We start from the raw sequence: 254,455 nt of genomic DNA, 5'->3' as shown, positions 1-254,455 counted from the left end.
CCAGCAAATAGGAAGTGCTGCAGAACTAGAAATGAAGGACGAGGAGATAGCTCAGAGAAAATTGTATGGATGTTTTTCAAGTTGTAGGAAAACCAGCTCGAAGCTGATGAAACAGAGGAGCTGATAGAAACCTTCCATCCATGGTGATAGCCCAGGGAGACTGCAGGACACACAGAATGAATTACGAGATAGCAAACAGCATTCAGGTAAGGGGAGGTTAACAGTAAACCAAAATCTATGCGAGTGGGAATTAACTTGGTGGAAACCAGCATGATCAAAAGAGGAAGGGATGACAATGGAGAATTAGTCTGCCCAGAAATGGGTCTGTTTGAAGTATAAGCCTTAGAAAAAGACTCACCAAAACTTGGTGTGCTGAGAGGACTGACACTCTTTATCTACAATATGCCGTTATCAAAATGCCTTCAAAACCTTCAGAGGACACCACACACGAATGCCTCGCTGTCTGGTAAACAGCTCTGAAATGGTTTCAGAGCTATGAATTTTCACTTGCCCATTTTTTCCATCCAGGAATCCAACAAACCTTCCCATAATCCTTGTCCAACAGGCAATATGCCTAACATGATGCTACAGATACAACATCTTACACAACTGGAGATACTTACAGCAGTCAAATCTACTGTTTTGCCTCTGTCTCTCCCCAGCCTAGACCCTGGCCTCTTACTAAGCTTCCTATACAACATGCACCACTTGCACAAACAGTCTGAAGCAGCTAAAAGGTTTCTTCCAAAATGGGAGTGTGTATTTGAAGTATTCATCTTTATCACCTCAGTCACTTACAATGGCCTATAGCACTAAGCATTAAGCACTGATAGCTAAATGAAGGAATACATTTTTTGTCCATAGTCAAAGCAAGCTCCTGTCCCATGACACAACCCCAGGTAGAACCACAGAGCAGTGGCTGCTCAATGAAGGACTCTGGCCCTATAACTTCTCATCTTAAGAGTGCTCTCTTTAACCCAAATTCCCTTTGTTCATAGAATCATAGAATAGTTAGGGTTGGAAAGGACCTCAAGATCATCCAGTTCCAACCCCCCTGCCATGGGCAGGGACACTTCACACTAAACCATCCCACACAAGGCTTCGTCCAACCTGGCCTTGAACACTGCCAGAGATGGAGCATTCACAACTTCCCTGGGCAACCCATTCCAGTGCCTCACCACCCTAACAGGAAAGAATTTCCTCCTTATATCCAATCTAAACTTCCCCTGTTTAAGTTTTAACCCGTTACCCCTTGTCCTGTCACTACAGTCCCTAATGAAGAGTCCCTCCCCAGCATCCCTATAGGCCCCCTTCAGGTACTGGAAGGCTGCTATGAGGTCCCCACACAGCCTCCTCTTCTCCAGGCTGAACAGCCCCAACTTCCTCAGCCTGTCTTCATACAGGAGGTGCTCCAGTCCCCTGATCATCCTCGTGGCCTCCTCTGGACTTGTTCCAGCAGTTCCATGTCCTTTTTATGTTGAGGACACCAGAACTGCACACAATGCTCCAGGTGAGGTCTCACAAGAGCAGAGTAGAGGGGCAGGATCACCTCCTTCGACCTGCTGGTCACGCTCCTTTTGATGCAGCCCAGGATACGGTTGGCTTTCTGGGCTGCGAGCGCACACTGAAGCCGGCTCATGTTCATTTTCTCATCGACCAGCACCCCCAAGTCCTTCTCCGCAGGGCTGCTCTGAATCTCTTCTCTGCCCAACCTGTAGCTGTGCCTGGTAACAGCTGTAGCTGTTACTGTCTCCTTGTTGGAGAAGGTAACTCTGAACATCCCATATACTCATCATTGCCTCTGAATTTAGCAGCAAGCAGTCCATCTTACATGTGAGAGATGTTTCTCCTTATTCAGCAAAGATTACCCATAGGATTCCCCCACTCTGACTGCAAATCCCATAACTTAAAGACTATACTTCAAAAGGGTTCACAATCCCATAACACCTCTAAGCCAAGCAAATCTGCTTTTGCACGCTGAACCCAGGCATGTTTTCTTAGCTGGTTCTTCTTCCTCTTGTATTATAGTCATAACAAATAAGAAATAATAATTGAGAAGACCCCCTTATTTCAAATTTATAATCTGAGGTCACCATGCAACAGTACCATAAATTTGGAGCTCAGCATTTTCCAGACATAAAGGCGGATAAAAAGATGCTAAAGACAACATTATAGCAACCTTGTCAGCCGAGCCCTGTAGTCTGTGAGAGTGTGAGGGATGCTGATGGGATTCAAGAAGCTTGAAAAAGGTCTCAAGAAATGTCAGCAGGGTGTGTTGAAAAAGAAGAAATTGAAGATGACAGGCCTAAAAATCTAGCGAAATAAAGATCTGTTGAAACACAAAGTGTCATTTTTCATCAGAGATCAAGTGAAGCTTAGTCTACATGTGTTTGTTCTTAACAACAGTACACTTTTACTGTTTCTCACTTGGTTTGAAAGTGCAATAGTAAGTTTATGTCATTTTCTGCCAAAAAAGATTGCCCAGCAAGCTAATTTTTCAGTCTGGGAGTGCAGTAAAAAACTGCTCTTTACCTATCACATATTTTTAAACTGTTGATGTTTTCAATTAATAACAAAAAGTGTTAGTCACATTTTTAGCTGAGGAAACACAGTCCTGGCTGCTTTCAGGTTCTCTCTTTTGTCAGTGACTGCTCCCCATCAGTGACACATTAGCGCCAAAGCTGCGGGCAGATTTCAAGTCATTTAAGTTCACCAGTGAAACCTGAGAGTAAGAGTGATTAAAATTCTAGTTACAGGCTGAGAACTCATGGTTAAGTGGTAAATGCTCCATCCCTGGCAGTGTTCAAGGCCAGGTTGGACAGAGCTTTGGGCAACATGGCCTAGTGTGAGGTGTCCCTGCCCATGGCCAGGGGTTGGAACTGAATGATCTTAAGGTCCTTTCCAGCCTAAACCATTCTGTGATTCTATGGAACTGTTGGGTTTGTGTTTGTTTGTTTGCTCTGATCCAATATGTATGTCTAAGATCAGTGGGCAGAATGAAAGGAACTTTCCTTCCCTCCCTCATGGACTGGTCCTGGCTGGGTGATCCAAGGCAATTTTGTTTGATGTTTCCTTCTTCCTTGCTCTTTAAAACATCCAGTCTCAGTGAAAATTCAGGACACACTGCTCAGGTGATTCTGTCACCAGAAAACAAGAAGAAGAGAGGGAAGGCATGTGCTGAGAAGATAGTGCCTGAAAGCGTCCCAGGGACTTGCTTGCTCTAGACACTGGTGGAACTGTGCAGTGAAGAACTGATAAACTGAGCGCTGAAACTGCACCAGTACCCACTAGTAGCAATAAGAGGTCGCATGGTCAAGACCTCACCCAGAAGCTTGATGGCTGCTATATGCAGGAATATGTGTACCCGTGATAAACCAGAGTGTTCTCATAAGGGTTTTCCAACTACCTACCAAGCAGCCACATATGTCAGTTTGACCCTGCACTTACGAGTACACAGCTTGGCTTGGGCTCCCAGATGCTGATGAAACCACACAAAACATTGTGTGAATTATCAGTTATTACTAATTACAGCTTGATTCTGTTAACTGCAGAACAGATTATAGAATCACAGAATCATAGAACAGTTTGGGTTGGAAAGGAACTCAAGAACATCCAGCCCCAAACCCCCTGCCATGATCAGGGACACCTCACACTAAACCATGTCACCCAAGGCTCTGTCCAACCTGGCCTTGAACACCACCAGGGATGGAGCATTCACAGCTTCCTTGGGCAACCCATTCCAGTGCCTCAGCACCCTAACAGTAAAGAACTTCTTCCTTATATCCAATCTAAACTTCCCCTGTTTAAGTTTTAACCCATTACCCCTTGTCCTGTCACTACAGTCCCTAATGAAGAGTCCCTCCCCAGCATCCTTATAGGCCTCCTAAAGGTTATTCTTAAGAAATACTGGTTGTGACCTATGTCTCCCCAAAACTCCTACCTAACAATGAAATACCAGACTGCTGGGACTGTCCTTCCATTTTCACTTCTTTCAGCAACAATGTCAGCTAAAGCAGCTGCCTCTCTCAGTCCCTCCATTTTCTGCAAGGCTGGTTCTGACATGAAGGAGCTCCCTGGACTTCACGCCTTGAGAAGAAGCTGGGACAGACTTTATATGCTCTTCAGGTACCTACAAGTGACAAGAAAATGCCCCAGTAAACTTCAGCATCCAACATTTATGATTCATTCCCTTTCCTGGGGCTCAAACATGTTTTTTCAGGACCAAAACATCTACCCAGAACTCTGTTGATGTCACCAAAAGCCCCTGATTCGCTGTTGCCCTCAGAAAAGTACAAGGACTTAGAAAATACCAGCAGGTGCCCATTCGTGCTTGAAACCCAGGGAAAATCAGATAATCTGTGGATGACTAACAAAGGATCTTCTTTGGGGCTGAGCTGGGAATTGAGTCCCATCTGCTGTGCTTGTCCTTGTAGTGTGGCCAGAAAAGACACCCTTCATGATGAGGTTAAATGATGGAAGTGGAGCTGACCTCTAGTAAATATTCTTGTCCCTCCACGTCCTTCAGAAGATTAGGAACACCCAACAGGCTGTGTTTTCAGAGCCAATTGAAAACTCTGCCATCCATAAGCTTTGAAAGTTGTAGGCCACAGGATTACAGGAGAAGTGGAAGCATCTAGTCAGAAGGAGGAAAAAACATTATAATTACATGTAAATAGACAACTATCATAAGTCAACTTATCTAAAGAATCTCCTTGAGGGTTTTTTTTGCATGAATTTTCAATATTCCTTGTAACCTCACATATCTCATTGACATTGCACTCGCAAAGGCTGCCTGCTTTGCAAAGTCTCTAAAAACCTAACACCTCCATAGGGAGAAAAATAATTAAAAATTAAAGAATAGGTCACAAAATACATCTATAACCTGATCCTGAAAGACATTTTCATGCAGCTTTTATAGTGATAAGAGTGCTCTTGTAACTTTAGATCCTTGCAATTCATGCAAGCCAACAGACATCCCTCGTCTCTTGTTTTCCTAGTGGGGCTCTTCATGTGACAGGGTATCTCTTACTGGGTGTTTTCACAAGATCGAGACCACATGTTCAATAGCTTCATTTCCCAGTGACCTCAACAGCTTGTAGCATCTCAAGGACTAGCTGTCTTTGCAGTCCAACTGCTGTTTCAACCTATCTTTGCAGTGACAATGTAATTGCATATGTCCTGCAAGAAATACAGCAGGTACCTCCTTGGTATGCATCACTCAAAGTGTAAAACATAGGCATTCAGGAAAATAAACAGGATTGCAGAAGGACATTACAGAATCATAGAATAGTTAGGGTTGGAAAGGACCTTAAGATCATCCAGTTCCAACCTCCTGCCATGGGCAGGGACACCTCACACTAGACTGTGTTGCCCAAGGCTCTGCCTTGAAATATCTTCACTTCATGAAGACATTCACATACAAATTTTCTCAGCTATTGCAATTGCTGTTTCTTAATTCACACAGGTCATGGGCATTAAAAACCCACAGGCATCTTGGCATTGACCCCTCTGGAGGCAGACTTGATCTGCAGATAGACCAGCCAATGACCACACCACATTTAATTATTAAACCAGCAAAAGTGTCTAAGGACAAGGAGGAGGTGAGCACTGGTCTGGCCTGTCCAACCCTGGCTGTGCCTTTCTCTGTCACCACTGTTTCACCACAAAAATCATGGCACTAATGAGCAGCCTAAGGATGGAAGAGATCCTGTATTTGTGATCCTAACCCATGGCTGTGGCCAAAAATGTGTCAAGGTAGGATTGTATTAGTCTACTGCTAAGCAGCGTGGTCAGAAAGCACATTTCTTAGGTTTATTGAGTTAATTTCAAAGTTAGTTAACACATTCCTTTATTGAAGAATAATGCACAAGACGGTCAGGTTGCCTTTTTCTTTTTTTAGCTGGCACCCAGAGGATGATGTCTTATCTCTTTCTTGGTTGTTTTGGCAACCACTTCTTACCTCTTGCCTCTGGCCACCAGTGAACTGATGTTGTTTCCACCATGGAGCAATCTTGCTATTGAAAAAGCCTGCTGCCTGACTTGCCTGTCTCCTCTCTGTGCTGCTGAAGGCTTAGAGGACAGCTCAACCCTCGATCTTCCTAGGCAGACGATGGACTGAAACTCAGAAAGTCTTGATTCCATTCTGGCTTCTTTCCATATCTCATGTTCCCTATCTGGAACATGCAGATGGTAAAATTACCCTTCCTGTAACAGGAAATTCATGCTTGAGAGATGATGATAAATTGATATGTGATACAGACAAAAGCAAAACCAGAACGATTTCAGGGCTTATTCAGAAGGAAGCCTGAGTTTAAAATTGCCAGTTGTGTAAGATAATGCTGAACAAAGACACACAGTGGCTTCTTACCTTCCCTTGCTCTGTGTGCAAGAGCACACGTCCTAGTGCAATGTCCTTGAACGGATCTAAACCAGAGTTGCATTGGGTCTCAGTTGTATCCATGCTTTTATGCACTGTGCAGCAGAGGGTTTCTGGCTGTCAAAAACTTTCTATCCCTCCCCGGAGCCATTAACTTAGTTACAAAACCAACTTCCACAGAAGCACAGTCTCAGCCTTCAAACACTGAGCACGTTTTACTGAGTATTTATAGGCCAAGCCAACAGATTTGAAATATAATTAACTCTCGCCAGATGTAACATTTTTGTTTTCATCTCAGCACCATCCAAAGAGACGAGAAAATTCTGCCCTTGAAATATTCTGCCACTGAAACAGCAACAAATCTGAGCAAAAGCATATGCAAGCTGATCTAGTCACTGGTAAACTCTTCAGATCGGTATGAGCTGAAGGGATCACCTCAGCAAATATATGGAGTGGCTTTAGAAAGTAAAATCTGATCTGAAGAGCCAAATAGCCATTGCGACTGGAGATGAATTATTAAACAGATTAACAGGGAACTTGCAGAGACACACAGCCTGTACACTTCGGGATGCAGAGCAGAAGAAGCAGCAATGAGATCTTGGGGGAATTTTCTGGGAGCTGAGTCAGCTGGAAATTTCCTGCTGCTTTCTCTTCAGAAGACAGTTTTCCCCAAGGAAAATACACAAAGGGGAAAAATAGAAAAGATGGTGGGCAGGTGTAATATAGCCCTGCCACTTACCAGCTGCTGAGACTTTTTTCTTCCTCTGTGGATGTCTTTATGGAAAACTTCATGAAAGCCATGCACATTTAGATTGACAGATGATGTCAATGTGGGTCACTTACTCTAACTAGCTGGATGCTCAGAGACACACCGGCTCATGCCAGTTGTACGCTTTGGCTCTCACATTCATTTTCAATCACTGCATAGCATTGAGGGAAGCCAAGAGTACATTACGTATGCAAGTCCAATGGCTCCCAGCCTTGGGAGAGTGATGGATATTTCTGTTCCTGCTGTCTGGTGAACAGGGTGAGCAATGCAAAGGTTTCTGTAGCCTTCCAGTAGCCCTTCCCAGAGTGCCCTCGAGGGTGAATAACTCAGTGGCCAAGGCTATTTTTGCACTGTCCTCACAGCATGTAGGAGACAGCCCATAAGACCACATATTTATGGAGGTTTGGAAACAAACGTGCTGGAGAAGCATGTCCAGCATGTGTGGGCTGGAGTGATGGGGCACAGGACAAAGAAACAGGTAAGAAAGAGGGACAGACTCCCTCCAAAAATGTCACACTCCTGACATTACAAATCAATGCCATTGTCCAAAGCACTGCAGAGTGCACTGAAATGAGCAGTGGAGCAGAAGTTACCTGATCATATCTGGGCTCCAGCTCAGCTGGAAACTGCCCACAAGTTGCCCCTGTCTCTCTCAGAATGAAATGAACCCTTCCAGCATCATAGAGACTTTGAACCCAGACACAGCCAAGAATGACCAAGGTGTGAGGATAGATCCTTGCTATCCCATTTACAGCCATGGGAGAAGATCTGGGTTAACCTTTTTTATCTCACAATATCCTGAGATAGTACTGACAGCCTCACTGCTGATCTGTTAAGATTGTTGAGCACCTATACAATATAACTTGCTTTCTGAAGTACTGACATGAAGCTAGGACTGATGCTCAGGTAGTCGAGTATAACCACAAGCAATCAATGCTTGTGTTTTATTCTGCCAAAAGTATTTGATAAGAGGTTACAACCATTTTCCAATATTAATCTTCTGTGTCTGCAGATGCTGTAATTTCTATTGATTGCTACCTCATTAGTGGAGAAAGGCAAGCCAGGAGATAAACAGCCAGAACTGGAGAATTGGAGAGGGTGGGGAGGTCTGGAAGTTGTTTTATCTACCTGTAATTCTGCTCCACATTCAGGAGACACTGATGCTTTATAGAAACCCTTCCAGTATTTGTACCTCTCATTGCAGCATCTTTTCAATATTCGTAGCTCTCATTTCAACGTCAAGTTGATTATGTTTGTGAAAGCTGAAAAAACACCTCTCATTTTGACTCAAAATGTTACGAGTAAGCCGATGTGACATTTGTATTTAAATGCCATTTCTTACTGCACTTCCTGATTTTTAAAGCCTTTCTCACAAAAGTAAAACTTTGTGCATTTAATGCCATATCACTGATCTTAGTTTTTAAGCTATTAGTGGCTCACCCATCAGCCCTTGACTCCTGTTCTTCATCACTACCTAGCGATGGATGGCCACCAGTCTGGTTGTATTTTTGGCTTCAAAAAGGACTTTAGGGGGTTTAAGACATTTATTAATCATTTCTGTTCTTTCTTTCCTCCACCTCCGCCCCATAAAATAATGACAGCAATACTTAACTTCCTCATATCTTTAGTTTTCTTACAGTGCACAGTGCAGAATAGAGATAGACCTCAAGTACATGCTTCCATAGCTCCAAGTAGATGTGGACATGATCTCTACTGGGGTCAGGAGGCACTGCTGTTATAGAAATGATAATGTCAATGCACTGCCTGTGGGGGTGTTATCTGTCACTGAGAGGGAAAAGACCTATGAAAACTGGGTGAATTATTGCTGTTTTCTTTGCCTGCATGTCGCAGCACTACCTCTCTGCGATGTATAAATACAATTGCAATGTAAAACGCCCAGGAAGAAATAACAGGTAAATTCTGCTCACATGTTAACCTCAGATCTTCACCTATGCATTTCTCCTCAACACCCATCAAGCCTAATGGCTTTGTAGGGGACCTGCTCATCTTAAAGCACTTCCTACCAGTCCATCACCGATTAAACCTATGCTGCCATGCTCCTGTGAATCAGTGAAATTGGTGATAGTGAGGAAGCAATAGTGTACAGCAATCAGCTGTACAGTGAGTTTCTTTGGACTGCGAATCAGTCTCCAGATTAATGTTGTAGATCAATTGATTTATTTAAAGAGTGAATTGGATAAAGTCACAGAAAATGCATCAGAGAAGAATTCAGCTCCTGGCGGATGGACCAGGGGAACAACGAAGTCTGCTTGAACTCTGATCATTTTCTTCTATCTGAATTCAGGGCACTATTGCTATACTTCTCCAGAGGAAGACTAAGAATGAACAATGTGTAAGAGTCAGTGAAATCTCTTTTTACTACGACAAGAAAAAGCTGCCTAGTGAGCAACTAGGATAAAAGGACAGTTTCTGGGAGTGACATGAACAATAATAAGCTAAAACTATATCCACTGGCCTCATCTGGCCCATTTACCTAGTTATGACTCCACTGGCTGCCATGAAGTTATTCCTGATTTACCTCCAGTGTAATTAAAAGGGCTCAGCAATAAAAGTGATATATCTGGAACACATTTTTTACCTGCTCAGAATCCATATGCCATTCTTTTATCTCATTGCTTGGATTTAACAACATACATAAAACCAATGCGGGTATTACAGCCCAGAGCCTATTTTAAACAGAAATAATTTCATCCCTAGCCTGATATCTTGGTTCGGTGATATGAGTCAAGTCACCTTTTAGGGGGTTGAGGATAAGCTGTACAACATGAGCAGGAAGAACAAAGCTTTCCTCATTGAAAGCAAGCCTGGCCTCAGACCTAATGCTGTGCGAATTGAGCTAAGCTGCTTCAGATTGAAGACTGATGAGGTTACTTTAGTGACTTTGCATGTATAGTGCCAGCCATTCTCAATTGGTAGCTCCAGAGAAGTACAAGGGCCAAGCAAGCTCTCTGTACCCCAGTGTATCTTGTAGTGCCCCTCTGGGAGGAGAGGGGAGGTTGGATCAGAGAACAGTTTGGGTTGGAAGGGACGTTTAAAGCTCATCTAGTCAAATCCTCCTGCAACGAGCAGGGACACCTTCCACTAGACCAGGTTTCTCAAAGCCTGTCCAACCTGGCCTTGAACACTGACAAGGATGGGGCATCTACCACCTCTCTGGGCAACCTGTGCCAGTGTTTTGCCATAGAATCATAGAATCACCACCCTCGTCATAAAAAAATCTTCTTTATATCTAGTCTAAATGTCCCCTCTTTTAGTTATAAATCATTACCCCTTGCCGTGTTGCTACAGTACCTTTAGGTACCAGAGAAAGGAGAGGTTGTAAGGGGTTTTTCAATCTGGCAGGCCATAAGCCTCTCTCTCCGGAAGAGAGTAAGCCATACTTTTCTCTGAAATGAAATCCTGTAAATCAGCGTTCTCTTACAGTTACAGGGCCCATGCCTGCTATTTCAAGGTTTGCTGGGCAATGTGTAAGTGGCATCTAGTTTTAATCTGCTCCCTCAGATAGGTCAGAACTTCCCAAATATTTTGGGGGAGTTTGTGTGTTTGGTTTTTTTTAATTGGGAAAAAGTTCTGTTTAGAGCATAACTTAACAATTGCATCAGAAGCACCAAGGGGTGATGACACTGGGCTGGAACAGATGCGCAGAGGGAAGCAAGTTGTCATTAAGGAGAGCTCACCGAAAGAATGTCAGTGTGTAATCCCACTCCAGGAGTCAATGAAGGGCTGTTCACTTGTATGGATTTATCAGGTTTCTTTAATTCTTGTGCCATCTGCAAGCCCAGGGCTCTGTTTCCAGACATGCACGGTATGGGTCTCCCACCAGTATTGTGGACGAGGTCCCACAGGCAGTCACACAGAACAGCTGTCTGCTTCCTACTCTTCCACAAGATCTCTATGGGCAGAAGTCTCCTTTTAACTTTAGTGTGGCAAAGATGCCACCAATGCTCTGCAGTACTTCTCATGTGTGGGTGGTAAAGCCATTTCCTGCTCCTATCAGCTCCTCATGAGCTCAGAATGACAACTACTTTGGTTTGCGGATGAGAAGTGAGAAGTAGGTGACGATAAGCAGAGTTGCCTGTCAGCCCTTTGTGCAAGGACGTTTCCTTAAATAGGAGTTCTCTTTAGAAATAAAAGGTTCCGCAGAAAGCCTCTGTCCAAAGATACTCTTTAACATCACTAAATACGTAAGGGAGAATGCCTTGAGGGCAGCAAAGTTCAGTATTTTTCAATTTAGCAAGCAAAAGTTATTCCTGTGCTTGCAGATCTTAATGCTATCTCCATCTACCTAATAGAAGAGCATAGAGAAGACAGAGACAGACTCTTCTAAGAGATGTACAGTGATACGAGAACAGGTGATGGACACAAGTTGCATCATGGGAATCTCCATTTAGATACTTGGAATTATTCTTTTACCACAAGGGTGGTCAAACACTGGAACTGGAACACAAATAAGACTGATTTAACTGAGCTACATGCTCTACATGTACCCATTCTCAGTGGGAGGTCAAACTATACGGCCTCCAGGGCTCCATTCCAACCTAAATTATTCTATGATCCTGTAATTCTTAGAGTCACATACATTGAAGCTATGGCTTCAAAATTACTTATCTATTTTCTCACATCATAGGATCATAGAATGGTTTGGGTTGGAAAGGACCTCAAGATCATCCAGTTCCAAACCCCCTGCCATGGGCAGGGACACCTCACACTAAACCATCCCACACAAGGCTCTGTCCAACCTGGCCTTGAATACTGCCAGGGATGGAGCACTCACAACCTCCCTGGGCAACCCATTCCAGTGCCTCACCACCCTAACAGGAAAGAATTTCCTCCTTATATCCAATCTAAACTTCCCCTGTTTAAGTTTTAACCCGTTACCCCTTGTCCTGTCACTACAGTCCCTAATGAAGAGTCCCTCCCCAGCATCCCTGTAGGCCCCCTTCAGGTACTGGAAGGCTGCTATGAGGTCCCCACGCAGCCTTCTCTTCTCCAGGCTGAACAGCGCCAACTTCCTCAGCCTGTCTTCATACAGGAGGTGCTCCAGTCCCCTGAGCATCCTCGTGGCCTCCTCTGGACTTGTTCCAGCAGTTCCATGTCCTGTCTATGTTGAGGACACCAGAACTGCACACAATGCTCCAGGTGAGGTCTCACGAGAGTAGAGGGGCAGGATCACCTCCTTCGACCTGCTGGTCATGCTCCTTTTGATGCAGCCCAGGATACGGTTGGCTTTCTGGGCTGCGAGCGCACACTGAAGCCGGCTCATGTTCATTTTCTCATCGACCAGCACCCCCAAGTCCTTCTCCACAGGGCTGCTCTGAATCTCTTCTTTGCCCAGTCTGTAGCTGTGCCTGGGATTGCTCCAACCCAGGTGTAGGACCTTGCACTTGTCACGGTTGAACTTCACTGTAACATGAGGTTGAGTTTCTTGTTTTGCAACTCAAAATTTCAATTTTGTAGTAATTTTTTACAAAGAGCTGTGGAAGCACCTACTTAGCCTGTATCAGAGCACTACTAATTAGTTATGTGCATCACTATAAGACAGATATATTCTGTATCGCTGTGCAGCGTGTGAAAATACATTTCACTCTAAATTAATCCTGTTTTACGTAAAGGAAGATAACAAGGAAAATCAAACTAAATTCTCCATAATATGAAGCATGCAAATAGGGCTACAGTCCCAGCATCTTGTCTGCCAGACAAGATCCAGTCCCTCCACTTGGCAGTAGAGGAGGACCTGAATCACCCAGCCCTCCTCAAGGAGCCCACACAGCTGCCTCTTGTGACTTTTTAAGCCTCAGGTTGCCCAGCAGCTCCTGAGTAATACTTTAGCAAGCCTGGTTCCCAAGCAATGTGCAACAGGACTAGCTGTAGTGATGGCCCCAGATCCCCATCATTATATTGTTTTTATTGTACTGTTAGAGCTCAACTACAAGCCGTTTGGCATCCAAGTAAGGATTGGGAGCACTGAATGGTATTCAGACTATCTACACTGGTTTCCAAGATTTAGATGGAATTTATTGCCTAGATCCATGGGCACTACTCAGACTGATGGCTGTCCAGGGCCCCCTAAACTCTTCAGCACATAAAAATCTAATGGCACCCTGGTGTTAACTGCAGCACTCATTAAGCACCTAAACACGCCTAATCAGCTAAGTGGGAACCTCCTACCTGAACCATGCAACATCTCAGAGAAAGAAGTGAGCCCCTGAGGACCTTCATCCATTTGGTACATCCAGAGAGCACTTGGTGCACTTGAACAGCTTTGGCCAAAGGAGGTCGCCTCTCACAAAGCACTTAAAGGACAAGAATTGCTGATGCACGGACAAAAAACACTGAACCTACCGTAAATCAAAGACACGCTGAAGAAAACAAGTCTCTTTCTAAACAGAAGCATTTGCTCATTATCAATCACAATACTAAATTAAGAGAATGGTAAGAAAATTTGCACCTACTGTGAAAGGTACTCATGAAAACACTTCTTTGCTTTTAGTGTCTTGTTATGAAAAACTCAGCTATATAAGCAGACTGTTATTGACAGCTTATCTTACAGCCCTTAGGATGGGTCAGGGTACTCCCTAGTGTTTGTTCCAGCAACAGCACAACTCTGCAGATGCATGGAATCATTTAACTTAATGATAATGGCATTAATAACTCAGCTAGCTGTGGTAAAAAAGATTACTACAGATATTTCTGTTTAATAAGTAAATCATAAGTAAATCTTAATCACTGATTAAGAAATGAAATCATTAGAAGACATTTAACAGCACATTGGGGATATAGGAGGAGGCTGGGCAACAGCGAAATAATTGATGCAGGTGTCTCTAGCATTCCAGGGAACAGAAGCAGGTTCAGAATACCATCATATTCTGGTCTCCTCCTTGATAACCCTGGAAAACCCAGCTGCTGATCAGCTTCTAACAAAGAGAATATTAAATTCACAATGGTCAGGAATCAAATCTGGGAAATAATCCAGCTCTATCTTATGCTTGCTCCCCAAAATTGATCTTTGAAAGGGTTGGGGAACTTTCTGACCGGTGATGTCTAACATGTGATAAGGACCTTGACACGCTTGTGAGGTGAGCTGATGCCAACCTTATGAAGTTCAACTATGACAAGTGCAAGGTCCTACACCTGGGTTGGAGCAATCCCAGGCACAGCTACAGACTGGGCAAAGAAGAGATTCAGAGCGGCCCTGCGGAGAAGGACTTGGGGGTGCTGGTCAATGAGAAAATGAACATGGGCCGGCTTCAGTGTGTGCTCACAGCCCAGAAAGCCAACCGTATCCTGGGCTGCATCAAGAGAAGCGTGACCAGCAGGTCGAAGGAGGTGATCCTGCCCCTCTACTCTGCTCTTGGGAGACCTCACCTGGAGCATTGTGTGCAGTTCTGGTGTCCTCAACATAAAAAGGACATGGAACTGCTGGAACAAGTCCAGAGGAGGGCCACGAGGATGCTCAGGGGACTGGAGCACCTCCCGTATGAAGACAGGCTGAGGAAGTTGGGGCTGTTCAGCCTGGAGAAGAGAAGGCTGCGTGGGGACCTAATAGCAGCCTTCCAGTACCTGAAGGGGGCCTATAGGGGTGCTGGGGAGGGACTCTTCATCAGGGACTGTAGTGACAGGACAAGGGGTAACGGGTTCAAACAGGGGAAGTTTAGATTGGATATAAGGAGGAAATTCTTTCCTGTTAGGGTGGTGAGGCACTGGAATGGGTTGCCCAGGGAGGTTGTGAATGCTCCATCCCTGGCAGTGTTCAAGGCCAGGTTGGACGAAGCCTTGTGTGGGATGGTTTAGTGTGAGGTGTCCCTACCCATGGCAGGGGGGTTGGAACTGGATGATCTTGAGGTCCTTTCCAACCCTAACTATTCTATGATTCTATGACAGCCAAATCTCTTCCTTCAGGCTATTTGTCCTGGAATCAGGAAAAAATCTCTTCCTACTCATCACTGCACAGCTGACACATTAAGGCTATTTTCTAGTGTTTAGAGTCATCATCTGCTGTTAGGTTTGATGAACTAGCAAAGGATGCCAAAACCTATTCTCCTATTCATCAACATATGCTGCTGTTAAGTGGTGCAAGAATGTTTTTGCAGTGGTAGCTCAGACAAATTAAGAAAACAAGACAGTCCTACAAGGAGAGACAGCCCTGGATTCTTGTCCTATGGGAAAGACCCCCATTTTGCCCTGATATTGCAAAAATTCATCTTATCTCTTGTAAGCTGAGATTGCAGAGATTCTTGCTGGCAGCACACAGCAAAGCAATGTCTTGTGTCATTCAGAAGCAAAAAAACCTGGCTGGCAGCAAAAGAAGTTTCCTTTATCTACTAGTGAAACGTTCTGCCATGACATTTGCAATAGGTTGCTCTATTATCAACGTAAAAATTAATTCCTACACATTGTTAACAAAACAGCATGTCTTTCACTTTGCTTACAAACTGCCAATTACATGATTCACGAGGAATTACTGTATATTGCAGTGTCTTTCCATTCTGCATAAAAATAGCTTTTCATTCAGTGTTTCTTTCCCAATTCCACACGTTGTGAGCGCTCAAGCCATCAGATATTCCCCAGTGATACGTAACGATTTATAAACCCTCTGCTTTTGCACTTATACCCAATTTGAACAGAGTCTGAAATTCAGTGTCTCAGCAATTTGGGCAGCAGAGTTAGAGCTGAAATCTGTCCTTGGCCTCCTCTGGGAACACAAAGATTGCTACACACGCTATCACCATGCTTTTGCCTCTAAGCAATATGGGCTGTACAGGGCTTACTTTGACCTGAACCTAGACTGCTTAAAGGAGGTTGGGGCAGGTGAGGCAAAAGGAATCAAAATGTGCAGAAAAACAAAGGTGAAATTTAATTCGGCTTTACTTAGAGCAAAATTTAGGACTCCTCATTAATAGAAAACCACAAAACACTACAAAAACTCCATATTGTCAGGAATTGCAGTAAAAGTGCTCTATCAGGGCAATGGTATGGTGCTCCTCAGCAGAGAATAACGCTCCACTTCTGACACCAGCACATGTGGATGCATCACTATGAAGAATCAGCAAATCTGCCATGAAATCCACACTAGCCCTGAATCACATAGAATCATAGAATCATAGAATAGTTAGGGTTGGAAAGGACCTCAAGATCATCCAGTTCCAATCCCCTGCCATGGGCAGGGACACCTCACACTAAACCATCCCACACAAGGCTTCATCCAACCTGGCCTTGAACACTGCCAAGGATGAGCATTCAGAACCTCCCTGGGCAACCCATTCCAGTGCCTCACCACCTAACAGGAAAGAATTTCTTCCCTACATCCAATCTAAACTTCCCCTGTTCAAGTTTTAACCCATTACCCCTTGTCCTATCACTGCAGTCCCTAATGAAGAGTCCCTCCCCAGCATCCCTATAGGCCCCCTTCAGGTACTGGAATGATCACATTGTTCCCAGTTTCCAGCTCCACGATACCTCTTCCTCTCAGGAGAGCAATAGGGAATTTCTGTCAAAATATTATTGATGAAGAAAAAATCAGTTTCTGCATAATTTAAGTTTTTGGTGGGATGAATTTAATTTCTCACTGGGACAACTGATGTTGAGCATGTTTTGAATCAGGCTACCCGAGCTGCTGCAGTATCTCTTGAAAGACGCAGTGCAGCTGATTTACCCTGTGGGATGGATTGTAGCTTTCATAATTTAGCAATGCCTCAGCTCATGCTGGAGCAGGATGGCACATCCCAGGACATGCATCTGACAGAATTAAAACTCTCTACAACCACCTTTTCTCCCCTGGTAAGTCTCCATCTGCTGAAAATTGGTGAAAAACAAATGTTAAATAATCAAATATTTATATCAATAACTAAATTTCAAATAAAATATGTTAAATTATTTCCATTTCCAATTCATAATGAAGTCAACTCATTGAAACCTTTAAAACAGAACTGCGATTTTTCTGAGGGACCAAACCAAATAAAATCAAGGCAAAATGCTAGGAATATTCAAACACAACTCACTGGCAATTTTTTTCCCTACAGTGAGCTGTTGCAGGTAAATATACACTATAAACCAGTAGAGATTTTTACCAAAGTTATTGCACCATAAGGTGGGTTGCCATGGGTGAGGGGAACATCACAAAGCTCATGTGGCAGAGGGCAAACTGAAAGAGCCGCTTTCTTCTTCAGAATCCAAACTGTGATCAAAGCCTTTCCTTTGGAAAATGATTAAATAGAATTGAATGAGTCTGAGAGAAAGGAGAGAGTTGGCAGGTTGGCAGCACATCAAGACTGGGCAATAACCACAAATGTTCACGGGAGATAACCGCACAGAGAGTGAACTGCAACCCTACACAAGCAGATATTTGATGTATTGTCTCCACCTCCGACAGACCCAAGGGTGCTGTCCTTTGTGTATCTTGGCCAAACGTATGTCACTAGCCTTGTCAAGAGAGTACAAATGAGATGGCAAGAACTGATTCTTTCCAACACCTCTGAAGATCCATTGTAACAATATATTGGTCTTATAAACTTTTACAAACTTTATTTTTTTAAGCCGCAGAACAAACCACACAGACAACAGTAAATATCTCTGCTTTCATTCCACAAAGAAAGTAACTAAAGCTGAGAGCAGGATGATCAATGTTTTCCAGCTATTGTGCTCATAAGGGAGTTTGGAATAGCTCTGGGTGGGTTTCAGGCAGCAGAAGTCAGCTAAAATGAATCTCACTCCAAGGAAACAGTGCTTTTACTGCAACCCCAGGGGTACACAGAAAGTGCTCTCTCTTGAGATGAAAGACAAGCGCACGAGGAAGTTTGGGCTCTAGCAGTTGATGAACTGTTCCTGAGTTCATGTAAGGAGATGATAACCAACATAGCGTATATCTTTTAGAGCTGTACAAACAGCTGGGTGTCTCAATGATCCTTATGCCTAATGAATTCATGCTCTCTCATTGCTCAGATAAAAATGCTACACACCATCAAGTATAACCACACTGAGGTGTGAAGTTAATTGAGTCTTACTTATGATGGCTGAGGAGCCCCAACAGGCTTAGGCCCTATTGGAAAGGCATTCTCCACACTGAGGAGTATGGCACAAAGTTTAGGGGCCTGCCTCTGCTATGGTATTATTTTTGTCTTGCCATCCTTGCAGTGCTAAAAAGCATCAGCTAAGAACAAGTTCCCCATTAGGCTGAGTATCATATAAAGGAAGCCCAGTAGAAGTCAGGAAAGAAGAGTGAGATTTATTGCATCTGTCTTTAAGAGAAGGATTTAATTAGGCATTTGGCCATCTCCATTTAGGTGGCTATAATTTCACAGATGCTCACAAATAGGTATCTAAAGTCTTTTGAGACACCTTAATGTAGTTTACCCACTGATTACCTTCAGCTGCTGGTTCCGAAGGCCACAGGTCTTCCATATGTTCTGGATCGTATTTGCCAACCCCATGCAGATGTCTCAGATACCCTAGAGCCCCTCAGAGACCACAGAAGTCTATTGGGCAACTGAGCTGAGCCCCTAAATTCCCTGACAATCAATGGAAAGTGATTCCATACAGTCAGTGCCCCCTGAAGAGTGATTCAGATGGCCAGGTACCTGCTTTGAGGTGAGGATTCCTCTCTATGATCCACTGACCGTGTTGGCTAGGACTAGGACTCAATTCATCGGGATGTCCTCCGTTACTTGATACACCCGAGGGTGTCTGAGATGTGCAGTAATACGATGCAGCATTTACACATCTCTGGAACAGCAGCTGGAGGCCAGGTGGAAGAGTGGGACATCTCAAGTGGTACCGCACACCTATGTATGAGCAGCTGTGATGAGCTCTTATGATCCATCCTGGCTGCTTAGAGACCAAGTTCACACACAGGCACATACCTGAAGTAAGTGCCTCAGTCTGGAGCTGTAGCCCACCCAAAGACCCTATTCAGTTTCCAGCAGTCAGCATTATGGCCATTTGAGAGGCTCTCTGCAACCTGGTCTCCAGCTGCCACTCTTGAGAGATACGTGTCTCCTGCCAAGCCCACACAGATGTCTTAGGTCCCTTGAGCATCCCAAATTACACTAAATGCCTCCATCTGGTTTACTGAGCTGTGGAAACGTCTGTAATATGGTTGCCTACACTAACAGAGCAAATGATTCAAGATTTCCTTTATAACCAGGGCACGAAAATTGAGATTTAGGATACATTTCTGCTGGACTATTTTAGAGATTTACTTTAGAATGGGATATAGCATATCCAGAGGAGCCGGTTTCTCTCCATTCTTAATAAATGGAAGACGGCCAGCCCAGAAGCAAACACCTCAGCCGTCGATCAGCTGAATCCCACATCTCAGGAGTTACCCAAGCCACAAAGGGAACTCCAACACAAATTCACAGACAAGAAGCGATGCAACCAGGTCACTAAGGTTTGATGGACCATTGTGACTCCCAATCAAGCAGGGCTGGGCTTTAGCCATGAGCCAAGCTCAGATTAAAACCCCAGTGAAAGAGGGTTAAGATGATTTTTTACATGCTTTTGTGATGGAGTAAGAAAACAATCACAGCCACACTGTCAGCCGAGGTACAGCAACTGTGTGCCTGAGCCCAGAGCTGCGATTCTTGCTGTAACCCACCACAGCTGTTTCTGTGTTAATATTGCTAAGCTTTTCCAAGAGGTGCCATGGTAACAGGCACTTGGAATTACTTCACAGACTGTATAGCATGTTATGCAAAGTGGCCTGGCAAGCTTTCTGCTTTTAATATTCAAAGGATTACCTTCAAGGTAGCCCATCTATTTTCAAATCCTTAAGTCCCTTGACACCTGGATGCTTTGTATGGAGCTTCAAACACACCATAATTTTGATCCCAGACTTCAGAAAATCATTGAGAAGTAGAGGAGGCAGGAACAGCACAAGGCACTTCTATCAATCCCTGTGGCAGAGAGGTTGCAACAGGCATACAGACAAAGGCAGAGAAAGAAAAATTAATAGTAGCTAATTTATTGATAATAAAAGAAAGAGTCTGGCTAAAGTAAGGCATCAAGTTAGCAAAATAAAGCTCATCTAGTGGCTTCGTGCAGGGATAAGGAATAGCTTCCAGCTTTGCTTGCCGCTAACCAGGCTCATGTTTCATTCAGGTAGGATTAAAGGCTCATAGAATCAACCAGGTTGAAAAAGACCTTTAAGCTCATCCAGTCCAACCATTACCCCAGCACTGCCAAGGCCACCACTAACCCATGGCACTGAGGGCCTTGTCTACATGGTGTGTGGACACTTGCAGGGACGGTGACTCCAGCCCTGCCCTGGGCAGCCTCTTCCAATGCCTGAGCACCCTCTGGGGAAGAAATTGTTCCTCATCTCCACTCTAAACCTCCTCGGTGCAGCTTGAGGCTGTTTCCTCTTGTCCCATCACTTGTTACTTGAGAGACCAACCCCACCTCACTCCATCCTCCTTTCAGGCAGTCGTAGAGAGCAATAAGGTCCCCCCTGAGCCTTCTTTTCTCCAGACTGAACCCCCCAAGTCCCTCAGCCGTTCCCCATCACAGTTGTGCTCCAGGCCCTGCACCAGCTCCGTTGCATTCACATGGACCATTCCCCATCATGCCCTGTCTCCCCTTTGCATCTTTATCATACTGTCCCTCTCCCTCTGCTGCCCTTGCCTGCCCCATCTGCACTCATGTCTCTCCCTTCACAGCCCTGCCCTAGACTGGGGGCTCCAGAGGGCAACAGGGATTACTGAAGCACAGCACTGATAGCTCCTGCCCACCCCTTGGTACTCTATGAGTGTCCCAATAAATTAGGCACAACTTCCCCCAGGAGGCTGTTACAAAAGCAGTGATGATTTATGCAAGCGTAACAAATAGGCACTTGGATACCATGGTGATTAGCACAGTGAAAGGGAAAAAGAAAAGCAAAACAGTTCTTCTCCTCTCTTTTATCTGATTTGTGAATTCTCCAGGGAATGGGCATTTTTGCATATGCACACACCATACGGACAGGCAAAGGCACGGGCCTTCTGAAATCCCTGATGCTCACCTGAATTATGAACAGAATGGAAATTGGGAATTATCTCAGTCAGTCTCATTTCCACCTTTATTAAGTGTCACAAACACAGCCCATGAGTGACAGGCAAATTTCCTGCACCAAATGCTTGCAGTTGCCCAGACCTGCAAGGCAAGAGTAAATACTCTAATCTGTCAAGCCTTCTACTGTCATCTCTTCTCCCCAGCCCTGGCAATGACATTATCCTCCCCACTGGTTCATTGCCTCCTCTCACCACCATTGCTACACTTACCTATCTGCTGCATCAACAACTTGGAATCACCTCCCAAATCTCTTTCTCTATTCTCTACACCTGTGCTATTTAAACCTCTCCCAAGGAACCCGCTTGGCCACCTTCCTACCTGCAAAACACAAGCTGCCCGCATTCAAACATCAACAGCTGGTATTCATAAGGCTTTCCCCACTGCCTCACTGCATTTAGGGACAGACCTGTTCTCTCCTAAAGGTGTCCCTTTGGTGAGCTGACTTTGCCACTGTATGGAGCCTCTTTCCCTTTCCTCACACCTTTTCAATAGGGGACAGTAGGCTTCCTTATATGTTTGGGCTGATATTTGGTGAGCACAGGCAGCAGATTACAGCAGTGTTAATTGCAGACCACCAGGATGGAGGAGTACAGTGTCTTGTGGTCATCAGCATCCCTATAGCCATCACGCTTCTTTTCCATTTCAGGGTAACTGGGGGGATTACCCTGGCAAGTAGATGGGGAAGGCTGGCTAAACACAACTGACTTGCTTCAATGCTCCTACCATTCCCACAGCAGAGGGGATACATCTCAGGGAGCTGAATTAAGAACCCATGTCTGGCTGCTACCGGTGTCTCCAAATCCTGGTCCCTGTTCTAGACCAAGCCTAGAAACTGCCCACAGCTGCTGAATAGTCTGTTGTAAGCCTCTTCCCTCTGCCACACGATAGTGTAACAATGGGTTGAATAGAGCCCAAGACAACTTGCAGGATAGATAGGTCAAATCCAAATGCTTTGCCTTTGAACAGATCTTGCTTTCTTCATGCCCATTTTCCAGTTGTAAGTATTCTGCAAGGCATGACTTCAGTTTTCACAGCATTGGTAAGCAGTTTCTCAAACCCCAGAGTATGCACAATCCATGCACAAATAACTCTGGCAACAGCAAAGGGATTAGAAAAAAACAGTAAAAGACTGAGTAAGTAAATAGCTCCTGGTTAGAAATCTGAACCTCTTATTGACTTTAATGCAAACATTTCCACTTGAGTGTGTATCCTCTCAAATCATTTGCCTCTCTCAGGAAGCAGATTTTTACAGTTAAATGGTCCTCAAAGCACAAAAGACAGCAATGATTTATACATGCGTGTGCGTATCCATGTATAAGACCACCATCTACGTATACAACCACCATCTATGTATACATATTTGTTGGTGGTAGAACCAGAGCAGTTGTGAAGACCTTTTCCAGACCTGTCTTTCTGTGATTCTATGAGAAGGGGCTAATTAGGAACCCATTTTTCAGAGGCACTGAGTATCTCCAGCTCCTCTGAAAATCCTGCTCCTGAGGCTTATCTCCCATGAGAAGTGCAACGGCTCACATTAAAGCCATTTAAAAGCAATTTAGTGTTCTTATTTTTTGCTAAGCAGTGGGTTATATTGTTTTAATTTGTGTTAGTAAGGATTTGACTGAAATCAGTGTGAGCCGTTCCTCTGTTTAATGAGTTCATCCCTATTAAAAACATGCCTTTATCAGGTTCATGGATGTTTCTTGCATAAATCAGACCTTAGAGCCTCTAAAGGGCTCCAAGATGCATAAAGAAAAGATAATGCTTATCTTTATTTCCTGTTTATTTTCTGCATTAAGTTACCCAACAGCACATCCACCTATCTTACACAGCACCATTTCTGCAGTCTTTGTGCATCTCATAATATACCTGGGAAGTAGAGAACCATTTTCTTTCCAATGTGAACTGGAGAGCAGCCCTAAGGACTCACCGTCCCTGAGCTTGGTCCTGCATTAGGCTCACCAGCCACTAACCTATGAATTGCTCTTCCCTTTCACCCTGTAGCTCTCTCTGCTCCTATAATGCACTTGGCTTAGCGCTAAAGACACAAAATCTCTGTCAAAACCATGGTGCCAGGACAACCACATACCTGGTTCCCCCTAAGAGTGAGGAGAGACCACAGCATCTCCTGCTCCCTCCATCCATAGGGATTTTCTTCCAAAGTAAAGGGATGCAGCACCTCTGGGCCTTGGCCTGACTTGGAGTCTGGAGACAATTCCAGGACCTTGAAGGAGGTCTTGGGCACTGGAGCTCAGATCAGATGGAACCTTGAACCACTTCCACAAACCTATCTTGGCAGTTTCCTCCCCTTCTGCTCAAAGTGCTTCCTTAAGTCAGACGCAGTGACTGATGTTTCAAGGGGCTTAACTGCCAACACAGTCTGAGCTGCAAGAACCTCTCCTGGTGCTGCCAAAGAGGTTATGTGAAAAGCATCACAGCAGAAGAAACACGCTGAGTGCAGCAGGGAGCTGGAAAGGCAAATATGGAGTTGAAGAAGAGAGGAAATGCTCCAGTGCCAGATTTTAAACTGCACACAGGGGCATTTGCTCTCTTTGCTATGCAAAACCCAAAAACCGCCGTGGTGCTGATGTTTCAGGAAGTCTCAAACAGAGAACTTGGTGGTACAGGCATTCAGTGATCTGGTCTCCTTTCCTTTTATTAGGGCTGGAGCCCTCAAAGACCAACCTTGATTTATTAGAAGTGTTACACAAGACAGGAGGTAGGACCCACCTAATTTTATAACCATCCAAAGCCGTATATATATATTATTTATACTGCACTCTATGTTAGGGAGACCTCTTGCTGGCATTTGGAATTAAAACCAACCTGCAATACTGTGAAGCACTAAAGCTCTCATCTGGAGATGCAGTCAGGAATGAAAACGAAGAGGGGGAATCTGTAGGCAGATTTCTGACAAAAACTGCTGTTTATATCCAGGCGAGGCTGGGAGGCGAGTGCCAAGATTCCTGCAAGATTTTCCAAACTTGGTGCCTGCATCTTGGCTCCTGCATCCATCACTTGGCACCTCTTTGGAAGCGCAAAGCACCCTGGCTGCTCTCCTGGCGATGCGCACGGATGCAGTGTGCTGACACTGCTGTGTCTGTGCTGGAGACCTCACCTGCCCCATGCATCCCTCTGCTGCTGTCTCACACAGATGTGTTTCGTTTGGAAGTGGGGACAGATGGCTTGAATTCATTTATTTCTACCACATAAACAGAAAACAAGCCCCAAAACGGGGCATGCAAGAAGAGTCTGTTCTCTGTGTCCTGATCCCAGTATCCACACAAATACAGGATGCTACCAGATGGAGGCTATGGTAATTTTAAAGGAGAAAAATACAAATACCATGCTGTGAGGTGGGGGGATGTGTACATTTACGTTTGCATTTGGCAGAGCAACAGACTTCGTCTGTCTAAAATACACCACCTAGAGTGGCACTCCTCAAATACAAGCCTTGGCTTCTACCTCCCCAGTTCCCCACTCTCACTGGAGCTCAGAGCTTGCATAGGGATCTGGGTGGTGGAGCCGTCCACCTCCTGTAGCATCCCAAAGGGAATGATTTTCTAACAGAAAGAGGAAATTCAAGGTTGACAGGAACAAGGACACAGCAAAGAGGCCCCAGTATCCATCAGTTCATGAAAAAGACCAAAACCAGGTCCTTGCTGCCCTTATAGAGCTCAGTTCTCACAAGCCACTGAGGACAGAAAGATATGGGCATAGAGATCAGTGGCAGAGCAAAAGTTATAGCCTCACCACATTGCCAAAACGCAAGAGCATAACATAAGAAAGAAAAACCTGGTCAGCCGGATTAGGAAGTATTTCCCATGACACGGTGAAATGAGCTGCTGGCAAAAGAGATTGTGAAGATACAATGTCACTCGGAGACTGGTCTGAGCCAAATACAGACAAGAAACAGTTCCTGCCTTGGGTCTTGGTGCAGCATCAGCCTATATGTCAAAAAAGGTTGGGGTCCCGATCTCTGCAGTACAGCGTCTGTGTCCTTGCACTGCTCTGAGCCACAAAAGGTCACAACAGCTCATGTCACAGCCAGTTCTTCCCAGGGCGTTCAGATGTCTGCTGGAGATCTACATTGACCTGAGGATCATAGCACCTGAGCACCACTCTAAACCCCCAACCACCCAAAATGCCTGTGCAGAGACAAGGTAGTCTTGTCAATCTCACACACACGCTTTCATGCCCAGCGTGACAGTCGTGCAGCCGGGTCCATCTGACAGGTTGCGCTGCACTTCCGACTGTGCTCAGAACTAATCCAGCCCTCTGAATGTGCCCAGAGATAATAGGTGTGACAAAGGGGGTTACCTGCATGGCTGCCCCCAGCCAGCTTCTGCAGCTTCATGATAAGAGCATTGCTGCCTTCTAATATGAAATTGCTCAAACAAGATCAGACCTTGGGTCTCTAGTGGTAGGACTGTACAGGGTTACACTATGATCAGAAGTGTAAAGTTCCCACTTCAGAGGTTTATCAGTTTAGCTCAGAAATGCTGAGATGCCTCCATTCCTACATGAAGCTTCATTGTAAGTCAGAGATAGTTTGTTGGTGGTTACATTTAGCTGCTAAACTGTTTGTTGATGAGACCATGGGGTGATAGTGAAGCTGCACTGAATTCTAGCACTCCAAAATGGCTTTCCTGTTGCTCCTTCTGGCTTCTTGGCTGCTGTCCTCCCGTGGCATGTCTTCACCAAACACTGTCATTAGACATCTAGTGCCAAAAATTCTTATTTTCCTCCTATATCTTGGTTTCTTCCATTCTATTTCTGTTTAGTAAGTGGAGTTGCCTTATATATTTTAAAGGCAGTAAAGAATCTCAACCGGAGGTAGCTGTTTATCCATCTCCGAGCTTGACCATTGAGCTACTTGCCCTTGCCCCCATTACCCACATTAAGCCTTTTTTTCCTCCTCAACTGGGAGAAAAATGTCACTTTACTGTTATCAGTCTCACTGTCCCAATAGGGCAAAGGGTCTTCTGTGTGTCCATATTTTGTGTGCTCATTTAACTGCAGTCAAAGAGCACTTTGCTCTTTTGGGTAAGGACTCAGACAGCAAACCAACTCCTTCAGTCCATGGCTTAAAGCCCGTAACAGAGGAGATGCCACAGAGCATCTTCCCCTGTGCTGAAATCAGAATCTGGACTAGAAATAAATTTTTAAAGAGTAAAATAAACTTTCTTTTGCCACTTTCTGAAGAAAAAATCTATATTTTTCTGACATTTTTTGTCCATTTGTATTAACTCATTGTAACTCTTAAATTTTTGCAGCTTGCTAAGCCTAGACTCCCCTTTTTTGTCTTTGCATGGAAGCAAATATAGACCTGGACAGCTCTAAAGTACGGCTTCTGTGTTAACACTTTCACCCAGTTGTTTTCCACCCCAGAGGAAAACGTTTCTAAGCAAAGAGCGTTACAGCATGAGACACAAACTGTGATCTCTGGAATGAAATGTTACGTTTTATTAACCTCAAATATAAACCTCTCTGTGCTGGCAGAGGAATCGCACTGTTCAAAGCAAAATGAGTTCTTAATAATTGTTGTCAGAGAGGTGAAATAGCCTCCCAGTAAAACTCCACTGGTGTTAACAAATTGTGAATTAGATTCCGTGAGCACCAGCTCACTGCTGTAAATTGTTTGCTTTCGAAACAGTCTGGACCATCTTCTTCTGGGTGAAAGGATAATGAGACTTGATGTTCGAGGCTCATTATGAGATAAAAGGATGATCTAATAGAATAATTGCATTAAACTGGAGATGAATGTCATGGCAGTGGATGCGAGATGAGAAGCTGGGAGGTGCTGTCAAGGGGTCACTGGTCACCTTCAGTCTTTGGTAAAGAAAAGACCTTGTGGTTTGGAGATGTGACACTGTGCTGGGATGAAGTGAGGCTCTTCCACCCAGGGGCGTATGGTGGCTGTCAGCAAGCTGCTCACACAGCACACAGGGGAGAGCACAAGGTGTGGGGAGCAGGCCTGGGGCAAGAACCAGCCAGCGCAGAAGCAATGACGCATCCCAGTGTGATGTCTAATGAATGGATGGGCAGGGAACGCTGTGAACAGGCAACGGGTGATGCTGACAAGGGCTGTGCACTTCATAAGCAAATGGGTACTTAGGATTATACTGCTGGGTTATTATTCAGTCCCATTTCCAGTTTCACTTGAAAGTTCATGGCTGCAGATGCTTCACAATAGTCAAAAATGAAATAGGCAAACAAAATATCCAGCTGAGTTAAAAAAATAGCAGAAAAACCTGTAAGTTCCTTTATATAACTTGATGCACACCCTCACCTGAAACACTCTGCTCTTTTCCAGGTCTGCTATTGCAGACTGCAGTGGAAAGCAGAGCAACTGGGGACACGCAATGCAAATGCTTAATGGCACGTAGGAAGAGCTGAGAAGATTGGGATGGCTGGGTTAAGGAGAAGACTGTGTACACAACATGATGTAGATGGAAGTATGACTCAGATTGGAGCAGGTAAATTTATCTCCAGGGTGCCATAAGCTGGAACAAGGGAATGTCTGATGACATTTATGGAGCACATCTGAGGAATGGGCTGTTAGTTGTACACAGCCAAATTAGTTAAAGCTAAAAACCCTGAGAGGAACAGCTCCTCAGGATTTTCATATGATATTAACAATACCCATACTTAAATTACAACATTAAAAATAGAAGATAAAAATAGAAATAAATGAAAAGGAATTAAATGTTTAAATAAATAATAAAATAAAAATGGAAGAAATCTTATCCTATTAGGGTACAAGTCTCCCTCAGGATGAAAAGATTAAGTGGAAATCGGGGTATTGAGCAATTATTTCCATGTTTTCCAATAATGGGTTTCAGTGATACACTTAAGAAGAGTTTTTCTTCCACAAGAAAGCAATTACAGTATTCAGAGCCAATATTAATAAAATACACAATCAAGCTTGGCTGTAGAAGACAATGTTACCTGTGGTGCCATTCGAGATGGGGCTAGCAGTAGTCATTCTGCTGTACTGCCTCGTTGTGTGTAATTCTCTACAGGAAAGCAGCTGTGCAGGATACCCACACAGGTAGAGAAAAGAACCTCTCATCCACAGTGATTTCTTCAACTACAATGAGATGTAGCTGAGCACTGCTCTGCTATTTAGAACCTCAGCAAGAGCGAATCTACCCACATTCCTCCCACCCCAGGGCACTGCGGCTCCCAAACACCTCACACTTCTGCCCCTGCAAATCACAGTTGCTTCCCACATAGTGACAGCACTGCCCTTCCTATGGATATCCTATGGACAGAACAGCCTCCATCAGCTTGCTGTAGCTGTGCTTCTGAGACATGACCTGTGTTATCATGCTTCCATGCACAGCTGCGGTGAGCAAGCATGCTGCTCATAGAACCATAGAATCACAGAATGGTTTGGGTTGGAAAGGACCTTCAGATCACCAAGTTTCAACCCCTTGCCATGAGCAGGGACACCTCACACTAAACCATGTCACCCAAGGCTTTGTCCAACCTGGCCTTGAACACTGCCATGGGTGGAGTATTTATCACTTCCTCATGTTTCAGCCCCATTTCTGTCTTTCTGAATGGGGCCCCTTCAGAAAGCAACCAGACTGTGTGGAAGGTGTCCCTGCCCATGGAAGGGGGTTGGAACTGGGTTACCTTTAAGGTCCCTTCCAAGCCAAACCATTCTGTGATTCTATGACTAATAAAAGTGAGAAAGCTAAAAGCAATTGCTATTGCAAATAGAGCCTATCAGTGTATCAAAGTGCGAGCAGAAACACTTACCAAAGCAACAAGCAATTGAGACGCTGATGCATAATGAGCTGTTGCTCATGACTCAGCCATAAGCTGACGGATGGCTCTCAGCCCATTAGAAAACATGAAGTTAAAAGTGCTTGTTTCAACCCCTGTAAAAGTGTTTTCTTACATAAAAGCAGGTTTGTGCTAATGGAATCTATTTCTCATTCACAATGGCCTGAGAGTACACATTTTCTGCAGCTAATGGGACCCACAATATCTAGGCACGCTGTGCAGGTCCAGACCTGGCTTTGGGGTTTGGACATTCCAACATCCCCTGATGGCTCACTCTACCTTTTAAGACTAGTTCTAAACCAAACTCAAGCAGAACCCAGTTCTGGTTTGGGCTAACACTCTTCTCTCATCGCCTTTGGAGATGCTCAGATCCAGAGTTCTAGTTCAGGTCCATTTGGGAGAAAACATAAGGAAGGATTTATCTAGAGCTGCTATTAGAGGAACTGGCAGCAGGACTGACAGGATCCTTCTGCTGTCACTAAGCTTTGACAAGCTGGCAGGAAGCAAGCGTAGCTGTGATGGAGTGACAAAACAGAGAAGCTCCTCTTTTCTTTTGATCACTGAATTTTGTATGATAGGCCTGAAAGGCACCCAAAGTACAGTTCCTCTTTAAAGTCCACTGCTTTAACAGATCATGCAGCTTTGTGCCAGGAGAGAAGATAGGAGGGAAGTCACATCCCTTCCTAACAACCCTGTGGCACAAGGCTCTCAGGAATGGATGGTGTATGAATGTTTGGAAGTCAGCCTCCTTAGCTGGAAACCCCAAACTTGCTCTTTCAGAGGCAGGGCAAGCAACACAGAGATGCTATCTGGAGCTGTGCTGGGAGAGTTAACCCCAGCTCTAGGAGCAGGGTGGCCTCTCTCCCAAGGCTTTCCTTCCTTCGCTGGCAGCCACCAGCTCGGATGTGCAGCTCTTTAGGGGCTGCACAGGTTTTCTGAGCTCCAGTGCTCCCCCCTCACCCTGGCCAAACTGGTCCTCCCCAGCCTTCATGTCTCCTTGCATCTGCCCATCTCACCTCCTCTTCTCCTCTCCCACTTCCTATCCCCTCTGGCAAACACCCCACCTAATCTGCTGCTTTCTGAAGGTCTTTTTTTCAGTAGCATGGAAAATAACACAGTTTTGGTGCTGCTGTTTGTCTACCTTTGCTCCACTGGGTAGCCATGCAGCCAACCACAAAATCCCTTCTTCAAATAAGAGGGTACCAAGGTTCAATAGTGTGCCCACATGTGATGTCCTGAACTCCCAAACTACAATTTAAAGTGTTTAATCCTAGCTGCCAAGTACATCCACAGCCTGCTCATCCTGTTTCTGAGAATTCAATCACAGCCTCTTGGTGACCCTGATTCTCACTGCCCTACCTCTTCAGCTGGTTGAGTAGTTAATTGTTATGCCAGAGGCATCAAAAACTGCTTTTTGCTGTGTTAACCTCTGTGGCACCTCCTGCATTCATTACCTTAGAGAGACATCGCAGAGTCTCAGTGGCTGAAATCAGCGTCACCTATTCCAGTCCCACTATGAAGAGAGGCACCACAGTGCACAGAGGAGCACTTTCCTTTGAGCTTCCCTGCCTTACCAGAGCTGCTGCATATAACATTAGGTACAAGAAAATGTAACAAGTGAAGTGTAGCTTGACCTTATGTTTTCCCTTTCAGGTGATCTAACCTTCTCCTTGTCAAAGCTCCCTCCTCTCCATCTCCTATTTCTTCCTCTCACTTATCTTTTTAGATGTAAGTTCCTTGAAGGTTGAGACCTGCCATCAGTATGTGCTGCCTAGCAAAATGTGTCTCATCTTAGGAAGGCTCTCTAGCTGTGATTAAGCTCTGCATTGACCCAAGAAGAACATACAGCACCTATATAATAGATGCTATACTAAAAAGGGTCAAGAAGACAACTCAAACAGTGGACCCAGGATCCTCCCCATTGTCCAGCTACTGCCTCTGTCCCTGGTCCTCTTTTGGACCACCCCTGATGACTCCAAAACATATCTCCTGGAGGAAGCCACTCAAATGTTGAGCCTGTTTTATAACCTGGATCTTCCTCAGGATGCATTTACTCATCCAGTGTGTCCATGAGTTCTTAAGGAGTGAGAATTTGCCATGGGGATGGGTGAGTCACAGGCCCAGGTTTAAGTAAACAGGCTTTATTCATTTACATTTGCATGCAAATGGTTGGTGAAGACCCCAGGCAAAGCCTCTACACAGAGACACTCACAAAGTGGCTACTACAATGACAAGACATTTCTTACTCTAGCACAGCTCCCATTCAGCACAGCTCTTCCTGTGATGTGTTGTCATTGCTCCCAGATAGTGGTTACATTGCTTTAAAGCTCCTGCCTTCAACACACATGGCTTCTGTCTGAAGGAAGTAACAGCACAAAGCAGATCACGTTTGATTACAGTACCCATCTTTAGCTCATTGCAAGGGCTACCAAAATGAGAAGGATTAGGAAGTTTATAAACTTTGCATCATGATATCCACACAGTATCAGAGAGCTACCTTCAAGTGAATGCACAGGCATCAGCTGGCAACCCCTTTCTTGCTAAAGGCTGTGGCAAATCTCTATGTGCTCTAAAGAATTTAGACACTGGATTACTAATAGCATAGTGCTATCTATTTTAACAGTCTGTAGACAACATTCAGCAATTTGGATGTGAAAGATATCCACATATCAGAGTATCAGAAGCATAAATAATCCAGCAGATCGATCAGCTCATGAGTGATGTTGTCCAAAAATCATCAAAAGTGCCAAGGCAGATTAATCAGTTTGGTTTCACTCAAAGATGTTTCACAAAGGACTTGATGTGAAGGAAACCATGTGAAGCCAGCAACGCTTTTGGAAGCCTAAGAGAACAACTGAATGTGTTTGTTCAGGATGGGAAAGAAGAAGAGGACCCATCATATTTGTGCTCTACGTGTTTCCATGTTATTTGACTACGCACCAGATCCAGCTGTGTGTGGTGGAAGTTTCAGTACAGCCTCCCCCAGGTTCCTGTCTGCTTTAACTGAAGCATTGGCCACACTGCTCCCATCGCTTTCTTTCCTTGAGCAACACTGACCAGTGTTGGAGTCCTTTGCACTTAGAGCCATTTCTGAACTACCCATCGCTGGGACCATCTAGGCTGCATGTTACCCATGCATGAATGCCAGGACAGGGTATGCATTAGCTCTGACATTTCCCCACATAACTAAAGGCTGGTTTTGGTGTGCTTCCTTCCTTGTGGTGCACAGTTGGCATTCATAGGCGTGTTGGACTCAAGCTGATCTCACACAGAGCTCCTTCTCTTTGGAAACAGGGATCATGGTGGAGTCAGCTGTTGGTTGTAACACATGCTTGCATTTCAGATCCAATAGCTTTGGAGCTCTGGGCTCATCTTCAAAGGTCTTCCTGACCTCTGAGGTCTCCAATGGTGACTTTTACCACCAAAGATACATTTTGCAGATGTTTCAGAGCTAAAAATACCAGGTCAAGAGTTTGCAGGAGAGTGTGAATATTAACGCCTCTCTTCCAGCATGGCATAAAGTAAGAAACAATGCAAAATCACATTATTCACTGTTTGCTACTTAATGCATACATATTATCCTGGACTATTACCATGATTCATTTCCTTTGTCACCTCTTGATCTCTCATTTGATGTATTTTGTTCTATGGTATGTGGTGGCATGTAGGAAGCATAAAAAGCCCCCAGTGAATACAGGCTGATGGATTAGGTGGGAGAAGGTTATTACAAGGACTGGTAGAAGTTCAGGCTGTAACTGCTGTGTAGATGACGCCTGTCTCTGCAAAATGGTATGGACAATAATAAGGAATAAATACAAGTATCTGCTAAACCAGATGGGCAGTTTAGTGGTGTTTGCATCCCACAAATATAAATGAAATGGCTTGGAAATAGCATGAAACGAATCACAGAATCCACTGGGTTGGAAAATACCTTAGAGATCATCAAGTCCAACTGTTCCCAGCACTGCCAAGGCCACCACTAACCCATGGCACTGAGGGCCTCATCAACACTGTTCGTGAGCACTTGCAGGGACCGTGACTCCAGCACTGCCCTGGGCAGCCTCTTCCAATGCCTGAGCACCCTCTCTGTGAAGGAACTTTTCCTAATATCCAATGTAAACCTCTCTTGGTGGAGCTTGAGGCTGTTTCCTCTTGTCCTATTGCTTGTTACTTGGGAGAAGAGGGACACCACCCTCGCTCCATCCTCCTGTCAGGCAGTTGTAGAGAGCAACAAGGTCCCCCCTGAGCCTTCTCTTCTCCAGACTGAACCCCCCAGGTCCCTCAGCCGTTCCCCATCACTCTTGTGCTCCAGGCCCTGCACCAGCTCCTTTGCCCTTCTCTGGCCCCGCTCCAGCACCTCAAAATCTCTCTTGTAGTGAGGGGCCCAGAACTGAACACAGGATTTGAGGTGCGGCTTCACCAGTGGAAAGAGATATGAAGATGGAAGACTGCTAATGAACTATGAGCTACTTATATCACTTACTGGAGTCCTTCAGCTCTAGCACCTAATTCAGCTGCCAGACTGAGCTAGAAAGGCAAGATGAACTACTTAGAAATAGCTAAGTTTAATCTCAAGTGGGATTTTATCTAGAGGTCAGAGTGAGGAAAAGGGAGAAAGATAGTTCTGCCAGTGCAGACCTTTCAATTTTCTATTCAGAACTATCTTGGCACAGTGAGTCCTGGAGGGAAGTGACCTTTCCTGCTGGTTCACCTTAATGAAGGATTCGGTCATGAACACAGGAGCCCAAAACCCTGTATTAAGCAGAGATGTGGGTCTCCAGGCTTAACAAAGAGCCACTGTGAGCTTGCAAAGCCTAAGGAGAAAGCAGAGCTCACCAGCAGTGTGAGCACCCTGTTTGTCGGTCTCTAGTATGGGACAAGGCACAGATCACCAGCTACCATGTACTAATCATTTCTATAATTATTAGGTAAGGGAAAATGCTCCTAATTCTTTCTTCTTATGGGACAATTGGAACTGTCTTGTTGCTTCTGTAGATGATGTTATTTTTGGTGAGAAAAGAACTAACCTGTTCTGTGCTTAAATAAATGACATCTGCTATTCATCATGCTAAGCACCAGCCCTGGAACACAACAGATCTATGATTTACATAGGTTTCTTTATTTCTTCCAAGTTAGGCACCGGCTCTGCAAAAAAGGCCACTCAGAATCCATTATTTCTTCAACTATTTCTTATAATTGGATTATTCCCAAGGTGAATTAGTCCCTAAAAAGAGCTCCCTTGCATCAGAGTACATCTTTCTGCTGCTTACTGCCAATGAATGAGCCTCAGGAAAACGTATGAAGCTTAAAAGGAGTGAAGAGAAAAGAAGCTCTAACCAGCTAGTTTGGATCCAGACTTGAAACAGCTTGAAATCCAAGCATGTTTGGATTCGGGATCTTTATGTGTGCTCATCTGTTGTAGGCAATATTCTTTTATTTGAAGAAGAATAGAGGCAATTTGCAGTCGAAAGTGCCTTCTTGGAAACTATTTTTAAAATGACCCTTAAGGAAGAGTGAATTCTTGCTGTGCAATTTGCAAGATAAGTGAATTTGAAGCAATCCGCTGATAAAACAGCATGATGAAAGGTGGCAGTGAGTGATTGACTCCACGCTAGCCTGCAGTGTCAGAAGCGGCTCAGGTAACTATAAATACATGATTCTAGAAGAATAAATATGAGAGAATTAATGAATAGAGACACCGCTGTTTCTTAGTTGTGCACATGCATACACAGCTGAGAAATAGCAGAAACAAAGAGTCAGGAGAGGAGGACTCCCCCAGGGGAGAACTGTTCCCAAAACATAGCCCAAGCCATCTTGCTTTGGGCAAGGTCAGAGCAGTCAATGGAGAAATCACAAGAGACCAGCAAAAATGAAGGCTGGTGCATGTGGTTTCATGTAGGAATAGGACAAGGGGTGATGGGTTTGAACTGAAACAGGGGAAGTGCAGGTTGGATAGAAGGAAGAAGATCTTTCCTGTTAGGGTGGTGAGGCACTGGAATGGGTTGCCCAGGGAAGTTGTGAATGCTCCATCCCTGGCAGTGTTCAAGGCCAGGTTGCACAGAGCCTTGGGTGGCATGGTTTAGTGTGAGGTGTCCCTGCCCATGGCAGGGGGGTTGGAATTGGATGACCTTAAGGTCCTTTCCAACCCTAACTATTCTATGATGATTCTATGATGTTCCAGCTCACTACATCACTATAAGTTGTAGGCTCCAGCCATACAGCAGCTCTGGGACAGGGCAGTTGCACAAGTGGGCAGGTGACAGTGCTATCAAAACCAGTGCAAGGTTTACTGGTCAAGTCCTGTACACAAAACAGGTAGACTGCACTTATGGAATATTCCTGTAAGGCATTAACAAGGCCATTGTTGCTTCCTCATGACAGCGAGGATATCTGGGATGTCACCAGAACAGGAGGAGATAGACTCATGCCACTCTCTTAAAACCTAAAGGCCACTTATCTAAATACAAGTTTCTATGAGTGACTTCTCCACTTTGGGGATTTGTTTAGCTATATACCACTTGCCCGGTGAGTTCCTTTAAGCGTTAATCATGCCATTGGGTGATCTGCAGAGGCGTCACAGCTCACAACCCAGATCTAAACAGCTAGGACACAGGATGGTCACCCTTCAGAGACAGAAGTTGTGGCTACCACTTGTCTGCTGTTGTATAGGCTGTGATTTGTATTGATTGTGACTTGACGTGGGTGTCTTTCATGCCTTGCTCACAAGGTCACCCTTCCTTCTCACTTACTTAGTCAATTTCTGGAGCCAATTTATCTTTCTAAAGCACAGCCTTGCACTAAGCAGGTTGGTTTGATTTTGTTTATTGTGGAGTTTTTTCCTACTTGTTAACTGCCTGTATCCTGGTGACCTTTAGAAACACCACACTCCACACAGAATGAGGCATTTGGTTTTCCTCTCAATGCTTGAGTGGAGACAATCCCATGTCATTATTTCCCTTAGTGTTGTCGCTGGTCTAAGCACAGTCTGACCCTGACTGCTCATCCATGTCACCGAGACAGCCCTTTATTTGTGGCAATACATCACGTAATACATCACCATATGAAGTCTAAAGTGTCAAATTTCTCTCTTTGGCAGACAGAGGAGTATTAACTTTAGAATTCCTTGGAGATTCAGACCAACACAGGAGGAACGAAGCCAACAGACAGCCCTGTGCACCAAATGGAGCTATGCAGTATGCCACAGACATGGGAAAAAAGTTCCCTATGTCAAAAAGAATAAAGAAGTCCCATGCAAACAGCCCCAAAATTGTCATAAAAGTTAGAGGAACCTTTCTGTTTGACTAATTCCCAGAATGAGAAAGCAAAGTTCTGGTTCTGCCCTGAGGGATTTGTTCAAAAAAGAGACAAAGCCAAAATCAGACTGATTTAGATAGGAGATGAACGGGTAAAGGTCACGGTTAATAGATAGGAGAGTTCATCGATCCGACAAGGATAAAAACACACTGCTGAAGGAATCCTTTCTTGTGCTGAGGACAGGAAGAAAGACAGACCTTGCAGCTATTATTCCTTCCTTTAAGTACAAATACTTCAGCGTCAAGATATGCTAACAAGGTAGTTTTCAGCCATGGGCCTCTCCAGAGAACTGAAAGCTGTTGTTAGGAGACGGTAGGAGATGACTCTCAAAGTCCTCGAGACTGTCTAACACGGCGTAATACAGAATGAATAGAGCACCTTAAAGCCCTGTGTGTGCATCAGCAAACTTCTCTTACAAATTCCTGCTTTCAAATTTTCTGTGGCTATTTTATACTTTTTACCAGCCATAGCTTTGCAGATTTGTGTGTGCTGATGCACTCTTATGTGTCTATACATGTATATATGAATGCACATATTTATAGAGTAAAACTTCACATTAACCATGCATGTACTGCGATGGAATAGTAACAAGTACCTCTTATTCCTGGAAACCACTTCCAAACATATATATGAATGGCATGAATGTAATAGGGAGCAGTCAGCATGGATTTAGGAAGAGGAAATAATGATTGACAGCCTTTTACAATGAAGATACTAGCTTGATGGATGGGGAGAAGGAGTTGACATTGTTTAATCTTGACTTTAGTTAGACTTTCAACAATGTCTCTTACAAGATCCTCATAGACAAACAGATGAAGTACAGACTAGATAAATAGATGGTGAGGTAGACTTAGAGGGTTCTGATCAGCAAAGTCCAACTAGAGGACAGTCACTACTGGTGTACCATGGGGATTGGTGATAATACTGTTTAACATCTCCATCAACAGCCTGGGTTGTGGGACAGGCTGAACCCTGAGCAAGCTTGCAGAGTATAGAGCAGGAGTTGTTGGTAACACCAACAGTTGCGCTGCTATTCATGGAGGGACCTTAACGGGCTAGGGAAATGGACAACAGAAACCTCATGAAGTTTAACCCCAAGGTCCCTGGGGTGGGATAGTCCCAGGCACCAGTACATGCTGGGGACCAATTGGCTGGAAAGCACAGCGCTCCTGAAAGGTGACCAAATATTATGCCCATAATAAAGACAGAAAAGCTGAAGCAGAGCAAAAGGGCATCTGGAGACTACAAAGCAGGACAAGTCTTGACTCTCCTGCTTTAATAGACAGTTTCTCCCCATTAAGTGGATACCAAACAGACTTTTATTTTTTCTTTAAATGTGTATCATCTAATCAGTAACAGAATGATGGTGACTGCTTGAACATTCTAAGACTCTGGTAGGAATGAGAGAGTGACATGACCTGAATTCTGCTGAATCTATTGGTCTCTCAGAGGGCCTTAATCCAGTATTGCCTCTCTTAACATTAATTGGACTTTTACCATTGACTCTGTTCTGACCTGGCCACTTTAATTAGGAAAACAATCTTGTCTTCTTTCCTTTCCTATAGATGATGACTGGGATATATCAGAAGGGGTATTTCACAAGGACAGCATTCAGATTAATAGTTTTATTTCTCTTAATGAGAATAGCTGCTTTTGAACTGTATCGGTGTAGTATACAAGACAGATCCAAGAACATTTGGCTCTGCCTTCTGTGGTATTGAGTCACTTAACAGATTGCTATTACATCTTAGATTAGAGAAGCATTAACAGAGCAGAAACAATCCAAATGGCTATTTTCTTTCTGACATAACAAAATCAATTTTTCTTGGCCTATCAAGTGTCCACTTTTAACTTGCACGTTCCCTATTTTGTTGCAGCTCAAAGGGAGCTGGAGCAAATCTTCAAGGAGTTTGCTGGACGAAAGTCTAGCTTAAACGTGAAAAATCACCACAGCAACCTTTCACTGACATAAAATACGGACAAACCCAAACTCTTGACTTTTACTGGTGGAGGGACCCATATCATAAGCGTCTTTGAAAATCTCCCAGAAGCTGCCATATTTGCTGCTGTAAACTCAGAATTAATGGGCTGCCTTCTATTTGCTGCCTATTTGACTGAGCAGCATGAGCAAGAAGCAGAATAATCACCTCCATAGATGGCTTTGACTGCTCTCCTGTTGTGGTCCTCTGAGCTTTGTTATGATTCTGCATAGTTCCCCATCTGCTTTGCTCTCTGAGTTCCAGAAGAAACCACATGAAAAAGCACAGTGCTTAGGCACTACATCCCAGGGTCATGTTGGGTTAGCCTTTACATTCATATCTCTGCCAGTATACGGAATTTACTGGTTTGCATGATGCTTCCCCTAAAGCCCTTGCAGTCTGATGCTGCTTTGAATTGCAGAGGGCTCGCACACACAGAAGGACTTTGCTAACTCTGCCTTCGGATTGCAGGGCTCAATATGTCCTTCAAACCATGAAGCAAACACTTAAAAAGGGAGGTGATGGAAGAGGCAGTATTCACCTGAGCCAGTCATAAGCCCTTCCTCTACAAGGGAAGGCACCTCCTATACATAACCAGGCCAGGCCTGGCAGGTAAAGGTTGCAGATGGGAAGGACTGCTTTACTATGGACCTTCAGATTATCCAACATATTGGTTCCCAGTCTGACTATGACTTCCATGGTGATAAAACACTGTGGCTGGTTTGTATTGTAAGAATTTGTATGAACAGCATGTCACCACATTAAATGGCATTGTATTTCTACACATTTCTATTCTCAATGCAGTTGACTTGTGAAAAGGCTTAAGAGTCCTTTGGGGACTTATCCTTGTTGGGTTTGCAGAGAAATACAATTAAACATCTCATGCAACTCTTTTGAGTGCAGCTTTTCCTCAATACTGTGATATGGTCAATTAATTTTTAAAGCAGCCACTAATAGAGCTTGCCTGTAAACTAGATGTTCATCTTAGGAGAATAAATAGTGACAGATTTCTTTTCAATTAACCCAAGAGCAGCGCTGCAATTAGTGCATTGGTATTTGCTGTTGTATTGTGCATCCTCTGATGTCTGAATCATTCTTCTGTTCTTCAGTTTGCAAAAGTCTGCAAGAGATTTTCAAGCACTCACTGCTCCAGAGAAACAAAACATTAGCTTGGAAGGAAAAGCTGGATTTTATTCCAAGTCCCATGCTTGCTCTGTTTTGTTGTTAGGCTCTCATCTTCTTTCAGTCTTCAAAGATATAGCTCACTAATGGACGCGATTATCTGCTGACATTTCTGAGTAAGAAGACATTTTTAGTATAGAAGGGTTATTACAGTAAAAGCAGGCAAGTATATTGATTAACATTATCTTCAGTATATCCAAGAAGTAAAGGTGCTGGTAAGAAAGCTACCAAGTAATTTAGCCAGTCCTCAATACTACTCCCACTAGTATTACTGCAAAAGAACTTGCCTGTCAGTTCAGAAGAAATCAGAAGAGACTAATTCTGATCTTGAATGTGCAGGTTTGTATTGGCACAATTCTATTCATTTCATTCTCTTTACCCCTCACTTAGTGTACATCAGCATCAAGCAAATTATGAGGTGAATGTTACCTGCCATGTCTCATGTTGTTTTGCAAAGACCACTAAATCACAGTGAAAAAGGTGAAGGAAATATATCTATAGACACCACGCAGCAGGTGGTGCCTCTGTTGCATGCACTACAATGAATACAGTAGATATTGAAACTACATAGTAGAGGTGTTAATTATAAACCATTATAGCCATTAATACATTAGTGGAATGAAACCTTAGTGCCGAAAGTGTTTTGACTCTTTTGTCTTTGGAAAAAAATATGCATACCTTTATGAAAAGTTCATGAGGGCAATTTCAGAGCACATAAAAAGCCATGAGAAGAAGCCTAAGCAGCAAATATCAGTTTCAAAGGTCTTGCCAAACATTGCCAGAACAGGCCCTAGGGTCTTAATCAAGCCTTATACATCCACAGTATCAATCCCTATATCTGAAATACTCCCCACAGGATCTCTTTCTACTCAACAGGGAGAAACAGTCACTTCTAAGTTGAGAGACATCTGGCATGGTTTCAGTATCTATTTTAGAATGAGCTACGTGCCCGTTACTCTCCCACTGATAATTAAGGCAGATCAGATGATGGGGTCATATGTGTAGGTGTCTCCACTTGGCCAGATGAGGGTCACCTTTTAATACTAGTTTTGAAAGGGGAACATGGAGAAGCAACAGTAGCAAATTTGTTTGAATCTGTAATACTAATTCATTAGCATAGGGAGCAGTCTAAGTTGTCCTTCACCAGGAGGCATCAGTCAAAACATTTCTCTGTACAAATACAAGGAGTTTTGGACAATCTGTTCTATCAACCCACCACTCAACTCCTCCAGGCATACATATCTGCTGCCTCACTTAAAATATACAGCTGGCAAGATCTAGTAAGAAATGCAAGGGAGGATTGCTGCATGCTCCTCAATTCCATTCCAGGGTCAAGAATACCAAGACTAAAGACTTACAAATCCTAAACCAGGTCAGAAATACAATTCAGTGAAGGGCATGTAGCATCAGGTACTTCCCATGTATATGCAAGCAGTCCCTCAGGATTTTGATGGCCACCATATAAAACTACTGAATAGCCTCAAACATCCAGCCCAGCCACCTCTTACACTGCCCTGGAGATAATGGATGTGGAAAGATCCATCAGTGACAACATAAGGTTTAATATCTTGTGTTTCTACTCAACTAGAAAAAGGAGATTCCAGCTTTCCAGCAGGAAACTGATCAATTCCTTCTAACACTTCCACACTAAAAACATGGCACTTTAGATGCAATTTCTATTCTAGGTTTTCTTTCATGGGCTTCTAAAACATGTTAGTTATGAATTATCCCTCCCTCGATGGCTTGCATTGCTAGACCCACGGGGGTTAAGGTAGCCACAAAATCTCACAACTCTCTAGAAATCTCCCGTAGGCTTTCCTATTCAAATACATGGCACAGGGTGACATGTTCAGTGTGATCCCAGAATTTCATCTCTTCTCCCCATTCTTCAGCTAAGAGCTAGAGAAATCACAAGAGAAAACTCACCCTGGATTTGGAACCAGATCAGCAACCTGCAGCCTGGCCCTTGCAGTGCTGTTGAAGAGCATCCAACAAACCCAAAGAAGGGTAAGCTCAATACACCCAGAGCAGTCAGGCCATCACTAACGATGTTCACCTCTTGCTAGGAATGGTGATCCCTTATTTTAACCAGGTCCCTACATTTTATTCAGATAGGATTTAGGGTAAAAGGATGCATCTTATTCATGTAACCAGATTAAAATGTATTAAAACTGAAAGAATTAGAAGAGTTACATAGGAAAAGACCTGAGCAACCCACATATATGCCTTGTTTTTACTGCTGTCTGGATTTCTCTTATCCTGGGGGATACTGGTGGAGGTAGAGGCCAAGATCTCCAACAGCTTGTTGGAGAGGTCTCAAACTTCCATTAATTTTTCCTTTTTAAAGAGTCCTAACCATTGATTTTGCACAGAAAAGACAACATGGGAATAAGTACCATGGGAGATTAGTTCTTTTCTCCACCTCAAGCTTTCTTCACTACCATTTTGATCCTTTGCTGTCACTTAATGGGGTTAAAGTGGTATAAATTTGCTCCTCAAGGAATTTCTCAGTCTATACCTACTTGAAGCTGCGAATGAAATGCTTCAGTTCCGTCCCAGTTCCTAACTTTATCTCCCTTTAGTACATGATTAACCTAAGGGTGGGAGGGAATATGGAGAATAATATGGAGCTGATTCACCTTCTACATTCACTAGCAAAAATAGAGAGTATTACTGCATGCATCAGTGGAATTAAAGAGTAAGTCTGAGATCACTTGTAAACAGCTCCAGTCAGACACGATTGTTGCATGAATGGGAATGCATAAATTAAGCTTTGCCAAAGGTTACTAGTAATTTATAGTTTGGGTTTCTTGGAAGCTCCAAGCACGATGCTATGTACTTGTATTGTTTGTTGAACAGGTACATTTAACAGGGCAGTCACAGTATCTAAATGCTACTTTTTCTCTCAAATATATCTTGACTGATGAGCAACTCGGAGATGTCACAGGCCAAACACTGCCTTTGGAGCTGGAAAACATCTATTGATTGATGCCTGCCTGAAGAGCTGTCATAAGGAACATGGAGGAAAGAATAATTGTCATAACATGCCTAATATTGAAGTGCGATGTGTTTCTTTTTCATCATTTCCAAAACAAAGTAAACTGAAAGATGCTTGATGACAAAGCATTTAAATACAGAGAGACTTTTTCAACATGCATGTGGAAATAACTGATGGCTTTGATTTGAAGAACAGTTTAAATAAGTAAAAGAACTAAAAGAAGTGTAAAACAAGTATGTTGGGATCCCTTTGATACCTGGCAGTCACGAGGGAATTCCGCAGTTCTGCCCTGCGTGGGGTGCTGATTAAGAGGATAGCTTTCATTAGTCCTTGAATCTGACATGAGGTCAATCATGTTGGAGTGCAATTGTTTTTATAGTTTAGAAGCTTAGCAAATCAAAACCATTATGTTATCAGGAGCTGTACGGAAGACCTATTTAGGGGAAGCAGTGGATTAGGATCAAAAGATGGCATTCTTCCCTCACACCTATAAATGCCTCAGCTTTCTGCTGAGGAGGTCTTGTCTTTCCTAACAGTAAGGAGGAAGAAACCGTGATCATCTGTTAGCCCCACCAAGTCATGACGATCAGCCCCCTGCCAGCTAGTAATTACACTGACCGTATATCAGCAGAATGTGAAGTCTGCCTCTGAATTTCCCCTCTGATCTCTGCTGTCCTCAGACACCTTCCTCCCTCCTCTCATTTGCCATATCTTTGACTTGATGGCCTTCAAGCCATAAATTTGGATGCTTTTTTGACAGCCTCATGGTTTGTTTTGACTTCAGTTCATGATGAACTCCTCCACCACTACAGCTGGCTTTGCACCACAGTCTCGCACTCCATCCTTATCTTCTGATTCCTGTAACACCAACTTTGAATACTTTCTCCTTATCAGGAGTCACACTTTGGGACAAATCGGTTCTCTACTACAGTGACCTCATCTCCTATCTGGAACATGGGGTTTACATTTCATGTACAGCTGAAAAGATCCATGCATGAAGTCACTTAACTTGCAGCTATCCAGTGCAGAGAGTAAGGCAAAGAGCGACCTTCGGACAAGAAAAAGGAGCGGAAGTTGTCCCTGCCCATGGCAAAGGGTCTGGAATTAGATGATCTTTAAGGTCCCTTCCAACCCAAACTATTTCATGATTCTATGGGCAAACCCTTGTGGAAAAGGAAAGGAAAAGCACGAGGAAGATACACTAGAGAAACAGATACCATTGTCTAAGTAAATGAAGCTCCTTCACTCAAATGAGAGGAAAGAGAGCTGGCAGTACCCCAGCTGCATGGAAGTCCCTTGTCTATGCAGCCAAATTAAACTCTCTAAGTTTAATATGGTAAGGTTTTCTAGAGCAGAACTTTTGCCTGAAGAGATGCATGTCCATCGTCCTACAGCCTCTCTGCTTCATTCGCCAGCACTGACTGGAGGTTACGGGTCAGGAACCTTCACTGCTCCTGTCACAGCTGCTGCCACATTGCTCAACACATCAGTGGCAAATGGCAGGCAAAAATGATGTGCTGCTTTATGTAAAGTTTGCTGCCTTGTGCTCGATGAGGGCATGTCTTCAGCGTGCTCATCTCCTCTGTCTCTTCTTTAATAGCAGGAGAAACATGCTGCTGGAAACAGTCATAAATCTCAGTGCAGCCGTTGGGAATGAGAGCTGATGTCATGTTGTACTGAATGCTTTCAGTCACGTAAACAACAGAAGGAAAAGTTTTCTCAGGGCAAAGAATTTCATTCATCCCTGACACATACACTGACAACTCAATTAATTAATGAGTTTTTAAGGTATTTAGATAATGACACATGGAAAGACTTGATTTCTACTGCAGTCAATAGCACTAACACGGGTTCTTGATAATTCTATTTGCTATCAGTCTATGCATTTAGACTGGTGGAGTAACAACATCAGTGGACAAAGCAAGAGCTATGGATGCCATCTATAGAGACTTCTGTAAGGCCCTTGACATGGTCCCCCACAACATCCTTCTCTCTAAATCAGAGACATATGGACTTGATGGGTAAACTGTTGGCTGGATAAGAAATTGGTTGAATGGTCGCATCCAGAGTGTAGTGGTCAATGGCTCAATGTCCAAATGGAGATCAGCGATGAGTCGTGTCCCCCAAGGATCTGCACTGGGAACAGCACTGCTTAATGTCTTCATCAGTGACATAGAGAGTGGGATCAAGTGCACCCTCAGCAAGTTTGCAGAGGGCACCAAGCAGTGTGGCATGGTTGGCATGCCTGAGGGACAGGATGCCATCCACAGGGACCTGGACAAGCTCAAGAAGTGAGTTCGTGAGATTCAATAAGGTCCAGTGCAAGGTCCAGCACTCACTGGGCTCTGCCAAAATCAGCAGGCTGTGACATACAGTGAAGCACGGGATGGCTACTGGTGTTCATGGCATCAAATGCACAGTGGCTGGTACAATGCATTAATGGGATTAGGAGCAGGAGAAATGACAGCTACATGAAGCTCTCTGCAGGAGTGCTGGGGAAACATCCATGGTGCAGCTTGGCAGCCCCAGCCTTTTCCCTTGGACTTTCTTTCTCACTTGCTGCTCATCACTCTGGGTCTGGTCCACAGGAGAAAGTTCATGAAAATCAGGTATGAGCCTCAAAATACAAATTAAGAGGTTTGTATGTTGTCCTGGGCCCTGGTGTGGGGATGACTTTTTGCCAGTCCCATAAGTCAGGTTTACTGTCTGATTTGCTTTGTGTATGGACAAGGAACGTGTGTGAAGGATGAGGGAAGGCCATGGGAGAAGTGGAAGCAGGGAGGCTACATAGAGTCCAAGGGGATGCAAGGGCCTCTACTCTCTATGCAATGTCACCAGCCCGGCAGCGGTGATGCTGCTTAGACCAATACTGGCTTCAACATGGGGCGCACGTCCTTACGAAGAAGTGCAATTTTGTGTTATCTTTCCTACTTTATTATTTAAAGAGCCAAATGCGTTCATTTCTCCTCCCCTGGAGGTGTCTGCAGCCTCCCCACAGCTGGATCCTACAGAAACGGTGCACTACAAATAACAGCTCAAGGAGCAGGAGGGAGGAGCTGCTTCCTCAGTGGTTTTTGACTGTTCCAGAAATAGCATCCGCAAGCCATGTACTCTCACAGGAGGCATTTCTGCCTGCACACCCTTCACTTGCACACCACGTACTGCGGCAACGCAGGTCAGATCAGGAGCCTCAAAGCACAGCTTTTAAAAGCCTTTGGAAATGAAGTTTTTCCTGCAGTTCCCCCAGCAGTTTGATGCCCGCAAGGCATGTGTGCAAGGTCAGCCCCAACACCTGCTCTAGGGGACTCTGCCTTTCATGGCCTCTTCCATTTAATCAGACTGGAGCTGCACCTTTCAACAAGCTGGTTCTAAGTCTCTGACAGTGAAGACTGGACCCATCTGAAGTGAAGGTTATAGAAAACATGAAAGTGGGGGGCTATTTATTTGTAGCACAGCCAAGTTTAATCACACGTGGCACAACCCCACTGACATGGATGTTTTCCATTGTAGCCAAGATTCAGAGGACTCTGCTATAATCTTTAAATTAAATGCAATTCTTTATGCCGGAACACAATTATCCTATGAAATACACCCAATGAAAGAATAAGCTGACCACATGCCGTACACATCTGTTTAAGCTCTCATCCATCAGTCACATCCAGGAGGCACAATGAGCTCTTTGCCAACTAATTACAGACCAAATATCGCTCTGGAATTACTCATCTACTGATTTTAACTAAGGAATGAACTGGGAGAAAATTGTTGTCAACCAGCACCACAAACCAGTAAAGTCCACTGAATACATCGTTCCTGAATAATTTCTTGCTCAGCACTATGATAGTGCCAGGGACGAGTAGTTGGAAATTGGAAATAATTAGTGAGGAACTTTAGGATATGAGATTTTTTACCTGAAATGCATTTTGGAGTTCTTAACCTTGGGTCTATCCAGGGAGCAGATCTTGCTTTGCGACAACTTTGATTTTTATTGCATTCTAATGTGATTTTAAAGCTCATTAAAGCAGCTCCTTTTGTGCTGCCAGCAACAAAAGCCTTAATGTTAAGAGTCCCCTGGAGCCCACAGTGCAGATAAGCACCGTTGTTTTTCACTAAGCTTAGCCTCCTAAGCCACCAGCTCACAGAATAAAGCAGAAGGTTGCTGCCAGAAGCAGCCTGGAAGCCAGATTTTAGATAATGCACTTGCAGCAAAGACATGACCCTTCCTGTACAAAATGCTTTAGTCACGAAAATAATCAGCTGTGCGTTGCTGTCCAGGGTATGACACTGAACACAGAATCATAGAATCATAGAATAGTTAGGGCTGAAAAGGACCTTAAGATCATCCAGTTCCAACCCCCTGCCATGGGGTAGACCACTGGGCTCTGTCCAACCTGGCCCTGAACACTGCCAGGGATGGAGCATTTACCACTTCTTTGGGCAACCCATTCCAGTGCCTCACCACCCTCACCGTAAAGAATTTCTTCCTTATATTCAATCTAAACTTCCCCTGTTTAAGTTTTAACCCGTTACCCCTTGTCCTACCACTGCAGTCCCTAATGAATAGTCCATCCTCAGCATCCTTATAGGTCCTCTTCAGATACTGGAAGGCTGCTCTGAGGTCTCCACGCAGCCTTCTCTTCTCCAGGCTGAACAGCCCCAACTTCCTCAGCCTGTCTCCTTATGGGAGGTGCTCCAGTCCACTGATCATCCTCGTGGCCTCCTCTGGGCTTGCTCCAACAGCTCCATGTTTTTCCATCTTTTATCTACCAAGACTTTAGATGAGAAACATCCAGGTAATGTTGCTTACGTATTTGCAATGCAGTGATTAACTTTCAAGTATAACTCCTCTCTTAAAAAAAAACCCCACACCTCTTGGAGCTTCTGTTCTTGATCAATGACTCCACATCAAATATGTCCAATTTGCAAGTAAAATCGATTAAGTCTCATTCCTAACTGACAGATATTCAGCAGGGGATTGGGAAGACAAGTTGATACGTTTTTATTGACTTGCAAATCACTCACTAGTAGTAATGATTTTGTGATACAAAAACTGAAATAGATGGCACTGCATTCTCCTTTAGTGTATGAATTTTCCATGGAAATTAACAGAATTAAAGCTCAGGGCTTGATTTACCAATTTAAAATACATCACTATAGGTGGAGAGATGTGTTGAGCCAGCACAGGTGTGGGTTTCCTTATCTGTAACTGCACTACAATCAACAACTGCAAATCTAATTACTGAATAAGTTTATTCAACTTTAACTGAAATATCAATCCTGCATTCCAGTTAAAACATATTATGAATGCCTGAAAAGTACATTCAGCTAGGATTTAAAGAGAGAATTTTCACGGGTGAAGGTGCAAACTCTTACACCTCTTGTCAATGAAGATTAGATGTCTGCACTGACTTATCCCCTAATTCTGTAAAACATTTCATCTTGCCTTTACTATTAGACTTGGCAACCAGTGCTACTCTTTCAACCTTTGTGGGTGAAAAGATCTGCTTGATTCAGCAAGAACCTTAAATGGAAGCAACAAGAGCTTCCTTTCATTGCACATGCAGCAAAATGGAGAAGGTGCCTTTACTCCAAAAGTAGGAGTTACTTTAACCTTCACCTCACGCAAATGATGTGGTGTAAGAACCCCTGTGATGTGCAGACAACCTGGCTACCCTGGCAGGGTTAGGCATGGTGCCTGGGCTCTGATGTGGCCTTATCTTCAGGTATTCTGCACGGGTAACAACTACAGTGGCTATGGCCATTGCAACAACATATTCTGCATGTGTTGGCACAGTCACAGACTTGCTTTTGCCTATGGCCAGCTAGTCCTTGGCCTCAAAAAGATGCTCTCATAAGGTTTCTTGATCAGCTCATATAAGAGAAATCACTTGGATTATACCCTAGGAGGGGAGTGCATAGGAGATATCACATCCATCACAGAAGCCTCAGGTGGCTGGCTAAGGTCTGGCCATAGGGCTGCTGATGTGGAGAATCTCTTTAACAACATCTCCGCTGAAAGGCCAGCAGACCTCTTCAGGACAAGACTAACTGGTGAAAATTGTGATGATTTATTGGCTGTGCACAGCAGAGAGGAGATAATTTAGTTTGAAGAATGGGTTTGGAGTGTCCTTCCCTACCCACCACATCAGACTCCCACAGTTTATAGTTGACCTTAAAGACCATGATGCTCTGGATCCTGGACTTCTGAATGACTCCAGCCCACACCAGTATGTGTCAAGACAGCCCTCATATCCTTCCACTGTATGTTGTACTACCAGACAATCCCCGGGAGCTGGATTTGGGAGCTCCCCATCACCACAGCCACCCCAAGGAGGACTCTTTGTGTAACACGTAGTCTTCAACAGGTATCTAGAGCACAGCACGACAGCAGGGATGGTTTCCCACCTCAGAATTGCTCTTGATATCTCTGGAAATGTTCAGGCTGGACCGACTACTGGAGAATGAACTTGCTATTGCTCCCTGATCACTCTTGAGTCATGTTCCTGAGTGTTGAAAAGAGGCACTTAGACGTCTTCCAAGTGAAGAGACACCCCAGCTGAATTTCATAAATACAAATGTCAATGTTCCAGTAGTGAGCAATATTGCACAATGACTATCCCCAGTGAAAGCTAAAGTGAGAGTTTATAACCAGTGCTAGTGTTGTCTTTCCCAAAATCATCTTACAATTCCCAACAGGGCAGTTCTTGTTATGACTGTATTGGAGAGATACAGCTCATCATAGAATCATAGATTCATGGAATCACAGAATACCGGGTTGGAAGGGACCTCAGGGATCATCTGCTCCAACAGCACCCTGTCCACCCAAACCACTTCCCTGGGGAGATTACTCTAATGGGTGGTTGTTCTCATTGGGAAAAATTCTCCTCTTGTGTCCAGTCAGAATCTCCCCAGGAGTAACTTGTGCCCATGGAAAAGTTGTCTTTTCCATGAGACTCCTTGCAAAAAGGAAGTCTCCATCTTCTTTGTAGACACTCTTGAACTACTGGAACATGGTGATAAGGTCATGTTCCTTCTTTTCTTTCCTGAGCCTTCTTTTCTCCTGGCTGAACAAACCCAGCTTGTTCAGCCTTTCCTCATACAACTTCCCAGTCCATGGATCATCTTTGTGGCCCTTCTCTGGACCCTCTCCAGCCTGTTTGGTCCGTTTGGATTACAAAGTTCTGCAGGTTCATGCAGCTCTGCATACTTCCCCTCTCCGTAGCTTGGTACATACCTCTACGCAAGCCAGACCCAAAGATCAGGTGAAGGAACACACAGACCCCTGAAAGGCTCAATCAGATCAGCACAAGCTCTCACAGCAGGCCTTACACCCCAAGAACCTACTCAGGTATATATACCTGTACTCAGTACAGGTATAACTGCTTAAAACATAGGGGGAAAGAGAGCCAGAGTCTCACTTACATTTTATATGGCAGCTTTGTGCTACTGCATTCACCCAGAGGGGGTGCGAGACCCCAAAACACCTGCCTTGATAAGGGTAGGAAAGCCACTCTTATGAGTTATGTTTTCTGAATCCCTTTGGCTGACCTGAACATAGATCTACTACACCCTGGGCAACGTCATTAACCCTTCAGCTATGCTAAGAAAGGTCATCAATATCTTTTCTTTAACAAGACTAGTTCTTTTCCCATTATGGAGATATATACCACATGCACAAAACTTCAGCATAACAGAAATAAATGTAAGACCTTGAACATAAGTGCGTAAAGAGAGAGCATATATTTTCTTAATTGAGTAATAGCACCATTAGTGTTAATAACAGCATTAGTGTAGACATTAATACGTAAGGGTCTAAAATGTCTCCATACTAAATCACAAGGGTATTTTAGTGTTAATAACAGCATTACTGTAGACATTAATACGTAAGGGCTTAAAATGTCTCCATACTAAATCACAAGGGTATTTTAGATTAAGATGTGCTCGTCAGACTGTAAATCTTACAGCTACTTGCACTGGGACTGGTGCTAAGGATTGTAACAAAGGATGAATGTGAGTATACTAACAGCTATTGCAATACAATATTCAGAGAACAGACTATACTATACAATGGAGTATATAGCTATTGGTTGCATCCTACAAGCTTGTATGGAAAATTTATGGTTTAGGGATAAAAACAATTTTCTTAGAAAGAGAGAACTGATTGCCCGAGATGAGCTCTCTGATATTTGTCATTTGGGAGTATAATAACTGCAGGGATTTTCCTTGGCTGTACTCACTTGATGCTATTGCTAAACCTGTATCTAGTTTCTGCTGTGCATGTGCCTATTTTTCCATATTCCCATACGACTGCTGGGGACAAACCTAATTTAAGAAAATATATTATCCTACATCTTATCTAATAGCTCCTAACTTCTAACAAAGTGGTCAAGAAGAAATGGAAAACAAGCCTCTGCAGTGCTGCCTAGACTTTGTTCATTATTGGAGAAGAAATACGACTAATATTTCAATCTCCTGTCCTATTGAATCTGATTGTTCTTACTCAGTGTCTTGCTTCTATAATATATGAGATAAGCTAATCTGTTTATCACTACTGAAGGATCATCCTTGCAATAACTCTTACATTGAAAGCCATTTATATGCACAGATGTCTCATTGTGCCTTCCCAATAACTCCTGGCCAACATATAAATATAGAAGCTTCCCTTGGTCATTTTGGCTGTCAACAAAGAAAAATGGCAGCAATGACCATTTAGAAATCACTTTTCACACATGATATAAAGCTTGTGGTCTGAGGGTATCAATAAAAACCTCCTTGCATCCTTTCATACCCACAGGACTAGGATGGGATATTTTGCTTATTTAGTTAATTTTTTTGTTCTTTTTCTCCGCTATTAAACCCTTCAATTTTCAGCATGTTTCAGAGTCTCAGGTCAAGTGGGATCCTAAGCTAACATAGAGGTGACCTGAATAGAATCATAGAATAGTTTGGGCTAGTTTGGGCTGGAAGGGACCTTCAAAGGTCACCTAGTCCAACCGCCTGCAGTGAGCAGGGACATCTTCAACTAGATCAGGTGGCCTCAAACCACATCCAGCCTGGCCTTGAATATCTCCAGGAACGGCGCGTCCACCACCTCTCTGGGCAACCTGTGCCAGTGTTTTACCACCACGTCATACACTGCAGGCAGATACAGCTCACCCTTGTCCTCCAAACTGGAGGGCAAACTCTTCAACCTCTGCACTGTACAGGTGAAGGGTGAAAAGCATAAAGATTTAACAGCGCTTCGTGTGACTGCATTTCTTTCTGAGAGAAAGTACCAGTACCAGGCATGCTCAGTATCAGCATCATGTGGCTACAGAGCTTCTGGGATGGCAAGGAGCACGAGCCAGGAAACCTTGTATCTGTCCGCCAAAAAGCATGGCAAAAGACCACTTCAAAGCAAGCTGAAAACAGATTACTTGAGTGCATATGGCTTTGGGCTGAAAAATTTTGACTGGCTGTCACATGCATGGCTCAGTCTCAGGGGTGTCACTGTATGGTAACTATTATCTCATAAGAGACATAACCAAAAAAGAAGAAAGAAAAAACAAAGGTACACTAAGGAGGAAACATTTTTAACTAAATCTCTCCAGAGAGATCAAGTCTTTTCCTATAGATCGGAAACAGTCACCTGGAGAAAAAAAACCCAGCTATGTTATTCTTTTAAGGAAACAAAAAATCATAAAGGTATCACAGAATCGTGGAATGGTTTGGGTTGGACACAATCTCAAGCAGCCTGGTCTAGTAGAAGGTGCCCCTGCCCGTGGCAAGGGGTTGGAACTGGATGCGCTTTAAGGTCCTTTCCAACCCAAACCATTCTGTGCTTCTGTGATTCTATGTGTAGTGGTTGCTCTAGGAGACAAACATAATAACAAATGCTCCCTGCCCCTTCTTTCTTTAACCTTTTATTGCTGAGAAGACATCATATGGTTTTTTTCCCCTTCTTACCTGTGCTCTCCCAGAGGCACTACCACCATCGTTGATAGGCTTGGCCTTGGCCAGTGGTAGGTCCATCTTGGATCCGGCTGGCATTGGATCCATTGGACCTGGGGAAAGGTTCTAGCAGCTCCTCATAGAAGCCACCCTGTAACCCCCCCCAGTACCAAAACCTTGCCATGCAAACCCAATACAAAGTCCCAAACAGCAAAAGTCCTGAGAAACCTGGTCTGACACTTGGGTGACCATGCTCTGAGCAGGAGGTTGAACTACAGACTTTCCAAAGACTCTTCCAACCTGAATAACTTTGTGATTTGAATGAGATAAAGAGAACCTCAAATGATACACATCATACAGACTAATCCACTTGGTGACAATAAATTCATGCGTATTATGATGACCTGTCTCTCCCTTTTTCATCCTTTTTCACAGACTTCTACTAGGGAGACGAATATCTCCTGTAGCCATGAGGCATCCCCAAAAGGAAAAGAATCACATCCAGCCACACTGGAGATGTGCTGTATGTTTTCAACCACGGTTACACATTCAAGAGTATGTCTGCTGTGTTTTAGTGTTGCTGCTGGATTTTCCTTATCGCACTCCCTCCTCCTCCACCCCAATTTCAATCAATCTTTACAACATCAAGAAAATTTGTTCCACATCTATAGGCTTTTCCCAGAGCCAGTGAGTAAGTTGAATAGTAATACGATGGTTATTCATCAATAAATGTCTATCTCTGACTGTATATGTATAATGAATACTTCAATTATGCACCAACTGGAAGCTGAACCTTTTGTGTGTATATATCATCACATCAATTTAATTGCCTTTAGCATAGATGCTTCCAGTTTATGAGCAACATACATAATTGCAAGGGGACAGCTATAGCCACAGTTAAAAGTTAAGGCTGGTAGATGAACCATAGCTGCTCTTGCACAGAAATTCTCAACACAAACTGTATTAGCAATATATATAAGAAGGATTGGCACAGAACAGATCTTTTTCTTCTTTATTTGCATTTAATCAGCATTCTTGAGGCTGACTTAAATCATGTCACACTTATAGCTTCATAATGTGAAAAAACTAGATTTTACATTGAAAAATAACCCATTATTTTCTATTCTTCCCCACAACAATGGTTACAAAGGCTGCTGAGCTGCTCCTGCTGAAAACTGCTGGGAGAACTAATGAGATCAGCTGCTCTTAGAGGTGCTCCTTGAAAGCCTTCAGTGCAATCAAGGCTTGAGCTGTGTTTACCCCACATCTACAAGCTACTATTATTATGGCTACAAGCTGCACCTATATGAAATAAGCAGAAAGCACTGTGTGTGTTGTCACATTGTCTTCACAGGCTTAAAGGAGGCAGAGAGAACCTGCAGACCCAATCTTCAGCTTTATTCTGACATGAAATGGAAATTGTATAAATGTCACTTTTGTAATCCTAATTACAGACCAGATGTGTACTCAGTTCAGTTACTGAAGGCTGAAAACCCCTATAAATTACAGCATCCAACAGCTCCAGAGGAGCTAAACCAGGAGTAAGTGGTGGGACACAGGGAAGACAACCCTGCAGCAGAAGCTGGACTGTTGTGCTGGAATGTGAGGATAGCCTTGCTATCTTTTCTGATGCATAGAATCATAGAATAGTTAGGGTTGGAAAGGACCTTAAGATCCTCCAGCTCCAACCCCCCTGCCACAGGCAGGAACACCTCACACTAGACCATGTCACCCAAGGCTCTGTCCAACCTGGCCTTGAACACCGCCAGGGATGCAGCATTCATAACCTCCCAGGGCAATCCAGTGCCTCACCACCCTCACAGTAAAGAACTTCTTTCTTATATCTAACCTGAACTTCCCCTGTTTAGGTTTGAATCCATCACCCCTTGTCCTATCACTACAGTCCCTAATGAAGAGTCCCTCCCCAGCATCCCTATAGCCCCATTCAGATACCCTACGTGGGCACCTCGGAGCCAGACACACTGGTCCTGTGTTCAAGTCTTCTGAGCAGAATATTCCACGTGAAAAGGTATGGTTTACCGTGTGCAGATCTCCCACTCTACTCAGCGCTTGTCAGGACACACCTGGAACACTCTGTTCAGTTTTGGTCCTCTCTATACAAAAGAGATGTGGACAGGCTGCGGAGGGTTCAGAGAATGGCCATAATGATGATTTAAGGACTGTTCAGCCTGGAGAAAAGAAGGCTCTGGGGAGACCTTAACACCCATCTTTCCCTAAATGTAGTTTTTTAAATGTTAAAAAAGAAAATGAACAGCTCCAAAGGACATGAAATCTGTTTGGTTTTACTGATGGGTTTTCTTGCTTTGGATCAAGTCCACATAAATTAACTTTAGTGATTTTCAGTCAGGCCATGAATACAAAAAATCAGTTGTTTCCACAGTTCTGCCCCTCAGGAAAACAAGAACGGTTCCCTTCTATAGTACGAATTGACCACCACATTTTCACACTCTAGTTAACTCCTACCAGAGTTAAATGAAAATTGATTTTTCTCTCACTCCATGGCCTTCCCATTGTACTCTCCTGGATTTTCTAACAGATTCATGGAGAAATGGAAGTTCTTCACCAATTTCACTCGTGTTCCATCTGCTATTCAAACCTATTATCTAACACAGGAGCAGCTGGAGAAATGTTTGCCTCTAGAACAGCACTGGGAAGTCCATTCCATCCATTTGCATTGCTGTTTCCTAAAGCTGCTTCCTTGCTGCTGACGATTAGATGCAGCCTTGGAAGTGTAGGACCTCTTCCTCTCACCTTTGTAAATTTGAGTGACTCATGGGAACATTCAGACTATGCTTTGCTCCAACCTCTCTTTCCAGTCATGATCATTTCGCTCGGTCAACGACAGGAGCTGCCCACCTTCTCTCCACAGGGGTCATTTATAAGACTAAACTTGCACAAGTTTTTCTTCTTTTGAATTGTTTTCTTCATGCTAAATTACATGGAAGACAGGAAGACAGGCAACGAAGACAGGAATCATTAAAACACTGACATGGAGAAGAGGCATTTGATGTAAAACCTTTCCCATAGTATTTCCTAAGCGGTTCAGGGTCAGGATGATGAGCTCTACTTGTCATGTTGCTCCAGTCTCATCATCAAGATACTTGTTAGTCATTTCATTTTCCAGTCCTTAACTTAATTCTGTTACTCCTTAATTTAACCCTATTACAACCAGGATAGTTGCTGCCAGCCATGTCCATACATCAGCCCTGAGATGCGGAGCTACTTTAAAATGTGGAAACTCAGATCATTTCATTACACTCCCAAAGCAGCACAGCTTCCAGGTAGGGCCTGTTGCAGGGGGTGGTCCATCTCAAGCATTGAGGGGATGGCACAGTAAGTGCTAGTTTAGGTATGCCAGTTAACTGGTGTTCATCAATTAGAGTTGTGTAATTTTCCTGTGCATAAAGGCTAGACATGGTACAGAACATCTACAATCATAGCAAAATAAAGCAAAGCTGCTTCTTTGCACTCCTGGATATTTCAGAAACTCCCCATGGGCTTGTCCTAGCTCTGAGGTATGATTTCAGGTTAATAGTTTTGATTAAAGCAAAGGAGGAAAAGAAAAGGGGAATCAGAACAGAAATAATATCTCTGATCAAAACAATCCTTTCTTCAGCCTTAGTTCAGTGTTCTGTGTAATTTGTTTCCAACTGCTATTGAAACAGAGGTTGGCTGCTTTTCAATAGCAAAGCTTAAATATATATATTGTGTGCATATAGACTCACACATGCATAAATATATATTACACATAGACTATTAAAACTGCAAAACCAAGTGTACACAAGTATCATAATACCATATTTAAGGTTACTGTGCTCATGTTGTGCATGTGTTATGACTCAGTAGTAAATGCTATGATCACCTGCCATTTTCCTTAAGACCTCTGTCTCAAGCAAGTCCACAGGAGGTCACGAGGATGCTGCAAGGGCTGGAGCAGCTCTGCTCTGCAGCCAGGCTGAGAGAACTGGGCTGGGGCAGCCTGGAGAAGAGAAGGCTCCTGAAGGGGAGACCTGAGAGCAGCTCCAGTGCCTAAAGGGGCTGCAGGAAACCTGGAGAGGGGCTTTGGACAAGGGCCTGTAGGGACAAGCCAAGGGGAATGGCTTTAACCTGACAGAGGGGAGACTGAGATGAGCTCTTGGGCAGAAGCTCTTCCCTGTGAGGGTGCTGAGGCGCTGGCACAGGGTGCCCAGAGAAGCTGTGGCTGCCCCATCCCTGGCAGTGCTCAAGGCCAGGTTGGACACAGGGGCTTGGAGCAACCTGCTCCAGTGGAAGGGGTCCCTGCCCATGGCAGGGGTTGGAACTGGATGAGCTTTAAGGTCCCTTCCAACCCAAATCATTCCATGATTGTATGCTTCTATGAATCAGGATAGCACCAGAGCGATGAACATCTGCACCTTTAGTAGAATAAACCCGGACTCTGTAGCATTTGCTTATCTATCCCCACTAACAATCACTGCAGCAAACCAATCTGAAGGTCACCAATGCAGAAAGTTTTTGTTCTCTTGGCCAGGAATAAAAGACTTTTTATTCACTCACTGTAAAAAGGAGGGGGCAAATTTCCTGTTGGGGAAAGCGATCAGACCTTGAATTACATCAGCAGAGATTTGGTTTCAACTGAATCCAACCGGCATAAAGCACTTCAGAGGTTGCCACCAGATGAGTCTAATTGTTTTGCAGTAAATTCACTCCCAATTTATAGCCACGCTAATGGGAACTGAATTTACCTAAATGTGTGCGTGTTCACATCATAAATTCAGCAACTCCATAATTCAGTTATCTACTGCCTAAGACTGGCTCCTGGGGACTGAAGGTGAGGCGTGGGCTCTCTTATTTTGGCGGTTTAAACACTTCATGTTCAATTAACGTTTGTGTAAGATGACAGCACCTCAGTGTAAACTGCAGTACCTGGAACAGGGGAGAAAACGACCTCATTTCACTTCATTATCCAACAGCACAAACGAATCGCTGCAGTCACTTCTGAAGGTCTGTGGCATTTTGCACTTGGCTGTAGTATATCCACCCATTACTGAGAAGACAAACGTCCTTACAGGCAAACGCAGTTAACAGCACGCTGGGTTGCAGGGCAGATGGATGAAAGGAGCCTCTGGAAACGAGCAGCTGCTATAGTGACACGTGTCCCTTGACACAGCCTCGCCAGTCCAGGATGACTTTACCTTCTGCGTGTTGAGGGAGCTCGAAATGGAGATGTCTCCGTGTCTTGAAGCAAGCAGTGTACCTTTCTGAAGCTCATCTGCTAAATGTTTCAAGATCCCAGCCGGATTTACATTAGCCTGCAAAGAAATACATTCGCTCTGTTTCCAGGCTCATAAACACTCAACTGGTTTGAGAGAAGCTCTTAGTCCTGGCATAACCTATTCAAGCAAGATCTGCGAAAACAATGGTCTGCAAGCTGTTCCCAGGGATACAGAGCGTAGTTAACTGGGTGCTGGTTGTGCCTAGGTGGAAACGCATCAATGTCTATGTGGCCTCCAAACACTGAAAGTGCACTGTGTAAACCAGGCAAAGTATTTTGGACTCCATCAGAATTCCAGAGCCACTTCAGGAGCCATGAAAAACTGCCTCCTTGGGAGCTGTCGGGCAGTTCCATAATAACTCATGAATCAGATCACAGTGACTTTTATGAACCTGTTTATAAGTCTGTGCCGGCTTCTCCAGTACATCTGGGTCCTTCAGGATCTTTGCTAGACAGGTATATTGTGTCTGGCTGAGATGGAGTGAGCTTTCTTCCTCACAGCCTGGATGGAGCTATGCTTCAGAGTTGTGGCTGAAACAGTGTGGATAACACACCAGTGTCTTGGCTGCTGTTGAACAGAGCTGGTACAGCATCAAGGTGTTCAGTCTTTCCTACTCTGCCCACCCCACCAGCAAGTAGACTTGTGGTGGGCAAGAGCACGGGAAGGCCCACAGCCAGGACAGCTGATCCCAACTGACCAAAGGGATATTCCAGACAATATGACATCTGTTCAGCAACACAAGCTCAGGGAAAAGAGGAGGAACTGCAGAATCCCAGCTTGGAAGGGACCTCAAGGATCATCTGCTCCAACCTTTCTAAGCAAAGCATGACGCAGACTAGATGTCCCAGCACCCTGTTCAGCTGAACCTTAAAAGCATCCAGCACTGGAAAATCCACCACTTTGCTGGGGAGATTATTGCAATGGCTGGTTGTTCTCACTGGGAGAAATTCTCCTCTTGCGTCCAGCCAGAACCTCCGCAGGAGTAAGTTGTGCAGGCGAGCCAGGCAGCTGGGATCCCTGAGTAGGGCACTGGGATTGACAAAGTGATTGGAAAGGGAACTGGAACCCACAGCCTTCTGAAATGGTTCCTGTTGACTATGAAAGCCAGTTACTCCCTCAAGGATGATCTGGACAAGTGGACCACCACTGAGGAAGGCATCCAATGCCTGAGTCAGCTAAAGATGGTGCGAATCCACCCAGTCCCTGTGGCAGGAGATGGGATGTAACTCACCAGTGTTTTATGGCAACACTCTGGTGCTGATGCATTTGCCAGACTCTGAGCCACTAACTGCGGAGTGACTGTTCCAATGGCTCCAGAGGTTCAAAGAGAACCTCCCCTCCTTCCCCACCATGGCCCTGGTCTGAGACCACAGGACTCTCAATACTCCAACCAGGAACAGAGGGTCCCTGCCTCTGGCCAGGCAGAGGAAAGGGATAACCAGAGTTACCGGACAGTGTGGATTCAATGGCCTGGCATATGGGATCCACAGGAATGGAAGGCTTTTGTGGACAGTGGTGCACATTGTGTGCATTGGTGCACCCTGATACAAAAGAGCAGAACCCATCTGGATTTCTGAAGTGATCTCGATTAATGAGTTATCTGTAGTTTGGTGAGCCCATGAAACATCAGGACACCTAGGGAGAGATGGAACATACAGACGGGCTCACGACTGAGGGGTGGACCCAACTGCAGAGGTGGTAGACACCAGCACTATGAAGGGCAGAGAGGAGATAACTCAGAAAGACAGACAAGAGGAGCATCAGACAACCCTGCACTGAAGTCTTCTTTCCCTAACTAATGTCAATACCAGGATTTTATTGCCTTCAGCCTCATGCAGAATCTACATATTGAGATTTCCCAATGCGAAGATGCTGACACAGGATTTGGGCTTCTCAGTACTACAGGATTACAAAGAGCAAGCAACAGTGTCTGCTGCTACAAGTCAGCATGGCTCCATTGACCACAGCAACCTCGCTGACTTAGGTGAGACTTAATCGAACACATCTGTGATCACACATTTTATCCTACTATCCTATTTCTTCCCTCCCCAGTGGGGTCTCAATGTCATCTGAGCCACTGACAAGGACAAAAGTCAACAGAGCATCATTAATACCAACCACAGCTCCAAAGTCTGCCTGCCCACTGCCCATGCTCCATCTCAATTAGATTTAGTAAGATTTATCTGAGCCTCATGTAGCTAAATGAATCATGCAGAGCACCGACCTGTCCTACCACAGGCTCCTGTGCCCGCACCCTGCATGTTTATTTCAAAGTAATCTAATTTGCTGTAAATGCGCTTATCTAGCTGGGAAGCAGCCTGCGAGAGGTGCTCCGCGAGGAATACAGCTTTCCAGAAAGCACGGCTCAGTGAACTCCTTTCAATGCGGAATATAGAATCTATTTTGCTGTTGTTGATGATCTGCACTGTAATTATTCACTCACTCCCTGCTCTTTCCCTCAATACATTTCTGAAGCACAGTTAAGCTCCTAAGCTCCAATCAGTTCAAAATGGAGTGGAATGCACCAGCCCTTTCTTGTGGGTTTTCCATAAAGAGCTTAAGCAACCCTGGAGAGCTGCAGGACAACACCACTCTGCCTGCAAGGTACATTTGGCAAACGAGGGCACAGTTCTGACAGATGTTTGCTAGCAAAATGCTGATGCACAACAGGCTGTTGAGTAGTGCAGCCTCTGAAACACAAGAGAGAGACAGAGCACGACACTTTGACCCGAGTAGTGATGGGAAGAGAGACCCAGGTCTCATGTTCCTAAATACACACAATTCCAACCAGTGCTGAAATGATTAGGGGACAATACTATAGTAAATAGCAAGTGTTTACTACACACCAGTGCATTCTGTCCCACTCAGGCTGTTGGACCTCACTCACCTTTGCTTCCCAAGCTCTATCTTGCACTTGGGCTTTGTCTCAGTAGCATGGTGAAGGAGGCGTTCAGAGCCAGTCCTGCTTCCCATGGCACAATGCCCAGCAATACTCTCCTCTTACTCCATGAGGTGTAGGAAAACAGGGTTGGGAGGGGGTATGCAGGTGTACACCGTGGCAGGGATGATGGATGGTCTCAACACCAGGCAGAAGATGAGCTGGGAGAAGATGACTTGTGCTGCACTGAAGACATTTGGCCCCTTTGCAGCATGGCAAGTTTCACAGGTTAAGTCCCAGCAGAGTTTTTAGCATGTATGAAGACAACCTTCTCCAGAGGTCCCCATCTGGCCTCTTTCCTCCAAGGCTCAGTCGTGCTGCAACACGTGGTGGTGGCATGATGCTCCCTTCTTCCAGTTTCAGGACTGAGGAGTTCCTGAAGGACTCAAGGAGACAGGCATCACCCGCCACTGCTATCGAAGTTCCCTGTCACCTCGACTATCCCTTTCCATGCTGCTTCACTTTACCACTGCTACAAAACTACCCAAATGACCAGAAAGAAGCAGAGTGGGCCCCAAGGAAAGATACTGGAACTATCTTTTAGCAGAGAAATGGATATTTCCAGACTCCAACAAACGCTGTGTGACCAGTGTCTGACCACCAGAGACTTGACAAGAGGCTCACAGCAGAGAAGGGACTCACGAGGGATGGATTCTGCCTGAGCACCCATAGAAACAAAGTCTACATGAGGCCCCTGCCCATCAGCCCTGGCTTTGACAGGGAGGCGCAGCTTACAGCACATGAACACCTGAATAGTTTTATCATTTTAAACTCCTCATTCTCTTACACTCTGTCCCGTTTGTTGAGATTAAATAGTACTTTGCTTTGCTGAAGCTCTTTGCACTCTGTTTGACACTGGTCACAGACCCCGGAAGAGGTCTGCAGGGGAATCATGTACCATGGTTCAAGGACCTGTGCCCTCTGACACAACCAGTATAAAGGTTGCCAAACCCAGGCCTCTTCTAAGGGTGGGAGACTCTGAGAAATGAGAGAGCAGAGTGAAAGGGCATTCGGTACTCAACATCCTTGAACATCCCGCAGCAGTTTAGGTTTCTAAATGCAGTGCAGGGATAGCAAGCTTGGGAAGTCTTTGATTCACCCAGACTCCAGAAAGGAACTTGTCAGTGATTCAGTGGGAAAGACAACCTGAGGCTCAAAGATCTCAAAGAAAACTGGTGGGATGGAAAGGAGGTCAGTGTTTGCAGAAAGAATGGACTTGAGACACATGGTCCTTTTCAGCCTCACATACCAATGACTACAAAGCACCGCCTTAGACAACACTAAAACTTTGGTCTGTATCCTGAAGTTGATCCATGTCCCTCAAAGGGAGACAACAGAGAGCCACCATGAAGGATGCCAGATAGTGAAAAATACATAATGTGCGGAAAACAGGGGCAAGGTTAAAAAATGAGTTATCTGGTCTCATTCATTTCCCTCTCTCCAACCACATCGTTGGTTTAGAGATTTTTCTGTCGGGGGTCCCCATCTGCTCACCCTCCTTATTTCCATAGAATCACAGAATGGTTTGGGTTAGAAATGACCTTAAGCTCATCCAGTTCCAACCCCCCTGCCATGGGCAGGGACACCTCACACTAAACCATGTCAGCAAGGTTCTGTCCAGCCTGGCCTTGAACACCGCCAGGGATGGAGCACTCACAACCTCCCTGGGCAACCCATTCCAGTGCCTCAGCACCCTTGTAGTAAAGAACTTCCTCCTTGTATCTAACCTGAACTTCCCCTGTTTCAGTTTCATCTGTTTGAGAGGGGGGCCTCTACCCAGCAGCATCTTTGCAGAGCATGGCAGCATGGCAGCCCTACTGAAGGCCCTCACAAACCAAAAAGAGAGATGGGATGCCCAGGTAATGGATTGCCCAGGGAAGCTGTGAATGCTCCATCCCTGGCAGTGTTCAAGGCCAGGTTGGACAAAGCCTTGGGTGAGATGGTTTAGTGTGAGGCGTCCCTGCCCATGGCAGGGGAGGTGGAACTGGATGAGCTTAAGGTTGTTTCTAACCCAGACCATTCTGTGATTCTATGGAAATAAGGAGGGTGAGCAGATATGGACACCCAGCAGAAAAATGTTTAAACCAGGTTGGAACTGGATGATCTTAAGGTCCTTTCCAACCCTAACCATTCTATGATTCTGTGTGCTCTTTGTGCGCAAGCAGAAGCTGCAGGATGGCTGAGAGCACAGGAACGGCTGCCCTCTATACCCTACTTGTATTAATGACAATAAACACAACACAGCAGAAGGCTGAGTCGATCAGAACACACAGCCCCATCGGCAGCGCCTGTCTGGCTGTAGGCTGCTGCCCTCCTACGGCAAACTGGGACAGCCGCAGCATCTCCAGAGCTACTTTCTGTATTGGAGAGGAGCCACGTCCAGTTGCTGATTGCAAGACACCCGGTTTGGCAGCTCAGTGTCTGTCTGAAGCGGAAAATCAGCACCCTGGGGCACTCAACCCTTCTGTCTTGTGAGGGAAGCCTTGGCTGGAAAAGACTTTGTGCCCCTCAAGGAGCAAATTCCATCCTGAGCCTGCGTGTGACACTGCTAGTGCTGAACAGTAATGTCCCGTGAGAGGGTGCAGATCCAGGGCTCTTTCCCTTAGTGACAGGGGTTTGCTGCCATTGTTGTGTTGTTTTCCTCATGTCTTTCACTTGGCAACACAGTTGTTGACTTGGAAACTCAGTGCTTTAAATAAGTTTGTGTGTTTCTGCTGAATCCTGCATCTGTCACCACGTGAAGTTAACCCTCAGCACAGGTACCAGGGGTGTGTTCCCCTGTGAGCATCCTTTCAGGGAGCTCCTCGGCTGCTTGCCTTCCTTATTACCCTGGGTCACACAGCTGCCAATGGTAGCAGTGCTTCTTCCCCCACATATCCTGTACACATAGAATAATAGAATCATAGAATAGTTAGGGTTGGAAAGGACCTCAAGATCATCCAGTTCCAACCCCCCTGCCATGGGCAGGGACACCTCACACTAAAACATCCCACACAAGGCTTCATCCAACCTGGCCTTGAACACTGCCAGGGATGGAGCACTCACAACCCCCCTGGGCAACTGATTCCAGTGCCTCACCACCCTAACAGGAAAGAATTTCCTCCTTATATCCAATCTAAACTTCCCCTGTTTAAGTTTGAACCCGTTACCCCTTGTCCTGTCACTACAGTCCCTGATGAAGAGACCCTCCCCAGCATCCCTATAGGTCCCCTTCAGGTACTGGAAGGCTGCTATGAGGTCTCCACGCAGCCTTCTCTTCTCCAGGCTGAACAGCCCCAACTTCCTCAGCCTGTCTTCATATGGGAGGTGCTCCAGTCCCCTGATCATCCTCGTGGCCTCCTCTGGACTTGTTCCAGCAGTTCCATGTCCTTTTTATGTTGAGGACACCAGAACTGCACACAATGCTCCAGGTGAGGTCTCACAAGAGCAGAGTAGAGGGGCAGGATCACCTCCTTCGACCTGCTGGTCACGCTCCTTTTGATGCAGCCCAGGATACGGTTGGCTTTCTGGGCTGCGAGCGCACACTGAAGCCGGCTCATGTTCATTTTCTCATCGCCCAGCACTCCCAAGTCCTTCTCTGCAGGGCCGCTCTGAATCTCTTCTTTGCCCAACCTGTAGCTGTGCCTGGGATTGCTCCAACCCAGGTGTAGGACCTTGCACTTGTTGTGGTTGAACTTCATAAGGTGGGCATCAGCCCACCTCACAAGTGTGTCAAGGTCCCTCTGGATGGCATCCCTTCCCTCCAGCGTATCAACCAGACCACACAGCTTGGTGTCATCAGCAAACTTGCTGAGGGCGCACTCAATCGCACTGTCCATGTCAGCGACAAAGATGTTAAACAAGACCGGTCCCAACACCGATCCCTGAGGGACACCACTCATTCAGTTAATACGTTTTACAAAAAGCACCACCAGCAATCCTTCTGGGCTGCGCTTCGAGATGTAACTTCAGCATCTCTGGGCTTGTACAGTGTCTGAGAGACACTGAAGTAGTTTATTGTGATTCGCAGAAAACTGCAGGCACAAACTCACCAACAGAGTTTCAAGCTGACAAGCAGGTATTCTTTATTGCAGCACCAGGAGACAGGGGGATAGCTCCTCCTAACGTGTATCCCGCATTGCTACACAAGCCGTCCTTATATAGTCCCTGGGCATACATGAATATTCATGAGGCTACACATGAATTACATCATTTTCCAGACAGTTTCCCGCATGGACACAAAAATGTGGTGGTGGTCTCTGAGAGTGCTTACTTCTCCCAACAATCTTCATCACTTCTGGCAGTCTTTGAAGCACCAACTTAATTAACATTACAGACATAGCAACAGCCCTGTCCTTCTACTTACCAGTAGATGTTTACACCAGCTTAATGGGTTCATTAACACCACAAACATAGCAAACATCCTGTCCTTCTATTTATCAGTTAAACTGTGCCCATCCTGGACATCTGCTAGTCCCAGGTTCTCCCCATCCCCAGGTCCTGTTTTTCTATTCTGCTTTTCTTACACTTTTTGTATGAAGGTCATAGAATCATAGAATCATAGAATAGTTAGGGTTGGAAAGGACCTCAAGATCATCCAGTTCCAACCCCCCTGCCATGGGCAGGGACACCTCACACTAAACCATCCCACCCAAGGCTTCATCCAACCTGGCCTTGAACACTGCCAGGGATGGAGCATTCACAACCCCCCTGGGCAACCGATTCCAGTGTCTCACCACCCTAACAGGAAAGAATTTCCTCCTTATATCCAATCTAAACTTCCCCTGTTTCAGTTTTAACCCGTTACCCCTTGTCCTGTCACTACACTCCCTGACGAAGAGTCCCTCCCAGCATCCCTATAGGCCCCCTTCAGGTACTGGAAGGCTGCTATGAGGTCTCCACGCAGCCTTCTCTTCTTCAGGCTGAACAGCCCCAACTTCCTCAGCCTGTCTTCATACGGGAGGTGCTCCAGTCCCCTGATCATCCTCGTGGCCCTCCTCTGGTGAGTGGCTCTGATAAGGAGCAAAATATGAACAGGCTGCAATTTGAAAGCTTGAGAATTCAAGAGCACGAGAGTCCAGAGTAATAGTTTGATAGCTTCAGGAGATGGGTGAAAGGAAACAGCCTCAACTGCGCCACGGGAGGTTTAGATGGAGCTGAGGAACAATTCCTTCCCCAAAGGGTGCTCAGGCTTTGGAAGAGGCTGCCCAGGGCAGGGCTGCAGTCACCGTCCCTGCAAGTGTTCACACACCGTGCAGATGAGGCCTCAGTACCATGGGTTAGTGGTGGACTTGGCAGTGCTGGGATAAAGGTTGGACTGGATGAGCTTAAAGGGCTTTGTCAACCAAGTCTATTCTATGATTAAGCCAACGGGGGCCTTCCTGCTGCTGCTAAGGTCTGAGAAAGAGGTAAATGCCTTCGAAAGAAAACAGCTGGATGAACCTCTCCGGGTTGTGAATCAGCCCAAACAAGAACACGTAGTTAATGGGAAAGACTAACCACACATTGCAATGTCCTTAACGAACAGATCTCCATGGAAGGATAAAACGAGGGGGCGTATTCCTCCCCAGACAACCCCCACACACACCCCCCACACCCCCAAGACCAGAATGCACAGCACCCGCGCCATAGCCTTACCTGCCCAAAGCACCACATGCAATGAGTAACAAGAGCTGGGTGGGCATTTTGCAGACCTGCAATGCATATGTGTATAATGGAGGTATGCGAGCTATAATACATATGTGGTGTATATATATATATATTACCAACGGAGGTACTGTCTCTTCTCAGGGTGCATGACAGGCGGAGCGATCCCCCATGCACCCAATACTGCAACAAAGCCATGTCGGCTTTAACCCCTGTTCGCTCTTTAACCCGCCATTCTGGTTAAAGAGTTTATGTCCTGGAGCTCGGGGACGCCCGCAACACGCCCTTGGAAACACCCCAATGAGAAGGAACACGGCACCCTCCGCATGGCGGCGCAGCCCCTTCCCCTTGCGGCTGAAGGACTACAGTACCCAGCATGCCCCGCGGGAGGCCTGACCGGAAAGGCATCTCCACAGCGCTTGCGCAGTGGAGGGCGGTGGGTGGTTGTGCGCGCTGGAAGCGGGGTGCTCGGGCCGCAATGGGGGGAGCTCGGTGTGGGGCCGCGCTCCTCGGCCGGGCCCTGCGGCTTCCGGGTGCGCGGAGAGGTGAGAGCCAGCCCCCGGGGCACGGAGCGGGAGCGGCCGGAGCGGGCAGAGCCGCCCGCTGTGGTAGGGGGTAACCCCGGCCTCGGGGGGTTGTACTGGAGGCCGCGTAGGGAGCGTGGCCGGCTGTGCTCGCTGCCTGAGGGCGACCTTGGGGCCGGTCCCTGAGGTGGTGTGTGAGGAGGCGCGCTGTGGTAAGGCCCAGGCAGGGTTGAGTTGTATGGGCAAGAGCAGTGGGGTGGGTAGCTCATGGGGACTGTGCTGCTTTGTACTATTTAAACTGTCAGAGAATAGACTTAGACGAGACATTAAGCAGAGGATCTTCCGTATGAGGGTGCTGAGGCGCTGGCACAGGGTGCCCAGAGAAGCTGTGGCTGCCCCATCCCTGGCAGTGCTCAAGGCCAGGTTGGACACAGGGGCTTGGAGCAAGCTGCTCTAGTGGAAGGTGATTCTAGCCATCTGTGTTTCTATGAAGATAAATGCATCAGTCCTAGTTGGTGTAGATTTCCTATGGAAAAAGGGATTGTTGGTTTTTTACATAACCCAGCAATCAAAAGAACCCGGCTTTTTGTCGCAACATCTGTGCGTCTTTGCCATGATGCAAGGCATTCAAATGAGATATTGCATGATAACACAATCTGGTTAAGTTTAAGGTATGTGTTGTCTCTCCCAGGTTTTGCTGCCACGCTGGTTAGGAACTCATATGATGTCAGAAATGTCGAAATCACTCCCCCAGAGCAGAGGAAGGTGACTTTTGATACCCACGCTTTAGTGCAGGATCTGGAAGCCCATGGTAAGTGTTATCAGACAGCTCATTCAAAGGAAGACTCTTACGTTCAGTACTATAACTTTGAGTGCTCTATGTTTTCCCAAAGTACCAAACTTGCTGTTACAAGATGGTTTGGCAGCCCATTGAGGAGGATGGTGAAGGAGGCACCTGACCCCGATACCTCTGTAACCACACAAATAACTATTACATTAGATTTACCTTATCTGTAGCTATAGGCAAGTTTAGATAGTGTTTTCCAGCTGGAACATGATACACTTACCAAATGTAAAGTAACCATAACACTTAAAAGAACTGTTTTCTAGCAAAAATGAAGCTTTTTTTTGCGTTTGGAAAGAGGTGATCGACCCCTTTACTCTGCTCTTGTGAGACCCCAGTTGGAGCACTCTGTGCAGTTCTGGTGTCCTGAACATGAAAAGGACATGGAGCTGTTGGAACAAGTCCAGAGGAGGCCACAAGGATGATCAGGGGTGGGAGCAGCTCCTGTATGAAGGCAGTGGAAGTTCATTCTAGAGTTAATTTTAGCTGAATTATAGTGCATGAACTACATTATACAGAAACCCTGTCAGCTGCATGCACAGGGAACTTCAGTATATTAAAAGTGAACGTGCTTTTAGATGTTGGCAGCACTAAAACTGTGGGTTTTATAGTTAAAAGTCACAGTGACTGGCTCCTTACTGTCATTTCTCAGTGATTGTGTGACTTCTCATTTACCACTGCAGTTGGGTACAGCACTTGAGTGTCCCCATTCATTATGTACTGCTTGCTCTTGTTTCCATCCAGCTTTCTAATACTACCTTAACTTGTCGCCCTCCAACTGTCTTCCAGGCTTTGGGAAGGAACAAGCAGAGACCATCTTGAGGGCATTAGTAACCCTGTCGAATGTCAGCTTGGACACAGTCTATAAGGATATGGTTACCCAGACTCAGCAGGTAAAAGATACTCGATGGTGTACATGCACCATTATACAGGTACAGTGTTGTGTAAGGTGTCGTGGCTGGATATTTGAAAGGCAAGTGAGCATCTCTGTAGTACTATAAAGACTTCACTGAGATAGGTTTTCCTGAGTTTCAGGGTGGTAGTAAGAATAGTAATATCTCATAGAATACCAGCTTGGAAGGGACCACAAGGATCATCTGGTCCAAAAGTCTTAAACCCTTTCATCTCACAGGAGTGTTTTCCAAATGCAGCCATGAATCAGCAGTGTAATGCAGAGTTTGCTTCATTTGCTGCTGCAGAGCTGAGAGGTGAAGCCAAACTCTTCACTGGGCTTTCCAACGGGTTAGGGCAGAAGAAAGGCTCAAGAAGAGGTTCCCGAAGAGAACAGGAGAGAGAACAGGATTACCTAAAATAGCAGAAAATTGGCACTGGCTTTACTGAATGGCATGGCATTGAGGTGTTTCCTTCCCTTAGATACTGGGGTTCATGGACATACCTGGAGGCAGTGAGTCACTTCTGTAGCACAGCTGGTTTTTCTGCCGATAACAGAGGTGGTGACAAGTTTCAGTTGAACAAATTGCCAAAATGAAAAGAACTTCAGTTTTTCTTGAGGGCTGCACATCTGGGCCAAGCTCTGATGCATGGTGATGGTTTTAATAATGACTGAGGAAGGCTGTGCCATTCTTCTTCAGTGGCTTAATGCAGTTAAACATTGCTGTTTCATTTAAACTGCTGAGCCATACATCCAAGAGTTTTATCTTGATATTCATTTTTAACACAAGTTATCTGTCCTCATTTCTCTGTAACCCTGAGAAGACAAACAAGAACTTGTGTGTCTATTTTGGTTTTCCCCATCAAAATGGAAACTTTTGGGAAACCCTGTTATGTGTAGAGGAGGTCAGGATCCTCAATATAACTTGCATGAAATTGTGTTACACAGAAACACTTGATTTATGTAGTGCAGTAAGTGTTGAAACTGAATGTTTTAAGATGGGATGAACTCCTCTGTGTAAACACAGCTAAAGTTTTCCCAGGAAATGTAAAAACTTCCTTGTGTTCAAGTCAGACATCAGTGGAAGCTGGATCAGGGCATCCTTTCATACAATCACAGAATGGTTTGTTTTGGAAGGGACCTTAAAGCTCATCCAGTTCCACCCCCTGGCACATGCAGGGACATCTTCCACTAGACCAGGCTACTCCAAGCGCTGTCCAACCTGGCCTTAAAACAGGGATGGCAGGGATGGGGCAGCCACAGCTTCTCTGGGCAAAAACATGATAATGACTTTAGTTAAGTGTAGGATCTGAGAAATGCTGTTTGCTTCAGGTCTGAGAGAGAGCTCTTCATTATTCTGGTGCTCAGCTTTAACAGCAGAATCCCACAGCAATGTGTTACTTTCCATGCTAAATAGCAGGTAACTTCCTTACAGTACCTAAAGGAATGTTGCTTTCAGGAGTCTCAAAGTTTCTTTATTTTCATGGGGTTTCTAACTGTAGTTGATAAAGAGCAGTTGAATCTGAACTTGTTGGTCCAAACATTAATAAGAGTTTTTTCAGTGCCTTTTAGCAGTGTTTAAGTGTTGGCTGTCAGGCTTTAAGGCTGGATGGACAGCAGGATACTTGGACTAATCATAGAATCCCAGACTGGTTCAGATGGGAAAGGACCTTAAGATCATTCAGTTCCAACCTCCTGCCATGGGCAGGGACACCTTCCACTGGAGCAGGTTGCTCCAAGCCACATCCAGCCTGACCTTGAACACCATGAGGATGGAGCACTCACAGCTTCCTTGGGCAACCCATTCCAGTGCCTCACCACCCTTACAGTAAAGAATTTCTTCCTTATATCCAACCTGAACTTCCCCTGTTTAAGTTTGAACCCATTACCCCCTCTGATGTTTTTGCTTAAGTTCAGAATCTGTGTAAGAAAGCAACAGAAAAAAGGACAAATCCTCTAAAGTCTTTTTAACAAATTGCAGCTATGAAGTTCTGTGTTTCTGTCACTTTCTTGGTGGAGTCTCCTCAGTTTTGTGCTTTAGAGCAGCTAGTTTCATCATTTCAAACCTCAAAGTCTTTCCTTGTCATTAAGTTGCACACTTTCTACCATGTTTTATTATTTCTAAGGAAATAACTTTGAAGCAGATAATGGCACATCTGGACTCCATTCGAAAAGACATGGTCATCCTGGAGAAAAGTGAATTTGCAAACTTGAGAGCTGAGAATGAGGTACTAAAGAATGCTTTTAGTTAAGCAGTTAAATTGTAATGTTGGGTTGTACCTGTTGAACATGTTTGTGGAAAAAAAATATGAATGTAAAAGTAATTTTGGATACTTCTGTCATAGAAACAAAGAATGGTTTGGGTTGAAAGGGTACTTGAAGCCCATCCAGTTCCAACACTCTGCCATGGGCAGGGACACCTTCCACTAGAGCAGCTTGCTCCAAGCCCCATCCAACTTGGCCTTGAACACTGTCAGGGATGGGGCAGCCACAGCTTCTCTGGGCACCCTGTGCCAGCGCCTCAGCACCCTCACAGGGAGGAGCTTCTGCCTAAGAGCTCATCTCAGTCTCCCGTCTGGCAGGTTAAAGCCATTCCCCTTGTCCTGTCCCTGCAGGCCCTTGTCCAAAGCCCCTCTCCAGGCTTCCTGTATCCCCTTTAGGCACTGGAGCTGCTCTAAGGTCTCCCCTTCAGGAGCCTTCTCTTCTCCAGGCTGCCCCAGCCCAGCTCTCTCAGCCTGGCTCCAGGGCAGAGCTGCTCCAGCACCTCTGTGTTGAACTGTTGTAGATTACAACTTCTGTGATCACATAAAACATACTTCATGTGATCAGACTTTCTCAGTTCTTCTATTAAAAAAAAAAATATTCTGTTGCGGTCTTGTCCCTATTAACCACACAATGGCATTTTTCTTCAGGATTTAATTAAACTGGTGATTGAGACACATTTCAATTTGGTTGATGGCATTTTGGTATTTTCCTGCCATCTTTGGTCTCAGATTAACAAGATTGTCATTGTTACAAAAGAATCCTTTTACTTTGATCACAATTCCAAGCAGATTATATATGGCTGTAGGAACTGAATACAGCAGTTAGGATGTTTAATTAAGAACAAATTGTCCCATTGGGAGACAAATCATGGCAGAGTAATAGCATGCATGTGGTGGCAGTGCTCCTGAGCGATGGGCTTGGTCAGCAGGGTTCTGGGCCTGTCAGATCATTTGTGTTCTTTTTTTCTCCTCTGCACTTAGAAAATGAAAATCGAATTAGATCAAGTCAAACAGCAGCTATTGGTAAGTAAACAGCAAGTACCTCCACACTCCTTTTAGGGAGAATAAATAGGGAGTTTCATAATCTCTGTTTGCTTTCAAGAATGAAACGGGTAAGATGCGAACTGACAGCAAGCTGGATATCAACCTGGAGAGAAGCAGAGTGACAGATATGGTAAGCTGGTCTGTGAGCATACCCTGACCACTGCTGTGCCCTGTTTTCTGTTGGTACAGTTGTAATTTCTCTGTTATCCCACAGTTCACAGATCAGGAAAGAAAGCTGATGGAAGTGACTACAGAGTTTCATAAAAAAGTAAGTGTTGAACTAGGTTTGTTTTATAACAGAATCCCAGACTGGTTTGTGTTGGAAGAGACCTTAAAGCTCATCCAACTTCAGCCCCCTGCCATGGGCAGGGACACCTTCCACTAGAGCAGGTTGCTCCAAGCCCCCTCCAACCTGGCCGTGAACACTGCCAGGCCTCTCAGGATGAAGTCTGAGAGCCTGAGGGTGGACGTGTCCCTTCTTCAGCATCTCCTTTAATTTCTGGGTATGGCTTGTGAATGCTTAAACCTTTTTGTGCAAGAATTTAGGGATACTCTGTATGTGCTGTGGAACGTCTCCTTCAGGAGGCACTGGCATAGCAGAGATAAAAGTGTAAGACCCAAGTTGTGGTTTTTTTGCTCTCTTTCCCTTCACTATACTTCCTGGATTTTACTAAACACTGTTTTGTGTTTTCTGAGGTGTCTTATCAGTTATGTATTTTACTCCAGTGATAGGCTGGAAGTTTATGTCTGTCTTGTTGCCTGTAGCATGGTGCTCTTGTTTGGTTGTACGAAGCTGAAAGGGCTAGAGTTTGTTGTTAAACACATGCTTTCTTTTCATGTTTCAGGATGCCAGTACCAACAGTGTTATCTCAGAAATCAGTAATAAGATTGACACTGAAATAGCTTCCTTAAAAACACTAATGGAATCGAATAAACTTGACACGATACGTTATTTGGCAGGTATGTGATGGGCAGTGGGGGAAGTACCAGTAGTTTGGATGTATAAAATCTTTCTTAAGAGTATTTGCTAAGTGAACTGAAGGAGTCAGTTGTATAGCAGCAGACAGCTGGGATTGGGTGTGGGAGATCCTTCCAACTGGAAAAGATGGGACACAAAGCACAGAAAGGATGGGGGCTTGCATGCTTCTGCTGCTTTGGACTGGGATTGTGCCCAGAACTGGGATCAGGAGGAATATGAACATGATTAACAAATAAAAGCCTGAATACCTTGTGTAGTCTGACAGTACCTCAGCTTGCTGCAGGGCTACAAAACTTCTCCTGAGGTGATGCAAGTTATGCTGGAAGTGAGCTGTCATTCAGGGCTGAACTGGGAGTGACAGCTCTGCCTCCGGACCCAGAGTGCTTTACCCTTGTGCTTTCCCCTGCCAAGCAGAACAAACTTCTGTCAATATACACATAACCAGTGACATTTGTATTGTGTTGGAGCTGGATTAAAAGGGGATAATGCTTTATATTTGGAAGTGAGAACAAGTTCAAATGGAAACATAATTAGCTTTCTTCTAATGCTAATTGAAACAGCCGTTTAACAAGTGTGAAAGACAACTCTTCAGGCTTCAAAGGTGCAGCCTGGGTATCATAGAATGGTTTGGGTTGGAAAGGATCTTAAGCTCATCTGATTCCAGCCCCCTGCCACAGGCAGGGACACCTTCCACTAGAGCAGGTTGCTCCAAGCCCCATCCAGCATGGCCTTGAACACTGCCGGGAATAGGGCAGCCACAGCTTCTCTGGGCACCCTGTGCCAGCGCCTCAGCACCCTCACAGTAAAGAACTTCTTCCTTACATCTAACCTGGACTTCCCCTGTTTAAGTTTAAACCAAATGACAGAATCCAGCATCCAGCTAATTATTTTCTTCCTTTATTTTTTTTAACAGCTTCAGTATTCACTTGCTTAGCGATAGCACTGGGATTTTACAGGTTCTGGAAATAAATCCACGTGGAATGACTGCATCACAGAGATGGAGAAAAGGCTACGCAGGCAGCATCAGTTGGACAGTGGTGTTTGTGCTGTAGATACCTTGGTACCTTTTTGTTTTGATACCCTTACTGTGCACTATTTGCTGAATATGTAATGCTAAAGATCAAAGTAATTGGGAGGGCAGTAGCCAAACAGGAATACTACATTGTCCTTCATGGAAAACTGTATTTATTTCCAAGGATGACTTATGCTAAAGCAGAAAGTGTTACCTGATGTGTTTTAGGATTAATTTTGTTTTCTTTTTGGAACATTCTCACCTCCTCTTGGAGTGGAAATATTAAACATTTGATCTGCCCTTAAACTGAGAATACCTTTCCCATGTTCATATTCCCAATATGGGAACACTAATGCCAGATTCCACAGATCTACTCTGATCCAAGTGTAAATTGGATTTTTGCCTTCAATCTGTTCCTCTCTTCTGACAGATTGAAGCCTGGCCCTTTGGGGTTTTTAATATATGTATATATATGTATATACAAACCCACACTGCAGTGGCCTTTACTAGAGAATCCTTGGGTTTTTTTCTTGAGAACTGGTTTACATATATTTCAAATCTCATGTAGAACTAAAATGTCTTCTTAGATTTGGGGTTTCTTTAGAGTCTCTTGCAATTTCCATAACCCCAGGGGTCAGTAGAATGGGAGAACTTATCTGTGACTTTCCAAAGGGAAACCCCTCTGCTCACAGCAGCCTGGGGGCAGATTAAGTGCTCTTAATTCCTCCCTTCAGGTAGCAGAGTATTTCCAGTAAACCCTGGTGTATGTTCTGGGCATAGGATCTGGCTTGTAACACGGAAATACTCAGCATCCCAGTGGTGTCCTCCTCCTCCCATCTCCTCCAGACTGTCCTGTGATCTGGTGGGATGTGCTGCCTCTCCTCCCTCCTGGTGATGATTCCTCTGCCTCCCACAAGGACTTCACACCTCTCACTGCAGAGCTGGGGTGTAGCTGGTGGCTGCTTTCCAAAACTGAAGTGTGGAAGTTGGGTTGGAAAGGAGTTCTCTGGGATAGAAATCCCAGAGATTTTGCATCTGGAGTGCAAATGCATGGGCTTGGTTTGGGTCTGCTGATAAAATAGGATTTAAAAACCAGCCTCCCTGGATTGCACTTTAAGAGTAATTGCTTTATGGGTTACACAGTGTGTAGTGCTGATTAGTGGCAATTCATTTTTATTGCAGTATTAGTCTGTTTGCAGTTTTAACTCGCTGGTAACCTACCAGGGGTTCTCTGCTGTGCATTGAGTTATTTATCATCTTCAGGTAAGAAAATAAAATCAGTTTCTTATATTTGCTATCTGACTGGCTGAGACACCTGAATACAGATAAACAGGCTGTGAAAATGGGGCTTTTACAACAGGCACAGTGCTCTTACAGTGGGAGTTGAAGCTGCTTTTGTTGTTGTCTTTGTGTTTGACAAGTAGGTAAATGTACAAATCCATCTTCTCGTAAACTACTACCATTTCTGAGCTTCTCTGGATCACAGAATTGTTTAGGTTGGAATAGGGCTTTAAGATCATAAACCCAGCACTGCCAAGTCCAGCACTAAATTATGTCCCCAAGCACCGCATCTACACATCTTTGAAATCCGTCCAGGGATGGTGACTCCAGCCCTGCCCTGGGCAGCCTGTTCCAATGCCTGACAACCCTTTCTGAGAAGACGTTGTTCCTAATCTCCAATCTAAACCTCTCCTGGTGCAGCTTGAGGCCATATCCTCTTGTCCTGTCACTTGTTACTTGAGAGAAGAGACCAGCCCACTCCTGGCTCCATCCTCCTGTCAGGCAGTTGTACAGTGATAAGGTGTCCGTCCCACCCCAGCGTTCTCCAGACAACCTCCTTCAGGTCCCTCAGCTGTTCCTCATCACACTTGTGCTCCAGGCCCTGCACCAGCTCTGTTGCCCTTTGGACACACAATGACTCAGGCTGATCTGTTGCACTGTTCCTACGTGAGAGTTTAGCCCCGACAGACATGTAGGAAATGGCTCATCTACTGCAGCTTCTCACCACCCTCATCACTACACTGAAGTGGGCTCTAGAGCCCGAGTTTCTCCCCTAGCTCAGAAGCAAGGCCCGTGCTGTCAGTCAGTGTGCCTGTCCCTCAGCCTGGGTGCACAAAAGCACTGATTTCTTTTCAGCACCTTTGAAATTCTCAAGAGATTAAGCTTCCTTTGGTAACTGAGGAGGGGACAGAGGAGGATTCAAGCACTAGAACAACTTTTGAGCACATGGATTTCTTATGGAAATCAAAACCCTCAAAATAATGCCAGGTTCCAAAGGGAAAAGAATTTCACAGTAGCACAGGGGAAAAACTTTGTATGTGAAGTCATGAGCTGGTTTTAGGTGTGGAGGAGAGGTCAGGATTGCTCCAACTATGATGTGAACTCTTCAACCCTGAGTTAGACTCGAGTCACTGCTGCAGCTCAGCTGGCTCCTCACATAAGAGCCGCTGCCTGGCTTATTTAGGAATGACTTGAAGATGGAAACCAAGGGGCCTGGCCTGTGTGTGCAGCCAAGTACTTCTCACAGAGACTATTCTGGTTCTACTCTGAAGGTCCTCTCTTTCAGGATGCCTCCTTTAATAAAAAATCATGCTGCTATGATTAAAGAATATTTTCTATCCCAGAGAACTAAAAAGCAGTTCTGAGAAGGCTCCAGGGAGATCTTAGAGCACAGTTCTGGAGAGGGATTTTTTACAGGGGCCTGGAGGGACAGGACAAAGAAGAGTTGCTTTAAACTGACAGAGGGGAGATTGAGCTATAGGATGAAATTCTTTACTAATGAGGGGGGTGAGGCTCTGGCACAGGATGCCCAAAGAAGCTGTGGCTGCCCCATCCCTGGCAGTGCTCAAGGCCAGGTTGGACACAAGGGCTTGGAGCAACCTGCTCTTGTGGAAGGTGTCCCTGCCTGTGGCAGGGGTTGGAGCTGGATGAACTTCAAGGTCCCTTCCAACCCAAACCATTCCGTGATTCCATGATTAAATGCAGAGAACCACGACCCCTCTGTGGAGCTGGGCTATGCAAAGACTTCATGTTGTCTGGTTTATTGCCATTCTTCCTCCTCAGGCTGCCCCTCCTTGGAGCTTCACCCCTCAGCGTAGTCTCACAAACACTCCCCCACGGCAGGACGGTTTCTTCTTTACTTTTGTTTTCTCTTTGCAAGGCTTGGAGATGGTCTCCGGCTCCTAAAACAAAGGACATCATTGCAGCCATTAAACAGCAATCATAGAGCCATGGAATGGTTTGGGTTGGAAGTAACTGAGTAACCCTTTAGATGGTGAAACCCCCTCCTAAAGCATGATCCAGCCTCAGATACCAGCCAGGATGAACTGTCAGTCACTGCATATGCAGTGTGTAATTACTCGGGGATCAGGCCACTCCCTCTTCTTAACACGAAGATGAAGAATATTGGTGTTTCTCTGCCAGGGTACAAAGAGAAACTGATACCCCTTAATAGCAGAGAGACACTGCCAGGACACAAAAAAGGCTACTGTCCACTCCTGTCCCCCAAGCTAAAAGCTGCTGGCACATTTATTCCAGTATTTGAAATACTTGCTCTGGAGCAAGTCCAGAGGAGGCCACGAAGATGCTACAAGGGCTGGAGCAGCTCTGCTCTGGAGGCAGCCTGAGAGAGCTGGGCTGGTTCAGCCTGGACAAGAGAAGGCTTCTTAAGGGAAGACCTTAGAACAGCTCCAGTGCCTAAAGGGGCTGCAGGACAGCTGGAGAGGGGCTTTGGGCAAGGACCTGTAGGGTAGACAAGTGGAATGGCTTTAACCTGGCAGAGGGGAGACTGAGATGAGCTCTTAGGCAGAAACTCTTCCCTGTGAGGGTGCTGAGGTGCTGGCACAGGGTGCCCAGAGAAGCTGTGGCTGCCCCATTCCTAGCATTGTTCAAGGCCAGGTTGGACGGGGCTTGGAGCAACCTGCTCTAGTGGAAGGTGTCCCTGCCCATGGCAGGGGGTTAGAACTGGATGAGCTTCAAGGTCCCTTCCAACCCAAACCATTCCATGATTTCCCAGCACAGTGCCTAGCAATAGGCAGTACCCTCTGTCCCACACACTGGGGCTGTTCATGTCACACTCACCATGGGGGGAACAGGAGAGCTGTATTGTTTCTCCTGTTTCTCCAGGCTCGCTCTCAGATGGTTTATCTTGGCACGGCACTCATCCAGCTGACTCTCCAGCTTCTCCCGCCTCACTCGCTCATATTCCAGCTGAGCCTCCAGCTCTCTCACAGCCCTGCCGAAAGCAAACGCAGGGAGTAGGGGGCGAAGCGCATCCCAACCTGCCCTGGCCACACCACAGGGTCTTGTGCCTTTGCTGAGGAGGGGGTTAGTCACAGCAGAGAGCAGAACTCCTCACAGCAGCTGTGCTGGGGTACGCTCCTGGCTCAAACCCTTAGGAACAGCTCTGAAGAGCTTGTTTCCTCCCTCGCTGTCAGCCGTGCTCAGCGCAGTGTGACCACGAGGTGGAGACGTCTTCCCGCACACCGAGCCTGTCGGCAGGGCTTTGGGCAGGCTCTAACCCAGGTCCCTCTCCAGCTGTGGGCGACGGAGAAGTGCCGGGGAGCACAAAGATGAGTGTGAAACAGCAAAACAGCATTGAACTGGGATTCTGGAAAGGGCAGGGGCAGCTTTTTCGTTTATGCCTGGTGCTTCTACAGCCTTCCTAGTGATTGGCTTAGCCATAGATGAGGAATACTCAAATGACAGCCCGCACGGAGTCCTGCGTTCTGCTCTGGGGCAACAACACAAGAGGGACACAGAGCTGTTGGAGTGAGTCGAGTCCAGAAGTGGCCACAAAGATGCTGCGAGGGCTGGAACAGCTCTGCTCTGGACAGTCTAGGAGAGCTGGGCTGGTTCAGCCTGAAGAAGAGAAGGCTCCAAGGAGACCTTAGAGCCGTTCCAGTGCCTGAAAGGGCTACAAGAAACCTGGAGAGGGGCTTTGGACAAAGGCCTGTAGGGACAAGACAAGGGGAATGGCTTTAACCTGCCAGAGGGGAGATTAAGGTTAGGTATTGAGAATAAATTCTTCCCTGTGAGGGTGCTGACGCGCTGGCACAGGTTGCCCAGGGAAGCTGTGGTTGCCCCATCCCTGGCAGTGCTCAAGGCCAGGTTGGACAGGGCTTGGAGCAACCTGCTCTAGTGGGAGGTGTCCCTGCCCATGGCAAAAGGTTGGAACTGGATGAGCTTTAAGTTCTCTTCCAACTCAACCAATCTGTGATTCTGTGACACTGACTAAAGGGAAACTGAAGCACTGGCTGCTAAGCAGTTGCACAAGATCTCATCAGTCACACCCACCACGACTCCTAAATTAACTGAGATTCCTGGAACTGGTTTGCTGAGACATAATTCACGCATATTTTTACTTCATAAGCAACTGACCTCAGTGACTGAGTCATCTGGAGTTGAGCTGCTCTCGTCTGTATTGGGATGAACTAGCACAGCTACGACCATAGGAGGTGGGTAAAAGGAAAAGGCAGACGTCTGCCCTGTGCATTCATAGAAACACAAACCGGTTTGGGTTGGAAAGGACCTTAAGATTATGCAGTTCCAACCCCCTGCTATGGGCAGGGACACCTCACATTTTGCCCAAGGCTCTGTCCAACCTGGCCTTGACCACTGCCAGGGATGGAGCATTTAAATATACTACAGTGGCCTTCCCAAGTGGCAACTCCTGCTTTTCATCCAGCAAAATAGTGGTTTAGTGTGAGGTGTCCCTGCCCATGGCAGGGGGGTTGGAACTTGATGATCTTAAGGTCCTTTCCAACCCTAACTATTCTGTGATTCTATGAAAATGGTGTTGTCACTAATTAGTTTGAAGTAATGAGGTTTCCTGCCATATGACACAAGCGTCTTGGGATTTATCTACGTGTGGGTGCCCTGAGAGGGGAGGTGGGTACACTGAGAAGTGCTATTCCTATTTCAAAAGGCCAGTGTGGAGCTAAAGATGTTTTTAGTCTCCACAGGTCAGAGACCCTTCAGAGAGCCCCACAATTTTCCTAGTGTAGCCACACATGCCACAGAAAGCAAAATCCCTTAAAGAGCCTTACCAGAGCCCTCTAACAGGCACTGATAGCTTCTGAGTAGCTGCTCTTTCCAAAATGAACTCTAACTACTGCCATTAGTCAACAGTGACCTTTTCCATCACTGCAGACAGATTGTTCTGACCTTCCAATGCAGCATCAACATCAACCTCCTTAAAGCCAGGAGAGACAAGCCGCAAGGAAGATGAAGGATCTCATCCTGAAGTACATGTCAAATTATGCCTGGAAGTGCCTACATCTCTCCAAGAAGTCTAAAGAGGAGCTCAAGGTAACTAACTTGGATGCAGCTATCTACATTGCAGACATATCAAGTCATTTTTGACACGTAGACGTGGACACAGGGCTGTCTTTTGGATGCTGCATTATTGTTCAAGCACTAAATCTTTGGTAGACGGAAGGGCTTTTCTTTGAAACTTAGTCTGCCCGTCAAATCACCAGTCTGACAGGATGCTTTCATTTAATGGGAGACCCTGAGAATTAGACATTATGAAAAGTGCTCCATGTGCAAGAGCAGGTTTGCTGAGATTTCTGTTTTCTGTGTTCTGGATATGAGCTAATGCTTTCTTGAGTGCAGAAATATACTGCCCCTGACACGAAAATGTAGCAGGTCATTGAATAATTTCTGCTGGGTATGCACTTCCATCCAAGCCATGCTATGACTAATGCCTTGTGTTAAAGTACATCCAGGTATTTGGCATCCTCAGCGCAAACAAAACAGCCAGGACTTACCAGACCTACTGCACATATGCTGCAGGAGAGCCTGAAGGCAGAACAGATGGTTTTGCACAAAAAGTGTGGGCCCATCAAACACTTCTCTTATGTTGTGGGGCTGATCCTGGTGGTAGTAGTTTAGAAATGGTCAAATTGCTGAAGTTCATTTCTTTTTGGCCTTTTGGAAGTGGAAAAGGCAGAGTGGGCAAAGTAATCTGAGTGTAAGTTAGCCTTAAAGAAAGCTTTAAAATGGACCTCACAGAGTTAAACCTTAGCAGGGCAGATTAACCTTACTTCTCAGCTTCCCTTTCTTCTTTCTTCATCTTCTTTTCCTCTTCAGTTATTCCTCCTAGCTGCCTGTAGTTGCTGTAGGCAATTTCTAGAAGTTGCTGAAGTTCTTGAATCTTGTGATAGGCTCTCACTGTAAGACAGAGTTCTCCAGGTAGGTAAAATACATGGAGAAGAGTCATGCTGGAATCCTATCTTCTGGAAAACAGTCTCATAATCACAGTGCTCGGCAAACACTGAGCTACACCTGACACCCACACAGCAAACAGGTCTCAAAACCAAGCAGAATCCAACATGGTTTCACCAACATGGATTGAAACAGCATGAACATTGTGTTCTGATTGCTTTTGCTGTGCTTTCTGATCTCCCAGTTTGTTGTGGTACAGATATCCTGTCAACTGTCTATCAACAGTTGACAGAAATTGTGTAACTAGGGCTATAATGTCTCAAGACCAACTGTTTCTAACAAGGAGTGATAGGAAAAGTACTTACTGCGCGCGTCCCTCTTCTCTGCTTTAGTCAGTGTTACATCTGCTTTGCTATCTGTGCTCCCTTCCACACCATGGCTTTCAAAGAACTTCATGTTGTTTGCATCTAGTTCTTCATCACTTGAGTTACTGTCTCCAGTTCTCTGTGTCAGAAGTTCCACAGCTGCCAGTTGGGCAAATCTGCAGGGAGAACAGTGAACCTGCACTGAAATATCCCCATCGCCTGCAAAATGCATGTGGGAAAAACTCTCTGAAACTCCTCATGTTCCCATCTATCAGAGGGGGGGTCAGGATTAAAGGAAGCACAGGCTATGAGCAGCTCATCTGTTTTTATAGTATTCTGATGGCATGAGCTCTGCCTCCATGGAATCTAATGACAATAACTCCAACATCAGTGGTATCTTTTCCTTTGCAGGGTTTTGTAACTGAATCCCATCAGAAAATGCATTCTTTTTATTCATGCAAAACTTAGGTGGCCTGAGCTGCTTCTCATTTACTTTATAGGGCAAACTGTGAGCATACTGGCTCACAACCTTTTGCAGGTCAGCTAGTTTCCATCTTTCACGTCTGGCCTTGATAAAATATCTAACTAAAGTGAAAATTATATCCTTTTATAGCTATAGTACAGCCTTGCTTATCACTCAGAAATGGAATACATGGGCCTGATCTCTTCTTGCTCCATCACTAAAAATCAGGATTAATCCCAATAAAGCTGACATGATATATAAATAGTAAGGAAATAAATGGCAGAGCTACAGGATATGGACTGCTACCTCTTGGCTACATCCTTTGGAGTCTCTCCAGTATCATTTGTAATGTCACAGTCAGCTCCCATTTCAATCAGCCACTGTAGGCACTGGATCTGCCCTTGTCCAGCAGCTAAGGGAAGGAAGGTGCACACAAGTCAGGTATACTCAACTGAAGCATTTCAAATCTAAAATGTTCTCCTCTTGTCATTAGCTGACATGCCAGAGGCTGGGATCACTAGAACACCACAGTGGAGATACTATTGCAAGAGAAGCCTCTATGTCAAGATGCTCAAGTCACACAGAACCACTGGGGAAGCCCATGCAGTGTGGTTCTGTGACTCTTTCTAGTTCTAGATATTTACTGGCAGCTCTTCCTGGACACAAGTTAAATTAAACTTGCCCAATCTCATGCACTGAGCATGAGACACAGAAGTAACTGCTGCCTCACACTCTCTTGCAGTAAGGCCAGTGTGTGTCATAGATCTGCAGCAAAGCACTGTCACCTCTCTCCAGCTTCAGGCTCCCATCTATCTGGGAGGGACAGACACTGGTTTCCCCAGTGTGTGATGCTGTCTTATGGAGGAGAGAGGCCAAGGCTTTATGCTGCAACTGTAGGGACATCATTTCTTGGGCCAGATACTGAAGGCAAAATTTCTCAGCTTCAGCGTAACACAACAGCTTGGCCTGTTCATATGACCTGGCATGACCGCTGCTCACACCACATGGTGCCAGGAATGGTGTCGCACATACAGAAGAAAGCATTTGGCATGTCTAGCTGGAACCTAGAAGCTACTTTCTCAAGCTTATTCTTTTCAAGGAAGAATAAATCCATTTCTTCGTAACAGCCCCTTGCTATGTTTGTTTACTTCCTGAGAAAGGAAATGAAATTACAGTATCAACCATAGTACTTCCCCATAACACCAACACTGTATGTAAAGACTGGGGATGAAACAGAGGATTAGCATTCCTCCAAGAAAAGACGGTGGGAAAGAATATAGAAAACATTTTTTAAATCACTATGTATCCATTTATTTTAATGAGAACTTCAATTCTGTTTTCCAAAATTCTACCATTTAGATCTAGACAAAAAGAAATAGTTTTAAAAGCATGTTACAGAAATACCTCCCTCTTTCTTTCATCTTCTATTTCTCCTATTTTCCCTGGAGAACAGAAGCTGCATGGAGACCTCAGAGCAATTTCCAGTATCTAAAGGTGGCCTACAGGGATGCTGGAGAGGGACTCTTCATCAGGGACTGTAGTGATAGGACAAGGGGTGATGGGTTTAAACTGAAACAGGGGAAGTTCAGGTTAGATATAAGGAAGTTCTTTACTGTTAGGGTGGTGAGGCACTGGAATGGGTTGCCCAAGGAAGTGGTAAATGCTCCATCCCCAGCAGTGTTCAAGGGAAGGTTGGACAGAGCCTTGGGTGACACGGTTTAGTGTGAGGTGTCCCTGCCCATGGCAGGGGTTGGAACTGGATGATCTTTAGGTCCTTTACAAACCAAACCATTCTATGATTCTATGTCTTCTTTCAGACATTATCATGAATCCCCCAGACACAAGAGGACCATTCTTCTGTAATGCTAGCACTCCACTACCTATCGAGGCGGTAGATACCAGAAGTTCACCTTCCTTCCCAGCTCCTACCAAATGACTTTGTTGTGGTTTCCACAGTACTGATATGTTCAGTAAATAAAGGCCCAGGCCACACCACAGACTGTTCTCATACCCAGCTGGCCAATGTTTCTAGAAGTCTCATCTCTCCTGATTAAAAAGAAACTATTTAGTTTTCATCTTAGATGTTGTTTTCTCTTTAACATAAACTCCTCTCTCTTGACTTCAGCTTGGGCATGTTGTTTTTAAAGTGACACCTACACACACATGCATGACAAAATCTGTTTTGGGGTTTGCCCTTTCGAGCCCTCAGGAAATGAGATGCTGTTTTCATGGAGTTTATCTGAGGAGGAGCTGCTTGAAAACCTTCCCCATGCACAACAACAAACAGCAACAAACTGAAACACAGATCATAGTTACTGACCTTTGTGCATGAGAGTGGATCCCTCATCATCCCGCTCATTCATATTGATCACTCCACTTCCCACTAATCCTCTAAGTGTTAACAAGTCCCCCTTGGAAGCAGCACCATGAGCCGGGAAAGCTAAAACTGAAAATGAAATGCACATGTTTCCAAACAGATGCCAGTAATCCCACTAAACATGTTCTTATTTCTCAGGCTTTGTCTCTTTCATATCATATGCATGGGCACTTCATACCTGGAATTAGTAAGGTTAATGCACCCTTAAGCAGTTAAAATGCAGCTGCATATCTAGCACTGTTCATCAGAGACCTGACTAAACATGTCTTGGTTATGGCTACAGGCATCTTATACAGTTAAGAGATTCATCTGATAAACCTGAAATAACACGTACACCTTTGGTTTAGACTTGATGTTGTATTACTGGTGGTGACCTGAGTAAGTAACCTGCCCATTCTGAATTCCACACCCTAATCAAATATATAAACATTTTTCCTTCTCCTTGCTTAAAAATTATTGAAATTTATAGACAATTTGATTTTTCTAGTTATTTTTTACAAATCTCTCCTGGAGTTTAAGAAGAACGTGGATAACTTGGTATTCATAGTGCAACACAGTGTGACAGGTTTCATTCTGATCATGGGTAAACCTAAGGCATTTATAAAATCCCATTGAGTATTCCAGTCTTTAGCCATCAGGAAGTGTAGGAAGCATTGAAAAGAACAATGATTAACAATTTCAGTGCCTCTTTTAACAGTACCTTGATGCATACTCACCTGCCTGTGTCTCTGGATGCTGCCCCTCTTTTTCCACACCATCAATATACTGCAGGATATTATCTTTATAGAACCGTTCAGCCAAGTCCCTTGGAGTCTCTCCTTGGTCATTCCTGGCTTTCAGTGTGTGCATCACAGTAGCCATTTTACTGACCAAGAACTTGAAGCAATGCAAGTGCCCTTCCACTGCTGCTAGATGAGCTGTAGAACAAGGTGAAATGAAGTCTGTTAGAGCAGAGCACTGCTGCCCACCAAGAAAGCAGAGCTCTTGGTTAGGTCCAGCTCATCTGCCAGTATTTGAGCCATCCAACACCACACAAGTAGGAGCAGCCTCAGTTGAACAGGGGGTGTTCAGCTCCTATCCAGGACAGAGTTCAGCCCAATGCAAAGGAGGTAAAAGAAAGTTGTCAAGGATAGGATCTGCAAAGAAAATTCATGGCAGAGCTGATCCAGGAGACAGCACAACGCTGCCAAGAGACCACTGAGCACTTAGGAGAGCACTGCTGGGGTCTCACCTTCCCACTCCACTCTCCAGCAGCTCTCTGCCTTGACTGTAGGGATACTCCTTACAGAGGACCAGCAAGAGGTGTCCTTTATGAGGAGTTAAGGCCATTTTAGTCCCACCTCTACTGTGCCACCTCAAACAAGCTGCATCACCCCTTCAGTTACCCCGTCAATATAGTGAGGGCCGCAACATTCACTTCACTGGGTAAAGTATTTGAAAGTACATCCCATGACAGAGGCTCTTATTCACAGCACTTCTATTGTACATTTGTTTCCTTCAACTGCTGCTGCATTGCAGAAACTGCTTCACCTCACCACAGCAGTGGCTGCTTCCCAGGGGGGCTAAGTGTTTCCTCCCCTGCCCTTTAGGCTATGCTGTGGTTTAGTATTTAATATTACTAGATTTTCTTTTAACAAAAGAACGCTGTCCATCAGAAAATGGTCTGACAAGGGCCTGTAGTGATAGAACAAGAAGGAATGGCTTTCACCTGACAGAAGATTTGGATTAGACATTAGGAAGAAATCCTTCCCTGTGAGGGTGCTGAGGCGCTGGCACAGGTTGCCCAGAGAAGCTGTGGCTGCCCCATCCCTGGCAGTGTTCAAGGCCAGGTTGGACAGGGCTTGGAGCAGCCTGGTCTAGTGGAAGGTGTCCCTGCCCATGGCAGGGGGTTGGAACTGGATGAGCTTTAAGGTCCCTTCCACCCCAGACATGTGCCCAACACAGAACTGTGCCATACCATCCCTCAGGCATGCTGAGCAATCATGCTGAGCAAAGGGTACTGTGATGTTAACACAAAATATGCATCTTAGTGCTGACAGCTTTCAAAAACCTTGTCCCATGTATCATGAATAGGCAGTGGGTACTTGGGTGTTGTTATCTCACCTTCTCTGTGTTCTATCTCACCTTTTATACAATCAGACTAACACTATTGGTTCTTCTCAAAGTCATGAGTGAAAAACAGCATCTGTGAAAAACTCAGACGTTGTGCTATGATTAAATTAATATTGTATTTAGAACTGGTTTAACTAGTGAGCAGGAAAAGCAGCATGGATGTGGCCCAAACCAAATACAGAGGGAAACCAAAATGTTTAATTAATTCTGTAGCTGAATGAGCCACACTCTTCCCAAAAATCAGCATGCATAGGTAACTAAATGCTCTGCTATAACACAGATGTGCAGAAAATACAGGCAGTTTTTAAGTTTTAGGAATATGGCATTGCAAACTCAGTACATTTCTTTAAGTATTCTCTTAGGAAAGATGATAGCACTGTTTAGTTGAAGCTGAAGTATGTAAAGATTATTTAAATCCACCTTGCTGTTTCACAAGCTGAGGGAAAGATGGTCTGTACAGCACACCACTCCAACTGATCTTTTAGTAGCAATGTTCCAAAGCATCTTCTTTCCTCTGGATGATAACAGGATCAAATTAAACTGAACAAAGGCTGGAGGATCAAGCCTCTATATGTGTCCAAATAACAACAAACCCAATTTTCTACTAACTGGTATATAGAGAGCATTGAAGTAGAACTGTGCTGGCATTTGCTGTCTCTCCATGAAAGTCTGTTATCAGGGAAGTGTTCCCAAATGCAAACAAAGCTACCTTCCTTGCTGCCACCAGGGTGCCTGACATCATGACCCCTTATAGCTAATACACCAGATGTCCCACTGGGATGCAAGAGCCTCACAACCTTTAACAAGCCCCAGGTTTGCCAAACAGAACATAGAGGTTTACCAGGTATGTGGTGCTTAAGAGAGGAGAAAAGCTTTTAAAAAGGGATTTAAAATGATAAATCTATACAAGTTACAGAGAAAACAAAATATGCTGTTTGGAACAAATAATGGGATAAACCATAAGAAGGAAAATGCTAAAAGGGAAAGGATGGAATGAGAACCCAGGATATGAAGAATAGCATTCAACTTACAGGGGATAATGAGGCAGTGACATGGCAGGCAGAGGAACACTGAAGAAACTCTGAAGAGCAAGGAATAAACAGTGCTCATTTCTTGTGCTAAAGCAATTACACTCATGAGTATGAAAAGGGTAGAGATTACAGCCATTCCAGAAATCAAGATGAAACACAGGTAAATGAGAACAAGGGTTTTACCAAATCAGCTGAGAAAGAGTGAGAAACAAAAACCTACATATGAACATACCAGCACATGATCACTCTGCACAGCCATTAAACCCTAGCACGTATTCAAGGAGCATATAGCAGCTGAAACTGCCTCCTGCTCCACCTTGTGACCTCCACTGGCACATGTGTTCCATCACAGGTGCAGGAATGCTGCCCACCCACACAGCCTCCTCCCCATTCCAGCACCAGGAGCTCTGATCCTTGCCAGCCACAGCAGGAGGTGAATAGGCCAGTCACCGACAGAGAAAAGCTTGGGATCCTATGAATCCCCCCCATCCTTATGAAAATTGAGTAAGGGTATGGAATCATGTAACAAATACTGCCAGTGTGCAGTTCATAAGATTTGCTACAATTATCACATAACGCAACTGTAAACCAAAGGTTAGACCCCATATGAATTCTCCTGCTATACCTGGAAGGTTTCCATTGTTATCCACATCATCGATACACGCTCCCCATCTAAGGAGAAGCTGCAAACAGCCCAAGCGGCCATGGAAAGCAGCATAATGAACAGGCTTCCAGTCCTTCCTGTCTGAAACATTCACATTCTAAAATGAAAGCAGCAACAGGTTCATTTGTTAATTTATGAATCTTAGTCACAAGACACATTCTATAAATAGGAATGAGCTGTTCATTGTGTTAAATTATGTAAAGCCAATCACATAGTGTTTTGCAGAGTTAAAGGCCGTGAATGCTGTTCCCATTCCAAGAGAAGCACTTTTCACAGGTTCTTGGGTTTATTTAAATAAGACACACATAAAAGGTACATTTTTAGACATGCTTCTATCACTGCATTGGTCCTTATTCCTTAAATATGGGTCTGGATGTCTCCTTTACTATAGATCTGGGTAACTGCAAAATAACACAACCACCACAGCGCTGATCTTCATTTAATGACATTCTCAGTGGAACGTGGTTTAATCACATTATTGATTCTTGCTAGATTTTTAGATATGGAGGGATAGGACAAGAGGGAATGGCTTTAAACTGACAGAGGGGAGATTTAGATTAGATGGAGGAAGTTCTTCCCTGTGAGGGTGCTGAGGCGCTGGCACAGGGTGCCCAGAGAAGCTGTGGCTGCCCCATCCCTGGCAGTGTTCAAGGCCAGGTTGGATGGGGCTTGGAGCAACCTGCCTTAATGGAAGGTGTCCCTGTTTGTGGCAGGGGGTTCGAACTGGATGAGCTTTAAGGTCCCTTCCAACCCAAACCACTCTATGATAATTTCCCTAACGTGCCTTACAATGAAAGTGGAAATTTACCATAAAAATAAATTCACAGACAGTAAATAATCTACAGTACTAAATCTCAGTTTAAGCTAGGGAGAGTTTTGTTTGGAAGGAGATACCAGACTTTGGCTGTGTGGTAGGGAACTGCAGGTAAAGGTCTCTCACCACTCCATGTCGCAGTAAGGTCTGCAAGGTGTATGAGTGCCCATGGGCTGCAGCCAAGTGTGAGGGTGTGCATCCACGGTCATCCCGAGCTTCTGCGTTTACTCCATTCACTAACAAAGCCTGAAAGAAATGCAGAGCAGAAGTTCAGTTCCCAAAGGAAACACTGCCTTGCAGGATGACTTGAAATGATCAGCAGGATAACTCTGGACTGATCTCAAGGCCCCAACACTGCACAGAATAAATCTGTTTGCAATGATAGCACAAATGAGTGCACTGGTTTTAACAAGGGTGAGTTGATTCCAGATGTAAAGACAGCAAGTTCATACAATCACAGAATTGTCTGGGTTGGAAAGGACCTTAAGATCATCAAGTTCCAACCCCCTGCCACGGGCAGGGACACCTCACACTAAACCATGTCACCCAAGGCTCTGTCCAACCTGGCCTTGAACACCACCAGGGATGGAGCATTCACAACTTCCTTGGACAACCCATTCCAGTGCCTCACCACCCTTACAGTGAAGAACTTCTTCCTTATATCCCACATGAACTTCCCCTGTTTCAGTTTGAACCCGTTATTCCTTGTCCTGTTGCCACAGTCCCTGATGAAGATTCCCTCCCCAGCATCCTTGTAGCCCCATTCAGATACTGGAAGCGGCTCTGAGGTCTCCACTCAGCCTTCTCTTCTCCAGGCTGAACAGCCCCAACTTTCTCAGCCTGTCTTCATACAGGAGGTGCTCCAGCCCCTGATCATCCTCGTGGCTTCCTCTGGACTTGCTCCAACAGTTCCATGTCCTTCTTATGTTGAGGACACCAGAACTGCACATAATGTTTCAAGTGGGATCTCATGAGAGCAGAGTAGAGGAACAGGATCACCCGCCTCAGCCTGCTGATCATGCTCCTTTTGATGCAGCCCAGGATACTTATGGCTCTATTAGAGCTCTCTCAGTTGATCTTCATAATGAATTTGTCCAAGTGGCAGCTCTGCCCTACTTACTTGAGAGTGAGTATGTACACATACCTGCATGCAAGCATCCTGACCCCGGATAGCCGCAAGGTGAGCTGCTGTCCAGCCTCCCACAGTCACACGTGTTGTATCAGCTCCATGCCAGAGCAACCAGTGAAGGCTCTGCTCAACCCAAACCAAAAGTTTCTACTTAACTATTTTTATCATGCATCTGAAACACATTTCAACTATAATTATCAGTTGATGTTACATTTCAAAACAGTATCACATTACTTCATTATAGAAACATGACACCCCAGAACATGCTTTAGCCAGATACTTTTGCATTAGGAAGTTGGAGGCAAGTTACACTTGGCTTTCACCCAAGAGTACAAAATGTGCAAACAATCTACTAATTCAGACCCTAGCATCGATTTTACTTCTTAATTTTACTCTTCCAGATTTAAAATATAATCTCTGAGAGTATTCCCATGGTAAAAGTGTTGGGAAATAAACAATGCTCACATGCATTCCAGCTAAAATTACTGGCAAGAAAAACATCATGAGCCAAATTTAAAGCCTCACTTAACTTATTAGGCTCATTCTGTGTACATAATCCCACTCTCTTCTCATCCTTCCACAGCCTAGTTTCATTTTGTTCACTTTTTTCCAGCAGACACTATTGCTTGCAACTGAAAGCTGTCCAAACGGACTATCCAAAACCAGCTAGAGGGCCAGTAAGCTTTTTATTACATATTATGATGATTTATTATCTTCTTTGAAGTCAGCCTACAGCTGATTCCTCCACTGTTTCCACCAAGGAGCTTAGCAACAAATAGATGACAGATAATTTGATAAAATCTAATACACCGACTGCAAAGTAGGAGAATCAGATGAAACATGGCAGTTTACAGGGGCAGAAAAGGGTGGGTAAGCAATATATGTTGGGGGATGACAACATGATGATCAGCATTTTCTTGTCAGTTTCTGTAAATTCCAGAAACAGCCCTGCACTTATTCCTTGAGTTTAGCAAGAACTTTACATTCTTTGCTCTGGGACATGAACGTTTATATGGTTCTTCCTGTTGCATCAAGGTTAGATTCCTATAAAGAATATACAAGGAGGCTTCAACAAGAGGGTGAATGTTGCGCTCAATACAGCAGTTCAGTCCTTCTGGATGTTCAAATCACTCATTCAAGCACCTGCTGATTTCTCCATCAATATTCAAACATTGCATTTATGAATGTAAAATGTATTAAGAGTATTTCTATAGAGAATGAGGCACATTGGTAAACAGAATGAACATGTTTTCATGTCACTTCTCAGCTGTTTCAATCACCTTCAGAACATTTTACACACACTACAGGACCTCCTCAGTGTCCCAACGGGAAAACACAACAGGGGCAAAAGAAGGTCATGAGCCTGGAACTGAGGCCGTAAGGCACATTTTGCTCACAGTAAGAAAATCACTGATTTTGTAAAATCTGGCAATACTGACTACATAAACTGCCTGGGGCTTCAGAAAGGGAAAATGAAAACCTGAAATGCTGTATTTCTCTTCTTTCATGAGAAAAACAGGCAGAAGTGATTGATTCAGCTCCATCAAAGCTAGCAGTTCTGTGTCCAGCCTCCCCCAAAGAAGGAAAACAGTAACTTGCAGTGTCTGAACACTAAGGTCATGTTTTACCTCCAGGCTTCCAGAGTGTGCAGCACAGTGCAGCGGTGTGAATTTGTGCACTAAATCCACCTCATTAATACCAGCTCCACTTCTTATCATTGATGCAAGCTGTTCCACATCCCCAGCTTTCACTGCCTCATGCACACTACTGTAGTTTGTCTTCTTCTTGGCAACTACTGAGGAATAATAAAAGGGCATTAGTCAGTTCAGCAACATTTAAGAGGTAGGAAATAAGTTATGACTCAAAGAAACATCAGGGTGTCAGCTTCAGTGTTCAGAGTAATGTATGAGATGGAGACTCATGTCAGCAGGAATACAAAGTCATTCCTTTTTGTCAGAAACAGAGCAATGTGCAAACCCCTGAGACAGACATGCCTCCTTCAGCCCAGAAAGGAGCCTGAAAGAGTAAGACCCAGAGGAGAGATGACAAGAAGCACAGCAAGATCAGGAAGCAGAGCTACTCCATCTATGGACACAAACGCTGGAGCAGGTCCACCCCAATGCTGGCTCTCTTCCCAAACTGTGGGCATCACAGACTCTGGCATTAATCACATTTTCAAGTACACCACCAGGGAGGCTTCTCACTTGGGCAAATAAGCTCTCAGCTTTCATTTCCCACATGTTCCGCATGGCCGCGTTCCTGCTGCTGCCTGCCTAAGGACTTGGCACAGCATGGAATGCCACAAGGAAGGCTTCACCAAGTGAGCAGACCACATAACTGCTACATGGGTCAGGTTCAGGACAACCTGAGGTCAAAACTGAAGCTGCTGCACAAAAGCAGCCCTTTTATACAATGTGTTAGTCACCCTGTGCTGGTCCCTTGCTAAACTACAGCACTGCTCTGTCACTGCTCACTTTGTCAGCAGCTCCTACCAAAGTCAGTAACATTTTCACTGACCTCAGTGGCATAGATTCAAACTCTAAATGTAGAAGCAACGGGGTCAAAGGAACGCCAAACAATCCATCACCAAGCCATGAGATTAAACAACCTGTGCTCTCCTTCAGGCTTTTCCACTAATTAGCTATGTGACTGGAAACAATGGGAGTTACATATCCAAGACCCCTTGCAATAACTTGATATCTTGCCAAAACTTGTAAAGAGGAATATGGGATGTAAGTAGATCTGATGGCTGAGGAGGCTAACTTCAGATAGCCAAGCATGAGAGAGAAGAACCTGAAAGTCAGTGTTCACCTTCTACAGTAGCCATCGTTACAGGATGACAATGCACTGATTGGATTTATCGCTGTTAGAAGAAGTCCTGAAGAGGTGGGCTACTGTTTGCAAGTCAAGCAAGCATGAAAATGTAGGTCTTAAGAAGTATCTGTGCCTCAGTTTCTCTGCCTGTGGAGAAGAAATGGTGGTAGTAAAAATTGTTATGCAGTTTGACATAAAAATATTAAAGAATATAAATGAGATACTGCATGGACATGGAGTCATAGAATGGTGTGGGTTGGAAGATACCTTAAAGCTCATCCAGTTCCAGCCCCTTGCCATGGGCAGGGACACCTTCCACTAGATTAGGCTGCTCCAAGCAGCAGCCAGCCTGGCCTGTTCATGATATATGTACAACAGAATAGAATTTTAATACAATAAAAAACAGCATTTGCCATTTACCAATGCCTATTTTCATTTAATCAGTAGTGCTCAGTAAGAGTAGTGCTCAGTGCAGCAGTGCTCAGTGACAGCAGTGCTCAGTAACAGCAGTGCTCAGGCAGATTTGGGGTTGCCACAGAGAGGAAGAGAGGTCTGAAGCGGTTTCATCACCCCAGGCTGACAGTAACACACTGCTCCTTCTGCTGGCTGTGTATCGCTGCACTTCCACCTCCCCCTGCTCAGCAGGCTGGGCTTCCGCTAGGAACCAGGACTCCATCCTGCAAAACACTGTCTGGACAAACAGCACCAGCATAGAAACACCGGATAACTCAGGCTGGAAGTGACCTCGGGAGGTCACCTGCTTCACGTTTATGAATAATATGAAGGTATATTTTGTAGTTTGAGCTGTTTTCAAAAGAGGCAACGCCACCAGGACATAGGTTCCCCACAAGGGAGCAATTTCTCTTCATGTCAAGGGAGGGCTACAGGCTTCAGCCCAACGGCACAGACTTACATCAGGGGAGGATATGGCCAATTCCACCGCCTGCCAAAGTCCTGTTTAACACAGTGTTCCAGCACAAGTTCAAGGTTATCCTAAGTGTTTCCAAACCCAGAACAAAAGCCAAGAGGAGCCCTGCCAGCAGAGCCAAGCTCGTCTCCCTTCTCCCTCGGGAGACCTACAGCGTGTGGAGATGGGCGCCAAGCGCCGCTGCGTGGCTCTTGGCACAGCCCAAGGGAAGCTCCCCTGGGACCGAGGTTCAGCAAACAGCTGCTAACATGAGTTCTGTGAGAAATGTGTTCATTTTGAAAGCGAAATTACTGCTTCCGTAATTTGAGTGCAACTTCTCATCAAAACTGTGATCAGATGCTCAAAGGAGAAAACTCTGTGGAATTAAGGAAGCATTCTGAGATGACCAGCTCCCCAAGACTCAACTAAAGAAATCGAGTGAAGGAGAAACATGGCTCAGAACGGGGGAAGGAGGCAACTTCGTGTTTTCCAGTGTTTCTGAGCAAACAAACCCGCCCCGTGCAGCCCCGGGGGGCGAGGGGCGCTGGCTGCAGGCAAAGACCGCTGCTCCGCTGCCGCTACACCGCCCTTGCACTGCCCGTCCTCGCCTGCTCGCCCACTACGGCGCAATCCCGGTGTTCCGGGGGGTCCCGCCCGAGCCCCGGGGCAGCGGGGCCGGTTTCGGCTGAGGGAGCGCAGGGCGGTCCCCTCATGGCTGCCCGCAGCCCTCAGGGAAGGGAAGCGGGGAAGGGTCTCACCGGGCTGGGGACATGGCGGCTCCTCACGGCAGAAGCGGCCGCACTCTCCGTACCCTGCTCCTCGCAGCGCCCGACGCCGCTGAGGGGTTGCTATGGGCACGGCCATGGGCACAGCGGGCGCTCCCCACGGGAGCAAAAATGGCGGGCGGCGCGGCCATGGCGCCTGAGGGGAGACGGGAGCCCGCGGCAGGCAGGGAGGGAGGCAGCGAGGGTCGGTCTGTGTGGGCAGCCATGGGGTGATGCGGGCGGCGGCAGCACATGAGGAGACGGACTCGCATTGCCGGGTGGTGCCGACATCTTTCTGGCAGCGCCAGGGTTTGCATGGCTCGCCCCGGAGAGGTGTGAGGTGAGGATCCGTTCTTAGCTGCGAACCAGCAGCGGGTATTTAACCTGCTCATGCAGGATAGTCAGCCCCGGGCACGATCTGTGCATGCTCAGCCTTCTCTGCACTGACACATTGACGGAGGACAAGGGGATGGTTTTCTCCCTGCATTTCCAGAGGCCTGCTCCCAGGCAGGATGAACCCTTCCCTATCGGATTTACACACTGGTAATTACATGGACCAAGTCAAATCCATTTAGAGCTTAATTAGCCTTATTGTGAAGTTGCCATAAATCCTCTTGCTGCAACTTAGATGTCCCTCTTCTATCCCTAGCAGACTAATTCGTTCCCTTTTTCTAACAGCCTTCAGCCATTGGAAGACATCACATCTCTGCTCAGTCTCTGAGTCTGTGGGACTTACAAGTTCAGTCTTCCAGGACATGAAGTGTTGGAACACGTAACAGAGGAGTAACTCGCCATAGCACAGCCCACAGCCTACCAGGAGGCCTGACTTGCCCCGATCAGTCTCATTTAAGTATTCTTGCTCCTCTATAGCTTTTCTCTAAAGCTATTTTTAAGGCTGACATCTAACAGGGCACTCACAAATATAGCTACAGCCTTAATATGAGTCAAGGAATTACTCACATCTTAAACTGCTTGAAGATGGGAAGAAGTTGTGAAGATGGGAAGAAGTCGCAGCCAACAGCAAAACCACCTTCGCAGCCAATACATCATACACCACGAGCGAGTTCTGATCTCCCAGCCACCCTCACTGCAAGAGTAACACCCTCAGACTGCCGTACTGCTGTGACTGACTGCTTATGTGTCTTGCTCCCTGCACTCCACAAACACACAGGTGGCGGAGTGAATACAACATTAAATGCACACAGCTGTATGATTATTTCCGCTCCCACACAAACCCAGTTTTGAAAGGAAGAGACTTACACTCAAATATATGCTTAATTATATTTATTACATTTAAGAAATATTAACATCTCAGGATATCTGGTTTACCATCTAAGTCCAGTCATAAGCAACAAAAAGAAAAGTGTTAACCATGTTTCAAATGAGCATTCTTACATTCATTCCCCCGCCCCATAACGTAAAGAAAAGTGTTCAGCTGTATTAAATTCTTAGGTGGTTGACTAATGGAAGAAAAAAGAATCATTAAAAGTGGCATCCTGGTTTGTTAAGTGGTTGTTGGCACTTGTGTTCACAATCAAGCACTCTGGCTGCTTTGTTATATCCTCCCCTTCTACCCAAAAACTGTGGTTTTTGTTATTTTTTTAGGGTTTTTTTAATTATTTTTTTTTTTTAATTTCTATCTGGATATGTAAGTTTGTTCAAATAAGTTTAGAAAGAAAAGAAACCTCGGGTTTGCCTGTGAGACGTTCCTGCACTGTGTCCCCACCTCTGTGAGAAATTCCTATCGCCTCCGGCATAACTGAAGGAAGATGATTTGCTTTCTGAATCTCACTGCGCCGAAAGTTCTGGTGTAAGTTCATTTCAACTGAAAAAAGTACAGAAACGCTGTCTCCGTTTGATGGTGTGCATAAACGTTCCACTCCCATATATAGCAAAAATAGCTTTTATTTATAATTTACATTTCCACAAGTGAAAATTGTACATTTTTTACATAGACCATTTCATTCCATTTAAATTTTCACGCATCTACAGAACTTTCACACAATGACACCTGAAACTGTGCAGGCAAGTTAAGAAATTCAAATACAAAAATGTATTTATTAACCACACAGTAGTTTGAGGCCCTGCCTCAGTTGAACATTTTTATTTCATATAAAAAGTATTTGCCTTCCAGAGATAACACAGCAGCTCTTCTGTAAAAAAAAGAATGTTCACACCTCAAGTTAGTTTAAACAGACTCATCAGGTTCTGTCTTTATGTCTGTAGGTGCAGGTGTGCTGCTCTCTTCTGCACAGGCAGGAGGGGTGTCATCAGGTTCTTCTTTCACTTTAGGTGACTCACAGGACTCTTCTGTTTCCTGCTTAACAATGTCCAACATTATATTTAATGGGTTTTCTACAGGAGTCTTACTGGGAGATGGTGTGCAATCGAAGGATGATGTCTGGAAAGCCAAAGTCAAAGCAGCATTAACACACATTACAGGACAAATTTTTAGCTCCTTATCCCTTTCACTCTTTCAAAATGCAAACATGTTGATGGTCAGGCACTCAAAACCCAAACTTCTATTTTATCAAGATCCTAAGAAAACAAATTTACCTTTTTAATGGCATTACTTTTCACAATTCCTTTGAAACAGTGTCATCCAAGCAGTAGTGAAATGCTTAACACACTACCATAAACTACTCCTTGCCTCCCCAGGGGAACTCTAACTCCCAAAACATAACACACTGTAACACCCATCTATTACATTTTTGCAAATTCCTCAGATTACATGTGTTACTCGACAACTCCAGGATGTGGTTTCAAACCATGGTTTCACCTTCAGTGGTGTACAACACAAGCACACTGCCACACGAAATACATCCTGGCTCCCTGCAAAAAATACATCTGCTCCCTGCAAAGGCAGAGCTCCAGCGAGGTGAAAGCCAAATGCTTCAAAAAACATGAAGAAGGATTCACTTACGTTTTGGTAATCTTCGTAGCAAGATGGATGGTAAATCTGAAACAGAATGGTTATATATTTAATTACATTAACTGACAGCAGGATGGTTGGTTACACACAGAACAGTGTCAGTTACACATCATCACACAACAGTATGAGCAGGCAAAGTATGGCATCAAATACCACCGGGAAATGATTCTGTATTTATTTAGGGCAAATTAAGTGCTGGGAATTATACAGCTGCATACAGAAATAAATGAACCAGTTATCTACACCTGTATAGAAAGATGTTCATTTTCCCTTCATCACAGCAGTGTAAGGGAAGGCCAATGAGGCTGCACTAATGCCACCAGGACTTCACGTACTTCCAAGGGCTGAGATATTCATGTACTTGGAAGCCTGGAAAACTACCATGGGAACCCCAGGAGAAACAGAGCCCTTAGAATCACAGGATCACAGAATGGTTTGGGCTGGAAAGGACCTTAAGATCATCTAGTTCCAAGGCCTTGCCATGTGCAAGGATGCCTCACACTAGACCATGTCACCCAAGGCTCCATCCAACCTGGCCTCGAACACTAACAGGGATGGAACATTTAGTACTAAAACGCTTGGCTTTCTCTTTCTTTGCTGTAATTCTGTGGGGTTTTACTATAAATATCACATGTAAGTACAATCAGATTACCTTCTCATCTACTCTAATAGCATTCTTCAGGTGCCACTCTTCCTCCTCCTCATCCCAGTACTGTTCAAACTGCTCTTGGCAAATTTCACAGCTCTGAAAAGTTATTACAGAGTAACAGAAATAAATGAGATTATTCCAACACCTTACTGAACACATGAACTTCAGAAGCCTAGTGACTGGCAAATAAGGGTCTTTTACATAACATTCAGACTACAACATGATCTGTCTTCCGTACTTTAGAAAACATGAATTAGAAGTTATTTGAGTATAGTTCGCACACCAGCATCTGGCCCTGACAACTGCTGTCACTTGAGAAAGGGGAGTTTTGCCCTTTGAAGCCAGGAAGTCTAAGCACAACGTTTCATAACAATATAATGCTGGTTTACTGACTTATAAAGATAACCTAGCACAGGGATTTAATACTATTTATGGCATTATCTTCATTCTTCTCAGGCTAAAAAAAGCAGACTATTTAAATAAAGTATTAATATTTTTCATACATCTGTGAAAAATAATCGAACTGGAGAACAAAGCACAAAAGGTACTTTTTAAAATTAGAACAAAGGCCTTCATTGCCTGATAGACAGTCGTAACATTTGTACTTGATTACTACACCAATTCACCTACCAAAATACAGCTCTACAGGTGACATTCAGATGTTTCTTTGTGCTAATGCTTATTTTCCACCAAAACAGAAATTCTGTGTAAAAGTATCAAAACCCAGTAAGCCCAACTTGAATGGCAAAGGACCATTTCCAATTCACTTGCTCTAGTTTCTCTACAGGAACATTCCGCAAATTAACACAGTCTGCCCATTTCAATGGAATGCTGAGGGGCGTAGACTTTACTGAACTACAGGTGATTTACTCTGCTATCTGTGCCTGGGAAACAACCATTACACACACATATACACCACCTGTGGGATGGCTGCACAGAGATCCAAGAACAAGACTTCAGTCTACATACACTGTATGAAAGAATGTTGTTATCTGAGCTAATAAAACGCAAGCTGAAACTTACCTCAACTGCTCCAGCAGGTCCTGCAGGAACACTCTGAAATTCCTTCTCTTTTGCAGCTTCTTGTGTCTTCAGCACAACCTCTTCATGAGCTTTTTCAAAGAACTGGCTCTTTGCACGCTCCTCGAGGTCAGCTATTTCCTCAAATTCAATCCAGTCCTAAGGAAGAAGGTTTCATTCACAGTCAGACTCTGAGAAATAGCCAGAAATGGCTAAACAATAAGGGAATAAAAAAAGAGCAACAACCAAAAGACATCCCCAAGTACCATAATTCAATGAATTCTCGTAAGAGCTGCAGTGCTCCCCACATGCAGCACCAAGCACAGTGGGTGCTTTCTCACAATGCTACATTTCAACGCTAAGTGCAATGAAAACAGCACCACTGGCCTCAAACTGGTTACTGTTCATCATACAATTCCCTTTTGTATTTCAACAGGCATTTGGGAACTACTCGAAATATCTAAGACGCTGTTTACCACAGGCCAACTTGTGTGATGATGCAGATTTCAACTGCAATACTACAGCCCATACATAAGTAAAACACAGAATCCAGCCTCTAATTTATCAAGGCATGCATTGCACTACTTACTGTTAAACTGTAGTACCATCTTCTATGTGTGATTTTTCTGCTAACATCTTTTTCTGTCCGGTTCTGACGATAATGCCAATCCAAATGATCTGCATAAACATCTGTCTGTGAAGTGGTGAATCTCATTCCACACGAGTAACACTGAATTCCGGTGTACAAACGATTTATAACGCTATCATAGCGCCTACAAAAAGAGGGGGAAAAGAATTCTTAGCATTTCTTTGAAAGGAAGCAGGTAAGAAGTTGCTCAGTAAGTTGCTCATATGTCCACAAGAGGAAAAACATGAATCTACTGCACAGCCAAAGCACACATGTAGATAAATTCTTCCTCATGTTCATAGCACAATCAATTGGAACATTCAAATAAACAAAGAAGGGACTCATATTAACCCCTTGTTATCATATAAGAAGCTTTCTAGTGGTGTGTTTCGTGTCTACTAGTTTCATCAGCTAATAGTGCATAAAATCCCTACAGCCTACATATGGATCAGCTTTGCAAACCACTGCAAAGGTGGTAAAATTAACAGTCATGCAGGAAGTTAAAGCAAGATGAGAGGAGGGCCACAAAGATGCTGCGAGGGCTGGAGCACCTCCGCTCTGGACAGTCTAGGAGAGCTGGGCTGATTCAGCCTGAAGAAGAGAACGCTCCACAGAGACCTTAGAGAAGCTCCAGTGCCTAAAGGGACTACAAGAAACCTGGAGATGGGGCTTTGGACAAGGGCCTGTAGGGACAGGCCAAGGGGAATGGCTTGAACCTGACAGAGGGGAGACTGAGATTAGACCTTCGGCAGAAGCTCTTCCCTGTGAGGGTGCTGAGGTGCTGGCACAGGGTGCCAGGAGAAGCTGCAGCTGCCCCATCCCTGGTTCAAGACCAGGCTGGATGGGGCTTGGAGCAACCTGCTCTAGTGGAAGGTGTCCCGGCTTGTGGCAGGAGGTTAGATGAACTCTAAGGTCCTTTCCAACTCTAGCTGTTGTATGATTCTCTGACTTCAATATATATTACAACCTTACAAAGTAACAACATGCAACCTGTGTAAAGATAGCTTTCCCAAGTTAATTTTCCCTCTTTTTGCTCTCTCAAATTCTCTAAGGCCAACATTAAAACCTGCAGGTCCTCTCAGTCACAAAATGACACAGAATCTTTCAAAAGCTCTCAGCTGTCTTGGATTAACTATCTTAGATATGCCTATGTCATTCATTGTTACTGCAATCTAAGCTCATTCTACTACACTCACTGTCTTAGTTCTTCAACAGTGAAGTTCGTGAGGTCTGGGACATTTTGATCTTCGTTCTGGTCATCATCCTCCTCTTCAGCAGCAGGCTGGGCTGATCCTTCATTCACTTCTAGAAAGCATAAAAGGTATTTTACCAAAATTTCAGTACATCATCAGAAAGAAGTGACATGCTCCTGACTGTTATTTGTACTCAACTATTAACAATGTGACTATGCTAAAATACACGTGTGCAATAGCCAAGTCAATCATCTTCTAACATCATTAACATAAATAAAGCATACGAGAAACTACAAGCCACTCAGAATTTCAATTCAGAAAAACAGATACTAGGAATTTACTCTATCACACACTCTAAATTCCTTCCCAAAACCAAAGTTCAGTTTAAAAAACCATGCAGCAGTTCACAACAGCTCTAATACTTTGCTTTACACTTCAGTTGTGGATAAGCTGAGTAGTTAGAACATAATGGATCTACATACGTGCTGAAGTGGAGTCAGTTTTTGACAGTTTGAGGATTCCTGTTTTCAGCAGTTTAGCAAACAGCTCATTGACATCAACCTGCCCAAGGTGGTTATCAGGGTATGAATGTGGAACGGTTCCTGGGGAAAAACATCGACGTTCAAGGAAACGAGAAGTTGCATCAGAAATTCACTTTCAGCTGCATGTTTCAAAACACGCTTTTTCTTCAGTCCCTTGTTTCTTCCTTTTTTATTCCAAATTATTTATCAACTCCCTTTGCTTTATGCCTAATCCTTGGCTAATTTCTTCCCCCATAGCAGAAGTGCTATCTAAACTGGCTGCCCATACACAGATTCCTACTGGACAGTGGTTACTGAAATGCAGCATTTTCCTTATTTAATGCCTAAATATTTCACCAACACCAATCTACTTCATCCCCTCCTTGAATTATTTCTGACTTTTTAGAAGCTTTTCATTACTAACCACTCATACACCCCTACAAACTGGGGCTTTCCACAAAAGCAGACCAAAATGTATTCATTTTCTCTTTTTCTTCAAGCACAACTACATACCAAACCCACACAGTGAATGAGAACTAATGAAAGCCTTCACTGTTTGAGGGAAACCCCTGAAAAGATGAAGGTACTACAGAAACCACAGCCACAGCCTCCTCAGTGAGGAGGCTTCCCTCAGTCCACACAGACCTTGTACAGTGGGACATTACCAAAGGGTCATTTTTGTGGCCATCAACACAATAATCCAAGAGAAGGAAAAGGAAGATCAATTGTTTTGTTACCCACCTGCAGGGTTCTGAACAAAACCTCCAGGATTTGGCAAATACTGTTGACCTTGGCCATAAGGCCCTCCTTGAGATGACATGAGAGAAACCTGTGAAAGGCAACATTTAAGTATTTTGTGTACAATAATGTCATTTTAAGTTTCCTTTTTATAATTCTATCATTAACATCTCAGTACTTTATACACATTAAATTCCTTCCAGAAGTCAGTCAGTTTGGTATGAAAGGTCCACAAATGACAACATAAACTCTGCCTCATTTTCACTTCCCACTAGAGAAGTATCAGGAACACTTACTCACTTTGCCTAACATTTACACTAGAACAAACCGAAAACCCCACCCAAACCAAACAAGAGACTCCAAACAAAGTCCAAACCAAACCAAAATCCCCCAAACACCATTTCTTGTAGAGCCATGAGCCTTCAATCCCGTTTTCCAAACAGTTCTTCCTTTTAAATCGCTCCTGTTCACCAAAAGAGAGCTCATCACAAATTAAAGAAACCAGTAAGGGCCTATTAACAAATGCCAGGATCAGTTCTGATCTAAGAACTGAAACAGCATTCACTACATGACACATATATGAAAGCAAGATTCTTTCAGCAAAAAAGCCACAGTGAGCTTCAGATAGAAAAACAGGTTTTATAACATGCTTGTAATAAAAATGGGGTGTTTTTGCCCCCTAACTTGGTGCTTTCTGGATTCGCAAGTTCTTTAAAATCTCACTGCATTAGAGGTTGGCAGGACACGTCACCTACTTTCACACAGTAACTTAACTTTTCATAATTCCATTATTATCCCCAAAAGAAAAATACTTTAAAATCTCTCCTCTCCTGCAACAACATTGTTTTCACTTGTTATTTTCCCCTTTTGAAGAGAGCATTTCAAACAGGGGCCTCAGCAAAGACAACTGAGCTTTTAAAGCATGCGGGTGCCAAGTGAATTTTAGAAGACTATAGTTCAGCAGTCACAGAATCATAGAATTATCTGGGTTGGAAAGACCTTAAAAGCTCATCCATTTCCAACCCCCTGCCACGGGTAGGGACACCTTCCACTAGAGCAGGTTGCTCCAAGCCCCGTCCAACCTGGCTTTGAACAGTGCTGGGGATGGGGCAGCCACAGCTCCTCTGGGCACCCCATGCCAGCACCTCAGCACCCTCACAGGGAAGAACTTCTTCCTTATATATAACCTGAACTTCTCCTGTTTCAGTTTAAACCCATCGCCCCTTGTCCTATATGCCTACAGTCCCAGATAATGAGGCCCCCCCCTGCATTCTTGTAGGCCCCCTTCAGATACTGGAAGATGCTCTGACATCTCCACGCTTCTCCAGGCTGAACAGAACAATGTCTGTTCTTTCTTAATTCATCCCAGTTATAGGTATCTCTTTAAACCTGCTTGTCACCAGTATCAACAACTGCAAATTTTGTCCATTCCAATTCCATACCTCTTAGAAAATTGTGTATATTCATTTACATTATAGCAGCTTCCAATATAGCAGCACCCTTCCAAAAAGGGTGTTGGAACAAGAAAGTTGGACAGGGACTGGACAAGGGAGAATGGCTTTAAAGTGACAGAGGGGAGACTGAGATGAGACCTTAGCAAGAAGTTCTTCTCTGTGAGGGCGGCGAGGGGCAGGCACAGGGTGCCCAGAGAAGCTGTGGCTGCCCCACCCCTGGCAGTGTTCAAGGCCAGGTGGGACAGGGGTTGGTGCAAGCCGCTCTAGTGGAAGGTGTCCCTGCCCGTGGCAGGGGCTTGGAACTGCATGAGCTTTAAGGTCCTTTCCAAGCCAACCCATTCTGTAATCCTAATGTTATTTTTTTAATGCTTTATACAGAATTCACTTTTTTGCAAGTATAATAAGATACCACAGGCTTCTAATTACCTCATTTCTCCATTTAAAAATGCTAATTTCACTGTCATATTCTGAGCTATGAAGTGATTGTAAAGATCCAGTATTTGCTTTAATTCTTAAAAATAGATTATTCAAAAATAGCACTGCATGTCCTCCTTAAATTATCTAGAGCCTACTGAAGCAGGATGACTCTTTTAGCTTTAAACTAGCTCTCATTCTGCCAGCTCTTTAGGAGAACCTTCCAATTTTTAGAGGAAGAAAAACCTGCTAATTCTCTGTAATATTCTGTGGAATAGTCCACAAGGAAACCATCAGCTCTTACCTGACTACTTCCCATTGGCATGTTATTGAAGTTTCCATACTGAGGACCTTGAAGCCCTTTTTCTTCAAAGTAATGCCCAGCTGCTCGCAGTGGGAAGTTCTGTGCTCCAGGCCCAGCTGGCCCATTGAAACTTGGTCCAGGTGAACCATCAAACAGATCAGGTCTCTGGAACTGCATCCCATGAGATGGTCCATTGTAGCCATGGCCAGGATGGTCAACAAATGGACCACCTTGTCCATATGGTGACAGTTCTAGTCTTGAGGCAGGATGGTTAGCTACATTTTCGAAGCGTGCACCTTGAAGGCCAAGTGGCAAATCAAACCTAGAGGCTGGCTGGTGAGGTCCATCAAATCTTTGAGGTATGGCTGTATCAAAACGTGGTTGTGCCTGTTGGCCAGGAGCCCTTTCAAATCTTGGACCAGGTGTTCCATGGATTCCATCAAATCTTTGTAACAGAGACAACTGTCCAGGCTGACCATCGAATGCAGCTGCGTGACAACCATCAAACCTCGGGCCAGCCCGACCCAAAGGACCATCAAATCTAAGTCCAGCTCCCTGGTGTATTGGTCCATCAATCAACCTAGGACCTACACCTGGTCCTTCCAATCTGAGCCCACCACCTGATGGTCCATGTGGCCCGTCAAATCTGAGCCCACCACCTGATGGTCCATGGGGCCCCATGGGCCCCTCAAATCTGAGGCCACCTCCAGGTTGACCATGGGGCCCCAATGGCTGTAAATGTGGCCCCTCAAACCTGAGGCCACCCCCTGGTTGACCATGAGGCCCCAAGGGCTGACCATGGGGTCCCTCAAACCTGAGACCACCCCCTGGTTGACCTCGAGGCCCCATAGGTTGACCATGAGGTCCCTCAAACCTGAGACCACCTGAAGGCTGACCACGGGGACCCTCAAACCTGAGGCCAACTCCTGGTCCTTCAAATCTAGGACCACCTGCAGGCCCCTCGAAGCGCAACGGCCCACCTATCTGCCCAAGAGGGCCCTCAAATCTCAATGGACCTCCTCCACCACCCTGTCCTGGAGGTCCTTCAAACCTCAGGGCCCCTGCCAGCTGCCCTGGTGGCCCATCAAATCTTAGGGCTCCAGCTCCCCCTGCTCCTGCCAGCGGTCCATCAAACTGAGATGCACCCGCTCCCACCAAAGGCCCCTCGAATCTCAGAGCAGCCTGTCCAGGTGGCCCATCAATTCTGGAACTCGTCCCAGCAGCAGGAGCATCACCAAAAGGGCTTCCTTGTCCATCTACTCCAACCCTTGCAGCAGCCTGTCTAGGTGAGCCATCAAACAGAGGTCTCTCTTCCATCAGTGCACTTATCCTCTGCTTCGCTTCAATGCCTCCAAATCTCGATCCTGGACTTTCTGGAAATGGTGCTTTCTCTGGATCTTCATACCTAGCCCTTTTGAAACGTTCACTGAATGGTGATCTTGGTTCCTCTCGAACACCTAAAAAACCCAGAGCAAACCAGGTTAAGTAACTAGCTTAGTAACTAGCTAGTAACATGTTAGTGAGCATTTAAGCGACGTAAAATAAAGGAAAAGCACGCACCAGCTTGCCCAAGAAGTTGTCTTTCCTCACGATTATCAAATCTGCAGACTGCATCACCATCTATTTTCTGGAACTCTGTGGATGTGCTTTTTCCCTGCTGTCTCAGAGCATCTCTGAATTCCTCTGATTCTCCCCAACTATCGTAAGGATCAAAGTTCTTAGAACCTCTTGCTCCCTTAGTAGCATTCTGTTCCTCAAGTCTTCGTCGACCCTCAAGTGGAGAGAGGTTATCAGCAAAAGGCCTGTTAGTGCCACTTACAGGAGAGTGTCTCCTCGCTCTCTCCCCAAATGGCTCTTTCCTATCAAACTGTACTCCACGCTTGGCTTTTGCTTGCTCACACTCTAATCCAGAAAGCAGTGCGTCAGGTAAATGATAATCCAGAATATCATCAGGATCCAACAGGTCAAGTCTTGACAACGAATGCTGAACTTGAGTTCTTTTCAGTTTAGCCTTATGTTCATAATATGTTAACTCTGCATCTGACAGAAGAGGTTTCTTTTTCAAACCACATTTTTCCTCTGTAGGGCTATCCCAGACATTACACCTGTGCTTTCCTTCCTGATACTGGAACAGCTGTCGGATCTGATGAGCCACCATGAGGAACTCATCCTGTGTTATTTCACCCGATGTCAACCGTTCATTGGCCTAGAATATAAAGTTAAAGGTTTAGATTTCCAAAAAGCAAAGCAAACTATATATATCCAGGACACTTCTGTGAAGACGGACTTATGGCTATTACCTTCTTAAGTAATTCTCTTTTGCTTGCAGATGTCAGTTCCTTGGGAATCTGTAAATTGGCATCCACACTTAACCGGTGCTGCTGCTTTGGTGCTCGGGGTGATAGAATTCCTTTGCCAGCAGGCCAATTTTCCCGGTGTCTTTGGTGAGGAGATTTACCAAGTGCTTGGTGCTCTTCATTCTGCTGTGTGCTGAAAGCAAGAATACATTTAAAATATAGATTACTTCTTTATTCAGGACATGACTGTTACATTCCTATTAGAACTGAAGATGGCAAAACAACACTATCACCTTAGAATCCAAGTATACACCATTTCCATATTTCACCAGTAGAAATACATTACACTGATTAATTTTAACCATCTGAACATTGCCTCCCAAAGGTGCCTACACTGAAGTCAGCAGCAGAATTTCCACTGACTTCCAACAGAAGTTGTTTTAAAGATAGTAACTTACTTTTTATTTTCTTCCCAACCAGATTTCCACCTCTTGCCTGATTTGGATCCTTGCCAGTTTTCTGCGTTCTCCTTTGGATCAGGAGAAGCTTTAGTAGAATGCTGGCTTGCTGTTTCTTGGGGCCTGTCTTCTTGGGCTTTTTTCACTCTTCTCGGATCTCGCACCTCTTGTTTAGCATTCCTCTTAGTCGAATTTCTTTCATCTCTTGCTGCTTGTGTGCCTTCTTCAGCGTGAGACTGCTTAGCACCTATCTGACGGATCTTTCCAATTTTTGGAGTTGATGAAGTAGGAGATAAACTCCTAAGTCTTCTTTTTGGTGACCTCCTCTCCCGTCTTTTTGGAGAATGCGTAGATGGTGACCGTGCCTTAGGAGAGCGCGATCGTGACCGTTTCCTATTACTCGATCTCCCTTGTTTCCCACCCTGTTTCTCTGTATCCTCTGTACTTGTATCTTGTTTCTGAACAGCACCATTGATGACTTTATTTCTGCTGCCTGCAAGTCTGTGTTCACCTGTCTTATGTTCTTCTTTTTCTTTCTTCTCTATATTTCTCCTCTTTTCCTTCACCTCCTCTTCTTTGCTCTCTTTATCCTGAAGATGTCTTTTCAGTCTTGGATCCCGCTTACTAATATCAGATACTTTCGTGCTTTCACATTCCTGGCTTTTGGTATCTTTATTACTGGGTTGCTTATTTTTCAAGGGGGATGGTGATTTAGATTTTGCTTCTGACTGGTCAAGTTCCTTCTTCTGTGTTTTTTCACTAGCTTTTGATTTCTCCTGCTTTGTTGAGCTCTGTTTTTCAGATTGTGTTGTTTTACTTGTCTTGGTATCAGACTGACTGGTTGTGCTCGGTGGAAACTCTTTCCTATGAGACTGGTCTTTACCATGAGAAGAATGTTGACTCATCCTATTAAGCCGAGGATCCCTGTTTGCTATTTTGACATCATGAAGTGGAGGACTTGGGGATGGCTTGCTTTTCTCAGATTGCACAGCAGTCTGATGAGGTGCTTTAACTGTCATGTGAGGTGTGGAAGACATGTGTTGCTTAGAAGGTGCTGGAACTGAAGCTACAGATGATGATCCTTGCTGAACACTAAGAGATACAGCCTGGAACAGGAAAAAGTCCTGCATTAATCTGCATGACACAACTACCTCGAGATGTTCGTGTTCTTATCTCAAAACCAAAACTATAAATGGAAACATCTTGAAAGTTATGAGTCACCCATTTAACTGAAAATGACCCATTGTTAATTGCAAGTGTTAAACTAACACAGTGCCATTACAAAAGATGAAATTCAAATATAAACCAGTACTACACAGTCAATACTGTAAAATCTGTAGTTTAGGTGCATGTTCTCATTAGTGTTAGCTTTCTATATATTCCACACACTCAAGGCAACTAAGCTGCCAAGCAGCTGATATAATGTTCAGGTTTCTATGCCTCAAAGATGCTTTATTTTGGTATCATCAACTGCCACCACAGCAAGACTTTCAGTTACTAATGTAAACCAATAGAGCTTAACCACCATCTTCAGATGGTGGCATCAAACCATCTTGACCTAAAGAGGAAGGCGACTTTGTTTGCAACAATCAGGCTTCCCCATTCTGCAGGAGCAAATATATTTGAAAAAGCCTTGCTTGGTATGAGCCACAAGAAGAGGTGGAACAAGAGGATCAGAGGCAGGCATCACTTTGGAGAGAAGTTAAAACACAAAACACCAAGAACTTCACCTTTTTTTAACCTCTGAGTGGAATTCTTAAGGATTTTAGGTAATAAGTAACTGTTCAGGAACCCCAGATCAACTTGCACTGCTCTAGTCCTAAAACAGCTACTTGTCCAAGGGAAAAGCAACACTGTAGCTACAAGCACACGGAAGCACTGTCCAGGATAAAGTGAGACCCAACTACACAAGTTTTACCAACTCTCCTACTCACCAACTGTGCTTTCGTCTGTTCCAGCTCCAGCTCTAATTTTTTTTGCTGAAGTTCTAACAACTGCTTTTGCTTTGCAAGCAATTGCTGCCTTATTAGTTGCTCCTGTGTCAAATTCTTTTGTATTTCGGGAACAGCAGGAGGAGTAGAGGCACCAGAAGTTATAGCAGAGGTAGGCGTAGCAGATTCCTCTGGCTAGAAACACAATAAACAAAGTTACATTTAAAATCCTGGTGGCATCAAACAACTCCATCTCCTTTAAGTGCTACCACAATCTAGTACTGGCACTTAGGTGTGTACAGCAGTTAGAAATTGCATTTTTAATGCAAGATGTAATTAGAACTATATAAAATTTTTGCTCCAGAATAACTTCCTGCTGCGACAAACCTATCATTTATTATAAATTCACCATGTTCCAAAATCAAGAATAGTTTTGAAATACACAAACCAAACCCATCAAATACTCTTCAATTCAGAAATGCCTCTTACCTGGCAACAAAGGTTACTTCATTCACAATCAACTGTCAAAAAGCAGCATACAAACAACGAAAATGACACGTTTTACCATCTGTTCATAGAGGAAGCAGAAACACTTACCGATTTATTTAAAAACTTAGGATTCACATGGATGCTAGAAGTATTCACATTTGGGGGCAGAGGCTTAATAGGCCAAGCAGGATCTAATGAGTTGACTCTGACATCAAGTGCATACAGTTTCTTCAAAGGAAAAATATCATCCCATGTGGAGCGTAATTTAAATAAACTTTTCCTAGTATTCTCATCCACCTAAAACAATAAAACAATTCTATGGCTTGTTAAGTTAATATAAAACAATTTCTTAAACTTTTCTGTAGAACTTAGTTCATTCATTTCCTAGTTCTAGCAACAGTTTGCTGGTTTAAACACAGAATTATAGCCGTGCAGATCATACTTCTATACCAAGAGAATCAGTAACAGCAGCTCAAATGTGGGATTGTTGTTTCAAGGCCACTGGAAGGTTTTATTGTGTATTACCATTCTCTGAGAATTTTCTTTCAACTTTTCCATTACCAAAATTCTCATTTAACTTGCCCAATTTCTGTGGAAAAAATACAGTAACAAAAATATTGAAAGGCAACAGCCTCTGAGACAACACATTGGTCTAGTGTTTGTGCTAACTGGAGTACAACAATGACAAACAGATCAGGAAACCACAAACTCTGTGCACAGGAAAGGTGTTTTGCTCAGCTGTTCAGCCACTGAAGGGCTTTTTTCCCAACAAATGCCACAAAAGGACTATTTTAAGTTAACTGTATTTCAGTTCAGCTGCAAAATTAGACCCATCTGTGAGCCATAGATCGAAAGGACCTATAGGACCAGTGCCCATTTTATCTCTTCACAATTTGTTTGGATCATCATGACAGGTAAAAGTTGGAAATTTGCAGTAAAGCAAAATACCATTCATCTCATAGTTCAGTGAACAATAAATGAAAAATATTTGAGGACAAATATATGCAGCTGTCCTAATGTCAATGTCCCAGTTCAACCATTAAGTATTGACTTTGTAGGTGGGTTTTGCTGCAGTTTAGTAAGTTACAGCAAGACACAGAATAGCCTGGGAAGGTCAGAGGTTCTTCCAGGTAGGAGCAGGAACTTCAACAAAAGAAATTCCTACTTAGTTACTGGGGGGTTTCCCTGTAAAATTTTCAATGACAGGGTTTGGAGTTCACTGCAAAAGGTGCAAAAAATGACTGAGCAGAAGTTTCTGCCTTCATCAAGTGTCCACTGACTGACAGAACTTGTAACAGTGTCAGTGCTGAACTCTACCTGCATCTTTCAAAACAGCAGTTAAGCTACTAGAAGTGATTACTTTACACAATTCATTAATACACATGAAGTAAGTAGTTCTAGTTAGTTTAGCAGACAGTTAACCTATAAAACTCTGAAAATCAGTTATTATCCAGAGCTTCAGCTGCAACATTAAATGCAACTCAGTGAAAAAATATTCACAATACTGAAAAAATAGAGTATCTACCTACCTACTCTACATACAAGAGCTTAAGTGTTCTATGATCATTATTACCATCTATTCCTTATTTCATTATGTGTATTACATCTGAAAACCATATAATACAAAGCACAGCGCCATCTCACATCCTCACTGATATGTAATGACAGGTAAATACACAAACATCTCATTCATACGAGATGCAACTCTCTTAAATCACACAGGAAACCACAGAAGCTAACCCTCCATTTCTGATCCAACTTAAAACCCATTCAAGTACAGCCTTCCAAAAACTGGACTTCGATTTGCCTTTCTTACTGGGAAATATGCAGAATTACTTCCTGGGTTCAAAGATCAAGAGCAAAAATTAAAAGATACGGCAACAGTTCTCAAGGTTAAATGAAATTAAACCATATTTGTCATGTAAAAGAACAATACATTTTAACACCCTTCTCCCCTGGCATTTTTTTTTCCTTCAAATCACAGACCACCAGGAAAGAATTGGGTATCAGTGCTATTCACTCTTTGCAGTTTAAGCACTCATTCTGCTTATCACAAATCAAGTAAATCAGACAAATCTAACCACAGCAGAGAGAGGCTCTGAGGAAATCTACCAGAAACTGATTCCCAGTCTATTCTTTCCATAAAGACTATTTACAATCTTAAAACTGAACCAACAATTCGTAATTAATTGGTCTATACATGAGAGAAGGTCCATCCAGGTAAACAAAATCCTATTAGTAAAATCTTGCCTGGATATAGGAAAAGTATAAGATGGTTATAAACCAAATTAAGAAAGACTCTGCTAACATGTTAACTCACATGCTTGGTATTTCGCAGTATAGACACAGTACTGAGATTGACATAAACCAACCAATCTGTATAGTTCAGCACCCAAGAAAACCCAAAACCAAAAGCAAGTATTTATTTTACCAGGAACACGTATTTTCTTAGAATACAGAACTTTTCTGAAAGTGTATATACCTTTTCAAATACACAAATAAATGTTGCAACTAGGTTTTTAGTAAATGCAGTAAGATACTCTCTTCCAACGTTCTTGACGATGGAATCCATCAAGTACATAACAGGAAGCTTCTCTGATGCAGGAGCCTGGAGTAATAAGAAGAAACTGAGAAGTTTAGTACAACAAAAACATATGTTAAGCTTTTTAAATAGAGGGATTACCAATCCCAGAAATACAGACCTCTCTTTTTGGTTGCCACTATAAACACCAAGGGAATTGCCTTGGGAATTTTTCTGTTTATACAAAAAACTTAATCTGGAAAATCGGTAACTCAGTTCAAAGTATAGCACGGTGGGTCTATCACACAAAAAAGGAACACCTCAGTTATTCTGTCTGTGTACCAAAGCTTGGGAAAAGGCAAAAACAAAAAAAAAAAAAGAAGAAAAAAAGAAGCCCACAAGACAGTATTGCTGCTATGTACTGATGGAACCTTTGAAAAGCCACTTGAGAAAGCAGGTTTTTAAGTTAGCAGGAATCAACCGGTAGCACTTCAAGGAACGGCTAAAAAAAGTTTCTAATTCAAATCTCCTGAATGCTCAGTGTTTCTGGGTTTCACAGAACTCAAATCAGACTTCTGGCAAACAGCCCCAATCAGGGAACTTCTTTAGCTGTTGAGTATCAGTCATTTCATAAACCACACGTAGAACAGCTCAGTTATCTCAGCATAATCCACACAGATGGAGGGAGTCCCATTCTCTGCAGGCACTTGCAGGCAGTGACAGTTCAATTTCCAGAGTGCATGCAAAAACACACAGTCACAAGGTTCAAAATCCAGAGGGAACTCAAGTATCTGGTCAACCAGGTTAAAGGCACAGACAAGCTCAGGAACTGTAACCAGGGAGTTGCACAGAAGGGAGTCTTCATGGACACAGCTGCTACAACAGGAGGCTTGGGTTTTGTTATTTGGGTTTGGTTGTCTGGTTTATATCCAGTTTCAAAACTTGTAATAAGTTTGTGCAAAGGTGTGGTGATGCTGGACCACTACAGCGACTTCTAATGTACACAAAGCACGACCAGCCCGATCGAGGTAATTTTAATGCCCACCACTGGCTTTCACAAAGCAGAAGGCACAACAAAGTTCCAGAACACATCAGCAAATACACAGACTTGCAGAAAAGGACACGAAAGACACCACCACGAGCTGTGTGTTGACCGTGACCCCCTTAGAAGAGCATCCACTTGTAATAACGTCCCATTCACCATGCGGTGAGATCAGGATAAAACCAGAATAACTCCACTCACTGCTCATTTTAAACAGGACAGGCTACTGGGTTCATTAAGGACACCGTACATCGCAGCCCCTCGTCCAGACAGGTGTGTGGAAGTGTTCTTGCTTTACAATTTTAGATTTAATTCCCCTTTTAGGTGGTTAACAGAAGGGCACCAGGTCAACAATACTTTTATATGGGTAAACCACAATGTTTCCTCACCCTTAAATGTGTGTTTATTTACCACGACCTGAAACTTAACATTGAAGAGGGCAGGATTCCTTGTTAGTTGGGGACAGGGAGGGGAGTGCCTTTGAGCACACTGAAAAAAGTAAAAACAGGCAGCTGCTGTATTTTGTCCATAAAAAGACAGGAAAATGCAGGAAAGTTAACCAAATTAAGTTAAATGCAGCACACTAAAAGCCCATCTTACACTACAATGTATTCAATTTGTAAACAAGCTAATATGCAAGTGTTAGAATAAAGGCATCTCTCTAGTGCCAGAAATCAAAGCCCCCTGGGTCTACAGCTACTTAGTATTAAAATGTCCATGGAATACGGGTTTCTTCTTTCGAGCAGTCTGCAGAGCGGCACATTAAAAACACTAGGCTCTGAATGTCTGCCTTTAGAAAAAAAAATGAGAGTGCACTATTTCTGACTGTTAGAGAAACAAAAGCTGTCTCAGAAGTGCCTATGCCCAAGAGCTACTAACATAGTATGTTAGATTCGTTCCATCTCACCAATGAATGGAAGTAGCTCACTATAAGCAGCCAAGGTTTGAGACACTGGGGAATCATTTAGTAGCAAAAGCAATGTAACATTTAACTGTCACTTTCATTACGCATCAGACTGTTAGAAGTAATCATACACGGAAGCACCGTCGCCTCGTAAGGAAGCCTACTTCAAACTATGGCACAGATTAGCATCTTAGCAGCAAACCCTGCTTCAAAGAGAAGCTATTCAGGTGTCACATTTTAAGAACCACGACTTAAATATGGTCAGAATATTTAAGTCTTCGCTTCTGGAAACGTTTATTAGGTATCTAGCCCATACTCCAGTAACCACTCAAGGGAACCCCAGACTGGAAGGGTTTTTGTTTTCAGGCGGTTTATACAACACCCCCTAGCAAGAACGATGCCCGCTAACCGAAAGGCGCCACATCACCACCAGAACACAGACCACCACTAACTGAGCTCATCCGCTTGAAAGACTTCATTACAGAATTCCCACTCTTCCTTCAAATAATGTTGGAAAGTTATTGTTGGAAATGTGTGGCTCTTTTTTATTAGTTTCCTAAAAGACTTCAAGTTTCAAATCAGACCCCAAGTCACAAACTTGTGCAAAAATTGTTTTTTAAAAAAGAACCTTGTATACAAAATGGGTCTTGGAAAACAAATTCTGCACTATACAGTGGTAAATAAAAAGACAAATACATATTTCACACTTTTTATTTACAAACAGTATCATACCAGTCACACATTTCAGAACCATTTATTCAATTGTAAAGCAGACCACTCGAGTTTTACACTAAACAAACTGTCTCCAAGGCAACACTTTTTAAAAGTGGCTTAGCAAAGGAGATCACTTTCCCAGAAACAACTAAAAACTCGCCTTCGACAAAACCACAGTCACAAACAGTAACTAGGCAAAACTAACCATTGATACAGGAGTTTAGACATCTTGGAAAAAAAAGAGGAAAAACTAGAAATCACACTTCAGGGCAGGCTCTAAATCACCCAGAAATGAAGAAGAAAAAAAAATTTGACAGCATTGATTATTTATCACAAATCAGTTTATACACATCCACTGCCCTTTAGGAGATATAATGGTGAGATCTATTCAATTATTAGGTCACCTCCCCAAGGAATGACAAAACTCAGCCACTGGCAGCATTTAAAAGTAGACTGGAAGAGGTCTGTGGAACACTAAAAAGCCACCCTGCATTGATAAAAAGACAAGAGCAACTTCTTAAAGAGATCCTTCCCTCCCCATCATCAGATAGTACAATTCTCACCATTATAAACCACGATTTCAAGCCAAAGGGAAAAAAGCCTTTGAACACGTGAGATCAGAGGGAGCAAGGGAAACCACGGGGGAAGGGTGACTGGCACGAGTAGGGGAGAAGGAATTGAAAGAAGAACCCTTTTCTTACAAAAAGCTGCTGTTAAAAAGGTGCTGTAAACCCCCATCCATGTGCTGTGGCTGACTGATGTCAGCAACTGCCTGGGTTGGGCTCAGAGGGAGCCTCCTCTTTCCCTTCTTTTTATATCATGTGCCTTTCAGACGCCATGTTAGGATCCTACAGGCTGCTGCAGTTTCTACTGTCGGGGAGAATTTCTTCTTCCCCATCCTGAACCGATACACTTATCTAACCAAGATAAACACGCACACAAACACTGCCGTTAATCGGGGCACAGAGCGCCTGAAATCCAAACAGATTACCCCAAAACCCACAGAATTTTCTCTATAATCAGGCAGAGCAAAACAACATCCCCCCCCACTCCATTACCACCACACACACTGCTCTATCCAGAGCGGATCATCACCTTTCAAACTTTTCTGTAAGATAAGGGTGCCCACCCCACCGAAGTTAGTATCTCACTGGGAAAACCGCCTTAACTGATACTTATAAGTCATTATATTTAGCCCTTCAGAAGTGGACAATTTGCGTGCTATGAACTTATCTCTTTAAACTACACCCCCCCCCCCCCAAATAAAAGTAAAAAATTAAAAGACCTTCCACAAACTCTCCCCATCGGCCCCTCTCTACCGATCGCGATGTATCGAAACCACTCAATTCAAGGGTTTAGACACCAGACTAACTGCACGCTGGCTCCATGCAGGGGGCAAACCCAGCTCCAAGGGCGAGGTGCCGCTGCCCAGTCACTGCCAGGCCGCCATGTTGTGCCTGCTATTTACACGGGGCTTCAAACGCGAGCTTGCATTTGGCGGTGGGGCGAATCCCAAACCCTCCCCTCTACTGCCAACAGGGTGGCGTGGGGGCTGGTCCCCTCCCCCGAGTCCCCTGCTCCCTACGGGGTGAAGGGTAGAAGAAGAAGCAGCAGCCTTAAGCTTAGCGATGAAAGAAGCCCCCCCCCCGCCCGCCCCATGCTCCCTGGCCCCAGCTGAGGGACGCTGCCTGGTTCCAGCCTCCTGCTCCAAACCCCATCCCTCCACCTCAGCCCAAACCCTGCTCCCTCTGCTCGCCCCCTCCACTACCTCACGTCCCCTTAACCCCCCTGCCTCGCCCTCTCCCCGCCGCTGGCCTCCTCGCCCCATCCGGCCCTCGGCCTCCCCTCTGCCTCGCCCCGCTTCCCGGCCCTCAGGCCCTGTCGCCTCGCTGCCTCTCCCCGTCCCCTCCACTGCCGGCTCCTCCCGCACCCCTCAGCACTCCTCTCTCCCCCACACGCCCTTTCCTCCTGCCCCCCGAGGCCGCCCTAGCCCGCAGCCCCGGCCGGTCCCCCCAGCAGTATAGGTAGGAGTAGTAGTCGGTGGAATATAAAAACCTTGGCGATTTGCGCCTCGATCAGGGAGACGATGTCCTTGGCGAAGGGCACGTTCTCCTCAGCAAGGATGGTGAGCATGTTGATGTGCGGCTTGCTGTTGAACGTCAGGTCTTCCAGCGACGACTGGTAATCGCGGCACGCGTCCTCCCGGGCCTCGCTGCTACCAGCGCTGCTCTCAGGGGCCGACATTGCTTTCTCCGACCGGGGGGCCCGCACCGGGACCCGACACCCAACCGAGCGACAAGCCTCCCTCCCCGCGATTCCCCCCTTGCCGCCGACCGCCGCCGAGCGATGCCGCCCCCCCCGCCGCTGCCGCTGGGCTCCTCTACCGCATCCTCCGTGCCGCGGCTCCCGCGGGCTGTGGCGCTGCCGCGTGTGCTGCCGCTGCCGTCGGCCGCCGCCGGCCCGGTCTCAGCGCTCACAAAATGGCGGCGGCGGCTCGCGAGCCTCTTCCTCCAGCCGTTGCGTCATGTGAAATTGTTCTACGGGGAAACGGCCCGCGGCTTGGAATGCCCCTTTTGTTCGCTGGCTGCTCTCCGATTGGCTGGCGGCCCTTCTGCTCAGACGACGATTGGCTCTTCCATCACTACTGCGGCTTCTGACTGGTTTCTGCGCTAAAGCTCCGCTCTCGCCTTCCTGTCCTGACTTGCGATTGGCTGCGCTTCCCTCAGGCCCCCCCTCCCTTAGTGACATCAGGCTCTGTCTCTTCCTACCGCCTTTCCCGGCTGCCCTGAGCGCTGATTGGTCCCCTGTGTGATCCCGCCTTTCCGCTCAGCCCGCCAATGGGACTGCGCGGCGCCGACCTATCGTCCCGCCCCCCACTCGCTATTGGGCCAGGCGTTGCCGTGGCAGCGCCGTTACCCCCCCGCCCACCGGGTGGGCCTGGGGCCTAGGTGTGAGCGGGGGCTGCCGGTGGCGGCCGCTGGGTCCGCGGGGAGCGGTCCCTGCCGCGGGGAAGCGGAGAGCGGGGGCCGCCGGCGGCCCCGCACCGGGGGGATCGCGAGCTGCGCAGCACTCGCGCAGGCCTATCGGCGGAGCGCGGCCGTGGCCTCCTGAAGGGTGGCGGTGCCCCAGGGCAGGGACCCCTCCCACTGGAGCAGCTTGCTCCAAGCCCCTGTGTCCAACCTGGCCTTGAGCACTGCCAGGGATGGGGCAGCCACAGCTTCTCTGGGCACCCTGTGCCAGCGCCTCAGCACCCTCACAGGGAAGAGCTTCTGCCTAAGAGCTCATCTCAGTCTCCCCTCGGGCAGGTTCAAGCCATTCCCCTTGGCCTGTCAGCACCTGAACCTTTTAGTTGGTCACACCACTGTTCATAGGTCTCAACAGAGCCTTTTCACTTCAGTAATAGGACTACTGCAGTCAAAAGTAACAAAACCTGCCCTTGATCACCAGATTTGCTCGAATGAAGTTAACTTGCTGGCAAACCATCTTAAGGGATAGCCATTCCCTCCCCGCACTGTGCTTTACTTGCTAACTGTGGAGAAGTGTTGGCATTTGAAAGTGGGTCATTGGCAAACGCTTCTTTGAGATACACTTCGGAAAGCACATTCTATGAAAATATATTTAAAATGAAAAATACATATGTATAGTATATATGTATAGTAAGTATGAATATAAATATGTATGTATATAATTGTAAACATAGATATAGATACATAGATATAGATATGTGTGTATATATATACATTCTGCAAGTATAGGAGAAATATAGCAAACATGGAGACCTAGCAAGTTTCTGGTAAAAACAGCTGTTTGCCATTTCATCTGGATAAAAACATTGGTTTCCGTGTCTCTATTTATATTCTCATTCTGAAAACAGGTTCAGACCAGCGAAGAGGGGACAGGAAACTCACCAGCATCTTTTGTTTGCCCATTGAATTGTGTGTTCATGTTTGTTCCTGCAAGCCTCAACTTTGTACACACCACTTCGCCTTGCCACTGTGTCACCACGAGATAAGCAAATGAAACTCGGGTTTGTGGCTGGGACTGGCCGAAGCTGGGACTGACTTTTCCTGAGTGTAAATATCTGCCTGCTATTTGCAGACACGCTGTCCAGGAGGAATATTATGTACCAGGAATCGTGCCATCGTGTAAATACAGTTCAATTGGCAAACCCAGCACATATGGTTCTGCTCCAAGGGGAAGAATGTGAGGGTGGGGGAACGTAGCTCCTCCTCCAATGACTATATTTGTCAGTTGGAATGCTTGTTCATACTAATTACAGGAGCAAAACCAATAATACGAGCAAAACTGCCTGGAGAGGATGTCATGTGGTCCCCGGCCACCCTCAAAACCAGATTTGCTGTTTACTAATCAGCAAAGGACAGGGCCCGATGCAAGGTGAAGCAGTTTGCTACCCTCCAGAGCACACCCGGCTCCCTGACACTGAGCACATCCTACGTGCCTGAGCAGATCCAGTGTTTTAGCATGTTATTAGTTCATCTTCACTAGTCTTCATATGTAGACAAGGTCCAAAGGCTGTTAGAAGTTGCCTGTGTGGCCCCCATGCTGGTGAGTTTTAGGAACACTCCATGCTCTAATCAATGCTTGAAACAGCTCAACTAGATGATCTTAAGGTCCTTTTCAACCCTAACTGTTCTATGATCCTATGATTCTGTTAGGAGTGGCGCAGAAATTAGTGTAGGGCCTGTCCTGGGTTCTCTAATGAAAAGTTGCTTGTAGCAGGAATTGTAACAGCAATATGTGCAGAGGACGGAGTTACCAGCTCTGCGGACCTAACATAGGCAGCATGGCCAGCAGGTCAAGGGAGAGGATTCTCCCCTTCTGCTCTCGTGCAACCCTCCCTGCAGTCCTGCATCCAGCTCTGGGGCAACAGCACAAGAGGGACACGGAGCTGTTGGAGTGAGGCCAGAGGAGGCCACAGAAATGCTGCGAGGGCTGGAGCAGCTCTGCCCTGGAGCCAGGCTGAGAGAGCTGGGCTGGGTCAGCCTGGACAAGAGAAGACTCCTTAAGGGAAGACCTTAGAGCAGCTCCAGTGCCTAAAGGGGCTGCAGGAAACCTGGAGAGGGGCTTTGGACAAGGGCCTGTAGGGACAGGCCAAAGGGAATGGCTTTAACCTGCCCGAGGGGAGACTGAGATGAGCTCTTAGGCAGAAGCTCTTCCCTATGAGGGTGCTGAGGCGCTGGCACAGGGTGCCCAGAGAAGCTGTGGCTGCCCCATCCCTGGCAGTGTTCAAGGCCAGGTTGGACACAGGGGCTTGGAGCAAGCTGCTCTAGTGGAAGGGGTCCCTGCCCGTGGCAGGGGGTGGAACTGGATGAGCTTTAAGGACCCTTCAACCCAAACCAGGCTGTGATTCTATAATTCTATGACCTATGCCTGCAGAAGCCCGCTTCTTCCATGTGTTCTTGAAACCACCTCTATCAAAAGCATATCTTGGCTGAAGTCATTACTTAGAGATGATTCTGGTACAGATATGTCCCACCGCTTCTTATCCCAGTTAACATAGCTCTCAGTTGCTTGGGTTTGTTTTCTTTCTAGATGCAGCCAGGGTTTTTGCTGGATAAAACCCACTAAAAAGCTGCTAGACCAGACATACGTGGAGCGCACTTGACTTGAGAATCACCAGCAACTGATCATTAAAGCAGTTTTCCTGAAGGGCTATGAAATTATAGTACTACATGAGAAGATACATCGAGATAAGAGGTCCTTCAGGAACTTACTACATTCCAAAGCATTTGTAGTTGTACTTGAGAATACTCGTGTTTATGCTTGAGCTGAATTTTCCTGGGGAGTTCAATAATATTCCTTTAAACTGTTCTATAGCTGGGCCAGGATAGAAAAAACCCCAGGATCTCTCCACACCCAGAAATGTTCTTGCTGCTTTTCATTCTGGAAAGCTCAAAAATGAATTGAAAATGCATCCTCTTTGACACGTTTGGAGAAGAAAAACAGACACTAAAGAAACAATCACAGTGTAGGTATTTAACTATTGGCTTAATGAGATGTAAATTACCCCTCTGTATGTGAGCTGAAGTCCTTTGTTCTCCTGCAGAGATTCACTTCAGGAAGCAGACAGTGTTTCACTGTGGGCCGCCCAAAGATGAAAAGCTTTATACTCCCGTCAAGCCTTCAGAGCAGCTCTGCTGTCATCAGCCTCGCACTCCTCAGTAGCTGATATGTGGAGCAGCCTCGACGAGAGAGTTTGCCAAGGTAGCTACAGAAGAGCTGGTAACCCCTGCCTAGAGATGGGATCCCATTTAAATCACTTTAATAACTAAGTATTACTTATATCAGAACGGAGAAAGATGTTTTGCTGTTGAAACTACACCTGCAGGTTTCACCAGCAAAGCTGTATTGATGGTGAATGTTGTAGTCCTGGCATTGCTAAATCAGGCCAGCTTTTAGATATAAACCAAGACTCCATTGCCCACCAGTCAGCTTACTCCTTGTGCAGGTTACACAAGTAGTATGCAGCTTCCCTCACTCTTATTCATATTTAGATCTGTACCTTGGTGACCTCTGCACAAATAAGCTAAGCCTTTTCTAACTGGATTATCTCCTGTTTCGAGCTAAGCACCCAGGTTACTCTGAATGTGGAGAGCCTGGTCTTGTTCCTCAGGTCACAATGTAGGAAACATTGGAATTACAGACTTGGGAAAGCGCAGAAAGTTCAGTTTACTCTTCCAGTGCCTGGTGGTGAATAGAGCATGAGGAAAAAGCCATCTACTAACATTTCTGTACATAGTAAATTCTGCATATTGTATCTTCTGCAATATGGGTTGGGTTTCACAGCCTCAGAAATTCTTAAGCTGAGTATATTTAGTAAAATATCATTTAATAATTGGGAACAATTCAAACACTGACATGCTGAAAAGTATGTTGAGTGTGTCTAGACAAATGTACTAACCTATATTGCCCTGCAAGAGAGTCTGACAGCTTGTAATTTGTGTAGCATTTTAATTGTGATGGCTTCATCCTTACAAGAAGGCAGACAGACTACGAACAGCAGCAAGCCAGGATCAAAGGCTAAGGATAGATAAGGAAGAAAGTGTTGAATCCACATGTTCCTACCTTTGTCAATCTACACCAAATACCATGGCATAAAACCAGATCTCTTCAGTATTTTGGACAACATGATCAAATCATTTGGTCTGTAGATACAGCACCCAAAGTTGTGACAGTAGGGAACCACATATTTGTTTATACTGACTGTGAATAGCTGGGCTGACTGCAGCAGCTGGTGTTCCCGGAGCTAAAGACTTGCTGAGTTCCCACAAAGGCTTCTGTAATCCTTCAAACCCCTGTGGTGTCACAGTGAGATTGTTACAGGTACCTAAGCTGACGTGCCACCAGCTCGCCTTCTGAAGTGACATCTTGGTGGGCCTTGAAGACTGGAGGACTCAAAACCCAGATATGTTTTACCCTGGCACTTGTGTGTCATCTTCAGCTCCCCAGCAGGTATCTGTTACTGTTCTGTGTTACCCGTGCCTGGGCGATGTTTTGCTGGGCAAGGTTCTGGGTAGCTACAGAAACTGTCTCTGCAGAGCCATTCAATCATAGAATCGTGCATTCATGGAATAGTTTGGGTTGGAAAAGGCCTTAAAGCTCATCCAGCTCCAAGCCCCTGCCATAGGCAGGGACACCTCACACTAAACCATGTCACCCAAGGCTCTGTCCAGCCTGGCCTTGAACACTGCCAGGGATGGAGCACTCACAACCTCCCTGGGCAACCCATTCCAGTGCCTCACCACCCTCACAGTGAAAAACTTCTTGCTTATTTCTAACCTGAACTTTCCCTGTTTCAGTTTGAACCCATCACCCCTTGTCCTATCACTACAGTCCCTGATGAAGAGTCCCTCCCCAGCACCCCTATAGGCCCCCTTCAGGTACTGGAAGGCTGCTATGAGGTCTCCACGCAGCCTTCTCTTCTCCAGGCTGAACAGCCCCAACTTCCTCAGCCTGTCTTCATACGGGAGGTGCTCCAGTCCCCTGATCATCCTCATGGCCCTCTTCTGGATTTGCTCCAGCAGCTCCATGTCCAGCCAGGCTCTAGTGACAAGACTCATGCTCTCAGCAGGAACATAAATAATTCACATTCCTGCTGGGCTGCTCTCTGTGCCTTCCTTACCAGCAGGCTGGCAGCTCAAAGGAAAGCAGCCGTGATGAGCTGCAACTCTTACCTAGAGTTAAAGGCAGGTTTACTGAGGCAGACTGTGTTTTCAATATATTTTGTTTCAGAACCCTGTTCTTTTTGAGAGGGACAACACCAGCAGCCTCTCTGATAACTGCTTTTAACAAAGATAACAGTCTTCACTGAGCTAAACCCACTCCTATCACATCACATCACACTCCACCAGTTGTCCCTCGCTGCAGTGCAGCCACCAAGCAGGCAGCTGGCTTTCTGACTGATAAAGCACACAGTCACATAGCACCATGGAATTAACCTGGAAAACATCCCCTGGTGCTTTGGATTTGCCTGAATGTCTCTACCTCTGGGTAGCAGCAGATGTTGGCACAGGTCACTGGGTAACCGTAAGTGAAGGACTCCCAACATTTAGGCTCTGTTTATGCATGGTGTGGAACTGTTGTTAACTTCATGTTAAACTGTGTGACTACTAAAATACTTCTTCTTTACTGTGAGGGTGGTGAAGCCCTGGCACAGGCTGCCTAAAGAAGTGGTAGATGCTCCATCCCTGGCAGTGTTCAAGGCCAGGTTGGACGGGGCTTGGAGCACCCTGCTCTAGTGGAAGGTGTTCCTGCCTGTGGCAGGGGTTTGGAACTGAATGAGCTTTAAGGTCCCTTCCAGCCCAAACCAGTCTGGGATTCTGGGATTCTACATACAAATTCAAGAGGATTCCCTCTGTACGTGTTGTAACCCCTTCTCACTCTTGACTTTTCCTGTCTATGTAAACTATCGGTCCAGTATTTAGTCTATCCCACTCTCAACCACCCTTTTGCTGTTCAGATCTGGGAATTCAACTCTTCCTTCTGCAAGAGTAACATCCCCTTTTGCAAGTATTTTCAATGAATATGGAATGGATGTTGATAAATATGGGCTAGACATCAATGAATATGGAATGGAAGAGAGTCCACAGGAGTGTTTGGGTGAGCCAAGTTCTCGTCCACCTTTAGCAAGTCTATCACCCAAGAACTTTGTGAGTAAATTCCATGTAGTTAAATGCTATTTAGGTTGTGTTTAATGTGACTATAGCTATCCTGGCCTCTGCTCAAGTCATGGACTGACCTTTCTGCTATGTTACAGGGCGGACTGGTAAGAAGCACACTGTAGTGTATGTAACCCATGTAAAAATAAAGAAGTCCTTCAGCACCTACATGTCATTTATCTTCTTTGGTCGTCAGCTGCATCTGCTGGAGGTGCCAGATCGCTATGCTGGGAGCTGCCACACACATTACAGCCCCTCCTGCCTCCCCTGCCCCATCTCAGCCTGCAGGTCTGGTTTGGGGAATCCCTGCCCAGAGCAGGCGGGTTGGAACTGAGTGATCTTAAGGTTCCCAAACCATTCTGTGATTCTATTGTAACTGTGACCTTCACAGTTTTGCTGGGTCAGCACATTTCAACCATGTATTTTCTATTCCATCATAGAATCATAGAATAGTTAGGGTTGGAAAGGACCTCAAGATCATCCAGTTCCAAACCCCCTGCCATGGGCAGGGACACCTCACACTAAACCATCCCACACAAGGCTTCATCCAACCTGGCCTTGAACACCGCCAGGGATGGAGCACTCACAACCTCCCTGCACAACCCATTCCAGTGCCTCACCGCCTAACAGGAAAGAATTTCCTCCTTATATCCAATCTAAACTTCCCCTGTTTAAGTTTTAGCCCGTTACCCCTTGTCCTGTCACTACAGTCCCTGATGAAGAGTCCCTCCCCAGCATCCCTATAGACCCCCTTCAGATACTGGAAGGCTGCTATGAGGTCCCCACGCAGCCTTCTCTTCTCCAGGCTGAGCAGCCCCAACTTCCTCAGCCTGTCTTCATACGGGAGGTGCTCCAGTCCCCTGATCATCCTCGTGGCCTCCTCTGGACTTGTTCCAGCAGTTCCATGTCCTTTCTATGTTGAGGACACCAGAACTGCACACAATGCTCCAGGTGAGGTCTCACAAGAGCAGAGTAGAGGGGCAGGATCACCTCCTTCGCCCTGCTGGTCACGCTCCTTTTGATGCAGCCCAGGATACGGTTGGCTTTCTGGGCTGTCAGCGCACACTGCCAGCCCATCTGCGTTGTTAGTGAAAGCATTGAACAAACGAGGACAGACCCATGTAGCCACCCTTCTGGGTTGAAAATCTATGAAACAAGATTTGTGCTGACCCTGTTGGAATTTCAGCTCCTTTGTTTATGAGACTGCACCACGAGACACAAATTACACTGATTTTTGTCAGTGCAGGGATCTGATACCTACAGCTTTTGCTTATTGCTGAGTTGTTAGTCTATCATAGGAAGAACTCTGATTGCTGTTTCTGCCTGATGGATCTGCTCCTCTCCTTGTTATTTTCCTAATGCTTACAAATAACTTTTTATCTGCTCCAGATTGAAGGACCTGACAGTGGCTGGTCTTCAATTGGTTAGTTCTAAAGACCAAACCCATCTGATGCTACTTCTTACTGATAGTATTAAAGTCAACCATCTTACATTAACCCACTAGAGGTGCTGGAAGTGATGTACATAAGGAGTTTGCAGCCTGCGCAACTCCTGACAGTGATCCAGGATCCGACTGGCAGAGAAGCATCTGATTCTTGCTCTAACACTGGAAAACCAACTGGCAAGGGGAACACAGAGCTCTGGAAAAGGAGAAGCTGTTCCTTCACATCTTTATGGAAGCAGCTCGAGAGGAAGCCCTCCCTGCAGGTGCATTGCTCTGTTCTGCCTCTGAATCACTGATAAGTATTCTCTGAGTACAGTTACACAACCAGTTTTGCACCAGCCCTGTATAAGTTTCAGCTGCTTTGCTTATGGGACTGTTATGGGAGGCAAAAGCCCTGCCAAAGGGGACACTGTGAGTGCTTTTTTCCTCTCCAAGTATCTTCGTACCCGTACAAGAACGTCGCCCATCAGAAAATGGTTTGACAAGGGCCTGTAGGGACAGGCCAAAGGGAATGGCTTTAACCTGCCCGAGGGGAGACTGAGATGAGCTCTTAGGCAGAAGCTCTTCCCTGTGAGGGTGCTGAGGCGCTGGCACAGGGTGCCCAGAGAAGCTGTGGCTGCCCCATCCCTGGCAGTGCTCAAGGCCAGGCTGGACACAGGGGCTTGGAGCAAGCTGCTCTAGCGGAAGGTGTCCCTGCCCGCGGCAGGGGTTGGAACTGGATGAGCTTTAAGGTCCCTTCCAACCCAATCACTCTGTGATTGTATGAATGAGATGCAAGGTGGTTTTCCCTGAAGCCAGTAGATAAGGTAGGTGGTGGTCTTTCTTTCTAGCTCTTCAGTTAGGTTAGGGGGAAGCTCCATTAACTGAGTTTGATGCTTTCCCTCAAGGCATTTTTCTGGGATGAAATGTTGTGATTATTGGCGAAAGCCTTTTTCACTTTCCTGGAAGTGTTAACTTTGGGGGTTCAGCTTACACTAACAAGCCTGAGAGCCTCATATTGTGGTGAAAAGTCTTTGTGTGTGTACTGGATTGCTAAGGGTTTCCAGCATTTCCCCTGAGAAGGGCAAATCTGTTCTCGGGATGGTGTTTTAATGCTTAACACCACTGTGTTCCAGCAACGTTAACACTCATGGGACTCTGAGTAGAGGCAAAGCAGAGCCCCTCTCTTTTCCCATTGCCATGTGGGAGATGCTGGCACTGCTCAGCATCTCCCTCCTAACACAACTCATCTCTCCCCATTCCACCCTTCACAGCCCTCCTGTATAAGATAATGTAAATATCAAACCACATTGGACCAGACTCCGAGGCCACACACACTGAGTAACTGTACAGAGAGTGGGGGCACTGCAGCACTATCAGCACATCACCTCTTGCTATCCAGAACAGCCTCTTCCCTGATTCCTCAAACAGGATTTTCCTGTTGCCGTGGGTGGGCTGGATGGTTTAAGTGCAGCCTGACTCTTCCTCCTGCTATGATTGTAATTGTCTCCCAGAGATCTTTACGGATATTGAGTAAGGAGGCACAAACCTGCTCAGCCAAGTGAGCAACCACCCCCCCCCAACCCTTTGTAGTAAGGAACAGTTTTTGACTTCAGCCTATTTTGTACCTTGTAAGAAGATTAAAGAGACCAGGTGACTGCTTTACTCCATTTCATGTCAGGCATATTACACATAGCTTCATCTTATACAGAGCCAGAGCAAGCAGAAGGACGATTATGCAGCTTTTATGCTACTCTTGAGGACTTCCATGCTGGAATGCCCTGTCAGCATCCCTCTCCAGAGGATTCCCAAAGCTTCATTGCTGCATACACACACCACCAGCCACGGTTCTTGGGGAAAAAACATCCTATTTTGGTTGTAGCAGGGTAATTACTTCAATATAAGAAGAGGAAGGCTACCTTAGCTGTGCTGCAAAGGGTTTGAGGAGGTGGAAGATGTCCAGATGTGATGGGACATGCAAAGCCATGGCACCACTGCAGACCCTGCCTGAGGGCCGGATGAACTAGAGCTTCCTTCATCCATGGCCTGGGTGGATCCTGCTCATCACATCAGTGCAACAGTGGCATACTGGAGGGCACAGAGAGTATGGCTTTGAAAGGGAGGCCCTGCAGCAGATCTGTGCCTGACAGCTGCTCTACAAGGGAAAGGGATAAAAGCACAGTGATTTCTTCATGTACTGGTGGTGCCTAAAGCCCTCACCTTCCCAGCGGAGCCCCAGGAGTGCTGAACTGAAGTGTAATCATATTCGTATTCCACAGCAGTAAATCAGTTCTCTGGCTGACCTATTCAGAGAAGTACTCACAGTGCTCTTCTTCAAGACCATCATGAAGTCCTGGGCTAATTCCCAAGTGCTTTCACAATCCATTGGCCTGAGCTGTTAGTAGGGAAGAGACTCCAGCTCCAGTCTATCTGCATGCTGTATGGAGGTACAGCTGGCTAATAGCCCTATCTTTGCAGCACTGTTTGTCCAAAAAGTACTTCCAGGGAATAACATCCATCACAAACAATCTGTAATGAATTAGCAAACTGTTCCCTTCACATTGGGAGCAGCTGGTGTGTTGGGATATAGTACGAGAATCACCATTTGGAGATGTGCTGAGTGAGGCAGGAACTGGGACAGGTTACTGGCCCGGCCATGGTCAGTTCTTGCTTTGAGTTGGGTTTATATGAGACAAGAACATGTTTGGGTAGCTTGGTGTAATTGTAAGCATGTTTAGGCAAAGGGTGAAAGTCTTTGATTTCTGTGTCTAATAAGGACAGTGAAAAGACCTAGAATCTAGCCCCATAGCAAACCTGACCCAATAATCCATATATATATATGCATCATATATGATATACATATATATGATACGTATCATATATACAATATATATATTCTATATTTTATACGATTCAGGCTGCAGTTTCAGTTAAGTCAGTAAACTAGCAGACTCACATTATCCATCACCAAGTTAACACAGCAGATAACCAGAATACACACTTACTGGCGAGCTGGTGAACCGCAGCAGAGCCAGCACTAAGCAGGTACATACCAAGGTTGCTCAAATAAACCCTTTTTAGACTTTATCTGCTGTTTCTTCCTGTTCTTGTTTCTGCTTTTGCCCTTTCCCTGCTCACTGCTTCCATTGCAGGAATACGGAAGAACATGGGTCCTCTTTGTTTCACTTGCACTATGTATAACACTGCAAAAACAACACAGCTAGCACATATATAAGTAGAGGAGCAGCAAATACACTTTGTTCAAGTTGTTCATCTGTTATGACGGGCCTCGTGCTGCAAACTGTGCCAAGACAAGAGCATTTAAAGGGCACAAATCAGACTGGTTACTACAGCCCAAGTTAGCTCTGCTGAGGTGCTTTATGAGCCGTTCTCCTTTGCCATGCCCTTTTATTGCTCTCTGCCTCTGTACTCAGCTTGGGTGTAAACGTGAGTGATCAGGAGAGCAACCTGACGCTTCCAGGCCAATGTTTAGCAATGGGTTGATATTCAGATCACTGTGGTGTGCAATCTACTCTTGCCTTGTGAGTGTGCAAATCAATACTCCAAGGACAGGGCAGGGAACACTGTTTTCAGCAGTTAAGTAGGGAATTCACATTATGCAAGATACCTGCAGGTAGATACCTCCTCATTTTGAGGGCAATAAATGTATATAATGAAATTAGCACCCTGGTAGAATCAGCAGAGCTTTGAGGTGCACCTACCTCCAGCTTTCACTTGAAACCAATGTCTCAAAACACAAAGCTCTCCACTTCAGAAACCAGATTCTGTTCAAGCATAAAGGAATGCTTAAAACTAAAAGAGAGAACACTTCAAGTGAGGCAGAACAGAAACAGAGCATTTCTAAATTAACTCCTTGCAGGGCAGGTTCTTTCTTTCAGATGCTTCTCTCTGTCCCATCCTACTCTGTGGATGGTTCATAACTCACTGTGCTTCACTGCACCAATGAAAAGCGTCTCACCCCCTTCCCATGGATCCAGCCATGGCTGCAGCATCCAACACAGACAGAGGCATCCTTCTTTCCTGGTGCCACAACAACACCCTATGTGCTTTATTATAGACCATGTTACAGGAATAGGAACTGCTCCTTCAGGCTGAGGAGGAGGCGGCCCTTTGGCCCTGCAGCAGCTGGGGAGATGCTCTGTGTGATTGCCTGCTTTGCCCTGCTTCAAACTGCCTGTGGGTGTCCATTATAGGGGAAGATATCTGGCACTTCTGTATCTCGTGTTGACTTATGTGGGTAAATGAAGGCACGCCAGCAAGCCCATAACTCATCTTTATAGACAGCCACATTGCCAGTGGTGCAAGATAGCAATCTACCACAGTCATTTTATCAGGGATGGGTAATCTAAGGGATGCACGCAGTCCCTTTAGAGGCAGGCTCAAGAGGTGATTTCACAGCAGAGCTTCTGTGTGCCTTCACAGCTTGTGATCCAGGTTGTGGTGTGATGAGACAAACACATCTTGTGTCCCGTCCCATGTGTGGGTTGCATAGAAGGGGTGAATGCACAAACATGAGTCTCTCAAAGCACATCACTTACCTAGTTTACTTACAGTCTCACCAAACTGATTAAAGACAAAGCAATGCTCTATATGTTACATAGTTTAGCCTGCGGTTTCAGTTCAGTCAATAAATGAGCAAATTCAAACTACCCAGTCACGAGTTCACCAATTCAGATTATCCTGCCCCGACATGACCAAGTTTGCATGGCAGGTAAATGGATAATGAAAGAAGTACTTCTTTTATTTTAACCTTATCTTAGGATTTCATGGAGCTCTGGTTGTCTTTTAACCAGAAAACCCCAGCTACTGTTTAGCCAATACATTATTGACATAGTTAACATGTCACTGGAGGGCCTTTCTTTACTGGGCATGGGTGGCTGTTGAATATTAAGTGTATATTTTGGTCTTAGGCCAGTTCAGTGATCCAAGCAGACAGAACTGTACCCATGCTCAGCTCAGCAAAGTTCAGTTGTAAAAATGCCTGTACTACATCTTCTTTAAATGCATGCTAGCAGTTCTGTGTTGTACTTGGCCATCTCTGTGCAGTAGCACTGAGTATCTGGAAGCTTTACCATGTAGACAGATGATGGTTGAATCATCTCCAACAGCAGTTTTCAAATAGCACTGGCTTTTTCACTGAGAAGAACATGCCAGTGACAGGGTGCTTTCCATTTATAGTGACTGTGAAAGACAGAGCTCACCCTCTTCTCTGACTGTGGCTTAACACCACAATAAAGCATGGAATCACAGAGTAGTTTTTGTTGGAAGGGACCTTAAAGCTCAGCCAGTTCCAACCCCTGCTGTGGGCAGGGACCCCTTCCACTAGAGCAGCTTGCTCCAAGCCCCTGTGTCCAACCTGGTCTTGAACACTGCCAGGGATGGAGCAGCCACAGCTTCTCTGAGCACCCTGTGCCAGCGCCTCAGCACCCTCACAGGGAAGAGCTTCTTCCTTATATCCAATCTAAACTTCCCCTGTTTCAGTTTGAACCCATCACCCCTTGTCGAATTGCTACAGTCCCTGATAAAGAGTCCCTCCCCAGCATCCTTGTAGCCCCCTTCAGACACTGGAAGCTGCTCTGAGGTCTCCACGCAGCTTCTCATGTCCAGGCTGAACAGTCACAACTTTCTAATCCAGCATTAGGGTCCTCAGTATTGGAGCAGACAGACCATAACTCACTAACCAAGGTGCAGGTCCAGCTTTTGCTCTTGGTTAAAATGTCTTTAAAAGTGTTGTCAGTCGAATTTCACAGGGACACACAATGTGATTACAGCTACTGCTCTCTCTGTGCCATTGTCACTCATGTCAGGGCAGGTATCAGCTACCAGCTGTTATAAAACTCATAGGAACCCTGTGCCATTGATAGATGTGCCCACACCTAACTGGAACCAAACCCATAAGCCTGTAGATGCACTATTGCATGGATCCAGCAATAAAACTGATGGAAGCAGCCTTGCACATGCACTGCACACACACTGACCGTGCTTTCATTGAGAAAAGGTTAAAACATTCAAGCAGCTTAGGATCTCTAGGATCTCTTTCCTTAAAGTCACAGAGATGGCAAATACAAGACCTACATTGATACCCATTTTGGTTTATAAAACTCATTAAAACTTCCTCAGCACAGTATCTCCTTCACATCCCGTCTTCCTTTGTCAATCACTGTCATGTTCTCAGCATTTGCAAAGCACTCCAGATTTTCACTGCGAAGGAACAGAAGTAATAAGGACTCACAGCTCATCTTGTTAGCTTTTGACCTAAAAAACACAAGGCTGTTTGGCAGTTTATAAGAGGACATTCCACTCATAGCTAAACAAAGTTTGCTTACGCCAGTTACTAAGGGGCCTTTTAAAAGCCTCCCATGTTCTGCTGTGAGTATTCAGGCTTGGGAAGACACGGTGCACTACCAGTTTGGTTGTAGTGCTTCAGGTGAGAGTAAGGAGAAGGAGGAGAGTGGCATCATTACTGTAAGTCAGTTCTTAGACTCTTCACTACTTGTGTTCAGAAAGACACCATTGCTCTGTGCACTGTTCTCATCTCTGCTGCCAAAGACTGATCTTTGTGTATGTAAGTAAGGGGCATTTTTCATACACTCAGGTTTTGCAGTGCTGATTTGTCTGGAAGACCGATACATCTGCCCCAAGCCACACATGACCAGTCAGCAGAACAGTGTGTGATACTTCACTGTGCTGTTGGACCATCATGTGCTTCCTTCCTTCGTCATAGAAGCTCCAGCGCGTGTTGATGCAGTAGAAAAACAGACCCTCTAATAAGTGCAGAGACTTCTTATCACTGCAGCCCCAGCTGGTTTTGATGCTTGTCTTAGTTCTACTCAGAATGACTGGAGTTTAAATAGCATGTGCATAGATGTTGTTACTATCATAACTCTCTTTCCCTTGGCTTCTCACAAGCTGAAGCATCTTCTCACCACTGCTGCAAGGCAGAGACAAGACATCTGCAGGAAACAGCAGAGCTTGTTTTGCTGATAAGAAGCTGCTTTTTGAAAGAGAAGTGGTCCCTTCTCTGCACGTGTGTTCTCCTCACACATGGCACAATGTCCCTGTTACTAAAGTCCATCCTGTCAATTCCTTCTGTGTTGATTTTGACAGAAGGTTCATCCAGATCAAGTGAGTGGTGACCAATCTCTGCTCTAACAAAGATGATCCCACGGGGAAAGCTGAAGACATCCATTAAAATATCCCATGGGAAAAAAAACACCACATCACATCCGTATTTTCCTTTGCTAAATCCTGTGCCTTGACAAAGCAACGGCAAACTGTCACTATCCAAAGGCACTTCAAACCTGGAAAACTCTTGGCTCTTTTAGGCCACTGATGTCATTTGGCTTCTTCCATCTTCCTTCCTCTTTCTCTGTGGAATAGGTTCTAGGAAGCACGATGGTTATACAACTGGCATATAGGCTATGCAGGAGTAGCACTGTATCAGCGGGGTCCAGGGACAGGCAAGAGCAGTAAGTGACTGGTGACAGTGTCCAACAGATGAACAGGAATGCCTCACTGGCAGAAAGGAATTAACAACACGGCTCTGCAGTCTCCAGCTGCATGTCGGTGTACCCAGCACTATGTAGCCACTGAAATGCAGCTCTTCAGTCAAGACGTTGCTTTCAGAGCCCAAGTTAAATTAAACTAAGCCACTGTGAATGACACAGACCATCCAGCCTGCTCTACCTAACCCCTGCTATGTTCTAAAGGATAAAACACCCAACTGTGCCAACCTGATGAAAGCATTTATGTTATGTGTTCAGACACCTGCTCCAAAGGTCAGATGTCCTGCTGCTGAGGTGTCAGTGGTGTTAGGGGCTCTCTCCAAAAGGCACTGAAATACAACCTGCTGGAACACTTCACTACCTACTTTCCAGCTGAATTCTGAACTTCTTGGGCCCCTGGACTCATTACACTATGGGAGGATGGTTAGATGCTTTGGCATGCAGTAAATGCAAGCAATTAATTCCCAAAATCTAGAATTCATTAATTCAACCCAAACTAAAAGCTTACTTAAAAATCAGCAGTGATGTAGCTCAAACCTTTTCCCTAGGAAAGGGCAGTAATTCATCCAAAGCTGATGAAACTGAGTAAAATCTGTTGCCTGGTATCATCAATCCAAATCCTATGGGACAGGTAGCAAACAACAAAGAGCCTGCACAAGGAATACCAAAGGGTAAGAGATGACTCAATAATTCACCGTATCACTGCAAACAGGAAGAGGCTATTCCATAAATCATGGGTTATTTCCATAGCTTGAAAGCCCATATGTACACTAACAGATCATTACAGCAAGGGATCACACACAAGGTTTTCCATGTTATTAACCTCAAGCAGAGCACTGGTGCTGGGAACACATAAATCCTGCAGGAAGCTCCGTACAATCAGGTGCAGACTGGGAATGGTTCCAGAACCCACAGTATATGCTGGTGTCAGGAATACATCCCCCTGCCTGCAGTAACTTTGTCTTATCCACCTGACCCTGTTCCTCTAATCCCTTAATTGTTCTCGTGGCATTTCTCTGGGCTCAAATACAGCAAACACCCTCCTTGCACTGTGGTTTTAGAATCTACTTCAAAAGGCTTAATTCATGCCAAAGAGGAGGGTGCAAATGCCCCTGATGAGTGTTTGGTATTGCCTGTGCTTTGCGAAAGGCAAAGCCAGAGGTTATCTCCTCCTCATTGAAGCTGTGGCTGCCCCATCCCTGGCAGTGTTCAAGGCCAGGTTGGACGAGGCTTGGAGCAACCTGCTCTAGTGGAAGGTGTCCCTGCCTGTGGCAAGGGGTTGGAACTGGATGAGCTTCAAGGTCCCTTCCAACACAAGCCATTCTGTGATTCTATGATAATAGAGAATACAAATCACTGTATATTAGAACGTGATAATCTTCCCATCATCACTTACTACTGCCTTTTATTACTTACAGCTCCCAAAGAGATCTCCAGTCAACAACAGCCTGAACTACTTATACATGTACAATTGGTCCCATATGGAATTCCATTGATTTCAGAAAAGTTAACAACTATCTGCTAATTACATAAGTAACTGTCACACTTTTTGCCACTGGATATGAAATCAGATCCATAAAACCTACACAGTCCACGGACATGTTAAAGATGAGGCAGAGTATTGCCCAACACTGGTAACACCAGTCCGTAGGCACAGAGGGTGAGGTGTATCTCAGCTAGATGTGTAAGGTTCAACTCTTGCTTTGAGCTAGTCTAACCTCGGCTGCCTCTGTAGTCAACAGAAAGGAACAGACATCTCAAGAGACGGATTAGTCTCTCTGTAACACAAGCACAAGAACTGAGCCCATTCCTACATAACAGTCACTCACCTAATGAGCCATCTATTCATTAACAGTCACACGCAGTGGGACTGCACAGGAGAGTAATTGTACGTGCACCAGTGTTGACTGGGTTCATGCGAGCTTGTTCTGTAAGCTTAGGTTCCTAAATTAGGATTGAAATCAGCTCTGGGACGTGTGCAGTCCTCTCCACAGAGTGTAAGGAAAGCCTAAGCACAGTCTGGGCACCCGCAAGGTGTCTGAAGCTGGGCGAGATAAATTCCATTATTAACGGAATCTTAAGTTTCAATCCCTAATAAATGCTGGAACACTGACAACTTATCCACAGTTATTTATCTCACATATCTTGGTCCTAGACTGAAGTAGTTCCAAATCAACGGCAACATTAACTCAAACCTGTCTTCCTAAAGTTAATTATCATGGTTATTTTCATCTGGAAGAATAACGTCAAAGCCAAAGAAGGAGAAGGAGAAGCAAGGAGAAGCTCAAGTGAAATTCTCTGTTAAATACTTGATTTCTTCTAACTACAAACCTAAGATAAATGGTGAATTAGGGAATAAAGGAAGCTTGACATTCAACCTGTAAAGTGTCCAAACATTACAGCAGTATATAAACGGTTTTACAGCCCCCCTCTGCTGGTAGCGACCCGTGAGTACAGTGGACAAGCAGCTAGAGCAGCCTCCCTCATTTCAAAGCCAGCAGAGATCCGCACCTCCGACATGCTTTTTGCAGCACCGTGTAGTATCTGGCTACACTGAAGGTTTCAGAGATGTGACCTGGGCAGTGGGAAGATGGGGGACAGAGGGGCTGAGATCCCCTCTCTGCCCGTGAGCATTACAAGGTGCAGGGGTTATGCAGGGGGGGAACTTGCTCCCCTTACAGCCATATCCCTAGGGCAGTCTGTAATGGGGGAGAAGACACAGAGAGGATTTATGGCTCCTAATGTGATCCATGTTCTCTTTACTGCTCTGTAGGCAAAACAGATGGGCTAGAAACCCACAAACCCTGCCTGAACATTGCCTGTATAAGCACATGCATTCATTTCAGTTAAAATCAAATGCAAACCTAACATTCTAATGTTTGGAAAGCAGGGGTTATGATTTTTGCTGTTTTCTAACGCAATAACACAAAGCCATGTTGTATCTTGGACTTAAATATGAACCTGTGATTCTGTAAGAAACATAGAATATGTACAGATTCTCTGGGGCTGCAACATCTACTACTAAAATGGCAATGGGTCAAACCTGCTCTTCCCCATCAACCTGCTCTAAAGGACACGCAGAAGAAATGTGGGGCCACCTTCACACCATGAGGACATCAGGGCCTTCTGAGTTAGGAGAGGATTGCAAAACCCTAATGCAAGATCACCATGATGGGGCCATGGCAGTCTGATCCTGGTGCCACCGAAGGGAAGGCCAAGTCACATAAAGAGCTTTGTCAAACTTAGAGGTCACACACAACCCCGCAAAGGCACCATTTGGACATTGCCCATGTTAATGTCCCCTTTGTCACAAGCTATACAAGACCTGAAAAAGATTCATCCGATGGCATGCCAAGACACATCCAGGCCCCCTCAATGTAAAGACTGCTTGTGCTAAAGGGCTATATGGAGCAGCTGTTTACAGACAAGAATGGAAATGAGTTTCAGGAAGGGGGACACAAGCCATGGGGACAGAAAGTGACAAAGGGAGATGGCACCTCTTGACACTGCTGTCCCCTCACCCCCTCCATCTTAGGCTGCTATTGTCCCCTACCCAGGGTAGGGGGTGGATGGAGCATCTGATGAGACCCCTGCACCAGCAGCTCATGACACCTCAATAGACAAGCAGGAAAGGAGAGCTCTTTGCTCCAAGCTTTCATTTTTCTTCTTTACAGTGATGGGATGCAATAGATGGGATTCTACAGGTACCAGAACCAGCAGTCATTTGTGTGTGGCGGACACGAGCAATACAATGTCCCTGACTGCTGAGCAGTAAATTGAAGGAAAGCTGGGCTAGCCAACCCTTTGCATCCCACTCAGATAAACATTACCTGGAAGTTGTGCACTGAAAGCACTACCATAGCATAGGGAAAAGTCCATGGTGCACCTTTCCTCTGGGATTTGTGAATCAGCTGTTCCCAAGAGGCAGATTCACCCATACCAGAGAGTGTATTACTAGGAGGCAGACATATTCCAAACCACGCCATTGGCTGCCACGTTTTGTACCTAAATTGACCTGTAGATAACAGAGAGCTGACTGCAGTGAGAAGCTGGGATACCTGAGATACCATCAAACCCATGTGAATGAGGCTCAATACCACTACAAATGAACAGCAGCAACATTGTCCTGCAGAGCTTCAATGCTTCAGTGTTCACAGGAACTTGTGAGACCCTGCATGTTCCTGCTTCCATGGACATCACATGCCTCTGTGCTCATGACAAGGTTCATCCACAGCCAAATAACCTTCTCAAGGATGAGAGTTTGAGAGACAGACACAATTAGAAACTGTAACTAAACAAGATGCCTCACACCAACTGTATTTGCTGGGGACCAGACTGTCACATTGGAGCTGTTCTCAAGAGAGAACAGCATCTTGATCCCAGGAGCCTGTTGGCAACAAGAAGCTCCTGTTTTTCTGTGATTCCCCTTATTCATTTATATTGTATAAATTGGTAATTATGAATACATATTCACCAATGTACATATGTATGCACACACACTGGTGAATAGATATTCAATTTCTGTATATACATATTCAATATATATTGAAATGTATACGTATGCATACAAAATGCACATAAAAGTACTTACAGATTTCATATACATGTATGCCTATACTTCTAGCTATGTATATATACTTATGTATAAATTATCATTGTATAAACATTTAATTATGTATGATGAGGATTAAGCAAATTCATGTATTTTCATTGGACCTACTAAAATAGACTGTTTTTCCTCTCCCACTTGTATCCAGGAGGTAGCACTGGGAGAGCAGTTACTCCAGTCATAGTCTACCCTGGAGATGAGCTTTCAGGGGCAGAGATCTGCTGAAGGCTGAAAGGACTCCACTGGTACAAGCAGGGAAGATGACTGCCCTTCATCCCTGGGGAACTCCACTACCCACTTGGCTGTGCAACACCCTCCTGGAAGACTGCATCTGCCTCTCTCTCTCTCCTTTGTTTTCCCAGAAAGGGTAACAACAGCAATAATCTAACACTTAGGGGATGCAATTCCTATTTTAGCTGACACTGGCTGGAGAATACAGTGAAACCACTGCACATCAACTCTGAACCAGCTGCCACCGCATCATCCTCACTAGAGGACAACGTTCACCATTTCCAGAACGAAGGCAGTAAACCATGTTTGCCTTGCAAGAGTTCACGGTACAGAAGTGACCTCGCCTCTATCAGGAGCATTGGGAACACGTTGGTATGGGAAACTGAGATTAGGCTTTTCATCTGTCACACGTGAAACACTTCAGTACCCAATTCTTTTTACAGATCTCCTTTGCCATTAAATATAAAAGGGATCTTTGTCTGTGCATGCAGGGGTAATATACAAATTGCTAAATGTAAGGAATCAGTTCCATCAGAGAGATTGTACTTGTCCTAACAGTCAAACCCCCTCAGATTTAGGGGAAAACTGCTCCATGTCTTACTCCAGCTCTCTTATCCCATTGGGATTTGTCTGGACTACATCTAGCAACCGCCAGTGCAGCTTACAGACATCAGGGTTTCTCAGGAGGCTGCTGCCTGGCCAGTCATGAGACCTAAAGCAGAAAAACATGGTTAATAAAAGCATCCATACGTACAAGGAACACCCTGCTGCTCCTCCCCACAAATGAACCACAGCCTTAGACGCACCATTTAATGAGACAGAGGCTTCAGCAACAAGCCCAAGAACCTCTGACTTCCACTGTGCACTTTTCGTGCTGTGATGCAAATGCTCTAAACCAACTCACAAACCTCCTCTGCTTCCACCCCGAGCCACAGGAAAGCACGCACAGGGCAAGGAGTGTGCATGAACACCCTGATGGAGACACTGATAGCTCAACTGTGCCACTCCAGATAGCACTGGCATGAAAGGGAACAGCGTACTGTGGCACAGGTCGCTCCTTAAACCAGCAGCGCCACCACAGTATCTGCATTGTGCAAGTGTATTTTCTCAGAGCTCAGGCAATATACCTCCAGCGAATAATGCCCAAAAAGGCTCTACCAGATACAAACCAGCTCTGATATGCACTGATCCAGAACCTCAGTATTGTGCTCCACTTTCAGCAAGTGATATAGTCACCTTTATGCTGTTATGGCTTTGAAAAAACTCTTCTATATTGCAGGATTATCACAGCTGTTCAGACCTGAAAAGCAAATCATGTGGAAAGCCCTTGATCTTGTGCATGCTGAAGAGCAAGGTTCAGACAAGGTCCTGGGTCACACAGCTCAGTAGGTCAAGTGATTGATCCTAACATTCTAGTTTTAAATCCTTACAAAAGTAGCACAACACATTCTCATAAAATCACGTAACAGCAAACTAAGCGCTGCAAGACACTGAGCTCATGGTGAGGAAGCAAGCTTGTCTAAACCTAGCCTAGGTGGACCAGGGCCAGGACAGAAAGGTTAGCTGCCTTGTAGCACCCCACTAGATTACATCCTTCAGACACTACCTGTAAACAACTAGACAGAACGGAGCAAGTGAAACCACATGAGTGGAAACTTGGCCAGGAACTCGGGATACTTACTGTCATTCCCAATTTTCCAGGAAAAAGGCATTTGCAGAGAAACAGCACAAAACCAAGCAATCTCATGGTGGAAAAGAACAAACTGGTGATAACACAGAGAGGATGAAAGTTTGGATAAACAGCACAGTTCAAGGCAAGGAAGAGGAGCAAACCCTGGCACAGGAGACATGATCCAATGCTGCTCTCCTGAGCTGTGTGCTCTTCCTAGCACTACTGCCCCAAAAGAAAATGGTTTGTGTGCATTAAGGAATGCCAACTGTAATACTGATGTTTAGCTACTCACACTGCCAAAGCCTGTATTTTAAGCTGAATCATATAGGAAGCAATGTGCAATTTTGCAGCACTGCATTCATACACATGGAGAACATGAGAACACCATCATACACCCTCAGGGACTCCAGCATTATCAATTCAGTCACAGGACTTTCTTAGATTACTAATGGTGCATAATCTAGCATTCCAGCTGTGAAATTTTTACCTCTACTTATGGCTGGCTATCACACTCTCCCAATGTTTAACAGACAAACCTTGCAAGAATATGGACAAGGAACAGTATTGGAAGACTGCCTCAACTGAATAAATATGTGAAGGGTAGGTGTCAGGATGATGGAGCTAGGCTTTTTTCAGTGATATCCAGTGATAGGACAAGGGGCAATGGGTGTAAACTGGAACATAGGAAGTTCCACGTTAACATCAGGAAGAACTTCTTTACTGTAAGAGTGACAGAGCACTGGAACAGGCTGCCCAGGGGGGTTGTGGAGTCTCCTACACTGGAGATATTCAAGGCCCGCCTGGACAAGTTCCTGTGTGATGTACTGTAGGTTACCCTGCTCTTGCAGGGGGGTTGGACTAGATGATCTTTTTAGGTCCCTTCCAACCCTTGGGATTCTGTGAATGCTCCCATTGCCTTTCTTACAGCATTCATTTCCCATAGTGTGTGCTTTCCACATTTTCGGTGGGCTTTCAGTTTCAGTAGTTTATGAAACCCTTCAAAACAATTCCCTGCTGCTTCCCCCCTTTTCCTCAAGGAGAAGCAGCTCATACTGTGCTTGAGGATTTGTCAGCTCACAGACTACTTGTCTGACACTGACAAGCACGTTGAACAGTATCAGTTACAACTCAGGCTCACCATTGCACAACCAAACCAGACCTTTCCAAGGTTAGTGCCAAAGGAGCAAGGGGCACACAGAGCATGAACTCACAGCAACACCCCTTCCTGCTTTGCACAGTACCGGGTTTTAGCTACTTCCGTGCTGCAGATGGCAGTGCACACACAATGTACATCTGAACCAGCGCAGCCCGTACGTTTCCTTGTTTCACGTGGAAGCGCTCAGGTGCAACCCCTGCGTGTATTAAAGCTGGAACACAGACAACCCAAGTGTTTATCCTCAGCCCTGAAGCCCATTGGACTCATTTGCGCACCTGTGTCTCGCAGCCCATGGCTGCGGCAGGCTCATCTTCACAGCAGTGCTGCCACCAGGCAGATGGCTTTGCTTGGTCTGCCCAACCCCTGCAGAGCTGTTGTTTTTAAAGCAGTAAATACTCGTATTTGACAAAACTGTAAACTGTTCAAGGTGTGTGTATATGCCCTCAAGACAGATGTATCCTGCCTACACCCTACAGTCTTCAGCGTTTATCTTGGGCCACCTCACCTGAAGAGATGCTATCTGTATGTAGCTAAGAAATAGCTGCAGGAACATCCTCAGCTTTTGAGTCTCCTCTGGTCAAAGGTTTCCCCCACTGCTCATGTGCCCTCACAACCAGAGGCTCTTCAACTACCTGCCCTTTTCCAAGGCTCACCAGTGCTCTGACTAGCCCTGTTCCAACTACCTTCTCTAGTATCTACAGTAAAAGTGATTTCCTGTTTCAGTGTGAGATAAGCTTTCATTTAAACTCTAGGCAGTTAAAAGTTGTGGAAGAAATGGAGCTCTTCTACTAGAGTTCTTCTGGATACCAGTTCTTATGAACCAGGGACTAGCAGCAGCCTGCACACCCTTTCCTGTTGCGCTACTGCTATCAAACAGCTCCCATGTTTCACTTTAAGAACATGTCCATGCTATCTGAAGAGGTTCTTGACTGCTCTTGGAGCACTCTTCTTGTGCTGAAAGAGAAAAAAAGGTGAACACTTTATGGTCAGCCACTAGAATTACTTTCAGAGAAGCTTTACAATCCAGTTTGGCTATGCAGGACTACAAGGTTCTTCCAGAAACTGGTTTAACAGCTGCCGCCCCACAACTTCATTAAGAACACTTGAAAGGGCACTGAAGTCCTCCACTCTTACCTGTGTTTTTCCAAGTGCTCCCTGTTCAAGAACAAGACAGACAACACAAGTGTTTATCATTAAGATACCTGGAAGCAGTAACACAAGTACTCACCTGTTCCACCCAGCTGAATTCTCACCTTTCACCTTGAAGCTCTGCCAACTCTTTGGGAGACAACTGCAAACAAAAACCCTTCCTAACAGTTTCTTCAGCCTCCAGACTCTGAGCAGTGCCTGTAACATGCAGGAGTTTACAGCATGCCCCCATAGGCTTTGGAGTAAGCAGTTGGTGAGTGACTTCGCTCTCCTCCCTACTCCAAGGGGACTGTGGACAACTACAATTTACAACTAAGAGGATTAAGAACATGGGATTTTAAAACAAAACTTAAGTGCCAAAACTAGTATAGATCGTATCAATCACCCTTTGAAACCATATTCCACTCGTGTGGGTGCACCTGAATATCTTTTTATCCAGCTAATCTGCATACATCAGGCCTGACAACTGATGTGCAAGAACTGAGCCAACCCCAACATCCCTCCAGTTCCCAGCTCTGCACTCACACGGACATTGAGACCCTGACAGCAGAACATCACACACCTTAAAAGCTGCGTTATCACATCTTTGTCCACTCACAATCTCATGTGTGCTTCTCATGCAGACTGTGTGGTTTTGGTGTATTATCCCCAGAAGGTTGAATTTATTCAAATCCTTGAAGTTTTCATGAAGAGCAAGACCTTGTGTGAATGAAAGCTGAGACACGAAGCCAGGTTTTTAATATATGAACTTAAAGAGTAAGCAATTTCTCGTCCCATCAAAGGCATCACACATTCCTACTTAGCCTGATCTGCATCTTCCAAACCTCAACCATTCTGTGATTCCCTCCAGCAGGATCTTCCAAACACTTATCCAGCAGGATCTTCCAAACACTCATCCTGGTCTCCAAGACCCTGGGTGGTTCCTTACCTGAGTCCACTGTGACTAAAATAACTGCAGCAGCAAAGACAACCCATGCTTTCTGCAGTGTAGGATGCCAGAATAAGTTTTTGTTAACAGTACTAAACCAGAGCATACCGATGTACTTAAGAAATGCCAAAGACTTCCGATTCTATTGTCACCTTCCGTCTTAAGAAATGCTGAAACAATGCTTGTTTCTGCAAGACACTGCAAGCTTCTTGTGGGTCTTGCAAGTAAAGCCTGTTGGGGCAGAGCAGACTCAAGACATTAGCACTTCAGTTGAATAAAGCATCCAAGTTTGAGACATGTAATACAGGTTTCATCACTGACATCTCTTGACAAGTTGTGATCACTAAGATATACTGGCAAGTATCAGATACCCCAAACTGAAAAAAGTGAGCATGCACACAAACCTATTTTGTCTCCTGCAACAAGCATTACTTTGGGTCTTTTCTGAAGTTTATTTCTTTTTTCTGCATTTCAACATGCTATAGCAACTCTTAGCTGAGACATCCTCAAAGAAACATGGTATAAACAATGAAACATCTGGAAAGCAGAATGCATCCTTGTCTCCTCCCCTGAGCAGCAGCACTTACACAGTGGGGAAGAAGAGAGAGGAATCAACAGAGGTGAAACCAATTGTTTCTCAACCAGTTTAAATAACAAAGCAAACTGTCATTAGGCCAGCAGGCAGATTTCACTCCTTTTCTGCCAGTTATAGAAGAGACAACCAAGCTTCCCCCCAGTTAGTCCACTGCAACACTTACCATCATTACGTCATATAAGCTGCGTGATACAAGCATAGGCTTAATGTCCACAGTGGGCACATGTAACCTAAGAGTGTCTGCACAGAGAAGCAGCGGAGTAGAAAAGAAACAGAAGAAGCTGTGCTTGTAATTCAGAACTCTTTCAGGTGTATGCAACCGTTACTGAAAGTTATAGCAGTGTGGACTGAAACAGAAGAATGGCGCACACTGCTGTAACACCAACACATCTTGAAAAGCTGCAAGATTCAGGTGAAGTAACTGCATCACAGAATACCTCACAACATCATTCCTCCACCATTCAAGTGCATCCTGGGGCATACAAGACTACTGCATCTCTGCAGTTACTGTGAGGCAATATCCTGAGCAAATGCACTGTACTTACCTCCAGGAGGAGCCAAAGTATGAAATAAAAATCTTGGAATCCCATTTTTCCTGACCTATACCACTATAAGACTTTAGCCAAGACTTCCAGCAAGCCTGTAAAACTCATCACATCTCCTTTCAGTGGAGTATCTTCTTGAATTAATAAAGTACTTTATTGCACAGGAATCAGCTGTAACTAGAAAGGGTTATTTCACAAAACATGCAATACTTTGAGTGTCCTCCCTTACAAAGGTGTTACCTTCCACATGTTATTTCAAGGAACTCCAGTCCCCTTAAGCCTAACAGAGATTAGTTAAATCTCTCACTTGGTGAGCAGATCATCCCCCCTTCCCTGACAGAAACCAGGACAGGAATGGTGTTCAGCACAAGGAGTCTACAACCCGCTGCTCAAAACCTAGCCTATCTTCTAGATGCCAGCCAGAGGGTATACTGAAACTCAAGAGAGCATCTAGTCAGCTGGCTAAGCCATACCTATACTAGACAACAAGCATACATAAAAAAATCTCGGAAGCAAGTTAGCTTGGCTGCTCCCATACCATGCTGACAGGTCTTACAATATCGCATCCATTCTCTCAGCTTTTTCAAGGTTGTTTTATTGGAATCCCAGACTCGTTTGTGTTGGAAGGGACCATAAAGCTCATCCAGTTCCAACCCCCTGCTACAGGCAGGGACACCTTCCACTAGAGCAGGTTGCTCCAAGCCCCTGTGTCCAACCTGGCCTTGAACACTGCCAGGGATGGGGCAGCCACAGCTTCTCTGGGCACCCTGTTCCAGCGCCTCAGCACCCTCACAGGGAAGAACTTCTTGCATCTAATGCTAAACACACCCTCTTTCGGACGCACTGAGGACAGCTGCCTTTAAGAGGGAGCAAAGCTCCTCCTGCTGGTCACATTAAGCCGCGTTTCTCTGACACCCAAACACTATCGATACAGCTCTCAAACATCAGCCACAACCCTTAAAAGAGCCCCAAACCAGCAAGCACACAGGCTGTCACCTGCTGTGCGATAAGGGCACGTCCCAGCCCGCTCCCTGCCGAGGGCCTCCCCACCAAGGCCAGACCAAGGCTTCAGCACCGCTCTGTAAACCACAGGCTAAGCCCGAACACTTCGGTAGCTACAGCCCCTGTCCCCGCAAGGCGCAAGGGACACAACCCCGCCAGCCACCGGAGCCGCCCCGGCTCCCTGCACCGCACGCAGCAGGCTCCCCCCCACAGCTAGCACCGCCCCAGCCCCGCTCCGCAGCCGCCTGCCCTCACAGCCGTGCCCAGCAGCCACCCACCGCTCCCCCCTCAGACCCACCTCAGCGGGCGCCGCTCCCACGCTGCCGAGGCCTACCCGCTGCAGGGCCCCGCTGCCACGGGCTCCCCTCCGGCCGCAAAAGGGGGGAGCTCCCAAACGAACTCCTGCGTTTGCCTCACTCCTCACATGGAGCTGCATTACCCTACCCAGAGCCAGCGGGCACCGAGAGACAACCGCCCGCTACGCCATGTCCTCCAGGGCCCTGCACGACACAACCCGCCGCGCCCGCTGGGCCACTCCGCAGCCTCCCCCTTCTCTTTTACCCGCTACACACAAGCTTTCTCCATTCCTGAGCCCAAACCTGGTTCCCATCCTCCCCCTTTGCCGACATTTTAACCCGGCGGCCCGGCCGCTTCTCCCGAGCTAAAACTGTCCCACGCCATCAACATGGCGGCCGCACCACCTCCCTCCTCAGCTCCTCTCCCTCCCGACCGCAGCCGCGCAGCGCGGAGCCTGCCGGGAAATGTAGTCCTCACCCATCGAGTTGACCTCCGGAAGCTCCCCTCACGAAACTACAACCCCCGGAATCCCCCGCGGCCGGCAGGGGCCAGCCAATGGGGAGGCGGCGGCGCTGCCGCTCGCCCCGCCCCGGCGGGCGAGAGGGGTGATGTCATTGCCCAGCGGGCGGCCGCGGGGGCGCCGCCGTCGTTCATTGTGCTCCGCCGGTGCCGCCTCCCGCTGCTGCGGCCGGACACGGCCGGGGGGGCCCAGCTCCTGCTCCGGCCCCCAGCGCCAGGGCCGCCCTGCTTCTGCTGCAGCCCGGGGTGCTGCCCTGCACCCATCCCCGGAGAGCGCTGCCTTGCACCGAGCCCCGCTGCACCCGTCCCGGGGGGGCTGTCCTAGCCCGAGGGTGGCTCAGCACCCGTCCCGGGGTGCCGCACGGGGAGGTGGGCTCAGCACCTATCGCCGAGCTGGGCTGCCTTGTGCCCAGCGCCGCTGTACCCATCCTGAGGGCTGCCCTGCGCCGGGCGGGCGGCCAGCACCCATCCCGGGGGAGCGGGCTGCCTTGCGCCCACCCTGGGGGGCTGCACAGCAGCGGGGTTGTTCCAACGCCTCCCCCGGAGCGTGAGGGCTGCGTCTCACCCGGCCCCGCTATCCCCATCGTGGCGCCCGCGGCTGGCAGCTTCTCCCGTCGCTGGTGACCGGTTCCTGGCTCCCGCCTCGTTTTATGGTCGTGGAGAGGGAGGAAAAATCCCAAACCAGGTGAGTTCTGCGCTCCTTTTCTGCAATGTGTGTGTGTTTTTCCTTCTCCTTTTACCCCCCACCATCTCCCGATGCGCTTCCCTGCGCTGTGCGGGGATAAGCGGTGCCGAGCGGGGCTGCGCTGCCTTTCCCTGCCATTGCTGGAAAAGGAAGGGAAAATAACGCGCAAAACCTCTAAATCGGAAAAATACCGCGGGGACGAGCACCCCTCCCCGCCCGCTGGGCAGGCGCGGTACCTCCGCGGCCGCGCTGCGCGTCCCGCAGCTCCGGGCATCCCGAAATACCGCTGACACCGTGTGGGAGACGCATACGCTGTCCCGTTTGTCTTCTGCGCTATATAGTGGCGGAAGATACGGTAGGGTTTTAATTGGTGTCTGTAAATTGGTGCTGAGCGCCTGCGAGACCCGGGGCTCCTGGGGAATGCAAAATTAAGACAGTGTGAAAGAGTTGAATAAGCCAAGTCTGTTGCAGGATGGGGTTGGGAGTGCTGGGGCGCTGTGTCGTCCGGGTTCTGTGTTTTGGCACCCACGTTCCTCCCCTCTTTCAGGGAGATTTGGATCGAACTGGCTCAGTTCTGGCTGTGTGCACTTAGTCCAGGCTTCTTTTCCAAGTCATATCATGAGTATCTGTCTTCAAAAGCATTGCTTGGATGGCTTGGTGGTTTATTTCAGCTTCCAAACTATCACTCTGGTCTTTTCCCCTTGTATCTTGAATACAAGAAGTGTGTATGTTTTAAACTTCCTGAAAACTTTGTGCTCCAGCAGAGCTTCATTTTAGCGTGGCTTTTTTGTCTCCCTGTTCCTTGCTGTTTGCGAGCTGCAGTTCAGAGTTTGACTTGAACAGTGCGATGATATTAGTGCAGTATAACTAGTGATACATAACATCAGGTTTTATCCCCTTCTGCATTATCACTGTGGTCCCCAGCCATCTAATTTTGTGCTGTGTGTGCAGACAGAGGGGTCCTGCCCACCTCAGATCTGTCAGCATCTTTCGGTGCCCTTTAAAGTTAATCTGCTCCAAAGCCTGACTTGGAGGCTGGTGAGAGCAGGAAGAGAGCGTGCAGCTGAGCTGGTTCATCTTATTTCTCCTCCTTTCCTTCTGCTGCATGCTTGCTTCTGCGCCTCTCTTGTGTAACTGGCACTGTGTGTCCTCTGGCAGCCTGTCCCTGGAATCTCAGCGCGGGGACGGGTGACATGAGTGCAGTGGGGACAATGAAACTCCCTGTTCGGTTGCATCAAAACGTTTGTAAACACCAAGGCGGTGGTTGGGGTGTCCGTATGCGCTGCACGGCCTCTTACAGCCTCCCCTCTTCCACTGGGCTAAACATGCTGCATCCACACCTCCTCCTTGCATTTATTTTATCTGGGTTTTTTCCTTCCTTCCTCTTTATTACTGACTCAGAGGGGAAGAACAACAGTGAGTGCAGGAGTTGCCTTTGTTTCACTGGTCTTTTTTTAACGTTTCTATTTCCTGGAATGACATTTTCATCCCTATTTTACAAGGGAGGGAATGGGTAATCTCATGGAGGGTTTCCCATCTCAGCTGTAAAAGAAGTTTTATAGCAGTGATTTTCCTTGCTGTGGAGAGAAGGCACTGGAAATAAAGTGGTAATTTAAAAGTGTAGGCTGGGAACTGTTCCGAGAAATATTGGTATAGAATCTGGGGAGAAAAGCAAGGAATCCATGGCCAGGGGCTTTCTGTTTAAGTACTGCAATTTTGGGGGTATCTTTTTACTTTATTTTATTCTGCTTTGATAGAATCCCAGACTGGTTTGTGTTGGAAGGGATCTTAAAGCTCATCCAGTTCCAACCCCTGCCACAGGCAGGGACATCTTCCACTAGAGCAGGTTGCTCCAAGCTCTGTCCAACCTGGCCTTGAACACTGCCAGGGATGTGGAACATCTCAGAAACACCAGCTGGACACCAGCTTTCTTATATGCTCTTTAGTGGAAAGATGCTTTAATGTCTCCCTGAGATATATCTATCTCTCTCTGTATATATTTACGAATGTGTGTTGGCAGTTCTGCTTGTTTTATTATTTTTTTCCAAACTTACTACATTTTGGATTTAGAAAGATTTGTGATAATACGTACTAGCATTTTCAAGTTATATTTACTACAGTAAGAAGTAGGTTAAAATATAGCTCAGAAATATACCCTATTAATAAGACAAGATTTTGCTTCTCAGCAATCAAAATACAGACATATAAAAATGGACCAAAAGCCAGAAATCAGTCAATAGGCGAGTGATTGCTGTTAAAAAGCACAGATGAGCCAAGGGGCCCTTTCTATTGAGTAATTTGAGTCTGCAAAGACCTAAATGCAATGTATGCATTATTTGTGATTCAAGAAGTCCCCAAGATGCCAATTGCTGGCAGCAGAGAGTATATACCAGGAAGGCAGCAGTAAATATTTCCTTTGGTCTTTTACTGTTTCCCCAATTCCTTACTAATGTCTTACGAGTTTCTGGAAAGGGATTCAGGGCTTGGTGGTCTCATGGTCATACTCTGTACAGTTTTCTTGTATTTTAGTCCTGTTCTTATCAAAGAATCATAGAATAGTTAGGGTTGGAAAGGACCTTAAGATCATTGGGTTTGATGTTGTTGGCTTGCTTTATCAGTGATCCTGCCCCTCTACTCTGCTCTTGTGAGACCTCACTTGGAGCATTGTGTGCAGTTCTGGTGTCCTCAACATAAAAAGGACATGGAGCTGTTGGAACAGGTCCAGAGGAGGCCACGAGGATGATCAGGGGACTGGAGCACCTCCTGTATGAAGACAGGCTGAGGAGGTTGGGGCTGTTCAGCCTGGAGAAGAGAAGGCTGCATGGGGACCTCATAGCAGCCTTCCAGTCTCTGAAGGGGGCCTATAGGGATGCTGTGGAGGGACTCTTCCTCAGGGACTGTAGTGACAGAACAAGGGGTAATGGGTTAAAACTTAAACAGGGGAAGTTTAGATTGGATCTAAGGAGGAAATTCTTTCCTGTTAGGGTGGTGAGGCACTGGAATGGTTTGCCCAGGGAGGTTGTGAGTGCTCCATCCCTGGCAGTGTTCAAGGCCAGGTTGGACAAAGCCTTGTGTGGGATGGTTTAGTGTGAGGTGTCCCTGCCCATGGCAGGGGGTTGTAACTGGATGATCTTAAGGTCCTTTCCAACCCTAACTATTCTATGATTCTATGTGCCATATGCTGTATTAAATTGCCCATTCCAGATCTGTTGCAAAAAGAAGTTCAAACTGCTCTGGGATGCTTGAGTGTCTCCCAGTCTCATTTATGGAGGGAGCCAAAGACTGGTGAGATGAAGGGAGCTGGGAAGAGACAGAGCTGGAACAGACTTGCTGCCTCTTGAGCTTCATCATCCTCTGTGCTTCAGAGCGGAGCTGTGAGAGGACAGTGATTTCTGTAGCCCGGGGCTGGGGTCTGGCAAGGCAACTGAAGTGAGAGATGGATGGATGGATGGATGGGGTGTGAAGAAGGCTCTTTAGGGAGCAACTGAGCAGTTGCTTCCCAAACAGGCATGGGAAGGGAAGGTGAGAATTGGGGAGCTCGAGAAAGGTGTCTGTGAGCAAATTGAACCTCCGTTTGTCACCTTCATGTGAAAGAGCTTCCCTCTGTTAGCACATCTATGCTATGTGCTCCCTGGCTTCCCAGGCCCAGTCGCTTGTAGCCTGAGCTGGGGTATTGTGGCTCTATTGCAAGTGGTAGAGCTGGTTTTAGCTCTGGAGCTGCCCTCATTTGGTCCTTGTTGTGGTACCCAAGCTGGCATCCATCAGTCGGCAAATTGGGGTGCTTGCTTTAAGTTCTGTGGTGTGTCCCAGATAGGTGTATCTGCAGCTGGGTTTTGTTTGGGGTAGGGTATGGGGTTGTTGGCATTTTCTTATTTTCGCATAAAATACAGCCAAGCAAGAACGATAATAGCTGTGGATTTGATAAATTCCTCTTCTAATTTTAGGCATATTGCCCTTTATTTTTAGGGCAGGACCAACACTTTGAGTGCAAGCCTTGCTTGTTGGCAAGTACAGAAAGAGGAGCTGGGAACGTGTGAGGTGCGAGTTTGTGCATATTGCCAAATAACCACCCAGGCAGTGCAGAAGATGGAGAGATTCATTGCAACGGGGTGGCTGGCATAGCAGGGGTGCAGAATGTAGCACAAGGTGGGCATACCTTGCAGGAATGGGGCTGTTCAGATAGGAAAGCTTGTACGAATGCATGCAGAACTTCTGAGTGGGAGATTTATGGGACAATAAAATCATTTTCTATGCTACGGATGGGTTCCCAACATCAAAAACATCAACGTGGTTGGAGAGGGCTTGGGGCAGCGACAGCCCTGCTTTGGCTGGAGGACAAATGAGCTGACCTAAGGCAATGCTTTGATTGACTCTCTAGTTTCCGTAATTTCATTCTGCATTAAGTCCTTCAGCTTCCTGCCCCCCCAGTGGCTCAGTCAATAGCTAACTAAATCCTCATTTTATTTTTAATGGCACTCTTACAGCAGAAGAGAAGTGATCTGTCATGTTTGTCATGTAATCCATGCTGGCCTGTGCGTAAATAATGAATTTAGACTGGGGGGGTGTGGTTGAGTCAAATATTCCTCAGGTGCTAATATGTTGAAATAGTTAGGGCAGAGCAAGGGTGAACTTGTCCCTTAAAATCACTGTCAGTGTTTAAACAGAGCCAAGACCACATTAAAGTCTGTTGCTGCTACAGTAGTTTCATAGCTAATCTGTGCTATTAAACACTGGCCCTGCCTAAGGTACTGGTGAGATTTGTGTTGTGATGTCTAATGGTTTTTGTCTACGCAGGGTGAAATCAAATGAGGGCTTTGTTGCATGGAGCTGGGGATAGATATTTAGGTTGCGAACAGCTTGAGATTGAATTGCTATTTGTCATCTCGCCTCGCCTGGAGTTACTGCTCCTGCTGCACCACACTTCTCTCTGTATGCAGAGGTGCACTCTCCCCTAATAGACTTAAGGCAAAATTTAAACCACCCGTTTAAACTAACCCAGCTATTATTTTCCTGAGATAATTAGGGAATGCTTGTACAAACAGAGGAGAGAACCTTCAGTAAGGTCTTGTTTTGCTTGATGCGGATAGAGCCTCGCGGAAATCTGCTGCTGTGCTTTTAGAGATCACAGGGTACCCTGTTTGTTTTCTTTCCTTTGAGCAGAAATGCCTTCTTTTAGGTACTGCTGAACTAAGTTAACTTGTAACCTCTAAGTATCTGAAAAGTGTTTTCTTTCAGACCTTGAAAAGAGTAATGGGAAAGGGAAGAGAGAAGAGGAAGGGAAGGAAAGGCTGCGCTGGCATGAAAAGAGATGAGCTTGCACATGGGTTCTCAAAAGACTGCACCCTGCTGCGTGAATTTAAAGGGGAAAAAATAAAGGTGTTGGAGTTGCCAAAGTGAGCAGAAGTCAAGCGGTGCTTGTGTAACTCTGTCCTCCTAAAGATGCTCTCCGCAGAGAGAGGGACGTAGTGCAGGGCCCTGGCAGCCTGACCCACTGCTGCAGTGGGCTGCTTCCCTCTGTAATGAAGCTCCCAAAACTCTGCTTTTCTGCTTAAGCATAAAGGCAGTTACTCAAAGGGCAGCATTTGTGCCTTTAAAATGGGAGTGTTTGTGGTACAAATCCAGCCTATTATTTGCAAGAGGCAATTGCCATAGAACAACCATCCCGTAGGCTGGTGCTGAGCCTTGATGCCAGTTTGCTTGGAACAGTGAAGAAAATTAATCCAGCTGTGAGTGAGAATCACATCCTGCAGTAGCAATCAGTTGCATGTGATTTTCCAGAGTGTTTTGGAGCAAGCAAATATAAGCGAATTTTTATTGCTTCAGCAGGAGAGACCACTCCATTACCTGGCTATGGAAGTATCTGAACTCTTTCCAGAGTAAATATATGGTTAGGATAGAGTGGTTTTAGTTGGAAGACACCTACAAGGATCATCTATTCCCACTGAATGACCACTTCAGGGCTGTTCAAAAGGTAAAGCATGTTGTTAAGGGCATTATCCAAATGCCTCTTAAACACTGTCAGGCTTGGGGCATCGACAGCCTGCCTAGGAAGCCTGTTACAGGTGTTTGACCACTGCCTCTGTAAAGAAAAGCTTCCTAATGGCCAGTCTGAACCTCCCCGGTGCACCTTTGGACCATTCCCACATGTCTTGTCACTGGATACCAAGGAGAAGAGATCAGCACATCCTTCTCCTCTTTGGAAAGCTGTAGAGAGCAATGAGGTTGCCTCTCAGCCTCCTTTTCTCCAATCTAGACAACCCCACCATCCTCAGCTGCTCCTCACAGGACATGCCTTCCATCCCTGTCATCGGCTCTGTTGCCCTTCAACAAAGGTGTGTGGGGTGTTTCCCCTGGGGTGTCACTGTCTGGAACAGTACCATGTCAAGGGGGACTGCTGACATGCTCGTTCCCATCTGCTTTCTCCATGCCTGTTTTCCATATGCCTAAGGCTCTCCTTGCTCCAGTGCAGCTATTCCATCTCCTCTTTTTCTCTTCACTTTTCTATCTAGTGATGTTCAGCAGTAACCTTTAAGAGCTTGGATGCTCCCTGATGACAAATGAATCTGGGCAATGCTGTGAATGGGCATAAATGGAGACTCATCTGAAGGAGATGTGATGTTAATAAGGAATAGGTTACTAAAGATGTTGGGTAGGAAGAACAATGTGTGTCTGATTAGTAAATGGGCCCACCTATGCTCTGCCCTGTGATGGATGAAACTTAGGGCTTAGGAACTTGTGAAGCCCTCCTGTCTTTCCATTGGTGACTCTCTTTCTCCAATGCCCATTCATCCATAGATACAAAAGTGGTGGTGGGAGAGCCGGAAAAATCTGTGCTCCAGAGAAATCCCAGATCCATGCTCAGGATGTAGATCAACACCTTGAACCGGGAGGTTTAATGCCAACATTCAGCTTTATGGGCAATCAAAGAACAAGTGAAAGGGATTGCCAGGATTAGAAGAGAGATTTGGGGATTGCTGTGGTGGAGAGAATGCTCTCAGTAATGAAAAGCTGACTTGAAGAATAATAATTAGCGCTTCTGTGATTTAAATTTCATTGCCTGAGCTCAGAGTAATGGAAAAATAGATCAGTCAAGGCTTTTTATCTAACAAGTTTTTAAAGGAAGCCAGCTTCATGTCTAATTAGTGAGAACTTCTCCATGGTGCCATCTCTTATGCTTCCAAGGTCTAACACACGGTGTTTTCATGACAGTTGTGGCTGCAGCATGGGAATATTTACTTCAAATAACATCCTTTAAAAGCATAGGAAGACAAACTTGTATATGGATTTATGTATTGGACGAGCTGAATTCTTGTTAGTGACCTCAAGAAATCCCCTAAGGGATCTCCATGCTGTGTGGTCTTGTTTTTCTGTTGCTTTCTGATGGCAGAAGGGAGTGTTAAATTCCATCTTCTCCAACACTGGAGATTCAAGCTTTAGTATTATGGCCATTGAACTTGATTAACAGAGAAGAGATGACTGCTACTTGACAAAATAATCCTTATTATTTTTGTTCTTGCTTTATAGCTATTAACTCAAAAGCCTGCAGTATAAATGTAGGGTTGAAAAAGCTTTCTGGACTCATTGGTGTCCCTGTTAGTCCTCTGGAGACATCAGGTTATTCCATCCTGAGATGAGTAACCTTTGGAGGTGCAAATCGGGCAGCCTGAAATTGCTTTGGGGATATCAGTTCATTTTTGTGCACTGGGAAAGAGATTGAGAGACATAACATTAGCCTTTTTATTCTGGCATCTCCCCTGAAGTTCATGGTGTCCTGTGGAGAAAAAGTATTAACTCGGATAAATCTGTGCTAATGAGTTGAATTAAAGCCCGAGCAAAGGCTGGAATAATCTATAGCTTTCACAAGAGAGTAAGGGCAGGTTTGGGAATTCCATATGTCTCTGGACTAATAAGGAGCCTGGGATGGCATCAGGTTCTATGTCCTGGTTAACTGGAGATGCAGCTGCAAGTTCACCCTATGTGATGATGGGGTTGGGCTATACTCCCTTTCTTTGTAGTACCTGTTTCTGTGGCTTTCAATCTAAAGGGGTGGTTTTAACACAGTTTGCAGCAAATCCCATGTTTTGTATCTGAACTACACTCAAGTGAAGCAACTACCTGCTCCATTGCAATTACTGTGGCCCTGTGGGCAATGGTTGTCTCCTGTCTGTAGCCAATAGAAGATCAGGACACCCTCTAATTCCTCGATATCTGATAATATACCCCCCCCCCCCAAATATTCGCTGTTAGGAACATTAGGGAGTTATGGGGGGATTCTTGAACAATGTTTGGTCTATATACAGAAAAAAATCATGCGAAGACTGTCTCTGAGCTGCATGTACCAGAAGCTTGAAACAGCAGAAGCAGAGTCGGTGCCTGATTTCTCTATTGCATTTGTCCTTGTTCTGAACAATTTGTTCTTTCTAAAAAGGGAACTGTGCCCATTTTCTTCAAGCCAGCAGTATTCACATTGCTAAAATATGGTAGCAGCGTTTTGCTTGGATAGATGGATGCGTGTGTGTGCGCACATGGAAAACCCCCAAATAAACCCAGGTTTCTGTTAACTCTTTAATTCCAGCAAGCAAATGGGAAGGCTAAAGTCAAGCTTTTCACTCTGGGATAATGGATTTCTGCCTGACCTATTTAGGAGAGAGAGGTGTGAGCATGTGACTCAGCTGGAAACTGCTTTGGGGTGTCTATAGGAATGAGGTCTCCTCTTGTGTTGTGACCTGCTGGTGGCCATTGGCATGCCCTGACCATCTCTTGCAGGGATGTAATGGATGTTCAATGCAGAAACAAACTGTATTTTTTCAGCAGTTGCTAACCCCAGATTCTGAAGTCTCTTTTGCTTCTCACAAAAACTGGAAAACAAACTTAAATATATCCTACTTTTGTTAATGTAGAGTGTTTCCCTCTATGAGGAAATCATTCTTCCCTTTTAAGTATCAGTTCTATTGTCAGTTCTGCAGGAAAACTGTGTCTTGATGCAGACGCACTTAGCTGTGCAAGCTGACCACAAGCTGTGGTCCCTCTATGTCACCAGGAAGCATTGACTAAAATGTCTTCAAATGCATGAGTCAAGTTGGACATCCTTTTGACGGAGAGGATTGAGATTCCCCTTGTCCGGTGCCGTTATACATGGCTATTATGGCCCATTCCTGAACTTTCTACTGCAGGTGCAAATGTAGTACAGGGAATTTTTAAAGCTTCTTCTCAGGCTGCTGCATGGCTGGAGATACTTGTGCTTCCATCATTAGTAACTTCACCTTACTCATTGTAAACCTTCAGTCTTTTGTCAATGGCCATCCCATTTATATCAGCGTTGTCTCTAATCTATTGTGCTTTTGGATTTGGAATCTGTTTGGTTAAGACCAATCTTAGTTAATCTCTTTTGCTAGGTTATTTTCTTTAGGACAGTGTCTCCGGGCTGATTCACTTTGTAGCCTTGCAGGTTGTTACCTGGTATTTAATGACAAAAAGTTTATCTAAACCCAGTCCCCCCTAGTTAGAAATCAAGAACTGAATAAATCTGAAGTAAATAGACTATTGACTTGCTCAGTGAAGTAACAGAGGAAAACATCCATTGAGGCTGATGCTGTTGGAGTAAAGGAGGCCGATTGTGAAGTAAATATTAACTCAAGTGTCTCATTAAGTTCTGCAGTTCTACAAAAGCTGTTGCCACAGGGAGGAAGAACCTGGGGTGAATTACTGCTTGTTTACTGCATCTGTCAGTCAGCGCGGTGGTGAGCGCGTTGCATCAGTTCATAGAGTGGCCGTTAGTAACCAGGCCATCCTGCTTAAATGTCAAAATCCTTGCTGGAAAATGTGTGAAACTGCATAAACGTTCTTTCCATCTTGTTAACACGTCTTTCACAGTGTTCCTCATTTTGCTTGATGACATCAATTCTCGGAGATACAGAGAAAGGCTTTAAAAATATCTCCTGGGCAATGTTGGGCGATGCTTAGTTAATGAATATAGTTATTCTGGAGGGTTGGTCCATTCCTGGCTCTTCCTCTAAAGCGGTTTTTGAGTCTTTAATTTCTCTTTCTTACTGTATTTTATGCATAGATTTGATTTTATTATCCATAACAAGGCTTTGGGATAGGGTTTTTATCTGTTCGTTCAACTTCATACAGTGAGAATCTGCAGTTCCCTGCATTCTGTAAGTGTTGCTGTAATGTAGGTAACCAGTGCTGTAACCTGGGGGGTGAATAGCCACCAGTGACTTTGGGGAATGCCAGCCTTCTTAATTTCACTGCAAATCAATCTATAGAATTTGAAGCTTTGTCTAGAAAGAAGTAGTTTGTACTCTGAAGGCGAGACAATGGAATTCTGCGTCTGTTTTGTGTTTATGGGCAAGTCACTTCTAAACTTCTTTCTTCTGGTTGCCTCCGTCTGTAAAATGGAGATAACCTCAGAGGGTTGCCTTGAATATTCATCAGTGATTTATTGTATGCTGCTGAAGAAATGTGTTACAGGCAATGTTAATGACGTTTATTGCTCAGCCCGTTGATTGGGATTTCAAACATCTGCAGTCTCCACACTGAGCTCTAGTAAATTCTTAACTGGACTTGGCGTGTAGATGACAATAATAATTCCAGTTTACGTGGGGCTTTTCCTTTGGAAGAGCTCCAGAGAGTTTTATAAACGGTAATGAAAACCATAGTGTAAATATTGCCTTAGCAGCCACCAGCTATCGGTGGGGTGCTGCAGGATGGATATTGCAATGCAGCTGGCAGCCTTATGTGAGAGGATAGAAGCAGTACTGCAAGCAGTGGAGGTGACACAGGCAGGGAAACAAAGTGACACTGCTGGAATTGTGATTTTTAGCTTTGATGTGATCAGCGATTCCGGGAGATCAATGGCTCTCGTGTGAAACACAGCATTTTTGTTGCAGTGCTTTGATATTGGTCCAATTCCAGTTGAGCAGAAAGAGCCCTGCTAGCTCCCAGGGGTTGGTTTCTTGCAGAGCGTGTGCATTTCTGGATGTCTTCATTCAAATACCATAGTACCACAATGTGATTTCAGTGGTTTCTCAGGGTGGTGCAGCTGTCTAATGTCCTCTTATGTAGGCAGAAGGCACAGTTGCTTGCTCTGTACATCCAAAAGACTGGAAAGTGTATCCTGTGTAACTTACTCTTAAACTGGAAGTCCCATTAACCCTGAATCCTTTCAGAAAGTGTAAATTGGCTAAGAATCGGTTGTGTTTGTTCACGGAATGTTGGAGCCTTGGCTTCAACCCTGAATTGTGGGCACCGAAGGTGGGTTGCCTGCAGTTGAATGTTGTTATTGTAGATCCCAGGCACTGTCAATGGAGAGAGATGGCAGATTCAGAAGTGTTCAGAGATGCTCATCTCACAGTGTGGTAGGGAGGCCAGACCTTGTGTAAGACTAATTTGGGCGTATTGGTTAGCTCCTCAAAGGTAGGTAAGACAAAACAGTGCCACCATGTACAGCATAATCTGCCAGACCAGTTAATGTTCGAGTAGACCAGACACAGGGCTCAGAGTTGTTAGATCACTTAAGAGATTCATCTTTTGTGTCCCATGCAGGAGGAACATGTCTTTTGGAGAGGTTTTGAGCACTTTCAACTGTGATGTCTGAGTGCTGAAGCCTCAAGGTCTCAGAACCAATATTGTCTTTGTAGTCTTCTTCTTTGTAATCTTTCCTTCAGTTACTTTTGAACCTGTTGGCCAGGCTAGATGGTTGCAAAAGCTTGTTTTCCTTTGAAAATAAGGTTAAAGTTGAACCCTAAAGTATGTATAACACTTCAAGGGGAGAGAAGCTTGTTGAATCCAGATGCTTGTTCGGCACTGCTCATCCAAAGCTTGCCTGATGTAGAGAAGAGGTTGCATTCTATCATCTTTAGGCTTGGTCTAGGCAACCCAGTATTGCTGCTTGGAGCACCCTGGCTAATGGAGACCTCAGCAGTCAATAGAGCACAGTTTGAGGCTTGGCTTCCTGCCTGGCTCTATGCGTACACCAACCTTTACGATAAAAACAAATCACAAAGTATAGTTATAGACTGGTGGATGAATTTATAGTTTTGGTATGTTACCTTGCTGGACCATTTTAAAACCTCTGTGTCCAGGATTCTGGTCTTTCCAGATACTTAAAACCCCATCAATCCTACATTTTGTTAGGCCTTACCTTTCATTAAATATATATTGACAACAGTCAATGACTGCATTAATGTTTAATCCGGTATGTTTTTCAGTTTAGGATCCCATTCATCTATATTGCTGTAATGGATTCCTCCCGGACATAGTGTGGTAATTAGAGGCCAGACTGATTTGCAAGCATTACTGTGACATGTGTAGCCAACCTGCCTTGTTTTAATTCTTCTGTTACCTTTCCTTAGGACTTTAATTGTGCACAATCTCCAGCAGGACTGCGAAGGAGGAGTGTGAACTTCTCATTTGCATGTTAATGGCACTTTGTCTGGGAAGGTGTTATAGGGATTCAAGCAGTGCTATGCAGGAAAAGATAACATGCCCAGTATGCAAACAACTTTGGGTAATGGTTCAGATCTTGCTAATAATAAGGGTCTTTTCTATTTCTGATACAGTAAATGCACCTTTCAAATGGGCAAAGCAATTGGTGTGATTTAGGAAGAGAATTGTTATGGAGAATGCCTTCCTGTAATCAGCATCTCTCTCCTCCTGGGAAAGAAGGGCCTGTAACTTATGTACCCTTTTTAAAGGGAGGATATATTGATTATTAATGTGTTGTAATACATAGGAATACTTGGAAAAAGCTGTACACTGAAACTAGCTGGATTTCTCATGTGTGAGATGTGTTGCTAGGAGTGTGGGTTGTTCTCGGGAGGCGAAGGACATGTACGGGTTATATTGTGAGGCTTGTTTAGCATTGGAGGGCTTTGGTGAAGTCTCTGACATGTTATTCTCCAAACTTTGGTTTTTAAAGAACATTTATCAATTCATCTAACCCTGACGTGGGTCCCAGTGTGCCTCAATTTATGATTGGTGTCATTTGTCCTCTTGTAAAGGACAAGCTCATAATTAATAGCACTTTGCCTGTTCCTGGGAAAGTAAAGATGCTCTGCATTGCACTTCTGCTTCTGTGTGTGAACAGGCACAGAAGTCCCTGTAAATATCAAAGCCACATCTCATAACACTTCAAATCCATCCTCACAATTCCCTACCCTGCTTTTTGCAAGAAACCTGAGCCACGGGCTTCAACTTGCTGTCAGAGTTACTGAGCCCAGAGGGATTGCCATTCTCTGTGGATTGGACCCTGAGGAAAATGAGTGGCATGGGAGTAACAGCCTGACATTTCCATTTAGGAACAGTTGGATAAGCTTCAAGAGGCGGGATTTCCTGCTTTAAATGAAGGGCAGGATCCTTTCTTCTGCCTCTTGCTGCTGTGTGTTGCTGCAGCATCCCACAGACCATCACTGCATCCTGTGCGAACGCAAAGCACAGCTTCCATGTGCGAGCAGAGCTCAGCAGTTTCTAGTGGGTGACAACAGGTCATGGCCACAAAGACACAAGGAAAGGCCAGGTAACAGCAGTATTTATGAGCAGGGGAAAGCTCAGTGGGTGTTTGCAGGGAGATCTGGCCACACATGAGGGAGAGAGTGACTGACATCGCTGCTTTTGTTGAAGGCAATTAGTGGGATGTAGGGAAGGCTGTAAAATGAATGTTAAAAGTAATAATGAGGAGTTGGGAAGCCAAGGAAGGAAGAGCAACAGGAAACCCTGAAGACGTAAATGAGGAAAATTGGGAAGATTGTCCTTTGATGGGATTCTTTTTTGGGGGGGGTGCTGGTGATCCAAGATGAGATCTGTCAAGGCCAGAGAGAGACAATGGCAATAGCTGAGATGTAAGAGGATGCTGCTTTGGTTTAATCCTGAAGGGGCTTTATTTTAGAAGGCTTCACTGATGCCCTTCCGCAGGAAACAGCTCTCTTTCCCAGAGAGATCAAGGCAGTTCTGCATGTGCATGACTTGTGTGAACAGTGAAGCTGCTGGCTGGGGAGGGAAGAGCCTTCCTCTGGAGCAAAGAGAGGAGAGGGTTTAAGAAGAGGTGGATGATGTCTGGTTTAAGCTGGCAATCTTCCTAGATAAGTATTGGCTACTGGAGCTTCAGAGCTGCTTTTGCTGTCCAGGAGTCTTCCAACCTGTAGAATAAGGAAAAATAGTATTTCCTTGCTGGTCACCAGTTTTCCACCAGCTTTACACCAGTTCATTCTGCCCGCAGAATGTTAAATTGGGATAGAAAGTGTTTCTACTGGACTCTGGGGGTGCAGCTGGCACTAAGGCATTAGTGACTAGGAGAGAATTTGGGCAGAGGGATGTGGCCTTTCTGCATGAAGAAACAGTGAAGACCCCTTAAAGGAGGGCTGTGCCACCATGGGTTACCTTCCTTCAGCACCTTGGAATGGGTAGGGAAAGCTAGAAGAAAGAATTCTCTGTTTTGGTAGCTGTAACCTTGTTATCATGATGCAGATTTAAAGTTACTCTTAATGATGAGGAGAGGGGGGAAATGTACATGCTGTTTATGCACAACTTGCTCTCCATTTACAATTTAAAGGATGTACATATGGGCATGCATGTGGAGGAATGTGTGCTTGGATAATCCCTCCATACAATAGTTAAATACTGAGTAAAGCTTTCGAGTTGTAACTCTGACCTTTTCAAAATGCAACAAGCCTCTTTCAGTGTGATAGATCCAAAAAAGATGTGGTATATTCTCTCTAAGCACAACTCTTATTTGCTGCTGGAGTCTGTGCAACCTCATATGAAGAGAACTCAAATTGTGCACACTGAGGTACCAACAAGTAGCAAATAACAGAAGGGAGAAGAACAGTCTGAGAAGTTGATTGGTTGATGAGAAAATGAACATGAGCCAGCTTCAGTGTGCGCTTGCAGTGCAAAAGCCAACCGTATCCTGGGCTGCATCAAAAGGAGCATGACCAGCAGGTCAAAGGAGGTGATCCTGCCCCTCTACTCTGCTCTTGTGAGACCTCACCTGGAGCACTGTGTGCAGTTCTGGTGTCCTCAACATAAAAAGGACATGGAACTGCTGGAACAAGTCCAGAGGAGGCCACGAGGATGATCAGGGGACTGGAGCACCTCCCGTATGAAGACAGGCTGAGGAAGTTGGGGCTGTTCAGCCTGGAGAAGAGAAGGCTGAGTGGAGACCTCATAGCAGCCTTCCAGTATCTGAAGGGGGCCTGTAGGGATGCTGGGGCTGGACTCTTAGTCAGTGACTGTAGTGACAGGACAAGGGGTAACGGGTTAAAACTTAAACAGGGGAAGTTTAGATTGGATATAAGGAGGAAGCTCTTTACTGTGAGGGTGGTGAGGCACTGGAATGGGTTGCCCAGGGAGGATGTGAGTGCTCCATCCCTGGCAGTGTTCAAGGCCAGGTTGAATGAAGCCTTGTGTGGGATGGTTTAGTGTGAGGTGTCCCTGCTGATGGCAGGGGGTTTGGAACTGGATGATCTTGAGGTCCTTTCTAACCAAAACCATTCTATGATTCTAAGTGGGCAAAACAGAAAAGCCACACTCATTGGGTCTTTAACACTCCCCTTGTGCTCTTAAATAACCGACTGATGTTTGGGTTAGTTTCACATTTGAATTATTGGTTGTAGTCATGTAACAGCATGACGAATGAATAATTTGATTCCATATTTAATGGTGGATTCTTAATCCCTACATGCACTTCACAATCCGTGTCTGGGTATGTCCCAATAGTGCATTTGTATTGAGGGTGAAGGGGATGATGTTCGCGACCATTCTAGGACCTTATTTTGCTTTAGGACAGACGCAAGAGGACACAGACCTGTTCCTAAGAGCACTGCACTGTATTCACTGACTGCTTAAGTGTAATAAATGTACAAAGAACTGCTTTCTGTGTGATCCCTGCTATCCGCAACTCTTGCGTTATGCCTGGGAAGTCTCATTCAGTGCTTTACCCAGATTTGTGGAAGGGGGAAGAGAGATTACTAGTTGCCAAGAATGGGAACTCAAAGCCATTGACATGAGAACTTGGAGCTGCCAGCAGTAACCCCGGGCACTATGTGAGGCTACTGCAGAGCAGCAGGAATAGAGCTGTGAACCAAAGCAGTGGATTAGTGAGCCCACAGTGGAAACTTGGATTTCCCCACTGGAGGTGAAGTTCTTCACTCCCAAGTCTACAAAGGCTTTTTTCTGATGTGGAGCACTTGTCTTTGCCACAGGCCAACCTATGTTTCTATGCCAAAACGATGCTTAAACCTGTCCCCTTGTATTGCAGCACAAGTGGGGATACTTGACACTTAATACCTAATTTTCCCTGATTGTCTTTGTTGTTTTGTGCTTTTGACAGTGAACCAAAAGCCTATTTGTGACTTACAAGCGTGTGTTTTATTAGACGGATGTGTTAGCTGGGCTTGTAGTGACAGTTGTTAAGTCTGGCTTTGAGGTTTGCACCCAAAGCCCGTTTGTGCTCAGTGTTTAAATTCAGATTCCCAGATCCAATGCACAGTCTCAACAAAAAACACATTTCCATTGCGGTTTGGAAACCCTAAAGCTCCCAAGTTTGTCTCTGCAGGTAGCTGGCGGGTGTCCTTCCAGGGTTAGGGATCATTCTTGCCACTTTATTCTTCCCATTGTCCCCTGTGGGCTGCATTTCCTCTGCCCTTGTTTTGCTGCGCTGGACACTGATGCTCCTCTCTGCAGTGTTTCTGGCTGGGCCTTCTGCCTTGGTGCTCCAGCAGCATCTGCCTAGACATCTTTATCCCAGATGCATCCTGTATCCTTCTGTGCTTCCTTTGTCTGTTTCATCCAATAACTTCTTCCTTTTTATATTCCTAACCCAAATTTGCCTCACAGTTTCTTTAAATCGTTTCTTTTTTCCTTTAAACCTAGATTTTTACAGCTACGGCTTGTTTCCTTTCACCATCATCTGTGGCAATTCATAGTGCTGCCAGCTCAGCAAATACCCCAGTCCAGATGAAGCCAGTTCTGCAAGCCTTGTTACCCTGCCTGGATTCTTCACCACCACAGCAGCTTCTCTTCTGCTTTCTATCACACACATATCCAGCTGTTGAAGTTGGCTCAACTTAAGTTGTTCTGCACATGGCTATTGCAGAGGTTGTGCTTACGCTGCAAGGGAGCAGCAGCACATATTAACAGTGAAGGTTTCTCTTGGAGAGAAACTAAATAGACTGGAGCACAGAGTAGCTTGAAAAGGTGGCTCAAAGCTGGGATTTGTTCTTGTTGGAGTTAGCTCACTGCAATAAAATCGTGCAAGTCATTGCAAACCCTCTGTTTTCAGAGAGAGAACTGCTGACTTCTTAAATCTGCTTTCAGATTTAAGTCTGAATGTGTCTGCAAAAGTTCCTTGCATAGAGCTTTGCAGGATGGGTGAGTCTGGTCTTATAGTGGTGCTTCAGAGGAATACATATAGTGACTGTTGCATAGGGACCCAAAAAGTTGTCTTATATTCTCACTTTTTGTCTTAGTCTTTATCTTTGTCCAAAACCAAGACAACCTTTTGAGGCTTTTTTTTTCCCTGCTGAAAGGGTGATAGGCACAAGAAAAATCATCGGTTTGTTCTCTGATTTGCGGTGCAGTCCTGGGTATCCAGTTTCAGTCACAGGTAGTATAGAAATACGTATAGAGAGGTATAGAAATAAATATAGAACTTCTCTAGAAGTCCTTTCTCTGCTTTAGATGAGCTCTGTTAGACATGGATTCTGTTTATAACTGATGACAACGTGCTGTGCAGTAGGAGCTGGTGCTTATGCTTTGCTTTATACTTGATGGGAATGTGCTGTGCTAGGGGCAGCAAGGCCTCGCTTGCATTTGGTAAATGACAAATTGAAACATGAAGAGGGAATTCTGTATTTCACCAAACGAAAATGCCTTATGTATGCTGAGTCTTGGATTACAAGTAGTCTTTCTGGGTAGACTGCCTGTTGTTTTAAAGGACAAATGGTGGCAGTCCAAATAGTTTTGTGTAGAACTGGAGAACTGCGTGAACAAATGAGATGCTTCACATCGCCATAAAGCACAGTCTGGTTTGTGCCATCTCCTTGGATAAGCTGTATCCTAAAGAGCAGTGTCAGACTATATATGTATGTAAGATGCTGCTGCTGAAGTCTTTTTTTATGACTGAAACACCTTTCCTTCAGGATTATGTGTCAAGATCTGGAACACCTGAGTGTAACCAGCTGGCATTAGCCTTGGGACAAAGTCTCCCAGTCAGGATGAAAACCATTTGCTCTGTCACATCCCTTCAACTCAAAAGAGTTAAACTGTGTGATGTCCCACAGTGTGAGCCAACTCCAGTGTTATACCTTAAACAGAATTATTCTTGCTTGGTTTTGGTTTTCCTTTTGTTTTCCTTTTTCTTTCTGAGCCTGTCTCTTAATTCCACTTTGCCCTTTGCTTTCTCCTTTACCCATCCCTCCCCACATCCATCCATGTTCATACCAACCCAGAAATCCTCTGGACCACAAACTGACCATCGAGCCAGCAACGCTTGCAGGGAAGGGATGCTACAGGACCTGTATGCTGAGGGATGCTCTGGCTGGAGCCCTGTGCAGAAGGATTCTTGTTTCTATGGGTTTGGCTTATTGCCTGGGTGAAAGAGTTCCCTTGTCCCCTGGGTTGCAATTGCATTGCCAGTAACTTCAGCAGTGTTTCAGCTCTGCAGCGTGGGTAAGGGTTAACGTAGGAGGCTGGTGGAACAATTCACTGTTTGAGCTGAAAAAGTTACTGTGGAAGTCTTATCTCGTGCTCAATACGAAGTGACCTCCTTTTGGTATGTGTGGGCTGTAGACGAGAAGGTCAGCATCTCACCCGCAGTCCTGCAAGCGCAGCCCAGCCAGGGAGGATTACAATGAGGAGTCTCTGTCCTTCTGCCTCCTACCCAAAAGATAAAGGATCCAAACTGGCGATCCTTGTGTTATCTCCAGCTGATTTGCATGGGCATCCCTGGTTGTGGCTGTTTTGTGGATGACATCTGGGGAGGAGCATGGTTTGTGGTTGTGATGAAGGCCTTGCAGTGCTGAGCTCTGTTACTTTGGTAGGACATGGCCCTTGGTCTACATGTGTACATACCTAGAGGTGCAATGGCGTGGTTTCACACACAGCTGCTTTTTGGGGAATATAAGGAAAGGAGCTTATGGCTTTCATTAGAGAAGGGGCTGCTTTCCAGCCAGCCACACGTGTGTGGTTGAGCAACTTGTGGTGTCCCCCTTGTGCAATCACAGCAGATGGGGGTGGCAGAAGAAACCCCTAACCACCAGGGAGCATCGCTTACAACATCACACAATAAACATTATTCCTTAGGGTCCTGTTGTTCCTTCTAGACAAAAGCCCTTGTGTTGGAGTTGCAGAAGAGGAAGGGCTGGAGTCTAAACCAACTAAATAAGACCTGGTGGTGAAATGAATATTGTAGATCTGCTGCGTGGATAGCCTTGTTTCCCAGATTCTTAGTACACAGCCAAAACAGGAAGGCAGTGTGGCTGGAAGGAGCAGGCTCTCTGGGGACCTGCTGCTGAAGCTATAGCCAAACAATCTCCCTCTTATATCCAGAAAATCTATTGTTATGGAAGGTGTGTGATGCTGGTCGTGTAGGCAGGGTGCAAACTGCTTTGGGGTGCCTGTGTTAGAGCAAACACCGGGGTGTCTTTGCTGTTGTTACCTGCCAGATTAAACCTCACACAAATACCCATGGGTTTGGCTTGCTTTGAGAGCACAGGAAGAAACTCCCATTATTGGACACGTGGCAAGAAGCGATGCTGGGTGTTGGAGCAGGGGAGCGGACTTGTGCCACTGCCAGGTCCCTCTGGCCGCGCTGTGCCAGCAGCTTCCCAGGGAGCCAGTGGTGGAGCTGCCATGGAGCCAAGACCCCCCTGTAGCTAGTTCAGGCTCCCTTTGGCAGGCAAGAAGTCACCACGTCTACAAGCACATGATTCTCATTACCCGCGCCTGAATGTCTGCTGGGGCTGAATAGCCTGAATCCCTGAGAGCTGCTCAGTGAGAAACAGCAAGCGTTTTCCCTGGGAGGGAGCAGCTGTTTAGATAGAGTGTGCAGCGGGTTCACTAAGAAAACATTCCTTTCTCGTCATAAAAAAGGGCATTTTTGTGTCTCGTTTCCTCTAAAACACACAAGTCAGAGTCAGGGGTTTTCGTTTGCCATGACAACCAGTGAAACTGCCGAGCCATGTGATTTCTCTATCCTTGCTATGATTAAATCTCTGTTTTTTAAGGCCACGTTGCTAACAGAGTTGGGCAACATCAGGTGTTATTTGTTTTTCTCATGTTGATTAGGCAGGATTTCGTTTGCATGCTTGCCTGGGAGCTGTAGAGAGCTCGGGGGTATCGATACTTCCATGATTTATGGTAAGAATGGTGCCTTAGTTCAGAATCACTGCATTGTACTGAAGTCTCTTTGAGGCAGTGTTAGTACTGAGCGGTCCTGGCTTTCACAGGACAAAAACCATCGTGGGATCCATCAGTGTTGCTGAACAGTGATGATATTGGGAGCCTTGGAGATGTTGATACAAACAGCTTTATGAGCCCATAAATCTTTTCCTATTATGCTGGGGCAAGGTTGTGTGAAGGCAGAAAGTGTGATGGACGTGACTCTAGATGCGTGGTCCGTATGAGGACTCCAGTTGGCTCCTGGTCTGAGCACTTCACGCTAACTGAAAGCCTGGGGGTGGTGTTACTGTCAGCAGAGCTCGAGTGCCAGCATTTATCCTCTCTTAAAAATTGCTATCTTCTGCTTAGGAATTTCCTCAGGGTGCCAAATATAGACCCAGCACAAGAAGCGAACCCAAAACCCAGCCCCAGGAGCTGCTCTGTTGCTAAGGAATAAAAATAAATGGTCTCAAACATGGTGGTGATGTGCCAAGTCGTGTCCCCGTGACCATGCAGCTGTGAGCGTGAAGGTCCCTAGCTGGACAGTGACAGCACTGCCCGGGCTGCGCACATCGTCTTGGCATCATTTTCTATGAAGGGTGGGCTACTGCCTGTAAACTAAAGGAAATAACTTCCTGCTTCCTAATATTAGTCCTAAAGAGGTCAAAACTTCAGTAGGCTGCTGCCAGGTCAGTAGTTGTAAAGGAGAATCTGTATTTTTATGGGGAGATCTATAACACAGCAATGTCTATATTGGAAAATCCCTGAGAAATCATGTTTGTGATGGGAACGTATTTTTAAGCAGAGATAGAATCGCAGAATGGTTTGAGTTGGAAAGGACCTCAAGATCATCCAGTTCCAACCCCCCTGCCATGGGCAGGGACACCTCACACTAACCCATGGCACCCAAGGCTCTGTCCAACCTGGCCTTGAACACTGCCAGGGATGGAGCATTCACCACTTCTCAAGGCACCCTGTTCCAGTGCCTCACCACCCTTATAGGAAAGAACTTCTTCCTTATATCCAATCTAAACTTCCCCTGTTTAAGTTTGAACCCGTTACCCCTTGTCCTGTCACTACAGTCCCTGATGAAGAGTCCCTCTCCAGCATCCATGTGGGCCTTGTAGATCTTGGTCTATGCCATAGGGTTGATGAACATTGACAACATCAAAAGGGTAAATACTGGTGCTGCAGTCTCTGCAGTTGAGCCATCACCTTCTCTCCAAATGCAAATCTCTGTCTGCAGATCTCTGCAGTAACTTAACCTGTGTAGCTGGACGTGGGGAGCAGAGGTGTGCAGAGCTGAAGACACAATTTAACTGGGCTAGAGAGCTGTTGTGACCAACATGGCCTTTTAATGTGTGTGTGTGTGCACATGCAGTGCTTGGGTTTAGGGGAGCCTGCCTGCTTTAGTCCTCGGAGGTACCTCTTGCTGCAGCTCTAAATACTAAATCTCAAAGACCCTGCTTCTGGAACACATTTTGGTTTAAGTTATTTTCCCAGATTCCAGGCTTTTAGGTGAGCTGTTTGAGTCACGTCCCTGCAGTGCAGGAGACCAGAGCTGAAAGCTTCCACTAAAGAGCTGCTTTTTTGCTTTTTGGGGTTTCTTTTAGTGTCAAACTCAACCCATGCAGTCTCTTGAACTGCAGCTGGCCCGAGGCTGAAATGAGGTTTTAACAGCAGATAGCTGCCCTAGATGAGTAACTGTACTTTCGCAGTGGTTTAGGACAATGAAGAGTCCTGTAATCACCTGAAACTATAAAGGGGAACTGAAAACAGGCTATGTGTTAGCATGTGAGCTAAAATATAACCAGGGCATGAATACTGCTCTTTATGAACAGATCTGCAGTATCCTCATAGAAATCTTACTCAGGAGCCATGACGTTAAGTTACCATTATAAATATACTAGTTAGAATAAAGATACTTAAAAAAAAAATGGAATTCTGGGATTTGGGCTGTAAAATCCACTTCTATTATCCCACCCTAAATTGGACTGGGGGTAGATTAAGATTCCCATCTGGATTGGGTCCCTTCTGCAGTTGGTAGGGTACTGGGTGCAGGCAGGGCTGGTAACCTTCCCTTTGGGAGGCAGCAGGGCTTACACCAGCTTAAACCAGCACTGAAGCTACACCCAAGTCCTTATTATCTCCACTTTCTTCCTTCTCTGAACCATTTGTTTTCATGAAACATCTGCTTCTTTGGCAGATTCTCATGGCTGAAACTGTGCTGCAGTGTTCCTTTGCAGAGAGGGATGCAAGGAAGACTTCCCATCAGCTCAGCCGCTTGCCAGATGGGCTGGCTGATCCCAGCTGAGGGGTTTCCATCAAACGAGAGCACTTTTACAGGGACAACACTTGCACTGGTGCTGCAGTTTTATTAGGAAGCAGAGGCACATATGTTTGGGTGCATAAGTCATAAGTGTTACGTGCTTCCTATCTGGAAATTGGAGGTGATGAACTATGGAACATTTGGGTAATAATCAGCCTAGGAAGAGCCTAGACTCATCACCCTGAACTTGATCTAGGGCCTTCAGGTTTGAGATTTCAAGGTCATCTTTGGAGGGAATAGGGACTTGGGAGATGTGAGCTTCCCCATGCTGCCCTGAACTGCTCCAGCATCTTCTCTAATCTCCTTCTGTAAGTATTTAAATAACCGGTGCTATTGCATTGCCTCTGCCATTTTAACAGGAGCATGTAACACTGAACTCTGTTTTATTCCTCCATCACTTCGTGTTCAAGAAAGCTATCATATCTGGAGGGAAAACCTTCCTTTAAATAGCATAACAGAGGCAGATGTGCTGTTGCCACCTTTCCTGCTGTGGTGGCACAGCTCCCATGTGGCTGGGTGATGCTGCGCATGTGGGAACCTCTAGCTGGAACACAGGGTCACTTCTTTGTTTCCTTATGTAAGTTGAAATAAAACCCATCAGAATGCCCCTTTTCTCTTTAAAGTCCTACTCTGTAGTATGAGGTTCTGTTCCTGCATTAGGAGGCAAGCCTCAAAGTTTGGCCTGGGGATGCCAGCTTTCCTTGTGAGGCACCAGGAAGATGCTGCCCCACAGAATCCAAATGCAAACGGCTGATTGAAGGTGGGTTACCTGCACTGTGCAAATAGTAGCCCTAATAACTTTGGACTCATTGCTGGAGAAAGCTCCTTCAAGCAATTGTCTTGGGGAGGCTTCTTCACTGCACTTCGTGCTGTGACATGAAATGTATGAGTGGTGCTAGTTAGAAGTTGAGCTCATCTCAATGAAGTGTTATAGAATCCCAAACTGGTTTGGGTTGGAAAGGATCTTAAAGCTCATCCAGTTCCAACCCGCTGCCACAGGCAGGGACACCTTCCACTAGAGCAGCTTGCTCAAAGCCTTGTCCAACCTGGCCTTGAACATGGCATGGCACAGGAGCATCATACATGGTGCCGTATAGACCATGCAGTTCAAGCCGCTAGGTACCAAACACAACCCTCTGGACACTGATTTCAGGCGTGTGACAGCAAGATTAGCTGAGAGGTTGAAATGTTACTTCTGCTAGGTTTGATGGAGAAGTGATGTAAATCCCAGTACACCACAAGCTTGCTTAAGCAAAAACCAAGGAGTGGAAATAACTGCTTATTATGTTTTTAATTAAAAAGCATTCTTACACAACAAAACCTTATTAGCAAAATGTTTTATTTTGTTCAAACCACAGTCTCTGGCACAATCAAACCAGGATGGTCAGTGGCAGCAGGACGTGTCATTCTGGCTAAAACTCAAGAAAATTCTCTTGCTTTTATAACCCAAGCTGTCTAATGTATGTATTCGTATTTCACAATTCATTTATGAGACTTATGTCACTGGTTAATGGTGCGCTTTGATTTTACTTCCATGTTTGAAGCCTCCTGCGAGTCATGATGTTCTTGTAAATATTTTATTGGAACACTTTAGTTATAACAGCTTGTCTTGTACCTCTTCAGGAGCAGTGGTGGCACTGCCTAATCGCGCAAGTGTGTTATCAGAGCCCTGTCACCAAGTGTCAAAGCTGCTCAACGTGTGACCATGATGTCACCTAAACTTGTGCCAGCTCCAGCATCAGGAGACTTCTTTGCCTTCTACCTGGTTGACAAGCAGAAACCTTTCTTTTAGACCAAGGGTGAATGGTTTCTTTGCCTCCGTGCAGGCTGTGCAACCCCAAACCTTGCCCATCTTTTGGGAGCAATTTAGGTTCATCCTGACCCTGTACCTCGTTTCTAAAGGCAGAGGAATTCCCACCTAAGGTCCTGATGGGTTTCCCCATTTCAGTGGATCAGCTCTTTGTGCAGGAGCTTTATTTCCCGTTGTAGAGAGCTGGATTTAGGAAGCTTTCCTGGCTTTTTCTGTGCAAGACACATTCCAGTTAATGCTTGGCTGTAGTTTTAGCTTTTTTCTTTCCCTTCAGGAAGAGTCTGTTGTTTTTGAGTGCATAAAGCAGCATTTTTGGCTGGATCTCTGGCAGGGCAGTTTTCCATGCTTGGAAGTCAGCCTGTGTCTGCTGTGCTGGCTGAGACTTTAACCACTTCCATGCACAAATGTGTTGCTGCAGAGCGTACAGCTCAGTGGTGGCATGACTTGCTATAATGTGATCAAACTGAGTGCTGTTCTGAGCATGCAGCCTTGGGTCTCCGTGTCCAGGCATGTCTTAAGAGATACTTATAAAAACGTGTGTTAAGGTTGCACTGACTCTTTTTGTAGTCAGAACCCAGATTCTGGCAGGAAATGGGAGTTTGGGGCAGTCCTTATGCTTGGAAGATGGTGTCTATCCTGGGTGTGTTGCTGCTGGTATTTGGCTTGGTCAGACGCGGTTGTTGCATTGTGGATGTACACCATCAGCATTATTTGTTGTCAGTCCTAAAGAAATTAATTTTCTCTTTGTAATTTTGCAAGTACTCTGTGTGCATCTCACTTTTCCTAACTAATGAAGGGATCTGATTAGTTCATCTGCATGAGAAGCATCATCATTGATTAATGGCTCAATCCAGATCTGTTTGATGGAATATGACTGTATAATATCATATGCTTGCTGAATATGATGTTTTGTACTCCCATGGCCATTCCCAACACCAAAGTGCATTACTAATGTCACCGTGTCTCCCCTCCCACCAGGAGGTGGTAAAGTTAAATGGGGGGACACTGGACAGACTTGTCGGGTCTCTCCTCTGAAGAGCCTTTGGTAGCACTGAGATCCTCAAGGATGTGTCCTACACAAACACCACCCAACAAAAGATGGTTAACAATGTGTGTTAATGCTGTTCTTGACACCAGCACTAGCAAAGCCCCCCCAGAAGACTTGACCGAGAGGTGGATAGCATGGACATAAAGCCTTTTTTCCATCAGGGGATGCCAGGAACATGTGAAAATCCAGATTGCTCCTGAATGTGAGACTCGTAACCGCCACCATTTAGCAGATGAAGATGGCAGCCTGCAGTCAGTTTTCTCTGGAATTGAGGAGAGCTGGTGTCCAGCTATGGGATGGAACAAGGCTGGGCCTTCTCATGTTGAGCATGGGCATCACAAATGAGCATCCTGCTCTTCTGAGCTCAGTCTGTCCAGTAAAGCGGAGCTCCTGCTCCAGGCTCTTCCTTGGGATGATGTTGGTGCTGGATTTACATGCTTGTTTTATGGTGAAGCACCTGTAATCACTGCTCAGTGGGTTCCTCTGTAGCATTGCACAAGCTCCTGGAGGCCAACTAACATGAGGCATATCCTGATCAAAGCTGTCCAAGTTATCGCTGGTGCAAAGGAGGTAAGGGGAAGAGCTGTGTTTTCTGTGTGGTCATTGGTGCAAAACCCCTTGGCTTTAGTTTTTCTGTTGCTTATAGGAATTTATCTGTGATAAAACATACCTGTGGTGCATGAGAACTTGTACCTATTCAGCTCCCTTGGTTTCTGTAGGAGAAACACCCTAAGCAAAGGGCTGAGGAGCAGGAATCTCTCCAAATAGGGTAGGGCTGAGGTTTTCACAACACACTGCTCTTTCCCAGCTGGAATGATTGGATGCAATTTGCTCTCTTTAAATGTGTCTAGACTTTTGAATGACTAGCAGCAGGTCAGCCAATGTTGATGGGGATACTGCGCATGGGGAAGCTCCCCCACCTCCCTGCACTATGTGTGTGGTTGCTTGATGACTTCTGCAAGCATTGGATGGACTTGGGGAGCTTGAATTTGTCAGTGGTAGTGCGAGCACACTGCAAGCCCGATGCACCATGGAGGTGTGGGCACTAATAGTCTGTAGGTGATGTGTGGGGGGGACAAAAGCTGCTGTGTTTCTGCTTGGGAAGTCACACAGGGGGACATGGTGTTCCTGCATTTGGAACCTCCTCTTTTCCTCTGGGGTACCATCTCTGGTGAAGAGGAGCATTTAGGATTGCCGGTGCACAGGCAACTGGATGTTGCTCAGCTGGAATGGCAGGTGTGATGGGAGGAGATGGGAAATGCCAGGCTCTGCCCTGGGTGCCTGCAATAAATCATTCTCCCTTGAATTTGGGAGCGGCATCCCTGGAGTTTTAATGTTGCATCAAGCTGGCAGCATGGATCCCATGGGCTTGTGGCTTTGCCACCAGCACCAGAGGCGTGGGTGATCCAGGCTGTCATGGGGATGGAGCATCTTTATTTTTCCAGTGTGAATGGATGTGAAATTAAACCTTGTAGAGATGAGTGAGGAAGGTGGGCAAAGGAGCAGAAGGAAATCCAGGCTGCCTGTATGCAGAGGAGTGTGAGCTGCTTGGGTTGGCAGGTGCTTTGGAAATGGAAACACTTCATCCTGAATTACATAATGCAGCAGCATGTCCAGACCTGAATTCCCAGCAGTTTTCTGGCCCAGACGGAATAATCTTCTGCTTTAAATATCAGCCTTAGCTTTGAATTTCCTTGCTCATACGGTGTGTGTGATCAATAGAATATGTGTACAAAACTGCTGCTGTTTGAACCTGAGATGTTTAGGTGAGTTTACTTCTGTTATTGCCATTGGATGATGAACAGAAAACTCTTGTTCATTAAGAACTGTATAAACGCATCAAAGCTCACCCTGACCCACTGGTTTGGTCCAGCAGGTGGAAGAGGCTGCAGATCCTTCCCTGCATCTAATTGAAGCAGCAAGTTGTAAATGAGGTGGGATAGAGCTGAGGTGCAAATTAGTAAGCAAGGAGCTCTGATGTAATTTCAGTCCTTATCCCTAATTGTGGAGAGGCCTTTGCAGCTGTAGATAGGTTGGGGTTGGTTTTACACAGGTTTTCGCTGGGTGAAAAAACTGGCTGGATGGCAGAGCCCAAAGTGTGGTGGTGAATAGAGTTAGATCCAGCCATAACTGCTGTCCTCCAGGGCTCAGCATTGTAGCCAGTAATACCTGTTTAATGCCTTTATCAATGACCTGGATGAGGGAATCCAGGGCACCCTCAGTAAGTTTGTGGATGACATCAAGCTGGGTGGGAGTGCTGATCTGCTGCAGGGTAGGAAGGCTCTGCAGAGGGATCTGGACAGGCTGGATCAATGGGCTGTGGCCAATGGTATCAGGTTCAACAAGGCAAAATGCTGGGTCCTGCATCTGGGCCACAACAACCCCATAGAACACTACAGGCTTGGGGAAGAGTGGCTGGAAACTGCTCATGGAAAAGGACCAGGAGGTGCTGATTGATGGAGCTGAGCATGAGCACCTTGTGCCCAGGCATCCAAGAAGCCAACAACATCCTGGTCTGTGGCAGCAAGGCCAGGGCAGTGATTGTCCCCCTGTGCTCGGCGGTGAGGCTGCACCTTGAATCCTGTGTTCAGGTCTGGGACCCTCACTACAAGAGAGACATTGAGGGGCTGGAGCGGGGAGAGAGAAGGGCAGTGGAGCTGGTGCAGGGCCTGGAGCACAAGTGTGATGGGGAACGGCTGAGGGACTTGAGGGGGTCAGTCTGGAGAAAGTGTCAAAACATTCTTTTAGACATGAAAGGTTTTTGAGCTTAGATGGATGCTGCCCACAGTGTTTCTTGAGCACACGTTGTCTTGTCATCTTCAGGGAGGGTTAAAGACAGGCAGACATTGGCACATGTTGTGGTTGACTGGCAAAGGCTTGTGCTTTTGAAGTATCCCACTCCACTTTTGGCTCCGTGAGCCAAAACAACTGGGGCAAAATCATCATCATAGAGCCTGCCGTGATCATGCTTGGAGGTGGAAAGTGTTCCTCAGGCAAAGGAGTCAAGGGAGCTAAAAACCTCACTCACACTTGATGGTTGTTTTGTGCAAGGACTGCTGCTGGTGCAAAAGCTGACGCTGGGCAGGCAGAATAAGTGGTTTCACCCATTTGAAGGAGAACTTGATCAGTCCAAACTATTTCATGTCTCCAGGTAGTATCTGAACCTTTGCATTGTGTTCCTACCACTTAGTTCGCAACCAAAGAGGCTGAGCATGGTATGGTCAGGGCAGGTCAGACGTGAAGAAGAGCTCTCTGTGCTTGTGCAAACTAATGGGTGAAAAAGCACTGCAAAAGGGTAAAATAATTGGTAAAGATGATGATAAACACTGTTAAAGTGGGTCAGGGAGAACTGAAAGGTGAATGGAGCAAATGCGAGGAGAGGATATCATGTAGTGGAATAAACTACAACATACCTGGATATTGTGTTACCTGAAATATATATTCCAACCCTCTCTGCACATGGCAGGGGATTGGATATAGATGATCTTTACGGTCCCTTCCAACCCATTCTGTGATTCTATGATATATATTTACTGTGGAGAGCTCCTTGCCTTGTGGCTTGTGGTGAACAGGGGAAGCAGATGGAGTGTGTCTTACTCCTTCATCAGTTGTTCCAAGAGAAGAGCCCACGGCAGGATGAAACAGAGGACCAAGTCCTGCTGGCTGTGCTATGGGAGGCTTTCCAGCAATAAGGACATTGGGAGAAGCGGGAAGGACTGATCTGTGTCTGCCTTTGCATCAGTGCTGGCTGCGTGGGCAGGCAGCCTATGGCTTCTGTGCATCCTTTATCCATAGGAACTGGAGCTTGTTTGTACAGGTTTGCATGGAGGGGGAGAAGAGGTGAAAGCCCCTGGCCTCTGTGCTTTTGTTTTGGGTGGATCTCACCAGTCTTTGGGTTGAATTGGAATTAATAATTGAAAAATACTAAGAGCATTCACTGTGCTGTCTTGCCCAAGCAAAGAAAACCAGCTAGGCCTAAAACGCATCCTGCCATCCTTCAGTCGTGCCCCTGCTGATGGGCCACCTCTGTAAGTGGTTACCCCACTTTGATTTGCCTCTCCTGGCTCCTTGTTCCTGCCCACAATGGCCATACAAGGGGCTGCATGATGTAGTGGAGCAGAGCAGTGACACAAAGGACATAAACCCCTGCAGAACTGATCCCCTCGAGGCTGCTGGGGACAACCCAGGGAGGGTCATGAGCCATGGAGACTGGTTGGGGTGTGAGCTGTATAAACTGGGGGAAACGGCTGTGAAAGCCAGGTTTCTGCCCTGCTACCAGCCTCGTGCTCTGCTCCTGCTTCATCTCATCACAGGGCATGTCTCTGTGCTGGAGCCAGCCCTGTTTGTGTTAACCAAACGTGGTGAGGGGTGGCTGAGGCATGGACAGGCATCCCATCCCTTGCTGCAGGGTCTTGTCTCTGCCAAAGGGTGGGACAGGCAGCTGCAGCACTACTTTAAACCGCTGCAGGGATGCACAGCAGAGCCCTGTGCCTGCCAACACAATAGAACAGAAAGGGGGAAAAAACCCAAACCAAAATACAAACAACCCAAAAGAAAGAAAACCAAATCAAAACCTGGCACTGTGTGTTATTTCTTTCTTTTTGAAGCATGGAATTCCAAGTGGGATGTATTGCTGACATGCGCATTCCCTGGCCATGGTGAGCCGGGCAGAGGTTGAGACACATCTTCCCTGGGGAGAGGGAGGGTTATGTGAGCCTGAGTCAGCAGCAAAGGTCACTTGGCTGGAAGGCATCTGCTTGTAGATGTAACGGTGACTGATGCAATGGTTGTGATTCCAGTGCTGACAGCATGGTAGGTGAGAGTGTGCGTGCCCAGCAAAGGGAGAAACACCAGCTTAGGTGAAGAGCGGTGACAGGGCAGCAATGCTCAACCTCATCTGCCCCTTCCACCTCTCACTTCTCTCTTTTCCTTGCTGCTTCGTTTGCTTTCTCCCCTCCTGTGCCCACACTTCTGGTGTCTCTTTGATTATGGCATTTAATCTCATCATTATGTTGTTTGTTTTATGGTCTGGGCTCATCTTCTGGTTCCCGTTTGGGGTCATTATCACATATGATTAGTCTTGGAGCCTAATGAAGGGGATCAGATGTAACCCTAGGGTATATCTGAGCCATTTAGCATTTCTGAGCTCAGAGATCTTCTGAGGAAGTTTATTTTTAAGCTTCCCAAGAAGATAAATTTGAACGTTGGCTGTTTGGGGTACAAGTAATAGATCTGAAATCCCTCCAAGGGGGGAGCAATGCGCTCTGGGATTTGAAGCATCCCAGGGATAATTATCCAGTGCTGACTAAGTCTCGTTAGTCTTGAAATAGCTTTCAGTGGATGATCACGTTTTTCTGCATGTTGGTTAGTGTGAAAGCTTGAAACCTTATATTAACATTTAACCTTCACTGTGAAAGCACTGTCAACATGGTCTTAATAATGTTGTTGTTATGTGGTCCCACTCTGGGAAAGCCAGTCATGGAGAGAGGAAATGATGACACAAAATAACAACCCCAGAAAAGAAAAAAGAACATTTTTGGAGTCTGCTCTTTAAGGTCCCACTCTTTATATTAAGAGGTGGGAGGGAAGTGAGGTCAGAGCATCCTCAGGACAACTGTGGCTCCTGCTATTTGATGGCACTTTGCAGGGGACCATAGCCCCAGCTCAGCAAACCAGCTGCAGGGCAAGTGCTGTGCTGTGTCAGTGACATGTACCTGTAGTGATTCAGCAGTGTCCCTGCAAACCATCTGCTGATGTGATGCACGTCATTAGTCACTCACTGATTTGGTGTGGTTACCCTTTTGTCTTAGGCTTCTGGAAAGGCCAAGGATCACATAGACATGATGCAGCTGAGTCAGTCTTCCACCTCTGCTGCCACCAGGTCTACCAGGCAGACCCAGTTTCTAGAAGCCTGTCACAGCTATGGGACCTGTGATGGGACCTGTGTCTGTAGCTGGGGCCTTCTAGTGTGTGGCAATGAACCCTCCCAAGGAAGGACCTTTGGAGGCAGTGGGAGAAGGCTCTGTCTTCTCAGACAGTGCCTAATCTATAGGTACTGGTGGATTAGATAGTGATGCTTAGGTACCACTTTACTTGGTATCCACCGACAGCTTGTAAACCTGTCTCTTTACTGATGTCTTTTATGCCATTATCCCAGTCCAGTTTTGAAGACGGGTCTTTGATGTCACATATAATACCTAGATTTTCCTGGACACTGACCTTCTGCACCCTTGTCTATGGGTTTTTCTGTCTGCTTGAAACCTCCAACTGAATTTCTTGCGGCTGTTGCTGCTTTTCTGGAAGGTTACAGGCCCCTTCTCTGTTTGCAGTGTCAGCAGCATCCCTGCGTGCACTGGAAATGGAGGTTTGGGTACTCATCCTTCCCGCCTTGCTCAGCTGCAGCAAACTACGTGTAACTGTTCAGTCCTCCCCATACTTCAAGTGGCCTAAGGAAGCCCCGGAGCTCTTACCCTGTGTACGCAACACTGCCCATCTCCTGTGGCATTGCCGAAACATCAGCCTCTGCATCCTGCCACCTCTCCTGTTGGACTTGAGGGGGGGATGTGTGTGCTAAGTAACCCTCAGGCTTCTCTGTGACCACTTCCTGTTTGAGCTTTAAGCCAAGCAAGCTATATTCACAAAACTAAAGAGAGCTGTCATAGGAGTAGCAATATTCCTTATAGCCGCTATTATTTCTTCTTTAAAAACCTCTGTTAATGTACTTCAGCCAACTGTTTCCCCCCTCTGTTCTATGATTTTAGCAAGTGAGCTCTTTCTGTCTGTAAGACAAATGTTGCTGCTTGTATTTTAGAGCTATTTTAATTTCCCCATCTGTTCTGCCCTCGTGTGCCCCAGCCCTGCTCTGTGGGTACCCAGTGCCTACATGGGGAGTTTCTGGGTATTACCCTGACAGCAATAGATTACATGATCCTCTCAGGCAGCATGGCAAAGTCCATGCTGTTCTTTGGAGCTGAGAAGCAAAACAGACATTTGGGCAGATGTAGGAAATGGTGGCTCAGGCTTGGAGGGCTCAGAACCAGCATCTCCAATTCAGGTGAAACAGCGCGAAGGCCGAAACGTGGCCAAAGTTTCATAGCAGCTGATGTTGGACTATGTGGATGCCCTGACTTGGAGCAGGAAGGGCTCTTCTCCTTATCTGAGGAGCCACACACATGGCAGGAGACCTTTGCTCTGAATATTTGGAGGGATAAAGTCCAGCAGGTATAAAAAGGCATTTCCCCGCTGCCTTGGTTCACATTACCTTGTGCTCTGTCTCTCTTGCAGCTGCGTAAATGAGTATGGAAGATTATGATTTCCTCTTCAAAATTGTTTTAATTGGCAACGCCGGTGTGGGGAAGACCTGCTTAGTCCGTCGCTTCACTCAGGTAAGGTTGGGACATGGATGTTGGGATAGGGACAGCACCATGGAGCTTTGAATGTGCCCTGAGGGCTCTGCTGATGTTACGGCTCCAGCGCATTGTTATCCTCACTCCTGGTGTATGCATCACCTATAGCAACATGGGCCAAGCAGCACATCTGCGTCTAGTGCTGTACTTGGTACTGCTGGAGAAAGCTCATCCCCCTCTGAAGACGGAAAATCCCCTCTGAAAGCTGCTGGGATAACTCCTGATTTGGAGGTGCTCTGGACCAGCACATCTTGTGTGCTCCTGTGTGCCTTCTCCTCCCCATCCCTTGCGGCACAAAGCTCTCCCTCTTATTTGCCATTAGTAGATAATGAAGTAACCTGGGTCCTGGGCTGTCAGTCCAGTGTCTTCTGTTAAACACCATGCCTTTTTTGGTGGCAGAATGATAGAGAAAGGACCATGCTTTTGTGCCCTGGGGCAAGAGAAGGTTTTGCATGAGGCACTGTAAAAAATAAGTTGTGGGGGTCTTGTTGCACTCTGCACTAGGAATTGTCGGCATTTTTCCCTCTTCACTGTTAATTCCAGTGTTTAGCATCAACATGGCTTTAAAACCCTCCAGCAGCATGTGACAGTGGCAATAAAGCCAGTCAACTCCAAAGGGTTAACCACAAAAATCTGAGTCCACTTCTGCTGTTGCAGCGTAGATGCTGTAGGGGATGGGTATGCCCCAGAATCAACATGACTTTGTAGATGTGGATACCAGAAATCACAAAGCTCTGGCTGGGGTTTTCCAGGGGAGATTTTGCTGTCGCTCCTTTCTTATGGTGCTGCAATCAAATACCACCAGCATCACACCAGCCTTTGCCATTGCTGTACAATTGTCCCAAAATACTGTACAGGGATGTGACCCCAGCACTGGGAGCTGCCAGAAATGCCCTTCCATGCTATTGTGTGTGGTGGAGGAGAGAGGGAAGGCGTGAGGCTGCAGGAGCAAAGGCATCTCGTCCCACGTGTGCGCTCACACCTCCTTCAAGGCATTGAGTAGTAGGATGGAGGGATCTCATCTACTCTTCCCCTGCCTTTTCCAACTGCACTGAAGAAAGACTTTTCCCCTCTCCTTTTCTCTGTATGAATCCTCCTTTTCTCCTGTTTTCCTAACTCTGAAGTCAACAACTTCCTACATGATGAGGGACATGTAGGCAGCGAAAACACTGTGGGGTTGAATTATGGTAACCTTTGTGCTGGGGAAATGTTGCGTCTAAATGTGATTCATCTAAATGTGATGGCAATAAGTGTCTGGGGAAGGAGACAAGGGAGGAATAGTTCTGAGGGTGGGCAAGGGTGAGGATTGGCACTTAGAGTTTGCTCAATGAAACTCTTGTTTCCTTTCAGGGGCTTTTCCCACCGGGTCAAGGAGCCACCATCGGGGTTGACTTCATGATCAAAACTGTGGAGATAAACGGTGAAAAAGTAAAGGTAGGAACCTGATGGCTTTAAGTGTAAATGTGTGGCAGTGCCATAGCTGAGGCTTCTTGCCACAGTCCTCTTGTCACTGGAAGGCACATGCAGAAGCACAGGGCTGTCTGACATGGCAAAGGCAATGCTGGGTCTAGCAATCTTTGTGCCCCTCTCCACAATTACCATTGGGATTGTAACAGTGAACGTACTCTAAGGGAGAAAAGAGAGGGGAGATCTTGCAAAACTCTGTCCTTGCTTAGGGGATGCTAAGGTTGTGCCTGCCTGGAGTTGAGGAAGTGCAAGAAGCACTTCAGTGCAACCTCTGCTCACGGCATTTCTGATAAGCAGAGATCCGTTGCATTCCCATTGGGATGTGCTTGATGAAGGTCTTCTCCTGTGAGCTCCCAAGGTGGCTGTTGGCAAGAGCAGGCTTCTGGGCTTGTGTGGTTCTCCACAACAAAGGCTCATCTTCCACTTCTGAGTTATGGATTCGGGAGAGGCAGAGATGATCACAATACCTGTGCTTTAGTTAACAGACTGAGTTGAGAAGAGCAATGACCTCATAGGATTAACTCATTCACCCTCCAGTATAGGGTGGTTCCAACTGAACTGCTTGTCCTGTGCTAAATCCCAAACTGAGCCTGAGCATCACTTGGCAGAGAGCTACATTGCCTGAGCCAAAACACACCAGGGACCAGTCTCATGTTTTAATGGGATCCATGGTTGGGTTCCAGCACCCAGAGATGGTGTGGTTGGCTGGTGCCACTTTGCTCATTAGTAGAGATTGTGGGTGTCTGTGAGGTGGGAGAGGAATAAGATTACCTGAGCCTCTAATGTCAGCAGGTCCAGGCTCCCTGAGCTGCTCCTGGAGTTGCTCTGCTTGCATTAAATCCAGGGGCATCGAAGTGAAAAACAGCAGTTTCCCCCTTGCTGCCTTCATCAAACCTAGCAGTGAGCAAATTGGAGAGTGGCAGCAGTGTGATATGATGCAGGCAGCATCATATGTGATACGCATCCAGGCAGCAGCGGGATATGATGAGACCCATTTTTAAGCTTGTGTAAGTGATGGGATGGGAACAATGGACTTGTGCAGATTTTCAGCCCTGTGGGGTTTTTAACCTGTATTTCAGCACACAGGGGTTTTAGAAGAAAATCAGGTGCTGTATTCCTCAGTTTAGGACAGATTTAAAAAGCCACGATCATATCAGCAGGCTGCCACCCTCCTGTGTGAGGAGCTGTACAAACCCATGGCAAGTGCTGGTTCTTGAGCAGAAGTCCTTCCAGCCTAAGCAGGTGAAGGACAAGAGATGTAAATACCTTCCCTGATAAGGACTGAGTTACCATTCAGCACGTGGCTGTGCAAGTGGGACAGCAGCAGGCAGGAAAGCAGTGAGGATCACATGTAGACCCTGTGGTGTCAGAGCTTAGCTCAGTGGTTGTGATGCTCATTAGCAGGCATCTGGCACAGCAGGGTTGGCTGGGACACTGCTGCTGCTTGTCCAGGCTCCTCGGACAGCAGAGATGGGTCTTTCAGGCAAACACAGGTCCAGTGGAGCAGCTCAGAGGATCTAAGTAGTAAATGGCTTAAGTACTGCACTGAAGGTGGAATTAGTGGTTTTCCTTATATCCCTGGCTTAAACCAGCTGTCTCTAGATTGTCCTGGTTAATGGAGGGAGAAAAACTATCCTGACGAAGATGAATCCCATCCACGTCATATACCTCTCCTTTCCAAGATCTGGTTCCCTGTCAAGTACAGATGGAGCCTAAAGAACGTTGCTTGTATCTGGGGTTTGGTTTTGGACCAGTGAACTCACCCTAAGGATTTGTCTGTGTTTGACTTGTTACTCCCATGACATAATCTTGTTTTAAGACTATCTTGGACTGAGGATGCAAACTCCTGAAGAGATCATATGGAACAGTTGTGCCAATAAGGGCTATCTAAGGGCTAAGGATGGTGCAGGGAAGGTCTACAAGCTAAATAAAACCTCCTCAGTGTGGTAAGCCCCTGCCGCCTTGCAAATGTTTGAATGCACAAGCATCCACCCAAGCAACCGGTCTAGTTCAAGATGTCCCTGCTCTTTGCAGGGGGGTTGGACTAGATGACCTTGGAAGGTCCCTTCCAACCCAAATGATTCTATGATTCTATGTACTCTCTTAATCGCCTTGGGGCTAGCTTGTGTTTGATAGAGCCTTAGCAAGCAGTAGCTGGTAGCAGAGTCCCTCTCCTGACCCCACCAATGGAGTAAATTGGAGTTGCCAGAGCTTAACCACAATGACCAAGCTTGGGAGGAAGCTTACTCCAATATATTTGGGCATTTGATTGAGCCTTCTGGAGTGTGAAAAGCAAATGGATTTCTTTCAGGGAGAGATTTTTGTAGCTGAAACTTTTTGAATAATCAGTGCCAGTGAGAATAAACATTTAATGAGCAGGAAAAGTGGGAATGAGTCAGAGTAATAAAAATGACATCCCAGTCAAACAAGGCGCTGCTCTCATTGTTAGCTCATTTAACAGTATCCGAGCTGTGACTCTGCTTCCGTGCTGAGCAGCATCTCCTGCACGTCCACTGGGATCCAGGGTGAGAGAGCAGGGCTGCTCACTGACCAGGTTTTCAGACTTGAAAATGAGCTATAGATTTCCAGGGAAAAATTAACTTTCCAGCTTTCAAACTTACATTTGAAAGTCAGTGGAGAGGGACTTGCTGGTGTGAATGCTGTGTGCAAACCGGATCAGGTATGAGCTGCTCCTGAAGCTCACCGACAGATGAGCTGAGACAGCACAGTGCAGTTCAGGGGCTTTCGGTCTGCCTGCCCTTTCCTGATAAACACAGAAGTATGTACACACCTGTAGTGAGAGGCTACACAAAGTTGAGCCAATTTTCATGCTGGTCAAAGCTAAGCACCCTCAGTGCTACAGAAGGCTATGCTGTCTGGACCTGTGATCATATTGTGCGTGGTGGAGGAGATGTACATGTGTGCGAAGCTAAATGTGTGCAAATGCTGATGGAGGGGAAGCATCAGCTGGCCTCAAGAAAACAAAGATGTAGGTTTCCTGCAGGCTGAGTCAGGCACTGTCCTTTGCATCCTCTGGAAAAACGGGCAGGTAAAATGGTTGCTGTGAAATGCTTTATTTATAGAACCATAGAATCACAGGCTGGTTTGGGTTGGAAAGGACCTTAAGATCCTCCAGTTCCAACCCCCTGCCATTTGGGAGAAATAAGCAGTGGGGTGAGGTCGGAGATGGGCATTTTGTGTGCAGGAAGAGTTTATCGCTGGCTATAAGGTTGGTGGCTCTTCCCTTTCTTATTGCACCCGGTTCACTGACTGCAACCAGTGAGAAACCCTCTCCCCAGTGTAATCCTTTTTGCTGTCTATGTCTGTTATATTAAAGAACACATTCACATCAAGTTTTTGTCAGCTTGGAGATCATCTCAACGAGCGTGGAACACACATAAGCTGGAGTTAACCAGTAGATCAATCAGTAAATGTTTTCCCTGGGAAACAGCCGAGCAACAACAAAATGAGCTGTGTTTTTCCATCTGCCCGAGTTCGAAGGCTGATTTGTTTTAATGGGGACTCGTTCATTAGCTGAATTCCATGTGCAAGTAATTTCACTTATGGTTTTGCGTGTCACTTAACTACAGGCACCGGGTTCAGCTGTTTAAGTACAACTATGCCAAGGGATTAAGCACAAAGTGCCCAGGAGCTGTGAACCAGAACAAATCACTTTCTCTCTCTCAAAAAAAGTACTTTTTCAAACCCACATCTGAAAGCTGCTACTGGGAGCTCTTATTGCAAACTAAGACATTTATGATGAGTACCTGGGGTAGTTTGACTTTGGAACTGGGCAAGAACAAGGTTTTTCTCTGTAATGCTGAATATGTGGAAGAAATCTCAAATACTTCACCTTTTTCTTCCCAGAGTATGCAGGATTCTGGCTGGAAACCACCCTTTCACATAGTTAATTCCAAGGAGGGTGCTTTAAAAAAATAAGAGCTGAAGCAGAGAAGTGCTCTTTTACGCTGGAATGTTTCCATTTTGGATGTTTGCTTCTTTGACCGCCTGTTTGAAGAATTGAGGTTTTGCAGATGGTCAGAGTATAAAAACAGCATCAGTTTTGTTTGTATTGGGAAATGTTTGTTGTCTTCCTGGACCCAGAGGGTTTGGCAAATGCTCATGACCTCTTTGGTGCTGAGGCGCTGGCACAGGGTGCCCAGAGAAGCTGTGCCTGCCCCATCCCTGGCAGTGTTCGAGGCCAGGTTGGACACAGGGGCTTGGAGCAACCTGCTCTAGTGGAAGGTGTCCCTGCCCATGGCAAGGGTTGGAGCTGGGTGAGCTTTAAGGTCCCTTCCAACCCAAACCAGTCTGTGTTATAGTTAAGGACATGTCAATCATTTCTACATGCTGGGAAGGCAGGCAGTGAGCAGCTAAGTGGGATGAATGAAGCTGTAAAGAGGAAATGTGTTGGAGTCCTTGGATCGGCCTTCATCTGAGCTCCTTGTTCAATTCCATCAATCCATCATCTCAGCATAACTTTGGCTAGCTTTGGGAGCTAGAAGAAAAGCTTTATTGATTCTTCTTGGGGTGGATCATAGAATCGTAGAATAGTTAGGGGGGACATCTCACATTGGCAGGGACGCCTCACACTAAACCATGTCACCCAAGGCTCTGTCCAGCCTGGCCTTGAACACTGCCAGCATTCACCACGTCTTTGGATGCTGCTGTTAGTTGGAATCCAGGGGCAGGAGAGGTGACTTTCTTTCTCCATCACCTCTGTTGTAACTCCAGGCCAGCAGCTCTGCCCACAGCAGAGGGAGACACTGGAAGCCACATGAAAACCCACAGACCTGTGCCTTGCAGCGGCTGTTGGCTGCAGTGCCAGCTGACTTTGTGCCTTGCATTTCAATCCACTAGTGCAGGAACACAAACAAAACACTCTGGGGAGAAAGGAAGCCAATAGGGAGGAAATCAAAGTGCTTTCCCACCATTGGCTTTACCCTGAAGGGGTTTTAATAGGTCAAAACAGTGCTGCTATTGAATAAAAGATGTTAACTTCTTTATTCCCTTTTCCCACCTTTCCTTGTTCTGCCCAAAGCTGCAGATCTGGGACACGGCGGGACAGGAGCGGTTCCGATCCATCACACAGAGTTACTATCGCAGTGCTAACGCCTTGATCCTCACCTACGACATCACCTGCGAAGAATCCTTCCGCTGCCTGCCCGAGTGGCTGCGGGAGATCGAGCAGTACGCCAGCAACAAGGTCATCACCGTGCTAGTGGGTAAGTGGTGATGGTCCCGCACGGGCTGGCGTGGTGAGGGGGCCGAGATGTGTGTGTCAGGGGGTTGGTGGCAGATGGGGATGTGAGCAGGAGGAAAACGTGGCATCTGTGTTGAACTCCCGGTGCTGGATGCTGGAACTGGTGTGGAAGATCTCATTGCCAACCAGTTGTAACTGTAGGTGGGTACAGCCCTAAACCCAGTGTGTGGATCATGCCTTCTCCAAATCATAGAATCACAGCATGGTTTGCGTTGGAAGGGACCTTAAAGACTATCTAGTTTCAAGGGACACCTTCCACTAGAGCAGGCTGCTCCAAGCCCTGTCCAGCCTGGCCTTGAGCACTGCCAGGGATGGGGCAGCCACAGCTTGTCTGGGCACCCTGTGCCAGCGCCTCAGCACCCTCACAGGGAAGAGCTTCTGCCCAAGAGCTCATCTCAGTCTCCCCTCTGTCAGTTTAAAGCCATCCCCCTTTGGCCTATCACTACAGGTCCTTGTAAAAGTCACCCTCCCAAGATGCTGATGGTGGTGTTCAGGACACCACAGCCACTACTTGAAGTGTGGCCCTGCCTTAGGTCGAAGGCTACTGCATGCAGAACTGGATACTTCACCACTCAGTCCTGTATGTGTCTGAAGTGCAGCTACCAACTGAGCCAAAAATAGAGCAGTTTCCCTTGTGACTCCCAGCTTGGATCTTATCAGTCTGGTGATGCCAGCAGGTTGCTGTACCCATATGGTGAGACCCATAAACCATTTGTATTGAGTGATAATCTGTTTATAAAGGAAACCAGTATATGCAATGGGTCCAAGAAACTGCTTTATCTTGAAAGAAAGGGCATCTCAGGTGAGAGGAGGGCAATGAGATGTGGTTTGCCAATGAAAGTGCAGTCTTTTCCTCCCACTAAGTATCAAAATTGCTCACAGAAATGCGCCCAGGAGCTGTTTCCTCCTGAAACTGCAGAGTCCGTGGACACAGCCCCCTGTTACTGTAGGTCCTGGTCTGTTATCTTCATTGTAAGATTAATTTATGGCAAAACCATCATGTTTGCAGCGAAGTGGCCAGTAGTAGGGTATAATCATATCAGACGCTTGCTTGAGGCTTTAATCAACTCTCTGCTGAGCTGAGCTCAAGGGGCTGGTTCCTCACCCCACCTCTCTTTGCAAGTGCTCCCCAGGCTCAGCCCTCTTCCAGCCTCAACAGCCAAATCCTTCATGGGAATATTGCAATAGGAAAGCTGCCTTCTGTGCCAGGCTTCTTTTAAACCTTGTAATGACATGAGAAATATCACATTTAGTGTCTCGTATGCTATAATTGACATTTTAAGTGCTGCTAGGAGCAAGGACAGGAGAATTTTCAATAGATATTATAATGGAAATCCTTTAATCTCGGTTGATAGCAGCAAACAGATGCACTGGTGCTAAATTAGAGCTAACTGATTTGGATGTTCACAGGACACGTTGCTCTAAATGAGCTGATATTAAATGAACTTTATCACTTGTATCAGGGAATGCTATTTGGAAGAGAGGGTAAGAACTTAGAGTTTCATGTCAAAACCACTGTCCATGCATACGTACAACACCAAACTCTTCTTTACCCCTTTCCAACCTCCGTTTCTCTTGTTTTTGGAAGCCAAATGAATTCCTTTTCTATCAATGCAGGTAATAAGATTGATTTAGCTGATAAGAGGGAAGTCTCCCAGCAGAGAGCTGCCGAGTTTTCCGAAGCACAGGATATGTACTACCTGGAAACCTCAGCAAAAGAGTCGGATAATGTGGAAAAACTCTTCCTGGACTTGGCCTGTCGCTTGATCAGCGAGGCACGACAGAACACCCTTGAGAACAGTGTCTCATCCCCCTTACCAGGAGAGGGGAAAAGCATCAGTTACTTGACTTGCTGTAATTTTAACTGAGGAGCTGGCATGGGATTTCCTGTTCTGCCGTGGGCCAAGAGGGTCTGTTTATTTTCCTTCTCTTTTTTTTTCTTTGCTGGGATTTATCTACTTGGAGGGAATTCCTGCCACTTCCCGAGTCAGGGTGCAGACCTGGAAGGATGGCTCCAGCTGGATGGCAACGTAGCAGAATGTAACATGGTTGAAGTTTCACCTTCCTCGCAGTCTCTGGAGCAGGTTAGGAACAGAAGAGTCGCACAAGTGCTTCATGCGATGCAGAATACGCGCTGCTGTGTTTCCTTCTGTGGGAGACTACAGCAGCCTCTCCTGAAGAAGATACTGAAGAGTTGAACATCTCCCTATCAGAACAATGTGTTTGGTCCCTTTTGAAGTGAAATAAACCAACAATGAACACTGACCCTGGACTACACTGGCAGTCTTTGGGGCTGCCAGTGGGTGAGCTCTTAGGACATGTACATAGCGTCTGCCCATGCGTCTCCATGGAGGACTCCAGTGTTTGAAATAGTGTTACATCTCTCATCTACAGGCACTTTCATGAACATGGAACTAAAGGACAAGTTACGTATATCAACATTTTCCAGATATAAGAAGACCTGGATACAGCTCAGTTGCTCCCTTTGGTGCTAGCAGTTCAGCAAATATTCCATAGACCAAACGTAGTCTTACTACATTGCTGTCCTCTGAATGTGTAACTTAGACTGGTTAGGAAAAAACCCCACACTAATAAGCACTGTTCATGAAAATAAAACAAATCTTGTTACCTCTTTTTCTAGGCCTAAAACGTAGTGGGAAAGGACCGTGCTGCTTTGATGGCCAACGCAGGATGAAAAGACTTCTCCAGAAATAAAAACAAACCAGAAAATTAACCATTCCTCCTCTAATTAGTGATGCCCTAATGTGGAAAATTACCTTTGGGAAAGATTATTGGTGGAGTTGGGGGGAAAAGTGCACCAGATGTGACCAAAATCTTGTGCGTGCACAGATTGTGTGTAAGGGCTCAAAGAGAGCACAGTTTGAAGTGGCCGTCTGCAATATATCCAGCTTAAACATAAAGCTTGTAGATACAGTTCTTGTTGAAAGGCAGATGTACAATGTAGAGGGGTTTTTATGCTAGGTGGGAATAGCAGCAGGTTGCAAGTGGTATCATTCTGTGTCTGACCCATCCAGCGTTCACCTCATGGAACTGCTCTCCAAGATGCTCTTGAAGGTATCTTCTTGGCATCTGGTTCTGTACTAGAGTAGCTTCCAGGTTCAGGGCTGTAGAGTCATTTAATTCACTTGATGCTTTACTTTTAATCTCAGACTCCAGTATGTGTATAACTGTTTAAGCAATTTCTTTCTACAGGCCCCCTGAAGTGGAAGCACTCTGGAGTCTGGGATGTTATTCCACTTCTAGTGCCATATACAAACAACGCATTGCAAATGTACACATTGACACTGAAGTGAAACAGGAAGATAGCAAAATGTGCCCGTGCAAAATGACACTTAGAAGTTTCAGTTCTGTTCAGCTAATCTGCATAAACCTCCCCTGGCAATTACATGGCTGTGATTTGCTGTAATTTAGAGTTAATCAATTTAATATTAATTTGGCTTGTACTGAAGATTAAAACAAAGCTTTTGTATTGGCATCAAAAGCTGCCAGTAAGTGCATCTTTAAAAGAATAACAATTAAAAAGGCATTTTAAAATGCTTTTACACATGTTCCTGGAAAGACTTTTGGGCTGTATCATGTTGTGCCTTTGATACGTAATAGGGAGCTGACTCTGTCAGAGAGAGGGGATCGGTGTGTCATATGGTCATTTCTAGTATTTTCTTGCTATTTTTTAGGTCACTTTCTTCTGTTATGATTAGTGGTAAAAAGGAAGATGTAGCAGTTGCGGTACAAGGCTCGTTTGTCATTTATTTAGCACTTAGCAAAGAGCTCTGTAAGTATGAGAAGTTGGGGGACAAGTCATCGTCTGTGCTGGCCCATTGGTTTTCGCTCTCTGCTCATGGTGTAACCCAGAGGATTTAGAAATGTGTGGGACTCGGTGGCTTCTGCTGTGCTGGACTGTGTGGTACCGCCTGTGCTCAAGAGCACTGTCATTCTTGAGCATTCCTTAGACTGCAAAACACTGCTTTGTTTGTGCTTGTGAAGACCCCACAACTTGGAGACAGTGATTCTGTGCAGGTTGTAGGTAGGCATTTAGAGCAAGGCTCAGTGTGTCGGATGTAAGGTAACACTCAACTCAAAAACCAGTGCTACGTACATTTAATTTCTACAGCTCTGACTGTCCAGATGCTGAGCTTGTTAGCACAGAGTGGATATCAAACAGGACAAGGCTCTTTGAGTTGATCAAGGAGGAAGGGGACTGCCCAATAAAACACCTATAGGTTCCTCAGCTTGATTTCTGAAAGCATCAAAGCTCTTCAGGTACTTTACATTCCTGCTGGGCACCACTAAATGCATCTCGAAGTGTTCCTTGCATCAGTTCTGGAGGTTGAACTCTAACACATTATCATGGCTGAACAAGCTGAACTGGTTAAATAGCAGAAACCACTAAACTGATTTTCTTGGGTATTCACTTTGAGGTTTCTAGAAGGCTGTCTCCTTTTCCAGTACTGTTCCTAACCTATAGGTGGCTATTTTGGAGACTAGCTGCCTACAAGCAACCTCGAAGCATTGATTCTTTTTACTGCTAGCAAATACTCTCCATGTAAGGACTCCATCTCCACACAGTGATGTGCTTCTGCAGGGTAGAGTGCTGCAGTTGGGCTGCTATTTAAGTGAAGTATTTGACTTCTCCAGAGACAAATCTGAACTGATCCCTTTCAAGGTTTATTCTGTGTAGACTTAAAAAGTTGGAAGGAAACAATGGTGGTATATGCAACACTTTCTAAGGTCATAAGCCAAAGCTGTCTTTTGAAAGTTGCCTCTTTTCCTGCAGTTAACAAACACACTACTTCGGCAAGAAGTGATATTTTATTGTAGTAATTCCTTTGCAGGAGTTACTTTTGTACACCTTTGAGTATCTCTCTAGTGCATACAACCCATTCTCCTTGTAGCACTGAGTGTGCTTTCTCTTCTTCAGTCTGGTCCGCTCCTGCTAGCATCCGAACTAGAAGATGAGCTCTGTCAACTGCTAAGTTACTGCTGTGGTATAATGATCAAAGCCTTGAAAACTAAAAGGAGATAAAATAACAAACCCCAGTTATCTGACAATCAGCTCCTCAACTATAGCCAACACCTTGCTAGATGTGGGATTTTGAGAACTGTCAGTAAAAGCCTTGTGATGCTTGCTGGGTCGAGGGTCCAAAAGCCATGCGGAATTGATATAATGGAGCCAAATTTGACTGGAAGCATTCTCTGTTATCAAATGAGTAGAGCACTGCTTTCAGTGTGGTTGCTAGGGTTTGATGTGTTTTAAGAGTGATTTCAGGGTGATCTTATTTCTGGGTGAATATTAATTTCTGTAGTAGTCCCATAATGAGACCTTGTCTTGAGTTCTTTTTGCACAATGCGTAGCTCCAAGCAGAGGCCAATACTGGATGGTCCACAGATGTTTGCTTTATCTATCAAACCTGTTTGCAGAGAACGGAATGGTCTAAACTCTGTTTTCCAGTTCAGCCACTGATTCAGTCAGGCTGCTCTTGGGTGAAGCATGGAACATTTGGTGGTTTACATCACTTCATAGGAAGTACACCCTGGTACTTCGCGTTGGGTATTTACACTGCAAGTTTGCTGGGACAAGCAATGATTCCCTCTGTTCCTATTTGTTCTCCCCATGAGAGACGGTCCTTGGGGGTGGGGAAAAAAAGCCCTTCAGGTCAAAGAATTATGATGGAAAAGTGATATTCTGAACTCTGTAAAGAAAGGGACGCTGAATGCCTCTTCCTACCTCTAACACTGAAGTCCTGATTTGATCTACAGGTAAGTAGTTTGAGCATGCAGTCAGATACGTGCTTGTGCTGAATGCTAAATGGCTTTGTGATCATTATTTAACGAAACCCACACATGACAAATTGTCAGGCAAGATGCTTTGTTCTCTGTTGTAGAACACATGAAACAGCCCTTATAAAACCTGTCAGCCTGCTGCTGCTGTTTGTCTGTTTGGAAATAGTCATGTTGGTAACAGTTGGCTCCTGCTAGTCTAGGTTTAGTGGTTAATGGCTATTGAATTCCTTCAGCATCGGTAATAGCAGCAGCAGTCTGAGGCTGACACAGGAGGCAGTGATTTGGAAGTCAAAACTAGCGATGCAGAAGCACGGTGTGTGCACACGTGTGGGACAAGAGGCTTTCCCCAGCTTTTGCTGACAAGGGGTGCAATTAGTTACAGTCAAACCCATTGGGTTTTGCCTTGTTCGTTATCCCTGGGGACTGCTGTTTGCTCAGATGCTTTTCCACTTGTCTTCTCTTTTCGGTATGAAGATCTGTCTGTAGAGCAAGCTGAGATGTTGAGCTGGCATCATTTCTGTAGCCAGAGACTTCAGCTGGAAAACAGGTGGAATTCTCCAGCTATTAAAATAGGCTGAGCAGCCATGCAGGATCCCCTGCCCTTTGGGGACCTGTGGTGTCACCATGGTCAGTATGGCTGGAGGCACTGTCACAGAAGCCTTCTCCTGGCTGTGGGACAGTGAGTACTGTAGCCCTTTGTGCAAAGGGAGAAGATGGGTCTGTGGAGCAGAGAATGCAAAGTAAAGAGATGGTTCTACTCACTCAGGATCTTCTCAATCCCATCCTCATATAAAAGGTGCATCTATAATTTTCCTTGCTCTGGACTTTCATAAGGGATGCTCATCTGAAATTCTTCTGCTTTCAATATCAAAGAACCCCCCAATATCCTTACACAAGTTGCTCCTACCAACAAAGACTCTTTTGAGTGAGTTCAGCTAGAAAAAAGGTGTTCTGAGAGGACAGTTTGTGAATTCCTTGTGAGCAAGTATGGAAACTGAAATGTTGACCTATATAAGGGCTAACCAGAAATCCCATTGGAGCCAAAGGAAATAAATCAGTTCTAGTGGTGAAAACCCTGTAAAAGATGCTGTGTCAAAATGCCTATTCCTTCGTTTATGAACTTTATTCTCTGCACAAATGTGGCTCTTGGCATCAGCCTTTTTCCTTGCATCAAGTCTGTCCTCTTGTGGCTGTGGGTAATAATTCTGCTTACCGTTCACAAGCAGCAAGGGTCATCCCTTTGAAGGACACTTCTCATGATGAGTGGTGGGGAAACACTACCTTGATCTCCTACAAGTGAGTCGTGCATCCTAAAGCAAAGCAGCCTCAACTTGTCTTTGAAATGTGACCATGCACTTGAGCTGTAGTTGAATGTACCATAATGACTATAGATCTCTCATCTGCTTCGCTTTAGGGTTTATCTTGGCAACAGACAACAGGGTAATCATGGTGACCATGAGGCAAGGCTCCCAAAGTAGCCCACTGCGTTGCTCTGACTTCACCTCCCTAATCACCTCCTGGCTGAACTGAACCCAAGTCTCCTTTGCTGTACTGTACTATATCCAGCCGAGAGAGACTGCGGCTGTCAGCACCCCTGGATGCCATCGCACCCTTGGCCCTCATGTGAATGAGCTGTAACTTAAACCAGAACTAAAAACTATGCCGTGTGAGCTGGGGGTGTTTGTTTTATTCCAAGTGTGAGCCGCAGATCCAGGGGGGAAAAAACCCTTCGCCTCTAATGCTTGCCCCTCCAAATGCTGTCAAACTGGGGAAAGATAACCTGGATACAGCAGGCACTGGGATAGCAATGAGTGTAATTTCAGCTGTGAATGTTGTCAGTGAAAAATGAGAGTGGTTTTAGGAGTATATCTGGGGTTAACAGCTCAGCTCTCCTGTCTGGATAAACAGGAGCTGGCTGTACTGTGCTCAGAGGCTGTCTCTGTTTTCACATTAATAGCTATTAGCACTCCCTGGATGTGATCTGGCATTCATTGAACCGGTTATCCTTTTCCAGCAAGCTCAGGAGATAATTTTAGCTCTGGTTAGTGCTACAATTAAGCTCAAGAAGCAAATGCCACCTTTACATTTGCACCTTTGCTTTTTCCATACTGCTCAGCTTGGGGTAACATTGATGTGCATGATGGTGTTGTCTTTGCTGAGCATCTCCTGGAGCACAGCCCTGGTCCACAGGTACTTGACATGGCCAAAACCTGTGTCAGTCATGGGTTTAGCTGTGTATGGCTCCCTGAAGGACAGGCGGTGATAGAAGTGCTCTTGTGCTTTCATGGGCAGTGATCAAGGGCTCTGGTGTCACATGAATGCTTTTCAAAGCCTGGTTCCTCTAGTACCTGTCATCATGAATCTGTTCCTGCCCAGTTCTCATGCCTCAGGCACTGTGGAGGTCTCAGACTGGAAACAAGTATGGACCACTGGATCCAGCTGCTGCTTTAGCTAGGAAGAAGAGCATCTATGGTTCATCCTCTGTGCCACCTTGAGATTCTTACTATGAACATAAACCCAACTAAAGCCATAAACTCATTGCCAGCCAGGGTAAGGCTGTCCTGTAAGGAATGTGTCCCTTCTCATGGGACCAATAGAAGAGAGTCAGATGTCCAGAAATGGTGGTGGTTTGGTGCAAGCGAGTAAATCTCCAGTGACTGGACGGATGCTCCATCCAGGGACGCTTATGGCCGTGTGGTGAAGCCATTCTGCGCCATCACTTGTGTGGTTGTGTGGAGGATCTCTGTGAGTCTGGGTTGCATCATGGGCATGAGCTTTAGTAAATGTAATGGCCACAGTGTCCCCAACAATCAAACCTTCATGAGGGGGAAGCAGAGAAGAGGGGATTGCTGTTTTGACATTTTAATGGAGTAAGAATAAAAATGGTTGGGGGAGAAAAAGCCATCTAATGAGAGTACAGAGGAAGGCCAGCGCCTGTTGCTGTGCTGGTTTGGAGTGACAAGTATATATGTGAATATTAGAAAAGCAGTTTAAAACATGCCATGGTTTTCAGCACAGTAAGATAAGCTATAGCTGTGTCACATCCATTTTATTCCCTACAGCTGTTTATGAAAGGGAAAGAAACACAACCCCCCCTGAGACTGGAGCCGCTGCAGTCACTCAGCTGTCAGCATGGGACAAGGCTCGCTCTGCTCCGCTTTCATGTCCACACCTCTCTGTTCTGCTGCACGTATTTGGCTGTTCTGTGAGTTTGCAGATCATGAGGGTTTCTTCCCCAAACTGCCTTTGATCTGCACAGACTCCCCCAGCTCTCATCTCAATTCATTGATGCTTTGAGTAAGCATTTTAATTCTGTGTTTTCTGGCTCGTTCCCTTTGTAACGTTATCTACCTGACAAGCTCCTTGTGCTCCGCGTTACCTTTAGGTTTTAAGCCTAACACGTTTCCTCTTTCAAGCTACGATCAGTTCTTACCGATGTCATAAAGGCACCTTCATTTCCTCAGGAGAAAACCTGCGTTACTCTCAGCTTTGGTTACTAGCAAATCAATGTTAAAGCATGAACAAAGTATGGTTTATGCCATCAACTGTAGTTTGACTTATAGTTTAAAAACCTGCCGAAGCACTAAAAGCAGCGTCTCGTTTGGAACCTCCACACCAGGGAAGTCACCGCATCAAAGGGCTTTCCTGGGTTGGAGTTTTCCCCACTGCTGCCTTTTCCCCAACAACTGTGAATTAGCACAATGTACAGAATTGTAGCCAGACCCCCTCATTCCTGAACACGTGGCCAGAAGGAAAAGGAGAGGATGTTGTTTCTTGCTGATCAAGCACAACCATGTCAGTGGAGAAAATGCACTACAGCCGGTCAGAGCATTGATCACTGGGGTCATTGATGCTGGGGTCGTGCTGTCTTTGGGAAGGGGTTAGGTGTTAGCAAATGGCCAAACTGTGAACCATTGACTGTCAGAAGAATTTGGCTTGTCTGTCTTTTTTTAAGTTCTTGTGGTCAAGTGTGGTACAGTGGGGTTGAGAAAGGAATGTATTAGGGATGACCGGGATGATGAATGTATGATGCTTCATGTTTATTTGTAATGTCCTTTTTATACTTAGAAATTGCCTACATATGTATCTGTATGTAAATAAATGTTTAATCCTTTCCACTTGGTGTTTGGAGTGTTTGATTTGTCTGGGGGGTTTGTCTGAGCTGCAAAACAAAGTTGCCTTAAAAATATATAGAAGACAGATTCACTTGACGTGATTTAATATCACATCGACAAATGAATGACTGCTGAGGCTTTTCTGCTTGGGCTGAGCATACCAAGGCTCTCACAGCATTGGGACCTCACAAGAAGAGCAGACGTAGAGCTGCTGTCCAAGGGAGCAATGTTGCTTTGCACTGGAACAGAAGGAAGGGGTTATTCAAAGCAAGAGAGATGATAGCAAAGTGTGAAATGCCAAAGGAACGCTGGAGTCAGTCACTAAGGGTGGTCTCTAACAGGTACCATCTTCACCCATGGTCATTGCAAACCTGTAGCTGGTTAAACCCTTGTCCTAGCATGATGCAGGGTTTGTGTTGGGTCAAGATGATGGTTGGATGCTCCAGATGTCTTTTATTCTTTGTCCTAGTTCCCCTATTAACTTCATGCTGATTCTTCTCTTCATCCTTCAACTCCTTCTTTTCATGCTGACAGAACTCCACTGGAATTCCCCATGAATCCTTTTGGACAAGGTCACCCATGTTAAGCCTTTACTCTTTGGGTCAATACATAAATGTGCTCTGACTCCTTCTGAGGACCAGTTTTCCTCCCCTGTGCTCTGCTCCACCTCAGAGATGACTTCTAACGCTTACACTGAGAAATGAGCTGTGAAGCTTGAAGACACCATGTGTCTTCTATTGCCTCTTCCACTGACCGTGGCGCTCCTTCCGTGGTAAATGTCTGACATTAGCGCTGGACCATCTGCTCCATGGTCCCTTGGAAGCTGGCGACTGGAGTCAGTGAGAACACAGAGAGGTGTTTGGAGAGGAAAAAGTCCCTGCATGCTCCTAGGTAGGAACTGGATAAAGGGGAGGGAAGAAAACATCCTTAAAGGTCAGACAGCTTGGGAATTTACTGAAAGAGAGCAGGGATGGAGCGAGCTGCCGGGAGTGATGGCTGGAGAAGCCAGACCAAGCTATTCCCAGGGAAAGGCAGGGGAAGAGTGGCAGCTCTTCCTTGCAAGGAGCATGTAACCAGTGGGACATGAACCTTCTTGTTCGGTAGGTGTAGCAGCAAGGGCACGGCCTGTAAATCCTTCGTAAAAGGACTGTAAGAGCACAAAGGCTCCCTGCAAGAAGGGAACAAAGTGCCCAGGGGAAGAAATAGAAGAGTAAGAGACTACAGGAGCAAACCCCAGGCAAGCTACTGCCTCTCCTCCATCATCTCGTGCAAAGTCTTCCCACAGAGCACTTGAGGAGCTCTGCCCAGAAGGTATCATTGTGAGCTGTCACACAACAGTGCTTTTTGGTCTCGCTATGTGTGCAGTCCCCTTGCACAAAGCAAGCTCTGACTGCCTGGCATTGTTTTCAGTGGTGTCATACAGACAGTCCTAATTTAAAACCTAGTCTTGATTTATGGCTTTCTATGCGCAGGGAATCAGCCGCAAACCCAGTGTGTGTTTTCAGGAGCTTTATTACCTTCAGAATGAAACATGCTGAGCTTTATTCTTTTTGTGCAAGCTTATAATTACAATCACATCAGCTTGCGCCAGAGCTATCGCTTACCATAGAGTGCAGATGAATTGCCTGCCTAATAGAATCACTCATGCTGGACAAAACATTTCATGTCAAGATGCTGTCAGGTCTATGATGTAGAGGCTCTGGCAGCAGTTCAGTGCTAGCTGCAGCAAGTCTCCGGGTACCACTTGGACCAGCTCTAACCCCCATGATAAAGTGAGTGCTCGTCCAGTTCATCACAAGGGAGTGCTTAAAGAGCCCCTGATGCTGCAGTCTCGTATTATCTGGGAGGCTGTAGTAGAAACAACTAGTTTAATGTTGTATGTGTTTGAGCACTGATGTCTTAAAACCTTTTCAATATTGCTTTTCCCTGTGCTCAGTGATTTGGGTATGAGTAATGCTGTCTTCCCCTTTATTTCTTCAACTTAAACTGTAAGCATACATTTACCATTTCCAGGCAGGCTACATTTCTTCCCTAACAGATTCATCGAGTAGGATTTTATGTGCAATCAATAACATCTTCTGACCAGGCATAGCATTGTAAGCACAGGCATAGGGGTTGGAACTGGATGAGCTTTAAGGTCCCTTCCAACCCAAACCATTGTACAATGACTCTATATGACTCTATGAATTTGAGGCCTGCTTCTGGTCCTCCAAGCCAGCATTTTCAGGCTGATGAGATCCTGTGCCATCAGGTCCCCACATGCTTCTGCAGCACCTTCTTCAACAGCCACAGCTCCAAGATTTCTCTGTTCAGTGATCCCAAATAGAGCTGTTCTGGGTGGAGGATTTGGAAGATGCCAAAGCAAGGAAAAGGAAAGACGGTGTCAGGAATGCACCACTTGACAAAGCCACTCGAACTTGACAAAGCCTCCAGGAAAGATGAGAGCTGCTACCAGCCTCTCAGGATGGTCCTCTCCATCCAGCTCAATGCTGCCAGAGTGGGCTCAAATACCAAGCTCCCATATGGTATTTGATATTCATTGAGGAAACTGTTCCGTGCAGAGTCGTCAGGTGAGAATGTGGAGTGGACACAGATTCCAGGGCTCTTCTCATGATGAAAAGACAACACTGCACACTACAACACTTCACCTGCCTGTACTCGATATAATGACAGCTATTAAATACCCATTTACAAAAGTCTTTATTGCACACTCTAAGTTCATTTACAGTGAAATCGTAATGGCAATTTCTGTTTTCCCCCCCTATCTCTGTGGTAAAAAGATCAGCAAATAAACACAACTCATCTTAGGAAGACATATGCCAATAGGTGTATAAACAATTATTAAATAGTTTTTCTTCTTCTGGCTCCTTCCCAAAAGTTTTATGAATAATTTAAAAGAACACAGCATAAATATATCTTCTTTTTAGTGTTTTGGATTATGGGAAAAAGGGGATTGTGCTTGGAAGAACAACTCCGGAGACCAGCCAGCAGCCCCTCCAGATACCCGCCCTGAGTAACTCGCACTTGAGAGGAGAGTCTTGTCTTCTGAAGGGGAACAAGTTTCATTGAAGAACAAGGCCTTGGTGACACCGGCAGATACAGGAGTTGTTAGAATCCAGGCTGTGTTCCCAGGGTTTAGTCTCTCGTTTTGGAAGCACGCATCATTCTCACTGTTTTTGCTCTCAGAAGCAGGGTTCCTGTCAGTGTACCCACAGCTCACTTGCACGTCAGGAGCCAGCCCAACTGCTTTTAACTGTAAAGATGCAGATGGCTTCAACCTTTTGTTTGCAGGAGAGATCCACTCCTCACAGCTGGCAGGCAGCTGGCTGTTAAGGAACTGCGGTGACACAGAGCTATTACTTTCCTTGTCTTCACTATTACTTGGCCTTTCACGTTTCACTAACCTGCCAGTAAGCTGCTGCAGCAGAGTGTTCTGAAAGGCAGACCTAGATCGCTTGCATTTGGAATGGATCTTCCTGGGATTTGTAGGCGTGAAGAGAGCAACAAAAGAGCTTCTTTCCCCAACAGGCCACAGCTTCTGGAGAGGTTTTGCCATAGGTGTGGACTGTGAATAAGGAACAAAGTCTTGAGCGCTGACTGAATTGCACTGTGCATCGCAAAAGGAGGATGTTACTGGTGTACTGTGCTTCCTAAAAGCAAGAGGGAACCTGTGTTGAGATGAGCTCCATTTTGAAGTGTTACAGGGAACATCTCCAGCACAAAGCACTAATTCAGGAGCTGTAACCTTGTCTGTCAAAGTATCATCTCCCTTTATTAAAGAATTACATGATTTCTTTTCTCTTGCACTTGCATCAAAGAGATCAGCAGAAGCATCATAGCTGCCTTCGGGGAAGATACTGTTCCACAGTGTCTCTCTCCTATTAACACTTTTGAAGGTGTTTTCTGACACTTCTGTCAATGGCTTTAATTCTCTTTCATAAATCCTTCTTGTATTGCTGGGAGTTGCTGCATCGGAATCCCATGTCCCTGTGAGTGTAAGATCTGGTCTTTGTCTTGGTGTAGAAGAAGAGTTTTCTTTATTTTCCCAACCAGCTAAGCAGCTGCCGTGCACAGAACGCACACAGGGAGCTGCCTCACTCCTCTTTAAACAGATTTCTCCACGTTTAGCAGCACAGTGATTAACAAAAGAGCAAGATGACTTTGAAATGTCAGTATCTGCTGCTTTGGACTGCATGTATCTGCTCTCAGAAACAGAAGGCTCTGGTGTAACTGGCAAGGATTGTGACAGAATAGGTAGATGCGGGTTAGGTATAAAGCAAGATTCCTCGTCAGATAAAACACTAGAGGAAGACTCACGTTGTGCCACCTCATCACTCCGAGGATGTGCATGTGACTGAAGACAAGCAAACAATACATTCTCCCAACTATCACGGTCTGCTGGTGGCAAGACCTTCCTGGAGACATTTGCTTCAGGCAAATCAGCAGCTACAAGGGTTTGCCTGAGACATGATCCGTTCAGATTTGCACCCAACCTGCTCCTTTCAGGATGTTTGCCTGCATTCGGGTTGGGTGATGTTATGATGCTTTCGCCTTCTTCTATTCTGGCTAAGAATTCATTCAGGCTTTCTGAGAACGCGAGCTCATCCCACAGCATAGAGTCCATCTGAGACACTCCAGTCACATTTACATGCCTAGAAGCTGAGGCATCTTTCTTGTATAAAAGGGGGTTGTGGGATTTTTCTGGGCAAGAATAATTTCTACCATCAGTCTTTGGGTAAGTGCTTTGTACCCCAGATTCCAAGGGATGTTGTAACAACCTGGAACCGTTTCCATGTGAACACCCAGTCTCTGAAGATGATATTCTCTCTAATTCATCAGTTGCAGAGATACTGTCACTCTGACTAGGCTGTGAACTCAACTCATTATGCTCCTCTTTATCCCCTTCCTTCACAGCAGAGCTGCAAAACGGTGAATCCCAGAGAGTTAGATTGTTGAGGCTCACACTGCAGGATTCTGCAGGGACAGACCTCCCCTCTTGTTCATGCTGTTCACTCACCAGCTTTCCCACTTCCAGAGTGGGAAAGTCTTCCGCTGTTACCCAAGCAACAGATGAAGTCAGACTCAAGGACTCCTGCCAGGACCTTAAAGGACTTTCTCTGCCACTAGACTGAACAGAGCAGGAGTTTCTGCTCAGGCTAGACAAGCTGCTGAGCTCACTGACAGGTTCATCTGCTGCAGCTGCTGATGTGCCAGGTAAATCTGAGCTGTTACTACAGCTCCTGAGTTTTGCTGACTGTAGGAGCCGATGGAAGTAGCTGATAACAGTAAAGCCAGTAACAGCAGCGTTTGGCAGGAAGAGCTGGCAAGCTGTAAGGGTTTTTGTACTTCTATTAATTCTGGAGCAGTTCTGCAAGATGCTGCTGGCAGCAGAATGGCCTCCATCTTCCCTTGCCCAACCCTGGGAGCGGAGGGAAAGACAAAAGTCTTAGTACAGTATTTTGGGATAGAAAAAGAAGGATAAAAAATGACACATCTTTTAAGCCAGGCTTAAATTTAGGCCTAATTTTTGTCAGGATCTGCAGGGAAGAGAATACAAAACAGGCTGTCACACAAAGCAGTACTCCCTGGGAAATAAGCACTGGCAAGGGCTATAAAGAGCATCACAGTGAGAGGTTCTGTGCTTGCTGCAATTACACAGAGTTTTGGAAAACATGGAAAAACAATCAAGAAATCTGAGAATTTCACTGAAAATGTCTTCCTCACTGTAGGGCATTGGGTGTTTCAGGGCTGCCTCCAGTGCAGTGCTGTGCAAATGGCCAGCTGTCTAAGCCCAGTGCTTTTCTTTTACAAGAGCTGGACTTGTTCATCAGCCTGGAGAAGAGAAGGCTCCTTAAGGGGGGACCTTAGAGCAGCGCCAGTGCCTAAAGGGGCTACAAGAAACCTGGAGAGGGGCTTTGGACAAGGGCCTGTAAAGACAGAACAAGGGGAATGGCTTTAACCTGACAGAGGGGAGACTGAGATGAGCTCTTAGGCAGAAGCTCTTCCCTGTGAGGGTGCTGAGGCGCTGGCACAGGGTGCCCAGAGAAGCTGTGGCTGCCCCATCCCTGGCAGTGCTCAAGGCCAGGTTGGACACAGGCGCTTGGAGCAAGCTGCTCTAGTGGAAGGTGTCCCTGCCCGTGGCAGGGGGTTGGAATTGGATGAGCTTTAAGTTCCCTTCCAACCCGAACCAGTCTGGGATTCTATGATCTTCTCAGATTCATTTGGAGAGTAGCATGTCACAGGAGCTTCAGCTGCAATTCTTTATAGAACCTGTTTCTCTCCACACAGAAGAATGTTTTAATCGCATTAAAAGCAAAGGGAATTTTCTAATGTTTTGAGGAGTGGATGAACCCTTTTTCATCTCTTCCTCAAGTTCTGGCAATGCCAGAGGCCAAAATACAGCCATCTTCAAACTCAGCAACCCTCCTATCTCCTGAGTCCAGGCAAAGGTTGAGGCTGAAAGCTCTTAAACAAGGACAATACCTTTCTAGGTAAGTATGTCAGTTGTCACTTTTACCCGGGAGAGTGCAAGCATATGCACAGCTAAACAGAGCTGCCCAGAAATGCCTACAGCCAAAGGAGGAGTAAATGGTCTTTGAATGTGTGTTCAGTCCTTGTGTGTGCAGGAGCAGCCACAAGGCTGTTGATATGCAGGATTATAGTTGTAAAGGCACCAGACCTAGAGACTTAGTGAATGGTTCCAGTTAAATAAAGTTAATCCATGGAGTCCTCCAGCTTCCATTACTTAAGAGGCTGTAAAAACCTCAGCTCAGATATAAACCTCATGATACCTATGGGAAAGGAAAAGCACCTGCCAGGTAGGGGTTTAGTTCAAAGACTTCATAATACGAATGACTCACACAAGCACCACTTGAAGAGAACTTAGAAGACTGTTTCCATGGAAATATTACTAAGAACTAATATTTCAAAGTCTGTTAAACACATAAAAGAGCCACAGAAACCTATGTTGAAGATCTGTACTTTATCAACAGTTGAAAACACGCTCTTGAAATCACAAAACATCAAAATGCTGCAAGGGGATGTGTTTGTCCTTACATTCCAGACACCAGGAAACTAAGCAGCGTGGGAAAGGTAGGGCAGTGCTTGAAAAGACAGTCTGTTTCTTGCTTGAACTGTACATGGTTTTTTACAGACTCCAAGCTGTTACAGGAGCTGGCACTGCTCAGGCTCTCTGAAAAGCAGCCCTGACAAGCTGTCAAGCTGACTACTGCCATTCAAGATCACTTTGGATGTGACTCATTTAAAATAACACAGGAGTCTGGGGGAAGAGGAGCAGAATCCTCCCCATGTCCTAGCCCTAAGTTTTCTCAAACTGCCAAAAGATATTGTACATGATGCTTTAATAACTCAGTCTGCGCCCCAAACTGGCTACAGGCTAATGAAAAAAACTCATTATAAGAGAGTAATAATATGGATTAGAAGTTACCTTCACTCCAAATATAAATCTTTTTCCAATGAAACAGGTTTCCACTGCTTGAACCAACACTGCTTGAGATGCATCTGTGTTTGTTTCTCCTGACAGCTGATTGAAGTCTTGAATATACCTGGAGTAAAAACATATAGAAGTATTGGACCAACAGAGGAAGCCTGACATAGCATTTTAGCTGTAGTATAGGTAGGACACATGCTAAAGAGAAGATACTGTGGTAGCTTAAGCTAACCATGGAATGAAAACAGGAAACCAGAAAGCTATAAAGTGGATTGTTTAGTTAACTTGTGAAATAGAAGAAAGCAAAACAACCACTATGGATAGGTTTAATATACACCTGACTTTCAGGTGTTCCCTGTGTGGCTGTGATTTCCTACCAACACTATGACTGTATATCAACACTATGACTGTACAATGCTGTCAACATGCTGCTACGGCTTACACAGCCCTCCTGCTTGTACCTTTACAGCGGTGTCCGTACTCAGACACACAAATGACTCTGGTTTTCAGAGCTGATAGTAGTGTACCAATGTAGAATGCCTGCCATGTGTATGCTCTTCATGCTGCTAATGTGGGATTTAAAGTGATCACCTCTGACCCAGTGATAACACCAGACACTGGAAAATAACAGAACAGAGAAAGAAGCAGTGGATGGAGCTGAAGATCCTGTCCTAGCAGTTTCACAAATCAGAAAGTCTGAAGCTTATCATGTGGGTGGTTGGGCTCTGAGGACTAACAGAGTTTTCTTAGAAATTCCTCATTTCTAAAGGCTACTCTGGCACACTGAAGTAATATCATTATTGTTTTTAAAATCCAAACTGTGAAAAACCAAATCCAAACCAAAAAACCCCAAGGCTCCATCTTTACCTTAAGATTCCTTTGAAATCTTGAGGGAAAAAATAAGCCTAAATCTCTGGAAAAGCGAACTGACTTCAAAATGTGACAATCGACAAAGGAATCTCAACCATCTCAAAGGCAGAAGGACACAAGAAAGAAGTCCAATCATCTTGTGAAGCTCACTTAGCAGGTAACCAGCTACCTTCAATAGTGAAGGATCTCTTTCACTAATGTAGAAGTAATCCACCTCAAAATGTCAAGATTCCCACATGAATTCAAGCTTCAGCATTTTCTCAAGGTGATGGGTACCAAGGAAATGCTGGAAGGGAGCATTTTAGCAGCTTCTCCCTTTTAGCTCGTCTCTCCACCATCCAGGCTCATCTCTATTTTTTTAGGCTGAAGAAAAAGCAGCAGCTCTATAGATGGAAACAATCCACTTCCTTACCTCTGCAGATTTTCTGCGGTGACCCCAAAGAATTGATCTAAGCAACTTCCAAACACGGTGATGTCAAACAAATCATTAGTGTCAGCAATCTTTAGGGACAATCTGTATCTGTAGCTTGCATCTTTAACTTCACCTGTGCAGCCACATTTTGGACAGTTAAACCTGGCAAAACACGGTAAGAGGATAAAAAAGATTGAACACATGAGCTTATGTTAATCGCTGCTGAGGTAAGAACTTCTCTGCAGCTGTAAGTATTACTACTATAATGTATCAAACATTCCATTACAAACTATATTATTATTTCTTATTCTTTACTCCCTGAGGCATTAATCTTACCACAGGTTGGCTGTATCATGTCAGAAGCCCTTTGGCTTCTTTCACTGATGTATTAAATGCTGGACAACTGTGAAGCTGGAGAGAGACAGTGGGATTTGAATGACCTGTTGGGAAGTGATTTTGAATTCCCCACATCCCCATTTCATTCTGGTTTGGGCTTTTATTTCCTGCAGCTTTAGTGTAATACCTAGATCTAAAAAATCGTCGGGAAACAGCACTGTTATCTTTTACTTCAGCATTTGAAATGACAGAGATTGTTGCTTTACAAAGGCAGCTCCTCCCATTTAGTGCTGACATGTATTGTTCTCCTGTGTGTCACAGATTTCACCTAACAGTGGGATTAAAAAGGACAGTGATCAGAGTTCTGGACACACAGCAAGTGAAAGAGTCATGCAGAACTACCTGATGAATTGCACATCTAGAATGAGAAGAAATACGAAAGAAATTAGGATGTGATTTGGAGGGGCTTTCTGTCAATGCTTTCCAACTGGCAACAGCAGTGGAGAACTGGAAGGACTGCAGGAGATGCACTTGGAAGCTGTCAACAGAAATCATCTAAACTGTGCCTTAATATTGTGTGGCACTGAACACAATAGAACTCTTGATCTGTAACAGCCTCCGAGCTGCTACTGGAATACAAAGATCTGAATAGTGATAAGTAACATAAATATCTGAAATTAGCACTTATTTCTATGATGGCTGGATATACACTGATTTGTTATAACTTGTGCTCAGCTAACAGATATTCCCAAGGCCTCTTACAGTTCATGATCCCCCAAAACAGGACGTACCTCCTAGAATCCAGTATCAGCCTACAAAAGCAGTTTCGACAGGCAGGATAGAAGAAGCAGGAGTTCTGGATGGAAATTACAGAGGCAGCCAAGAGTCCTCTCACACTATTCATGTGCTACAGCATCACCTGAAACAAGTCAAAATGGTTCAAAGACTTCTCTTTTTATGAACTGTTCATATTTACTGCTTTTATTTGGTCTGTTTGAACATTCTGAAAGGCAGCCCTCAGGAAATGATGATCTGTTTGCAATGGTAGCCCAATTGAGGTAACAGATACTATTACCTTTTGTTAATCCTTTAAGAAGAAAGAAAAATAGAAGAGAAGATAGGTAATAAGCAGAAAGCATTCACGATATTTAAACACCTCTGCAAACAAGTCATGCAAATTCCCAGTGGTATTTAGGGAACCTTTACTGGAACCTGAGCACAGCACTGCACCAAATCAGTCTCTAATTTTTTCCTTAATTTAGACCGAAGTCACAACATGGGGTTAAAAACTGAAATTATTCTACACTTGTAATTAACATAGAATCCCAGACTGGTTTGGGTTGAAAAGGGCATGAAGATCACCCAGTTCCAACCCCCGGCCACAGGCAGGGACACCTTCCACTAGAGCAGCTTGCTCCAAGCCCCGTCCAGCCTGGCCTTGAACACTGCCAGGGATGAGGCAGCCACAGCTTCTCTGGGCACCCTGTGCCAGCGCCTCAGCACCCTCACAGGAAGAACTTCTTCATTATATCCAATCTGAATGTCCCCTGTTTAAGTTTTAACCGGTTACCCCTTGTCCTATCACTACAAACCCTAATGAAGAGTCCCTCCCCAGCATCCTTATAAGCTTCAGGTACTGGAAGGCTGCTCTGAGGTTGCCACTCAGCCTTCTCTTCTCCAGGCTGAACAGCCCCAACTTCCTCAGCCTGTCTTCATGCAGGAGGTGCTCCAGTCTCCTGATTATCCTCGTGGCCTCCTCTGGACTTGTTCCAACAGTTCCATGTCCTTTTTATGTTGAGGACACCAGAACTGCACACAATGCTCCAGGTGAGGTCTCACAAGAGCAGAGTAGAGGGGCAGGATCACCTCCTTCGACCTGCTGGTCACGCTCCTCTTGATGCAGCCCAGGATACGGTTGGCAATGATTTTAAAAAGAGAGGATGCCCAGAAAAGATCTCAAAAGGGCTTGCAACAGCAACAATATTCATGCCCTCTGAGCCAAAGGCACAGCTCTACTGTGTTTACCATCAATTTCAACAAAAGAGCTGTATGGATCTGACAAATAAAGGATAAAATAAATGTTTAAATAAATAGGAATTAGTTATTTTTTATTCAATGTTGCTCTTCTGCAGAATTAGCTTGCCTCTATTCTTAGCACACCATCCAAAATATCAAGTTTCAGGAAACATCTCTTATTTTAGAAAGTTGACTTTTTTTTCTCAGCAGATACTAGAAACATGTAGACAAAAATACCCTAAAATATCTCAAACCATAGACTCACAAATTAAAAGACCAAATCGTACTCTGCAGCTGAATTGAAGGAAACCTTAAAAGCCTTTATTTGCAAAAGCTTTTCACAGTTCTCTTGTCATTCCAGACCTCGTGAGATCCCAGCTCCAGTCCTGTGTTCAGCTCTGGGGCTTCCAACATAAGAAGGACGTGGAGCTGTTGGAGCATAGAATCATAGAATAGTTAGGGTTGGAAAGGACCTCAAGATCATCCAGTTCCAACCCCCTGCCACAGGCAGGGACACCTCACACTAAACCATCCCACACAAGGCTCTGTCCAACCTGGCCTTGAACACTGCCAGGGATGGAGCACTCACAACCTCCCTGGGAAACCCATTCCAGTGTCTCACCACCCTCACAGTAAAGAACTTCCTCCTTATATCCAATCTAAACTTCCCCTGTTTAAGTTTTAACCCGTTACCCCTTGTCCTGTCACTGCAGTCCCTGATGAAGAGTCCCTCCCCAGCATCCCTATAGGCCCCCTTCAGATACTGGAAGGCTGCTCTGAGGTCTCCACGCAGCCTTCTCTTCTCCAGGATGAACAGCCCCAACTTCCTCAGCCTGTCTTCATACGGGAGGTGCTCCTGTCCCCTGATCATCCTCGTGGCCCTCCTCTGGACTTGTTCCAGCAGTTCCATGTCCTTTTTATGTTGAGGACACCAGAATGTTGAGCAAATCCAGAGGAGGCCATGGAGATGCTGCGAGCGCTGGAGCAGCTCTGCTCTGGAGCCAGGCTGACAGAGCTGGGCTGGCTCAGCCTGGACAAGAGAAGACTCCTTAAGGGGAGACCTTAGAGCAGCTCCAGTGCCTAAAGGGGCTGCAGGAAACCTGGAGAGGGGCTTTGGACAAGGGCCTGTAGGGACAGGCCAAGGGGAATGGCTTTAACCTGCCCGAGGGGAGACTGAGATGAGCTCTTAGGCAGAAGCTCTTCCCTGTGAGGGTGCTGAGGCGCTGGCACAGGGTGCCCAGAGAAGCTGTGGCTGCCCCATCCCTGGCAGTGCTCAAGGACAGGTTGGACACAGGGGCTTGGAGCAGCCTGCTCTAGTGGAAGGTGTCCCTGGTCGTGGCAGGGGTTTGGGTCTGGATGAGCTTTAAGTTCCCTTCCAACCCAAACCAGTCTGGGGTCCTATGAAGATTGTGGCAGGCAGCCACAGGCTCAGCCCCTCCGTTCAGCTCTCTGGAGCACACATTGCATCTTGCTTCGACCATGTTCCAGTAGTTAAAGGGTGGCTACAAAGAAGACAGCACCCTGCTCTAGTGGAAAGTGTCCTTGATGGTGGCAGGGGTTGGAACTGGGTGAGCTTTGAGATCTCTTCCAACACAAACCATTCCGTGATTCAAGTGCCCTGAGGTCTCACTAAGGTTTCTGTCAGTGCCTGGTGCCCTCTAGTGACTGCGCTGCCTTGAACACTCCCCAAGACAAGCCGAACAAGCCGCACACGAGCCGTCAATCGCTCTCACATCACAATTTTCCCCTCAGCCTTCTCCCACTCCATCCCCGAGACGCCCCCCGCAGCCGACAGCGAGCGGCGAGCCCGGGCACGGTGCCGGGGAACCGGGAGGAGCTCCCCGGCTTCACCCGACTCCCCCCCCGTAAGTGGTGCTGTGAGCTGTGCTCAACACCCCAGAAACCCCCCGGCCGCTCCGGCATTACCGTTCTTACCGACGCGCCTCTTCCAGCGCTGCTATCCTCGACACCGAGCCGAGCCTCCGCCTCCCGGCCGCCGGCCTGCGCTGAGGGGAAGCGGTGAAGCGGTGAAGCGGTGAAGCGCTGTGCTTCGGGCAAGGGAAAGGGCAGCCCCCGCGCCACCTCCCCTCGGTGCCCGGGATCGAGACCCCGAGAGGTGCTACCGAGACCGTGCGGCCCCGGCCCCGGCTCCCGGCCCGGCTCCAACGCGATCCCGACTCCGAAGCGAGCCCCGAACGCGGAAATACCGCCTATCGACGGAATGAATCACGTGCTTCCAGCAGCCAATCGCTGTTTCCTTGCGGGACGCCGCAGCCAACCGCGAAAAGCGCGCGCGAGCTCCCCTCAACTCCGTAACCAATCGAAAAGCCCCGCTCCTTAGTGCCCACCCTCTCCACGTGTGGGTGGATAACCCCGCCCATTGGGGGAGGGCACATAGCGGCCTGGGCGCATGCGTGGCACCGCCTCTCCCCCTGCACTGGGTCCTAGCGCCCGCCGCTTCCCCCTTCCCTCCCGGCCCCGGCTCCGGGCAGCCCCCGGGCGGGGGCAGTGGGGCCGGTATAAAGCCGCGGGGCGGGCGGGCGGTCGTTGCTCATCGTCACGGCCATGCTGCGGCTTTTCCTGCTCCTCGGTGCCTCCGCCGCACTGCCCGCTCCCCGCCACCGCCGGGGCGCTGCGCTGCCGACCCGCACCTACCTTACGCGGTACCTCCCGCAGCAGGTAGGAGCCGCCGCGGTCAGACCGTGCAGTGTCGAGTGTCCCGGCGAAAGGGTAGTGCTGGGCAGGGGTCGTCCCCCTGCACTGGGCACTGGTGAGGCTGCACCTTGAATCCTGTGCTCAGTTCTGGGCCCCTCACTACAAGGGGGACATTGAGGTGCTGGAGTGGGGAGAGAGAAGGGAATGGAGCTGGTGCAGGGCCTGGAGCACAAGTGTGATGGGGAACGGCTGAGGGACCTGGGGGTTCAGTCTGGAGAAGAGAAGGCTCAGGAGGGACCTTATCGCTCCCTGCAACTGCCTGACAGGAGGATGGAGTGAGGTGGGGTTGGTCTCTTCTTCCAAGTAACAAGTGACCGGACAAGAGGAAACGGCCTCAAGCTGCACCAGGGGAGGTTTAGATGGAGCTGAGGAACAATTTCTTCCCCAGAGGGTGCTCAGGCATTGGAAGAGGCTGCCCAGGGCAGGGCTGGAGTCACCGGCTCTGCAAGTGTTCATACACCGTGTAGATGAGGCCCTCAGTGCCATGGGTTAGTGGTGGCCTTGGCGGTGCTGGGGAATGGTTGGACTCGATCATCTTAAAGGTCTTTTCCAACCCAGTTGATTCTATGATCTCTACACCATATACTAGCACTATAGCCTGTTTTTCAGTGCATTCTGCCCAGTGTGTTGGCAGAGAGGGGCCGGGGACCCCAGCTGTACCCTGGTGGCATTTGCTGTGTGATTTCTGTTTGTCCCTTTTAAATAGGGAACAGGTTTCTGTTAACCTGAGTTTTGTTTTCCTGCCTGCTCCAACGTTTCTCTTTGCAACTTGCCGGCAAAGTCCCCAGCTCATGGGCAGATCCACAATGTTGGTTCCAAGTGCTGCTGTGGTCCCTTGAAACCCCACTTATGTACAGGTTTTCATGGAAACAGTCACCAGTTCCTTTGTACATGTTGGGGTGTTTGCATCTTCGCGTGTCCTGAACCTGACTTTTGCATGGGATATGGTGGTTCCTCTCACTGAGAGGTGCAGTGAGGAGAGAGGACACTTGTAGTGTTCTCTGGCTTTGTAGCCTGCAGCTGAATTTCATCCCCTGGTCTATGTATGGGGTGGTGGGAAGGAGAGTGTTTAATTCACAGGCATCTTGGGTGATACAGGGATTGAACATAGAATGGTTTGGGTTGGAAGGGACCTTAAAGCTCATCCAGTTCCAATCCCTTGCTACGGGCAGGGACACCTTCCACTAGAGCAGGGTGCTCCAAGCCCCATCTGACCTGGTGTTGAGCACTGCCAGGGATGGGGCAGCCACAGCTTCTCTGGGCACCCTGTGCCAGCGCCTCAGCACCCTCACAGGGAGGAACTTCTGCCTAAGAGCTCATCTCAGTCTCTCCTCTTTAAATTGTAGAAGGTGAACTTAAGATGCAATGAGCAAAATGGGAAGTCTATGCTTTCAGAGACAAGAGGTATGAAGAAAACAGTTAATCCATGTAAGATTATACTAAATAGCTATGGAATAATTTTAGTGTAAAGGTCCCTGTCATTTGAGATGTGAGAAGTGAAATAATTTCAATGAGAAATCCATCCTGTGGGATTATATTCTCCCTCAGACAGTGTTACTGGTTTGGGAGCACTCCTCTTCCAGTTTTCTATAAATCATGGAATTCCTGTGTCTTGACAGCATCTCTGTCTAATTTCAATCACTCAGGTAGTGACTTGAGATCTGGGTCCCTCCACTAACTCCTCTAATAACCCTGAAGCTTATTCTGGTGACATACTGTAGATACCTTCTGCAGTGCGTGGTCAGTGCTGGCTGGGATGCCAATCCTTTGGTAGTGTTGTAACTCCAAGCCTGACACCTAATTATTCTGCTGTTTCAGTAGTTCCACATTGCTATCATAGTATCAGTGATACTAATTCTGTGCCCTGGTCTGAACCACCCTTTGTCACTGTGTTATCACACCTCTGTCCTCATCCCATCTCTGGGCTGTGGTATCATCTGGTTCGTCTCGGCTATCAGAGATAGCCCTTGTGCCCTCCAGTTGCCAGCAAAGCTGCAGAGCTGCTGTGTACCCAAGATATGTGGATTTTGGGAGGTAGATAAGGGTTGAGACAAGAGTCCTAGTAATATCCTGTTGTAAAGTTGGTGCCACATCTTCCTTCAGTCTCTTCTGTGTTCTCTTCCCCTCATAATTCAAGTAAAATAATGTTGGCTGAAAGTGGCTGCTGCGGAAAAGAGGGGTCTTATTCCCAGGCTTTGAAATCCTTGCTTTCCTCGCCCAAAAACTTACAAGTAGTGTTGAACATGGGGGAAAATGTCTATATCCATGTACTTTTAATTGTATTCATCAAAGACTTGAATGCTGATGGCTGGCACTTGAAAGAAACAGGGTTAGCATAGGAAGCCTAATCACACCAAGGCCATAAGATAGTGTTTTATCAGCAGCTTAACATGCAGAACCGATATAGGTGAACTCTGCAGCCCTTATGAAACATGCACTCAGAGCTGCTGTCAGGGAGCTTGTCATTACATTGTGATTCTGTAGTGGAACTTAACTGCCATGATTAACATGTTAAATAGGGGTGATGATACTCTGCCACCTCTCAGGATTATTGAGGTTTAATTACTTACATTATAGTTGCTTACAACATGAATCATCTGCCTCTGTTCTGTGCTGCCCAGTCCTTCTTCTTAACTAAAGTTGCTGTTTTGATTCTTGTTTCTCCCTTTGGTTTTCATCGTAAGCTGAAATAATTTATATAAAACCATACCATATAAAAATTAGTTTATAATATGGCAAAAAATGCAGTCACAAGAAATGTTTCTTATACCTCTTTACATTAAAATATCTTTAACTAGAGTCTGAATTTTTAATACTTCTACAAAAGAAAACTTGGAGAAGCCTAAGCAGGCTCCTTGCATGAATTCTGTTGCTTTAAAAGTTACCTTCTTTATCACGATTAATTCGTGTTGCACATTGGAGAGCTGAATTTCAGAGGCTGAGAGCATTCACGTGCAATTACAACTTCTAAATGGAGCCTCTTGCCATGAAGTCCTGTAGACCAGTGGTGTTGCTTGAGGGTTTAGCATCAACCTTTACTGGGAAGCAGTGCTATTTAGGTCTGCTTTCCTAAAAATGGGGAAATAACAGGGTGAGAGTTCAGCTCAATGCTCATTTATGTTGAGCTTCATCCTGTTTACCATTTAAAGTCTCGGAGATCCCTGAGGATGGGGCTAAAGTCTGGAATATTGAGAAATAAGTCAAGCAATGCCTGTGTCAGTATGACTAAGATCTTAGCTGTGTACTGGCCTGTGTATGCCTTATTACTTTGGCTTTTGGGTGTGATTTCCCCCTCCTTCAAAGCTGACTGATGCCTTTCAGACCTACTCCTCCAATGGATGAGTGAAACTACCCTAGTGTAAAGATGCCTTAGATATCTGGATTAATAGATGGCCCTTGAGGAGAAACAGGAGAAATTCTACCATCACCCACATCTTTATAACAGGTTGTACTATACTGGGGAAGTTGGTTTCCTTTTCTCATGTACTAGTGTGATTTTTTTGTAGGCAAGATGATTTTCACTTCTGTTTTGATAGGTTGCTTGTGATTTGTGTGTTATTTTCACTTCTGTTTTGATAAGTTGCTTGTGAATTGTGTTTTAAATTGATCTATCCAAAACTGAACTTCACAGAGAGAATCATGTGTAGGTTGTATAGAGCTGCAGGAAGACCACTGCTCTTTGAATGGTTTCTTTGTAGGTAGCCGTGTCCATGACCACAACTCAAAAGTCATTGGAAGGACTTGAGGCATCCAATAGTCATCTACTTCTCTTTGCCCAAATTGAAATAATCTGATACCTTAGTGGGGAAACTGGAGTCAGGTATTTTCTGTTCTTTGGGGAGCCCTGTCTTGCATTTCTGTGTTTGTGTTCCTGCTGCAAAGCACATACTGGCATTACAAAGACCATAGCCTGAGAACTTATCCTCTCAGCACTTAAAGCACCATGATACCTTAAATTTCCTGATATTTGAAGGCTTCTCAGTGCTAAAATCTCCTTTTAGAGAGTCGATCACTCATTTGGATTTGATGGCTGTGTGAGGCTTCATGTATTGGAGGATCCTTCACCCCAGTCGCACTCTGTAAGCACATCACTTGCTCTGAGAACTGCTTTGGCTTTGTCTAAGAACCAATGTAACAAGTGCAAGTTGACTTTTGTTCAGCAAGTTGCTGAGCCTGGTCCTTCCAGCAGGTTGTCTTTGAAACTGCATGCCAATTGTGTCACCATTTGTAGAAGATGGGTTCTGATTGCACTGAATAACTTTCTGCATTTGATACCTGTGTCAGTATTTCCTAAATTCATACGCAAGTCTTTGTGCTCTAAAACACATCTGCGCTTCATATTATGGGTACCTAAAAGGAAGCTCTGTTGAAGCTTCAATGTAATGAAGCTTAAAAAGTAATCAATTTGATCTTTTCTGGCTATATTGGGTGTTTTCAATACCCAATTTTGTGTCACAGACTGAAGTTGTGAGGCATAGAAAATGCCTGAAAGTGCAAAAATTAGAATGTAGGTTTCAAGCCAAGAAAAGAATCTGGGAAGTGCCTCAAAGGATAAGTGAAGATGGATTGATTTCTCTTTCAGATATGGCTTTTTCTATTGTAGAGGAAGGCAGTGAATCTCAGAATTCCCTTGTTCCAACTGAAAATCAGTACTGCATAAGAGAACAGTTTGACTTCAGTCAGGTTGTGAAATGAATGTGCAGAGTAAAGCAAAGTGCCTTGAAGAGACTGGATCACCTTTTTGATAACAATATTGTCTTAATTTATCAAATTAATCAAAACTAAGGATGCAGTTTTCCTCTGAAACTAATGTCGCATTGGTTGTATTCAACAAGAAGAAAGTTTGCAGTTGTAGAACAAGATGTTGGGCTTGGAGCAACCTGATCTAGTGGAAGGTGTCCCTGCCTGTGGCAGGGGGTTGGAACCAGATGAGCTTTAAGGTCGCTTCCAACCCAAACCAACCTGCAATCCTATGATTTTCCAGTATTTGTCATTTTCACTGTTATGTGTAAATGAGTGTCACATAAACAATATGTACAACACTTATGTATATGCTCCTTTAATGCTAATGGAGTATTTTTCAGCTGTGAGCCTTTTAATTCTGGTTAGCAGCTTTTTCAGCATCTCATTGTGACTCAGAATAGCAGCAGATGTCGGGAATGGTTAAGGTGGGTTTGTTTCTCATGCCTGGCACCACAATACGGTAGCACTTTTAACTTCTGGTGGAGGAAAAAACAAAGTGCTTTTTACAGAAGCCCCTTGGTACCAATTAAAAGTTATCGCAGTGCTTAGAGAAGAAGTGATGCTGATGTTTGTCTCTGAGGTGAATTACTTGGAATATGTTTTACTCATCAAGTAGCACCGGAGTACTTGGCAGCTCTTACTCTGTGATTTCATAGTGTGATTTCAAACAGGAGCTGTAAGCTATAAACCATGTCTATAAGCAGAAACAATAGCTCTTACTCAGTGGACAGGAAAAGGGGGAAGTACTTGTTAAAGCTTGTCAGTGAATTCTTATTTTTATGCACTACTTATCTGTGGGTCACAAAGCAGACACTGGCCTCTCAAATTAAGCAGGAAACAATTTCCTCACAACTTCCTTCAAGTGAGCAGTTAATACTAGAGACTACAAAAAGCATCAGTGATCACTACTCTCTGAAAATAAGCAGTTTTAATCTCATTAGCTTTAACCATTAAAAGCTGTAATGTGCCACAGATTCCTGGTGGACTGTCTTGATTCAAGTCTGTTCCAGGGCCTCACCACCTTCACAATAAGGAACTTCTTTCTGTCCTACAAGGTGTTGGCCGATGGCTTTTAGCAGTGTCTGTGTAGTTGAAGGACTGAACAATAAACAGAACTCACATGGCTGAAGTAGCAGGCTGTTTGCAAGCTGCATGTGGATGAGATAAATCCTGTTAACTTCATTGAAGTTATTTGGACTTCTACCAAATTCTTGTGAGCTTCTGATGGGCTGTGGGCTGCATCAAAAGGAGCATGACCAGCAGGTTGAAGGAGGTGATCCTGCCCCTCTACTCTGCTCTTGTGAGACCCCACTTGGAGCACTGTGTGCAGTTCTGGTGTCCTCAACATAAAAAGGACATGGAGCTGTTGGAACAAGTCTGGAGGAGGCCACGAGGATGATCACGGGGGCTGGAGCACCTCCCATATGAAGATAGGCTGAGAAAGTTGGGGCTGTTCAGCCTGAAGAAGAGAAGGTTGCGTGGAGACCTCATAGCAGCTTCCAGTAACTGAAGGGGGTACAAGGATGCTGGGAGGGACTCTTCATCAGCGACTGTAGTGATAAGACAAGGGAGAACAGGTTTAAATTTGAACAGAAGACGTTCAGGTTAGATATAATGAAGAAGTCCTTCCCTGTGAGGGTGATGAGGCCCTGGCACAAGCTGCTCTGAGAAGCTGTGGCTGTTCCATCCCTGATGTTGTTTAAGGCCAGGCTGGACAGAGCCTTGGGCGGCATGGCCCATGACAGGGGGTTGGGACTGGATGATCTGAAGGTCCTTGCCAACCCAAACCATTTTATGAGTCTATGAATCTAAGTTTTAGATCTTAAATGACCTCTTCTTTTTGAGGGTGGCGGGTAGGAAGGAAAATGAAATTCAACACGGAATTTCTTGCTAGTGTGTTCTGTATTGGGTTCCTCATCTGACTTTGAGGAGATCAAGGGCAGCCAACAGCATAAGAAGCTGTACACTATGCCGATAATGTTATGCTAAATTGGTGAGAGCCAGGAGGTCACACTTGATTATTTCACCTTAAATCTTTTAAAAATTGAAGAAATACCTTGCCTTTATTTCATGCCTCCTGGAATATTTAGATTTTATACCTAAAGCAGTGAAATTTGTAAGGCATTTAAAGGGGCTGTACTCGGTCCGTATACCTGCAAAATGGTTCATTTCTTTGTTTTCCAGGCATGTGAATTCAGAGAATGAAATATGGACAGAACAATGGGAATTGCCTTTCTCAGCACAGTCAGTACCTACCATCCTCCCTGCCTGTGGTGTAGGGAGATAATTCTATTTTATTTACATTTTTAGTTGCTATCTCCTATGCCTTAGTTCAGCCCAAGTGTGCAGGGAGTATTCTCTGATACTCAGCACTGGGACAGTGTCACTGCCAAGTGTCATTAGTACTGTCAGTTGTGCTGTGTGTGCCTGCTGTTCTCTAAACACAGATAATGAGCAAAGAACAAAACTTCTGATCCTTTTGGGCTGTTGTTTCTATCTTCAAATTGGCATAATGGCTTTCTCCGTATCTGAAGGGGGCCTACATGGATACTGGAGAGGTATTCTTTGTCAGGGAATGTAGCGATAGGTCAAGGGGTAACTGGTTTAAACTTAGACAGGGGAGATTTAGGTTAGATATAAGGAGGAAATTCTTTACTGTGAGGATGCTGAGGCACTGGAATGGGTTGCCCAAACAAGTGATGAATGCTCCATCCCTGGGAGTGTTCAAGGCCAGGCTGGACAGAGCCTTGGGTGACATGGTGTAGTGTGAGGTGTCCCTGCCCATGGCAGAGGGTTGGAACTGGATGATCTTAAGGTTCATTCTAATCCAAACCATTCTGTGATCCTGTGATTCCCTTCTACAGCCAACGTACAGAGCTTATGTACAAGCTTACCCTTGTGTCAGCTTAAAGTGAGAATGATTAGGTGAAGATTATCTGGAAGAGCTTTTTATAGAGGAATATCTGATAATTATGTCTCCCAAAGAGGAGAGGGTTCGCTGAAAGACCTGCATGGGATGTGAGCGTGCAGAGGGCTATGATCCTGTGCACTAGCTTCTCCCTCTGACTGCTGATACAGACACTTGATGGTGCCTTTCCTTTCATTCATAATTTATTTAGTTTGCTCCCAAAGGGAGTAAGTTTTCTTGCATTGAGAGCAAAAAAAACTTTCTATAAAGCATCTGTAAGGGGACTTAGTGTGAAAAAAACTAGTCGGAGGTAGCCTTAGATGGTAGTTTCCATGCAGGAGCTTCCTTTCAAGACAACAGGAACAGAAAGTGATGGGCATCAGTCCCTTTGACTTCAGCAGGGCTTGGACTGAGGCCAGACTGAACTAGAGGAAGTGGGTGAAAGCAGAACTAGCATTAACACACCATTTCATTTATACTTCAAAGCAGCAGCTTGCTTTGCTCCACTGTGTGACTCCCTTAAAGCAGAATCTTCTGCAGAAGCTGCTCAGAAACACATGCTGGTATGCTGGAAGTGCTGGTTTTGCCACAGTGCTTACTATACAATGATACATGGCCATACAGTTATCAGTCCTGCAAGGCGCTGATGCTGGAGGGGAATGTAGACTTCCTTCAACCCCTGAGCAGGAGCTCCTGTCCTACAAGATGATGGCAAATGGCTTTTAGTAATGTCTGTGGAGTTGTTCAGAGGCTGTTCTGAACAGGGCAGTACATAACAAAATGCTCTTGCCTATTTTTCAGTGAAAAGGGAAAATGGGAATAGAACAATCTATTGGGATGAGAAAACTGTTGCTTTGCTATGAGAACATCTGGGATGTGTCTCATTCTGGCTGCTGGTGTAAAGACCTATCTGTGTTTGCTACAGCTTTTCAGCCACTGGAGAACTGTTGGAATGGTTGTGACAAGAGACCTGGATGTTTCTATTGTAAAGTAGAACAGTCTGTAGAACAGCTTTTTGCCCATAGGGAGTCATGGATATTATTTCCCTGCTGGTCTCCCTATCATCCTGTCTGCTAAAGCCCTGGAGCCCTGCAAGCAGGCAGTTGTTCGTCAATGATCAGAGCTGTTGCAAGCTCACAAAGCAGCAGTTGCTAGGTGGTATTTTCACTGTTGCATAAGGCCTGGGTGACTAATTGCTGCTGTAATACTTTGTTTTCCAAAATGCTCCCCCCCAGTGCTCATCAGAATTGGGGGCTATTAAATAACTGATCCACAGTGGCACATGTAAAATCCCTGGCACTGGACCTCATGGAGGTATTAAGTGCTTTTGAATACAAACAAATTGCCACCAAGCTTTTGCCATTTTGCCTTTAATTAGAAGAATATCCATATGGATGACAGGACAGTTTTCCTGTTTGCTTTTACTACATGGGTCTCTTCCTTGGATCCGCTATCTTGAGGGATTAGCTGTAGAGAATAAACCATAAATAACAGTGATTGAACTAAAGCTGGGAGAATGATAGAACAGAGCAAATTGCTTTGTAGCTCTGAAAAGCTGAAGGAAAACAATTGCAACTTGAGTTGATCCTTTAAAAATATGTGGTAAAGTAGAAAGTTGTGGCCCTGTTTTTTGGCAGGGGTGAAGATGTTTTAAATATTTGACTGTGTCAAAATATTGCTTCGAATCTGAAATGCTTTTCTTCCTCACATCTTTGTTAGACTGAGGAAGCCTTTCAAATGAAAACCATTTTGGTCAGAGAAGATCAAACTTACCTCCTAAAGCCCTTAGTTTGAACAATTAGCCCCACTCAGAGCTATAGGACTCTCGGCAAAACTGGAATGTTTTAATACTGTTTAACCTGTGACATACTGAAGGTTCATGTCAAACTTTTTCCTCTCCTCTGAAGTTAATCCTCCAAATGTGATGGATTTGTAATTCAATCTGGAAGGCAGATGGAAAACATGACAGGCCTTTGCCTGTTAAGGGTCTGAGAGACCTTTCATATGGATGATTGTACTTTTGCAGGTGTAGTGTGTCTTCATGCTTATTTCACCCTTGGGAGATAACACATTTTAGGCAATACTGGTTTGTTCCTAGGCCTTGTCCCATCCCTTGTCTTGTGGAAGAATTTCCTCAGGCCAATAATGCCTTAAATGGAAGCATCAGTGATGTGAATATTTGGTATGTTCATCACATCACTGTGATGCTTGTTGAGAATGTGGTACTCCAGGGCAGCCTTGGATGCAGCGATCACGAGATGGTCAAATTTGAGATCCCCAGGACAGTGAGAAGAGCGTGTAGCAAGCTCACTGCCCTGGACTTCAAAAGAGCAGACTTTGGCCTCTTCCGGAGCCTGCTTAGTAAGGTTCCATGGGATACAGCCCTGGAGGGCAGGGGGGCCCACGACTGTTGGTTGATATTCAAGGATCACCTGCTACAAGCTCACGAGTGCTGCGATGATTAGGGGACTGGAGCACCTCCCGTATGAAGATAGGTTGAGGAAGTTGGGGCTGTTCAGCCTGGAGAAGAGAAGGCTGTGTGGAGACCTCATAGCAGCCTTCCAGTAGCTGAAGGGGGCCTATAGGGATGCTGGGGAGGGACTCTTCGTCAGGGACTGTAGTGACAGGACAAGGGGTAATGGGTTAAAACTTAAACAGGGGAAGTTTAGATTGGATATAAGGAGGAAGTTCTTTCCTGTTAGGGTGGTGAGGCACTGGAATGGGTTGCCCAGGGAGGTTGTGAGTGCTCCATCCCTGGCAGTGTTCAAGGCCAGGTTGGATGAAGCCTTGTGTGGGATGGTTTAGTGTGAGGTGTCCCTGCCTATGGCAGGGGGTTGGAACTAGATGATCTTGAGGTCCTTGCCAACCCTAACTATTCTATGATTCTATACTACTTATCACTATAGTAGTTTGTAGCTGGTTGCTTCTCAGCTCCATGCATCTCCATTGCTTGGAGAAAGCAGAGTGGCAGGAAAATGGAGAGTGTGGTTAAGGAGTGTCAGCAGTAAAGCTGATCAAAGCAATTCCTGCCATCTCCTGCCTTCATCACTCATTCTCTCCTTTCTGCTGGAGCTCTGCAGCACTCAAATGAGATAGAAAATGTCAGGAAGGCCTGTGGGACATCTTGGACTGTCCTTCGACTGGGGGAGCTTGAACAAGGAGTTGCGTCTTTGCTGTGACTGCTGCAGGATTTTACAGCCTAAGCAAAGCCTAAATGGTGTTTATGGACTTCATTTGTGCATGGTAAGCAGAAGCTGGAGTTTCAGTTGCAGCACACAACTACTAATGGCTTGTGGAAGTTGAAACTGGTTTGTTTATGTTCTCCTCATTAGCTGCTTCGGTTTCCAACATAAAAATAACATTTCATCATACACTGTTTGTTTCTGACAGGGCCTGACCCGAGTAGGCTGGTGCTTTCCTACAGCATATCCTGGAGCTGTTTAAATGTCCTTTGGTCTTTGCAAGTGCCTTGTCCAAACTCTGTGACTCAGGATGGGGGGTAGAGTTCCTGTCTGAGGCTTTCCTTGTCAGTGCTTTTAATCACTGAAGTGATAAATGAGTGCTAAAAGCAGACTTCCTTAAACAGTTGTAACCTCCCAAGGGCAGGTAACACAGTTTCTGCAGAATAAAAGAGGTAAAATACATGAAGCTGGATTCTGGTACAAGGCCAGTGTGTTCCTAAGGACATAGTCACAGTAAGAGATCCCTCCATTACAAGGATCTGTTTGTTTTGGGGAGCATGTTTGGCTCTAAGCTAATTCCAACCAAGTTAAAACTGGCAGCAATTGCTCTAGACTATCTCTAGTAGAATAGAAGTTGGAATCGATGAACAGGCAAAACCCATGGGTATTGTTATGTCTGGATGTTTTATTAAAAGTGAGAAATCTAGTGACCAAAACCTCTGAATTAATGGGGAGCAAAGAAGATCACAATGATATAGTCCACCTCTTCCAGTTTTCTCAATGTATAGGACTTTCAAGTTAGTGGGTTAACATGATGCAAGAAGGTGCAGTTTACATCTCCCTGCTCTTCCACAGAGCATCCTGTGATTATGCATTCTGACAGACTTATGCTAATCTTCAGTCTCTGCTGTCCCTTGTGCAAGTATCAGCTTAGAAAGCAAGGAAACACCTTGTTCCTTGCATTTAAAAAGATAAACAAAAGCTAACCTTGATTTTTCTTCTTCTTTGCTCATTTATACTGAAGAAAAACTGGGAGAATCTTACCAGCTGTCAGTGAAATGAAGCTTCTGTCCTTGGCAGGCTGTGATACACATGAATGTGTCATAGGAAGAAAGAAAGCAACAAGAAGAGTGTCAGAGATGGAGACTGTTTCTAAACCTGAATTTTATTTAGCTTTTATTTCTGGTTTTGTCTCCCTTGCTATGCAGACATAGATAGTGTGCAAGTTTGGGGTTTTTTTAGTGGTACTTTACTGCTGCGCTGGGCTTTATGAGCTGGAACAGGTTGCCCTGAGAAGTGGTAAATGCGCCATCCCTGGCAGTGTTCAAAGCCAGGTTGGACAGAGCCTTGGGTGATACGGTCTAGAGTGAGGTGTCCCTGCCCAGGGCAGGGGGTTGGAACTGGATGATCTTAAGGTCCTTTCCAACCCAAACCATTCTGTGATTCTATGACTATTTCATATGTGTAGTGGTAACTTGCAACAATAGTCCCTGCCCTCATGGACTTGCAATTGACATGGAGGAAGCAAAGATTATAAGAGGAAGCTAAATCAATAGTAAGTAGGCTGGAGTTCCACAGCCTGTCAGGAGTAAAACCAGGAATAGCAACACATCAGTGAAATCCCAAAGAGGCTGGAGCCCACGCTGCTGTGCATATACAGGAGGATATCCTCAGACTATCCTGTATCTTCCTGTCCTCAGGAAATAATTCAGACAGGATGAGCACTCAAAACAACTCTGAGTGTGTGGAGGGGCGGAGCATGACTCTTAAAATCCCCTGGCTTGATTTCACATGGAATATCCAAGTTTGGGAATATAAAACTATTGAGTAGAGGACTGAAATTCAAGGTGTGGCAGCGAGGCTTTCAGATACTCCCAGTCTTGCAGAAACTCAAAAGCATAAAACCATCAAGAGCTGGTTTACCACCTCTAATGACATGAAATGCTTTGGTTAGAAGCTACCCTGTGAATTATAGTCTATTTCTGTAAAGACTTGGGTTTACTGTCTTACCTCTGCAATCACTAATGACCTTAAGGTGCTGCTGAGAAGGAAGTAGGTTTTAGGCCACATGTCCTGTTTTGTCTTTATACTTTGCTCATTGCCATAGTTCCTGAATACTTCCAGGAGTATATTAAGCAGGCCAACATCTGTACAATAACATCTGTTGTGCTTTTTCTGTCTTCTCCCCAGGGAAGATGTGCGGCAGAGTGGCTTGCTTTATTTTAAATGGGCTTCAAAAACAACAAAAACATTAAAAAAAAAACCCCAATCCTGAGATAAGTCATCTTTGAGCTCAACAAAAGCACAATACGTGGCACATAAAAGGTAAAGTCAAGGCCATGTGCCATGTATTCCCAGCAGAAGGCAGCATGATGGGTTCCAGTGTGGGTTTAAGTGGACCAGTCTGGAGCAGGCTCCTAATCTTGAGCTGCACTTCACTGTAGACAGTTTCTCTGAGCTAAAGGATCAAAGCTGCTGAGCTGTGTCTTCAGTCTGGAGCTCTCTTCAGCCTTTGGATGCAGTGTCTCATGCTGCCTTCTGCCTATTTAACCCAACTCTGAGTGCAGTTCTCAGCAGCCACGCTTTGGGTAGTGGCTGCAGTCTTCCATCTGGAGCTGGCTGCTGCTTAAGCAATCTGTTGTGTGTATGTCTGTAGTTTCCCCAAATGCTTTGTGAGTCTTTGAACTCAAAAGATGTGCAGGGAAATGCAGGGTCATTCCTTTTTATAATCAAAAAACGTTCATGAATTATCTTTATACATGGAACTGAACAACCTTTGTCTCACAGCTGTAGGTCTCCAGAGTATTGTCATCCTGCCTACCACAGCTGACAGAAGCTTCATAGAATCACAGCATGGTTTGGATTGGACTGGACCTTAAAGCTCATCCAGCAGGGACTCCTTCCACTAGAGCAGGTTGCTCCAAGCCCCTGTGTCCAGCCTGGCCTTGAGCACTGCCAGGGATGGGGCAGCCTCAGCTTCTCTGGGCACCCTGTGCCAGTGCCTCAGCACCCTCACAGGGAAGAGCTTCTGCCTAAGAGCTCATCTCAGTCTCCCCTCTGTCAGTTTAAAACCATTCCCCCTTGTCCTGGCCCTACATTTGAGATTTTTGTAGGCCCCTTTCTTGTTTCCTTTAAGCTTACACATGGTTTATTACTTTCAGTACTCCTTTATTAGTCATAGAATGACTCTTTGTATCAATGTTTTATGTACATCATACTTTCATTTGTAAAACATTGCTGTTGTACGTGTGCTGATGACCGTACTTTCTTCTAACCAAACTTCTGTTTACAGGACCTTAACACTTTAGGCAGTGTAACTGGTTTGGATTAGTCCTAGAATAGTTTATTTTTGGAATGGAACTTTATATGTCATCTGGTCCAACCTCCCACTCCAAGCTGTGCCCATTTCAAAATCACATTAGGTTGCTCAGGACCTTGTACTTCGTTCTGACATCCTGGCAATAACTGTTATTATGAGTATTGTAATTAGAACAACCTCATCTATGCTCATACACCTTTACTATTGTTACTACTAACCAATACATAAGGGATTATAAATGAGGACTAAACTGCTGTTTTCTTTTGTTATTGTGGTCTGCTCTAATTAAGTCTGGTTGCAAAAGTCAGTGCTGGTTTCTTACTCCTTTGCATAAGTGTGGAGGAGAGATCTTCTGGTTCATCTTTTGAATGAAATTTGACTTAAATCACATAGGTATTTTTAGCTTTAAGTTGTAAAATGTACTTTAGACATTTTCAGGGGTTTATTATCTGTTTGCATACCTGCTCCACAAAGGATGGTGAAAGGAAGCGCTTGTTGAATGAGAACCAGCAGCTCCCATAGAATCACAGACTGGTTTGGGTTGGAAAAGACCTTAACATCACCTAGTTCCAACCCCATACTGCCATACTCGGCCTTGTGCTCCTTCAGGCTATACAGCAGCTCCATCTGCTGTTCTTGAGCTGCAGCTTTCCCTCTGTGGCCAAACCTTTGTATTGATTCTTGTGCTTCTTCACTTTGTATGTGCTCTGACTTAGTACACTTTCAAACAGATTTTACTCTTGTGAGGAGATATTAATTGGACACCTCCAAAACTGTGTTTTGATGTTCTGGATTCAAAATATCCTTGAGTTGCCTGGCAATGACCAGCAGTTGTGACATCTCCCTCTTTTCCTGACTGCTTCATCACTTCAGGGGCTTTTTTCTAGTAGTATTGTGTGTCTTACCCTTGCAAAGACAAGTTACTACAAGCTGTGAAGCTTCATCATCTAGCAGTAAAGGAGTTCCTGCTCTTCCGTTGAGTAATAGGTACTTGTGACTTTTTCTTCTGGAGAAGTCTGGACTTGTGCTGCTTGGGGTTTTATACAGGTTCGTAGTTTGTGTTACGAATATGATGAACAGAGGCAGTTCAGCTGCAGTGAAGCTATCAATAGTTTACATTTTGAGGGAGAAATGGGAAAGAAGATGGCAGCGAGTGAGTCTACAGTGTGACTCAGGGTGAAGATGGAGAAGCGTGACACTGTGGTCAATGTGGTTACTAAAACCATCAAAGAAAACTTAAATTCCTGTACTTTTCTCTCCCTCCCTATTAAGAGGCAGACTCAACAGAGAATTGTGATTTGGGGTTTGTTTCGTGGGAGTACACTGACATCCCGTCACGAGGAAACTGTGTTAAAACATATCTCTAACTATATAAATTAGTATATAAAATTAACTATCACTTGGAAAGATGTATTCCTATTGGAATAGTACTGTCCTAACTTGCTAGCTCTTATGGAATAGGAGCAGTAAGATGGGCTTTAGAATCTGCTGTGCACAATACCCCACTGAAGCATCCTTTTGACACCAGGCTGAGTTTATTATCTATTAAATTACTCTGTTTTTTTCCTCCTTATGTTCCCCCTTCCATTGTATCATATAATCATAGAATAGTATGTTTGGGTTTTGTCTGTTGCATATTAAATCTGCCTTCACTGAGAATGCCTTGGTACATATCTTTGCAGTCCATGAGAGTTAAATGCTTTTTGTAGTCTTGTAGTTGGTGCTGTGGCTTCAGGCAGGAAGGCTGTAGAATCAAGTTTTAAAGCTAAATGCGTAGTTTAGATGTGTCCTGTCTGCCTTTTATGGACTCATGAGCCTGTTTTTTCCTGTCTCTGGCTAGCAGTCTAACCAGGAAAGTTAAATAGGAAAAGAAACTTCTCCCCTTTACAAGCAGACCTGGAACAAAAGATGTATTAGTTGTACCTCTGATAGTGTTGGAGTTTAATAAACTGTACTGTGGTTTTTATTGGAGGTGCCTTATCCAGTCCCTTGTCTTTAACTGTTGCAAGGTCTTATGACCAAAGACTTCTGGTTGCTGACCTTGTTCCGCCTTTCTGCATCTAATCACTCTTATGCCTGATGTAGAAAGTGAAACGAAAACTGATAAATGTGCAAATTAAAAAGAAGCAGGTGAGTTGTCAAGGTAAAATAAGCCCAGCATGTGTTGTCAGCACTTCTCAGTGACAGAGGTCTTAAATATGTGCATGAGAACATCATCACTTACTTAGCAGTAAGTAGTATATGGTCCCACTGAGCAAAACTGTAGAACATACATAAATAGGTTTTATCTGGTTATGGAAGCAGTCACTGACATAAGCTCATTCAGGGTGAAGACCTTGTCTCTTCTATCTGTCAAGGCCATGCATGGACCTTTGGCTGTGCCTGCTGCTCTGCTAGCAGTGAGCAGCTCTCACTTCAGCCTGAGAGTGAGTAAGCTGTGGGAGTCTGGAAAAGACACATCACAGCAGATTGTGTTTCTTAAGTTCCTGTGCTCCTTGTGACCCCAAAACAAGTATAAGTACATGGCTTGGAGTACTGGATCCTGTAGGTTGAGAGTTAGGCTTTCCTGAGCTGGTTGGAGGAACCTGCCTAGCATTTGGGTCATCATAGAATCACAGAGTGGTTTGGGTTGGAAGATCATCCAGTTCCACAGGCAGGGACACCTTCCACTACAGCAGCTTGCTCCAAGCCCCATGTCCAACCTGGCCTTGAACACTGCCAAGGATGGGGCAGCCACAGCTTCTCTGGGCACCCTGTGCCAGCGCCTCAGCACCCTCACAAGGAAGAGCTTCTGCCTAAGAGCTCATCTCAGTCTCCCCTCTGGCAGGTTAAAGCCATTCCCCTTGGCCTGTCCCTACAGGCCCTTGTCCAAAGCCCCTCTCCAGGTTTCTTGTAGCCCCTTTAGGCACTGGAAGCTACTCTAACGTGTCCCTGGAGCCATCTCTTCCTGAGGCTGCACCAGCCCAGCTCTCTCAGCCTGGCTTCAGTGCTCCAGCCCTTGCAGCATCTCCGTGGCCTCCTCTGGACTCGTTCCAACAGCTCCATGTCCTCCTTATGTTGTTGCCCCAGAGCCAAACACAGGACTGCAGTGGGGTCTCATGAGAGTGCAGCAGAGGAGAGAATTCCCTCCCTCAGGCTGCTGCTCACGCTCTGGGGATGCAGCCCAGCACACTGTCACTGCACTAACAGTGCACTAACAGCTACTGCTGGAATTTGTGTGTGTTTTACTACTTTTTAATACTTACTTGTAGATGTTCTTAAAACAGGAAATGTGCAAAGTCGGTTCCTGGAGCATCTGAGAGATTTAGCAGAGGTGTTGATTTAAAGGCAAATGGGTGATCAGAGCTCTTCAAGCCAGCAGATGTCAGGCTGTTACTGCCAGCAGGAAGCTGGAAGGAAAAGATGATGCTCTGTGCTTACAAGTCAGATTGGGAAGCTAGAGCTCACCTTCAGCTGCTGAATAGAAGTAATGATGGTTTATGAATACATGGTAACTAAACAGGGTAGTTCTTCTGGACTAGTTTTATGTTTTGGTTTAGTTTTTATAGTAAAAGCCTGTGTGGGTATTTCAGGCTTTTATGCCCATGCAGGGAGTTACCTGGTAAAAGCAACTGAAACTCTCCAGTATGGATGCACACTTAGAGAAGGGGATAGTGCATATCGAGTGGGATAGCGCATACAAAGCAGTGCAAACTGACCTGAACTGAAATTGAATTTCTGATGAGGGTATAAAGGTGATGCTGTGGGGTTTGGTTAGGTGCTATGTGTGGGCTTGCAGTGTTTGTAAGGCAGTGGAAAGAATTGGGGAGGGTATGTGGATTAGTGAAAATGCAAGGAGAGGAGGAGAAGCCTTCCACAAAAGTATCTGAACAAGCACAAGAACTACAGAGAATTAGTGTGTTTTCTAATAATAATAATAATTACCAAACCAAAATCCCACCCACTTCCTAACAGGAATCTGTTTAAATTTGAACCTTATGCCGGAAGAGGAGAGAAGAAGGTGGTGTTGGGGTTTTTGTTTGCTTATTTTGGTTTGCTTTGGGTGTTTTTATACATAAGGCTAGTAAGGGATTTTCCTAAGACTTAAAACATTGCAAGACAATAACTCTTTTACTTGTTGACAGAGTTGTGTTTACATCAGATACTTTGTGACCCTTCAGCAGATATATCTGATTGCCAAAGTATATTTAAGGTAGCTCATATTAAGTATGATGCTATGAAAAAGGCATGGATTTAGTGTTTACTGGCTGAAAATAGCATTTCTCCTTCAGCACAGGCACCTGTAATTTTGGCTGCTTTTCTTTGTAAAGCAGGAGAATTTTAATGTATTAGAAATACAAATGAATTCAATGCCGTAATGATTTTTATCTTTGTAGAACTTCTTTTTGTCTTTATTTTCTATCTGCAAAGTGGCTGTCAGCACCTCCAGTGGACTCCAGGAGCAATATCAGCTTTCTGACCCTGTTTTTTGTGTTGTTACAGGTTGATCACTTTGGATTTGATGAAGATCTTACGTTCCGGCAGCGGTATCTAATAGCAGATCAGTACTGGAGGAGAAACAATGGACCAATACTATTTTATACAGGCAATGAAGGAGACATCACCTGGTTCTGCAACAATACCGTATGTAGAAAATAGGTTCTTGAATTGCAGTCTTTCTTTCCAGTGGTGGCATACTGAAAAAATAAGGAAGAACAAGGTGACAGTGTCAGAATATCATTTAAAGAGGCGGTTGTAATGGTTATGGTTGTTATATGTGGAAGAAGCTGAACAAAAGCACAGAAAGTTTTAGGGGGTTCAGGGTCATGTTCAAAGCCTATAGAAATCAAAGGGATGTACTTGTGTTAACTTACTGGGTCAGTGAAGAAAATTTACAGAGAAACATAAGATGCTCCAAGCTAAGAATACAAAAAATTTGGACAAAATTCCACCTATCCTAGTATTTCAGAGTTCCCAAGTAAAATGGGATATTTTGTTAGGGCTTTGTCCTCTATGAGAAAAACGTGAAACGAAATGAAGGGGGCTGGAAATCAAAGATGAATGATTCTTGTTCTCTGACAAGACCTGTGAAGCATTTACTTCCCTGCCTGATACAAATACAGAATGGAGTGTGTGGGTATTTCTCACTGCTTCAAGCCAAAGTACCAGTAACACAACAGGAGGTGGCATGTGCTGAGCTGAAAGCAACCAGGGACTGCTTACATGTTGTTCTGTCAGCAGGCAATCTCTGTCTGACTCTTTCTGTAACTGGTGTAACAAGCTGCTGTCAACAAGTAATAACAAGTTGCAGTTAGTTAGGAGTTGAAAATAAGTGTGTTGCAATGCTCTAGGTTGTTGTTTACTGCCAAACAGATTGTGTGTTCTGTAATATAGCCCTAACTCAAATGCATGCTCTTCTCCTGGAGTATTTATTTCCTATGGGTTAGGCTCATGCCATAGGTGTTCTGGCTTGTGTGTGCTCGCAAAACAATACTGTTTAATATTTTTCAGCATTAAATACACATATCTTCTTTGTATGTGTCCCTGTCTCTGGGTGGATATCAGTTTTGTGTGGTTTACTTCAGTGATACTTTAAAGCCAAATTGCACTCTTTCTGATTCTATTTTGATAGTGGTGCCTTTGTAATCAAAGAATGAGTTGAAATGCACTAGACTGAAAGTAGCGACTTTGAAAAGAATTGATTTGGCTTATTTCAGTGCTTGTTTTCCTCCAACCAGGGTTTTATGTGGGATGTGGCTGAAGAACTTAATGCCATGTTGGTATTTGCTGAACATAGATATTATGGAGAATCTTTGCCATTTGGGAATGAGTCTTTCAGTGTAAGTGTTGTCTTTTGTCTTCCTTACATATTTTCTATGGAAACATAATGCTGCCTATTGTAATTCTTACCTGCGCAATGACTGTTTACCCCAGTAAGATTCAAATGTGCTAGAAGAACACAACTATTTTTGTAACTATCAATGCTAGGATAAAAAGAAAAATCGTTCTGAGATCTCCTGGCACTTTAAGGCACTTAAGACCTGCAAAGAAAATTCCATTTGTTATCAGGAACAGATTTGGAATTCTACACCTGCTTGGGGGATACAAAGGCTGCTGCTGGGAATCACTCCTGTGCTGTATGTAACCTGCTTTCTTTGTCTCAGGATTCAAAGCATCTCAATTACCTGACATCAGAACAAGCTCTGGCAGACTTTGCAGTACTCATTGGGTACTTAAAGACGACCATTGCAGGAGCCCGTGACAGCCCTGTCATAGCTATAGGAGGATCTTACGGAGGAATGCTTGCAGCCTGGTTTAGGATGAAGTACCCCCATGTGGTAGTTGGGTGAGTGTACTCATCCTGCTCAAACACAGAGCAGGCTTTTGTTACTTCCCTGCTATAAATACTACAGTGCTGGGTGAAGTACCATTGGTTTTGCACTACTTGGGAGGAAAAATTAAGTTACTTTGAGTTTGGGAAGAGGCACTGTTTGACTAATAAAGGCAACTGTAGGTCAGTGGGTACTGAATGTATTCTCAGAGCTATCTGTTAAAACAATTATTAACCCCTACTATGCACAATTATTTTTTTTTTGAGGGTCATCAAACTTCCTGGTTTTTAATCTCTTCAATGCCTTAATTCCCCTCTGGAAAACAGGAATAGCAACTCCCGTGCATTTGTCTGCTGGAGAGTAGATTTTTGTGGGCAGGGGCTCTCTTCAGTTGAGTTTGCACAATGCATTTTGAGAAAGACCTAGTTGCTAGATGAGAATGAAAAATACTGAAGCAAGTCTGAATTCCTGCATTATGTATTTACTGGTACCTTTGCACTAGTGTTGAAGACTGGGAGTCTTCAACAGCCTTTGCATGCAGGCCTGTGGAAGAGTTTTGCCACATTATAGTTAGTTTGCCTAGGACTGGGTGTTCCGAGCTGAACTGCAGATGCTACTTTGATCCTGGCTGTGGGAGGGTATAGACCAGGGGGTGGAAGCTCAATTTGCAGAGGTTCAGGATCTCTTTATGTCCCTTTGCAGAGCTCTGGCAGCCTCTGCCCCCATCTGGCAGTTTGGTGATTTGGTTCCATGTGGCACTTACTTCAGCATAGTGACCAATGATTTCAGAAAGAGTGGGACAGGCTGCGCAGAAAGTATCCGAAATTCCTGGAATGCCATTAACAACCTTTCCTTAACAGGTAAGACCTCATCAGTACTGTTTCCAAAGGGTTGTAATATTCAGGATTGTGTTGTAGAAGCACAGAATGGTTTGGGTTGGAAGGGATCTTAAAATTATCCCATTCCAACCCCCTGCCATGGGCAGGGACATCTTCCACTACAGCAGGTTGCTCCAAGCTCCTTCCAACCTGGCCGTGAACACTTAGCAGGCTTTTGTTATGGCTTTCACCAGTGTATGTATTGGGTTTTTTTGAAACTATACTTTTTAGTCCTGGAAAATGCCAAATGAATTTATTTTCTCTTTAATGTCTGCTTTGTTGGATCACAGCTTCATTCAGGCCAGGTGCAATTCAGAATCCAGGTCCAGAGATTCCTAAGGTCTGACAGGAGCTGACTCCAGATCAGAACCTCAAGGCTTGTATGCCTTTTTGGCAAAGCAGGACAGGTAGTTATTACTCTATTAAAAAAAAAAAAAAGTAGTTTAAATGCCAGCTGAGGCAACTGGGTGTAGAAGATCACTGAAATCCTTATGGATGCTGCATCCCTGTCAGTGTTCAAGGCCTAGTTCGACAGTGCCTTGGGAGACATGGTCTAGTGTGAAGTGTCCCTGCCCTTGGCAGGGGATTGGAGCTGGATGATCTTAAGGTCCTTTCCAACCAAAACCTTTCTGATTCAGTTCTCAGGACTCAGTTGGACTTGATCTCTTAAGGGTCTCTTCCAACCTAAAATGATTCCATGATTCTACAGCTACTTTAGAGAAGGTTGTAGCAAGGTGGGTGTTGATGTCCTCTCTCAAGTACCAAGCAATAGGATGAGAGGCAATGGCCTCAAGTTGCACCAGGGGAGGTTTAGATTGGATATTAGAAATATTTCTTTGCCAAAAGAGTTGTCAAGCATTGGAACAGGCTGCTCAGGGAAGTGATGGAATCACCATCCGTGGAGGTATTTAAGACATGTAGATGCGGTGCTTGGGGGCATACATTAGTGGTGGAATTGGCAATGCTGTGTTAACTGGTGGACTTAAGGTTCTTTTCCAACCCAAATGATTCTATAATTCTGGACTGCATTCACATCTAGTTTGGAACTAGCTGATCTTTAGGGTCCCTTCCAACCCAAATCATTCTATTAAGTCTGTCCTTGGTTTTTTTACGTAGTTATCTTAGCTGTGACATGCCCATACACTGAAGTATGTAGATTTTTTTCTCTTCACTTAGAGATGCTGACTAGAATCTGATCTGCTGTGCTTGAATGTATGTTGAATAATTTCTCCAGATTAGTTGTAAGTGAAACTTGCTTTTAGCAGCAACACAACTGACCCATGTGTTAATGACACAATACACTAATTGTTTTATCTCTTATTAAAGATGCAGGTTTACAGTGGCTTTCCAACACATTCCTGTTGTGCAGCCCATTAAAAAGTCCCCAGGATGCTGTTCTACTGAAAAACTGGCTGAGTGAAACATGGGTAAACTTGGCTATGGTGAACTACCCCTACAAAGCTGACTTCTTGCAGCCTCTGCCAGCTTGGCCTGTACAGGTAATTGAGAATCAGTGTCTTGTAGAATCAACTATTTGGTTTAACTAATTCCCTCCAAACCATAAAACATGCTTGGAATGGAAAACTGTGGAAGCTGTGTTCTGACCTTGTCTGTAGGGAACAAGGGAGGGATCCACTTCCTAGCTTCCACAATAAAAATGATGGAAAAGATTACACAGGGGGAGGGAAGGATAGTAAGTTTGCTTCTTGACCAGTGCAAGCTGTGCATCTTCCAACCCCAATCTATACACGGAGCTTCTTTGTTATATATTTGCATGTGTTATCTTTTATTACACAAGAGCTAAACACTTTATGATCAGTTTTAAAGTATGGAAAAGGGATTGAAAACCTTGCTGAATATTAAATTTGCACTGTTTATAAATGTTTTTAATCAGGAAGTGTAAAGTTTCAGGTTCCTCATAGTAACATCCACTATGCAAATGGATACTGCTTTTTGTGATAGTGCTTAGGGTATATCATTGCATAGAAGGATGCTGTCTGGAAGTGGACTGACTGTGTTTTGACAAGTAATTGATACCTTATCAGGTATCGTGTTTATCATTCTTTCTTGTAGATTTAGACTCCTCCTTCTCTGTTTCAGGAAGTCTGCAAGTTCTTGAAGGATCCCAGTCTCCCTGACAAGTTGTTGCTGCAGAATGTTTTCCAGGCAGTAAATTTGTACTACAATTACTCAGGAGGAGTCTCATGCTTAGATATGTCTGAGACTGCAACAAAGAATCTGGGCCAGATGGGTTGGTACTATCAGGTATGCACTCTCTCCTTTCTAAATTGCAACCCAGTGAGGTTTTTGAGCTGGAGTTCATGAGGATCGACAAGTCATTCAGCTGTCAAATGCTGTTTGAGCTTTTTTATTGAAGCACTGACAGCCTCCTGGGAATACATCTTGTTGCCCTACTCGTTCTTTCAGGCTTGCACTGAGATGGTGATGCCCATGTGCACAGATGGTGTCAATGACATGTTCGAGCCTCAGAAATGGGACTTTGATGTACTTTCAGAAGAGTGTTACAGGCTGTGGAGAGTGAGGCCTCGCCCCTCTTGGATTCTGTCTATGTATGGAGGGAAAAACATCAGTTCCCACAGCAACATCATCTTCAGGTGAGCCTTGTTTCAGCTTCAAGTGGAGTCTTCCACCAGTTAGTGGTGTCAGTGCAGAGAGCCTGCACTAAATAGCAAAAGGATCTGTCTCCAGCTGAATAAAAAATGGGCATGCTTTGTGTTGCTCTTGAGACTAATATGGTCAGTCTCTAGTGGCCAAAGAAGCCAACAAGTCACTGTGACTCTAAAAGAAAAGTCTGGGTTGGGATGCTGCCAGCTGTTTTTCTTCCCATATGGAATCCTTATCTTGTGGCCAAAGTCCAGGTTTCCCATGCTGGTAAATCCCTCTAGCTTTTCTGAAGCCAAAGCACTGTCTCTTCGACATGAAAGTCTAAATAAGCTCTGGCTTGAATGTCACAGCATCACAGTCACTGAAATTGTTGCTCTGGGTGATAGCCTTGCCGAGGGGCTGGCGTGACATTCCTCTTTCCCTTTGATACAGAAAAGAGGGAAGTAACTTGGGGAACTTTCCTGTTACTGCCAATTGCCCTTGCTTTTAGTGGTAATTTGGCAAGTTTCGTACAAAGAGATGTTCCCATTCTAGGCAGGCATATTTCTAATACAAAAGTTTGTCTGAAACACATTTGTATTGGGACAAAAAGTGAAAGAAATGTTTCAGTCTAACGCAAGCTGATTGCTTTCCACTCAGCCTTTACTTCAGCCTTCCTTATTTTTAAGGTTAAACTGTGCTTTCTTTAAATGGAGGTTCATGTAGCTGTGCTTCTGCTGTGAGGTGATACAGAGCTAAGCTAAGTACTGGCTGTTGGTCAGGATGTTGGATAGTAAGGAGGCATTTAATAAACCTATTGAAGCCTGTGCTTCAGGATTCTGACTGGCTGATTCCCCACTGTGGGCAGCTCCTGGAGATATATATATGTGTGTGTGTGTGTATATATATTCCTTTGTACTTTGGCTAAAACTGTGCAAGGCCTTTTAAAAAACCCTGCATTTATTTAAACTAGAATCAGTCTGTTGGACCTGGTAAATGGGTGAGTATTTTAAAAGCAGAAAGTCCTTACTTGAACTGGGGATTGTGCTCTGGATTTCAGCTGTTAGCCTTGGTCTGTTTGGCTCCAAAGGCCTGTTGCTTTCTTCTTGTTTGCCTCTTGCTGTTTCTCTCCCAGCAGGATATCTGCTTTAGAGTGAGAAATTCCACCCTTTTTTGGAGAACTTCTTAATAATGAAATAAAAATTGTTGGTTTAACTTATTTCCTGCAGGGTGTTCTTATTTCCAAGGCCTCACAGCTCTCTGTACAGTAGAAATCTGCTTTGTAAGCGATGGACAAGCAAACAAATCTAAATAAGTGTTTAAGAATTTATGCCAGCTGAAGGAGCTTGAAATGAGAAAAGCTTGAAAGCAATCAAATGAATGGAGCAGTGCTGTACACACAAAGCTGGGTTGTTTCTCTTCAAACAAATACATTGTCAACACTGTACATTTATATAAGAGCCTTTTATTCTTGAACACTACAGAGTGCTTTCCAGAAAATATCCCTATGTTTACCAGGGAAGGCAGCTCCCTGTGGGGTGAAAGCTTCAAGTGTCAGGCAACTTGCACAGCATCGTTGTGCAGGGAGGGGGAAAAACACTCCTTCCGAAGTGAACCAGTGTAGGATGGATTTATCCAGGATGCTTAAACTGGTGTTGTTGCTTCTCCCTCTGTGAGCAGTGCATCACTCTGCAGATTCACACTGGTGGATGGTATGTTATCAATGCAGGAATCTCCCTTCTTGGAGGTATGTGGTGTGTGAGTGGTTACTTAGCTGTAAGCAGGTATTACTTCCCTGTCCTGGGCAGCACAACCTTATTAAAACACTGGTTTGAGGGAATTGGGGTTTTCAGAACCCATTTTGCCCTTTCTCTTCCACCAATTTCCACTCTTACTGGAACACACTGTGTTCTTGGTGTGGAAGTGCTGCACAGTGGAAATGGCATTTTAACACTGTTCATGCAGGTGGTGGCAGAGAGCAGTTGGTAATCTTGTCATCAACATATTATGGTAGTCAGAGTCAGCCCAGGTTATATCAGAAAGCACAGAATTTGGTGTGTGCAGTGTGAAAACTGATGGTTTTCAGTCTGGATGGATCACAACTAGGCTGTATGTTTCAAAGTTAGGGCACCCACTTAGTTCTGCACTGGCAGGGGAGAGGGAGCAAGTGAAGGCTGTGTTTTGAGAGGTACTGGAGCTATGTGCAGAAGAGGGAGTTGTTAGGATAGGAGATGGGAATGGAGAAAAAGAAGGCAGAACAGTGCCTGGCTGAAAAGGTGAGAGGAAAAATGTTAATAAAAGGAAACTTGGCAGTTGTGGAGAGTGGGCATGTTAAGAAAGGACGCACAGACAGTGCTGCTACGATTGCTCAGAACAAGGAGAGGTTTTACACACTGGGCTGGAGGGCTGAGGAGGCTCTGAGGAGATGATAGGAAAGGGAACACTTTGCTGTGGGATAGGCAGGACCCTATTTAGGATGTCAGGGCAATATTATGAATTGAAAACAGGACTAGTGTGCTGATATTTTGCATTAGTTTCTGAAGCCCAGCTTGCCACTGCTGGAAAGGAATGGCTGACTTCTTTATTCTCTTCTATTACTTCTGTTTATACTGGGGAAACTCCTGTCCTGTAAGATGGGCAACTGAGTACTCGTGTATGCTTAGTTTAACACAAATAATCTTATTCCAGCTGGTACTGAATCATCTTACTCTGTGTAACTGTTATGGCTTAAGGTTATTTTGTGGTGAGCCCTCCTCTCAGCAAGTACCACTTCCCGACCTGCGTCAGTGCCTCTGGTGCCATCACTTGGCAGGAGCTGCAGAGGATGCAGCCAGAAGCTCCCCGAAAACCCAGAGCCAGGGCTGTTTTCTTGTGCCATGTTTTCTTTCCACATGATTGGGACCAAAAGAATCCAAGTTCATGTACGCCTTGGGTCTCTCAGCAACTCATCCCACTGTTGCCAAGGTGCTCTGCTGATTCAGGCGACCTTTTAAATCCAATGCTTTTTTGCTTCGGGCAGCTCTGGATGCTTTTTGTTCTGCAGATACAAAATGTTTCTCTTCTAAGTCATATAGAGAATCACTGAAAACAAAGAACTACAGAGATACTTGGGGGGGGTTAATGAAGAAACAAAGTATGAGTTCAGCCCTCATCAGCCTTTTGCTCTTGTTATTTCTACAAAACTCTTTTTTTTACTCATTATTTCTTTCTGTTGGTTTCTGGTGCTGCCATTGTGGTAATTTTCTTCCTGCTTATCTCTTAAGGCCCAAGGAGGTTTTAGGATCCTCCTAGAAGTTTACAGTGCCATACTACAGCCCATTTCTAATGTTTCCTCTAGTGAGCAGGTCCAGTGTAATTAAGGAGCAAATCTAGAGCTGCATAGTTCTGTAAGTACATGGATGTTGATTCCTTTGTGCGGAAAGATGGACCACTTGTGGGAAGAACATTGTGGTAAAGGAAAATAAAATACAGTAAGTCCAAAGCTACAAATGAGATGCAAGCCTCTCACCCTAGTTCAGCCATTGGCTTGCTCTGTGAACCAGGCATGTTTTGGAGCCAGGTTTACAGTGCAAGAAATCCCTTCAGTGATTTGGCGTGAGGGAGGAGGGTGGAGTAAATTTCATTAACTTGTCCTGTCACCCAGAGAGTCAGTTTATATGGCTTCTTGAGGGATAAAAGCTTTACTTTAATATGGTGGTGGTTAGAAATAAGGGGACTAGTGGTGTTCGAGGCCAAGTTGGACAGAGCCTTGGGTGACATGGTTTAGTGGGAGGTGCCCCTGCCCGTGGCAGGGGGGTTGGAACTGAATGGTCTTAAGGTCCTTTCCAACCCTAACTATTCTGTGATTCTATGACTAACAAAAGGTCCAAGGGTTTCCCTGCAAAACTAGGTTGGCACCCAGCTGAGACAGCAGAAGTTGGAACTTCCTGAAAATCCAGCTCTAAAGGGTTGGTTGTTAGTTTATGGCAGACTGAAGAAGGGAAGGAAAGTGATTTGGTTTGGGAATTTGCACGTGTTGATACAGGGGACCTGAAACTTTTATGACAAAGGTAGGTGTCCGCCAGAGACTGTGGCACTATCTGAGCAAGCAGATAATGACAGGCACATAGCCCTGCTTAAACTGCAATAGCTCACACCTCTGTCGGGAAGGATCCTCTCAGCAGAGGGGTGGGCACAAGACACAGAGACAAGGCTGAGGTCTGTTTCTGTTAGCACATATGCAAAACATTCTTTACTGTGAGCGTTATCTTCCCTGTGAGGGTGCTGAGGCGCTGGCACAGGGTGCCCAGAGAAGCTGTGGCTGCCCCATCCCTGGCAGTGTTCAAGGCCAGGTTGGACAGGGCTTGGAGCAACCCGGTCTAGTGGAACGTGTCCCTGCCCATGGCAGGAGTTTGGAACTGGATGAGTTTTTTAAGGTCCCTTCCAACCCAAGCTGTTCTGTGATTCTATGAAAACCTGTGAGTTGACTGCTGTGCAGATGTACCCTAATGAGATGTTCTTTCTTTACAGCAACGGTGGCCTGGACCCATGGTCTGCAGGTGGGGTGACCCAGAACATCAGCGATTCCCTCGTAGCAATTGTGATCCCCGATGGAGCCCATCACCTGGACCTGCGCAGCCGCAACCCTTTGGACCCCAAATCAGTGCAGCAAGCTCGAGCCTTGGAAATCTGCTACATGAAGCAGTGGATTAAAGAGGCCAGGCACAGCCACTGAAGTGGTGCTGCAGCAACTGTGGCCACTGCACCTCTGCTGGCTTTGCTGGGAGCAGGGCCAGGCCCTGTCACACGGTCATTTGAACATTTCACTCCTACTTCCTTGCCTGTGTTGCAGTGCTGACCATTGCTTGTGCCCATGAGAAGCAGGCAGCAGATGGATAGAGAGCATTCTCAGATAACAAACTTCAGTCAAAGTGTGTGGGTTGAGCTGCCTGCTCTGGCTTGCTTTCCTCTTCTGCTCTTCTCAAATGCTGTACTTCACCATGAAGTAAAGAGCTCTTGTTCTAGGGTTGATGCCTTCCTCGCTGTGCTAGGTGGTTGTCCTGGTTGCTGGTATATACAGCTGATTTAAATGGCAATGCTGTTGATGATGAAAGTCCTGGTGCCTTCAGTGGCACTGGATTTCAGACATCTTCAGCTGCTGTAAACCATCAGGAGCAGGGTGATAATGGGGAGCAGAAATCACATCTTAATGTGATGCTTGGTAGGGAAGGCATTGGGAAACTAGCCGTGCTGTTGGTAAAGAAACCAAACAGTCCTTCCCCTTGGGAACTGACACTGGGAAAGAAGTAAATATTTCCTTTTTCCTTAGTTTTCTGGCAGCTTATTAATCAAAGCTGCCTCAGGTGGCTTTTCCGTTCTGTGCTGTACCGAATGGTCAGGGCTGGGCCCAGACTCACTCTGCTGATAACTGGCTGAGCATGCACAATCTGCAGCAGCGTTTTGTTTCTGCCTTTGCTTGTTTGTCCCGATTCCAAAATATCTGCCACTGTGATGATGGTTGCCAAAGAAAACTCTGGGTATACCTTGTGTGTGTATGTGTGTGTCCCACAAGCACTTAATTCTTTCAAGCCAGGAAGCTTTCGAAGCTATTCTCTTGAGCAAACGTGACACTTGTGCTGGCTACATCTTATGAAGTGACAAATAATAGGGGCTGTGCCTTGTGTGGGTTCTTCCCTCCCCCTCACTTTGTGCATTGTTCACATTCTGCATGATCTGTTTGCTGATGGCTCCTCAATAAAAGCCTTTCTAAACAAAAATTGTTTGCAGGACAAACTATTGAAAGCTCAGAGCGCAGCTTTCCCCTTGGAGCAGCGCGGAGCCTGATGCTGAGCTCACTCAGCCAGGTGCACTGGTCCTTCTGTATGGCTTCCAAACTGCCCTGATTCATGGGACAGCATACTTGACATTAATAAATGGCTGGGGCAGTCCCCTTGTCTTCCAGCTTTGGCTTCATTCACACTGAAGCCCTTCTACAGAAAGGAGTCTTTGCAGCTTAAAGGGCAACTCTATTTCTGAAGGACTCAGGCAAGGCTTCTTGTCCCCATACTCTTAAAATTCCAGTTCCATGGAAAAGCTCTCTCAGCTTTGATAAGCCTGATAGGTGAGTGTTTTCTTAAGACGCCATGTGGCCTTTTCTGGTTCCAGCCTTTTCCTATCCTCTGGGAATGAAGCAAACCCAACACTGAAATTTTACCTTTTAAAACCCTCCTGTGCATCTTCTTTCCAACCAAGTTCCTGGCATTCCCTTGTCTTGTGTTCTGCAATCAGCATCTCTCATGCTCTTGAGCAAGGTAATTACTGTGGAGAAAAAGAGCAGAAAGGAGCTACAGGGAGATAAGGAAGAGTTATGCAGAAGTTGCCTGCTGACTGAAAGCTGTTGGTAATCCCTTTTCCCATGGTTCCAATTCTTGGTTCTCGGCTGTAAATGTGCCCCAGTCTCTCACATTTGTACTTTATAACAACATGGTGGCTTGAATTTTTTCTTTAAACCAATAAAAAATACCATTTTCTTAATCAAGTGGGTTACTGTCAACTTTTTAGAAGTACCATTGTATCATCCGAGGTGGTAACTGCTGTGTGGTGTCCTGGTTCATTGCAGGGCAAGGAATGGAACCTGCATCAGTACATGTAAATTTGGGGATCACAAATGGCTTAACTGAGGAAGCAAGAGCCTGGTTCCGCTGCTCCCACTGATTGCTTGGGGTGTTACTGCAAGTTCTGGGGTAAATATTTCCATGTTGTATGGGGAAAGATGTGGGGATAATCATGCCCTGGGCTGCAAATGGTCCAAGCTAACAGCTGCTGTACGTTATAGATCAGCTTGTCTCCTCCCCTCTCCCCTGCTGCCTAACTTAACTGCCTGAGGCAGCAACAGCTTCTCTGTCCGTTGGAAAACTCTTGTTTCAATCAGAGTAAGTCACTTAAACTTTCCTCTTTTTTCACTCCTTCCATAAGGAGAAAAAAAAATGCCTTTAATAAAACCTCAAGCCATGCAATTTGTGAGAAATAACAGTTAAAGCCCCAAGTTGCTCAGTGGGGTTTCATTTGGGGTTTTCTGTTTGTTTATTGTTAAAAATCCTACTGCTCCATTCAGTTTATGCCTGTGAGACCGATTCAAGTGTGTTTTGGATCAGGTTCTTACTGCTGGGACCAGCTTAGAAATTAGGTGACTGGCTTTCTGCTATGTTTAACTGCTCTTCCCTTTTCTTTCCTCCTTTCCCCTCAAGTCAGCTAGTTGAAGCTTTAGGTCTTATTAAGCATTCAGAATTAAACCCTGTGTACACATCTCTGTGCTACTGTGGAACTTTCAGTGGTGTTTGGCTACCTCACCTAAATCCTAGCTCTCCTGCTTGTTTCATGCTGTGGGAAATGGCTGATTTCCCCTTCCAGGTGTGTGGTAATGGGCCATACTAAACTCAGGTTTAGGTATCACAGAATAGGTAGGGTTGGAAAGGACCTGAAGATCACCTAGTATGTCCTTGCCATGCGTCACAAATGCTTGGAATGAAAATGATGACATATCCTACTCCCTGGGGAAAATGCAGAAGGAAAAAGAATGATTCCTCAAAGCATTGAATCTTCCTGGTGCAACTGCAGTTTGTATCAATAAAGATGCATTCAGATACTGAAATGTGAGTTACTGGCACTGGATTTCGTCTTGCAAGGACGTGGATTTTTATCCCTTGGCAGATTTGGAGTTCTGCAAATACCATTGGTTTGTGCTTGATTCCGAGGGAACGGGAGGAAAAAGAGTTGAGGAAATCCGCAGGTTACACACGGTGCCGTACAGGGCGAGCCTGCACTCGCTTGGCAGCTCTCACTTCAGAGGTTTAGCTGTGGGGTGAGGAGCAGGCTTATCACGGGATGGTTTGGGTTGGAAGGGGCCCATCCAGTTCCAACCCCTGCCACGGGCAGGGGCATCTTCCACTAGAGCAGGGTGCTCCAAGCCCCTGTGTCCAACCTGGCCTTGAGCACTGCCAGGGATGGGGCAGCCACAGCTTCTCTGGGCACCCTGTGCCAGCGCCTCAGCACCCTCACAGGGAAGAGCATCTTCTTTCTATCTACTCTAAATCTCCCTGCTTGTCCCCAGTGCCGTATCCATGTGTTCCCTCTGTGGGCAGCGCAGTCTCGCAGGGGGGTGTTGCTGCTCTCAGGGGCTTTCCCCTCCGCTGGTGCTTTGCAAACCCTTTTGGTTCAATCCCCACGTTGGAAAGTAGGGGCAGCGAAACACTGGGAATAGCAAATCCCTTCCGTTTGTCTTGTTGTTTTCTAATGTATGCGACCTCTCTGGGTGGTTTAAGCGGTTTAGGTACTTTTTATAAAGGGGATCTTTTAATGACAAAACTAATGTGATTATCTTACCAAGTGTGAGAGGCGCATTCAAGGTTTAAAGAAAATCTGTTAGAATAGCTGAATGTATCTGCTTAATCCTTTCTCTAATGTGGGTGGACAATGCTCTGGGAAGCAATTGGGTTTTCTTTCTTAGAGTAAATGCCTGGTCTCCAGAGGTAGGAACTTGTTTGCAGCTCTTTATACCCTTATGCTTCACCTTCCAGGGAATACAAAGGCACAGGAGAGAGGCAGAGAGCTGTGAGAGGCCAAGTTTTTCCTCAAATAGCTGGGGGTGTAACCAATACAGGGCCAATTCCGGCAGGCGGCCGAGCACCCTCTGCTCCTTTTGACTGCCCCCTGAATAGAGGCTTCTCCTTTTGCCCTCCTGCAGAACCATGGTCCCTGCCATGTGAAATACAGCAACGCTTTCTCCTTTCTGAGCTCGCACTTACTGGGGTGACAGGAGCCTGTGCTGGGTGAGCAGCCCCTCCCATGTGGACCCCACGGCTTTGGGGGATTATTCCAGAGGTTTCCAGGTCAATCCTTTGGAAAAGTTTGGAGCTGCTGACAAGTTATTACAGGGTGAAGTGCAGGGGTGAACACAGCCGTGCTCAGATGGGGACTGCACTGAGGGGTGATGCTGTGGGATGCAGCTATAGCTGGACCGCAGCTGGTGTTGTCCAGCTCCTCCACTGTTCTGTTCATAGGTCTGTGCTTGTGAATCTTTCATTTCCCTGTGTCCATCTGGATACACAGGTCTTAGAAACACCATTGTCCGCAATGGTTAGCAAGATAGGTTAAGTGCTTTACCCACCTTGGTGAAGTAGTTAACAAAGCAAGTAGTGGCTCTGGGACTCCTTAGCCTGGATTTGGCCTTACAGCAGGAGCAAACAGGTCGCATTTTGTAGTTTGTTATCCAAACATCCTCAAAACAGCACATAAGGAGGAAAAGGATATTTTGCTGCTGCCTTTCCCAGCTGGAGTGAAACACACTGTCTGCTGTCACCCCGCAGTAGACTAACACAGGGAAAAGGTACCTCAGCATCAGAGGAGACAAGCGCTGAGCTACAGCCGTACACACTGGTGTGGATACCCATGGAGCTGTTGTGCAAAGAAAGGACTCAGTGCGCAAGCTAAAAGCCAGATAGTACCAAATTGAATCCGCTGAAGGAGGGGAAGGGATTTGTACAGATGAGGCCACGGCACCTCCAGGCTGCTGGATAGTCAGTAATCATAACATGGGTCAGCTTGAAGGGACCTCAGGAGGTCTCTGGTCCAACCTCCTGCTCGCAGCTATGGGGCCAGAGCAGGATGCTCAGTGATGTGTGCTCACTTGGGTCCCCAAAACCTCCAAGGATGGAGCTTGCACAGCCTCTCTGGGCTTCATCTGCACATCATCCCTGGGCTCAGCTGTCCTCATGGTGGAAGAGTTTTGCATCTAGTCTGAACCACTTGTTTCAGTTTACGTATGCTTTTATCCTCCCGCCACGCGCCATCAGGAAGAACCCTGCCCTGTCTTCTTGGTGAGCCCTGTAGGCAATGCGGGCTGCACTTACGTGCCCCCAGAGCTGTTCTTTTTCCAGGCTGAACAAGCCCAGCTTCCCCATCCTCTTCCTTAGGTCAAGTGCTCCTCCCCAACCATCCCAGTGAACTGGCACTCAACCTGCACCAGTTGATCAACAGGAACTCCTGAATAAGGCTGAGAGAGCTGGGCTGGTTCAGCCTGGACAAGAGAAGGCTCCTGAAGGGAAGACCTTAGAGCAGCTCCAGTGCCTAAAGGGGCTACAGGAAACCTGGAGAGGGGCTTTGGGCAAGGGCCTGTAGGGACAGGCCAAGGGGAATGGCTTTAACCTGCCCGAGGGGAGACTGAGATGAGCTCTTAGGCAGAAGCTCTTCCCTGTGAGGGTGCTGAGGCGCTGGCACAGGGTGCCCAGAGAAGCTGTGGCTGCCCCATCCCTGGCAGTGTTCAAGGCCAGGTTGGACACAGGGGCTTGGAGCAACCTGCTCTAGTGGAAGGTGTCCCTGCCCATGGCAGGGGGTTGGAACTGGATGGGCTTTAAGGCCCTTTCCAACATGAACCATTCTATGAATTACCTTCTTCTCCCCCCTTGCAGCCCACTGATGTTTCCAACCTTGCAAACTGGGCTCTTTGGCTGCCCCTTGCATTTCACCGTGGGACAGGAGAGAAAGTGAAGGATGTTATTTCCTTGCAAAGACCAATCCCTCATTCTCAATCCCCACAAACGAGGCCATTAACAAAGGCCAAGCCCTCCCAGGTCATGGTGGAGGCTCCCACCTTTCCTCCCAGCAGATGAAATCAGCGCTTGCTACTCCAAGTAGCCTAATAAATGTCGGGGCAGCGGGAGGTGAGTGCAATCAAGTGCGAGAGGCTGAGTTATAGCAGTAACCTGCTGAATTCCTGGGTCACAAAGTAATTTACAGAACAACCCTCATGTCATTCAGTGATGATTCAGACAGGCCGGACCCCGGAGGGCACAGCCTCCTGCTGGCTCTATTATTAATACCATCAACAAGCAGCAGGATGTTGGTGCGAAGAGAAAAGAATCACACCACCAGCGTGTGAACCTAAGGAGCACATGGAAAATGGCATTAATGGGTTATTGTACGGGTCTCTAATGGGTAAAAAACCATCCACCGCTCTATCTGGTGCTATGATTCGGTGAAATATGAACGTCTCCTCTTTGGCAGTGGAGTCGCTCAGGGCACTTTGGAGCAGAAGGGGAGGCGGATCGGTGTGTCAGCGCTGCTCATTTCTATCTCCCAGCCCCTGCGATAGTCCCCATGGAGACGGGGCGGGGGGGGGGAAGGTGGTTTCCAAGCGCTCCAGAATAATTTAGATTAATATCCAGGGAACAATGTAAGCCTTCCCTTTGACGTGGCGTGGGAATAGGCAGGCCCAGCGCTGGGGCTGGGTCAGCTCAAAGGGAAGGTACTGCCGCAGCCCCGGCTCTGACCAGTGCGCTGAGCCGGGGGCTCGACCTCTGCTGCTGCACCCCGGCCTTCTCCCACCCCTGTCCTCCAGAACACACAGAAATGGCAGCGAGTGCTGCTTCTTGTAAACGGAGACTTCCTGCATCTGTATTAAACCTGAGCATGGACGTAGAGGGCAACATCTGCAATGTGCATGGCCCACGGGTGCCAGTAGTGATGGTGTTTTAGGCGAATTTAGTGAGCAAATGTTAAAAGTTAGATTTATTTATTAATGGCATTTCAGTGTCAGTAGTGGTGGGGTAGTGTTGCCGCAGCTTAAGTTTTAAACCATTTTATATCCCTGCTTTGGGTTCTGTGATCCTTCCTCACCTAGCTGAAGCTCTACGTGGCCTAGAGCCACTTGGAACTGCAGAGGGGCAATGAGGAATTACATGGGCAAAGCCTGAGGTGAATCAAGGCTGAAGTAAACTGTTTCTCAGCTGGGAAATGACAGTGGAGGGTGATTTACGACCTTGCTTTGGTCTGGTATGCACTGCTGACAAATGGGCAAGCAAAACACCCCTGGGTTTGAGCCCTCCTCATGCAGAGGAGCACGTGGTTTATTTAAACATGGGGGAAATGGTTCTCAAGGGCATGTAAAGGACCAGAGAAGGCTTCCTGGCTGTAATCTCAGCGATAAATAGCAGGTGTTTGTGTATGCTCTTGTGAGACCTCACCTGGAGCATTGTGTGCAGTTCTGGTGTCCTCAACATAAAAAGGACATGGAACTGTTGGAACAAGTCCAGAGGAGGCCACGAGGATGATCAGGGGACTGGAGCACCTCCTGTATGAAGACAGGCTGAGGAAGTTGAGGCTGTTCAGCCTGGAGAAGAGAAGGCTGCGTGGAGACCTCATAGCAGCCTTCCAGTACCTGAAGGGGGCCTATAGGGATGCTGGGGAGGGACTCTTCATCAGGGACTGTAGTGACAGGACAAGGGGTAACGGGTTAAAACTGAAACAGGGGAAGTTTAGATTGGATATAAGGAGGAAATTCTTTCCTGTGAGGGTGGTGAGACACTGGAATGGGTTTCCCAGGGAGGTTGTGAGTGCTCCATCCCTGGCAGTGTTCAAGGCCAGGTTGGATGAATCCTTGGGTGGGATGGTTTAGTGTGAGGTGTCCCTGCCCATGGCAGGGGGGTTGGAACTGGATGATCTTGAGGTCCTTTCGAACCCTAACTACTCTATGATTCTATGGCAGAAGAGATTTTGCCTCAGAGCTGTTCCCATAATAGAGCTGGGCTGTTGCCTCAAGCGTGGTAGATCCATGTCTTCATTTGATCCAGCACATGTAAACGAGAGGTCACCACCAGTGACCAGGAAGTGGCTGCTCTGATTGAAACCCTCCTGGAGCATCACTCTGGCCGCGGGCTGAGCTTCTTACAGGAGCAGTAGCATGGGCATGTGGTACGAGATGAACTCAGCAGTTCTCTTTGGCCCTGAGAAGTGCAAAGTGAGTAGAATTCCACATAGTTATGCAGCAAAAAGAAGCTGGCCATGTGGAGCTGCCCGGTGCAAGGCAATACCCTGGTCTGGTGCATTGGTGGACCAGTTCATCCTCCACTGGGAGTGCCTGCAATGAGCGGAGTGACCATGGGTCTATCTGCAGAGCTGTCTGGTCCATGATCCTATCACATAACAAAGCACAAGGCATGGCTTCCCTTCTCCATCTTTGTCCAATTCACTGATTTTCCACAGTGTGGGTAGAATTCAGATGGCTGTTTATCTAAACCAGAATGAAGCAGAGGTCCAGCAGCTGACGGGTGTCCATCTGCTCAGTAGAGGTGCCTCTCAGCTTCCAAAGACACCAGACTGGAAAGCCCTAGAAGTCCAGCAGGAAGGAATTTCATGTATTTGGGCATGCAGGGATAGGCATCCTGTAACTGGATGGCTGCCCCATCCCTGGCAGTGCTCAAGGCCAGGCTGGACGGGGCTTGGAGCAACCTGCCCTAGTGGAAGGTGTCGCTGCCCGAGGCAAGGGGTTGGAACTGGGTGAGCTTTGAGGTCCCTTCCAACCCAAAATGTTCTATGATTCTATGACAGGAGGCATGGAGGGCTCTGGCGTTAGTTTGAGCCTCAAGACTGCTCCTCTTGTTCACAGTCTAGCAATAAATTGCTCGTGACATCCACCTCTCATCTAACCCCCTCTTTGGCTTCTCCCCCACGCACCACAGCCAGAAGTGGCTGTAATCTTGTGCCTGTTGCTTTTCTTGGTGAGACCCAGGAAAAAGGGGTGGGAGGTGCGTTATTCTGACATGATCACTGCTGCTGCCTAAGCACGGGATCGCCAAAATGCTTCTCTTTTCCCCTTTGTGCTTATGCGCGGATGTTGCTGCTGATATTCCCTCAATTCCCCTCAAAAATAAAGAGTGTTTTATCCGTATTCCCCAAGCGCCCAATACAAATGCAAATCAGCTCCAGGCAGTAAGTGTGGGGTTGTTGTTTGTTCCCCTGGCTGCCCAGCATCACTTGGCAGGGCTTTTCTCACTGGTTTCTTCCCCTCCCTTCCCTTTAGCCCATGTGCCCAAAGCAAAGGCCTTGGGAGGGTCAGAGACCTGCTCCATTCCCACACCTCTGCCCTCCTCTTCCTCATCCTCCTGTTGCCCAACTTGTTTCAAGCCTGTTTATTTACCAACCCCTTCAGCAAAAAGGGCTGAAAGTAAACCAGGACTCACTCAAATTCCCTAATATAATGGCTGGGTGGGCAGTGCTGCTCCCACATGAGAACATTTGGGCACTTCATGTTCCTGCTCGGCTGGTTCATATCTTGGACAAAATTGACTAGGACATCACAGCTGGATCAAGAAAAGGGAGGGCTCTGAACTTCCCCATCACTTTAAATAGGTCAGCGCTTTGTAGGTAATAAAATACCTAAATGGGGGATTCCTTAACCCCAGATTTCAGACTGGTGCAGACTGTGCCCTCAGGGCCTCTTGAGTTTCTAAAGAGGAGTCATTTTAAACCGTGTTTGAAGCTGCAGCTGTGCAGATGTGCAGGGTGTGTCAAATACAAGCAGGATTGCTGCAAGAAGTCAAAAACAAGACATCGACATCAAAATGCAGCTCCAGCATCCAGCAAAAGGCAGGTGCTGCGAGCTGAGCATCACTGCCAGGGGCAGCTGCTCACTTGGTCAGGATCCATCTCTTCCTCCTATGGGTTTCAGATCAACCATACCCTTAAATATACACTTCAAGTGCATGATCAGCTCCTGCTTACTGGTGTTACTGAAATGAGCTTGGTATTTATGATGTCCTTAAACGCAAGTGATGGAGTGGTGAAGCCCGTGTTCAAGGGATGCTGCTTCCTTCCTCATTTGGGTCCACCAAGGGCTCAAGGTCCAGGGTATGGGCTGAGCCCATGGGCCTGCCTGTTGTTGTGCCGGGCCCACATCACAGCCAGGGCTATGTGCTGGGACCGATTAAACTTGGGTGGGAAACTTGTGGGGCCCAGTCCATCACCTGCATCCCTTCATTGCTACCTCCCATCTGCCCGGCGCTGATACTGAGCAGCTTGTTCTGTCCTGAATGCTGCAGCTGAGCCGCTGCCTAAGAAAGACCTCAGAGTTAAGAAATCCATTTGCGTGCGTTTCCTTTTTTCCCCCCTTCCTTTCCCTTTTCATCTTCTTTCCTGCTGCTATTCATTCAGCATGAAACAACCTTCCAAATCAATCCGGAAGAGATCATTTGCAACTGTTGCTGTTTTCCCATTGCTAATTGCTGGGCTGCAGCCCCGTTTGAAATTGCCCTGCATAATACACACCCCGATGTTCCTAAGCTAAGTGCTTCCCAGGTATTTTGCCCTAATGGGTCTTTATTTTCCTGCAAAAAGAACCCCAAACCCAAGCCCTGGCTTGCTGGGCAGCTTTTAATGGGACAATAGCGTCTCCATAGTACGTCTTGTTTCCGAGGCAGAGCCGTGTTTTGGCAGGAGCCGAGTTTCACAGGGGCTGGCGGTGGGGTTTGGTACTTGGGGACCCAGAACTGAAGCAGTTAATTGCCTTAGCGGGAAGGAGGAAATTCCTTGTAAAAATCCAGAATCTGGTTGAACAATGTGGCCTTTTATTTCTCCATCTTGGAACCAAGCCTGGCTGCCCTTGTAAACAAAGAGAGGGAAGAATCACTGAACCAACCCGACGCATAAAAACCGACCATGTCTGTCTTTGAAGTTCCCTTTATGTTGTTTGGAAAACTTGGGATTATAGAAGGGTTTGGGTTTTTTTTTTTTCCTTTTTTTTTTTTCTTTTAAAGAAAAAAAGAGGGATGGGAGCTAAGGGGAACTTTTCCTTAAACAGAGCAGGAGTCATTAATTAAGTATCCCATTCATCCCCCAGGCACTGGCTCATCAATCAGATTTCTTATTAGCATTCTGATGACCCTCCTGACCCCCTGTCTCTGTACTGTCTGCATGACGACACGGAAAACCAGACCACACACGGAACGGGGGAGGATTATCCGATGCTTTTCCTTACTCCGGGTGGGAGGGAGACGAGCGGAGAAGGGGAATGATGGCTGATGTTGTTTTGGGTTGAGCCGTGTCAATAAGCAGCTCTTGGATAAACAACCCTGAGAGCCTGTAAGGGTGATATTGGTGGGGTCCAAGTGGGTGCATGCACAGGGATGCTCCAGGGCTGGAACCTTGTTGCCATCACAGGGTCTTTCTGCTCCTGTGGTGGTCATCCAGGCTCAAATCCAGAGCTAAGAACAGGATTTTAGTGCAGTGACCACCATGCTCTTCTGCTTGGGTAACCCTGGTCAGGAAACTATTGGGTCCTGAAAATGTGCTGGCAGCTTCAGGCCCCTTAAGGAGGCTCAGTGTTACATGTACAGATCCCACATTACCAGTCCTCCTTCCAGGTTATTCGAGTTCTCAGTAATAAGCCGATTGCATCTTTACACAACTGCTTTTGGGCAAGTTTTTGCATTGAAATAAAAGAGAACAGTGACAGCAGCAAGTAATGAGCTGTGCACATCTGAGAGTCAAACTGCAGCAGCCCCTTGCTTAGCATGGGATCTGCACATGCACACACGTGTACATGCACACACATGTACGAGGCATGCAGCCAAGGATGCCCCTGACCGAAGGCAGTTGCTGGCAGAGGGAGGCAGCAGTGGGAGGTCTCAAGCTGCAATCTGTTGTTTGCAGTGATGTTATGAGGAGCCACATCAGGGAGGAGGAAAGGGCGCGTGGATGATGTGTATGCGCGACCGCAGCAGTGATGGATGCAGGGATATGGCGCTGCTCTTGGGCAATAATGTGTGTGGTGGATGGGAAAAGGAAAACTGGAAAATGTGAACAAAATGGGGAGTTTCTCAAGTATTCAGGGGCTTTATATATATATATGTATATTTTTTATATATATATATATATATATAAAATCCTATTTCTTCTTTTTTATTTGCTTTAGTTGGAAGGGGTTGTACCTGACCAAATGTGACATATTTTCCTTCAAGTGTTCAAAACCCATGTACATGAGGCCCTCAGTGCCATGGGTTAGTGGTGGTCTTGGAAGTAAAGGTTGGACTGGATGAGCTTAAAGGTCTTTTCCAACCTGGTTGATTCTATGATTCTGTGATCCTAAGTCTCACGGTCCTGTGATGGATATTCACCATCACAGCGCATCTCGGAATTCAGGCAATATTCCCCGAGTCACACTAGAAACTGGTGGGGCTCAGGCATCTTCAGAGGTGTGAGCCTCAAGGTTTAGCCCAACAAGAAACATCCCTCTAGGCAAGGAATTCCATCTGACCTCCAGCTAAAACCCCGATGGATAAATGTCCTTGTCCTTAGTGCTCATCCTCAAGGCAGAGGGATGCTGTCACCACTGAAGGAAATATCAGGGAACGTCCTGGAGACGCGAAGACACCCATCGATCTTCGCTGATGGAGGAGGAGATGGGGAGGATGGCAGTGAGAGGGGCAGGAGTTTGGTCTTTCATGTTAAATACCGAAGCAGCCCATGACCCAGATGGTGTCTTTTGGTCCTGTATAAGCCTAAACACATAACACCCAGGCAGCTCCTGTGGCCAACTTTGACCAGTGTCATAGGGGCATCAGCAGCTCTCCCCTGACCAGTAACTATGGACTGAGATAAGCAGGATCAACCAGGGTGTGGATTAGGGCAAGGGAGAAATCAGACTATCAGTCAAAGTGGCTGGAAACCAGGTCCCTGGTCTTGCAGCAGAGTCCTACCTTCTGTGTGCTCAGAAAGGGATCTGTGTGCTCCAGGCATGTTAAAAAGGGTGGTATTTTTGCTTGGAAGAGCTTATGTGCTTAAAGGGGCAGCCCTTAATGTCATGCTGATGGTGCCTGGCGCAGGGCATCCTCACATCCTCTGGTGTCAGTTTCCTTCTCCCCATAATCCAGAGCAGCCCAAAGGAATCATAGAATCATAGAATAGTTAGGGTTGGAAAGGACCTCAAGATCATCCAGTTCCAACCCCCCTGCCATGGGCAGGGACACCTCACACTAAACCATGTCACCCAAGGCTCTGTCCAACCTGGCCTTAAACACTGCCAGGGATGGAGCACTCACAGCCTCCCTGGGCAACCAATTCCAGTGCCTCACCGCCCTAACAGGAAAGAATTTCCTCCTTAGATCCAATCTAAACTTCCCCTGTTTAAGTTTTAACCCGTTACCCCTTGTCCTGTCACTACAGTCCCTCCCCAGCATCCCTATAGGCCCCCTTCAGGTACTGAAAAGCTGCTATGACATCCCCACGCAGCCTTCTCTTCTCCAGGCTGAACAGCCCCAACTTCCTCAGCCTGTCTTCATACGGGAGGTGCTCCAGTCCCCTGATCATCCTCGTGGCCTCCTCTGGACTTGTTCCAGCAGTTCCATGTCCTTTTTATGTTGAGGACACCAGAACTGCACACAATGCTCCAGGTGAGGTCTCACAAGAGCAGAGTAGAGGGGCAGGATCACCTCCTTCGACCTGCTGGTCACGCTCCTTTGGATGCAGCCCAGGATACGGTTGGCTTTCTGGGCTGCGAGCGCACACTGAAGCCGGCTCATGTTCATTTTCTCATCGACCAGCACCCCCAAGTCCTTCTCTGCAGGGCCGCTCTGAATCTCTTCTTTGCCCAATCTATAGCTGTGCCTGGGATTGCTCCGACCCAAAGCATTGCCCTTCAACAACCCATTGCAATGGGTTATTGCTGGACCTTTCTACATAGTCCTTCATGTCATGGTCCGTCACGTGGGCATCAGGCTGTGAGACTCATCTCTATGTGTCCATCACAGCAGGTTACTGGTGTGTATTTTGTAGCTGGCAAATGCAGAGAGGAATTAAACCTCTTGCATACTGAAATGATAAGGGTGTGCTTTAGATATTGACAGTTCAGACTAGTTTTCATGGTCCTGGTTAATCATAGTGCTTGACCCTGACGTATCTGCTCTGGCCTGCCTGTCAGATGTCTTTGTGCTGTGCAATGCTATTCAGCCTTCTGAATGCAGATCAGCTGCGATGTCAGATACTTCTCTGGTGATGTCATTTTTCCCAACAGAGTGGCTGGGAAGCAGCAAGTAAAGAAAACCAGGGAAGACCTAAAGAATGCACAAAGAGTTGTGAAGAAGGAGGCTCAGCCCCTTCCACCTCTCTCCAGCACAGCAAATGGGGAGGTGAGTTTGGGTACTAGTGTGGCGGTGCTGATGTGGTGCTGGACCATCTGACACAGCCATCAGATGTTGTTTGCAAAGCCTGAATAGATTGAATTCTGTGTACATTGTAAAAAATGGAAGAGGATCTGTGGTGCCAGCAGCTCCTCTTATCGCTCCGTACCCTGCTCGTGTTCCCTGGCAGATAATCACCATGACTAACGCTTATCTGACACAGCCAATTTTGCTACCAGAATCTGCTTTCCAACCTTAACTGTATATTCAGAGACACGACAACTCTCTCTGCAATGGCACAAATGCTAACAAAGCTCTCCTAGGAAATAGGTGAGTTTCATGGATGCTGGATGAAGTCGAAGCAAGATGCAATGAGTGCTCCAGAGAGCTGAACGGAGGGGCTGAGCCTGTGGCTGCCTGCCACACTCTTCATAGGATCCCAGACTGGTTTGGGTTGGAAGGGACATTAAAGCCCATCCAGTTCCACCCCCCTGCCATGGGCAGGGACACCTTCCACTAGAGCAGGGTGCTCCAAGCCCCTGTGTCCTACCTGGCCTTGAACACTGCCAGGGATGGGGCAGCCACAGCTTCCTTGGGCACCCTGTGCCAGCGCCTCAGCACCCTCACAGGGAAGAGCTTCTTCCTTATGTATTCCTGATAATGGTGCTTGTTGGAGTCATTCCTGAGGTGCATTATGTCTGTGGGGATGGCTGTGCCAGGGTTCAGGCTCAAGAGCCAGGCTTCTCTTCCCATGGGGAGAGCACTGAGACCCTTGCATGGATCCCCCAGGGTAGGATGGGCAGTGACGAACCCTGCATCCCCCTGTGAGCACCCAAAGGAAGACATGAGCATTAACACACAGAAAGGGCAAAGCCTGAATGCCTTGACCGACATCCAACCCCTTGAGAAGGACACTGCCAAAACCCACCTCATGCCCCCCATCATGCCCCAACACGCGTGGCGGTTCGGACATGCACAGGGGGGGAGCAGCCGCGTTCCCACCGGGATATGACGGCGTGCCAAAGGATCGCGAGGGGCTGGGAAAAGGGGGGGCAAAATCCTGGCATAGAATTTAAAATGTGCTCTAACCTTTTCTGCAAAGTGAAAGCAAGAAAAATGCTCATAAAACTGCTCTTTGTGCGCAGAGAGAAGTGCGTTTTTATACTGTTGCTAAGTTCCTTATTGTTTTCTGGCTGTTTTTTGTGTTTCTGTGGCAGCCTTTTCTGTGGGCCTCTTTCAGTGACTTAGCTATATTGGCCTGCAGATAATTAGATCAGTGCTATCATTTTCACTGTCCTTTTTCCTCCGGGGCTATTTGCATGATAATGGCAGTTTGTGCGAGGCTCTGCCTCCGTCTCCTTCTCCCTTTTAACAAGGCACCGTTTCTAAACATGAAATAACTCAGGGCGCAGTTCTGCGAGTGGCTCTGCTAAGAAAGGGCTGAAAACATCTGGGTAAGGAAACATTTCTGGTGGCCAAAAATCCAGCGTTTGGTTATCTATAGGTTAAAAACAAAACCCTATCGTTTTTACAGTATTGCTAGCCCATATTTGTATGTGCTGTATGCAAAGCTCCTGGCCACAGTGTATTCCCACCCTGGGTATGGATGTATGTATCACGATTTATTATGTGTCTATCTAGATAATCCATAAACAAGTAGGATGCATGAAGTGGTGGGATCACTGTGACTGGAAGTGTTCACAATCTGTGTAGACGAGGCCCTCAGTGCCATGGGTTAGGGGCGGCCTTGGCAGTGCTGGGGTAATGGCTGGACTTGAGGATCTGAAAGGTCCTTCCCATCCTGGTTGATCTGATGGCTTAAACTCTTAGTGAATCCTATGAACTTCTGAAAGGAAACTGTGCCCCATAAACTGGTTTTGAACCTCTCTTGCTGTGAACAACGTCTTCCATTCAGCAAGATATGCCCAAATCTAAGCATGAGGGGAAACCCATTGAAATCCAGTGGTTGACCTGGGTGGCTGACACTTGTGTTGTGCTGATTTAAGGTCTGGGGTTTTCCATGTAGG

At 45.6% G+C, this 254,455-nt stretch overlaps 6 protein-coding genes and 2 long non-coding RNA genes across 16 annotated transcripts; 4 read left to right on the top strand and 4 right to left on the bottom strand.

Moving 5' to 3' along the window:
- Nucleotides 1–66,655: 66,655 nt before the first annotated feature.
- On the top strand, nt 66,656–75,094 carry CCDC90B (coiled-coil domain containing 90B). Of its 3 annotated transcripts, none has more exons than XM_065678816.1 (10): nt 66,656–66,790; nt 67,461–67,580; nt 68,403–68,506; nt 70,632–70,733; nt 71,751–71,792; nt 71,872–71,943; nt 72,028–72,081; nt 72,659–72,773; nt 73,749–73,852; nt 74,585–75,094. In XM_065678816.1, the coding sequence occupies exons 1-10, from the start codon at nt 66,724–66,726 to the stop codon at nt 74,660–74,662; spliced, it is 858 nt and encodes a 285-aa protein (XP_065534888.1). In that variant the 5' UTR covers nt 66,656–66,723; the 3' UTR covers nt 74,663–75,094. The 3 variants fall into 3 exon arrangements, with proteins under 3 accessions (XP_065534888.1, XP_065534889.1, XP_065534890.1); XM_065678817.1 differs by having other exon boundaries at nt 74,539–75,094; XM_065678818.1 differs by lacking the exon at nt 74,585–75,094 and having other exon boundaries at nt 66,658–66,790; nt 73,706–73,842.
- A 396-nt stretch (nt 75,095–75,490) lies between these two features.
- On the bottom strand, nt 75,491–95,455 carry ANKRD42 (ankyrin repeat domain 42). 4 transcript variants are annotated; one of them, XM_065678814.1, is made up of 13 exons: nt 95,372–95,455; nt 92,738–92,887; nt 91,555–91,721; nt 89,942–90,049; nt 88,924–89,043; nt 87,945–88,080; nt 84,893–85,093; nt 84,120–84,245; nt 82,106–82,211; nt 81,337–81,512; nt 80,851–80,977; nt 77,885–78,038; nt 75,491–76,986 (listed from the first exon to the last, which is right to left on the bottom strand). In XM_065678814.1, exons 2-13 carry the CDS (start codon nt 92,751–92,753, stop codon nt 76,894–76,896), a joined length of 1,530 nt encoding a protein of 509 aa, XP_065534886.1. In that variant the 5' UTR covers nt 92,754–92,887; nt 95,372–95,455; the 3' UTR covers nt 75,491–76,893. The 4 variants fall into 4 exon arrangements, with proteins under 4 accessions (XP_065534886.1, XP_065534885.1, XP_065534884.1 ...); XM_065678813.1 differs by lacking the exon at nt 95,372–95,455 and adding an exon at nt 94,406–94,485; XM_065678812.1 differs by lacking the exons at nt 92,738–92,887; nt 95,372–95,455 and adding an exon at nt 94,406–94,631.
- LOC136014070 (uncharacterized) lies at nt 78,774–83,851 on the top strand. The gene is made up of 3 exons (XR_010612498.1): nt 78,774–79,260; nt 79,955–80,113; nt 83,617–83,851. It is a non-coding gene; the product is annotated as an uncharacterized LOC136014070 (long non-coding RNA).
- Nucleotides 95,456–96,298: 843 nt separating the features above from the next.
- Nucleotides 96,299–117,287, bottom strand: PCF11 (PCF11 cleavage and polyadenylation factor subunit). Of its 3 annotated transcripts, XM_065678810.1 has the most exons (17): nt 116,676–117,284; nt 111,922–112,047; nt 109,548–109,736; nt 108,954–109,145; nt 107,020–108,125; nt 106,565–106,754; nt 105,825–106,470; nt 105,116–105,721; nt 104,265–105,034; nt 102,096–102,183; nt 101,316–101,435; nt 100,837–100,945; nt 99,602–99,785; nt 99,016–99,171; nt 97,996–98,088; nt 97,335–97,370; nt 96,299–96,812 (listed from the first exon to the last, which is right to left on the bottom strand). In XM_065678810.1, exons 1-17 carry the CDS (start codon nt 116,862–116,864, stop codon nt 96,600–96,602), a joined length of 5,013 nt encoding a protein of 1,670 aa, XP_065534882.1. In that variant the 5' UTR covers nt 116,865–117,284; the 3' UTR covers nt 96,299–96,599. The 3 variants fall into 3 exon arrangements, with proteins under 3 accessions (XP_065534882.1, XP_065534881.1, XP_065534880.1); XM_065678809.1 differs by having other exon boundaries at nt 100,837–100,942; nt 104,265–105,721; nt 116,676–117,287; XM_065678808.1 differs by having other exon boundaries at nt 104,265–105,721.
- A 23,854-nt stretch (nt 117,288–141,141) lies between these two features.
- Nucleotides 141,142–145,340, bottom strand: LOC136014067 (uncharacterized). Its single transcript, XR_010612497.1, has 2 exons — nt 141,551–145,340; nt 141,142–141,370 (listed from the first exon to the last, which is right to left on the bottom strand). It is a non-coding gene; the product is annotated as an uncharacterized LOC136014067 (long non-coding RNA).
- Nucleotides 145,341–145,547: 207 nt separating this feature from the next.
- RAB30 (RAB30, member RAS oncogene family) lies at nt 145,548–195,761 on the top strand. The gene is made up of 5 exons (XM_065678807.1): nt 145,548–146,136; nt 178,990–179,090; nt 180,462–180,545; nt 185,620–185,803; nt 187,459–195,761. Exons 2-5 carry the CDS (start codon nt 178,998–179,000, stop codon nt 187,707–187,709), a joined length of 612 nt encoding a protein of 203 aa, XP_065534879.1. The 5' UTR covers nt 145,548–146,136; nt 178,990–178,997; the 3' UTR covers nt 187,710–195,761.
- Nucleotides 195,762–197,252: 1,491 nt separating this feature from the next.
- On the bottom strand, nt 197,253–209,022 carry DDIAS (DNA damage induced apoptosis suppressor). 2 transcript variants are annotated; one of them, XM_065678804.1, is made up of 5 exons: nt 208,769–209,022; nt 205,618–205,745; nt 204,491–204,652; nt 203,206–203,323; nt 197,253–201,177 (listed from the first exon to the last, which is right to left on the bottom strand). In XM_065678804.1, exons 2-5 carry the CDS (start codon nt 205,728–205,730, stop codon nt 198,682–198,684), a joined length of 2,889 nt encoding a protein of 962 aa, XP_065534876.1. In that variant the 5' UTR covers nt 205,731–205,745; nt 208,769–209,022; the 3' UTR covers nt 197,253–198,681. The 2 variants fall into 2 exon arrangements, with proteins under 2 accessions (XP_065534876.1, XP_065534877.1); XM_065678805.1 differs by having other exon boundaries at nt 208,778–209,022.
- A 226-nt stretch (nt 209,023–209,248) lies between these two features.
- On the top strand, nt 209,249–240,015 carry PRCP (prolylcarboxypeptidase). Its single transcript, XM_065678806.1, has 9 exons — nt 209,249–209,521; nt 228,192–228,332; nt 229,427–229,528; nt 229,853–230,034; nt 230,723–230,880; nt 232,225–232,397; nt 232,999–233,163; nt 233,326–233,513; nt 238,012–240,015. The coding sequence occupies exons 1-9, from the start codon at nt 209,408–209,410 to the stop codon at nt 238,214–238,216; spliced, it is 1,428 nt and encodes a 475-aa protein (XP_065534878.1). The 5' UTR covers nt 209,249–209,407; the 3' UTR covers nt 238,217–240,015.
- Nucleotides 240,016–254,455: the final 14,440 nt, after the last annotated feature.

The sequence above is a fragment of the Lathamus discolor genome, chromosome 4 (genome assembly GCF_037157495.1).
Source record: "Lathamus discolor isolate bLatDis1 chromosome 4, bLatDis1.hap1, whole genome shotgun sequence".
Taxonomy (NCBI): Eukaryota; Metazoa; Chordata; class Aves; order Psittaciformes; family Psittacidae; genus Lathamus; species Lathamus discolor.
Note: the sequence above shows the minus strand (reverse complement) of the source record. Positions and strands in the feature narration are given on the sequence as shown.

What these genes read in the sequence shown, in the direction of transcription:
- CCDC90B (XM_065678816.1), top strand. Translation starts at nt 66,724, where the DNA reads ATGGGGGGAGCTCGGTGTGGGGCCGCGCTCCTCGGCCGGGCCCTGCGG. An exon ending in GCTTCCGGGTGCGCGGAGAG is followed by an intron (nt 66,791 to 67,460) that starts GTGAGAGCCAGC and finishes TGTCTCTCCCAG; the next exon opens with GTTTTGCTGCCACGCTGGTT. An exon ending in TTTGTGCTGTAGATACCTTG is followed by an intron (nt 73,853 to 74,584) that starts GTACCTTTTTGT and finishes TTCTGGGCATAG; the next exon opens with GATCTGGCTTGTAACACGGA.
- ANKRD42 (XM_065678812.1), bottom strand. Translation starts at nt 94,511, where the DNA reads ATGGCCGTGCCCATAGCAACCCCTCAGCGGCGTCGGGCGCTGCGAGGA. An exon ending in CACACTCTGGAAGCCTGGAG is followed by an intron (nt 90,050 to 91,554) that starts GTAAAACATGAC and finishes TGGGTTGAGCAG; the next exon opens with AGCCTTCACTGGTTGCTCTG. An exon ending in TAACAATGGAAACCTTCCAG is followed by an intron (nt 85,094 to 87,944) that starts GTATAGCAGGAG and finishes CTTGTTCTACAG; the next exon opens with CTCATCTAGCAGCAGTGGAA.
- PCF11 (XM_065678808.1), bottom strand. Translation starts at nt 116,864, where the DNA reads ATGTCGGCCCCTGAGAGCAGCGCTGGTAGCAGCGAGGCCCGGGAGGAC. An exon ending in AAAGAGAATTACTTAAGAAG is followed by an intron (nt 106,471 to 106,564) that starts GTAATAGCCATA and finishes TTTATATTCTAG; the next exon opens with GCCAATGAACGGTTGACATC. An exon ending in TTTTGTTCAGAACCCTGCAG is followed by an intron (nt 101,436 to 102,095) that starts GTGGGTAACAAA and finishes GTTTTTCCCCAG; the next exon opens with GAACCGTTCCACATTCATAC.
- RAB30 (XM_065678807.1), top strand. Translation starts at nt 178,998, where the DNA reads ATGAGTATGGAAGATTATGATTTCCTCTTCAAAATTGTTTTAATTGGC. An exon ending in TAGTCCGTCGCTTCACTCAG is followed by an intron (nt 179,091 to 180,461) that starts GTAAGGTTGGGA and finishes GTTTCCTTTCAG; the next exon opens with GGGCTTTTCCCACCGGGTCA. An exon ending in GGTCATCACCGTGCTAGTGG is followed by an intron (nt 185,804 to 187,458) that starts GTAAGTGGTGAT and finishes CTATCAATGCAG; the next exon opens with GTAATAAGATTGATTTAGCT.
- DDIAS (XM_065678804.1), bottom strand. Translation starts at nt 205,730, where the DNA reads ATGAATAGTGTGAGAGGACTCTTGGCTGCCTCTGTAATTTCCATCCAG. An exon ending in ACCGCAGAAAATCTGCAGAG is followed by an intron (nt 203,324 to 204,490) that starts GTAAGGAAGTGG and finishes TTTTTACTCCAG; the next exon opens with GTATATTCAAGACTTCAATC. An exon ending in GATTTATATTTGGAGTGAAG is followed by an intron (nt 201,178 to 203,205) that starts GTAACTTCTAAT and finishes CTCCGCTCCCAG; the next exon opens with GGTTGGGCAAGGGAAGATGG.
- PRCP (XM_065678806.1), top strand. Translation starts at nt 209,408, where the DNA reads ATGCTGCGGCTTTTCCTGCTCCTCGGTGCCTCCGCCGCACTGCCCGCT. An exon ending in CGCGGTACCTCCCGCAGCAG is followed by an intron (nt 209,522 to 228,191) that starts GTAGGAGCCGCC and finishes GTGTTGTTACAG; the next exon opens with GTTGATCACTTTGGATTTGA. An exon ending in AGATGGGTTGGTACTATCAG is followed by an intron (nt 233,164 to 233,325) that starts GTATGCACTCTC and finishes TCGTTCTTTCAG; the next exon opens with GCTTGCACTGAGATGGTGAT.